This window comes from Poecile atricapillus, chromosome 7 (assembly GCF_030490865.1).
Source record: "Poecile atricapillus isolate bPoeAtr1 chromosome 7, bPoeAtr1.hap1, whole genome shotgun sequence".
Lineage (NCBI taxonomy): Eukaryota > Metazoa > Chordata > Aves > Passeriformes > Paridae > Poecile > Poecile atricapillus.
Genome location: NC_081255.1, coordinates 25,013,949 through 25,302,306, shown reverse-complemented (window position 1 = coordinate 25,302,306; position 288,358 = coordinate 25,013,949). Strand labels below are relative to the sequence as shown.

Here is a 288,358-nt window from a genome sequence, read left to right as displayed (position 1 = left end):
CAGGCTACGCCAGCCTGCCCACGTAGCTGGTGCCAGCAGTGACCAGCATCCCTTCCTCCTGCAGCCACTACACAGCTTCCACACCCATGGGCAGCGCTGCCAGCCCATGTCTCCTGTTTTCCCAAGGGGTAGGACAGGTCCCAGATCAGCCCAACCCAAGCCTCAGCTATTGCACTCACAAGACCTGTGAAGACCAGAGCCACCACGGCAGCAGCAACTTCAGCAATGAAGATGATCAGCACCAGTGAGAAGAACTAGGACACAGCAAGGGGAGGGAGGTCAAACCGACAGTCAGAATCCTCAGGGGCCCCTGGAACTCATCTGCTTCCCCAGGGCTCCAGCCCTCCTCCCTCACTGCCTTCAGCTCTGCTCCTGGGCAGGAGCAGTACAACCCTGGGGTCCTCCAGCCCTCCACCTGCATGGACTGAGCTCTCTGGACACACTCCAAGAGAGACCTCAGCTTAGCCCCCACTCCTGCCTCCTCTCACCCTTTCCTGGGGCAGAGACTGAGTCCAGCATTGCCTTTCCAAGGCCCATCCAGACTGCCACCACATGGAAACATCCACAGAGAAGCCTGCCCGTCAGGTCTCCCCCGCCACAGACCCAGCTCAAATGAACCTTGATAAGGTCAGGCAGGTCCATACCATCATCAGGAGACATTTGCTCTCCTTCTGGGCACCGTAGCACCCGAGGAAGCCGATCACCAGCAGGATGGCACCAATGACGATGAGGAGATAGCCCACGTTCACAACCTGCAGGATGCTGGACGAGAGCGCCCCAAATATATTCACGAATGACTCTCCATCCACTTTGACCCAGATGCCAACTCCCAGGAGGGTCCCGCCACCGAGCTGGGAGGAGAAAGGCAATGTCAGCTTCCAGATGGGCACGAGATTTGATATTTGGGGAAGGCCCTGGCACAGGTGTTTCTCCCCTCAGCAGTTTTTCACCATACCAAGCAAGACTTTGCAGCATTGCAGGCAGCTCAAGGCATTGCCAGACAGGTCTGCACCCTGAAACACACCCCACCACCAGCACATTCCCTGGGCAGTGTCACAGCTGCCCCCCTCCCCAGCCCAAGGGGTTTCAGTGCCAGCAGTGCCACCTGCCTCGCCATGGCCAGTCTGGACACTGGCCACCATCACTCTGCCACAAGTTCCCCCATACAGGGCGGCTGCCTGCCCACCCAGAGGAGAAGGTGAGCAGCCCCAGATAGTCATGTACTCCTGGGCAAGCCCAACTCTGGGCTGCCTGCAGTGTGTGCCAGCCCTCCCCTCTGCCTGCTCGACCTTCCCCACCACATTCAAATCCTGGCAGGAGCTTTACAGAGGGAGCGTTTCAGCAGACCGAGCCGGGAGGCTCTGCACCCTGTCCTTCCCAAGGCCATATCCTACCACACACCCCTTCCAGGTGCATCCTGCAGGGCCAGGGCAGCTCTTGCGAGCTCCACTCCTTGCGCTAGGTGGGTGTAGAGCCTGCATGTGCTCTGAATTCCCGACATCCAGGAACCCCAAAGCCACAGTCACACAAGGGGGTAGAGCCCCCAGGCAGGGACACAGCAAACCCCCTGGTCCGCAGCACTCAGCACTTTCCCAAGCTTCAGCACAGCGAGGGACAAGGGCAGCTGATGCAACAGCCGCTGTCCCCAGAGCACGGCACAGCCCTCTGGGCTTTGCAAGTCCCACCTACACCCACCTGCCCATATTCTCCACCTCATCGCCCACAGAAAGGAGCCCGGGGGGGCAGGACAGCCCAGCCGGACCCACCGCACACCCGGCTCCGGGGGCTCCCCGAGACCCCCTCCCGCAGATCCCGGCCTCCAGGGCGCACTTACGAAGATGGCCAGATTGAAAAGGATCATCATGACCTTGACAAAGGTGAAGCACCCCATCTTTGCACCTGGGGAGAGTACAGAGGTTACCGGGGGAACCCCCAGGCAGTACAGCTGCTGCCGTCCCGGGAGCCCAGCGCCCCTCCAGGGGAGACCCGGGGGTCACCACGGGCGGGGAGGGACAGAACCCAACTTACCTGACGGGAGAGCAGAGCCCAGCGTCCCGTCCTGCCCCAGCCCGCTCTGCCTCCACCGCCCTGCCGGGGCCGCCTTTAATGGGGCGCGGCCCCGGGGCCGCCCCCGCCGCCGGAGCCCCCCGCCCCGTCCGGCCCCGCCGGGGCCACCCCTCGGTGCGGCGGGGAGCCCAGAGCCCTGCTGCCCTCTGCTGCTGGCCTTCTCTGTGGGCCGCGCTGCCGGCTCCCTGCCCGTGTCCCCGCGGGGTCCGTCCTGCCGTGGGGACATCGGGGGGGCCGCGGTACCGGCCCCGGGGCTGTTCCAGCCTGTGCCGGAGGCTGCAGCTCTGGGGGTGCCACCCCGCCGCCCTCCTCCGCACTCCGGGCACCGTGTTTGGGGTTTTCCTGCTGCGGGCACCCCCAGCACTCACAGCCTCCCTCTGCCAGCCGAGGCTGAGCCGCCCCATCTTCCCGGGCTGCTTCTGGGGGTGACCTGCCGGTCCCCCTTCTCGCCGCCACTCAGGCAGGGACCCCTCCAAAACCCGAATTTCCAATATCCTGGGCCAAAAGAGAGGCTGGCAAAGGAGGGCTCTGGGGAGCGGCTGCACGAGCCGGTTTGCGAAGGAAAAGCCGGAGCCGCACGGGCCGTCCCCAGCTGCTGCACGGGGAGGTGGATTTTTGCTGGCGGAGACACAACAGGGTGACGGCGGGAGGGGACAGTGACAGCCATGACAGATGCCAGCACTGGAGCAGTCAGCGGAGACCTGCCATTGCCTAAGGGCTGCCAAAAGTGATTTTCTTTGGAAAGACACGTTGAAACAGGGCTGGTTTCCCACAGAGGAGGGCTGCAAGAGAGCCGCACGGCACAGGAGGGATGCTGCCTCCACAGGTCTGACCCTGGCAATGGTCCTTGCCCATCCAGTGCGCTTTTGGGGCAGGAGCTTGTGCTGGTCCCCTCGCCTGTAGCCACAGTGAGTCCCTTCAACTTGTCATCAAACCACAGAGTGATGCAGGAGGCAGGGGAGACCTCACCCTGCAGGAAACCAGGCTCTGTGTGCTCGGCACACTCCACCCCACACACAGCTCCCCCAAAACCCCACAGCACATTCCCTGCCTGGCTGTAATGATACATTTCGGCAGCATGAAGTCAGCCCCACTGGGCTCCAGCCAAATCGCAGTGGTATTTGGGGAAAGCCTCTCAGGCACCCTGGCTATGAACACAACCCCTGCTGCAGCTGGGGGCTGTAGCCCTCGCCCCCTCACTGCCTGTAGCCTCAGCCCTTTTCCTGCAGCAGCTGCCAGGAAGCTGCTCAGAGTCAGGGCCAAGCCTTCATTCCTCTCCCAAAGGGGGACAGCTGCTCCAAAACCCCCTCTCATATTGCCCTTCTCCCAAGAGTTGCCCCATCCCAGCCTGGCCCTGTTTACTGCACACAATCCCCCATCCCAAAAGTGATTTTTGGTAAGCACATGAGTATTTGCTCTTCTTCCCAATCATTGCCAGCCACAGGGAAAAACAAGGTCAAGCTATGGACTGTTCCCCTCACCTCCTCCAGCACCTGGTGCTGCAGCCTGGGGTTCAGCTGCTCCCCAGAATCACCCACCTGAGCCCCATTAGGGAGCCAGAGCTGGATTTTCTGGTTCTCTGGGAAGGCCTGACCTGACCACAGAAGGACAAGTCCAGTGACATTCCCATATCCCTCCTGCCCAGCAAGGCCATGCTATGTCCCTGCTGTCCCCATCCTCTCCTACAGGCCAGCTGCATCCTGAGCATTCTCTTCCCTGCAGCATGGGGATGCCTCTCACCAGGGCATGGGCAGCAAAGCTCCTCCAAGCAGCCCTTCCTGGGAGACTGAGAGCAGGGAAGTGGCCTCAGTTTCCCTCCTGGTAAAGCACTGGGTAAGAAGCCCCAGGCATCACCAGCCATGGAGACCAGCCAAGTCTGTGACTGGTAGGATTTTGGGATATCCCCAACCAGGTGAGTCCCTTGCAAAGGGTTCTCACATGTCTGTTTTGGGCTGGCAGCATCTACCCAGCTGTCTGTCCAGCATCCAGACACCTGGGCAGTCAGGACGGGCAGACACACTGCAATGTGCCAGTGATGCACCCGACTTTGGATTTGCAGATGGAAGTTCCTGAATGTTGCAAATTTGTGCTGAATTCATCACTTCCCACCTCCTGATGCGGAGAAATAAATATCTACATCAGCCAAAAGTTTTTGATGTCTTGAAATATTTCAGTTCTCGGCTTCGAAAGGAGTCAAAGCATTTTGGCTGGAGAGCTGGGGAAATCCCAATTCCCCCACCTTGGGAGGGACCAGGCAGTGGGACCACACTGATTTCCCTGTGGCTGCACCTCCCGCTTCCGGGGGAGTCCTCCCCATTTCTGTGGCTATGTGCAAAACCACGGCTTGAGTCCCAAAAGCAGGAGCTGCCCCATCTGGTGCTGCTCCCTCTGCCATGTGGGGCCCGGGCTGTAAATCCAGGGGTGATAGGGGGCTGCCAGTGTGTGCCAGCAGTGCATCGCCCTGAGCGTGTCCCTCGGGGGGAGGATCTGTCCCTGTGCTCAATCACGGTGTTGTTTCAGCTGTGTGCTGATAACGCAGCCAGCGAGGGGCTCGGTGACACCGTCCCTCCCTGGTACCGGGCTGAGCTTCCTGCCGTGCATGTCCCCACCTCAGCCAGCCCCGAGCCTGCCCACCCCCCCAGATCACATTTCCTTGTTCCTCACGCGTGTCCAGGCCGGCAAATGCCTCTTCTCGCATTAATGACCAAGAGGCAGGCCGGGGCGGCAGCTGCCGAGCAGCCGAGCCGGGCGGGCTCGGGGATGCAGGGATGCGCGGCGGGGTCACACCAGGACAGCTCCGCGCCGAGCGCCGGCACTCGGGGGCTGCGCAGCCTCCAGCGCCGTCTCGCCAGCCACCAGGGCTGGGGGGCTGCTGGAGCTTTGTCCCCACGTCGGGCTGTGGGAACTGGCCCAGCTCTGCTCCTGGCGTGTGCTGTGCCCGCTGCCCGGAGAGGCGGCATTGAGCGGCGCCGGGGTGCCCTGCGCACCCCCTCCAGCAGCTCCCGGCAGCTGCCGTGCTGCGAAGCTTCAGCCCTGCGGAGAGGCACAGGAAAGAGCCCCAGCAGCACCTCCAGTCTTTCCTTATGTTCCTCGGGCTCTCCCTCCCCAGCCCCGGGGCAGCCCCAGCCCAGCAGGCAGTTTGGTGGCGCTGGCACAGCTCGGCTGTGGCAGCAAGTGGCCAGAGGTTGTCCATGGATGCCACACTGGGAGGTTGTTTGAAGAGGCACTTGGCTCTCCCTAAACCAAAATCCACAGAAGCCAGAGCTCAATCCTGGGCACTCTGGAAGAAAACTAAGAGACGGAGAGCTTTCCTGCTCCTAAAGAGAAAGCAAAGCAAGGCCCATTCCGAATTGAGGAAACAGTGGTGATACCAAAAGAGCTTTCCTCTATGTTTTTTCTGGCTGGGAAGGGCTCAGCCCAGTTCTGCAGCCTCACTTTCTCCAGCCGGGCATATTAACAGCTCTATTTATGCTCTATTTATTCACAGCCATGTGGCCAACTTCCCTGGACGCAAGCGTGGCAGCCCCCAAAAGCAAAGAAGGGAGCAGTGGGACCCCTGTCACTTCAGAAAGGCCAGGACAGGCAGCCAAGGTGGATGCTGAGCATTCCCTGGAGATGGTCCCACCAAGGGTTATCCCCCCAGCCAGGGGAGGAGAGAAGCTGCAGAAGGGCATGGGGACCCCTCCTCCCCACAGAGCCATCCTGGGCTGCCCTGACAGGGGGCAAAGGGCAGCCTGAAAGGAGCTGTGGGGTGCAGGGAGCAAGGACAGCTCCTCCTGCTCTCTCCACAGAAACAGTCAAGGCCAGGCAAGCCAAGGCAAAGCTCTCATTGCCATGAGTGCTGCTCATTAATCCAGAGAGGATGGATTAATCAGGGCCTGACAAGCAGCTCCTCTGGCTCAATCAATAGCAGTAAAGGCCTGAAGCACCTCTTGCAGCCTTCACAGGGTGCTCTCTGAGGGCCCTCTGCCCACCTTGGGAGATGTGCCAAACTCTGGGCTGGAGTGATGTGGGGGTTTGAATTAACCAGGTAGGGGTGGCAGAGGGTGAGGGGCAGCAGTTTTGGGAATGATCCTGGTGCAGTGCAGCTGGAATGGGGTGTAGGGGCTGCTCTGGGAGTTCTTGGGGCAGGAGCCAGCCAGTGAGAGCTGGGGTGATGCTCATCCCCATCAAGACATTGCAGGGTTGGGGCAGTGGAACTTGGCTCAAGCAGGAAATGGTGCCATTGTGTTTGGGGACCTCAAGGGTTCCTCAGGAAGGGAAGATAACTGCACTGGGAAGGAGGGATCCCACTCAGCATCCTGGGAAGTGGAGGAGATGGATGTCATGCCAGGTTGTTCCCCTGCCCCTGAGCTGCTGGACTGCGTTGATTCCTGGCCTGTGTATTGGATTGATGCTAGGACAGGATGGGCGGCAACACTGGACAGTGATGTACCCACCAGCCTCCCCAGCTTGGACCCTGTCCCAGGAGGAAAACATCTCCTTGCCTTTCCCCAGGCAGCCCCCAGGGCACTGGCGCTGTGCTCAGCCTGGTAAACCTCACAGCCCTGTGGGACACACTGGGGAGACCAGGCAGGGCTTTAGGCATTCAGCAAAACCTCTTCACCCCTGGTGGGGCACAGGGAACATGACTGGGGAAGCATGACTGGAGGGAGGGCAGCATCTGGCTGTTCACAGCCAGCTCTGACTCTGCCCCACCAGCAGCAACAGCAGCATGGTGCCAGGAGAAATTGGATGAGGGAGAGAAAAATCCATTTTAATCCCCAAGGACCAGCAGCTGGGCTGGATCCAGCTGGGGAGTGGGGCAGAGGGTGCTGTGTGCTGCCCAAGGAAGTGCAGCTGGGGAGGAATCCCCCAGGATGCTGCTGCCCTGCACCATCAGGCCATGCACTACAGGGAAAGGGGGGGTAGATGAAATTATGGATGGGAAGGGTCATACATCTCCTGCATTGCTCTGCTGGCCTCGACGTCTGTTTCCTCAGTTTTCTCAGAACTTGGGATTCCTCCTTGGACTTCATGCCACCCCTGCACTGCTGCCTGCAGTGACTTGGATTCAGCCAGCGTGCATTTCCCAGAGCCCGTGTTTTAGGTACCATCTATTTTTAGGATGTCCAACCTGCAGCAAAGACAAGGAGCCACGACCATTTCAGAGAAGTCAGCATGAGAAGCAAAGATTTAGGAAAAAAAAACACAAACCATAACCAAAGCAAGCCTTTGAGCCTTTGGGAACATCACATCCACCTCTCTGTTCCTCACAGACAGACATATACTGGGATAGCTTGTCCAAGCTCAGGAGGAGAGCGAGGAACCAGAGCATCCCTGAGCTGGGATTCTCCATGACATCTCCTGCCTGTCCTGTGCATGTTTTTTAGCCTGGTTAAGGGATGGGATTCTATGTGTGTGTGTGTGTGAGAGCTGGCTGGCATAAGGGGGGTGTCCGTGGGGTGCTGGTCCTCTCCTGTCCTTTAGCACCGCTAAGGATGGATGGAGACCCACAGATGGGAGATCTCCATCCTACAGAGGATGCAATTTGGGAGAGAGATGCTGCATCTGGGAATGAAGTCATCCACCTACTCCTACAATTCTCCCTCCTCCTGTTCGGTAGCCGGGTGCCCCCCGCCCCCCGACGCGCTGCGGCGGGGGGGCCGCCCGGCTACCGAGCAGGAGGAGGAGGAGGAGGAGGAGGGACGCTGACATCACCGCCGGAGCGCGGCTCGGCGGGGCCGGGAGCCGGCTCCGCTCCGCTCCCGTTCTCCGCTCCCGCCGGTGGAGCCACCGCGCCCGGTAAGGCTGGAGGGGCGGCGGGAGGGCTCCGGGAGGCGGGTGCATGGATGGACAGACAGACGGCTGCTGCTCATCATCTCTCCATCCCTCTTCCACGGGATCCTGCTGGAAGCTGGGGGGCAGTGGGTCGGCAGCAGCACAGTCTTTCCCCCTAGGGATGATGTCACTCCTGGAGGAATATATAAAAATGCACCAAAAAAAAAAAAAAAAAAAAAAAAAAAAAAAAAGGAAAAAAAATACCAAACCCACATGAAAAACCTACATCTTCATTTGCCAGCTCCGTGCAGCAATGCCAGGCTGGAGCTGCCGGAGGGGAGCTGCGTGCGGCAGGAGGTTTCTCAGCACATATGTCTATTTTAAAAACCCGTGGCGTGATCTCTTGCCCTACTTTCCAGACTCTTGCCGGTACTTTCCTTGCGTGCAGTGGCCGAGCCCTGCTGGCGGGAGCTCCCTGGGAAGCAGGAGCCGAGCGAGCCGCTGGGCTCTCCCTGGTGCCGGGAGGCCGGGATGGGGGACGGGCACGACGCTGAGGTCAAGGCAGAGGTTTGGTCACTAACGCGCTGCCTTTCTCTCCGGCAGAGGAGGGATGTCCCCAGCACGGTGCGGATGAGGCCAGGCTAACGAGGACCCTCGATTGTCCCCTCTACCCCCATTAGCCTCATTCGCTCCCCTCCGGTGAAGAAACAGCTCCTTACCCACACCTGAGCCAACGCGCCCCGGGCGCTGGTGTGGCTCCACAGCAATTCCGGGCTTGGAGGGTCAGGAGCCGCTCTCCATCTCACAGATTTTCCCAACACCGAGGTTTCCATCGTGGTGTGCAGGGAAGGGAGCGCTCCCAGCCCCACACTGCCCGAGCCCAGCCACAGCTGCCCCATGCCCGGCCGGGGCTCGCTGTGACCCCCGCCACGCCATGGCCTCCTCGGACGGGCTGCAGTACCGGGCTCTCTACGAGTACCAGAAGGACCGGGAGGAGGACCTGGCGCTGTGCCCCGGGGATGTGCTGACGGTCAGCAGGGCCGGGCTGCTCAGCAGCCCCAACTACAAGGACGGGGACGAGCGCAACCCCCAGGGTTGGCTGCACGGCGTCAACGAGCGCACCAAGGAGCGCGGAGACTTCCCCGGCACCTACGTGGAGTACCTGGGTCCCACCCGCATCGCCACCGCCGCCACCAAGGCCAGGCCGCGGCCCCTGCCCCTGCCACCCGCCGGGACCCCCACGCCCTGGGGTGAGTGAGGGGAGCAGGAAGGCGGGAGCCCACGGGCGGGTGTCCCCTGCAAGATGGCGAGGGTGGCGTGGAGCCGGGGCGGATGCTTGCAGCTGAGGTGGCTTGGTGGGAAACCGCGCTCGGGATGGGGATCCAGCCCCAGAAAAAGAAGTTGTCCTGGGAATTATTTGCCCTGGTGTATGGAGGCTGCCTCAGGAGGCAGGGGATGCCCAGAGTGTCGCTACCCCCCTGGCAAACATGCTGCAGGGATTGCTCCTCACCAGCATCCTGGACTGGCTGCTGTGCTGGCATGGGGTGTCCAAGGGGATCCACATCCATGAGAACACAGGAGAAGATGCAAGACCCCTTTGGCCCCTCAGAGAGGAGCAGAAAGCCCCAAGGTGGTCCCCGGGGACCTTTTTTCCAGCAGCTCCTCTCCCCACCACTGCGGCACCTGATTCAGGCTGCTCTCAGTGCCCAGGCGAGTGCTGGCCCTCGGCCAGCTCCCAGCTTCACTGTCACTTTGTGCAGGCTGGGACAGGGGACAATCTTGGCAAGCGGTGTGGTCAGGCCCTGGGGGTCTCCTCTGTCCCTGGTGGCTGCAGCAGAGCGCTGGGGGGAACATTTGGCAGGATCTTCCTGGCACAGGGGCCTCCGGCCATTTCTCTGCCTGGATCTGCCAAGCTTGTGCAGCCGGCTCTGCCCTCGCCACTCACTGTGGCCGAGTGTGTTGGGGCCGGGAGGGATTTCACAGCAGTTCACAATGTACACGAGCTAAACAAAAAAAAAAAACAAAGAATCCCCCCTTCCAGCCAGGCACATCCTAGTGATCCCAGTCTAAGCCATGGTGCTCTCATGCTCTGGGAGCAGAAATGGCTGTCCATGCTGGCCTGGGGCTGGGAGAGCGGCATTGCCTTCAGCCATGGCAGGAAAACCCACCCAGCCACTGCTCTGGCACCTCAGACACCCTCCTCGGCCAGTTTGGGACCAGTGTGGTAACCAAAGGCACAGCCCCTGTGCTGGCTGGACGTTGGGTGTGCCTTGGTCTGGGTTTGGCTGGGCACTCACTGATGAGGAGTCTGTCTCCCTTCAAAACACAGTTCAGGACCCCCTTGTCGCCGTGATTTGAGGTGGGGACCGCCTGGCTCCGGGGCTGAGCATGGCACCAGCCATGTCCATGTGTGGGGCTGCCATGAGGGTCCTGACGTGCAGCCCCACAAGCACATGGGAAGGATAGCGGGCCCCCCCTCACCTCCCCTCACCAAAATGCAGGTGCTCCTCCCCGACCAGTGCGCCAAGGCAGCCGCAGTCCCAGCAGCACTGGTGAGGCTCCGTCAGCAGCTACGTGCTGGATTTGCAGGAGGGTGGAGGCCACTTTTTGGGGGTGTTTATCCTGCCAGACACGGGGGTTTGAGCCCCCTGCCCAGTCCAGCTCAGTGGTGAGCCCTCTGACTGTTGAGCAGGCAGAGCTCTGGAAAACTCAGGGCTGTGTGGAGATTTTGGGGCAGACAGGAGCAGACCCCAGGGCTCTCTAGCCCTGCTCACCAGGGAAGGCAAAGCCACCTTCTTGTTTCTGCCTTCACTGCCCCTCATGCAGGGGGTGCCACGGGCTCCTCTCCGAGGGAGATGTGCCCAGGGACCCCTGCCCACAGGTGCTGAGGATGTGGAGATTCCCTACAATCCCTAATTCCCTACAAATCAAGGAATGTCCGCAGCAGGAAGCGTGTCCTGGCCGGAGAGCCTGGCCCATGTGGAAGGTCTCGGTGTAGGCACCCCAGCCCTGAGTGCACTCAGGTGAAAGGATAACAAAATTTTAAAAAATGTAAAACCCATAGTTTTTAGCAGGGAAAAAAGCCCTCAAGCTGTGTTTTGGGGTAGGTTGGGGAGGGCACTGCTATCTGCAGGACGTGCTCTGGCCGTGGCCAGGTGTCCATCCCTGCTGCCCAGGAGGACACCGGCTGCTGCCTTCCCAGTGCTGTGCCATGGGGTGCCCCTCCATGGGGTGCCTTTCCTGGGGTGATGCCAGGGTGTGCAGGCACCTCAGTCGGGGATGTTCTGTCCCACAGCCACGTCTTTCTGCGGCACAGGAGCAGTGTGTGCCATTTTGTGTCAGTTTAAACCCAAACCTCCCAGCTCACAGGGTTCCCCTTAGAGTAAAAATCTCCGACATCCTCTTGGAAGAGAAGGTACTTTTGTTTTGGTTTGGGGTTTTTTGGTTTGGTTTTATTTTCGAAAATTCTTCCCATTCTGATTCCATTTCCAGACGGAGGTTTGAGGGATGTTTTTCTGGCAAAAAAGCCCTCATTTATATTTCTGTGATGAGAGCATACCCCCACCCCCCCAGCCCCGAGTGCCCTCAGTTCCCACCGAGCCCTGGTGCCACACAGGGACCCTGAGCTGGCTCAGGCTGTGGAGGAAGCCCTGAATGACAGACACTGCATGTCCCAGCCATGCCTTCGAGCCAGGGCTGCCTCTGCAGAGAGGAATGGTCCTTTTTTTAATTAAATAACATCCCAAAAATGGCTCTGCAGCAGATCTGGGTCCCAGGGGACTTCCAGGATCTTGCTGGTTGTTTTGCCCCTGACTTGGTGTCCTGGGCAGCACCACTGCCTCGAGGCATCGCCTCCACTTCCCTGGGGCTGGAGTCGAGTGGGGCATCAGGATGCTGGGGCCCAGTCTGGCACAGCTTGGGGCTATTCCTGCCATTCCCAGCATGGAGAAAGTTATTTTTTTTTGCAGTCACCACCTTTGCCATCGATTTGGAGGAAAAGCCCAGTTTCCCTAATTACAAAACCACTCATGCAGTGGGGACATTTTTGCATGAGATTCCAACAATACACTTTGCTTTTAAGCCTGAAATCTTCCCTGTTCCCACCCAAGGCACCAACACACCCTCACTGCGTGGCAGAGGGGACACCCTGGCTGTGCTTGGGGGTTGTGGCCATGCCTGGGGACTGGAGCAGCCACTCACGAGTGGCAGGTTTGCATCATTATCTGTTCTCCAGGGAGCATCAGGGCATCACCCCGGTGAGGATCAGAGCCTGGATCTACCTGTTGCAGCCAGGTTGTGTTTTTTGCGAAAGATTGAAGGCAGCATGCCCAAAGTCCCTCTTCTTTTTTTTTTTTTTTTTTTTTTTTTGGCCTTTCCACATGCTGTCCATGCTGCAGCAGTTGCACACAGCCCTGGTGTGCTGCAGCCAGTGACACCCCTGGCAGCCCCCTGCCTTTCTGGGCATCTCAAGGCCACTAAAGAGAGATCAGGGAGAAATGCCAGCACTGCCTGCCAAGGTCTCCTTTGGGTTTAACCCATACAGGAAGGGTTTATCAGCTGGGGTGAGAAAGAGGGATGGATGGACACAACATGCCCTGGGGTAAGGACAGCTGCCCTCCTGCCTGCCAAGGGGTTTTCTCCTCTCTGCCATGGTCTGGAGACAGGTGTCCTGGTCCTGACCCAGGAGTCAGGAGCACATGGGGATTTTGCTGTGGAAAGCCTGACCCCTGTTTGGCTGAAGGGCTCCTCATGGGCTGAGGGAGATCTACAACAGCCAAGGGGAGACTGAATCCTCCCTGGGCCCGTGCTCAGCCCTGCTGTGCACACCTGAGAACACAGGCAGGTGAGAGCTGCAGAGAGATGTGTCTGTGGTGGGCATGGATCTGAATCCCCAGCTCCTGCCTGGTGTCACTATGGGCTGTGGGTGATGAGAGGGGCAGTCTGAGTGCCGTGGGAAGAGAGGTGGGGAAGGGGTTTTTAGCTTGGAGGATCTCCGTGCCCAGGATGGGATGCTCCCCACGGGTAGGGCACATGCCTGAGCAGGTCTCTGCATCTCAGCAAGCAGCTGAGCCCCCAACGGTGACTCTTACTGCAAAAAGAGGATAAAATAAAGGGAGAAGTGCTCCAAAATTAGACATGCATGAGCCAAAGTGTTGGTTGTGGCTGTGCCAAGGCAGCAGCTTGATCCTGTCCTGGGGCAGCTGAGGAAAGTGGAATTCCTGAAGGCAGGAATTTCCAAACCCCCCTCTCCCCTTCTTTTCCCCACAGGACTCCCCGGGCAGGCAGAGCTCGCCGAGCACCCCGCTCTCCCCGAGCAGGCGCTGCCGACCGTGGCCAGGCTCATCGAGGCTCTGGAAAAACAAGGTACGGAGAAGCACGGCCCCGAGCCGCCGGGCATAGCCGGGGGCACACACAGCCACCCGCTCTGCCCGCTTCAGAGCGCCCCAAGAGCATCGCCGGAGGCAGAGCTGTCCCCATGCCCCCCGGTCCCCGCGGGCAGGGCGAGGAGCGCGGCCCCTGGCTCGGGAAGGAGGAGGTGGGCTCGGCACTAACCCCGCTCTCCCGTCTGTGTCCCAGGGCTCGACAGCGAGGTGCTCTACAGGTCGGGCCCCGGCGTGCTGGGGGATGCCGAGCTGAAACAGGCCCTCCTGGCTGGTGAGTCCCGCATCCCCGCCGTGCTCCCAGGAGGGAGGGGGGCTGTGGAGGTGATGCTGCCCTGGCAGGGAGGGGTTACGGCACCAACATCATCACAGCCCTAATCCCAGCTCGCCTGCATGTGGACCCCCCTCTTCTCCCCGTGTGATGCAGCTAAAAGTGATGCAGGTGCAGGGCAGGGCGCTTCAGTAGATTTTTCTTTTTTTTGGGGGGGGGGAGTAGGGGGGGGAGAAAAATACTTGAGTTTTTAAATCTCTGGGGTTTGTGTCTGAGAAGCAGGGCACGGAGAAAGCCTCTTGTGGATAGGGAAAAAGAAAGAGGAAAGGGAAAGGTTTTTATTTACAAGAATGGGAAGCTGTTTGCAGGACTTAGGGGCAAGAACAGGGTGGGGGGGAAGGGGAAAACCATCTCCCCATACCTGCTTCTAAATCCACGGCTGGGGTAGGATGGCACACGGCGGGGAGCGGTGGGGCCGCGATGGATCCAGCGTGCCGCTCAAATCTGGGTTTTTTTTGGGGGTGGGGGGTGCGTGGAGCACCCCCATCCTCCGGCCGCGGTGCCCAGAGGGCGGCACTGTGACACCAGGCACGGGCGGCCCCACACAGCCCCGGGCTGGCCCCGCATCCCACCGCATCCCGGGCGCTGCCGGCCGGGGGGCGGCGGGAGCCGGGCGGTGTTGCTGGGGAGAAGGGCTGTGATGAAATCGCTATATTAAGCACCATGACCTCATCGCTTCCCGCGCACCGGGAGCCGAGTCCCGCCGGGCGGGGAAGGAGGGATGCAGGAGAGGAGAGCTAGAGCTCGCAGGGATGCTCCTTCCCCTCTGCCCGAAGAGGGCTGCGCTCCCCGCGGAGGTGATGGGGTTGGGGGCACCCCACGGCCCCACTCTTCTCCCCCAGCTGCGGGCTGAGGAAGCCCGGAGCAGTGGGTGCTCTTCTTCACAGCCTTGTACCCCGGGCCAGATTTACTGGCTGAGCTCTGGAGGAGGTGAGGGCAACCGAGAGCAATCCCCTGGACTGCCCTGGGCGCTGGTGCCTAGGCTGGGCATGGGCAGCAATACCAGCATGAGAAGGATGTTTTGTTTTCCAAGCACACGAGAGTTATGGGTCCTCTGTTCTTCCCATGTAGTTGAGACAGCATCCCAGGCAGGTCCAGGGCTCCCCACAGAGCAGCAGCACAGCAGTTACTGCCAAAATCCTGCTCAGCCTTAGGAGATTCTCCCAGCCCAGGGGGAAACGCTCTGGCTTGTTCAGAGCTCTGGGCACTTGGCGTGTCTGTCCAGGTCTGTCCATCTCCCATGGCACAGCCCAGCACTGGTCAGAGAAATGCCATTGTGGTTTTCAAAACATTTGAAAACCCTTAAAAATCACCAGCAGCCCTGGGAGACACGATACTCCCAAGTCCACACCTCCTCTGAGACCGAAATCTTTAATTGGGCACCTCAGGGGGCTGCCCCATGTGCTCAGCAATACTGATCTGGGCAAAGTCAGAGTTCCCCAGAGCTGGAGGGGGTAGGACAAGTGTCACACTTATTAGCTCTCAGCTGAAGGGGCTGATGCTCAGCCATGCCAGAGGGATGCTCTGCAACAGGATGGGAATGACGTCCCTGCCAGAGTCAGGCATCCCAGCAGAGGCCAAGCTTGGCAGCCTGCTCCTACTGCAACCTCCTGCAGAACCAGTGGTGCTTCCCCAGGACCCTGCTTGAGCCCATTCTGGGCTGGGGGGGGGCAGGAGAGCATCTCTGCTTTGTCTCCCCTGCCAGCCCTCTCATTGCATTTGGCAGCACAGAACAGCCCTGCTGGAACACTGGAGTTTGCTTGCCCCATGCGTGAGAAGACAGAGGTGACAGTCACATTTCCCTTCCTCCCATGCTCCTGGTGGTTCGCCCCTCCAGCGTCCCATCTCTGCCAGCAGCCTGCCTGCAAAAGCCAAGCCTCATCTTGGGGAATGGGGAGAAATCAGAGCCAGGGTTGGTGGTCGCTGGAACCAAACCACGTCTCAGCTGGGGAGAAAACCGGGCTCCCACTGAGGGTTTCAGCTTCCCTGTGAATACCCAAATTGCACTGGTGTTTGGCCGTGGTGGCAGGAAAACCGCTAGAGAGTGCAAGGAAAAGGAGCAAGGGCTGGAAAAGTTCAGATGTTGGTTTTCTAGCCCCCACATCTCAATGTGTCAGAGAACTCAGCATGTTTTCTGCACTGAAAGAGCATCTGAACTTCCAGAGGGAAGAAAGAGAAGGACCTTGGGAGACAAGGGAACAAGTCAGAGCAGCCCTGGCTGTGCCTAGGAGCCCATGGGCACTGTGCTCCCAGGGCTGGCAGCACAGGCACTCATCTGAGTTGTGCTGATTGAACCCCTTCCCCATCCCTGGCCCTTTTAGAGCCCTTACCATGGGGGATCTTACCTGTGGGCAGTCCCTGAGCTGAACATCAGCCAGGTTTGGGATGAAGGTATCCCATCCTCATGAGAGCATTGGACAGAGTGGCTCCACATGGCTCTAAAGTCTGAGCTGAGCCTGTCCCCATCCTGGCACTGGTGACATTCTGCAGGTCAGTGGCATCTGACTGCTGTCTAGAGCCCGAGAACCAAAATTGGTGTTTCTGTGATGGATGGTGCAAGAACAATTAAGAGAGGCAAGGGGGGCATGCAGCATCACTGAACATGAGATTCAGAGTCACATGGTGGCACCAAAAAGGGACTTAAAGAAAAGCTGCAACTTCATAGGGGGCTGGGGGGAGCTCACCAAAGGGTGGGAGGTGATCAGGAGGAGCCCTGCTGCAGTGTCAGGGAAAGAGTATGGGCTGAAAAAGAGGAATAAAGCAGAGTTTCACCCTGCTGCCCCCAACACTCCTTGCAGTGCCTGGATGGGGGCTGTTTCACACCCTGGGGTGTTTGTGTTGTGTGGGGCCACACACTGACCCCAAGGGTTTCCAGCTCCCAGTGCTCCTGCTGTCCCCTGTGTGCAGCTCAGGGGCTGTTTGGAGCACAAGGGATGGGGCAAAGCACCCACTAAGTCCACAGTGCCTGGGGACATGAGGTGTTCGAACCCCTTCAGTGCCCGGACCTGATGTCTTCTCCCCCCGCAAGCTTGCTCAGGGCTCTGTCGACTCTTCTCTCTGCCTGGGACGTGGCCGGCAGCCTTCTCACGGCTGCTGCTGGAAACTTGGGGCATTCTCTGGGCGACAGAAGTAGAGCTGTGGGTGCGCTGGTGGGTGCTGGAGCCCTTCAGAGCTGAGGGACCCGAGCTGGGGGAGGTTTGGCTTGGGAATGGTTGCAAAGTCCTGTGTGTAATGTCCGGGCAGTGCTTTGTCACTGCTCAGTAGGGAAGGTCCGCATCCTTATCCCTCCTCCCCGGAGGGGGACAGTGCACAGAGATCTTGCAGGGTCCTCACCCCGGGGGTCCGTGGGTGCTCCCTATGGCTCAGATGGGACTGGACCCTTCCGGGATGGCGGCGAAGCGCTGAAACCTCCCCCGCACTTTGGAAAAGCCCTGCTCCGATCGGGGCTCTGGAGTCCAGCTGCAGACGTAAACAGCGAGACCCTTGCCCAGATACAAGCGCAGCAATGGGAAGAGGCTCCGCTGTTGTCAGGGCCAGGAGGAGCCGGCTGCGGCTCGGGTGCCAGGGAGAAGGCGGCGGCAGAGCGAGGCGGATTGGAGCCGGTGTCTCCGGGCGTGCCGGGGCTGCGCTGCCATCCTGCGCTTTGATCTGCGGCCCGGGCGCGGAGCAGTCTGCCTGGAGACACGCTCACGTGCCCGGGAATTAGGTCAGGTCTCGGTGGGGATTAGCGAGCAATGGTGGGTCCCGGGGCTTCACTGGGGCTGCCAGGAGCTGCTGCTAGGCAGGAAGGGTCGGGGAGTGAGGAGCGGCTTTGGGGGGCCTCACGCCGCTTCCCCCATCACCGCGGTGTGGATGCACAAGGAGAGAGAGCATCCTCATCCTCATCCCTGGGATGCCACAGGGGATCGGAGGCCCCCGAGGGCTTTGCTTTCCCCTGGCCAGGCTCATTCCACCAGGATGACTTTCCTCCCGAGCGTGAGGCGCCCCGGTGCCTGCGGCACTGCTTTTTATTTATACCTGCAGTGGAAATAAACCCCGTGTCGTCAGAGCCTGGTGAGAGGCATGAGCTCATCTCTTATATTTGGTGGTGATGAAAGAAGGGTAAATAAACGGCAGCAGCACAGACATCCCTGCCAGACCCATCAGAAAGAAGTGGGGGTGAGTTTTTGCCATCCCCTCCCATAGCTGCTGGGAAAACTGAGGAAGGGGATTGCCTTAGGGAAGGTGAAGTGGGAGAAGGCAGCCTCAAAGGGGATCGCAGCACCCCTACCCTGGCTGAGTGCAAGCCAAGGGTACGGCAGGGTGAAACCCAGCTGGGAGAGTGTTTGGGGCTGGCAGGAGCTCCTGTGCATGGGCAGGGGGTGTCCTGGCAGCTGCCAAGTCCCCAGCACAAGGTACCAGCAAGCTGGCTGGGAGATGTTACAATGATGCTTAGCCAAAGCTGAGAAATATTCCCTGATTTGGTGCACAGTTTCCCAGTAAACCTCACTGTGAGATGCCCAGGAGCTTGAATGCCTGGTCAGTATCCATGCAGATGGGAACATACAGCCCCCACAAATGGACAACAAGGACATCTCTCTGGCACCCACTGACAACTCAAACTAAAAGGTCTGGAAGGGGTAGGGAAAATCCCAAGTCGGTATTTCAGTCAGCCCCAGCGTGGTTTGGGTGCTCCTCTGTCACAGGGACCACACACCTGAGAGCATCTCACTGCAGCAGCGCTCGGCGGCCAAGGTCCAGCTTAGCCTGCTGGACTCCCTGCTGGGAGAGGGGCCCTGGGTGCTGGGCATGGTCTGCACCCTGTCACCCACGAGCTGCTCAGGGCTGTGGGAGCAGCTGTCACCTGTGGCCACATGCAGGGGACAGCTGGTTACCAGGACCCGCTCAAGCCTCTCCTCCAAAACAACCCCCACCTCCCCCACAGCCCCTCCTGGCTAAACATCCTCCGCATTTACCGAAACTCGGGGCTTACTCACGCCTCCCCGCCTGGCTGCAGCTCCGGGAGAGGTCCTGGAGTTTCCTGCCCAGCCTGACTCAGCCCAAAGCTCCAGCACCTTTCTGCCTCTGCTGGGATGTGGGCTCTGGAATCGCAGTGGGAGGAGGCTGGGAGTCTTTCCCTCTGGGCCAGCAGTCGTCCCACGCACCCTGTCCCCAGACCCAAATTTATTCCTCCTTTTCACCCCTCCATGGGCAAGGCATGCTCTCCGCTGGTCCCCGGATGCTTGCTCTGCCAGCAGGTCAGCAAGCAGGTTGCGTGTTGGAGTGGGTTGGTATGGGGTCGAGGTTGGGGTTTTGGGGTATTTCCTTCTATTTATGGCAGGCAGATGGAATCCCTCCGTCATTCCTCCATCATTCCCCTGGGGAAAGGATGGGAACATCTGGAGAGCAGCAGGAGAGCATTGACTCATCCTGCAGCTTCATTAACTTCTTATAGCTGGTTATCATCTCCCTCAGATAAGAAGAGAGCAGCATCCGTGGGGTCAGGCCGGTGGTAATTGTCTGGGAAGGCTCCGGGGTTAACCCTTCCCCAGCTGCCGGCTGAGCCTCCCCGAGCTGCCGGGGCACAGCCGGTGCTGGGGAACAGCTCAGAGCAGCCCCCAGTTGTGCTCTCAGCCTGACGGGGAGCCCAGCTCACCAGGGCAGCTCCTGGGGCAGGAGAATGCTGCTGCATTTTCAGGAGGATGAGGACAACAGGCTAATGGCTACTTCTAGTCGACGTGCCACGGAGAACGGTGCCATCAGCAATCAGTCCCTGTCAGCGTGGTGTGAATCCCCCCGGTCTCCCCATCACGCCTCTCTCTGGGTGTAAAGATGTTTTTGAATTTCGCTTTGAAACCGGCTGAGCCTTCCCTTTGAACACCCCCCCAGGCTCATGCCTAACGAGGCAAACAAGCTAATTAGGCCACGGTGGAGCCCAGGGCTGATCGCCTGGGGCCAGCGCCCGGCAGCGGCCCCTTCCCTGCGCAGGAACAGCTTGTGGCTGCTCCCCTCAATCCGTGCCAGCATCCTTAAGGCGAGTGACAGGTCCCTGCAGAAACACTCGTGGCGGATGGGAAGGGCTTTGGGGTTTGCTCGGTGCATTCCACTGATGGGGAAAGCTCTCTGCAATGCAATGAGACCCTGGGACGCCCCAGCAGCATCCCTGGGTTTTAGCCATGCACTGTGAGTATTCAGCCAAAAACAGGTGTTGGAGCATCTTGTGGGATCCCTGACCCCACTCTCCTCCACTTGCCCAGCTCGAGACAACCTGCCAGCTCACATCTCCAGGGCAAGTACTAGCAAAAATGGGTAACTGACTGTCATGCCCCCACAAAGCCTGGCAGAAATAACCCTTCTGACCAGTCAAGAAGGTCTAGAAGTGTGGCTGGGAGATGGGAGCATGAACACAGACCAGAATGGGGCCAGGGTGCAGCCGGCACAGCCCTGCCCACCTCGAGGATGCCAAGGGCAGAGCGGTCCGTGGGATGACGCTGTGACTTTGTGGGGACAGAAGTTCTGGTGTGCCAGGAAGGCAGCACCCCATTTGTGCTGGGTCACGTTTGGCCACGCTGGATGGCTGCCTACCCCAGCATGGTGGCATCTGTCCCAGCTGTCCCCACAGTGCCCTGGGACACAGTTCTCAGCCTTGCTCCTGACAATGAGGTAGCGTCTCCAACAGCTGGGTTAAAGGCTTTGCTTCGGGCATTGGCCAATCTGTTTTCTCTCCGTCTGGGAGCCAAATGGAAGGCACTGGCCATAAGGGACCCACTGCAGCTTGGTGTTCCCATGCAGGCAGGCTGGCTCCCAGGCTGCCTGGTCCACAGCAGGGACACTCCAACAAGAGGAGATCAAGGTCAAGGTGCTCAACAACAGCTTTTCCCAGCTGTTCCCCATCCCAGCCCTGCTGAATGTGTGCCTCTAAAGCCTTGCCCTAGGAAAGAGAGTTTCTCCCCTCTTTTGGTTTTATTGCCCCAGAAGGAAGCATAGATGGAGTGGTTGGAGACTGTTGATATTTTCTGCTGGAAAATGCTGAGCTGGGAGATGGAGCATCTCCCAAAAATGGAACCAGTTTCAGTGAAGCTGCATCTGGGGGTAAAGACCGAGCGAGGGGAGTGGAAGGGGGCTCAGAGCAGGGCAAGCCCACAATCTTCTCTGTCACTCCAGGCTATTTGGGGCCTGACCCAGCATCTTTAAGAAAATGACAAATCTTATTTTCTTTTTTTAAATTAACCATTTCAAACCATCTCAAGTATGTTCATATTTTTTATTATTCCCGACCTCCTGCACCCCTCACCCTCTGAATTCTCCAACAAGGAGAATTTCAAAACATTGCATTTGGGTCCAATTTGAATCAAAGCCAGATTTTGAAACCTTCAGATCTTTGCAAAAGGCACCATCACCCTCCAGACAGCCAGCACCCAGCCCAGCCAGGATGGGAGACCTCCAAGACAAACACATGAGGCAATACCAAAGGATGCTGAAAGGCTTCTCCCCCCTGGAGAAGCAATTGGTGAAGACATTGGTGAAGCAATGTCCCTGTGCTGACCTGGCCATGGGGCTCAGACAGACACATCCCACCCTCTGTCTTCTGACAGACCGTGGGACATTTCTGCTCCTAGCACTGCCTCTGTCTTGAGCCAGGACCCCTGAGCCCCTGAGCCCAGGCTGTGTGGGCTCAGACTCCCTGTGTTCTTTCCCCCATTCCTGAAGCATCCTTCACCACCTCCCCAGGGCAGCCACCTTTCAGGGCTGGGAGAGGTGATGCCAATTGGGGCACATTCACAGCATTTCGGGGTCCCTGGGATCACATGGGCCTTTAGCAACTTGAATTGCCTGGGAACCATAACCCCATTCCACAGATACATTTTCCAAGCAGTTCCTGCTGGGCTGGGGCTGGCACATGGCACCTGGCCCTGAAAACTGGAAGGTTCCTGGGGCAGTTGCTCAGTTCTTCCCATGGTTCTATCCTGCAGTGGGATCCCAAGGAAAGGTGAGGCTCCCTGTGCCATGCACTGGATGTACAGTTTACTCAAAGCAGAGATGCTGCCTCGTGCTCCCCTTGGGCTCGTGCAACTCAGGGTCAGTGGAAATTGGGACAGGAATATTTTCTTGGGGAGTGGTGGCAGTGAAATCATGCACTGCCCCACTGGGGAGATGGGGGCATGGGCAGAGAAATCAGCCCCCATATCTGGAGGAAGGCCCACAGGGATGGAAGAGCCCCAAGCTCTGTGCCAGAGGGGAAGAACCACATGCTCAGGATTCCCTCTGTCTGTCTCCCTGCAGATGCCTCAGCTGTGGACATGGACCTGTATGAGGCCCAGACACTGGCAGATGCCCTGAAGTGGTACCTCCAGGAGCTCCCCACACCCCTCATCCCCCCAGCTCTCTACAGTGACCTGGTCCACATGGCTCAAGGTAAGCACACATGGGCTCCCCCCACACCTGGGACCTCTGTGGGGCTGGAGAAACTTTGGAAGCCCCTAGAAAGGCTTCCCAACACCTCCAGGGTGGCTCTGGCCGCATGCCCTGCCCAATGCTTCACTAAGGGCAGATTCTAAGAAGGGCCATTGGGAACATCACCCGTGCCGGAGCAGCACGGCAGCATTTGGGAGATGCTCTGGGAAAGAAGGAAGACCCAGGGGGCTGCTTTGCCCCCACCACAGCGTGGTCTTCTCCCTCTGCAGTGCCCAGAGGAGGAGGTGCTGCCTGCCAGGACAGGCAGCTGCCAAGGCTGGGTGATGCTGGCCCCAGAAGAAAGCGTGATTATAATATTTTGGCTCTGCTGCCTGGGAATTTTTCCTGTAATCTCATTAACTTCTGGCTTTATATGGGCACAAAAAATTCTCAGCTTTTTAAGCTTAGTGCCATTAGGAAGTGCCTTTAGATCCCTGCAAGCTCTTGAGGCTCTGTACAAATGTATAAGACCATCAGGGTTTTGGTTTTACTTGATTTCCTTTCAAATAAACAGAGCAGAGCTCATACCCAGGTCAGCAGAGCCCACAGTCCATCCCAACAGTGAGCCTGGACCAAAACCCATTTCAAGTGAGTCCTCATAGACCTGCTCAAGCCCTCCCAGCCTGGGGACCCATGGGCATCACCAGGCACACAGGAAACCCTTGCCCACTGTGTTCAACAGGACCTGAACCTCTTGCTGCTTATGAAACCAGAATTTCTTCCCCTTCCACAGCAGCTCTCATCTCGCTGCCAGCTGCTGCAGTACCCTCCATCCCTGAGCATCACCTCCCCATCCTAAGCCAGATTAGTGCTTGGGCAGATCATATTCTTGGCTGCCTTAAGAGGCACTTAAAGATCACCTGTGGCCAGAGCAGTGTGGCCTTTCCCTACCATGTGCTGTTGGGAAAAGGCCACGGGCTCTTTGTGGCCTCCAGCAAGGCAGAAGGGACGAATGGAGAAGGTGAGGGATAGCTCACACCCCATCCTCCCTGCCCTGCGCTGAGACACAGAGCCAGAAGAAATACCCCTGGGGCTGGTGGCACAGAGAAGCTGCCTTCCCCTCACCCGGCAGAGGAGAAATCAAAGGCTGCCTCCCTTCCAAGGATAAAAACGCAATTAGGAAGCAATTAGCTGGGTTGCCTCGTTAAGCAACTTCAAAGGAAAGCGCCTTTCCCTGCAGCCTGTGCTGCAGCGGGCTCTGCTCCTGGCACAACAGGGGCAGGAGGAGGAGGGGGCAGAACGGTGGAGAAACCAATGGGAAGAGGATTTCTCTGGGGCTTAAAAGAAAAAATTAAAATATAAGTCTTTGAGGAGACGGTGCTGGGTTTTGGCAGCCTGCCCTGCAAGGCTCCTCTGCCCTGCTTGAGGCTGAGAGCTGGGAAAGCAGCAAGATGACCACCTTCAAAAGGGAAAAACATCCCCAAATTCCCGCTTTGGCTGTGAGCCTTCTTCCTGCAGAATCCTCTAGGTGCAAAAAGGTGCAAAAAAAGCAGGAATTGCGGCAGGGAGGCCTGGAGCAAAGCTAAACATCCCTCAGCAGCAGCTTGTGGGATACAAGGGCTCACCAACACCCCACTGCCAACACAGCTGGGTTGCAGACCTGTTTTGGAGGACATCCCAGACCCCTGCCCCTCTGGCTCTGGTGCACCCTGGCCCCAAGGATGGATGTTGGGAGGTGGCTGGGCATTGGCCAAGCCTCAGTCCTGGTGCAAAGAGCCACGGGGAGCTGAGTCAGCCCCCGGCCCAGCCGGGCTTTGAAGCTGGCTGAGAGCAGCCCAGCCCTGGGGACTTCCCTGTCCCCAGCAGATAAAAGGGCTGGGAGGAGGCAGGAATGGAGGATGGCTGGAGAGTGGCTGTTTCCTGTGCCTGGGGCAGCATCGCAGTCCCAGGGTGCTGAGCTCACAGCTCACAAGACCAGGGAGCCCCGGCCAAAGCTGCCAGAGGGCACTGGGGACATGGTGAGAACTCGTGGGCTGTGGGCTGCTCAGGGCACCCGTGACAGTGGTTTTGGCAGCACCTCTGTGATGTGCAATGCCATTAAGTGCCAGATTTTATTCATATGGGCAATTCGAGTATCACTGGAAGCAGCTGCACCCCAGTCAGCCCTCCCTGTGCTTTGTTGCATGGGGTGTGAGACCATGACGCAGGGGCTGCAGGAGCCTCACTGCAGCCCCACCTGCAGCCCAAGTGCACATTATTTTTTCTCCCTAAAAACCCTTTTCCCTCCCAGCTTGCTGTTTCTGCAGGGGAGGGCTGAGCCCTTAAATCCAGCAGATATTCAAGCTGGTACCCATTTTCCCACCTCTGCTTTGTTCTGCTTTTACTATGGCTTTGCTGTGCCCCAGGGCAGGGCTCTCACTGTTCTCCATTCCAGCAGCAGTGAGGGATTTTGAGGTGCAGCCCCTACCAAGTGAGCAGCTCAGCCCTCTGAGCTCCCTCCCTGGATATGCTGACAGGGGAAATGTGCTAAAGGCACTTGACAACCTGTTTTGGGGTGGTGTGAGTGGGTAAATGGGGCAGGCAAACCCCAGAAAGAAGGGGCCAAGACCCTGAAGAAATCATCTCTGTGGACCCCAGGATATCCACGAGTCCCATGGCTTATCTGGGAAGGGAAGGGCTGCAAAGAAATAGTGGTGGGAGAGGTTGGGGTCAGGGTTTTTTTGGGTCTTTGGGGGGAGTAGAGAATGGCCACAGTGTGCTGGTAGGTGCTGGACTCTCACGAGAGGCATGGGGATGCCCCTGCCCTCCCAAACTGACCATTTTTCCCCTGTGTCCCCTCTGCTACAGAAACCCCAGGCCTGGAGGAGTGTGGCCAGCGAGCCAGAGCCCTGCTGGCCCCCCCAGCCCTGCCACAGCCACAGGCACTGCTCCTGCGCCAGCTCGCCCGCCACTTCTGTCACCTCTGCCAGGGCAGCCACCGCAGCCGCCTCTCACCCCGAATCCTCGGGGAGCTCTTCGGGGAGCTGCTTCTGCGCCCTGTGGCGGCCAGGTGAGGTCCCCTGCCATGCATGGGACAGGGTGGGTGAGAGGAGGGTGCCCATGGACAGGCTGTCCCAACCAAGCTGGTTTTGCTGTATGGCAGCCCACCAGTGCCCCAGGCACAGGGTTCTCCCAAGGGCGAGGCCAGATCTGGAAGCTGCCACTCCAGCTGTGATGCTCAGACATGACACCCGTTCCCAAAGTGACCAGGCACGATGCACCCACGAGACTGGGATCCACAGCATTGCCTCAGTCCCATAGCAGATCCATTGGGGTAGCTGGCTGCTGTTCCAGGGAGCTGGGGGTCTCCAGGGAGGTTGAACTGCTGGTGTCCTCACACACCTCTCCTTCTCCTCTCAGCACTGAGGCAGGCCCTGAGCTCCGTGCAAGGATCCTTGAGTCCTTCATCATGGCCAGCGAGGTGGCAGAGCTGCCGACAGCTCCTGGTAAGAGACATCTGGCTGGAGGGGGACAGCGGGTGTGACATTCAGAGCAGTGATAGCTGCAAGTCATGGGGCAGTTTCAGTGGCTGGTGCAGTGATGAGAAGGTGCTTATGTCCCTGTGGCAGTGCCCAGGCTGTGCTGGCTTCCTGTCCCATTCCCCTCTCTCCTTTCTCCTCAGAGGCACTGATTTGGGGGCATTTCCTTGCAGCCTCTCAGAAGGTTTGCAGCTGTTTTCTGGCTTCATGTCTCTGTCATTGCTCTCTGGTCCCCGGGTTTGTGATGCAGACAGGTTCTGCTCCCCCATCTTGGGAGCTCAGTATGAGCTGGGGGGTCTTGCTGGGGGGCTCATGTGCAGCTTTTTTTGGAGAGCAGGGATCTGGATATAATCTGGGAGGGAAAAAAAATAGCAGCATGACCATAAAATGGCAGAATGGTACTTGCTACAGGATCCAATCAGAGTTTATGATTTTTGACTTGCATTTAGTCTCCCTGTGTGCAGAATCACACTGCATCACTGCTGCTTCCCCCACAGGGCATCCCCAGGGTGGGGATGAGGACAGGCACTTGCCCTCCACCTCTCCATGCATGGACAGCAGCCAGGAGAATGGCTTTTTCTGCAGATGTTAATGAACCTCAACCCAGGGCTGCAGTCCTGCCCCTTTCATTGCCAACTGCAGTGTTTTTCTCCAGCACCTTCTTGCCCTTTTGCTCTGCTGGCCACCTTCTCTTGCCATGTCCCTCTTGCTGGGTGGCAGCTTGTGATCCCATCAGTGTCCAAAACTGAAGCCCATGCTTCCTGTGCCCTCTGCAGTGCTCCAAGGATGGGGGGCAACTTGGACGTTTGGGGGGTCCAAGGATGGGGGTCCATCCAAGCAGGGATGAGAGGAAGAGAGGGTGCTCAGGAGAGCACAAACCTCAGACCCTGAGGACCACAGAGACCCATCCTTGTGGGATCCCATCTCCAGGCTTTCACTGAGACCCATCTATTCCCCCACACCAAGCTGCCCAGATGCCTGAGAGGCACAATTGCTTCCAGCCCTCCTGCTTGGAGATATGTTGGCGCTGGCCCCAGTGAATCCTGTTGGTTTGTGATGTCTCTGGGTCCTTGTCACCACCCTGCCTCCCTGGGGGATGGCTAGGCCAGGCAGGATTACGACTCTTAATATTCCTCATAAATCAGCCCTTTCAGACCTGTCATCTCATTTATTGCTCTCCCCCAAGCTCTCACCCATGAGTTTGTCAGGATGCATCTGTCTCTTCCACCTGCTGATCCAGCTGATGGGCAGCTGCAGCCCAGCAGTCCCTGGGGTCACTGCTGCCGTCCCCAGACTTTGTAGTGTCATCGGTTGTCACCACCCTAAACTGAGGAGAGGGGCTGGGCATGATCTTGAAATTTTCATCCCCTTTCTGAGTCAAAATCTCCCCCGTGGTCATCCCACAAGTGTGGGGCAGGACACCTGGACTTGCTGTGGGACTTCAGGCAAGTCCTGCCACCTCCCCTTTCTCTGTACCTAAAAGTGAGGATATTATTACTTGGCTGTCATCACATTAGGATGTTGGGAAGCTTAATTAAATGCCTGCAAAGCGATTTTGAGAGCTGCGGATGAAAGGGGCTATATATAAAGTGCAAAGAATTATTATTAGCGGTGTGCTCCATGCCCTGGTCCTGCTCCCATCACCCTGGCCCCACTCCCCTGCATCCCGGCACCGGGATTATTTTTGTGCGTGTGTGGAGTTGTGGTTTTATAATTATACATGTAAAATAGCTATAAATACCCAGCAATAACACGGCGGCTGTGTGCGCATAGCACAGGAATAGGAGTCGGTAGCTGACATAAGGAAACCGTGGTGTGACCTCATTCTGACTCAGATGTAAATATACCTCATGTGAGGGGGCAGCTGGGGGCTTGGGGCTGCAGGGACAGTGGCCTCCTCAGCAGGGAGAAGTCTGGGCAGAGATCTGAAGCTGTCTGCTAATTCCAGGGAGGCTCCTGCAGGGCCAGGATCCTTCTTCTCCCATGTGTCCTGGTATCGATGGGGGAGTTTTTGAGTCTTGGATGTTAAAATCTTAAAGAATAAAAATGTAAATTATGGGATTTGGTTCCTGGAGGGGCTTCTCTGGGTGAACTTGCTGTTGTTGGGTTTGCAGTGTCCCTTCCTCTGGGCACTCCTGGGGGGGTCTCTTTAGCTGCCCATTTTATGAGCTGCAGAGGAGAAAATGGGTTTGTGATGGCTCCTGAAAGCTATTCCTAGGATGCAGAGCTGGTGTCATGCTGGAGGAACTGGTTTGCACAGAGCCATGCTCTGGTTTGCATAGGGCAATGCCAGGGATCCGTGGGGAAGCTGCCATGGAGCCTAGGGCCAAGTGACTGCATTCAGGACACCTCACTGTGCTCTCCAGCAAGTCCCCAGCACTGAGCAGACACCCCAGGGGGACATTTCTCAGCCCCATGGGCCTCAGAGTGGCATTCAGAGCTCACAGCAGGATCCCTGTGTCTGGGAACGACTATTTCCCGAGCAGGGTGAGGGGGCAGGGGAAGGCAAAGGGAAGGAGTGATGCAAATACCAGCTCAGCTGAAGGAAGATGACTTCATCTCCTTTTCCTCTCCTGGTGCTATTTATAGTCACTTTAATTTACTCCCTTTTGCTTTATTATCTCTCCAACAAGCCGTTAGCCCTCAGACAGCAGGATGCCTTTACTCACCATGCAGCCAAAAGTTCTGGAAAAAACCCTCAATCCATCACCAAAAAAACCCAAAAGTAGGGGCAGGAGGCAGAGTAAGGCAGCAGAGCGCTTGGGCAGGAGCATCACTGTCCTGTGACATAGCTTTCTGAAAAAAGCAAAGGGATTTTTGGCTCCTTTTGGAGAAAGGAGTGAGAACTGGGCAAGGAAGATGTCCCCTTCCTCCTTCAGAGCAGTGGCTGGAGGGGACAGGACCGGTGGTGCCAGGGTTTCCTGTTCACCCTAGGACGAGGGCCACTGTTTTGTTGGGCCCTGCTGAGGCACACACCTCCTGCTTCCCCCCAGGAGCCCCAGCCCTCCCTGCTCCACGTGGGGCAGTGGTTTCATGGCAGGAGATGGGGATCGGCACCACCCCACGTGCCTTCCCAACGAGCAGATTTAGCAGCCCTGGGCCATGGGGAAACTGAGGCACAGCCTCCTCATGGAATCACCTTTCCAGTGGCTTTAAAGCCAGTCCCTGGGAAGGCTGGTGCCCAGCCCCGAGCTGAGCTCTGTGGCACCCCATCCCCAGTGCTGCAGGGCTGCAGTGGTAGCAGTGGTGGGTGACAATCCCGTGAATATGGGATGTGATGTGACACTCTGGGCACTTCCCAGCCCAAGCCCCATGCAGGCACCTCTGGGACAGCATCGACACTGAGCAGGACTGCTGTGTTAAGACAAATCAGAAGGATCTGGCTTTGAAGTTTTTAATTAACTTTTTCCCTGTTTGCTTTCTTCTGGATCCAAGGGAAAAGCCCAGCCTCCCGCTCTCCCCAGCTTATGTGGCACGGGGGAGGCTGCAGACTCGGATGTGCAGGGGCTCAGGAGGGAGCAGGGGGCATTGTATGTAATCCAGCACAGAGGGTGCAGCTGGGGGCTGTGCCCAGGCACTGCTCTGCCTCCACAGGAACATCCTTGCACAAACGTGAGCATCCTCCCACCTGGCCTGGCACGTTGGCCACAGGGAACCTCAAATTTGCATTACACCTTGGTGTTTCGTCCCCTCAGAGCTGCTGGAGTGGGTTTAAAATAGCCAGGAGAAAACCCAACCAAAACCCTGGGTGGAGAGCAGCATGAAGAAGCCATGGCTGAGTGGTCCCCTGTGCCAAAACACCTCGTTCTGCCTCCCCAAATCTGCAAATAATACAGAGAAAACAAATTAACGCTGAGGAAGGGGAGGGAAAAGAGCCAGAGCTGAGCTAGCAACATGAGGTAGGGAGAGTGGCTAAAAATAACAGATCCCTGAAGGCATGGGGAAGAACATGACGGGGATCCACACTCCTGCCATCCCAAAAGGCAGCCTTGTGCCTTCCCAGCTGCTCCTCATACCACAGCCCTGCCCGGTGAATCCAGAGAGGGAAAAGCCTCCGAGAAGGGCGGCAGCAGGGAGGTGAGATGTGCAGAGCTGTGCCACAGAGCCAGGAGTGATGCTCCCACCTTCAGCAGAGCATGGGGGTCCCCCAAGCACCCAGGGTGCCCAGCTGGGAGGGAGCTGCTGCCTGACCCACTTGCAGGCAGCCGGCGGGCAGTGGGATGCTGCTGGGAGACCCCAGGGGTGCTGCATCCGCAGCTAATTTTAGCCCGTGTTCAATTAATCATGGAACGGGAGGGGATCGCAGCAAGCCCAGCCTTTGCCAGTGCCTCCCCCAGCTCCCCTTTCCACCCCGTGTGTGCTGCTGCAGGGTTTGGAGGAGCAGGGGCCAGGCATTCCCTGATCCTGTGGGTTTGGACTGAGGAACTAGGAGCGATCCTGTGCCAAAATCCTCTTCCTCCAATCAGCTTTAAAAGGCTGGGGAAGCCCTGGGAAGGATGTTATCTCCTCATGCCTCAGTTTCCCCCCTGTGGCTGGCACTGGTGACCTTTGATGTGGAATTTCTCAGGTTGCCTGTACAGCTCTGAACAGGCATTTTCCTGGCATGCCAGAGCTCTGGAATGCCTCCCTGGGATGGGGAGCTGTGACCCCCAGCAAAGGATGTCTCAGCCAGCCCAGACCTCTGCTGCATGCCCTAATGGCAGCCCCTTTCCTGGGACTCAGCAGCTCTGGGCAGGAACAGCTGCATTGCTCGGAGAGAGACAGCTTTCCCAGCACAAAGGAGAGAGCCTGGCAATGCTTTTGGGGTACAGCATGAGAGCCCTGTAGTCCTGCTCTCCCCACAGCCCAGCTTCACTGGTCCCCATGTCAAAAGCACAGCACGGTCCATCCCTCCCCCGTGACAGAGGGAATGGTTCCTTACGGAAACAGGGCTCAGCTGGGATTGAAACCTTTTTCCTGCCTGCACTGCGTGGCCAGAGCTGATAAGGCCTGGATAACCCCAAGCATTGTGTGTTCTGCCGGCCCATGACCCGCCAGCATGAGAGGAAATGCTGCTGCTCAGCCAGCCAGGATTCAGGAGGAGACTGTGTGCTGGTGGTGGGGTGCTGGAGAGCCCTGCTGCCTGGCCAGCCTGCTTTCCCTTTGGCCAGCATCTGAAGCTTTGGGATAGCTCGGTCAGACTGTCACTGGTGCCAGCCCAGGTTGCTGTGTCAGCACACGCTGGCCCAGCTCTCGGCTGTATGGTCATGAAAGAAAGCTGCCAGCTTGGCATCCTCTCAGGACGGAGCTTTGAACCTGGGACACCTCTGCCTGTTCCACAGGGCAGCTCCCAGAGGCCGGACTGGCTGAGCAAAACCTTGCTAACCCAGAGGGAGCCACCAGCTTTTCTGTCCCACAGTGGTCAGGGCTGGCTCGCTCCCTGTGCCGGCGGCTGGCCAAGCCAGACTGCGGGAATGTGTGTGCCAGTGCGCGTGTCCTCCCGGCTCCTGCCCTCTGACGCTGTCTGGGCTGGCGTCACCCTTTCTGCTGCAGTGGCTCTGGCTAAACACCATGGGCATCTTCACAAAAGAAGATGGCAAGGGTGACAAAGTGCCAGCCACACCGCCAGCCACAGCCAATTGTCCAGCTTGGCACCAAAGCCAGGAGCATCTTCTACTGTGCAGTGGCATTTCCATCCCCTGCTTCCTGCCTGGCAGTGGGTCCCCCTGCTGCCCTTTCAGCCAGATGCCAGAAAAGGGCAATGCTTCCCATGGGGAATTTCATACTGGAGTAGGGAAGCTGATCCCACTGTGATCCCACCAGCACCCCTGGACCCTGCCTCTCTCGAGAGGACGCCAGCTCTGCTCCAAAGGGGTGGGAGGAGGCAGACTACTCAACACAGACATATGAGCAACTCTGGGGAAAGGCAGGATTTGTGCTTCCAGGAGGGAAAATGAGTCACAGGGGGATGACAGGGCTGTGCCAGCAGCGGAGCGCGGGACTGGGGTAAGCGGTGGCTGTCGGCTGCTATCCGGGAGGTCAGGCAGAAATGCTCTTACAGGCCTTGCCTGGCTTTAAAATCTATTAACGTCATTTTGCTGTTCGAGCCGAGAGCCGCACAGGCAGCAGAAACGTTCGGGCATGGCTCAGATCAGAGCAGGATTTCAATTACAGTAATCAAAGGTGACACAGATAAGAAACCCCTGGTCTATGGAGCCACGACAGCTGTCCTCTGGCTCCAACCGGCACCCATCCAGAGCAGCTCCATCAAAATCACTGAAGTGGTACTAGGGTAAAATTGGATTGGAATCCATTTTCATCTGCCGTGGTGGAAAATGCTTTCCCTGCACTCCTTGGGGAGGAAAACCACCTTCTCAGGGACAGCAAGGAAGGAAGGTGCCAGGCATGGAGGAGGGGACAATGTCCCCAGCAACAGCACTGATGGCTGTTTCTGGATGATGGAGGCAGCAGAAGGAACAGCTGGAATGCTGAAGCATCAAGGCTCTGCCTCCTGCTTTCCCCTCTTCATTTCAGCCTAGCCCCACAGTGACTGTCGTGGCTGAGGCAGGGATGTGCTCAGCTCTGTGTCAGGCTCCGTGGAGGTATGGGCATCCCTCTGAGCCCCATCTGTGGCCAGAGCATCCCAGGATGTGTTGCAGGATGGATCCCCAGCCAAGGAAAATCTGGGGAGAGGGTTAGGAGGTTGGAGGAGAAGACCCCAAGGGGCAGGAGCTGGCACTCTTCTCTCATCCTTGTAAATGGCAAGGGGATGCACAGGGAAAGCTGCCTCCTGCTCCTTCCTATGCCATCACTTGCATGTGCCCCTAGTCAATCTTCCCCGCTGCTTTTGTGACTTTTTGCAAATCTTTTGGATGTTAGCAGGGCATCCTTCCCTCTGCCTCCCTCACCCCCCTTTGGTCTCCCACTCCAAGGAGCCAGTGGTGCCCACTGCCACGGCCTAGTGGGACCCTGTTTGCAGCCAGGCCATGGGGGCATCCCTGGGTCCCATGCACACAAGGGGTCCTTTCTGCCCCTTCCCCTGAACGTCAGGATCTTGCCAAAACACAGCATCTCTTTCTGCGCCCACTGGCCCCACTCCAGCCTGGCCAGGTGTCAACTGCCCGGCCGCAGCGTGTCCCCCCCAGAGCTCCGCCGGGAGCAGGAGCCCTCTCCCAAACACTGCAGATTTGTGCGGGGCGGCAGGGCTGAATGGCAGGTCTGTGTTGCCGGGAATGCCGGGGGGGCGGGGGGAGGGAAGTTGAGCCGCTTGTTTCATCTGTTTACCTGGAAGTGGAGATCACGGCCAGGCCCAGCTGCCGCAGTGGCGGCACTTTCATGGCAGCCTAACGGGATGGGGAGTGCCGTGCTGCACCCGACCCCGAGCAGCCTGCGGCATGACAACGATGGGGACACAGCAGGGACTTGGCAGGGCTCCCCTCCCTCCGTGTGCCTGCACAGTGCTGAACCCTCCTGCTCGCTGCAGCTGGAGAGCCGGAGCCTAGGCAGGGATGTGGAGATGACCCCAAGCCATCACAGAGGTGGGTGATACTGCAGGTCAGGATCACTATGTCCCAGGGCTCTACAGAGTCCCCCTGCACGTGTCCCCATGCCAGCTGGGTCCCCATCCTGGCTATGTTCCTCATACTGTTGGCTGTCTCCATCCTGGCTGCACATCCCTGCCCCATCCATAGCTCTCTGTACAGGCTGTGGGGTCCCACACTGGCTGTGGACGCCTGTACCAGCCCCATCCCTGTGTGGGTTGTGCATCCCTGCACTGGCTGTCCCCCTGTACCAGCAGCAACCCCATGGGAGCCACTTAGCAGCTCTGGGAAAGAGGGGCCACCCATGCAAGCGCCGAGTTTTGTCCTTTCGTGAGGCAGGACTGACAGCCACACATAAGCTGCTGGGAAGAGAAAGGGGATGATAGCATCTTCGTCAGCGCCTGGATGCACGGGGATTAATGAAGCTGGCTCGCCTTCCCCAGGATTCAGGTTGCCTTATCTGTGTCTATCTGTTCTTACCCAGGCACTGCTAGAGCTGCTCTCGATGTGAACAGCTAATCCCAGAGGCTGGCAGATAGGGCAGGGACCGCTGCCTCCACCCACACCCTGCCCCTGCCCGGAGGGCCAGGGGAGCTGGGCCATGACCTGCCCTGCCCCAGGCCAGCTGATGCTGGAGATAACCAGAGACACAGGGCAGAGGCAGGCACTGGCATTGCCTCTGATCCTGATTTTAAGGCTTCTTCACCTTCCAGTTCTCCCTTCCAGGCCTCCCAGAAAAGTTGTGTCTGCCCAGTTCGTCTCTATTCATCTTTCAACTCAAAAAAGTTACTGTCCCATGGAACTGTCCCTGGGAACTTATGGCCACTCTTTGGTTAAGTAGATTTCTCCATCTTTTGGATACTTCTGGCACTTGGGGAGGGTTGCAGGTGGTGAAGAGGCTGGGGTACCCTCAGAGGCTGGCACCTCACTGAGCAGCCTGGCACCGTGTCATGCTCAGGAGGGAGCAAGGGCTGTATCATTTCACGTCACACCACACAGATGTGGCTGCAGCATCCGTGGCCCTTCCCAAGTACCTGGAGGACCCACAAGCCCTGACTGCCCATCCCTGGTGCCATCAGGAGAGTGTCTTCCCTCTGGCTTCTGGCACTTCTTTCTCCATTCTGTGTTGGCTCTTCATACCCTGGGACAAGAGGAGCATCTGAGGCTGTGTTTCGGCACCATCCCAAATTTCCGACCTGGCGTGCACAGTGCCATGGCAACACTTTATTTTTTCAGCTGCTTCCCTGTTTTCTTTGCAATTGGGCTGTCTCACTGGGTGATGGTGATCAGAGGGGCTATTTGGGCAGGGTTCAGCATGCTGCTGAGCAAGCAGCTTGTAGCATGGTGCCTCGTGGTGGCCTGCCCTGCCATGTGCCCCACGCCTCACATGGCTCTGATTCCCCCTAGCCACAGTGTAGAGGGGGAAACATCACCTGGACTTGGGAGTGACTTCTCATCTCTGCACACTCCAAAGTTGCCCTGGGACCTCAAAGCTGCCCATTTCCCATGGGCTGTATAGCTCCATGTACCATAGACATGGGCTCTTCAGACTGATGTCCCCAAGGCTACCAATGCCACCAGAGTTCTGTGTCTGTAGCAAAATGGTGCTAAGCATGGTGAAGTGGGTGCCCAGCATGGCTGGCACTACTCTTGCTTCCACAACAGTCCCTTCCTGTGTTCCCAGCCTGTGGCTCCCCCAGAGCATCTTTCCTGTTACCTCCTGACCCTGCTACAGTGGGGTTTAAAGCTATAAGGAAGGTGGCCTGGAGCAGGCTTTGTGAAATGCCAGTGGGGAACCATGGCAAAGGAAAGCATGTCAGGGGGGAGAATGGGGTCAGGAGAGCACAAGCCCCCAGGACCACTGTGTGAACAGGGATTGGAGGTCAGTGACAGAAGTTTGGTAATGCAGAGACCACAATCAAGAGCTGGACCTGACCAAACAGCCTCCCTGGGCAATTTCAGGAACAGTCACAACCACTGAGTGGCTGAAGGAAGCTCTGCTCCGCAGCTTCTGACAGCTGCTTCTGCAAGAGCCTTAAATTGAACACTGGGAGTGTTTCAGAAAGAGAAACCTGAGTGTTTTAGGGACCAGAACAATTCAAAGGATCCTAGACAAATTCACAAGCCATCAGTCTTGATAGGAATCTGGTCTTTTCAGCAAGAAAGACAAAAGTCTTTGTCCAAGTCATTTCCACCTAGCTTTTAGTGGGATTAGAACTGCAGTGTCCTGTGCTGGCAGGCATGCTCCAGGCCAAGCACAGTCAGCCCCTGAAATCACTTTGTGCAGGCCCCAGAGTCCATCTCAGCATCCTGGCACTTGCTGCTGCCATCACTTCCAATTTGGACCTGCTCATGGCAGAGACCAATATAGAAGCACTTTGCAGGATGGCACTTCCCCTCCCCAGGGAGCCAACGCTAGCACTTTGCTCTTGCTGCTCACCAGCTCCAAGGAAGACTGAGTAGCTTGAATTACTTTTTTCCAAGGAAGGTGGATTTGGTTTGCAGAAAGATAAGGACTGAGGAACTGTTGTTCTGCTCTGTTGAGCCTTTCTGCCATCTGGAACAGCTTTTGGTTTCCTTCTGGATACCTCTTCCATGAGATGGCAGGAAAGGGAGAGGGGCAAGGACATTACTAGGACCTCCAAGGAGAGTAAGGATGAGGAGATGGAGTCAGGGGACGCATGGGTCTGTCTCTATGTGCCCTCTTCACAGGGGTGGGTGAAAGTCAGCCCAGGCAAGTGGAGAGCTGGTTTAGGGAAGGGCCTGGAACAAATCTCACTGTGGAAGATTGTAGAAGCCCCCAGTCAGCCTGCCCATTGCACGTGCCCACTCTGCCAGTCCCCTTGGCAGGGTGGTGGCCATGAGATCCTGCAGCTGCTGCTTCTCACTCCACATTCTCCAGCCCAGGGGTGGAGAAAACCTCATTGTCTCCATCTTCCCTCTTTTCTTCCTGGGGAAAAACATAAAAGCAACGTCATCACATCAGGGCTGGATTACTCAGTGACTGAAGACAGGAGAGCACTTCCAAAGCACTGGGCACTGCTAACCCCAGGCCCCTGGCTGAGGTTTCTAGTGTCTGGTAAGGAGGTGGTGCTCCTGCAGGTTTATCCTCAGTAAAGCCATAAAAAATGTATCCCATTCCTCCAATTGCCTGTTCTTACAGGAACTGGGGCAGAACTGGGTCTCTTGGCCATGATCCTCCTCACAGTTGGACTACATCCCACAGAGTTTTTCCAGGGGCTGGACACCAGCTCCTGTTGGCCCTGCATGGCTCTGAGCCACATGCCCATGCCACACATTGGTGTCCTCTGGTCCCTCCCAAGTGCTCTGCGCCAAACACTTCCTGTGTTTGATTTGGGGTCTGTGAGGCTGACACTCAGCTCAGACCATGCTGCCACTGCCCAGGCAGCCTGTGCTGTCCTCAGCATCCAGTGCTTGAAACCACAACCTCATGGTGAGCATCCTCCCCGGAGAGGCTGCTCTCTGCAATTAATCCGGGCATGGTTTATGCTAACGACTCTCCCCACTTTAAATTATAAATGGCCCTTGGCATGTGTGCACACAAACACACGTGTGTGCGCAGAGATTCTTTAAGGCCATCATTAGCTGTAATTAGCAGGATCTGTCACTCATCTTTGGCAGTTAACGATGAGCCCTGAGTCAGAGGAATCCGGCAGCAGATAAAATAAACACGATTTCAAACAGTTTGGAAATAACAAGCCCTCATTAATCAGACAAGCCCCAAAGGGAAGCGCTTGGAAAAGTAGCAGCTTCTTTGCCATTGCTGAGTGGGGCTGGGTGGGCACCAGGACAGCCCCTGTGCTCCCCACACCCCCACTCCAGTGGGAATGGGAGGCAGGATATTCTCTCTTGGCTGACTTCATGGCAGGACTGAGGTGACAGAGCCAATCAACTTGAGCAAAAACCTGAACACTGGCAAAACCCACCCCAAAAGGGCTCCTGCATGGCCCTTCTCTGGGTGAAAGCAGCTGAGGCATTACCTAGCCCTGAGGTGCAGGTGGGGATGATGCTGGTGCAGGGCTCAGCTCTGGGGAGAGATGAAGCAGCTCTGGGGCACCACATCCCACAGCCATCACTCACCCCAAGAGCTTAAAGGCTGTGTGGACGGGACCATCCCCAGGATCCAGCAGCACAGCGGGGAGAGAATTTGGGGAAGGGACTGGTACAAGGGATGTTTCCTAGGGAGAAGGGGGAGCTGGGGAGACTTCTAGCTGTCACAGCTGCAGCTAAATTACAGCAAATAGGAGGGGAATGGGACACATGAGGCTGGTTTATATTACAAAGGAGCAGTCCATCATGGGGTATTTAAAATAATCCGCTTAGATGCACAGTAGCAGATTTGGAGTGCTAAGGGAATTGGAGGCGCTCTGGCTTTGCAAGACTAGATCAGATCTAGTTAAGATGCCACTTAGGACAGTACATCCCATCCTGCCTCGCTGCCCCAGGGGACAAGCACAGCACCTGCAGCCCCTGCAAGGCCACTCCCATCCCACCAGGGAGGCACCCAAGGTGGCACTGGCCACATCTGGATGGGTGACAATGTCCTGCAGCAGCTCCTTGGGACTGGCAACAGGTTTGGGCAGCCATAGTCTGGGTTAGGGACAGGACAGGGGATTCCCCTGAGGGGCCAAGCCCTTGGACTGGTGGAGGAGGTATAACTGGTGCTTAGGGTCCAGGGGCACCTTCACGCTGAAGACAGGTGCCTGGTAAAGAGCTGGGACCAGGGGATGCTGAAGAGAGAGCTGTACCCACGCTGCCAGGGGGTCAGAACCTCTTCTAAGGGAATCCCTGTGGCATTTCCTGCTCAGATGGGGCTGGGAACAGGGACCTGGTGTGGGGTCCTGGTAGGCTGGGACCAGGTGCTTCAGGGGAAGCTGCTCTGCCTCTCCACAGCCTTGCATGCCCCCCAGCATGGCCAGTGGGGTGGCTCCTAATGCCACAAGCTAGAGGGTCCTCTGCTGGGCTCAGTCTGGGGTCTGTGTGAGTAAGAACATGGGCTGTCTGAGCATCCCTGAGCATCCTCACACTGCTCCTCTAAGCCAGGCTGAAAGCTCAGCCACAGGGAAGCCAATTTATCCTGAGTGAGGGATTTCATCCCTGAGACTTCGTTACAGGCAGATATTCCCCCAGAAGAGTATCCTTCCAAGGGCAGATGGTTTCCACCTTGGGCAGGCTCAAGGGGTTCAGCCTGCAGTGGCCCTGCAGAGCCAGAGCAGCAGCAGCCTCTTGGAGCCAGGCAGCATAGCCACAAGTGACCCTGTCACAGAGCTGGTCCTCACACTGCCCATCCCTTTGCTCCCAGGAAGGGCAGGGCCCAGGAACTTGCCCACAAGATCTGAGGCTGCATGTCAGACTAGGCCATAGGACTGCCTGCACCTCTTCTTGTCCTAAACCTGTGCCCTCTGCCCCCCTCCGACCCCAGTACAGGGCTGCGCTCAACACGAGGGCTCACTCTGGCAGGTTTAAACACTGTCCCCAGCTCCCCTAAGCATTAATCCAAGGGAGGATTAAGGTTACCAAGCTCCTGGAGCCACCAGCTCTCGTCTCCCACAATGGACCCCTCTGTCCTGGCCCCAGAGAGAGCACAGGGCTTTGCTGTCTCCCTGGGACTTGCTGCTGTCCCCCCAAGCCCCCCAGGCTCTCCTCCACCAGCAGGCACCTCACTGGGGTTGTGCAGCAGCTGTTCGCCTCTGCGAATTGGGGGCCAGAGATCATCTCTGGGGCTTTGGGGGCTTCCAAGCCTCTGTGACCAACTTCCCCCTGCTCCCTGCAAGCCCTGGGGTGGGTTCTGGGATGAGCACGAGCTTTTCCCCCTCTTCTTCCCTGTCCCCCAGGTGCTGTACTCTGGGTCTGCTCTGGGTTCGTGACAACTAGTTTAAATGCATGGAAAATACCTTAATCCCGGTAAGACCCTGATCCCTGCCTGCTCATACTTCCCGTGAAAGCCCCCCACTTCAGCCATAATCCCAGGGAGAGGTCATCTGTGCACACTCCATTTGTGGGAGCAAGGGACTCTCTCCAGGGCACCCACAAACTCCTGGGGCTGGCACACAGGTTCCTGGCTAGTACCGCCCAGGGAGTCCTGTCACCTGCAGGGGACAGTAGGGATACAGATGCTCCTGCCACATGGCCAGTGGCTCCTGACACCTTCTTGTGCCCCCTTAGGGCCACCAGCTCCAGAAGTTTTCAGAGAGAACCAAGTAAATGTAAACTATTTTTACATAGTTATGGTCATTTTTCATTTCTGTATTGAGTTGCTATATACTCCACAATGAGCAGAGCTCCTAGCTTCCCAGTCCCTATCCCGTCACAACTCCTGCCCCATCATATCCAGATGGCTCCCCAGGGCATGGGATTAGAGGAACTTCTGGCTTGTGGGGACAAAGAGGGCTCTGGATCTGTCCCCAGTCCCATTTCCCCAACATCAAGAGCTTCTGCTGCCTTTACCTGCCCTGACCTGTGGCCCTACGAGCTGTAATCCCCCTCCTGCTGCACCCGCAGGATCAGAGGCTGCCAGTGTCCAACCTGTCCCAGAGAAAGGAGGGCACTGGGGGTTGGTAATAAATCCTAATGATATCCTGGGGAGAGGGGTAGAACAACAGGTTCTCACCACACCCTTGCATGGCAATAGGAAAAGTCTGTGCTTGCAGAACTGTCTCTTTTATTTATAAGAAGCAAGGACAATGCTGGGATAGAGGCTGAGCTGAGCTTTTAACTGGCCAGATTACATTTAGCAGGAGCATTTACCTCTGCCTCTAATCCGCCTGCCACAAAGACTTGCTAACTCCTTCCCGGATTTAACTGGAATGCTTCAAATCTTCCTGCAGAGGAGAGAGTTAAGCCCGAATTGGTGCTGGAGGGCTGCACAGGTCAGGGTCAGCGCTCCTCCTTCTCAGGCACATCAGGTTTGGGCCGGACATTTAAGTCCCAGTCTCTGGTTTTTTCCTGGCAACAGGCCCCGCAGTCAGGACAGCCAGGGGATGGGAAGGTGCCAGAAGCCCTTCAGTCCTTGGGAGCTCAGAATCAGAGCCTATGCAGAGCAAAGATTTGGACATCCTTGAGCAAAAATCACTGCTGCTTAAATACAGAGCAGAGGCAAAAGCTCGGGAGAAGCCACCACTGGTTGGAACAGTCCCTTGTTTTTACTGGATTTCTTGTAAGAACAGAAAACATCTGTAGCCAGTGCTGGGTGGCTGGTGAAGGTTGGGATAGCTGCTGTAGGATGTAATCATGCTCCTGACACCCAGCGTTGCCTGACACATGGCCGGTGCCCCATGACTCCCCCATCCCAACCTGGAGCAGCCACATTCTCTGCTGCCTGCACAATCCAGGCCCATCAATCCTCAGAGCCCACGACACCTATGCCGACTGGTGGGCACCAGCTCTGTGGCTCATGCCAACAGAATCCCTCCCTTTATGGGCATTCCTTCGCAGGATGCTTTGCACCCATGCCAGGAAGCGGAGAGACCAAACTCGTGGCCCATGGCCCTGCAGCACACCCCTACAGCACCCCCAGTAGTACAGTGACCCCACTGCCAGGTGCCGCGGTGCCTCAGTAGGGGATTCTGGTTGAAGCTTTGGGGCAAGGGGACAGGAACATGGCACGCGCTGATGTCACCGAGCTGGCTGGCATTGGGCAGCACGTGGCGCCGTGGGAGACCCACCAGCAAAGATGGTCTGACTGGGAGAGTGGCCAGGAGAAGGGCTGGAGCTCTGTGGCTGGCTCCGCAGAGCCCAGCCCGACGGGCTGCCCACCCTCGGCCTCACCCCACGCCGCTGACACTAAGCCTCGCATGCCAGGGCCACGGGCTGAGCTGGGAAAGACGCGTGAGCTGAGATAGCAGAGCCAGGGATGAAAACCTCCCCTGACTTCTGGGAAGCCAGCAGTATGGGAAATCTCCCTCCCAGCACAGCCGCGTGGGAGGGGACGGCGAGTCCCCTCAGGCGGACCTTGCGTGGTGTCCCGCCATCCGGCAGCACCCCTCGGGCCGCAGGGAGCCGCCAGCCTGCATGGCGGCCCGGGCCGGGATGACATGATGGCAGCCATCCCACTGCCACCGCCCCGCCACCGGCTCCCTCACAAAGGCCGGAAGCTGGGTGCAGCCGGGGGCTTTCCCGGCTCGGCCGTGGCCCCAAGTGCCCCAGGGATGAGCTGGCTGCCAGCCAGGGGCACCCAGCCCGGCCTCCGAGTCCCTTTGCCGTGCTGCTTAAGGGGCTTCTGCCACAGTCAGGAATTCCGTGCCTTTCTTCCAGCTGCCCCAGTGCTGGGGCAGTGGAATCATATGGGAGGGCTCTATCCACAGCATCACCCGCTCCTTACGCTGGGTGCAGAAAACACCTGGCAAGAGAAAATCCACCTCAAGTGTTCCTGAGCGAGGCTCTGGGGCCTGCAGCAGGCAGAGGGTGCGGGGCTGAGGGTGCTGTGCTGGGGCAGGGCTGCAGAGCCCCCCCGCTCCCCTCCTCCAGCCTGCTGGGCATGGGGCCAGCTTGGCTTCCGCAGCCCTTTCTGCAGGCAGGGCCGGTATGTTCACCACAAGCTATGGACGGCCCGGCTGCCGCTTACAGTAAATCTGAGCGAGTTGTTTAGGGCAGGGCATTGGCAGTCCCGCAGGCAGCAAACCGGCCGTGTCCTCCTGGCACCGTCGTCTGCCGCAGGAGTCTCCTTTTCCAGAGCACCCCTTGGCTTTCCCAGCACTGACCCACTGCGTGTCACACCCCGGCATCAGCACGGAGCCACTGCCCCAGGGTTCCCCCACCTTCCCGGTAACAGGCAGTGTCTGCGGGAGGGGACAAGCATCTGCCATCGCCCCCCTGCTTTGGCTCCGGGTGCACAGGAAAGCTGGTGAGGAACGATACTGTGATGCCAGCACAGTCCCACAAACTGCTGCCCAACAACCCTCCTGCTGCTGCTTTCTGCCATTTCTGCCCTCTGGCCATCAGTTTCAATCTCCAACGGAGGGACTGGGGGATTTTTCTGCTTGCTTGGGACAGTGTGAAGTCTTTGTCCCTGTAGTGGCCAGCAGATGAACCTGAAGCATTTTCTTTAGGGCTTAACTGGGATTTATGGGGTGAAGAAGCCTGCTCCAGCCCTCTTCACGGATGGGTAACTTCAAGCATTGAGAAAAGGCAAGATTTGGCTTAACCAACAGAGTTTTGCTGAGCTCTCAGGATCATATATTGCATTTCCTTATCCACAAGTATTTTCTCCCTACCCACCTTTTAAGTGAAAATCACTGAGGGGTGCATGTTACCCAAGACTGCGAGGCTTGGGTCTGCAACGACTGTCCCACACTTCACTTTGCATCTGTACCCCAAGTCCAGAGGTACACAGTAGCAAAATTTAATTCTATTGAATGACCAAGAAGCAGAAAATATGCGAGGCACTAAGTCACCCAAGGACAGACTACCTCCCAGGGGCTAAGCCCTGCCTGGGGACATTGCCCCAGAGCAGCTTTGCCTGCTCTGTGATGCCTTCTGCATTTGGCTCAACCTTTTCCAGCATGGGAAAGGATGCACAGCAGACAGAGGCAAGGGGTTTTCCAGGGTGGAAGCTTGCTCCTGGTCTGGTTTTACAGAAGCAGACTGCAAGCTTGTGAATTGGAGGTATTTGTCAAGTTGGTTCCTGCAGTGGAAATGATCAAATAATTGTTCATACACCCGTCTGGCCCAATGGCTCGTGCTCACAGAGCAGAAACTGGCTGTCAGGCTGCAGGACTGTGGTTCCCCCGTGATGCTGTGGCATGTTTGTAAGAGGAAGATGCTGAGGCTGCAGGTGCCTTTCCAAGGCAGAGCTATACCACACTCCAGGCACGCTGCCAGCCCATCGCTCGGCTGGATTTGTGCTGCCTCTCTCTCAGAGAGTCTCAGGGAGGGTTGTACTTCACAGCGGGCTTTTCCCGTTCCACTTGCCCAGCGGAGTGCTTCCAGCATCTTCTCTATCCCCCACTCTCTCCTCACTCTTTTCACCAGTTTGCAGTTCTGACAGCCCATCCTTGGCTATCCCCTCTTCCCCATGCCCAAGCCTGCTGCTCTGAGTAAGGATGAAGGACATGCATTCCTATGGAAAGTCAGGCTCTTACAGCAGCAGCCTCTTCCAGCCCCTAAAGTGACAGTGACCTGAACATTTCTATTCAGACCAACTATTTTTTCAGGCATTTTTAACCTCCTCATATGTACTTTTTCCTTTGGGGTTGAAATTATTCTGGCTTTGTGCAAAAACCAACTCTGAAGTGCTTGGGGAGTGGAAACCTCCCATTATACTTTTGAAAAATAATATTAATCTTCCCTCTCTTTTTATGAAGAGTTCTCTCCCCAATGGCTCAGGACTGGAGGTAGGCATTTGATGTGGAAATAGCCCTTGCTGGAAGAGCCCTTTGATGTTTGATTTTCACACGGCCAACTCCTAACTAACCATGGGGGGCACAGGGTGCTGGCAGGGTTGGGCTCCAAAGGGTGCCCAGGAAGGACACAGAACAAAGGGGAGGTGCTGCCAGACCCTTATCCTGCCTGCCTTGTTTCCCTGAGCAACAAGCAGGTGTTTCCAGGCTTCAAAGACAATAAAACCAGGGGGATTTCCATTCGTGAAAACTGCCCTTGGCATGATTCAGCTCCAGGACCTAAGGCAGGTGCCCAGCCTGCACTGAGCCAGAGTGTTCCTCTGCCCAGGGCAAGAAAGACCTGGCATCTCCCATGAACCAAAGAGAACAGAGGGGATAGCAAGAAGACGGATTTGGCCTCAGCTGCAGAAAGAAATGTCAAAGGGAAGGCGAGGACACACTGTCTGATACCATCCCCTGCTGGGCTCCCCAGAATGCCTGTGCTGAAACACACCCACTGCAGAGAGATGGGGCCAGGAGGCCATACTATGAAGATGAGGTGCCTGAACTTGGTGTGTGGGGAGCTGGAGGCTGGAGCACCACAGACCTGGGCAGCATCTGCAAGCAACAGCATCCCCAACCTTGTTGCAGGGACACAGGGGACAGTGAAGTGGATTCCCGCTTTGGGACTGAGACACTGCCATGAGGTGCCTCTGGTGGCAGGGAGCGGGGTCACACATTTGCTTCTTTCAGTCTGACATAGATTCCAGCTCCTTATTTAGTGGGTTTAGTATCCACAGACTTCGCCTCCTGTAGTGCAATAGCAAGTTTTTCTCCCCTTCCCCTCCCTCTCCCTCTCCTACTGTTTTCACTCATTTAATTCCTCAAAGCACTTCTAAGAGACCGTTCATCTGGGAGGTATCACCCAAAACAAAGCTCTATTGTGTACTCATGGTCAAAGCAAGATAAGAGCTTCCCAGCGACAGGGGACTAAAGGTGCTTCTTCAGGTGCTGGCAGCTCTCACAGGGCACAGTGTTTGGGATGTGTCAACCCACCTGCCGGGATTTGCATAGGTACGATATCCCTCTTCACTTTCTGGCACCCTGGAAACTGTTGTATTAAACCTTAGTTCAGTGTTTCAGCCTGGTAATCAACATCACGCGATTTACTTTGTTTCTCCCCTTTTTCTGTTCGGAGACAATATGCATTTTATGCTTTGTCAGCAGAAAGCAGGGCAGAGCTCACCCTTCAGAACATCCCACTCCTGGGAGCTCCAGTAGCTGATGGCTGTGTCTGCTCTCCACAAAGAGCTCACGTCCAACACATTCATGGCACCAGGAAACAGAAGGTTTTCCACTCAGCTCTCTTAACAACCTATGTGTTGAGAGAGAGATTTGGCTTTTTATCCAAAAGCTTTGTCCATAGTAAAATCTGAAGATGTTGCAAGTTTTGTGTGATCCTTAAGGAACAGATGAACTGCTGGACATCTGGAAACCCTGGACACAAGCACCGTGCTGGCACAACTCAGCCCTAAGGTACATGCTGAGCAAGACCAGTGATGCCAGGACACAGATGAACGTGTGCTGTGCAGTCCCCCTCTGTGCAGGGGCTGTAAAGCTCGTGCTTTCCAAAAACTTTGGATTTGTTGCATGTTTTGGGGACATCTGTGCAGCATAGGCACTGATGGGCTCAGGATTCCAGGAAATGGCCCAAAGATTTACCTGGTGTGCTGGGAAGCTGAACTTCATGCTGCAGTGGCTGGTCTGCTAGGCTGTGCCCACCACGTGCTATGACAGTGTAGTCAGGACTTAGTGAATGTGAGAAATTTTGGGGCTTGGATAAAGTCTGGTCTAGTGGCAAAATGTAGTGTGCTGGTTTGCAGGTATAAGGGAGGTGTTTTCCTGCATGTTTCTAGAGGATACCTAGGATTCCACAAGGCAGGCACAGCAGCAGAACATAGACTGAGTTCTCAGTGCCCCTAAGTCCCATCTGTCCTCCAGGGAAACAATACTCTTCTCTTGGGAACACAGAGAAGCAGTTCAACACATTCAACCAAATTGTTTGGGAATCTTCAGCAGGGCAAGAACCTGTATACAATGGACACACAAAAAAAGGTCTTAATGAACCTGATCTGCAAGTTGCCCTTGCTCAAACCTTCAGTGCACATCACCTTGGCTGGAAAAGGAAGGCATTGCATTCACATGCTGGATTTTAAATGCTCACCCTATACCACGCTGTTTGTTTTATTTCTCCACTCAGCGTTCAGAGGCTCTTCTTCTTATGCTTATTTACTGTAAAGCAGAGAAAGCCAGGGAAAATGATCTCCAAAGCAAATAGAGCCATGTTTCCATTTGGGAAAACTTAGAGGGAAAGCGCGTGTAGCTAAGCAACAATGCATGATGGTAAATGGGTCATTTTCCAAGGCATGAATTGCATGTGGATAACTGCAAGGAAAACAACCCCAGCCAACACACTGCCAACACTTGAGTTCTTGGCCTAAGTGATTAATAAGAAATGAGAGGACTTTTCAATACTCCCGAGAGCTCCCTGAGTTTTATGGGGGTTTTTCTCCTCTTTTGATCTCTACCCCAAATCTGGGATGGGAAGTCTCCATTCCTGCAGCTGGGCAGAGCTCCAAATGTGGATGTGCTGCAGTGAGGTTCCCAGGACACAGAGAAATTGATTGGTCAGTTCCATCAAATCCCAGGGAAAGCGATGGGGGCAAAGGAGTTGCATGGCAGGACTGGAGACTCAGCCTTGAGAAATTTCCTTCTGTTTTGGGCCAGAGGGAAGCCAGCATTCCCTGGTGCATTAGGACTAAAGTTTGATCTCAGCCTCCTCCAGCACTGCCCTGCGATTCCCTCCCTGTGAAACCAGATGATCTCCGCTGCAAGGAAAGGGAGGAGGTTCTTACATGTTGCGGACTTAGGAGGGTTCTGCTACCAGGATAATACTGGCAGAGGGATGGTAAAATTGTTTCGGAGGCCAGGAATGGGAGAGTTTGCTGAAAGATAAACAGGTGATGCCACACTGTGTTGGGGGCATAATGTCCACATCACATAGCTGCTGCATCATGGGGGACCATGCTTCACTCAGCCAAAGGTGAAGGGTTAGGAAACACTTCAGTTTTGCATCCTAGGGTAGGGAAATTATTGTGCTGGGTTTTGGTTTTTTTTTTTTCCATAATAATAACAAATCTAGAGAGCTCAAGTTTTGCTTTTGCGGAAGTGAAAAGTCCTCTGGGCTTTTCAGAATTCCTCTTACCGGGAATGGTGCCACCTTCAAACCCATGCTGGCAATCCAGCCTGAAGGTCACCAAGTGGGATGTCAGCAAAGCAGGGCTGAGACCTCACTTTTCCTAGAGGTGCTGTTGATTTCCTCTTCCTGCTGCTTGCATCACTGGCTGGGGTCAAAACATACACTGCCATGTTTATTGAAAAGAGTTACTGCAGGAAGGTATTGGGATTATTTCTTTCCTCCATGAATAAAGCTCTACAGTACCTCTTAAAATCAGACCTGAGGAATTTACAGAGTGGTTATTGTACATTCCTTGGGGGGGGGAGGAAATCTTAGCAAGTAGTTCCAGTGCATTAAAGCAATGAATAGAGGAAGTGAAAAATATTTTAAATTCCTATACAGTGTTACATTTTAAAAGTGTCCTGGTTTAGGACATTAGAATCAGAGAAGGAGCTTTTCTCTCTTTCTTTTTTCCCCCTCTAATTTCTCTGAACTTGTTACAAGTCTCCTTCCATTTTGCTCACCATTTCCAAGCAACTAAATAGAGAGAGGCCTGGAACGATGACAGAGATGCGAAGTGCACAAAGGGACCAGAGTGTGGTCCGATAATTCTGTAATTGGAGCTGCTCGAGGCGAAATTTTTTTTCAAGCCGGCTTAAATGGGGATCGCTGAAACCCTTAACAATCGGTCTGTCAGGCTGCTTCTTTAATGGATTGCTCTGTTTAACTCTCTCTGTTTGTCACTGGCAAGATGACAAGAGAAATTAGTGTACTGGAAAATATAAGGTAACTGGCAGTTCCCCAGCCCGGTTCCACCACAGCCCCGCAGACCCCGGGGTGCTGCAGCGCTAGAGCCCGGCTCACCTCCACAGGAGGAGGAGGAGGAAGAGGAGGAGGGGAGCTTACAACCTCCTGCCCTTCTTAGGGGTAGGAAGACCTGCAAAAAGTCCCGTGGCTCCGGGACTGACCTAGTGAAGAGAATGCAGAGAGAAGCGGTGCCCCCATGGCTGTCTGCATGCCAGGACTGGGGTGGGAGAGCACCCAAGTGTCCTCCCAAGTTGCAAACCTTTCATCGGCTGCTTTGTCGCCTGCATTTACACCACGAATACTCTTTTTTAAAGCGCTGCGGGTTAATGTCGGTTTTCTGGGAGCAGTCACTATTAGAGAAGATGCTTCCAGGGTGTGTGTGAGTGTGCGTGAGCACATGTGAGTGCGTGCAAGGGTGCATCGCTTTGGAGATGCTCCGACACCTCCATTGTTTGCAGCCAGACCCTGAAACTTGGCAGCAATGATGCCCCGAGGCTAGAGATGTACCTTTCACTTTTCCCATGAAATTCCATTCTGGTTTGGCTGAGTTATAAAAAAAAAAAGTTTGAAAATCACCATTTCCCTTCTGCTGCCTGCATTCCTCAGGAAAACTTTGGCAGCCTGTCAAAACAATAACTGAACGTGAACTTTCTAAAGAGCTGGCCCGGTGCTGTCTGCCAAAGCAGCAATTCAGCACAGCTCAGTGCAGCGTGTCCTTTCCCTCACCCCCCCATGCCCAACCCCTTGTCCATCCCTGGGCACCCTCCAGGTGCAGATGTGTCCACCCCAGACACCCATGTGCAGAGCACAGGGTTGGCATTCACTGTCCAGCTGCAAAAGCCACGCATACCTCCTCTTCCCTTGCAGGAGAGTAGCTTTCTGGTTCCATTCTGGACCATTACTCCTGCAATTTTTTGGACAGAAGCCTCTGGTGCAGTGAGGAAAGGCCAGTCCAAGCCTTCTTGAGGAATACCTTAGGTCCAGCTGCAACGACCTACATTGTAGACATTTATTTAAAAGATCTTTTTCTTTATTTTTTTAAAAAATGTTATTTCCTATGTTAAAAGAATGTTGTTTACAATGCAAAGCCAAGTGCTTTTAAGTTCGGAAATGCCTAATGTATGATTCCTCGCAAACTCAGCTCTATGTGCATGCCTTGTGTTCCGACCTTTATGGACATGAGCCCCTATTTCAAACTCTTTCCTTACCCAGCAGGCAGGGGAGGGAAAAGGGCACAAGCTTCTCTCAGTGCTGTAAATAAGACACTTCCTAACACTGAAGTGTTTCATTTGAATGTTTTTTGCAGACCGCATATTATTCTTTAATACAGGTTTTTAATGCAATGTATAATTTTCAAACCGAAGCACCCGACTTCAGCACACTTGCCAGAGTTTTTCCTCACCACAGAAATGTGGCTGCATCTGGGGTGGAGTGAGGCAACTGTTTTGCAGCCTGTTAGGACATAAAATGACTATAAAGCAGAAAGAGGAAGCACAGTCCTTGTTGAAAGCACCCATTACATTTCACATGAAGGTTCTGGAGGATGCAGGGAAGCAAACTGCTGCTGCTTCACCCCTGCAGGGATTAATACGCTTAATCTTGTGGCAAACGCTTTGTGGTATGTGGTACTTTTGGGGCTCAGACTGTACAGCTGAAGGGGAAGATGGTGCTTGCACTGTCCCCATGGTTCAGGAAGGCAGGATAAACCTCTGCCATTCCCAACACCTCTTCTCCTGCCAGCAAGCCCCAGGGTTGGTTTGTGGTGTACTGAGTCACACTGAGACCCCAACAGCAGCACCTAAGCCAAAGCAGACAAACCCTCCTGCCTTCCCTCGTCTCCTCATCACCAGGAGCTGAGAAACAGGCAGGAAGAATCCGTTAACTAAATCAAACTGCCATAACTGGTTGTTCTTGTGTTGTTCCTTGCGAGGTGTGGCTGCCCCCGTGGGAAGCTGGCCACCAGTCACAGCACATTCTCCAAAAATCCCCGGTGTCTGTGCAGCAAAAGGCCAGCAATTTCATGTAGCATCTACTGATGGCCAGGCAGCTGTCCTTGCTGATGTGAATGCAGTTCTACGTTCTCCAAGCTGCCCTCCAGCAGACCCTGAGCTTGTGCTAACAGTGCAGCTAATATCTGGATCTCAGGAGTGGCCAGTAGTCTCCAGCCTGCCCCAAAAGTCTCTCATCATTTTTGTGCATTTGGCTGGCAGCACTGTGAATTCAGCCCCCCTCCCTCTTCCAGCCCTCCAACTATAAAAGCCTGTTGTGGCCTACATTCAGCTGTCGGATATCACATTATCATGGCTCGGCAAAGAGGAAACCAAGTAGTTTGGCACAAATGGCTTTTCTGTGTTCAGTCTGTTCCAGCACAGGTCTGTTCAGCTCCTCCTGAAGCACATGGAAGCGCTCAAAACTTCAATATTTAATCTTGCCTTGAAATGCAAATTGTCAGATCCAAGGAAAGGAAAGTGAGCAAATGTACAGCCGTTGACATGGGATGTCAGGAAGGCAGCAGGCACTGGGCTCACTTCTTGTCTTTCAGCCGTAGCGTGGGGTACCAGGGCCCCTCCTCCAGCACTTTGACCCCTGCTTAGGCATTCCCAAATCACCATTATTTTGTGTCAGTGTTTGAATGTAGCTTTTCCTGTCTTGGGGTGATGTATTGGGTTTGCATGGCCAGGTTTTGGCAGTGGGAGCGCTCCCAGACCTTGAGCATCCCCCGAGCCCTCGGCATTCTCCCAGTTTCTGTGCTCTCTAATGCTCAGACCTTGTGCCTGTGGAGGAGAGGCACAGACAGAGGGGGTTTAGCAGTGTGTAAGGCAGCACATGTGCCTCCCTCTCCCCCCTGGGCACACACATGCACACCATGCTCATCCCTGGTGCAAGGCAAGCAGTGTGGTAGGAAAGGGAGCACCCCATACGTGTGTTTAGGGAGCCAAGCAATCTTGGGTAAATTATAAGCACAGTTTTGAGAAATAAAAACACATTAATATTCTGTTCTCTCAAGGCATTATCCTACTGTTTACCATTACACACAATCCTCTGCCTTAAATTGCATCTTTGATTAAAGCAGCAATGAGAGAAACCAGTGCTAATAACAAAATGTATTCTGCTTTAAATCACTAAAGTGAAAACATCAATAAGCTGTAACCATCAGTGCCGCCATGAAAATGAAGGCAACCACCATGGGAAACAGCAAGGATGAAATCCACTTTGCCAGCATAAAAGCCAAGTAATTAGGTCTTATGTGGGTGGAACTTATAATGAGGTGCAGGAAGGGGGAAAATGAATTTCAACCTGAGTCTGCCTCCTCCCCCATCTCTGCCAGAGCTGCTAATCTGAGTTTGGGGGCTGCCATAGGGACCACAGCCCCACTTTTTGGCTCTGCACGGCCTGCAAAGTAGCATCCACTTCTGCACCTCCACCCATGCCCAACCCTTGTGGGATGCCCCACACCCTGCCAGTGGGCAGCCAATGGCTTGGGCCCAAAGCACCAAGTAAAATTTCACTGGGGGAGCCAGTTGTGCTTCCAAAGAGGGCATTTCCCTTTGAAGAAGTTGGAGCTGATACATGGTATCAGCTCGATAATTTAATTTAAAAAGTAGAAAAAGGAATCGTATCTGGTTATCGTGGATTAATCAGAGTTTGCATATGGGTTTATAAAATTAATTTATATACAGTGAGTGACTTGAATCAAAGCCCTGTACTCTTCTGCAGCTGTCCATCCCTCAAGGAGCTCTGTTCCTGGAGCAGGCTGCTCTAAATTGCTTGCTGTGGAAGTTGTGATACATCAGCAAACTTCAGATCTTCCCTCATAATCTTCCATCGGGTACAGCTTTTCAGTTATTCAATGTCGCAGTCACCCTAAGGTTCAGCCAAGCCAGGAGGGCATTTTCAGGAGCTGCTACCTAGTGCCAGAGCAGGACAAATTATTCGTCACTTGCTCTTCTACACTTTGAAGTGCAAATAAAGGAGACAACTTCAGTGCTGGGTTTTCCAACATCCCCTGATATTTCCACAGCAGATCAAGGTGTTGTCCATCCTTGTGCCTCTGACACTGGTTAGGAGCCTCAGGAAAGGACTTTTCCTTAATTTCTCAGCAGTAGCCTTTCTCTAAGGATGCTTCACCGCGCCAAAACCGAGGCTGAGTGCCGAGCTGGCTTCACTTCTGCCTCCCGCCGGTGCCTGCGGGCTGTGGCTGCCCATCGGGATGTGGCTGCCAGGCAGGCTGAGGCTCCATTTCGGGTGTGTTTGCAGCTCAGACTTATCCCAAACCTGGTGACAGACAAACATCCAGTTTGGTGCCTTTTCCTGTGTTTTTTTTGGTGGGTTTTTGTTTTTTGGGTGTTTTTCCCCCCGCTGGTTATGTCACTAGAAAGTGCGCCGGGTTTTTTCTCGAGGGTCATACTCGTTAGTTACGGTGCCCTCTGAGATGGGCAGGTTATTACGTGGATTACGTGGCTCACACAGCAGGCAGCTGCCAGGGCCCTGCAGAGGAGGGAGGAGAGCCCATGTTTGTGGCCAGTGCAGGGCTGAGGGGTCAGCCAGGACAGGCTCCCGCCGGGGATGTGGCCAGCGACTCTATCTGCACAGGGTGCCCTGTGCCCGCGTCTCCCGCAGGCCCCATTCCCACACGGCGGCCGGCCCGGGCTGGAGGGTGGCAGGTAGCCCCGGCGCTGCGGCGCACCGGTTCGGGGCGGGGGAAGCCCCGCCGGCGGTGCGGGCAAAAGGCGTTTGCCCAGGGCCAGAGCTGGGGCCGGCGCTGTCGGGGAGCTGCCCGGCCGCGATGCGGGGCCGGGATACGGGGCCGGGTCACCCCGCGCCCCCCGAGCCCCGCTCTCGCCTCAGCGCTCGCCTTCCTTTGTCCCGCTTAGTAACCGGCGCTCGCGGCCAATCGCCATTGAGCCGGCCGGCCCCGCCGCGCGCTGATTGGCTGATCTGCCCGCAGCCCTCTGCCAATCCAGGCGCTCGCTGCTCCCTCAGACAAAGGCAGCAGCTCTGGCAACTGCGCTCCGCTCCCCCGCCCCCCGCGCGTGCTCCGCGGCAGCGGCCCCTTGGCGGCCGGCCAGCCAGGGGACCTACCACCTCCACTGCGCGCCTCAGCACGGGGGGGACACTACGAAAAGGCGTCGAAAAATCTGGCGAAAGCGAGCGGGGTAAAAGTTAGAAAAGACAGGAAAAAGATTTTTTGATCTGTGCTAAGCTTCCTGTATAGGTCTCCCTCGACACCACGAAGAGGGAAGTGTCCTCTTTATGTCTTTTTTGGTTTTGCCCACCCTTCCCTCTGCCTCATGGAAGCGCCGGCTCACTCACACCCCGGTTCACTTCCAAGGGGTTAAAAAGCCGGCGCGAAGCCCCGCCCCCTGGCGCCGGGGGGGCGTGGCCCGGTCCCCGGCAAGAGGCGGGTGGCGGCGGCCGGGCCCCTCAGAGCCGCTTAAAATGTCACCGAGCGCGGCCGCTCCTAGCCCGGCCCCGCCGCCCGCCGCTACCGCCGCCCGCCGCCCCGCTCCGCCAGCAGGGTACGGCGGGCCCCGCCGCGGGCCGCCCGCCCGCCGCTGAGTCCCGCGCAGCCAGCGCCGCCGGCGCGCACCGCACCGCAGGCACAGCGCCGCCCGCCCCGCTCGGGCTCCGCGCCTGCCCGTATTGTTGCCCGCCGCCGCTGCCTCTTTTCTCGTCCTCCGCCGGCGGAAAGAATTCATCCAAAGACTGAAATCGCCCCTTTTTATCCGCTGCTTCCCACCATTCCCCCGGCTTTCCTGTGTGGGGCTTGTTTGGCTTGTGTTTCAAAAAAAACCCCGAAAACGGCGATTTTTTGAGAGAATTCAGGAAAGTGGCTTTTCTGTGGAAAGGTGTTTTTTCAAACAAAAAGAAGCACTCTATATATATTATATATATAACTACCTATCTTTAGTTCCTGCAGGGCAGCTGCTAAGGTGACTTGCGTGGAGGCTTTTTTTTTTAAGTTTAATTTTGCGATTTTTAATTTTTTTTTTCTTTTTGCTAAAAGTGTTATTTTAGAGCGAGGTGAATTCTTCTCGGCTTTGTTTTCTTTTTTTCTTTTTCTTTTTTTTTTTTAAATCCCTTTTTTTTTTTTACCTCTCGATTAAAAGCCGAGCTATCCAACCTCTTATTTCTAACCCTGCCGGGACTTGGCTGTCGCGATGTACAACACGGTGTGGGATATGGACCGCGATGACACGGACTGGAGGGAAGTGATGATGCCCTATTCCACTGAGCTGATATTTTACATTGAAATGGACCCTCCAGGTAGGGAGCCGAAGCTGGCGAGCTGCCCCCGCACCCCTGGCAGCGGGTCGGGGACTGCCGTCCATCCCTGCCCTCCCTCCTCCTTCAGACTTTTCCCTTTTAAAATAAAAGGAGGCGGGAGGGGGGGTTGTGAAAATTAATATCTGTAGTTAAACTTTGTGTAAACTTCCCAGGGACTTGAGCTCGCTGTCTCCTGGGCATAATACTGGGTTTTTTTGTGGGGGAGGTGGGAGGATAAGAACAATTTATGGTTCCTTTTGGGAGATGGAAGGAGGCAGGAGGAGGAGAGCTGCTCACAGCCCCTCTCGCATGTCTCCTTTTTTGAAAACCTTTATTGAAAAGCGTATATTTCAGCTGTATTCGCTCCTAGAGGAACGCTTTTATTATCCTCTTCACCTGTGTGCCTTTATGTGCCTGTAACACTTTGATGGTGGTGATTTACCCACCTCTATTCAGTTCCAGTTTAATCGCTTTTACAGTCTCCAAGACCCTTTTCTCCCCAGCTCTCTTCCAGCCCTGACAGATGAGGTGTGTGTTGTCGCTGGGTTTTGGTGATGCGGGGGTATAATACTTGGGAACAGGCTGGAATCCTTCCCTGGAGGCACAGTTACTTTGATAACACTTAATAACCTTGTTCAAAAGGATTTGATGCACTTTTTCTTCCCTTCCCCCTCCATGGATTGCTAGTGCTGAAGATGGGGAAATGTATTATCCCTTGCTTGCCTGAAGTTTTTAATGGGGCAGAAAGTTTCTTTTGTGTCTGAAGAGGGAGGGAAGGCTTGTGAGGAGTAGAGGTTGAGTCTTTGGTAAATGAATTAAAGTGAGGAGAAATGGGTACTGGTGAAACTGTATCTATACCTGTAAGAGTCAAACAGGCTGAAGCAGTATGGTAATTGAAGGGCCTTTATCTTCTCATGTCTCTGATCTGTACAGCCAGAAGGTACAGTAAAATATTTACCCAAACTCTCAGCCTGCAGAGAAATTGATAGCAAAGAAGTACTTCGAAGTGCTGTCTTTTATGGGGTGCGTACTTTCAGAATGTGCTTTTCAACCTGTGCCTGAATCGTGGCATGTATCTGCAAGTGTGGTTTATTCTCTTTGTTTCAGCACAGTGAGCTGTATTTTTCTCTCTGGAGGTATGTGGTACATTAATTAAAACAGGAGGAGGTGATCATCCTGAGATTTTTGGATCTCAAGGATCAGTACTTCTTTTGGTAATTCTGACACTTTAAAAATTGGACAGATCTCTCAGACACACAGCAATGGCCACTACTCGTTAAATTCTTGCATAGCTGACACAACCTATTTTTAGATGTTACTCCTGAAAGCCTGAAGTTCAGTCAAATCACTTTGCTTCTGTGAATTTTAAAGGATATCTTTCTTGCAAATGCTTTTGATTTTTAACTATTCACAAGGTAAGTATTTGTGTGTGCTTGTATCAAGTGAACAAAAACCCAAGTCCCATTGTAGGTGACTTAAAGCAATTAGTGTGAGGCTTTCATTTAAAAGAAAATAAAGCCCCTTGAATGGCTTATTACAAGGAGGCTGCTAAAAGGGGCTGGACAAACTGAACTGGTCAGAAAACAACTTTCCAGTGTTTCTGCAGGAATTTGGCCATGCAAAATTCTTAGGAAGCCTTTCAAAGTTTACAGTAAGAAACAGCTCTTCTATCATTAATAATGCCAATGCTTCCATCACTGGAGCCCTCTTGTCAGGGATCAAGGATCTGCACAGTCCAAACACCAGTTAGCAAAAGGACTTTGTGTTACAGGCTGATTCCTGAAGTGTTCAGTAACTTTATCTTTCATATTTTTAAACTAGATGAGCCAGAGCTGGAAATGATGCACGGGATAATCCCCATGTGTATGTCCTGGTTTTGTGGAACTGTAACTTTTAAATTGCAGGGGGAAGGAGGGAGAGCGTGGCAGAGGGGGTCTGCATTCTCCCTGTCCAGAGGCAGGGTGGGAAAACATTTTCTGGCCTGGGCTGATAGGTCATCCCTAAGGGGAGTGTGGAGGAATTTATTTGGAAGGCTTAAACACTCTTCATGCCTTGGGATAAAGTCACTGCGTTTGCACCCGGTAACAACCACAGCTCCATTTGGCCCACTTCCAACAAAAATTCGTGAAGGTTTTCTGTGCAGCGTTCCCAGCGCGGTGGCCGGAGCTCCTGGGAGGCTGAGTGGTGGCAGCGTTCCCTCGGCAGCCCCCAGAGCAGCGACGTGCAGCCCCGCTGCCGAGCGCTCTTTTGTTCCCACAACTTGAGCCGAGAGATCCCCGCTTGGGTTTTGTGCCGCAGCACCGGGCACTGGCGCATCCCGGGGGCCAAGTGTCTGGGCTCATGCATGACTGCCCCTGATTACATTTTACTGCGTCTAAACTTGAAGCAGAAGACAAAAGCAAGGTGAACATAATGTGCGGTGTCACCCGTAACCTGCGAGCCGAGGGTGGGGATACTGTTTCTCATTAAGGGCCAGCAGACCTTTAATTTATCTTGGCAGGCTGTCTTAATACCCACCTTAGCCTTGCCCAATAATAATGCAGAAATAAAATCTGGTGATGGCAGGCAGCCTGCAGCGCAGCCGGAGCTTCTGTCAGGCCTCAGTGCACCTGCACCAGCTTATCAGTGTGCTTGTGTTTGCTGTTCAGGGCTGTAGGTGTAAATGGATGTTCAGAGCAGGTCCTGGAGCCTCTCTGCTACAAGGTTTGCTCTGAAGTTCAGAAATAAAAGTAATAACGCCCCTCTCTCACTCGAGTTTTTCTCCCGAGCAGAGGCAATCAGGCAACAAGGAACTGCAAGCTTTCTGCTAGGCTTTAATCCATTTTAAACACAGGAGTGGGACAGTTTTCCCAAACAGTGGTGGGAGTAGGGATGCAGCTCTGCCAGTCTCACAAAGCATAATTTAGAGCAGTACAACTAACACAGGAGCCACAGTGGTGAGAACTAGAAGGGTGACTCCTGTTACCTCATGCTGTTTCCTCCCCCTTACATTTTATTTTGCATTTATACAGGCATCAGTGGCATAAGGAAAGATCTCTTTATGGCAAATAATACTACATGCAGCCAGTAACTTTCAGTATCTAAAGACACAACTGGGGCCATCACTTGCATATAGCTAGCATAGCAGCTTCTCAACTTTCTAATGATGGATTAAGTTAGAGTATTGTGGCTGTAGCAGCATCATGTGCTGGCTCTGGCATTAGGAAGCTATCAGGGGTTCACTCATATGTTTGTTGTTCCTGTGGGTCTTGCTATGTGAAAAGACAAGAAAATAGGTTCTGGGTTGAATTTAGTTTATTTGACAGCACCAGTTCAGGTCTGCAAAAAGTTATTTCTGCCAAAAGTTTTTGAACAGGATTTCAAATTGGCTGCAAAAGTTACCAGAGTATCTAAAGCATCTCTACCTATGTATTGCCTTGCTTCTATTTAGAAGGGCTAAGTAATGTCTTTCCCTCTGTAGATCTGGGATACATTATCAGTTGTGTTGGTGATAAAATGTGTAATCACCGAATACATTTTGTCACAGTTGGATGAAAATCAGTAAGAGTGTTCCACTGGGATTTCTGATACAGATGTCAGCAAAGATATTTGGCTCAACTACAAATTAGAGGTTAGTTTCCTTTGTGTGGGTTATAAAGAATACCACAAGTTTAAGGTAGGCTTCCTAATGCAGAATGGGCTCTTATGAACAGATAGTACAATAAGTCTTTGACCTAAAGCTATATGTAAGCTACCTGTTTGAACCCAGAAATATGACCAACTACATGTATAACTTGATTCAGTGTCTTTTTGAAGAACAGTACTTTGCCTTTCCTCATGTGCTGTAACAATGCTGCTGCTACAAAATCTTTTGGTAGTTAAGTGGGGGTGAAATAATCTGTGGGCTACTTAGTTTAGTCTGCTTTATAGAAGCAGCACTGCCAATGTATGAGTGAGACAAGCATTCAAGGGAAAAACTGTGTTTATTCATTATAGTTTCTATTTTCTTCTCATATATAATTTGACAACCCTTATTTTAGGGGAGCGATACTGTAATTGTAATTTGGAAAACACAGGGTTCCGAGCTCAAGGGCAGTGTTTACTGGGATACCAGGCATGCTGTATCATTATCAGTGTTATAGTGGAAGCTGAATGTGGCTTCTCAAATTGGGTTTGTGGTACACAGTAGCCAGATGTAGGTGAACACTGCCTGTCTATGCCTGACTAGTTTTCCAGTGGGAGAACAGATGCAAATTTGAATAGCATTGTCAGTGGTGTCCTTCAGCTTATCTGACTCCAGAAGCTTATCAAAGAAAAGTTCTGTTCTTGCACATCTAAAAAAAAAAAAAAAGTAGTTCTACTAGTGCATGTATTCAATACAACAGCACTGTAATTTTTTGCAAATTTAGGTCTTGCTGGAAATCATATTTCAAAAAAAGCAGATGTTTGGGATTGAGAGTTTCCCTGTTACAGAAGGGAAGTTTGTGCAGGCTGATATGAGGTAGAGCAGGGAGTAAATATGGCTCAGTCACTGTATTCTGCATATCTGGGAACATTGTTTGGATTGGAGTCTCAGCTTCTATGAGGACAGTGGTGTGAAATGCTTATATTCTGTTCTTGTTTCACCTAGAGTTCTCTACTGACCTTTTTATTTAATGACTTCTGTAACCATTCTTTTATTTCTGATTGCATTTTTAGGCTTGCTTTTGCATTCCTTGCATTTCATTTTCATTTTGATGGCTCTGTTAAAGAATATCACTCATCAGCTTTCAATTAAAGACATGACCACAAAAAATAGCATCATTAATAGAAAGTGAAATGCTGTTTTGCTTGAGATGAGAGAGCCTGCCTTAAAAGGCTGACATTTGTGTTTATCACTAGGTTTTCAGATTATGTAGAAATAGTTGGGGAGGCAAAACTTGCTAAAGGGAATTTTTCAGCTCTATGTTCTTCAAGCTATAGGCTTATTCAAACTAAAACATGAGAGGACATTCTGAGAAGAAACCAAGCTCCTCAACATGTGTTTTTGCAGAAAATGTTATTTCTGCAATTGTTGTTCCAAACAGTTTTGTGTATTGCATGATTTCTGAACCTGATGGGAATTAATCATGGTGTTCCTTCTGTCTCACATGTTTAAAAGGAGAAAACTCTTCCTGCAGTTTTCTGTGGGGGCTATTGCTTTCCCAAGCAGCAGAGTTGAGTTCTGTCTTTGCCATTGCCTGCATGATTATCTTATTCCAGACTGAAGCTATTTGTGCTTATCTTTGCTTTACAGCTTGGGAAAACAGAGGCATAGCTGGTCATACACATCTGTGCCCAGGACTGAACACAGTTGGGTGCCTTACATCACCTCATATTGGTTGTTTAGTGAGTCACTTTTTGGGCAGAGAGCTAGAGAGGAATAAAGAATACTTTTATCAGCATGCCCTGTGTGTTTTAAAGCTTAGGCTTTATTATTGTCAGAAAGACTGTTAACTGTGTTGAAACAGGTTGCTGTAAAACTTCAGTCCCATTAAAGCAATAAGTGTGTTCTAGCTGGATTTTTTGGAAAACTCATTTTTGTAAAGTAGGTTGCTGAGTAATGCTTAAGGAACAATCTCTGCTCATATACTAAGTGCCCCTATGGAAATGAGTCAGATTTTCTTTTTTTCTTCTGCTTTTTATCTCATTTCTTCTGACAGGTTAAAGTCTGCACAATAGCTAAGTAAGCAAGAATTCACTTCTCCACATAATATAAACTACAGCAATGAGCTGATGCTGGGTCCCCAAACAGTGTGAGTGGATGTAACTTCTTTGGAAGATATTTTTATTGTCCTTCATGTTTGCCATGTCCTCCACTCAACAAAGATCCTGCAATCTTCCAGTGAATATATTCCAGTATCTTAATTTTTTCTAGTTCTGAAGAAAAGTGTCTATATACAGGGAGCTTTACAAGGATTCAGACAGTACAAAATAAATGCAAAGTGCAGGTGGTGCCTCTTGTAGTCCTTTCCAAAAAAGGACTCCAACTGCCCTGCTGTACACCAACCAGCTGCCTGGTGAATCCTGGTGCTGAAGCCCAAGGAGCTCTGAAGCTTTCCTGTGGCTGAACAGGATCCAGGATCTTCACTGGCTTGGAGTGCAGCAGCACACTCAAGATGGATACCTTCCATCTAGAGTACTTTGAAAAAGGAGATCAAATACTTCAACTGCTTCAGCCTCTGTCTGCTTCTAGCACTCACCCAGACTCTACCAGTTTTTGTGATTTTTAGTGGTAGCTCATAGGAATGTTACTTCTAAATGCAAATATCCCTGAAAATGACACATAGTTACCTAGAAATGGCTTCAAAAACATCACATTTCTCTGCACAAAAGTTGGTGGGTTTGGAAGAATTATAAAAATACCAATTTACTCCTTAATATTGTTTGTTGGTTTGCTACAGGATAACTTGACTTTTGGTTCAGTGTCACTTTGTGACTCTTGTACCTTGGGTCAATTTTCTCCTTCCAAACATAATCCTTTCTTTTTATTAACTACTGCTTACTCTCTGTTAGTCTCTTCCTCTAACCCTTGAAAGAAGAATACTGGAGCCATTTTTTGAGGTTTTACCTTCTGTAGCCTCATCCTAACTTTGTCTCTGGAGTCCCTAAAATCTGATGCTGCACATAATCATCTTTTCTTTTGGAGGAATTCTGTCCTTCCTTGCATGTATCCCCTTTAAAAACCCAAACAAAACCCCTGAAGGCACAGCTGCTGCAATGTTCAAGAAAATTTACTGTAATGGGAGAGAATTTGGCTCACTGTTGACATGTGGGGCTTTTTGAACGTGGGCAGTGGGGCTTGCACTCAACTCCTGTCCCAGGAAAATGTCTTAGAAGTAAAATGGATGAGAAGTTCATTGACAATATGATGCCTGTAAGTTCTGTTGTCTATTACAACCTGAATTTGTACTTTGCAATAGAATTTCCCAGGCTGTCAGTATTCCTGCTGCTCTGCCCTGTGTAGTCGTCCTGGGGACATTGTCAGAATCTACATTGTTGGCCCTCAAGGAACTGCTCCCAAGTGTCAAATTAGAAGTCTTTGGTGGTTTTGGCTTCCTTACCCTGATTTATCTCCTGTCTCCAAGAATATCTCTTGAAGGATACAAGGCAGCTTAAATCAATGAGATCAGTGTTTAAGACCCTTTCAGTTTTGAAGGGTACAGTGCAGTCTCACAGATAAGTTTTGGGGCAGTGAGAGAAGTCAAGCTGCTGCTCTGAAATGGATTTCATTAAAATACTTTAAAGATCACCATGTACTGAGTAGGGAGATTTGAAACTGAGTGTGAGCAATGGCCAGGCCTGGCTCTTCTACGTCTGCTCTGAACCTTCCCTTCTGCTGCAGGCACTGCGTGGGATCCCATGGACTGGGACTTCTGCCTCAGTGGAGCTTCTTTCAAGGTCAAGGTTCTTAAAAAAAAAGATGAGTCATGACAAAGTGTACAACAGATTCCTTCTGAATACTCTTTTACCTTCAAATTTCTTCTGGAGTCTTGATTTAGAAATGTGTCTTTTGATCTTGATTTAGATGGCTCACTCTTAGCAATTTAGGCAGTGTTGAAATATTTGTACTTTGGTAACTAGAAAATGGTTTGACATAGCACAAGGACAGGTACTGTATGTGGAACTGTTTTACATACTTCTCTGAAAGATTGGAGCTAGTGGTAAGCTGAAATAAAATGCTACTTAGAGCAGCAAGAATCATATGTATTTGCAGCTGTATTATTATTTTTAAATAGCCTCTTTTGCAGCAAACTTTTCAGTAGCACCAATTATTTCTGTGAATTGGATCCCCTGTGAGGTTTGTACCTGACATCTGGATAATGTTTAGTCTTTGAAATACCTGGGGGAAACAGCCTTGGACTGTTTTTATTTAAATTATTTATTATTTAAAATCAGTTGTTATTTAAAAGATCTTTTTCTTTTGGGTTTGGTTTGTCTCCTAGCCATAGCTGTCACTGCTTGGCTCTGACTTCATTCCCTCTCTTCTACAATGAAAAGCCAGTTTTTAATTCTCAATCAATGTAGTTCTTTGCTTAGTCTGAATTTTGTGTTCTCCTTGCTCTTGTCAAAAAATTTATTCTTGCATGTTGACCAAAGAGTACTTTTAATAGTGTTTTGAAGACTCTGCCTGTGGAGGAATAGGAAACATGTTGTGATGCTTCTCCTGTGAAGGCAGATGAGGAGCTCCTTTAGTTAGAAAGCAAAACGGAAAACTCCTTGCTCCCTGCACTTTACATTTACTTTTGCTGTATAGTCGTCTCAACCTGACATCTGATACTGTAAAGTACAACATTCTTGTTGGATATCTGAAATTTTAATGGCAATAAAATATCTGTCATGGACTTTCATCCAGTGCTGGCAAAAGCCTGGGCCTGCTGTCTACATGATAAAATTATTCCTTCCTTGTGTGAGCCAGGCATGTGATGCTGGGTGGTAATAATCTTTGAGTGACGAAACATGGCAAAAGTTCTAAAACCTCTCCAGTTCATTAGGAGTGTGCTAATTATGCCTGGTAGGTGAAAGAGGACTTACCCTTTTTATCCTCCTCATGTTAATTTTGGGACAGCCACCTCAACCCTGTTGATCATGGAACCTCTGACACTGCTGTAGCTTTGCAGCAGTTACACTGGGCTCTGGGTTGGAAGGAAAACAGTTTTTCTTTGGGCAGTGAAAATAATTAGGAAGCTGAGGTTTTTTTGGCTTTGCACCTTCATGCAAAGGCTGGAATGAAGGGGATGTGTTTTGGTACAGAAATCAAAGATGCCCATGTCATTTATCTGACTGTGAACATCTTCTATTTCTTATGTCTCAGCCTGTGAAGTAATAGGGCTTGCAAAGTAGTGAGAGATGCTTTTGAAATGCCAAAAGGAATGCTGAATTTAATCCAGCCTCTTCACACACTGTTGTTGTCCCCTGTTCTGCAGGTGTCCCAGAGCAGATAATACTTTAACCTGTGCAGTAGCTGTGGATGATGCTCATGAGGAACAGAGCAGCAGAAGCCTGTCAGGCTGTAGGAGGTGAAACTGTGATTGGGAGGTGTGGGAGAGAGCTGGATAGCTGGGGAGTTTTCAAACAAAACAGATCTTTATCAAAAAAGCCAATTAATAAAAACTGAAATATTTTTTAAAGGTGTTGTTCTTTATGGAAGTTCATAGAAACACAAGCAAAGCTATAATGGGAGTGTTTTCATTGGAAGCCTGCCTGGCTTTCAGCCAACTTGTCTGCTGTTTTCTGTAATGAGATATTGAAAGACTTCAATTCTTTGAATATGTCTTACTCTTTGGCATCTCGCCTATTTTGGGGGAGGAGGGTGAAAATGTGAGCATGCCTGAGGTTCTGTGGCCAGCAATAATTCCATCAAGGAGCTTCCTTCCCCATTCCCAGAGCAGTTCTCCGTGTACATTAGCTGTCCTTTGAGGAAGGGCAGCTTTGAAGGGCATCGGTGCTCAATGCTCTGCAAAAGGGGTCTTGGCAGGAGAGCTGAGATGTGGAGCTGCCAAGATCATTTACCTGCCAGTGCTGGGGAATGAGCTGCTGTCAGCAGGTGCACACGACCCTCCTCTTTGACAGCTGGAAAACCTCTGAGAAGCCTCTGCTTTTTTCACAGATATCTTTGAGGGGTTCTCATGCAGTAGGGATGACTACAGGACTCCTGAGGGAGGGAAAGATTTTGAGGCTTTGCCTGAAATGTGTTGGAGAAATTGAGAAGAGTGTTTGAGAAATTGAGTAAGACGGCAGAGAGCAGTTAAGGATTGGGGAGAATTTTTCTCTTCAACAAAGCTAGCCTATATTTTCATTCCAAGTCTTCATCTATATCTCCAAAGGGAAAACCCTTCTCTCCTCAAGGACTATGTCATTAAAATGTTAGCTGGCCTAACCACAGATTACTTGCATGTTTCCATAGCAATGACACTTTGTAGAGCTTTATATTACAGTTTGCAGGGTATCTACTGTACATCAGCCTTTTTGAAGCTGAGTAACTGTCTTGGAAATCCTCTGATCTGTTTTCTGCTTGTCACAACGTGGAGAGAGAGTAGATTGAGAGCATCCGAAAGAAGGCTAGTAAACAAGCCCTTGGAAGTGCTAAGGGACTTAAAATTGACTTTATCAGAGTACTTGGTAGTTGTGATTATTTGTAACAGTAAGGTAGACTTAATGCTGCATTTAAACCTGCTATGCTTTTAAGTGGCTTTTGAAGCTCTTGGAAAATACTGGAAAAAATAAGTGGTGGAGCCATTCTTAGATTAAGTGGCATCTGCCTTAAAACTGAAAATTAGAGTTTAATTAACTGGCAGGTTGATTTTGTACGCAAATACTGCAGTTAAAGAAGAAACAGCCTGCTTGACTGGATACTGCATGGAATATAGCACTTGGATAACCCAGGCATTCTTCCTGTTTTACTCCTGAATCAGTGCCATTGAAAACCCTCACACATAGGGCTCGGTGGCTCTTAGATCATGTAAACTTGTAAAATTTTTTATTCAAAACCTGACTGGGGAATGTGTGTATCTCATTGAAGTCACGGCCTACTTCACTGCAGTTAAATTCAGGATTAATATAGCCCGTGATTTTTTACGAGAGACTTTAAAAGAAGTACAGCGGCGTTGGACTTCAGACTCTTGCCAGCTTTCCTGCTTGCCTTGGTGTTGCAGGCGCCTTGAATTTCAGAGTCGACTCAGTTAAAGTCACGAGTCATCCTTTCGAAAAACAATTCTGCACTGTCCAGAAAGCATCCTAAAACTACCTTTGGCAAGGCCCAGTCCATGGGCTTTTCTCTCCGAGGCACGGTGGCTGTGGGAGCAGCTCAGCTGAAGGTACCTGCTGGAAATGGCACAGCAGCCTTCGGGGCCTGACGTCAGCAACATCCGATCCCGCATCCCGGCACACATTGGCTGCCATCCCTCTGCTCCATCACCAGCTCATTTTTATTTCCCCCTTATAAGTGACACTGAGCTGGGATTGGGATTTAGCTCAAGCTCGTCTGCCTGGGAAAGCTAGAAAGAAGGAACTAGAGTTGCTAAAGAAATTAAAACCAGATATGCCTGTGAATGCATGAGAGAGAGCCAGGCTGCTCTCATTGCTAGGCGGTCACTGAGGGCTGAACCTGATCTTTGGAATGTTCTCATGTGGGAGTGAAGGGTACAACTGAGCTGTCACCTTTTGGTGTTTGGAAAGATCTGTGCTCTGAAGCTGTCCTAGAGGCATGGGTGGGGAAGGATGCTTATGTATCTGGTGCAAAGAGAAAGTTCTTTATTGGAATGGATAGATGTGTTGTGCTGTTAATCGCTTGTGATCAGTGTTTCTCTCCCAGGAAAAAGGAGGCAAGAAACCATCAGGATCATTCACTTTAATCAGAGCTGGTTTTGAGATAAAGTAAAATTGTGCCTATGGCTAGATGAGAATTGGACTCAGTGACATGGAAAGAAACATGGCTGCTGTTGAAAGCATTTCTCTTGACTTCAAGCCAGCCTTGTCTTACTTTACTCTAGGATTTTAGGTCTCTAATATTAATTGAGTAAGGTATATAAAACTGGATTATTTTGAATTAAAAATCAAAATCTGTGGACTCTTTGAGGCTCTCTGTAGCTTCTCATAGAAACAGCACAGGATTTCTTCTAGCAAGCTTGTTAGTACCATGTAGGTACTAAGCAAAAACTTTAAGATGCCTCCTCTGGCAACCTACTGGCCCAGTGTGATGAGAGCAGCAGTGTGGTGGATGCTGCTCAGTTGCAGACTTGCCATGCTATTACAAAATATTCCCCTTTGTCATCACAGGGGCTGGGCTGTTTTTAAACTACCTTTGTGAGTGTTCTCCATTTTTACAGACTAAAGTCTCTGGGCTGGGAGGGTATCCAAGAAATGCTGAAATAGATGGGCATGTTGGCCTTTGGGGTAAAGCAGGAACAAGGGCCTGGTTCTGTATCCAGTACAGGGGAAAATCTATTATGACTCAAAGAGCTCAAAGCATTGAAAGTAAAGAATTAGATACACAGCTCTCTGGAAACAGGATCCACCCTTGCAAATAGTTTTGTATTTTTGAAATGTGCAAGCTATTAAAAAGCATTTTTCAAAAGTCTATTGTGTAAAGGACTTTCTTCCGTGAGTCAGGTTTTACAGGAACTGGTCAAAGCCTTATTCTTCTCCCTGAAAGAATTTCCTTCCAGTTTTTCTCATGAAGAATGAAGTTCTGTAGGCAACCCCCTGATAGAACTGATATCTGCCTGTTAAGGGAAACTCCCACCTGTAGTAGGGACACTTGGGTGCAATGTCTGGTGCTCTGTGTCCAAACTCCCATTCTCTACCTTTCTGGTCTTTGTTCATTTGCTTTTCTGTACCCAGTGCTTTGGAGTGAGCCCTAACAAAGCTGCCAAATAATCCCAGAGTGTATAAAAGAGCAAGAGTTTGTAAGCAATCTTACAAGGGGGTCTAGAGAAGTATTGAAGTATTCTAGAGAACACTTGAAAGCCCCTACTACCAGTGCAAAACAGGCTTTTTACACTGTAAAATACCTTGAAGCTGTTGATCTGTCCAAGCCTTAATTTGAAAGTCCCATTGAAATAATTGCAGGTGCTAGTAAAGTTTTCTAAGAACTCTGCACTTTTGTGTGTTTTTTATGTAAAACTTAATATGCTTTCTGATGACTCATAGCCTACAAAAGATACTGGAGTGAATCTACAGGTTTTCTGAACTCAGATTTACTGCAGTGTGCAGACACTGGTGAGACTCAGAACTGCTGCAGCTCTCCTGTCCCAGATGTGATGTTGGAATGGGGAGCACCTGATGACATTTTTTAATTCAGGAGTGTTGAATGGGGGGAAATGGAACAGCACAGTGAATACAATTGATTCCACAGGCTTAGCCTGGATATGTGTTCCTCTGATCCTGGATGGGGCTGGGAGCTTCAAGCAAAGTAGGGTTGGAGCCATGTCTCACTCTCAATGGTGCTTTGTGCAAACACTAGTGCACTACACAAACAACCGTAGTAGTTGAGCTAGGAATAACTGAAGCTTCGTAACCAGGAAGCTACTTCACTGAATCCGAAGGTTTTCACCTTCCTTTTACAACAAGACCTGTTATTGCCTCACTGGATGTGTGCACACCTGAAAGTTCCCAGCTCACCCCATAAAAAGAACCTGTATGCTACGGTTTAATGCTCGGTCCCGCAGAATGAATGCTGCTATCTGAATCAGGTGTTTGGTCAGCAACCCCAGGGTGCAAACGTCTGGGTCAAGGTTCAGATTTAGTTTAGATTGGCTCAATTAAAGCATCTACTGGTTTGTCTGAGAACAGTGAAGTTACTGTGTTGAATATTCAGCATGAAATGGTATTTGGAACTGCAGTTGGAAGCCTGTTTTCTCTTCTTTAATGTGGGAGGTGTGGCTCAGAGGTGAGCAGCTGGATGGTGCCAAGTAGCACACCTCTCAGTGCTAAGCCATTCCGTGCTGAAGCTGGAGATCAAAATCTTCTTTCTGCTGCTTTTATTTGTGTTTCTGTGTGTACACGGGGATTGTGCATCTGAAAGATGGCTGCTGTCACCGTGTCAGGCCTGCTCGCTGGTGCTTGTGTAATCTGATGGCGAGGGCACGGGGCTGGGAGCACAGATGTTCAGGGTCTGACTTAGAAATGTGCTAGCAGCAAATCAATGTGTATAGCTGCTTTCTTACTCTGAATGTGAATATGACCTGTCCCTCTGTAAAACACTCTTATGAAATGCCTAAAAAATGCTCATTTTCAGTGGCAATGTTCTTGATGAAGCATCCAGTCTTTGCAAAATGGGAGAGCATTCAGGACACCTTTCCCAAAGAAAATAAGAAAGAAAATGTGTCATTCGTTTCTGCTCACAGACCAGTCTCTCCCAGTACATGAACATGCCTGTGGCTGCTTAATTACTGGGGCTTACAATCAGATTCATGATAAAGTTGTTTGAGCAAAAACTGACCAAACAGAAACAGCTTTGGTGTCTTGTATGCCCTTACATTGTGTAACCTATTTTGAGAATGGAAGTAAAAGCCTGTTTGCCATGAATTCAGGATAGAGGAATTCTGGGCAGGTGTGCACCAGCCCTGCAGGTGTGCAGTTCTGCTTGTCTGTTGGGCATCTGTAGCATCCCCTTTCCTGTGGTAAACACTTCAGCTATGCAAAGCAGTGCAGGCACTCTAAGTTATCTAACGTCCCCTGTCCCCTTCCCTTATCACCTCATGTCCTGTAGTACTCAAGGAGTCACAGCCTTTGTTCCAATCAGGAGCCTAAATGACAAACCCAGTGTGAAACATGAACCTCGGGTCTATGACAGATGCAGCCCTGCCCGGCCACTGCTGCTCTCTTGCAGAGTTTTTCTCTCTGAAGAGTTCACCTGTTTGCTCTTGTGGGTTGGATTCAGGACTGCTGATGTCTGGAGTTTTTCCACAGTGGTGCCCAGCGCTCTCCAGGCTCTGGCTTTCAAACACAATACACCTTTGTCATTTGTTTGGAGCTTTAGGCGGCACCTGCCCTTGTAGTTGTGCCTGCACCAGTCTTCTTTTAACAAAAACTCACATTTCCTCATACTCCTTACTTTTCCCCTCCCTCAAGTGTTTGATACTAAAAAATCTCAGATCACAGTGAAACAGTTGACTTCAGACTTCCTTTAAGATTACAAGTTCCATTTGGTTTGATAGAGCTTGAAAGCTGAGTTCAAGATGAACATTTTCTCTTGTTTTTTTACTGTCATACTTCATTAACAGATTAGTGATTATTTTCTCCTGTTTACCTTTTGTTAATCCGTTTTTCATTTTCAGCTCTTCCTCCAAAGCCCCCCAAACCAATGACTCCAGTCAATACAAATGGAATAAAGGACAATTCCAGTTTCTCTCTGCAGGAAGCAGAGTGGTACTGGGGGGACATCTCAAGGTAAGCAATATTGCTAGAATATCTCAATTAAAATGTATTAATATATATTATTTAAAGGATAAGCCTGTTAGAATTCAAGACAAAAAGATCATGCCTGTTTCAGGCAGCATTTTAATGGAGGGGAATTCTTTAGGACTATGCATGGCAAAGCACCTAAGTGAAAGAATTCAGCTGGATTCAGAATATTTAAGTTGTTGCTCTTCTGGTACAGATATTGCCAGTCTTGGTGACAGTACGTTTTGAGTTTCTAAATTTGCCCACATATACAATCTTTAAAAAGAAGAGAAATGCTTCTAAATCTGATATTTAATAAAGTGTTGTAAGCTTGCAATCCTGGAATGCATGCAGTTCAGCAAAAATTCAGTATACAAATAATACTTATTTTTATATCGATATATGTTATATCTGCATTCTTACTTTTGGTTTCTTTAACATTTGTTTAAAAATTCAGCTATATTAATTTCTATTACATGGTGATATGAAAAACAGCTCTTACAAATGTCAACCATCACTCAGCTATACTGAGCAGATGATAGAGACACATACCAAACAAATTAAGTTTTGCCTCTTAAGAAAAACTGGTTCTATGCACTTGAGAAAATAGATGGCTTGGGTTAGGTTCAGAAAATGAAAGACCTATTTTTATATACTTAATTGCATAAAAAACTGTAATGTTCAGTCATCTCTTACCCTCTTAAGGCACTTCTGAAGAGTCTAGAATCTGGACCTGTAAGAGGACAGGCGGGCAGTCTGGGAGTGTGATCAGGAATTGCTCAAACTTGTGCACATAATACTTTGAAGCACTTTTGCAGATAGAGGCATGAAGAAAGTGTCTGCCACATGAGCTTACTGACGTTCTGAGAAGGGAAATAAAGTTTTCATATCTTTATTATACCACCCTTATCTTTTTATAAGGCAAACCTTCACAGATCTTGCTTTTGAAGGGCTTTGGCAGAGATATTTTTCTGTTAATTTTAAGCTGAAGCAGGGTGGCAAAACCTGATCACAAAACCCACTATACACAGTTTGTTTAAAACTGCTTAATATTGGTATCAGTTTATTGACTGTGGATTTGTCCCTCAATTACCAGTGCACATGATGGCAGGAGCTAATGCACTGCAAATCGCATTGGAGTGGCTTTATTAGATTAAAACTTGATACATGCTCATGTAAAGATGGAATTGTTTATGACCCTGGTTTGGCAGCCAGCAGGTACAGGCTGTATCAGGCTAGCAGGGCAGGAGCAATGTTCTTCAGTCAAGAACTTGTGCTGAAAATTCAGTCATGAGCTCCAGGGTGCAACTTGCAGGACCAAACCTGTATGTCATATCTGTCCATTCAAAAAGGAGTTAACTGGGTCCAATCTGTAAAATAGTCCAAGAGGAGTAAATGGATATGAGCATGTGATACTCAGTAGGAGTCAGTTTTACTAACAGAATAGTTTTCAGGTAGCTAAATCAAAGCTAAGGCTATTCTTTTGTTATTCTTTTGAATACTTTTGTTCCTTAGTATTTGAACAAAAAAAACCAACTGTTGTCAATGTTTCTTCGTAAGATTCAGCTATGCTTCCTACAGCAACTAAGGAATGTTGAGGCTACCTGAGAAACTTCAGTTTCCAAATGATTGTATTAAGAAGTGCTAAGGGCTTCTAAAACCTTTGAGGGAGCTGTTATAAACTGAGATACATAATCTGGGTGAAATGCTCATAAGCAAGATGCATATCTGTTCAGCTGAAATAATTTTCTTAATGCTTACAGGTACTCACTTTCACTAAAAGATTTTGTTTAGCTTAAAGCTCTGGACTGAGTATCCTTCTGCCTCAGTTGTAAGTAAGGAAAAGTTGCACTGGGGGTACCAAGGTTGTAGTGGTTTTAAAGGGCTGTAAATAAGATCAGAGTTAAGCCAATAAGAAGCCTCTTGAGACTAAAACTGTGCTAAACTCTAGGCACCTTTGAGCTGTGATTCTAGGGACCATGTCTTAAGAGGTCAGGACTGGTTTCTCAAAGGGCACCTGTTCCAGTGTGGACTTTAAAGCCTGAGCAGATTAAAGGGAAAGGTTGTGAACTGAGTCACAGCTGCTACTGTTGTTTAAACAGAGACTCCTTCCTAAGTGGCAGTTGACTGCAGCTTCTTTTCTTGAGTACAGCTACACAAGTTGAGACTTGCTTTAGGTGGCCTAAAAAGTTGGAGAGCCTGAGTGTGACAGAAGATTGAACTCTGCAGACATTGGTATTGCTGGGTCTGATGTTCTACCTGTGGCAAAGGTGATCATGTCCTTAGCACTTCTAATTTTTTCCTCTCTTTCCATTCTCCAGGGAAGAAGTCAATGATAAATTACGAGACATGCCAGATGGAACATTCCTGGTGCGCGACGCATCGACCAAGATGCAGGGAGACTACACTCTGACACTGCGGTGAGCACGGGGAACTTGTGGTCCCCTCAGCAAAACCCTGAGGAGCTGTTGCCATACCATTGACAGCCCTGACTGTGTAAAGCTCATGTGGCTCAAGCTGAGAGATGTTCCCAGTTCTGCACATTACAGAACAAGCAAATAAAGAGCCAGGTCTGACAGTCAGTTCTGCTCTGTGCATTGAGTCCTGTCCCTCACTAAACACTACCCTAAGGATCTCTTTGAAGATGAGATGGGATTCAGAGAAGATAGCTGCTCAGGAGTGTTCCATAGATTCAGAACTGCTAAGGTGAAAGGTGTTTGCAAGCGAGGCCTTTGATTAATGAGAGAGTGTTGAATACCTCATCAGCGTGCAGCTCTGGAGAGCTGAACACAATGTCTTGGTAAAAAAGAGTATCTTGTGCTTTCTGACCTAAAGTTTAGGAAATATTGACTTGCAGCCATGTTCTTTTCTTCATTAAAATCATCTGCAAGTGGCAGGTTTCCCAGAGCTGCCCCAGCCCTGTCTGCTGCAGTTGGGCAGAAACCTCATGTGACTGGCTCTGGTGCCTTGCCCAGCCTGCCCAGCCACTTGCGTCTGACGGCTCCCAAGGCTGATTGTTAGGGACAAGCAGGTGAGGCACAGAAGCCACAGCCTTTGTAGCACACCCTTGGGAGTTACTGTGATACAGCAGGTACTTGATCCTGCTGTGAAATTCCATTGCCTTAGTGGTAGGTTTGATCCCAAGGGTGTAGTTAAAATTCTGCTGTAACTTCTGCCTCCAAGTTCGCAGCCTGTGTGCTAAGGTTTGGCATGATTTAGTTATTTTACTGAATGCAGCTGTCTTTAGGAGGCAAAATTGTAAGTATAGGAGAAATACAGGACAATGTTTAAACAGTCTGTTGTTGGGAAAAAAAAAAGGAAGAAATAAGCACTATATTTGTGGAAACCACTAGAATGTATAAATCTGGATAACTAAATTTACAACCATCTTGTAATCCTCGAAGGATTTTGTATGTTAATGTATCCTGTATTAGCACCCATAACTCAAAAAGATTCATTAATAATTGCATAAATCTGTACTCTGTTGTATACTATTAGTGACCCTGAATTGCAGGAAAATACAGGTTTGGGTTTTCTTATGGCTCCTTTATTCAGCCTTCAGCATCCTCCTTTTCCCTCGCAAAACTTCTGGCAAAGCTAGGACTTAAATACCATAAGCTGGCTCCAGAATGAACACATAGGAAGAGATTTACTTTGGGCTTTGCTCCTGTTCAAATAATCTGATGATAATTCTGTGTGTATTGACTCTAGAACTACTTAATACTGCTGCTGTGTAAAGAATCACTGTGAAGGTGTGTGGTGTGGGAGCCACTTGCCCAGGAATTTCACTGGTGTCTGTTAGCAGTGCGGGTGAGGGATGGGAGGGACTCAGTAAAACCTCTGAATGACTGTTCTCTACAGGAAGGGTGGCAACAACAAACTGATAAAGATCTATCATCGGGATGGAAAATATGGCTTTTCTGATCCACTGACATTTAATTCCGTTGTGGAACTCATTAACCACTACCGCAATGAGTCCCTTGCTCAGTACAACCCAAAGCTCGATGTGAAGTTGATGTATCCTGTGTCCCGGTACCAGCAGGTAAGATTTTCATCAGACCCTAGTAGCTTTTAGTGCAGACAAGAAAAAAATTGCAGATGTGTGTATAATTTTGAGGTTTCTCTATGAATAGCATGATTTTTGAAAATTTTATTTTTTATTATCATTATTTAATTTTTTTACTCTATTTTTACTTTTTTATTATTTTTCTTTTATTTTTCCTTTTTATCTTATTTTTATTTTTTCCTTATTTAAATTTTTATTCTATTTCTATTTTAATTTTATTTTTATTATTTTATTTTTTGTTTTATTATTTATTTATTATTATTATATTTATTTATATTAAATTTTTTACTTTTTTAAATTTCTATTTTTTTATTATCATTTTTTACTTTTTTTTTAAGCAGGGAAAAAAGGGTGAATTTTCATATTTGACCTCACTTGAATCTTTGAAATTATCTAACCATCTAAGCTGCTCCATTTTATCAGGTTTCCAGTCTCCATCTGAGCCAAATAGAGAATTGAAACCTTGACAGGCAGCAGAGCTGAACCTCTGAGACTTTTTCATTTCTCCTTGGACCCTTGTGAACCCACTCAGTGCTGTTCTAGCCAGTGCTGCCCATAAGAGCTGTGCAGCTGCTCACTCTGTGCATAGCCATCTAAATTTTTCAGGATAGAAAAAACTTTTATTCAGTAGCCCTAAACACATTCTTGAATTAAGGAAAAAGAACTGCAGAGCTTTTTAGAAAATGAAAAAAAAAAACAACTTTGGTCTTTAACTGGAGATTCTAAGCAATTTGCTTCCTTCTTTCTTGAACCCAGGATAGCAATCCTGAAAGTAAGGTGTGGTGTGTTTTTGGAAGTTAGTATTTTGGCACGGCTCTTGATGTCCCATAGTTCCAGTTCCTTGTGTCTGTAAACTGTGGAACATGTTACACAAAGGAAGGCCGATTTAGACACAGTGCTCTCTAGAAACTGGATTATAAATCATGGTGCTAATATCTGTAAAATACAAATGTGCATAAGTGGACAAATGAATGCTCTTAAGGAAAAGCTGCTTTGCTTGAAGACTTAATAGCTCTTTGTATGTGCAGGATCAATTGGTGAAAGAAGATAATATAGATGCAGTAGGTAAAAAGCTTCAAGAATACCATGCTCAGTATCAGGAAAAGAGCAAAGAATATGACAAATTGTATGAAGAATATACCAGAACATCCCAGGTTGGTGCTGCTTTGACTCTTTTTAGTGTGTGTTTACTGTTGTTCAAAAAGCAAAGAAAATTGTTTCAACCTGTAAAGGTTAATAAAGGCAATATAAGGAAAAATGTTAGTAAATTGTGGAATAGAGCAAGGAAGTTTCATATTTGATAGAAACAGTGAATATTGCTTACTGCTGATAGTCCTAGAGGTATGGTGGGGGGCAAGGAAGAAAGAGGAGCTGAACTTTTTAGTATACACTAAAGCTGTGGAGAAGGCCAGCACTTAAAAGCTTTACAGTGCAGGCTTCTTCCTTGGCTGCTGAGTATTTCCAGCTGCCACATGCTGCAGGGAGAGTTGTAGAGGGGTTTGTCCAGGTTTTTTGTGAAATCCTGTGCGAGTCAGTTACCAGATATTATGCGTTAAGGAAGTGCGAATGCAGTATTTGGACTGTTTCTTGTAAAATAAGATAGTTCATACGTGGGGAGGAGGTTTGCTGGCAATCTTCCTGCAAACTAAGATGGAAAATATGACTAAAATGTTTGAGGGGTTTGCAGCCTAATAGAGAGCATCATGTAGGGGAGGAGGGTAGACTTACAGGGAGTAAGTCTGCTCAGTTCTTCCCTGACCCTACTGAGACATTTGACTGAATTTAAAGCTGATTAATCCTATTTTAACTTAGTTGGGGGGAAGAAAGATCATCTTCTCAGTCAGTTTAGGGAACATAATCAAGTCTTGTATTGTCGTCTGTATTATGAACAAATGATGAAGGACTCTTTCCTTACATAGGAAATTCAGATGAAGAGAACTGCAATCGAAGCATTTAATGAAACAATTAAGATATTTGAGGAACAGTGCCACTCACAAGAGCGATACAGCAAAGAATACATCGAGCGATTCCGCCGGGAGGGGAACGACAAAGAAATTGAACGGTGAGCTCTCAGGTTGTGTTTGCTTACCTGGAAAAAGTGACACACTGACACTGCCATTACAGCGTCATATAAACCACTTTGTAGCTCAGTGTTTTCTGAGACCTTCCCTCAAGGTATCTCAGCCTTCAGTAAAGCTCTCTTCTCTCAAGGAATTCCAGAGCTGGGAAATCTCTGGATTATCCTCTCTTAATTTCAGTAAAAAAAGATACTGTGATGAGGACCAGGAAAGAACAGGAAATAATGATTTAATTTGTTTATCCCATTTCTATTTGGATTTGCTCAAAACATAATTTAGAGAACTCTGTACTTGCAAACTGTGAAATGTACATAAATCTGGTAAATCCCATTGTCCATAGTTGGTTTTAGCCACTTTCAAAGAAGATCAATGTTTAGCAGCTGTGATCTAACAAATTTGGTGAGTGCATTGTTTGAAACTGCCCTTCCAAGAGGGTGTTAGCAGAAAATATCTGGATCTGGGCCTTTGAAGAAAGGCCAGGTATAATGCCTCACTTGACATAGTGCTTTATGAACCATCTTAAGGTTTTTGGACCAGGAACAGTTAACTGTAACAATCTCACCGTGCACTTGGCGTGCTTCATTCTGTAAAGACAATTAACAAGCAAAAGATATAATTTTCCTGAGTCACACAAAACCTGCAAACTAATCTTGAATGAAGAGACAGGCAGCATTACTTCCAGGTAGCTCTTGATAGTAATTGAAGCTTGCATTTGAAATCTTGCTATTGCTGATACCTGTGGTGGGCTTGCATAATTGATAAAACAAAAACTGAACCTGACAGTGAAGGAGGAATCTGTTTTAGCTTACCTTCCTACAGAGATAGGAAGATACTTCTTCCTGCATCTCTGCCAGAGGGAAATACATTAAGGTAAAGTGAATGGTGCAGACCCTCTGGCAGGAGGTCTTTCCTGTCACTTGTACAGTAATTTTCATGTAAGGACGAGGTGGTCAAAGGGAAGAGTTGCTGTTATGGTAGTTCTGTGATATTCTTCTGTAAGTGCTACCAGTAGGTTCAATCCTTTTGGGCTGGTTTGACCTCTTCTCTCATACTCATTTGCAGGATAATGATGAACTATGAAAAATTAAAATCACGCCTGGGTGAGATCCATGACAGTAAAATGCGCCTGGAACAAGACTTGAAGAAACAAGCTCTGGACAACAGGGAGACTGATAAGAAAATGAACAGTATCAAGCCTGACCTAATTCAGCTCCGCAAAATCAGAGATCAGTATCTTGTGTAAGTAAGCCTGACCCATACCTCAGAATAGTGTCTCTGATGAATCTGATTAATGGCTGTTTCCATCAAGATAATGAGAGTTTAATTTTCTTTTCATAACCAAAGTTCTGTTGGTGTTAAGGTGCTACATTCTGGCAGGGAGTGTCTGAGAGCTGATTGGCCTCTTCATGACTTCATTATTTAAAGAGCCAGCCACGATTAGGTACACATTCTGCAGCTCCTATAAATAAAGAATTTAAGAAAAAATTAGTTATAAACAAAACCTGTCGTTGCTAATACAACAGATGGTAGTACTTTTTTTTTTGTTAGGTGTCTCAGATGTTGCTTTTACCCACACTTGATTTCACCACCACTGTTATCCAGCTCCTAATGTCCCCAGGCTGGACACAGACTCTTTCTCTTGTGTCTGAGCTTCAGTTTGCTCACTAAGAAAACCCATACACATGCTCTGAAGTAATGTATTAATGTTCTCTTCTTCTGGCAGATGGCTCAATCACAAGGGGGTGAGACAGAAGCGAATAAATGACTGGCTGGGGATCAAAAATGAAAATATTGATGAGTAAGTGTCACTATACATATGATTTTATTGTGAAGTGTTCCGTTAATAAGTGTTTTCTCTTGTGGGGTTGGTAACAAAAACCACCAGTTTCTCAATAAAGGATTGGAGTCATGTGATGTCATGTGAGGCAGCAACTCTGCTGAAACATGTAGGATTAAAATTAAGATCTAAGTGGAAGCCTTTAATATATGTTCGTTAGGAGCCCGACCTCCCCAATTTGGGCAATTTTGGTATTTCTTTGTATGATTTCTGTGAAAATAACTCTGCTTATTAACTCCTTTTCTGATCACTGGTTAACAAATTTATCCTCTTAGCACATACTTTGTGAATGAAGAAGATGAAAACCTGCCACATCATGATGAGAAAACTTGGTTTGTTGGGGATCTCAACCGTATCCAAGCGGAAGACTTGCTCTGTGGGAAACCTGACGGAGCATTTTTAATTCGTGAGAGTAGCAAGAAAGGATGTTATGCTTGTTCTGTGGTGTAAGTCTGTTTTCCTTTTTGTTCTAACTACTCAATTCATAAATCTCTACCAAAGCTCTTTATTTTGGAGAACAAAAGCCAGGCCTAGCTTAGGCCTACCCATTGGAATGTGTTTCATGTTTGCAGGAAGACCGGCATGGTAAAAGCTTTGTAACAAAAATGTGCTTTGAATGTACAATAACTGTAGTCCTGCAGCCTCTGCAGTTCCCACACTAGTTAGTACAAAATTCTGAGGTATCCCAACTTGAAACTCTGTAGTAAGAGCCTAAGTTAGGGCCTAATTCTCCTATATATTCTTCCCTGCTAAGGGACACTTGGGAAGAAATAAAGCAGGCCTGTAAAGGTGTGGCATCCTCCATTCTCATTTTCAGACATGCCCAACTCTAGATCTTTTTCTTGTATGTGTAAGGTAATGATGATGCTTCAGGATTATTTGTGAGCAGTAGTTTTGATGACATTCACACAGCCTTGCATTGATTTCTTGTATTTCACTTCATTTTATGCTGGTGTAATGAAGGTCAGAAATACTCCAACTCCATTATCTAAAAATCCTTCAAGCTTGTCCTGGAGTCCAAAATGGCTTTCACTGATTTATTTCACACGAGGTTAATTGCTTCTGAGCACAAGTCTTAGAAATGAATATATGAAGGTTTAGCACCTCAAGGTAACTGAAGACTGTAGTATCTGCTGTGTTCAATGTTCTGTTCACTGCAGTCACTCAAGTGTTGGGTTCATCAGATGCTTTTGTTAGGTTGGGATCATGCTACAGGCTCGCAAAGGGGTGGCACAAAGTAACCTGTTCCTACATGTGACTGGGATTGTAACAGGCTCCAGTACAGGGATTACATAACACCTGATCTTTCTGGCAGATAAGTTTTTCTAGCAGCTTTGGAATTGCTCTGCTCCAGTAGCTGCTTTGCCAAGTTAGAGACTCGGTCGCTATGGCTTCAGATAATGAATCAGCTTGAACCCGTCCCATGCCTAACATTAAAAAATGCACATAGAAGGTTAGCACTGTGTTTCAGGAATACTTTGTAGGTCCTGATAATTTGTGGGTTTTGATTTCTTTGCTTAGTGGAAAGGTTTCTAGGTGAGTTGAGCACAAAGTCATGTACAAAGCTGACTTTGGGTGCTTATCTTCTTGCTTCAGTTCTTGACTTTTTTCCCAAGGACCATTTGGAGAACAATGCAGTAGGGAATTGTACTGCTGGGGTGGAAGAGCCCTCTTATGTAGATTATTATGCAAGAGTGTTTAATCGCATGCCCTGAGGCACTGTTTCTTCACAGACTACATTAATCTCCTCCACTTGCACCTACTGGGTCCTCCATTTTGTAATTCAGGGACTGCTGGAGTTGCTGCATTAGTTAATTGTTAATAGACTGTCACTTTGTGTTTGTCCTTCTATGTTAAACTCTCCTCTTTCCTTTCCTTGCAGAGCTGATGGAGAGGTGAAACACTGTGTGATCTACAGCACTCCGAGAGGTTATGGGTTTGCAGAACCGTACAACCTGTACAGCACACTTAAGGATTTGGTTCTTCATTACCAGCAGACATCCCTTGTCCAACACAATGATTCCCTAAATGTCAGGCTTGCCTATCCTGTCTACGCACAGATGCCCCCCTCTCTCTGCAGGTAAATTTTGGGGAGGAGGAAAGCGTTGGCTTATCTTGGATTCTTTTCTACAATTTTTATTAGAACTCGGAGGGCATTCTTTCTCCTTAGACTGCTTGTTTTGCACAAGAAGTGATTCTGTGAATGTGAATCAAAAAGAGGCCTAGCAGCAACAAGACGACAACTTGGGTGTAGGTGTCCTGGTGCTACCTTAAAAGCTCAGCTGTGCTTTTACACCGATACTTTTGTTTCCTTATGAGGGGAATAAACTCAACGCAACGCATACAAAAATACTGGAAGCAGAGCATCATTTTATGGAGATGATTTTTTGCCAGGCACCTTAAGTGGAACTTCTAATTGGATTTTGTTTTCTCTTGTTCTAGTAGACACAATTTGAAGCCTCTACCCGAGGCACTGGTAATGTCTTTCAGTCTTAAACTCCCAACAAACTAGGGGAAAACTCTGCCACAGCAATTCTTTTCTGCTAATTTTAGCAGCTTCACTGCGATTCAGCCGGACTTCCAAAAGAGGGCTTGTCTTGAGGTAGCATGGAATTTGGTGAGAGAAGACCAAAGGAATTATGGGAAAGCTTCAGGTTTTTATTTAAATGGAAAAACGCTTGTAAAAGGAAAGTTGCTTTATTTTTTTGCCAACAGTAACAAAAGTTTTGGTTTCAATGGCACTACAGGTCTTCGCTTAAAGGAAAAATAACCAAACTGAGCACGCCAAAACTTTGTTCGTTGCTAGATCGAGCACTTACAGGGGAGGTTGCATTAGCATCCGCACATCCTTTCTGCACCAAAACTTGAAACAAATAAAAGGAAAAGCTAAATATTGTGTGGCTTCAAAACACTAAATTTGTCTGATCTGATGTAATTGCTCACTCTCCTCTTTCTTCACCCCCTCTCCCTCCTGTTCCTCAGCCTGGGATTCTGTTTTCAGAGTTTTAATGATACTGTGCTTCAGAATGTAAACCAGAATGAAGCTTGCACTGACCTGCTGCAGGTCTCTTGCTGAACAGTGACAGACTTGTCACTTGTAACACTTGATTTTGGTACAGAAGAGGTCGGTGTAATCAAATGCTCCTGGATGGCTTATTGTACCCTGTGCTTTGGTGGGGTATAGTTACTTCCAGTTGTAAGAAGTGAGCATGCTAATCCTGGATCTCCTCTGATTTGTTCTTTGCGAGCTGGGTTCTGAACTCTCACACCACTGCAGCCAAGCAAGATTTTACTCTGGTATTATCTAAATTCCCTTGTAGTTATTTTAAACACGATGCGAAACACAGGAAGGGACGAGAGCCATACTCCTCAGTTATTGGATGTCTGGTACCATCCTTTGGCAAGGGCTGCTGTCAAATACTGGAGTGGGTAGTCCTGGGCTTCATCAACTACAGCAATCATCAAATAAATCCCCTCCCTGGAAAGTGTACAAAGCAGCTTATTTCCATTCCTTAAGCTTCTAAAATGAAAAAGAGCTAAGTTTGGCAAACTGAACCACTTGGCATCAAAGCACAACTGGCAAAGCAATTGTTCAGTGTGCAACCTTGAAAGTTACTTTTGTTCCCATTACTGGAAGCATTTCCCTTGCAATGCACCCATTGTGAAGGACAGGAAGTAGACAGTCATGCAGGTCTGAGAATGCTGGAGACCCATTTCTGACCCTGGGGCTGATTTCCTGTTCAAATGGCTTTTTTCTGTAATGCCTGGGCAGTAGTGCCAGGCTTGTTGATGTATATTGTTTACACTAGAAGTATTATTTCACTGAATGTCTTGAATTGGCAGGTAGGGAAGTGACAAGGCTGGAGCACTGACAGCCATTGTAGGAAGGGTAGTCTGGTTGCCTGGCATGCCATGACATTTTTTATTTTGCACTAATGACCCTGACACATCCCAGACACTTCCTAATTGGCCAGAGTGCAGTCTTCAGGCAAGGAATTCTGTAGATGCCATTTTTCTCATTTAAATGATACCCTACAAAGCTTAACCAAAACTCAAAACCGTGTGAGAGGGGAATAAAAGTCACATAAGCTGCTATGTCAAAATGAACCACATCTGCTTGTGTGTCTCTTCTACTTCCCCAGGAAAAAAGGAAAAATGAGACATAGCCTTTGCTGTTAGTGGAAATCTTGAGTGGTTTCCTCAGTTGTCTGTGGACATGGAATTTTTTTCTTGTCTAATTTGCAGTTCTAATCTGGTAGCTGTACAGCTGCCATTCTCACACCTCTCAGGCATCTAGCATTCCCTTGATGCTGGGCTGAGACCAAATGCTCAGTGAAGGAAATCAGTTCAAAGGCACAAATGATAGCCGGGTGCCTCACGCCTGTAGAAAAACCTGTGTGAGAGGAGTTTCTGATTTTTCCCTGCCCTTGTGATCTCTCTGCACTCTCTTACTGACAGTGTTAAAATCTGAGGCTGATGAGGCCCATATTTCTGATCCCTGCTTTTGTGACAGAGGTAACCTGGCCAAAGTGTTTCACATCTGCCCCAGTTCCAGGTAGGGCTCAGTTTTGTTTTAAACAGGCACAGATCTACTTCCAGGCTCATAAATCCTGGCACACCCTCGCAGTCCTGACAGCAGCAGGATAGCAGAGCAGGGCTGTCTGAAGTCTCCCTGTAGTGGAATCTGATTGATCCTGTGAGGTCTTGGTCCAGGCTCCAGCCCTGGCTCTGCCAAGGTAAATACGGTGTAATTCCATTAGCATCTGTGAAGGTAGCTTGGCTTTATCGTGGTGTGAGTGAGTTGGAACTCTTGGCCCTTTGCTCCCCGAACTCTTTTTGCTGATCACAGGTGATGTATTTGCTGTGAATGATGCACCCAGAGCCAATAAGCCATCCTGGAGTGTTCTTTGAAGTTCTGTTTTGCCCAAACTTTCAGAGCAAGGCTACGGGCAGACGAAGCCTGCCTTCCTTGTACTGGCTCCATTATTCTGAGCGGTCTCCTGAGGCTGTTTTGCCATGGTCTCTCTCTGAGTTTGGTTTAGGCACCTGAAATCCCAGCTGCTGCCCTGGCTCCCCATTGATTCACACATGCTATTGCACAGGTTCTTTTTGTAACTATTTTGCACTCACAGAGCAAATGAAAATTGGTATAAAATCAACTGACACATGTAGCTGGTGTGATCTGTGGGGCAAGGGCTTGGTCCTGCACCTCTTATTGTGCTTGGCCTAATTCTGTTTGCTCAGTAGCGTTAGACCTGTGAGAAAACCCACAGCTTCCAGGAGCTGTTCTACACTTGCATGACTGAGAAATCAGAAATGGGCCTGTGAGGTGCAGGATTACACCCCAGGATGAAAAGCAGCTGTTAAGCCTGAAACAAATACAGGAAATGTGAACACAAAGGCAAAACAAAGAAACTCAAGTTCTTTTAAAGCAGTAAGATGTGAGAAGGTTTTAATTTTAAGAGTCAGAACATGAGGAGGAAAGGGGGAAGTAGCCTCACTGTCGTAGCAGCCATCTGGTACCAGGCTGCAGTTAGAGGAGCATTGATCTCACTGACCCATATTGTATTAAATATATATGTAGAGTTAAATAAATAACTTTTGCACAGTGTTAAATGGGGGAGGGGGGGAAGGGATGCTGAAACTCGAATATGCAGTTTCTTCTAATCTGTTTTGAAGTATATTTGCAGGGAATTAGGGGTGATTCAGTATTTTGTATTGGTATGGATGGAAATCAGGTCTGCTTCCACAGTTGCCATTTTGGCCCTGTTGTGTCAGCCATGAGTGCCATGTTTTTGAAGTTGGTAAGTTATAAATCTTTTCCCACAAGTTTGTTTGTTGATTACAAGTAATCTGGGCATGGGAAGAACCAACCTAGAAACAGAGGGATGTCCCAACAGATGCTTCACTAGTGTGTGAAGCGGTAATGTGCAATTGTCCATCTTCTGATGCTGGACTGCTCTAGTTCTGGGGGTTTGTCTTTGGGTTTTTATTTCATTCTCATCGGCAGTGAAGTGAGTTGCTGCTTTGCACCGTTGGTAGTTGCAATCTAGAGTTATATCCAGTACAGCCCTTTGTCTTATGCCAAAAGTAAAATGCTCTTTCCACACTCATCTCTCCTGAGGTGGCAGATGTTCCAGAAGTTTTCCATTTAATCTGGTGGGCCTGATTCTTTTCTCGCTGACACTGGTGTTAGCAAGACTTCCACAACCAAAAGCCATTCCCAGGAAAAAAACTTGCATTTAATCACAGCTGAATTCTAGTCACAGCAGGGCAAAAATCAAAGTTTTTCCCTCTCAAAGCCAAGCAACTGTAATGGGACTGTGGAAATGAATGCTGACACTTAGTGCTGTTTTGGGGAGGACAGGAGAAGGATGAGGGTCTTGGTTGCCCCAAATCCTGGGCTCTCTGCAGGCTTAGGTGGCACCATGTCTGTAACTGAATGCTGTGACTGTTTAAAACAGCAGAATTGCTATAGGAGTGTCACACTTTAAGTTTGGAAAAGCCCCTTATTTGGTACTTGAACAATCTCGCTTCTGTTTTTGAATGTCTGTTTATTTTTTATTTTTTGTTACACTAACAGGGAATAAAAATCTGAAATGTTAGTGAGTCTTGTATGCTTGCTGCATTGTGCAGACATGAAACAGGTACTGCTTGTGGATCAGGAGGGGTAAGAGACAGGTTCAAAATGCAGTTTTATAAAGCACTATGATGGGTTGGGGGTTGTTTCAGCTAGACCATGTTTATAATCAAGTTTCCTTATGTGTAGTTTCCTTATAGTTGATTTGCAACCTCCGCTTTTGCAATAGCAAAACCAAAATAACATTCCCGAAGAACAAACATTCTGTTAGGGGAGGGGGGTCAGGCTTGCTCAAATCAGCATTCAAAGCAAATAGCTTTAGTGGAGAGGAAGGATCAGCACCCTAAAGCATCCCTCCGGTTGTAGTTTGATGAAGCAGAAGACAGACCATGAAGCAGAAACCTCTGTCTGGAACCATGCAATAAGAGGAGATGCCAGAGCAGACCCTTCCCTTTGGAATAACCAGTTGTACTCTCCTTAAAAGCACATGCAGGAGAGGGTTAGGGAATTGATACAAGTCCTAGAAGAGCTGCTGCCCTTTCTGCATGGGAAGGGAACTTGCACTGCTGATCCCCTTGTTTCCCTTGGCACATGAGCAGCCGGGAGAAGGGAAGGACCAGCCCAAAGAAGCACCGGCCTGTTCCTCAGGAGGCTGGGCCAGTTCAGCACTGCGTGAGCAGCAGCTTTGGATGGGGTTATGTGAAGTTTGGCCAACATTTTTGTGAATCTTGCGTTCTGTGGGCAGAAATACTTTCCACCGAATGGGAAGGGGGAAAAAAAATATAAAAAAAAATCTCTCTTGAAATCTTTTCAGTTCCTTCCTGTTTGTTCAAAGGGGCAGATAGGGAGCTTTAGCTTGTTAACTGTTTAGATGATGACAGTGCTTGAAGTGCTGCTCTTTGGGGCTGGCTCCATACAATTAATGCAGAATTTGCATTTTTAAAATTGCTATTGGCATAGACTCACCATATTTTATGACTAGACTCGCCATTTGTTCTAAAGTTTGCCTTTAAAAAACGTAATATGAGCTTCAGAGGCAAGTAAAAAAAAGTGAGACGGGCCCTTTTTGATAGGAAAAAAACTGCTTCGTTGATCAACCCGTATTAGAGAAAGCAGCTTTAATTTGATGCCCCCCTCCACCACCTTCCCTTGGGATTGCTTCTGTGAGATCGGCATTGGCAAATGAGGGGAGGGACATTTCCCCCTGTATCCAGCAACGCCGTTCCCATGCACTTCCCAAGTGCTTGTAGCAAGAGGCTCGGGATGGTTTGGAGAAAGTTACTGCATCCAAAGACAAAAGAAAGGTCTCTAAGGGTGACTGTCACCCCCCAGCAGGGGCTTGTAGGATGCTGGGGCCGGCCCGAGCTGCCCCGGGTCTCTGTTGGCTGCAGGGGGGGGCTCACGTTCACTCAGCTGGGTCGGGGTTTGGATCTGTTTTGTTTTCGTGAGTGACTTCTACATCCAGCAAAGATCTGTTTGATGAAAACCTGTTAATTTTGTATATCTGGCTGTTTATTGCACCATGGGATTGTAATGGTCTGCATCATCCGTGTGTGTGTGTGCGCGTGCGTGTGTGTGTATATGTACTGTATGTATATAGATATATGTAAAATATATTCACGTACACATTTATAAGCATTAGCTGTAAGTGGCACTGCCCCTTAAAAATAAAACAAAACTCACTGTTAGCACATTCTGCCACATGTTTAGGCAGAATTGGGTTGGTTTTTTTGTCAAACGAAAAGGAGTTTATTGTATTCATCTTGCATATGTGCTTCTGAAATGCTGAACTCTGGATTTCCTCAGGGGGGTTGCTACTATATTTGTAAACAGAGTTGATTTGGGGTGTTATTTACTCTGGGACAAAGCATTCAACCGTGTCCCAAGCAGAGGCTTGGCAAAAGAAACCCCTCTTGCTCTCCTGTGAGATGCAGTGATTGTTTGCACGTTCAGTGGCCCCTCAGTGTCCCCTGTCCAGAGCTGATGTGCAATGGGTGGTGTTGGTGCGTGTCCCTTTGTGAGTGGACTCTTTGTACAAGGTGTGGTTCAATGTAAAGCATGAGTGGGTGTTTGATCTTGTGTCGAGGGCTGAAATAACAGCACACTCCTTTGTACAACCTTTGCATCAATGTTTCTGCTTTTCTTTGACTTCTATTTTCTTTAAGGGAAACTGCATCTGTTAAGAACCTGCTTCTCCAGAAGCTATTGAATTATTTTGTTTTCCAGATGAATTCCAGCATGTAACTTTGGTACTCTTGTTTGTTATTTGTGTAAAATCTGTTCTTCTGTCGTTTATGGTGTAGTCGGGGAGGGGGGTGGGGGGAAGAAAAGAAAAAAAAAAAAGGAATTCATGTAGTTTAACTTTTAAAGAAAAGAAACAAACTGCTTCATAAGGAAACCAAGTGTATGTTAGTGTTTTCTGACAAGTCATCCTGTAGTTTCTAGCTCAGTAATGCAACACTGTACTTGTCACCGGGTGTGTTACAATTTTGCTGTACTTTCTTTTACTAGATGGTTGGGCTTTTAAATCCCAGACACTAAGCATCCTGGGCCTACTTGCTCTAGATCAAAAAAAAAAATGCAATAAAAAAAAAATTGCAATAAAGCACATTGACATGTAATGTTTTAGAAGGATGTACTGACAGCTGTTTCTAATAAATTCCGAACTGCAGCGTGGTCGGGCTGCCGTGGTGTAGCTGTGTCTGTCTCCCAGCCGAGGCCACGGGCATCATCTTTAAAATAAGCTTTAAAAAAAAAAAAAGACTTGCAGAGGTCTGATTTCCTCTAGGCTGGAGAGAAAGCCCCTCCTGGGGCTGGGAGGAGGGAGGAATACACGTAGCACACGCGTGTTCCTTAATGGAGCCTTCCCTGTGTTCCTTCCACAGCGTCTTCTGCAGGAGCAGGAGCCATCAGCAGTGTTCTTGCATGGCTCACTGCTTCCTCTGCCATCAGGGAAAACCAGGTTTGGTGATGCCACTGTTGGTGCTGGGGGGAGAGCAGGGGATGCACCACTTGAGCAGACTTAGGGAAGACACGGCTCAGCTGCATGCACTCAGATTTCGCAGGAGTTTGGGAAATCACTGCTTTCCCAATTCCTTCATGAGCACCAGGCATTAGAACCACTGAAAAGTCAGTGAGTTTGGGGTGGTGCTGCTGATCCTCTTTCATTACAAACACAGGTGATGGTAGGACGGCAAACCTGGGGGGATGCTTTGCCCCTTAAAGCTGGCAGTCGGATGGGATGCCACCCTAGCACCCTCAGAAATTTAGGGCAGGGGTGGCTGTGTGTGGCTCAGTGTTTTCACAGCCCCATGAGCGACCTTTTTGCCGACTAACGAGCAACATTTTCCCAACCTCCTGAGTCAACCATTTTCTCTAAAAATGCTGCGTCAGCATTTTTCACCCGGCCGAGTAAGCCTTTTCAGCTGCTGAGTCAGCATTCCCTCCATCACCCGCACCAGAGGCCCCTCCACCAGCAGGCAGGGAGCGCCCAACTGGGCAGAAAAGTCCCTGATCATGGTGCAGGGGAGCTGGGAGCACCCAAATGGACCCTGAGGCCTCACTCGGGCATCTGTCATTGCACTCAGCAAGGAGCTCACCCCGTGTTGCAGCGCCTCAGGGTGTCCCTCAGCCCTGGAGGGATGCAGCCCTTTAGAAACATCACCTGGAACAGCAGCAGCCACCTGGTACCCAATGGAAGAGCCATGGGCTCTGTGGGCCAGTGCTCACTGCATTGGCACCCCCAGGCAAGAGGAGAGCAACGGGGAAACATCAGCAAGAAACCGAGAGGACTCTGCAAGGTGCTCCAGGGGCCTGGCTCTTTTTTATTTTTGTTTGATTTATTTCTTTTTAATAAGGGCTAATGAGATAGAATTGCAGGAAAGATGTAAGTCACTAATTGGCAAATAGTTTTTCAGGGCTTTGCCAGGCTGTTGGTCGTGTTATGAAAACATCACAGCCAGAGCCGGCGTAGGAAATTTCCAAGCGGCTGTGCTGACTGGATGGAAAGAAAAACACCTCCCAGCTCAGATGTCTTCTCAGAGAAAGGGCAGATCCCAGGGATTTTTCCATCCTCAGCAATTCCACAGAGCTTCCTGCAAGTCCCCTGGGTTCCCCCCACTCACACACAGGACCCTTCCCAGGGGCAGGCAATGGCCTGGCACCCCCAGGCGTGGCACCACAGGGCAGGGGTGCAGGATGGATGGGCAGAAGTCCCCAGGCTGCTTTAATGGGATTTCTCTTCCCGGCCCCCATGCAGGAACCCACTGTAGTGGCAGATTTGTGTGAGGATCTTACCCATGAGAAAAAAAAAAAAAAATCTGTCAGGAAAATCCCAAACACCCCCAAAAGCTCATCCTCCCCCAGCCAAAATGCCTTGATGAGGGTTTGGTTTGAAACCCAGGGCTCATTGCAGCAACCAAGCTGCTCCACTTTTCCTCCTTGGTTTCATCTCTCAAAACAGACTTATTTTAGTCTAATAGCTTAGTTTAATAGATACTGTGTTGCTTGGCAGCAGGAGCAACACAACCACAGCCATAGCTGAGTACCACAGTCATAAATAAAGGGCAGGTGGTGAGTGTGCTGCACAACACCTTGAGAAGCCCAAAATCCGTGAGGGATGTGCTTGCTTGTCCATCCCACCCCAACGTCCACAGCCGGAATGTAGGATCCATCAGGTGCCTCTGCCATGAATGAGGCACCTGAGCCTGGAAACGAAGCTGGGGCAGCTGCTTCTCCCACCAGTCCCACTGGGTTTGGGGTTTGGGGTTGGGGTGAATGGTACCCAAGAGAGAGGGAGCTGCCCAAATCCCCTGGGGACAGGACCCCTCCCAAGGATGCACAACCTGGCTAGCCCCAGGGAGACACAAGGAATGGGGGTTCTCCCTGGTCATGGGGCACAGTTCATCCCTGTGAGACAGGAGATGCAGCATTTCCCTCCTTGGAGCATCAAGTCCAAGCTTGGAGCAGCAGTCAGCAGCTTCCAAGTGAACTGGTGGGATTAGGGTTGGCCAGGGACCCAGAATCCCCACTTCATGGGAAATCTCATCATCTCGCTTGCCAGGCTTCATCCAAATTGGAACAAAATGGTAATGTACAAAATTTGACTCTGGAAAATACTTTCAAGGGGGGGATAAACGCCCCACACTGTTTTTTGATGAGCTGGCACAGTCCCACACCGGCATTAGCCTTTCTAGATCAACATTATCCATGGGCCCAGAAGGGTTGGAAGAACAGAGCCTTCGCTCTGAACAACATAACCCACTTCCCTGGCTACTATTTCTCCAAATTTTCTCTTAACTACTATTTTCATCAAATCTGTCCTTTCTGATGGCAAATCTTTCTTGCTGAGATCTAATTGGGTTTGTAGAGAAGTGGTGGGTATGGGACAAAATGCCAGGGCACCCTCTGCATGATGTCTCTCTGCTCCCTGGGCAGAAAGTGTGGTGGAGGAAGAAGAAAAGGCTGCAGAGCACCAGCCTGGGTTGCTGCCCACTATTCTGACTCCGAACCCATTCCTGGTGGTGGGGGTGGCTCCTGGGAAACACCTTGGCCACCTCTGCCCAGTCATTGGCGCTTTTCAGGGCAGAGCCCAGTGCTGGTTGCCCTGAGCCCCAGGTCTCCTGTGCACAGCCATCTGCCCGGAGCCCTTCCCCTCCCTGGCCCCACCAGACCCAAGCCATCTCCCTGGGACAAGGGGCAAAGCCCTGACCTCTCCCTTGGAGCAGGAGGAGGCAGCTTCTCACATCAGCTGGCTCAGCCTCCCAGCCTTGATGCAAACTAGAGCAACTCAGGGTCTGGTTCCCAGAAGAGGGGTTGGGAGCACAAAGAGGAGCATGAGCTGTCTCAAGGCTTTGGGAGCACGCAAAGGCATGTCCCATGGTGGAGCATCTTCAGGCAGACAAGGATAACAGGAGGGCAGGGGCCAGGATGAGCCCCTCCATCCTAAAAACCTTCCCCTGTGCTCCTGCATGGGCTTCTGGGCAAGATCCCGGCTTTCCCGGCTGCTGCCACAGGTCTGTGCCCTGGAGAGGCATTCGATAGTCACAAGCCTGCTTCAAGCAGAACTGAGGCTGGAGCATTTCCCAAGCTTTCCTTTTGCTCCCACTTTCAAGGGAAGGGCTGAGAGCAGAGCAAGGGCCCTGGGCAGGTGCTGTGCACGCTCCCGCGGCCACTCTGCCAAAGGAAACACAAACATCCTACCCAAAGAAAGCACTTTTCATCGGCAACACAAGTTCCCATTTTTGCACAGGGCTGGTCTGTTCCGGGCAGCTTTCCCCACCACACTGCCGGGCTGAGCAAGGGCCCGGCCGAGCTTCCCGGGCTGGGCTCCGGCCAGAGCCGCCCTTCCTGCCCCACGTTAGACCCACAGAAACCAGGCAACGTGACCACGTCCGGCACCTGGAGAGGATTCAGGCTGCCCTGATGTGAGACACCTCAGAGTTAAAGGGGCTTAGTCAGCCTCAGAGTCCCTCCTGCACTTGAGATGTGGCATTTGGGGGTGTAGGACCCTGGAGATTGGAGACCTAGAGGTTGTAGGACTTCGCTTTTCCTTACTTCTGGCAAAGGGAGTTTTGGCCAAACATGACTGTCCCAGCACTGAAGACAGAGGTGGTGAGGTCCCATAATCTAGGAGGAGCTGTGGAAGGGAAATTCCAGTGTCATGTAATGTAAATAAATAAATAAGAGACAGAGAGAGGGACAGAGAGAAACTAAAAAAGTAAAAGATAAGTGTTACTTTGGCCTAAAGTTTGTGAAGACCTGAGAACACAGAATTCAGGGTGGAAGAGGGGGTGAGGAGGAGTGTAAGGGCACTTGGATGCACATCACTCATGGAATAAAGAGCTCTGGGTATTTTATACCTGCCCTCAGCATCCCGTGGGGAGAGGAGCAGCCGGGGCTCCTCATCCTGCTCCTCTGCCCCCATCAAAGCACTGCCGCTGAGGCAGAGCCAGATCCAGCACCTGCTGGATCCCTGGTCCCAGCACCTTCCCAGCCTCACCTGCCCCTCCTCACCTGCCCCACCTCACCTTCCCAGCCTCACCTTCCCAGCCTCACCTTCCCCACCTCACCTTCCCCTCCTCACCTGCCCAGCCTCACCTTCCCAGCCTCACCTGCCCCACCTCACCTGCCCCACCTCACCTGCCCAGCCTCACCTTCCCAGCCTCACCTGCCCCTCCTCACCTGCCCAGCCACCGGCGGGAGCGAAGTCCACAGCGGGAAAAGTGAGGCTGAGGCCTCAGGAACAAAGCAGCCTTTCACAGCAGTGGCTTGGCCAGAGGAACCAGGGAATATTCCTGTCCAAGGGCTCCCAAACGGCTCCTAGCTTTGATCCCAGGCACAGGGCGGGTTGTTGGCATTTTTCCTTTCCCTCTTTGTGTTGCTCTTTATTTTTTTTTCCTTCCTACTTCATGGTGTAATTTTTGTGTGTGTCTACGATTTCTAGGAGAATTTTCTTGCCACTCTAGGAAGAGAAACCTTCTGCTGCGAGAGAGATGCAGATGCTGCACACCCCTTCCACCTGCCCCCTGGGGGAGAAAAATCCCTCCTCCAGGATTCACTGGAGGCACATCATTTTCAGTTCAGAGGTTGTTTTCTGAACATGTCTGAAAAATCCCAGCCTCACTCAGGATGGGAAACAGGACTAGCTCCACAGCTGTGTACCTTCCTCCCAAACCACATCCCTTCCAGAGGACTCACTGGCTTGCATGGTCCAGTGGCCTTTCAGACTCCTCAGGTGATGGGGACAAGCATCTTCCTCCTGAGCACCCCCAAACCTGCTTCCAACCAGTTCTGTCACCTGTCTAAAGCCTGCTCCCCCACCCCAAATGCAGAGGGAGGGGATGCACCAACCCACCTTCCCCAGCCCAGGGTTCTCCCCTCCTGCAGCACAGGGAATGGTTCCCCACCAGCCTGTTCACTCACACAGTGTGGAGCACACCTGACATCCCTGGCAGGCCAGGCCAAGCCTCCCCTGCCCACATCCCAAATATTTTTAGGCAGTTGGAAACATGCCTTTGCTGCTGCCAGCCTTCCATGGAGGGATGGGAGGAGACAGATGGGATGGAGAAATTGAGTCAGCCCTGAGAGGTCACTATGGCAGCCGAGGGAATAAAACCATCCCCCTCCTCTTCCTCCTTCTCCTTTTGCTCCTCATCCTTCTCTCCTGGTCCCACCACCCGCCTTCTGACGGATGTTGTCTTTGGACCAGACCTCTTGCAGTCCAGCTGCCGAAAAAACGCTGTGGTGAGCCCTGTGTGCCCGTGGGCCGTCTGGAATCCATCACTGTCTGTGCACAGGGACGCCAGCCAAGCCCTGCTCCTGCCTGCTGCTGGCAGCTCTTGGCTTTCCAGGGGAGCACCTGTGGGTGCACAGGGGTCCCCCCACTTCCCAGCACTGGAATTCAGCTGGAGAATCCACGGTACCACCACCAGTGGCTGGGAAGAGGAGCAGCCACCCCACAGCCCCACAGGAGCCCCAAACCAGCTGATGGGGGCCAGTCCCATGCTGGGGAAATGGTGCTTTTTCCACCCTGCCAAGGTTTGGGTTGGCATCTCCAAAGTGTGGAGGTGCCATGGAGGATGTCCCTTGCCAGCCCAGTGTGCAGGGCTCCAGGTGCATTCCCAGATCCTTGGGAACATCCCTTCAGCCCTCCCCATGAGGCTCAACACTCTTTGGGGTTCATCCCCCTCTCCCTGAGCAGCAAATGCCCCATCCTGCAAACAGACCCCAAAGGAGCTTCTCTGTTCCCATGGGGGCAGCACCTGCCCAAAATGTCCCTGGTGGTTCTTATCTGCACCCCCATCAGGATAAGCCACTCTTGGAGCTTCACCAACACCTGGCCACTGCACCCTCAGAGGTCTGCAGCAGCTCTGCTGGAGCTCCAGTCTCGCTCCCCTGAGAGCAGGAACTGGAGAAGGACGGAGTGGATTGCCCTGTGCATGTCCTTCCCCTGGGCAGGAAGGCCCCAGCAGGCAGGAAGAAAAAGGAATTCCAGCCCAACTCCAGATGCAATCTCACACCAGCTCAAGCAGCCAAACCCCAAAGACCCCCAAAAATTCAAATTTGGTCTCCAACTGATCTGATTCCTGTCCCGGTGCCAGCACCTGCTCCTCCAGCACAAGGTCAGAGAAGCAGGGCTGGAATATGTGTGTCCCACGAGCTGGAGGGGTTTTCCTGGGTGCTGGGTCAGGAGTTTAACATAAACCAGAAGGTCTCATGGCACTGGCTGCATGGGCAGCACTGGCCTGAATCCCAGAGCTGGAAATTTCCTGGGGGAAAGTGGGGCCTTCATCCAGCTGCAAAACAGATGGGTGAGCTGCCCATAATGCAGGCAGGGCAGGGGCTCAGCTGCTCCCCAGCACTGCTCCACCAGCATTCCCTTGAATTTGGAGGCTCACATCCCCAAACAGGGGACAGCAGCCACAGACCCACAGGTTTCTGCTGGACATTGTTGCATTCAGCTGAAGGTTGGAGAAAGAGGCAAGGAGAAGAATGTTCCTCCTTGCCCAAAGTCCTTCATGGCTAAGGCAGCCAGGAAAGTATGGAATGCATGGAAATGCAAGGAATGGAGGGACAGGAAGGGGCATAAGGGGCCCTGCTTCCCTCCTTGTGCTCTAAACATCCTTGTGTTCTAACGGTGAGAGGGAATGTGGGCAGTGCTGGGGAGCACTTGGAGTGTTGGAGCTCCCACTGCTCTGGGAATGTGCACCCCCGAGCAGCCCCATGGACAAACCCAACAGCACCTGCAGGATTAAGGAGCACCCTCATTAATGGCAGCTCCAAAGTTAACAAGCTGGCTCCACCACCCACACCAACTTCTAGAAAGCCAGGTGAGGGTGGGAGGGAGGTAACAGGAGCCAGTTGCTTTTAAGATCACTGGTGAGCAGTCAAGCAGGAAAGTGGCCTGGGGTGTCACACCAGCAACCAGGGGCTGGAAAGCTTTAAAATCTCATTTTAAACTCCACCTTTTCATCTCCAGCAAAGCAACCATGGCTGCCAGGGGATGAGAGGATGAGTACAGGAATTGTTTATTGGGGAATGCCACCTTCTGCTGCGGAGACTTGGGAAGGCAGCACCTTTCCCAGAGACCTGGGACTTCAGGATTAATAGGGGTGCCCAGAGCAAAGCCCAGACTTACAGAGCAGTGAGACCCCATGTCCTCTCTGCCAGCAGCAGGGATGGCTTGGTCTTACACTCTGAGGGAATCCAGAGGAAAACCCTTCGGGATGCTGCCCCAATGTGATGCTCACAGAGCTTCCCAAAAGCCATTTTTTGGGGAAATCCAGCCTTTTAGGAAAGCAGAAGAACAATCTACTGTCCAGAGAAGAGTTTGCAGCCACAGGGCCCATAGGTTTAGCTCATCCTCTCCTGCATCCCTTCCTGATGGCATCCAGCACCCTTGCAAGGGGGCAAACCAGAAAGATATGTCTGTATTAGAAATAGAAGAAGGTGCTAAAACCAGCAGCTGTGGTGCAACTCCAACTTGCCAGCCGCTGGAGGAGCTCGATGAAGCTGCGATGGGTTAAAGAGCTGCCTGAGCCGCTGCCTCGGGCGAGCACCGTGGAGAGCCAGGGATGTTCCCGCTGAGATCCGGGCGAGGAGGGAACTCTCCCAGCCTGACCCTACCGAGTTCAGAGCTCACAGAGCAGCTCCCCAGGCAGCGCCATGGGAGAGCACCCCCTGCCAGAGGGATTCCCAGCCCATAGCATCCCCATTCCCGACACACCCCAGCACCGGCAGGGCGATGCCCCTGCCTCACCCCTGACCCTCCTCACTCTGCTTCAAGCCCCGTGTCGTGTCACCCTCGCACGCCAGGAGCCACGGCGGGGCTCGGCAGGCAGGGATGCTGGGCGGGCAGGGATGCTGGGCGGGCAGGGATGCTGGGCTGGCAGGGATGCTGGGTGGGCAGGGATGCTCGGCGGGCAGGGATGCTCGGCGGGCAGGGATGCTGGGCGGGCAGGGATGCTGGGTGGGCAGGGATGCTCGGCGGGCAGGGATGCTCGGCGGGCAGGGATGCTCGGCGGGCAGGGATGCTGGGCGGGAAGGGATGCTGGGCGGGTAGGGATGCTGGGTGGGCAGGGATGCTCGGCGGGCAGGGATGCTCGGCGGGCAGGGATGCTGGGTGGGCAGGGATGCTGGGCGGGTAGGGATGCTGGGTGGGCAGGGATGCTGGGCGGGAAGGGATGCTCGGCGGGCAGGGATGCTCGGTGCCCGGGCTCAGGGAGGCTCTCGGGGGAGCCCCGTGACGCGGGCGCAGCTCAGCGGGATTAGCGGGCGGACGGACGTGACTGCCAGGCAGTCGCCTGCTGCTAATTAAAGAAGGGATATATTTAGGCACCCGGTTATCCCCTGCATTTCACTTATTTTTAGCTCCCGGTCTGCCAGGCTGGGCTGGCACATGGGCAAGGGCACGGACGCGAGGCAGGATGGATCCAGCCCCAGCAGCAAGGAGGTCACAGCCACATGTCCTGGCCAACATGAGCCCCTGGGGGAAAGAAACCTCTGTCCAAACTGGCTGCAAAGGAAGAGAAAGATTTAATTTTTTTCCCCAGAAAGGCAGGAAAAGGGGTTTCAGGGAGCAATAGGAGCATCACTGCTCAGTCCTTGCCCCAGATCCATCCAGCCTTTGCCACCACCCACACCCCCGTACCCAGGAGTTGAAAATGGCCCTTTTTGGAATCACCCAGCGAAAAGCACAGCTGTGCCCAGGGCAGAGGCAGCTCCCTCATTCTCAGAGGCCGATCCCTCGGCAGTGGCACTGGCCTGGCAGCAATGCCACTGCTCCCCATGCCTTCTTTCTTTCCAGCACAGCCGGAGAGTGTCCTTGGCACGCGGCTGAGCACCCCATCCCCGTGGGCCATCAGCAGGAGTGGAGGAGCTTACTCGGGTCTTAAGTACCCTGAAAAGTGTGGAGAAACAGCAGCAAGGACAATTCCCAGCATCCCTGCATCCCTCCTGGGCCAGGACAGCACATCAGTCCCGTTCATTTCCCCCTTTGCTTCATTCCCACAAGCGCTCTGGGGTTTTATATCTGGGGGTTTGAGGGTTTTTTCCCCTTTCCAGTGTGAAATATTGATCAGGTCTCTGCTACCTCCCACCCCACCACACCTCCTGGCTGCCTTGCTTGCCTCATGGAGTGGAGTGTGGGGTGTGGTAGAAAATCAAAATAATGGGATAATTAATGACCCAGGGAGCTGAAACCCAGCCAAAAGCCAGGCGGCTCTGGCTGGCCTGGGAGGAGGCTTCCCAGCAGGGAAGGTTTGGTTTGAGGGTATTTTTCAGAGCTGAACAGCATCCGGCGGTGGCCAAATTTCTTCTTAGGTGGCCCATCAGGTAAAGCCTCTCCCAAAACAGTGAGACTAGGAAGTTCAGACTGTAACTCCATAAATCTGAGATGGGAAAAAATCCACCCCTATTTCTTTACTTTTTTCAATCCTTTGACTCCAGGAGCAGGTGTCTGCACCCTCCAGTCTGTGGAGAGTGGCCAGGGCCTTGTGGGGTTGTGAGCTCCCATCACCTGGGCTGCAGCTTGCCCTGGTTCCCTGCTGCCCATCAGAATTAGGCAGCCCGTTAGAGCAGGTTTACGATAATCATCAAATAACTCGTTCATTGACAGCTGAGAAGACTGACTGAGCCCTCGTTTGCTGATTGCTAATTAGCTTAACATTCCTAATCCCTCATTAGTGACTATGAAGTAAGCTCTGAAATATGAGGTCAGCCCTAATCAGCATTTAAAATATAAAGCCCATTGGCACATGATGGAGGCTGGGGAGGGGGTGGCTGCAGGCCAGCCCTGGGTGCTTCCATGGTCACAGGGAATGAGGCTGCACAGAGAAGGGGCAGATAGTAAGAGTTCAACCCTGTGGAGCCATGGACATCTGCACATCCCCCCAGAGCTCAGCCCCTGCACTCAGTGCCCAACCTGGATCCACACCAGGAACAGGCAGCAATGAGGTTCCTTCGAGTCCCCAGTGCATCCAACAGCAATTCCAGCTGTGGCTTCCACTCTGGGCAGAATGTTTACAGAATCACAGAATATTCTGAGTTGGAAGGGATTCACAAGGATCATGAGTCCAGATGTTGAATAGCTCATACAGGGATCAAACTCACCAGCACCATGCTCTGACCAACAGTGGGGGCCAAGCATTCTGGCTTTCCCCCCAGTTCCCATCTTGAAGATTCCAGCTTAACTGCAGACAGCCAGGCTGTTGGCAGTGGGACTTTCCCCAGAGAATCACCCAACACCCTGATCCTGGGGGAAAGAGACAAATCCCAGCATTGGCAAGTGGGCACTGAAGTGCACTGGGATGCCACTTCCACACCATCCATGTGAGAGGAAAAACTGGCTCTTAGTTGTTGTGGCTAAATCCTCTGGAAGAATAAACTGTTGTGGACTGAGAGTTACTAATTGAGGCTGAGGAACCTTCTACAGGAGGGCTGTGGACATTAAAACAACCCTAATTAAACTCCAGCTAGTGAGCCTTAAAAAAGGAGAAAAATATCTGTTTCCATGAAAATGTAATTTGAAAAGCCCTTGCAGCACAGCTCTGCTCATCCAGGGCGATGCTCCCACCTCAGGCCCTGTGCTGCTGGAGATGATGCTCTGGATTTGGGCTGTGGGGCAGGGCCAGCACACCAGGAGCAGGGAGCCTTTGCCATGACAGGCGGGTTATTATTGCAGGAGGCACCGCTCAGCATGGGCAGGAACATCTCTGTTTCGTGAGCCCACGTCAGTGACACGGCGAGCAGCGCTGCAAATCTCCAGCGGACTGCTGAGCTTCGGCCCCAATCCCTGCCCCTCGCTCCTCTGGAGCACGGAGACACAGGGTATTTTGAGCATCCTTGGCAGCAGCCAGTGAGGATTAGTCCAATCCCCCCAGACATGAGCGTCTCCCCAGCTCTATTTCCAAGGACAGGAATAGTCTTTGAAGGCTTTTCCACGTGGAGGGCACACACCTGCAAATGTTAAAAGTGAAGATCTGTTTCTGGAAAGGTTTTGGGTGGTGCAGCATCAAGGCTGCCTAAATAAGTGGGTGACAAAGTGGCCATGTAGCACCTGTTGGCTCTCGCTCCATGGCCAATCCAAGTCAATGCCAAGTTCCTGCCCTTGGGATTTTATTGTGCACCCAATTCCTGAACCCATCAGGTTTAGTGGTTGTGGCCAGTCACATCCTCATCTTGCTCGGCCAAGTTTCACGTCTGAAAAAAGGGGTTTTTACCCCTTTTACCCCTTACATGTTTTTACCATCAGGACCCTGCACTGGCAGAGACACAAAACACTGTAACCTACAGACTCGGTGGAGGATGGTAAATTCTGGGCTTGGGTTTTGGAGTGGAAAGCTTTGGCTTAGCCACACACCTGGCCTGCGGAGCAGAAAATCCCAAACAGCCTGGCAGAGTTACTCCTATACTCAGACACTCCACAGGCCATTTTCTGCCCCATCAAGCAGCTGGTTGAGCAGGCAGGTTGGGAGCACAGCCTATGGGAAACTGAGGGGACACCAACCAAGAGACAAACACGAGTTTGGATTTATGTAAAAAAAAAAAAATTATTTATTTTGGAGGAGGATTTGAACATCGACATGCAGGTACAACATGAATAAAAATTATTGCACCGCTATTATGTGGCAATTGTTCAAGTTTCTAAAAACACAGAAATTCCACACTTTCTCTTATCTAGCTAAGTGCTGAGTGACACGGCTTGGCAGAGCCCAGCGCAGGAGGTGCTCTCACAGCCACCTGGATATGGTAATCGAACACAACGTAAACACACACTTCTGTCAAATCTTCTACTAGAAGTACAGAATTATCCTTCACATCCAGTAAGAGAAAACCAGAGAAAGACTTTATCCTCCCCTCTTCGGAAGAAAAGAAAAACAAAAAAGAAAAGAAAAAAAAAATACTCCAAATCACACCTTAATGCAAGTGTGGCAAACAAACCCACTGGTCACTCCTACCCCTTCCCCCACAAGCGCTCTTTAGTACAGCAGCAGCCAAAGGCCTCCAACATTCAGACCCAGGAGTGGCCAGTACAACACTAAAGTCTAATATTTACAATAAATATCATCCATTTCTCTTAGTTTGCAACAGTAAGAGACAAAGGGAAAAATAACACTGAGGCACGGGGCAGGGATGCGCCAGCTGGATGCGGGAGCAGAGAGGAGCTGCGGAGGCAGAACCAGCTTAGACGCTGCCATCCCAAGACGGATGAGGAGCAGGAGACACATCCAAGCTGACAGACGGGAAGAGGGGAACAAAGCAGGAAAGCAGCATATTTGGATGGTGACATGCACGGCTCATTCACTAAACACACACCTCACACTCGTGACTTCCACCTTCTGCCTGCCTGGCTGGGGATTACCCACAGAGACCAAGGGCCACACTGGCCACAGCTTCCCTGGGGCACCGCGGCTCCGAGGCGGCACTGGCAGTATGCTCTTGCCCCTCAGACACAGCTTTTCCAACATCCTGTTCCTTCCCAACACGTTTTGCAAGCTTGTATTTGAGAAGGTGTTTAAGGAATTTGTAGCAGAGCAAGGAATAAGTCTTGGTGTATCTACCTGGCTTATTATCAAAACTTAATAGGAAAAGTCTTTTCGCCCAAACCTTTTGCTAAAGTGCGCCGTGTAAATTCAACAGAAGGTGGAAACAGCGGTGATGGGGCACCTGGCACACCAAGGGAAACTGCAGGACTGACCAAGAGCAGGGAATATAGGGCTTCACTAGAATGCTTTCCTGGCAATGCTGTTTGGCTTCGGCTTCCAAAAAACCAGGGATTTTTAATTGCACTGACCACTCTCTGTACCGTAGCTACAAAAGAGGCAACGAAACACATACCTCACCTTTTCTTTGGCCAACACAGGCAAAAGCAGCAAAAGCTGTGACATAGCAAGGGTTTTCACTCCTCCTTTTGTGCCTAGGAAAGGATAATTCTGCAATTCAGCATGGGAAGCAGCGGCTGCAAAGGCAGGGAGTCAGCAGCTTACAGCTGGTACCGGCACAGGGTCCCAGCCCTGCCAGGGGGGGGATGAACCAGGTTACCCAGCCTGGCTCACACCCCGTGCTCACCTCCCAGGAGCAGCAGTCCATTTTCTCCTCAGGTTTTTTAAACACAGAAGGAAAAGGGGGACCTGCCACCCAGGGAACAGCCAACTTGGACCACGTCCTCACACAACTCCTTCATTTACACAGACACTTCCATCTTGCCAAGGTCAGCTGCTCTCAGGAGATCAGCTTGTCAAGGAGGCTCGTCTTTGTAATCACCACAGACTCAGGATGCCAAATCCATTTTTCACTATTCCTGTCCATGCCATAATATCCTGTGCTGTTTCTCAAACATTTTTTTAGTAAATCAACCCATCAGGGAGAAAACCAGCCAGATAAGTACCAGATCCTGCCAAGTCTGTTCCTTACTTGCCATTGCTCTAAATCAGCACTGAATGACGCTCACCACCAAGAGCACTTGGGAGAGGCTGGAGACACCCAGGACCCGGACAAGGCAGTGGAAATACTGTGGATTGTAATTGCAAACCAAGTGCATAAGAGCAGCCTATGAATTCCAGGAAAAAGAGCGGAGAGACAGCACAGCAGGCTCTGCTCTCAATACCACCACAGCTAGGTTTATTAAGGTGTTACCCGGGAGCACTGAGGCTTTGGTTAGTGTAGTAGCAACACCATACATGTTCACACTGATACACGGAGTAAACACTCATTTAAACATGTTTTAAAAAAATAAAATAAAATAAAAAGCTCAAACCAAACCAAAACTTGGTCCAGAAATGAAACCCAAGCAGCCAAAATCAAGTGTATAATGGGGGGAAGCAACTGCTACACAGAAAGAAACAGGGTGAGATTCCAGAGATTTTTGCGAGTTGTGGGTTGTACTGAAATCAGATTGAAAGAGATGGAGAAAATATATTCCTATATAATAAACATATTTGCATGTAGGGCAAGAGAATCAAAACTTCAAGTTCAGAGAAAGCCAAGACAGTGAAGGAAGCAGCAGTGTAAGGAAATCAGACCAACAGAGATGGGTTTTAGCCTGGAATACTGTTGCACAGCCATTCTGCTTGTAACAGAGTAAGCCAGTGAGCAGGGCACTATCCCTCACGGGTGATCCGCAGGGAGATCCACTCAGACAAGACGAGGATACAAGCTGAGCACAATCTGGGACAAATGATGGGAGTGTTCATTGAGAGGAACCTTTAATTGGATGAAGAAATGGCTTACAGTGCTACAGGTATCACCACTCGACACATTTATTGGTGCATTATTATTGGTCTAATGCTCAGCAAGGAGCACTGGCACCCAGAGCCAGTCACACTTAAAGCAAAGCGATGTCTAAACCTAGGAGCAAAGAGTAAGTTTTTAATGCAAAGTGACTTCAGCAGTTGAAATGATCTAGCTATCAAAGCTGAAATCTGAAAATATCACATGTGTTTTGAAGTCTGTTTGCAGCCTGACCACAGAACTCAAGGAGTCTGAACTCTTTATAGGTTTGTTTTTAAAATGGGCTAATTCAGAAACTCAGCAAGTTTCCCAAGCCCCGATTCAGAAATGTTAAGGGACACCTTAAAATCCCTACCTATTTAGACTCACCAAGAGAAGGAAAAGTCTCCAAAGGTCGTTCTTCATTGAGATAATTTTGCCAGACACACCGGAGAATACGCAACTACAATTTTTTCTACTTTAAAACCAACCTACAGACACCCCTTTCCTGGGGTCACTTACTCTGAGGCAGGGCAAGTTATGAACTGAAGCCAGAGAAAGGAAAATAAAACATCACTAAAATTTTAAAAACAGAGGGAAATGTTGCCACATGTCCCATACAGATAAGTAAAAACAATCCCCAAAAAAGCCAGCTTATGGATTGGAGAGTTCTCTTTCTGATAATTCCATTGAAAAATACTCTTCCTTATTTTAAAGAGCAGACAGGGATCTCTGTCTGTCCAGTCTCTCCAGCCAAGTCCTTTGTCTCTACATCCTCCAAGGACACAGGACTGTGAAGACACATGGTGACAAAGAGGTTTTACTTGCACCAAAGAGGGTCTGTCATTTCAGAATAACTTGCAGACAAGAGGGCAGGTTCTTATTCTTGTCAAGGGACATCAGATTGTAAAACTGGAGCAAAAACTTGACATTTGTGAATTTCAATGGAATTTCAAAGAGACTGCTGAAAAGCAGAAATTTAAAAACAAGCTGCCTTTTTTGCACACAGAATTTTTGGGATCTCAAAAAAATGCAGAATTAGAGGGAAGAGCACATCAGGCCCTAAACTCAGGCAAAATAAAAGGTGTGGAAGGGAAAAAAAAAACCAAACCAAAGTGTTTCTTAAGCCCTGCTTTAAAGATACCCTGTTCTAAAGAGACCTCAAACAGCAAGCACTACTGTGTACAAAAATAGAATAGCAAGGATGAAAAAACACAAAAAACAGTATGAAAAAAACCCTCCCAAAAATAGATGTACACAAGTTCTATTTTATATTAGTGTATATTACAAAATTCAAACATGCAGTCTCTATTTTGAATGTAGAATGCTCCAGTCCATGAGTACCAGCGATGCTGCTATGTTTTCTTCACAGCATCATCATGTGACAGGGGAAAGTCTTGTATTTTTAACTGATTTCCAACCTCTTTGCTTTTTGCTTGTGCCAGAGTCCCTTCTTTACAGGGCCTTGTGCTGCCATCTGGCAGAGGAGAGGCTCTCAGAGCTGCTTGTCCAAGAGCATGAGACAGCTCTTTTGACGGAGTGATTTTGCAGCTACCTGCCAACGCCTCAGACGCTTTAGCACTGCAAAAAGGTGCCTCCTTTTTGACCAGCACAGGACACGTTGCCTCCTTTTTGGCCCCCATGGGACATGGTGCCTCCCAGGGCTTTGCTGGGTGCAGGGACTCTGCACAGGACCCACTCCTTGTGGTCAGACCGTCTGTGCTAGAGGGTTTGGCTTTCTCTTGACACTCTCCTACTTGTGAAATGTCCTGCCTTTTTTGTTTCAAATCTCTCTCCTCTTTACAGGAGGCACCCAAATCCTTTCTCGTTTCCACCTCCCCAGACCCAGACATAGTGAGCTTCAAAGGGCCCAGCACACTCTGGGCCAGGGGCATTAACTGGGACACGGAGAGCACGCGCTCGATGGCACCGGGGACGAGGAGTGGGGAGGACATGGGTCCTGCTGGGCTTGTTTTGCTGGAGGTTAAAGCACCCTCTGCCTGGGATGAGCTGGGCTGCTGCTTGTCGGGGCTAGGACTTCTTTGGGATGTTTCACTGGTGCTCCCAGGAGACAGAAATGAGGAGCTGTGCTGTTCCACAGGCTGAGGCGTCTCCTTGCGACCCTTCTCACCGCGGTCTGGGGGGCTCACCGTGACAGGAGTGCTCGTGTTTGCTGTGCACCATGAGGAAAGTGTCAGCAGAGGTTTGGAATCCTGTTTTTTCTGACTGCTTTCTGTTAGCACAGGCTCTTTCAAGTCAAGTTTACCACAGGAGGTCCCAGAGGAATCACCTTCTTCAAGTTCCAGGAGTTTGACTGACGGGCACTGCGTATGTTCTGTGCCATCTACTGGTTTTTGAGTACCTGGAGTTCTCCCGAGATCTTTGATTGCTTCAGAAGACCTGTCTTTTGGACCAAAACATTCCAAAGTTTTGTTTTCTGGCAATTTAGGCTCCTTTGCAGTAGTTTCTGATTTTAGGAATGGCTTTTCTGAATTAGCTAGCTTTTCTGGAGAAGTTCTTGAGGGAAGCTCTGGTGGGGAGGGGTGCACACTGATTTGCAGAGGCTCTGAAACAGGCTTTGCTTGTTGAGTATTTCCCTTCTGCAAATCTTCTGTACCTTTTGGATCTTCAGGTAGAAAGGCATCATCCTCAATACTATCCTTGCTTTCCAATTTAGATGAAAACTTATTATCCTCATTAAAAGAATCTGAGCCTCGGTCTCCACTGCCATGGGGCTTGTCCAGCCTTCTCCCATCCTGACTATCTTCTGAACCATCATCTGTTTCATCTTCAGAAGAATCTACTTCCCTGATGGCCTCCTGCTTTTGTAGAGACTCCCTCCTCTCCACCCTGTCCTGCCGAATGGCACCCAGCTTCCGTGAGCCCGGCTTCTGCAGCATCCCTTTTTCCGCCAGCCCAAGTTTGCCGCCTGTCGTTTCGTTGGCAGATTCCTGCAAGCTCTGGAGGCTGGGATCCCGCTGCAACATCTCCTTCTTGAACTCAGAGTGAGAGATATCCAAGCTATGCTTCCGTGAGGAACCCAGCTTCTTCTCAGAGGAGGACAGAGAGGCAGCCAGTTTCTCGGCTGACTGCACTCTCTTCAGCAAAGGAGACCGAGGGGGCTCGGCACTTTTGGGGCGAGAAATTTGTCTCACCAGTGGTGGAGAGGAGTGTAGTTTTACTGGGAAAGACTGGATAATACTGGAGCTGCCAATTGAGTGTCCTGGCAAAGGAGATGGGGAGCGCTGTGGTGACGTGGACTGTGGGGTTGGTGATGGAGTGTGAGCCAGGGGGGACAGAGGGATGTTTCCTGCAGATTTACGCCTTGGAGATCTGTACTGCCTCTGGAGCTTTGGTGCCAGGCCATGCAGAGAGCTGGGTCTGATGTGTCCAGAGCTGGCTGGAGAATTGGGAACACTGGAACTGGGAGAGCTGCTCTGGGAAGAATTGCCACCAACTTAAAAGGGGAAAGAAAAAAAAAACAAAAAAAAACAACCAAGAAGATTAATACATATTTGGCCATTAAAACAAGTTATTGAAAATAAGTCAAAACACAATGCCATGTTACTCCAAAGCACAGCAGTAATATTGAAGGCAACATTGCCAGGCTTCTGATGGAAATTCACATCATTAGCACCCAACACCAGAGCACAGTAAGAAACACTCAGCTATGAGAACACTTTTCTGGAAAAAAAAACCCCTTTGATCAGACAAACCACGTGTTTCATTGCTATTCTCTGGATGCAAATCTCTTTATTCCAGCAGCTGATTCAATTTTCAAATATGACTTTGCCACACTGTTTTGATTTCTTTTCTCTGAACACAGAAAATGTGTCAAACTGCTATGAAAAGATTGCAACTTGCAACACACATTTTCATCAAAGTGGAAGGATGCTGTAGTACATTCTCAAAAGGATGTATGGATTTTCATCTTTAAATGAATCAATGAACAAGAACACATCCATCCTTAAAGGTAATCGACATCACCACTGTCATTTGCTTCACAAAGAGACCTACTACCTGCAGCTGTGCATTTTATTTCCAAAATTAATCAATCAGCAAAAGTCTCCTCTAATATTTTCTTTTCTTGTTTGACTGGATTTTTTTGCTTAGTTTTGTTTTGTTTCATGTCTTTTTTTTTTTTTTTTTACCTGAGTGTACTGACTCTGGAGTGGATCTGTAGCTCTGGGTTGGTGACCGAGGAGACAGGTTGTGAGTTGGAGAGCCAGGCACACTTTCTCCAGATGACAGAGACCGGTTCAGGGATGATAAACTCCGGCTGGTGTGAAGCAGCGATGCTTGTTTAGTGATCTTCCTCAACAGAGAACTCTTCTTCTTACTGGGGAAGAGCATGCAAAAGGTGTTTACAAGCCCAAATGATTTATTTAGCTTTACAAGCAGATTTCAGTCAATTTTGTGTCACAGTAAAAGAGACAAAAAAAAAACAACAAGAAGAACTAAAGGAAAAATCTGCTGATATACATTAACTGCAAATGGATTTGAGAAAATCTCTCTGAAGATCTCTTAACTTTATCTTGGTTACCCTTTCATTTTAACAGAGAAACATCAAAACAAACCTTTCCTGACCATCCTTTGTTTTACTCTTCTTGTTCCTACGAGCCATCTTGGATTTGTAGCTGGCTTTTCGAGCTGGACCAACTTTGATGGATGTGTTCTCAAATGGTGTGGTGGAGATGGACACTTTATTTCCACTCTGTCAGACACAAAACGAAGAAACATTGCTTACAACATGGTTATTTGAAGCAGATCTGCAGGCAAAACAGGTAGGCTGCTAGTTTATTGCTGGCTGCCATTTTGTAATCCTTTGTCAAACTCCATTTTTCCCCTCAGCATTTCCACCTATCATTTATTAAGGAATTGCCAAGAGAGAGCCCTCGTTAGTCAGGCTTTCACAAATGATTAGCTCAGACCCCAGCTGGTAGGTAAAGCTTCCCAGAGCAGGCAGAACACATCATCTGACCTCTCCCATTGAGATCCCAAATGACTCAATTTAATACTTGTAATACTTGGAAACTTGAACAAAGTGATATTCTGTCACCAATCCTATTCCCAGTGCTCTGACTGATGGCAGATGTGAGAATATCAGGCATCTATCATGATGAATCTGCAACACAGAGCATGGCTTGTCTAACTCATGTTAAAAAAATAATAATCCTGACTGCTCCTCTATTTGCAATCCCAAAGACTTCTGTCTCTTGGAACAGTCCAGAACTTTAGGGGTTTTTTTTCTGTAAATGCATTCTGCTCAGAGAGGTATCAAACACAATCATCCATTTAACTGGATAACTTCAACACCAACCAGCACAAAGCTGCTCTTCAGTACCACCAGGTGCTGTGTGCACACTTGTATTTCAGACAATGCCAACATTTTATGCTCATGTTTTCCAAAATGTAACGGCGCTGCACCCCTACCTTCAGAATCAGCTCCACCACTTCGGTGTGCACCAGCCCGTGGACCGGCTCCCCGTTGACGTGGGTGATCAGATCCCCTTCCCGCAGACCTGCTTCGTTCGCCGGACCCCCTTCCTCAACGTGCTGCCAACAACAAGGGGTGACTGCTTTGAGAAGGGCAATGTGCAAGAGCTCTGGCCAGATGGGACTCAAAGCCCACCCGTGACACTTCCTGCCACAGCCAACATCAGCTGCTGCTGAAAGAAACCACCCCTGGCACAGCCAAGCACAAACCCTGCGCTCTTCCACTCCTCCCCAGCATCCTGGGCATCCAAGGCAGCCAGGATGGTTAAGCTGATTGAGAGACCAGCTCTTCCTAAAGCAAAAGGCTTAACACACTTCCAGAAATTTTACAGCACTCAGGAATGTTACTCAGATGCTCTTGATTTCCAGACAAACATTCAGTCTTTTTCAATTTCTTTGTCATCCCAAATCCAGCATCCTTCCATGTACATGCTGGAACACAAGGTGGCCAACAGACTTTTAAGGAAGACTCTGACATTTTTTCAGGTGCCTATATTCCATCTCATCTCAAACAGAGCTTCTTTTTCCACTTTCCATCCTTTATTAACCTATCCAACACCAGACTTTTCCCCTGTGAATACACTGCCTTTCCCTTGTCCCTGGTGAGGAATGTAAGCCTCCTTCACCATGAGGGGACAGATGTGCAGGGGAATGCACATCTTTCCCACTAGCCAGGAAAGATTCCAAATAAGTATCCTGGTAAATAATACCATATATACTTATATTCCAAATAAGTATCCAGCATTGTTCAAGAAAAGCAAGAGAGAGGCAAGGCAAAAATTCAGTTTCAGATTATTTCTCTCAGAACGAGTATTAAATAAGGACCCAAGCATGTGAAGTCTGTATTATCCAATGAACACAGAAGTGCAAGGAAAAGAATTAACCACCTTCACCCTTACTGCATTCTCCCTATCTACACAACCCTAACACCACTGCTTCAGGGAATGGATCATTCCTAGAAGTCATCTACACTAACACAAAAGGAACACAGAGATCAAGTACCAGCAGTAGTGGGAAGGAAGCAATACAGACATGGAAACCAGACCTTTTAGGCACAGCTCACAACAACTAAGCCAAGAGTAAATCCCATGGCAATCAGCATAGCAGCAGTGATGCTTTAAGGCTTGTAATCAATTCCAAGCGACTGCTTGGAAAACCCCAGCAGACTGAACTGATCAGAAGCAGGTTATAATCACTAACACAAGTCTGAATAAATTAGCTATAATGGGCCCTCATGCAACAACCCCAATAAGGAGAAAGAGGGTATGTACACAGAAACATGCTTTAAAGGATGTGCTGCAGGTGAAAGAAGGTGGACTTATGTAACCAGGGTAAAAAGAAGGAAAGAAAGGTTGCTGTGGTTTTGTGATGGGCTTGAAAACTACCAGGAAACCCAAAGTGCTGTTATTTATCTATTTAGTTAGTTAGTTAGTTATAAAGGGCTCCCCCCCATTCCGAAAAGATAACTTTGGGTGTGATTAAGGAGAGAGAAAACAAAGTGGCAAAACACAATTTCCAAAGCTAAACCCCATGCCCCTGGCTAGATGCATTTGTGGCCCCGAGGGTCCTCTTTTGAGAAAAGCAGAGACCTACCCAGACCATGTGATGCACAGTGTAGATATCACTGTCACCCATATAGACGCGAATGGCGCGCAGAGTGAAACCGTATTTCTTTCCAGCCCGATGGATGATGATTGGTGGTTTCAGGTTTGCGATAGCAGGAGAAAAGTCACGGCTGGGTGAGGAGTCCCTCGAAGATGGGTTGGAGGAGAGAGAATGAGGTGACATTGGACTGGCCAATGGAGAACACGTGTGGTGATCTACAGTGATGACACAAAGGTGGGCAAAAATTAGGAAAACAGGCCTCCGAAAGAGAGAAAATTCTTGTTAGAGAACAGCTATGAAACCGTATCTTCCAGTGGTCTTAAAGTGGTGGCCTTCACCAGAGCTGGGTCTGTCTGCAGCTTCAACTAATTCATGCTTTGTAATACAAATAGCAGGGTTTCCAAAAAAGCTCATTTGGAGGTGTACATTTATTGCAATGCTCATACAGAATTATGGTTGGGTCACAGTGTTTTCTACTTCTCTTTCCAGGATTTACAACCCATCATGAGCATTTACTCTAGGCACAATCCTGCAACACCCCATTTCCAGGTTATTATGCATTATCCTCCCCCAAAAGATCAGATGCCTCTAGATCTTGGTGCAAGTTACACATTGGTGCTGAGATAAATCCAAAACAGTTAGTATTAACACAAAAGGAATGAGTAGGTGATCTGACAACAACTACATCTAGGCCGTTTTGTTAGTGCTTTAAATTCACAGGGGAAAAAATATTTAACCCTAAAATAATAGCTACTACAGGGACTTTGCTGCTGCAAAGCAACATCACAGGTGTACTTTTGAGTGAGTTTCCCAAATGAACAGCCATGGGATGGGCTGTCAGATAAACTACCTGACTGCTTGCTGGTGGAACAACAACCACTTTTTAAAGTACAAAACAAATACAGAACTCTCATTTTCAAATGAAGCTGGTCAACATCAGTAAAATAAACCCAAGAGCAGGAATACTAAATGCAGCTGTAGAAGGTAATCTCTAATCCATTAAGAAACACCTGCCCAATTGCCCAGTACGTATTTACCTCGCATATGAGAGCAGCTCTGGAGAAACCTTTGCTGGGTGATTAAATACACATTTTAGAGGTTTTCATGAGGGAGTCAGTAGTTCAAAAATCAGCTGATACCCAAAGCACAAGAAATGTGATGTGCATCACCATGAGGCTACCAAGAGCATGTGGATTCCTGCCTCCAGCTCACTGCTGGGAGGAACAGGTGGGCATTGCTCATGGCCCAGCTGCATTCCCTGCTCCCATCCAGGCAGGAATAGGTACATCCCTGGAAATACAGCATGGTCTTATCCCCTGGAAAGGGACAAAATCCCTGTGTGGAGAAAGTCCTTCTAGTGAACAAGTCTGTCACAGCTCAGTATGGCTGAGCTGCTCTCTAGGAGTTATCACCTGTCACCGGGAATTGTAAAGGTCTGGTTTTGCTTGTAGATAGAGCTGGGCCAACAAGGTGAGCAGTTCAGCACTGACTTAGTGAGTTACATACACTGTTCAGTTCTCATCTCAATCTCAACTAAGTTATCTGGAGTTTCTGAAACTTATCAGTGCATAAATGCACCAGACACATTCCATTCCCTAACAGCACTGTATTTAACATATGACCTCAAAAAACCTTGAGGGTTAAAATCATTCTGTGTCTCTAGATCTCCTTGCTGCACCATTGTCTAGAGACCAGCTAGGAGTCAATTTAAACAAAAGCAGGGGAAGAACAGGGCCCAGCTGCCATTTGCAGAAGCTGCAGTCAGACCACAGGCACAACGCTCATGTCTGTGGCACAGCAGTGCTCATCAACCTGCGAGCAGGAAATATTAAACCGATTGTAAAAGTTCTCTCCCCTCCTGCCAGCCAAGGCATTATTCCAGGAGAGCGAGGGGGGCGGATCTGTCTGCAGACCTTTTGTTTAGTGCTTGCAGATTCTGACAATGCCTCACTCAAGGCATTTCTTACCTGAGGGAATCAGGAGAGACAAGGCAGTAGCGGATGCTGATTTAATCACTTTATTGACAGGTCTCGAGGTACGTTTCTCCCCTGATTCCCCAGAGAGCAACCTGTGTCGTGCCCGCCGCACTGCCAAATCGCTGATGGCTTTTGGAGTGGTAAAGTCTGGGCCTTCATTGCTATTACTGCGAGCTCGTGGATCAGAGAAATCTGCAGTGCTCCCAGCTACAGTTTAAATTAAAACAGATTAGAACCACAGGGAATTCCTAACAGTCTATTCCCCTACAGGCAAAATACATTAAATCAAAGTCATGTTTACATGAAGTCCAAGAGTAAATTTTCCTAAGAAGAAACCCCAGGGCTTGAATTTTTATTTACAGAAATGGTGTTATTCTGAACACAGAAAATTAGCAGCTTCTATTCTGTGGAAAAGCTCGCTAATGAAATCACATTGCGCAGTGGCAGTTCCATGAATCCTGAAGCTGTGGTGCACTTCTGCATGCCATTTCAATGGGATCATTCACAGATGAAAACAGGTTTATAGAAAGTTCTGCATTTTTACAACCAGCAAGAACTGTCCATCTTTAAGTCAAAACTGCCCATAAAAGAAGAGCCAGATTCTACTGGAGCTGCACATAAAAAATCCACTTTAAGAGAATACTAAGGTACTCAAGACAAGGAAAGTAAAAATGTGGATTGTAAAGACAACCTTAATTTGCCCCCTTCCGTGCACCACTGCAATTTAGTCTTGAATTACTTAACCTGCTATAATTATATATAAAATGCAAAGTAATCTTGGAGATCAGACGGGGCATATAACAACAGCAGATGCTGGGGGCTGGGGGTCCTGTACTCAAGGCTGGTGCCTCTGTCCCCCATGTGATACCTTGAAGGGGCACTGTGAAAATACAGTAATTAGAAGTTACAAGGTGCTTAGAAATGGAAGTGGTGAGCATCACAGCAAGCCCACAAGGGAAATTAATCATTCTGTCTTCAAAAGCAAATTTTAAGCAGCATGCAATAAATAAAGCCTAAGGGCCACATTTTGAACAATGAGGACAGAACAAAACATTGATCATCGTTATTTAAGTGGGCAGCACTGCTCTGCATACTAAGTGAAGCAGGAAGTATCATGAAAATAAAAATTCAAAGCACCATTCCCATAGACCTCAGGACCAGATGCTTGTTCAACACCTAAGAGCCACAGAGTTTCAAATCAGGCTCCCAGAGAATGAGGAACCCAGATTCGGAGGCTGCATGGGAAAAGATGCCATATAAATTAGAGGAGCACTCAGAGACAGTGACAGGAGTTAAACTCCTTTCAAGCCTCTGACTTGGAGACACTGAAGCACTGGTTTTCCTGGATTCCATGCATTAGATCAAAGACTGCTCTAATGTATTGAGCTCAGGGGAGCAGGCTGCCCAGGAGAACTTCATTTTTGCCAATCTCACATTGCAGATACCCAAATTAGCAATGGAAGTGTTCTTGCCATTTTTAATAGCATGTTTCTAGGCTCTTAGCATGAAACTGAGAACCCAAGGTTTCATTTATGGCACCTATGCCAAGCAAGTATGAGGCAGCTTCCTTCTTTCACTCTTGCACCTCCTCTTTACACAATAGCATCACAAGGCCTCTTCAGGGAGCATGGACAATGAAGAGAATGGGACAATTTTGAAGGAATTTCACAGACTGAATTACAGAAGAGGAATAATAAGATGTGGGAATCTTTGGCTTTACTCTGAAGGCAAATTTATTCTAAGGCATTTCCACCTTCTGCTATCAGTCCCCCATCACACCTGCCCGGTGCTGTCCATCTTGTCCATTCTTGCTGCCATTCTGACTACTTCCTCAGTACCTCTTTCCATTCTCAATGCATCACAATTGCTTTGCCTGCTTGCCCCCAGTTTCTACCAGCAACTTGTTCCTTATTTTCTTACCCAGTTAGTCCTTGTTATTCAACCCTACAATCTCGTCCTTCCCCTAATTATGCCTTCTTTCTCAAATTTTCCTTTGCCAACCTTCATTTCAATTTCCCCTCTTTCTTCCATTGTTCCAAACTTCCTTTTTTCCCCCATCCTTACTACTTCCCAGCAGTTCCCAGTTCTGGCTTCCTCTGTTCCCAGGAACATGCAGCTTCGCCCCCTTGTCTTCCCAATGTCCTGAAAGGGGCAGGAACTGGGAACACTCCAGCACCCAGAGCTCAGTCCTGCACTGCAGCAATCCAGGGCACCACTGTAGGAAGGTTCAGCTCAGCCCAGAGCTCAAGAAAAGCCCCAGGACAGTCAAAGTTGCTGAGAAATCAAACACTGACTTCTAAGAGCCACTCTCCTATGTTTAGGCTGCAACTGGATGAATTTTGCCACATTTGGCTATTAAAATAAGTAGCATGTCCCTGACACAAGCCCCAGTTCTCCAGCATATTTCAAGTTTCTCCAAAGTCTTGGGATGAGCAAAATCACAAGAAGCAGGGATCTGTTGGTATGGCTGACACCCACATTCTCCAGGTCCAACTCAGCAATGATCTGTTCTGATTAACACTTAAATTAATGCTGTCTCGGGTAGGCACCCAGTGGTTATAAGTAGGCATAGATCATATGAATCTCGAGCATGAGAAGACCTAAATCAATTTGAAGTGACAGGATTGAAATCTAAGATGCAATTTTTGAGGAGATGAAACCACTGGCATTATTTCAAAGCCAAGCACATTCACAAAGCTACACTAAAATATCTACTTAGCATGTGGCAGTCACATGCTCTGACACCCAGAGCCAGTTTCAATCTCTGCAAGGTAACACGGCCTCCTTGGGGACCAGGACACCAAGCACGTACCTGTCAGCGTTGAGGCGCTGCCGGCGGCCGTGGAGGGGGTGGTGGCTCCGGCATCCCCTTCCAGCTGCAGCTCGTGCTCCACAGGCTGTTCTGGAATCGGCACGGGCAGCCCCTCCCGCGCCTGCACCGTGGACAGCAGCATCCCCTCGGACTGGGGCCGTTTGAGGGCGGCCCCCTCGTCCTCGGCGGAGATGGCGAAGCGGGGCATGTCCAGGAGCCCCGAGCAGCGGCGCCGCACCGTCAGCGGCGGGCTGGAGTCGCTCTCCGTGTGCGAGGACTCGGACATGGACAGGCGCTTGCGCAGGCTGGGGGCAGAACCGAGACAGGGCCCCCCAGGTGAGTCAGGGGCTGATCAACTTGGAAGGGTGAAAATAGGGCACAGACCCAACTCAGGCACGTCTAAAGCCAATTTAAGGTGAAGTCAGGTGGCCAAGCTACAACAGTGGGAGTTAAAACAACAAAGGCTTGGGGCATCACCTGAGTTTAGAGTTCCAATTGTTAAGCTTCTAGGAAAGGAAGGGATAAACCCCAAGAAAAACACAGAACAATGAACAATGATATTAAATATCAATAAAAAAAAAAAAATCACAATTGCAAAATGCAAATCATCCTCCATGTTCCTTTTAGAATTAGTTGAATTTTTCTTTCGAAGTTGCTCTAAATTAGAAGCCAGGAAGGCCTAATGTAAAATGAAGTGCACCTCAGTTATGAGTGCAATCTGTAAAACATTTTTAAGGGAGTCGTATAGACTAGGTCAGAGCTATTTTATGCTCCTTCTAATGCCAAACATTAGTGTAAAAGTTTTACAGGGGTTGCACAAAATGAGAGACATCCCTTTTATAAGGTAAGTTTTCAGTAATGCCAGAAACATGGCAGGTATCCAAATTCTGGGTATTCATATATTTTACTGACCCTTTTTATTAGAGCACAAGATCTTTTGGGCATATTCTGAACTTTTGAAACTTTGAACTTTCCTAACGATTTCTCTGCTTTGTAGCAAAAGGTCAAAGTCTGGCAACATGAGAATTTGCATTAATTCAAGGAAAAAACTGACAAGGGGTACATCTCTGACGTAACATAAGAAATCTGCCCTTAAGGTTAGAATACCTTTAAATTCATTAAAAGTATTTGCCACAGATTTAGAAGATGTTAGTACTTAACTAGACACATTTAAGGACCGTATAGCTTCTACACTTTTGGCTATTCAATCCAGGCTTCTCCTCTGGAAATACAACATATGATGCTCTCCTCACCTAACACTGGTCACAGGAAGTTTTGGCCAGTCTTTTTTAGCTGCCATGGGAAAACAGAAGCCTCAGTTACACAGAACTCACATTTCAGGAGACCCAATGACCCAGCTGCGGTCCCGGCTCTTCAAGCCCCCCAGGCTGTCCAGCCGATCATCCTTCTCCTCACTCAGGCTCCGCTTGGTTGGTGGTGGAGTCTTCCTCTCCTCGTGGATGGAAAGTCTTTCCATGCTGCTGTACACCTGCATGCAGCAAAAGATCCTTCTGTGCAGGAAAAACCAACCCATGGGGCCTTTTCTGAGCAGGGGGGAAAATCTCCTCTTGAAATTTCCCCTTGAAAGTGTGAACTTGGTCATGTTCCTTGACCAAGTAACTCAGTGCAGGTGTGACATGCTCAAGGTGTGCCAGGGAGAAAAGGAAAAAGGCCCAGCTTCAGAAACACCAAAATGCTTTTCTACAATAGCACCCAACACTTTTCCTTTGAAAACACAACAGAAATACTGACAAACTTTGTGAAATTACTTTGATTTTTGGTTTTAAAGATTCTCAAATCTAAGAGGAGCTATTGCTAAAGACAGCTGCACAACTCTTGAGGGCTGGCATCTGGATCTTGAGATCTAACTACACAAATTCACTTCAGTGATAGGCATCATGCTCATGACCCCATTTCATTATCATCAGTCTATCAGCATTGCCCCAAGCTTATTTCAGAACAAAAAAGTCCTGCCCTCCTCAAGGAATCTACTATAATGCTGACAGCTTAATGAAAGTGCCTTTCTTGGTTTTACAGCCGTCTTTAAATAATTAAATGATTAAGCAAAAAAAATCCATCCTTTTAAAACTACACTTGACTGTGGACCTAATTTACATAAGAAGAGATTAATGAAAATAATGTTATTAAAAATTCAGAGCATCAACAAGATAACTATTAATAAATCATATGGCTGAATTGTCAGACAAGAATTTCAAAATATAATGAGCCTTTTATGCCTCCCACATTACAAATGCTGTATAATTTTCCAGGTCTTAAAATAAATTCATTAAAAGTGAACTTTCTTTCTTTGTGGCAAAAACATTGAACCCTAAAGAAAAGCTTCAGTCTAACAAATGAGTAATACTCATGGTGAGAAAAGGCAGAGAAAAGAAACTCTTACGTACTCATGAGAACTTTTTCAAAATACCACCTAATCCTCAGTTCCAATTTTAAACATACTTTTAGTGATGCAAATCAGGAGCAACTCCATAAAATTAAGAGTAACTGTTATTTAAACCACTGTAGCCTGGTTGCATACAAAGAAGGAACTGGTCCTTAAAAACTGACTTCAGCAGTGGAAAACTGAAGGAACTGCTGTGTAAAACCAAAATAGCTTTCAGAGTTCCTAAGTAAAACTCCTACTCCCATCTCACTAAGAGGAGAAATACAATTCATAAAGTAGCTGCATTAAAACAGCATTTCTTCTCCCTTCTGCCCCTCCCAAACACACTATATTTTATCAGGAGGACCAATGTAGTTCTTTCCCTCCAGTTATGTATTTGGAAACACCAGAAGTTTTATATTTTGTAGAATTCGGGTCACTCCTGCTGCTTTCCTCTGGACTCCCTTTTACTGATCCGTGTTCATTCTCAAGAACACTGCCCAGTACAGACCAGAACACCCCAGAGATGGCCTTCCTACTGGTAAGCCCAGTATGGAAAAACATTGCTTCAATAATTTGGCACATCTAACTCACAAAGGATTATGTGCTGAGACCCTTCTCTTTGAAATTGTCACCTTGCTTTTTGCTCCTCAGGCTATATTTGAGACAATGAGTGACATAAACTTCACTGATGCTCTTATCCCTTTGATTTTAGACCCTTATTCCTAATTTTAGAATCCATTTTCATCCCAAAACCATCTTGTCACATATGGAAGGTCCTTTCAGAATGACATTGCTCAAACCAAGTAAGTTTTGGATACTCCCTATGCCAGCATCCAGGTCACTGGTAAAAACATCAAACTGTATCAGATGCAGAAGAGACCTACACAATGCCCTGCATGTTGGTAAAAAATTAAGAAATATAAAATGTCATTCTCCAATTATTCTGGTACTCACCTTCTAACAGGCCACAAACTACCACAGAATAAACAAGTCATACATTGTTTTCTTTCCTCAGTGAATCCTACACACCATGAGATCCCACAGAGCATCCACATGATTAAAATCTGCCCCATACGAAGCAAAGAAAACATGTTCCTCTCTAGATTGTTTTCTTTCAACAAGTTAGCATGCCCCTACCTTGCTGAACCTGGGTGAGCAGGAGGAAAACTGCCGAATTTCCACGTGATCATCATCATTAGTGTCCTCTTCCTCCTCTGAATCCAGGTGCTGGTACCGTTCTGAACGGGCTGGGAACAAGACATGGCACTTGCATCAGTGTGGGGAGTGTTGGTGACTCACACCTCAAGCACTGCTACTGGTCTCCTTCAAGAACTCTGAATGTTAATACACCATGCAGGGTATTTCTGTTAATACTGAAACATACCCAGCCAGATTTTGCTCATCCTGTGCAATTGCCAGTGAAGAATATCTCCTTGGCAATGAATTTATCTTATCCTGTCAGCTGTATTCCATTCTGGAAGCAGCTGATACTCAAAAGATGTGTAATCCTACAGACCCTTCATGGTAGGGATATTTCTTCCCTAAAGGAAACAATCATGGGGAAGGAAACAGGGAAACAATTCAATGTCTGACTTTCCAATAAACAGCTTTTTGACTGTACAAAGTCCGTCCTTGCATACATACATACATAAAGCCTACTTAAAAAAAATAAAAATAGTTACCCCAAAAGAAAATCTCCTCTTTTCCCTCCTGCAACTAGGAAAAGGATTAGATTTTGTGAAAGAAAATGGGCAAGCAGCCAATATGCAAAGCTATTTTTAATGCAAAAACTTCTTCCAAAGAGATTTTGTGCTTTGAGATTTGCAGCACTGGATTTCTAAGCCAGACACACTGGATTTTGTGGGGTGGGCACTAATAAGTTTGGCTACAGAAAGCTGTTAACTACACTGAGCCAAATTTGCTGCACCACATCAGCCAAAAAGCTACTTTTATAAATTCTAACATTTTCTGCATTAGTGTTTATAACAGCAACGCCAACTCCTATCAGTGTCTATCTGAGATATTTCCTGACGTGAGAATTCCAGCCTTTACAAAGGACTCACACCAAGGTCACTCTGATACCGAGTGTGCCCGGGCACGTGGGGAGTTTCCCATCCTTCTGACTTGACAGACCCAGTGGGCTCTGCTTTTACCCACCAGGATCTGCTGGTGGCTGCTGCACTGGGCCTCTGCCAGTCGCTGACCCAACTCAGTGACCAAAGCTTCCACATCCTGTAAGTGCAGTTAGTGGTGAGAACACCCCACCACATCAGTTTCTCCATGTGTGCTGTACCAGTACAACCTCAATACATGTAGAAACCCCAGCTCTGCCCCCTCTGCACAGCTTGACTCCAACTGCTCTCTGCAACAACCACACAGAGATTTCCCAATCTTTCTCTCCCAATCCTACCTCTCCAAACAAGCCCCAGCCTAAAAGCCCCTTCCCCAAACTGGAAGAGCATGATCTAAATGGAATCACTGCTTGTGCAGTGTGAGAGCCAAGAGACTGGAGGCAGCTGCTCTCTCCCTCCTTTCACTCTCAGCAAAGCAGAGGAGCAGAGCAAAAACGTGCTTCACACAGATTCAACCAGTCCCATGGCCCCAAAATCATTGATGTAGAGCAGAAATTTCCATATCTCAGGGAACTGAAACAGCCAGTATCCCATTCTGCAGCTGGAGAGGGGGGAAGACCTCACCCTGACCAAGCCCTTTCCACCTGCTCACGTCCCCAAGTCAAATAAGAAAAATTAGGGAGCAGAGGCTCTGGGAACAGAGATCTCTCCATCCCTCCTGTGATGCTCCTCCCTTCTCTCCCAAGAGCACTGACTCTGGGGCTTATCTTGAAATACCAGGAATCTTACATAGCACTGATACCACAGCAGTTCCCAGACATTTATACACAGCAGACAGACACTTCATATCTCATTAGAGTTAGTAATGCTAAAATAAAGTGATACACTTGCAGCATTCAAAGTAATAATAATAAAAAAAATAATTCAAATTACTTCAAATCTCTTAAGAATTTTCCCCACATACTTGTCTTCAAGATCTAGGGTTTGTTTTGGGGTTTTTTAAAAACATTTATTGGCTGAAAACAGTCACTAGGGAAAGATCTTATTGCTCAAAAACTCAAGGAATTTGAATTTACCAAATGCTTTGGAAGAAGTTTAATGAACCCAGCATGACAATGGCAGCACCTCTCGCTGCAGGCCCATGGCTGGCAGGACCACAGGCACCAGTGAAAGGCCAACTGACTCCAGCAGCAACATTTTTTCATTTAAAATTAATTTGCCTTCAAAGAAACCTTACTTGGCATTCAACAAAAACTTTTTAAAGCAATTTCCATCAAGTCTTTTATTCAATTTCTAAAATGACTTATCTCTAACAATTTCAAAACTGAAACATTCACAAGAAATATGATGCCATTTCGGCCAAATCTTGAGTCTTACTGTCAAAATAGCTTGTGTCATCCTCAGACTCCAACTGTGGGATGAATTCAGCTTTCTGCCGGAGTAATCCATTCCAGTCCAAATCTTTAAAGAACCGATGCTGCTTCACTTCAAAGGCACTACCTGAAATAAGCACCTTTTATTGCAAAGTATTTCTTTCAGCATTTGCATAACATAAAAAACAAACCCTAAAAATATCAAGAGCCTAGGAGAATGTACTCGAGTACTTTCAAGTCACACATTTTCCAGGAATTTTGAGAAACAACTTATCCTTTTACCAAAGTGGTCATGCAGGATAAAACCCGAACAAGATTTCCTCCTGCCCACCTACTCTTCCTGTTTAGCAACAACACAGATGCTGGAAGACAGCATCTGCTGTTGCATTCCACAGTGACTTTCAAGATTAGGAGCTAACACCTTAATTTAAAATTTTCAAACTCTAAACACCATCCTGTTCAGAACTGAATAAAGAGAGCCAAGTCTGAGAGGCACTTACAATGAGAGTGACAACTCACAACTCCACTGTTGTGAATAAACTCATTCATGTGTCTAGAACAAGACAGGGCTCACCTATCTTCCTGAATTAGTATCTATTGTTATTAAGCTCAGAAGCTTGGGTACCCAGAAGGAAAAAGTAAAGACTATCTGTCTACCAGTTTATGCATTTTCTTCAAATGAAATTAATATTCATAGCAGATACTACTGTCTTTTCAGAAAAGAGAAGAGCAGAGGAAAAGAGATAAAAGGTTTGCTGAGTGCCAGTGGCACTATGAAGTGCCAAGTGAAACAGCAGTCTCAGCAGGTATATAAGAAATCAAAAAAAATCAGTCCATCAACTCATTTTATAAGGCTAGAAACTCTACATCTTTTCCATGACAGCAACATCTTTCAAATACATGGATTTTAAATAGAGAAGAACATGTGAAAACCATCTGATATCATTATTAATTCATGATCTATTCATCACCCTTGTGTGCACATGTGCTAAGTCTGCTGAATACATGTGCCTTTTGGAACTGTTATAAATTTATCTCTAAGCTTTTTTTTTTTATTCTTAAAGTGTACTTTTGCACTGAAAATCCCAAATTAAATTAAACTAATCAAATCAATGAAACATGAGCTGTCATGTGAAGCCACAGTGTTGCACAAATTACAACAAGAGTGTAGCGAGAGATTGTTTATGATTATTTACAATTATTTACTATGAGGAAATGAGAAGTGTTGGTTTGTAAAATTTTAAATCTGACATTATAAAACAGAAAGACTGACACACATATCTGACTTTGCCAAAAAAAATTATCAGACTTTGCTGTATGTTTGGAGAATTCTACACTACAGGCCTCTAGGAATGGGAAAGCTTTCATTTATTTTATTATATTCAGAAATTCACATCTCTGGCAAGGATTAAGCCCCTGCTCAAAGAGAACTTCAAAGAAATATGATTGTACACTGTTCAAATGCAGACACGACCCTCAAGCCTATAATGGAAGAGCACAAACCAGAGAAGTTATGTTGCCAAGCTGACAGTGCCCCTTTCCTGTTTCCCAGACATGACAGTAATATCTGCCTGGCTCACAGACATTTGACACGAATTCCCAGAGCTCCACCACACTGAATCCAGCATAAACTGCTCCCCAGCTCTAGATGAGCATTCCTCAACACAAGTGGCTGTGCATCACTGGCAAGGTAGCTTCATCCCCTGCTTCTGGACAGTGTTTTCCTCTGCACAAGGTTCTTACCCGTTCCCATTCTTTCCAGAGGATTTTGGCGGAGAAGCTTAGAAATGAGGTCCTGGGCATCTGGTGGTAGTGCATCATCTCCTTCTGGCCAAGCAATTTCATCTGGGGACAAAAAGAGACTTGACATTTTCTACCAGCTTCCCAACTAATTTGAAAAACCATTCACACTCCAACACCTCAAAGTGCAGCATTGAGAACTGCCCCAGAAGCGTAAATACCTTGAATTCAGCAGCTTAATATAATTCAAGCATTGACATTTTTCAAAATGCATAAAATTCAGCATCAGCTAAAGCTGCTGTCAATCCAAGCAGTGCTTGTGGAGACAAAAAAAAAGCTTTAAGGACTCTATTAATAAAGTATGAAATGGGACTTCCATGACAATCCATAAACAAAGACAGTGACAATACTGTGGCTGTATCTCCTGCCTGCACATTCCACAGTCGTTATACTTGGAACAGAGAGAACAATTCACAGGTAACGATTTCATGCATCATACTTAGTGCTTTGCTGAAATTTGCTTTTTACAAAGGACATTTGCCAAGTGTGTTAAAAATTTACTGCTTCAGAAAGCATTTCCAATAGGAAATTATTTCACTGGCATAATCACCAAGTGAACACAAAGCAATTGTCTGTCCAACTCCAAGCATGAGACAGGTTTAAAACGCCACAAGATGAGAAGGTACTGAGTACAACAACTTCAATGTATTGTGCTCAGAATTTCCTTTCATTTCACTTATACAAAAGTACTAAATGACTTGCATTTGGACCTACAAAAACAATAACCAAGATTAGCCTGAATTAGAACAACTGGGGACTACTCCTTTCATATTCTCTATCATTTAAGTTAAAAGACACAACAGAAAAATCCCCACATATTTTTCCTCAATCCCACAAGGATTTCTATGACTCCCACATCATAACAGAACTGTTTAGGAAGGTGTTAACACAAGTTTCCAGAGCTGTAATCAGATGGGAGATGATCTGACACAGAAATTTAGAAATAATAAAATTATATATTAATATTATATATATATAATAAATTATATAATATATAAGATATTAAAACATAATAGATTTAAACACAGTATATTAAAATATAATATAATTACATAATAATTATATAATATAAAATGATATATTAATATTATACATTATATTAAATCTATAATTTATATAACATTATATCTATATAATTATAATTATATAATTATGTATTATACATCTTTTATACCTAGTACTTCCTGACTAAACTGTGGATCCTCAATATTTTCAAAGCACATTTTGAAACCCCTTCAGAGCTAGTGCAGAAACTTACCACTGATCACTTGTCCAAACAGCTCCTCAGGTGTGTCCCCAAAGAAAGGAACACAGCCCACCAGGAACTCATAGAGGATAATTCCCATGGCCCACCAATCCACAGGCTTCCCATAGCCCTGGCGCAGGATCACCTCTGGTGCAATGTACTCTGGAGTCCCACAGACCTCAAGAGAAACATGCAAGAAATAATAAATTTACAAATTGTCAAATTCGTGTCAAAGCTTAGTTTGTCGGGGGTTTTTTTCTTTGTTTTTTCCTTTCCCCCCATCAGAGTTTTACAAGGAAGTTATAATGTTTTGCCACTAACCACTTCATGCTGTGAACTACATCAATGGAGCAAGAGTCTATATTTGAAGAACACATTACCTGCACAGAAATAACATCACATGAAATTAAATGTTCCTAAGTGTGGACATGTCAGCGAAGTAGTTCTTTGGTGCATGCACAGGAAAGCATATGGGAAAAATGCATATTCTGTGTGTTTAGGTCTGACAGCTTGATGGATGTCTGCTGGCACAGCTACAGCTCTCAGGAACTGAGTTTTGACAAACCTCTCACATCTCTGTGCTAACAGAATTTAGTTTCACAGATGCAGAATTAGCAGCACAGCATGATTACACACTTTAGCCTTAATCCTGGGAGGTACAGCTGGCATGGACAATGGCTAAGGAAATTACCTTGGAAGATCTAAGTTGCCTGGGGCTTAGAAACAGCAACAACATGACAGTTGTAAAAAATATAACACTGCAAAGTGCAAGAATATGATCTAATGACTTAGGAGAGTTCTGCTAGACAAAGCATCTTACTCAGAAGCAAAGGAAGACAGCACCACAGGATGACTATGAATCAACACTTGGCACAACTAAAAATTCAGCCACAATCCTAGGTATTTTTGGAAGAGAAAAGCATTTTTAAATCCCTTTATACAATGCATTGGTGAGCCTGCATCCAGAACAGTTCCTTCAACTACACCCAGAAAATATCAGCTCAAACAGAAGGAGTTACATGGAACAGCTATTCATTCATCAAAGGAAAATCTATCTTGTTAGCTACAAGAACTTAGCTGGTTAAGCCTAGCAAAATGAAGGCTAAGGAGAAAAACTACCCTTAGTAAGTATCACGGGGATAAAAATCAATGTTTAAGCCATTAGACAAAATTACAAGAAACATATAGAAACTTGCCATGAACTTTCTAAGCACCAGAAGGGGGAGATCGTGGAACAACCTTCCAGCAAAATCCACATTACATCCCTAAACTAACTTCTTTTTACACCTGCACTGCTGCCTGGGCCACCCCTGCAGCACCCTAAGAGCTGGAGTGCATGTCTCCAAAGCAAGAAGCTGAAACAACAAACAATGTCAATTTATGTACAAACATGGGAATGGACTTGTATTTTTTCCTCCCATTTTACAGTGCACAGCACAGCATCAAGGCAGAGAAGGAATGCTACAAACTCTGATTCTATCCCAAGACAGAATCCTACATCTGATCCCACATCAATAGACAAAGTTTTTCAGCTTACCTGCTTGTCCAGGAATTCCCTGGTATCCTTCTCAATGTGGCCCTCATAAAGATTAGTTGTAAGACTCATTAACCCAATTTTGGACAGTCCAAAGTCTGTTAGTTTAATATGACCCATTGAAGTTATGAGGAGACTAAAAGAAAGAGAAGTAAAATAATGCAAGATTAATTTGTTTCCCAAAAGCAATTTAAAACAAAAAGAACACAATATAATGTGATGGATGATCTCAGCGTTACATCCCCATTAAACACCTGAGGAAAAAACCTCCTATGCAGCCAAATATCACAGAGCAGACAAGGCAACTAGGAGTGAGATTACCTTCTGCCAAAACATCATCAGTGTAGCAACAGCTTTGGGATAATACCTGAAGACATTCTTCCCACCCTTTCCCAGTGCCTATCTGCCTTTACATCAGTAGCAGGAAAATTTATAAAACCTCCTGCACGTCAGATGCTGTTGAAGATCAATGCTGTCTCCAGCCCCCATGTCCTGTAACCTACAGAAAAAGCCCCTGAAGGACTGTCTCTCTCCCTCCTGAGGGGCCAAAGACTTACTTATCAGGTTTTAAGTCACGGTGAACAATTCCATAATTGTGTAGGTACTCCAGTGCCAGAACAGTCTCAGCAAAATACATCCTCGCCATATCAACGGGTAGGGCACCAATGTTCTTGAGAAGTGTAGCACAATCACCTCCTAGAGAGAAAACATTTGCACACATGGCACATTGAAATGGCAAGTATCAATAAGAAAGAACAGCTATGGGTCTGCAGTAGAAGATTAGACTAAGTTTTCTAAAGGCTGTCTCTCACAGCCCTGTTAGGAGGAATTCTAAAGATCTCTCTATACTCTGTCTTGAACTTAAATATTAAGATCCTAGGAAAATTGAGATCCATATATGTTGGGCAGGCTTGGAAAGGAATTGTACAGATGCCATTTGCAAACTGAAGGAAGACTTGAAGAAAATGAGTCTGTGGACTCCTTATTGAAGCTTCCTTGGGAACACCGGCCACACTTTTCAGTTGACCTTCATTTCTACTTGCAAAGTGGAATTTATATTAAAATTTCCTATTGTCAATACATCTGATTTCATTCCACTAATTTATCTGAAAGAGCACTAATACAATAACTATAATCTTATTTCTCAAACATTCAGTCAAGCAAGCCAGGCATAAGAAATTAATCCTATCCACCAGTGGATATTGCTTATAAAAAGATATACTGATAAAGTAAAATCAAATTATATTTCAAAGAATAAGCAAACCAAACAATGAAAAAAACCAACCCCAGCATAAAATGGCACTTTATTTTTAAAAAGGCTGCTAAAGAACAAAGACTTATGTTTCTTAGGTCTTTTTCTAAGTGGAATGTCAAGCAAACATGTTATGGATCCAGCCACGCCATCCCACAGGAGAGAGCCTTTCCTTTCCAATAAAGACTGAAAAGTTCATGCTGACTTCTGACCTCAGCAGTGAGGCTCAGCTCCACTGCAAACACGTTGGATCAGTCACAGGGATTCCCAGCCCACATCCATCCCAACTAAGGCCCCTATGGAGGTGTGGATAACGACAACCATACCTTCCACATACTCCATAACCATGCACAGGTGCCGCTTGGTCTCAAAGGAGCAGAACATGCTGACCACGAAGGGGTTCTCAGCAAATGTCAGGATATCTCTCTCCACAAAGGCCTGCTGGATCTGGTTTCTCAGGATCAGGTTCTGTTTGTTGATCTTCTTCATGGCAAAACGCTGGCGTGTGGTCTTGTGCCGCACCAAATACACCGCTCTGCAAAACCACACACCAAGAGGAAAAGGTCCATTTTCACTTCAAACTGGTTTGCTGTGGGTTTAGGTTTGGAGTTCTTTGTGGTTTTGTTGGGGTTTTTTAAACAGTGATGTTACTGTTTTGAATGGATCCTGACAAACTTCCAAAAATCCCATTTCCCTAGAAAAGAAGGAACCCCATGATGCCTCCTTCCTAAAGCTGCTCTGCCTTCTTGGATCAAGCAGCATTTTTGCTGATGTGACAAACAAGGAGATATCTCAAACACAAATGTCACAAATTTCCCTAAGCACCATTCCACAGCAGCATGTATTTTTCAACACTACAGTGACCACTTTGCTTAAAAAATTGACCAAAATCTATGAAATCAGCACAAGTTCTTTCCAGGCGCCATAAAATTAATTTGATGCAGCACTACCATCAGGGATTTCCTTCAGTAAAGAATCTCTTACACTTCTATCATTTGCAGATCATTAGATTCCTGCACATTAATAATACAGTTTGCAAATAAAATTTTCATCCAGTCTGCCTGCCTTATTGAATCAGTACTTGTTTCCCTTTCTCTGGAGTACATTACATTTAATGTGGTATTGTGTCTCATCAGCCACTGACTATAAAATAAACCCATGATAAAGACATGTGACTAACAGCAAAACTATCACTTCTCTCTCCCCTTTTTACTAAGTTACATGGACCTTGTGTAGAAATATGACTTAAGAGATTTAAAATCTTTTCTTATAATATTACTCTTCAACATGCTCTATTGTGTCTTCACTCACTAAAAATCCCATGCTTAAACTTTTTCCACATATAATTTTTAAAAAGTGAGTTGTCGTTAACTAAGCACCCACTTCCACAAAACACCCAAGCACATGCTCAGGTTTTGTTGTTATGACCTGCTGAGTATCACTGCTTTCCAGTAGCAGCCTAATGACCCCACTGGTAAGGATTTATGAACTGCAAAGAGTCAGGAACTGCCTTTTAAAATTCTGGGTAGGTTTGTGTGTGTGGTTAAAATTGCAACTGACTGAATTCATACTTGATTCTTCAATGGATAATAAAATCTAATAGCCTTTCTCATCTATTGCTTCTCACAGTAGATTTACCCCAGTGTAATTCTAGCACTTCTTTTATCATTTCAAGTGCTCACAAACAGCCACATATGTTACATACATAATCTGAATAAATGAAAGAAATGGCATCTCCTAGAAGAATGCAGATACAAGTGCAGAACCTCTGTAAGACCCAAATGAAATCACTTTATGCTTTGGACCCAACAAAACCCAGACATTTGCCAAACCTTGCTATAGCCCTTTGCTGGGTAGGACAATGATAGAATTTTCTTCTAATTCAAAGTCTAAAAGTCTTACCCATAAGCACCATTACTGATCAGTTTAATAGTTTCAAACTCTTCTTCAGATGGAGTTTTCTTTGACTGAACAGAGGCCCCACGGCTCTGGGGAAAGACAACAAGAAAATGGAAATCAGGAGCAGGAATGACTTAATTTAATATGGTTTGGGGTTTTTTTGTCCTTTTCTTCTTTAAGCACCCATTAATTCAAACTCAATTCATTTCTGAATTTCTGGAGTCCTCAGCTTTAGGACAATTGTCTGTATCCTTAGGGTGTTTGCAGATTCCCTCCACAAATTATTAGCACAAAAAGTCAGTGGACTGTAAGATTCCAGCCTTTCCTTAATATTACATTTTTAAAAAAAACAATGAAATAAGGATCTTTGAAACCTAGCCAGTTACATAATTAAATTTTTCCAGTGGTTTTACTAAAGTCAACTCCTTTCAATACCCATCACATTTTACAAATGTAGATATAAAGAATTCCTCCAGATGATTTTTGTTTGTAACTCCAAGAATTTAAAAAAAAAGAAATCCACAAAACTTGGTAATAATGCCTATTTGCATCTTTTAGGCATTTTACCACCACCCTACAAAGATTTTCAAATTTTTATGAGCATGTACTCTAGTTTTAATATGAGCTTTTAAATGTCAGCACTTTTTTTTTTTTTTAAATTACAATTACTCTGCATTATAATTAATTCTTTACTGTAGACTACTTCTTTTGAGTGAAAAAAAGTGCTAGACAGAGTGAGTGTATTACTGCTTTACCTCAACTGAATCATCTGTCTCGGGAGTGTCTGGGCTGTCATAGCTATTCAACTGGGCCATTTCTGAAAAGAAAGAGGAAAGATTATTCCTAATGATCTCAATCAAACACTATTCTCTTTGTTTATACAGGAAAAACAGGATTTTAAGAGGTGCTTGCAGATGATGAAGGCCATTTTCTCCCTCTGTAAAAAGTCATCCCAATTACACAGTGATAACCTTTAACATCTTGTACACTGCAGGCAGCATTTTATATAAAGATGAATATAATTAATTATTCTAACTTCAGCCTGACTTACTCTAGATAGTTTCTATAATAAGTATAATAAATAAATGCACGTTTGGGGAAAGTGCTGTCTAGTTAACATTAAAACTTATTCCACACCTATGTGTCTGCATGTAGCCTGGTGGCACCTCTGTGCTCCAAGAAGAAAAAGCACCACATTTCAAACAGCTGCCCTCCACGTGGCTGATTCTGCAAAACGCTGAGCAGCAGCAAAGTGGGGGAAAGTCACTTAGTTTGGGCTCCTCAGCTGTCGCAGGAGGTGATGTAAACTTTGCAAGCCCAAATCCTACTTTAGCTACGAGTCTCTGAACAGACATCACTGACATTTCTGGGTGCTCTCCTCACAGAAAGGAAATAAGGCACCTTGACATCTCCCCAGATTTCTAAAGAAAATTTGACTTTAGTAAGGGGAATTAGCGATGGAAAGGTTCTCTCCCATGACAGGGATCAAAGGAAATTTCCCTTTAATGTCAGATTTCAACAAATGCTATTAAATTGCATTTAGCAATCTTTGGTAGAAATTTTCCTGAAGAGCTCTTCACTTGAAGTCAACCTGTCATTGTCATTCCAGTAAACACCAGAGAAGTTAAACTAGTCCTAGCCAGACTACTAATTTATGTTAAAATTATGCTCTCCTGAGATAACAAGTACAGTTCAATCACTAAAATATTCCACAGTAACTTCCAGTCTCTGTCACACTTCCTATTGTTGCTGAACAAGCTGTGCATGCTCAGAAAACTTGTCATTTCAGCCAGCAAAGTGCCAGGCAGAAATATTAACTCACTAATTCTAAAGTTACAATCTTCTGGGCCAATATATGCCTATGTTAAGTTTACCATATGCAATTCTGGCACCTTGCAGAAAAGCTGCTTCTGTCCTTACATTGCTCTCTTTGGTTTGGCTGCTACACAAGATATAAAACTTCAATATCACCTCCAGCTAAAAATTCATATTCATCTTGGTAACCTCAAGGAAAACCACAAAAGGCACACTTTTCCCAGAGAGGACAATCAAGTGGGATGACAGGATACTTTCCAACCAGGCCACTAGCAGGCCAGGCAGATCAGAAAAATAACAGGTAAATTTACTTTTACTGTCCAACAGCACAGAGAAAACAGTTAAATCCTAAAGCTATTCTCTAACATTGTTTCAGCTATAATACAGGGAGACATTATTAACATCATAAGTAAAGAACTGTCACTATTGATGTGCCATCCTTACCCCAGCAACATTCCTTTGAGACATGGGGCTGGAAAGGAGAATCTAGAATTTGACAGCAAACAGGAAAATAAGGAAAAATGGCCTAGAAATTCAATCAATAAGCTAAAAGCATCCTTCAGCTATGTAGTGACCAGATCCTTTCAACAGTTTGGAAAGAATATAACAAGAATTCTCACCCTCCAGGGGATCCCTGGTGAGTCCCAGCTGGCTGATAATGTAACGAGGAATGTCACATTTAATTCCTTGCCCTTCCTTGGCATGGCCTTCTGCAGCTTCCAACAAATGGTAGAACTCTTCAGGATCAAACTCCTACAGCAAAGCAGTGAGAGACACAGAGAGCGGTAAATGATGCAGCTTTACAATTATGAAAGGTTTCTCCTCCACAGAGGGGAATCCTCAGAAACATCCAAAGGCAATTCTGGGCTCAGCAGTGATGCAGAACATTTCCAGTTACAACAAGCAAGGCAATGCTTCCCACTCTGCTCTGCAAAACCAACAGACAGGTACATCCCATGGGGTGTCCATGGGTTCAGATTTGAAAATCCAAACAGAACAAGGACTGTAGGGACTTTCTACAAACCAAACCAAAACTTTCAAAAGCTCTTGTTAACACAAGTGACAAGTGTGGACACAATTCCCAGTTTTGTCCCACTGAGACGTGCCAGGGAAAGGTCTGGGATGAGAACTGCGGCACCACCTTCTGCCACCTCCATCTGACCAGTGAGTTAACCCAAGATGAGCCTTTCCTGCTGTCAGATGTCACTCCTGATCAAGCCATACACCCACCCAATCCTGTCACTGTCCTAACCTCAGCAATTGCTAATAAAATTATAAATCAAACAGCTTTCTTCATAAGAAGTACTGCTGCCCTATTTGTTGTACTCTACAGTACAGGATCACTTCAGCAACTCAGTCTTGGTGCATGTGATCTCTGAGGCCAGAAAAGGTTATACAAGGTGTGATCTCTTGCACTGGACTAAGAGATATAGTAGGAGACAAAAGACAAGCTTAGGGCAGCAGCAGCACTCTGCTTAGAAACAAGTTCACCAGTTGACTTTAGCTCTCCCCCCTACAAACTTCATCATTCACCAGCAATGAGCAGCTTCACCAACATTCTTCAAAAATTGTCCAGTGAAATAGGAGAGTGAAAGGGGAAGAGTTTCAGCAAACAGCTGAGCATGCACAGATAACAGTGAGGGCATCAGTAAAGAACTGGTGTGTGGTCAGCAACGTAAGAGAAAAAGAGCAGAGAACTGCAAACAAGAAAAGGAAATTAGAGCTTAACAAGAAAAGGAAATTAGAGCTTGTAATGATGTGAAGAGACCTGAACAGAGAACAGATGCACTTTTCCATGACTGCTCCAAGCAATGCTCCTTGGATAGATGCTGTCACCAAAGACAGCAACAATGTGAGAAACAAAGTTCCTTCCCAACTCCTCTGGAAAAGGATTAATCAACAGTCTCAGAAGTGGCAGAGGGCAGGAGCCAGACCAGAGAAGACCAGAGAGAGATGGTCACCAGAATGCAGAGAAAGGGATGCTGGAGCCAAGGAAAGACTTCTTGAGGTACAACTGCAGGTCATTAATTGATGAGTAAAATTAAGAGGAAAAAAAACAACTTGGTGACAAAACAACCCAAACATACAAAACATTAAGGAACTATATAAATCCCAGTTCTGACTTCTTTATGGTAGGTTTAATCATTTGAATACAGAAGAATGAACCCTACTAAAGGGGTAGAAATGGAAAAATAAACTGAAAAAAAATTAAATACTTTTTCCCAAAGATGGTTTCAGAGATGCACAAACCACATTATTACTTTCTTGAAGACCCAGAGATTGTCTCTGCCGATAAACATTTCATAGTCCAACAGGTAATGCAAAGACAGAAGCCAAATGGCTGAACTTTAGAATACCTAAATGCTTTTGACTGCATTAGAACAATCACAACCATCACAAGCACTGTCTATATGGACATTTACTTCATTTACGAGGAAGAAAGAAGAATGAGGTGTGTTACTAAAGTTAACCTTAATACTAAATAGTAGAAAAACTTTTTCTAAATTCACACATAATTGAAGCCAAAGGTTGAATTACAAAAAAATATGTTAAAAATAATAATGAGTATTAGTTCTCAAAAGCTACTTAAACAGCTGACTATCCATTATTGTATGTCTTGTTTTATGGTACAAAAGGGACATTAAGTATTTAATTCTTCACATCACCAGATTAAAATATGTATTCGGGAAAAAAATTGCTAGAAAGATGATGCAGTTTGAAAAAAACAGGTAAGACCAACCCACAGATCCAGATATTATTTCTATACTTTGGAGAGTGGCCACCTCATTGTCAAGGCTGTCACTACAAACTTCGGAATTCATTACTCAAATTTCAATGACTTTGCTGCTTCCACCTGCTCCCACTCTCACTTTGCAAGGCATCAGGTGGAGAAGACACAGAAGAACCTGGAGACTTGTTGATTTGCAGCTAAGAGCTGCCTTGAGTTTGGAACTCTTTGCAGGTACAGACATGGGTTCACAAGGCTTTCTGAGGTTCCAATTTTTCCTAGATGATGAGTGTACACAAGCAAAAATGACAATGGTGAATGCAGCAAATACAAACACAGTGAGTTTAAATTTATCTCCTTTCTCCACTGTCTTCACTTCTAAAATAATTTTGAAGAAGTGGTGGAAGGTAAGTGGGAGTCACAAAAACTCATCTAAATCACATGGTTTGAAAACCAAGGAATTGCCAGTTTGAATGGAGCTGTGCCCAGGATTTTCAGTGCAGTCTGGTGAAGATTTCTTGAATCAGTAAGTGAAGGTATCTGTCCTGCTGGCTGTGCAAGCCAGCTTCTTCACTGACAGTGGCCTTCCTTGCACTGCAGGATTCCCAGCAAAGTGATCCATCTGACAGCTGTGGAGGAGGAATAAGGAACCCTCCAAAGTCTACTGGGCCTCAGAACTTCTGCAGATGTTTACAAAAACTGGTATCATTGATAAGACTGGACCACTCTTGTCTGCTTTGTCAAAGAAAGCTCCACAAAACTCATTCATCTCCCAGTGACTCCAGGGCTAAAAGTTATCCATGGACACACTGGCCACAACATAACCCACCACATGTTAAAGTGTGCTTTTATAGCCAGCCACAGATTCTTAAACCAGCCAACTTCTCTGATGTCTCAAACACCTGTAGCATCTCTCTCACTTTTATGTCCAGAAAGAACCACCACGATTGTGCTCCAACACACCAAGGAATTTCATCCTGCCATTGCCTGTTTCCACTGTAGGTTTGTGACACCTCCCAATTTTTGGTAACTTCCCTACATTCTCACTAATTTTTCAACATCCTTTTGAAATACGGTCACTGAACTGAACCCTTTCAATTATGTACACCTCTTTCTATATATATTGAAGGTTTAAATTAACCCTTTTGCTATGGCATGGCAGTGAGAATACAGGTGTTCAAGCTGCTTCTCCACCACAGCAAGAAAATACCTTTGTAGTTGCAGAACTTCGGGACACAGTGACCTATTTCATTGGAATTATCTAAACAATTTTCACAATTTTCTAGCATTAAGTTAAAAAGAAATGATGATGATGATGATGATGATGATGATGATGATGATGATGATGATGATTATTATTATTATTATTATTATTATTATTATCCAAATTAAGTTGTTAAGAAAGGAGTAAGACTTGGTTTTGCTTGTAATCCAATAGCACCAAATAGGATTTCAAACCCAGGCTCCCAAATCTCCTTGGATCTCACATGGGCGCATCCCACTCTGTGCCCACAGCTGGAAAACCTGACACCAGGTTTCACCAATTGCTGGGGCTACAGGAAGAGTTTGAGTCCCAGAGCCCCAGCACCATTTCTGTCATGGTAGTGAACATCTTCCTTAGTGACAGCTCTTCCTTAGCACAGCGTTCTGGACACTGGGCACACCCCAAACAGACATTTACAGGCTCTTTGCAGTATCTGTAACAACGTGAAGAACATCCAGTGGCATCAAGTAACATGAAATCATGTTGATAGTTACATCTGGCCCCTCAGCCATAAACTTCATACTAAAATATAATTTAGCTGCTGATGCAGCTGACAATCCATTGGAGAACTACTCCTATATTAATGGAGAAGCCACTTAGTAGTTTGGATTTTTTTGAAATATCAATTTATTTTTCATCAATGTTTTAATGAGCATTTAAAGGTTTCTTTTGAAGGCTTTGTGTCCCTTATCTCCTCAAGTGCACAGCACTCTTTAGATCCTGCACAGCCCCTCCCAGGCCTGCACTCACCAGGCACTCGAGCAGCCGAGCTGGCCGGGCGATGATAATCATCAGCTTCTTCACAAGCTGGGTAACGAAGGCAACCTCCGAGCTCTCGGATCTCTCGTGGGCCTGTGGAGAGCAGAACAGCACATCATGGTCCCAGCACTGAACTCTCAATTTCTGCATGTCAGATGCTGAATGCTGTCACCAGCTCAGGAATCAATTCAGCAGCAAAAGCACGGCTGAGTCAGGGCAGGCTGAGCTCAGCTCGCTCAGGGATGCCAACGTACACAAGGCTTTTCCATCACAACTGACTCCCATTAGCATGCCAGAGATATTTCAAAGGCTCTATGTGGATTATGTCACCTATGAATTATAATAGAAACAATGTGGGCTTAGTTTATTTTTTAAAATGCAAAGAGAAATACTGATTTTTTTTCACTCTTACCTTCTACACAACACTGACATCTAGGTAATCACTAACAGACACATTTCTGAGCTTCACTTTCAGCTAGAATTTGAATTAGAATTTCTAGTCATCACCAAGAAAAACTCAATCTCAGTTTCTCTTTTTTCAGTTTCATCAGTCCTGTTGAATAACTCCAGCATTGCATTGCATGTTATGTAGGACCAAGCAGATAAGCAAAGAAAAGACCATATAAAAACTTAATTCAGAGCATTAAGTCCTGTCTGTTACTTCACCAGATTTCAGTAGAAATTCAAGTCTTAGTTTCAAGATTTATGTGTGTATTTGTGTGATGGGATGTCTTTTTACAACAGCAAACATACCAAAACAATAATAATTTTTAAAAAAAGAGCAACACAAAAAACCCCTCAGAAATTACCCTTCTTTTGATGAAGCACACAATGGCTACATGATGAGTCCTGGAGCAGAAATATAATAGTATTTCATTGCAGACTGATAAGAAAAAGGTTCCAAATGCATGTAGAACTCTGAAACAAAGCACAGCTATTTTTTCCCAAGGTCTAAAATTTGTGCTTTAACACAGACACCAATATAGAGTCCAGAACCTAATAAATGAGCTTTTGCTGGCAATGAGCCAGCTACTTATAAGAGTGATACTTTATCAACAACAGTGCAAGCAGCAATAAACTAAAAGGTTCATTTAGCATTGTCCATTAGAATCACCTAAGAAAAAGACAAATTTGTATGTCTTTATATGTCTGAGAAGTCAAGTCACCCTGGTGACCACCTAAAAAGAGCAATACAAACACAGGGAGCAGAAATTCAGAACTAGAAATATACAAGCAGCATTTTAAGTAACATGTCTCTGATACTTTGCTGCCTAGCAAAAAATATTAAAAGGTTCATTATTTCTCATTTTGACACCAGTGAGAATAGAAATGTTGACTGTCTCCTTCTGCACTGATTAGCATAGGCTAGAATTTTAACCTTGAAGAGGATGATGTACCTGCTAGTTCATTATCTAAAAACAACATCAGAGGTCCCTCCTGGCTATAGAGTCTTAAAAATAAGATTATTTTGGAAATATTGAAATAAGTTGAAATTTCTTTTCCTTATTAAAAGATTTTTTAAATTATAAAACAGAAAATAATCACAATGAAAATGATACTCACTTTGTATCCTCTAATGCATTATGCAAACTTATAAGTTACAATATGAATTTTACAAAGAAATAAATGCTTTCATATTTTAAAAGCCATTCCAGATCACCAAGGGTTAGCTGCACTGAAATGAATAGATAAAGCATCAACAACTTTGTATTATTTTTAATTTGAGCCATGCAATTGGAAAGTCCTTTTCTCCCCCCTACACAGGTTATATTATGCAAAAAATGTAATATATTCATCATTTTGCATCCATTTATACTGTTAAAGAGAACTAAGTCTTTTAAATCAAGTCCTTTTGTTTTCTCCTTTTCTCATTTATGACAATTCAGGCAAATTAATTTAAAAATGCAGCTAGTTTAATCAGGTGTCTGTTTTGAAAATGAAAAGCTAGACCATGACTGCCAAATGATAGAGAAAAGCAAAAGAAAAAAGAAAAAAGAGCGTTTACAAAAACCAAACACAACTTGTAACAGCCACTCAGCCATCATCTCTGCACAGCGCTGCTCTTCCAAGATCCTCAGTGAAACTGCTTCCTCTTCTTCCCTCCTCACACAGGACAGCCTGGACATCCCTACAGACTTCTTGCTTCCAGAGTGTCCCAGGGACAGAAGCTGGGAGCAGGAGGTTTGTGCAGCCAGGCACTGCCTGAGCCAGGTGCCAGCCGTGCCAGCTCAGCAGCGCGTCCCCAGGACCCCGCGCTGGCCCCGGGGCTGCTGGTGCCATCCCAGGGCTCCCCTCCCTCCCTCCCTCCCTCCCTCCCAAGGAGGGGTTTGGGCAGAGGCTGATGCCATTCCTGCACACGCTGCCGGTGACACGTGTACAGGAGGTAATTTACAAACCGATTCCCTCATCTGAAAGACCCATCCGTCACTAACTGTGGCTGCTGGGGCATGAAATTAAAATCACTGTCCTCCCCTGGGGTTCAGCAGGACCAATAACTGGGATATGCAAGTCACAACGCTGTAATTGAGCTAACAGACTGATGGAAACCAAAACAATAGAAAAGCCAAGGACTGATAAATTTACACTCAGGCTCTTACTAAGAAAGCAACCCCAATCAGAACATCAATTTGCCAATATGCAGCATCAGTCACTGCTGGAGAATACTCACAGCCTCCCCTGCTCCTTTTGTTCCACACACAGAAACACCTGTAATCCTTCACCTTCCTGCCCAACTGGCTACACCTAGGCAACAGTCATCAGAGTTCTGCTGGCTACTTCTGCCTTATTGATTCAGCCAAGTAATAACTGACTATAACCTTTTTTCATCAGTAACCTGAGATTCTAACCCATGGTAACAGGTAAAGAACTGAATGTCACACGTTCTTTTTTATATCAGTGCTTTATCTTATTTTTTTGTATTTCTACTTTCATGTGAAGTGTAGCATTCAAGTTCATGTTTTCCAAGATGAAGAAAATCTCTTAAATTCATTTTTCCTTCATGATTATTTCAACGATGCGATAAGTTCTCCTGGCTAAAAAACAGTATTTCATGCTCCAAACAAGGGAAAATATCTCATTTGCCATAGCTAATGAGATTTGTTGGCATGTTATTACAAAAGCTGGGATCTAAAAATCTTCCAAAAGCTTTCTGGTTTGGTGCATTTAAACAGCTCATTATTTGCATACCCAAACAGTCTGCTTTACATTTTTACTCAAACTACAATATATTAAATCAAGTTTCCTTTTTATGGTTTGAAATGCTGTGCAAGTTTAGTTTGTTACCAGGTATCAGAATCGACACTTTAAAAAGAATTTTAAAGAGAGAGAATCCATTCTTTCACAGTAAAATTGTAAGAAAATCTGTGAATATTTCTGCCACTTACTGGCCTCATTATTCACTCAGAAAGCATCTTTGCAATCTTTCAGTATGTTATAAAAATATGCCATAAAACTCCATAGCCTACTACACAGACCATACAACTCCCAAGTTGAACAGCTTTTTGAATTACCTTCTAATTGGTATTATTTATGTATCTATTATTTTGATACTTTGCAACCTAAGCAAAGGTTAAGATCCTGCCATCAAATTTGGAATAGCTTAAACCTGACTCCAAAATGTCCTGTGTTTCAGGTGAGGCCTCCAAAAGAAATAGTTTCCCAATTTCTATATATTTTGACGAAAATGTCCCAATTATTTCCTTGCAGAATGCAGTCTGAAGGGCAAAGCAGAGATTAGGCAAGCAGAGGAAACAAATAGCTTTTAAATATTAAAATTTAAAAGACAAGCTAGGGAAAAGAAAAAGCAATAGGAAAAAAAAAAAAAACAAATGAGAAAGATGTGGAATGAAGCCTTTGGCTTTCCTCCGATATCTTTAATGTCTTTGTTCTCTTCCTTCCCAGCCTGTTTTGCCTCCCTTGCCTCTCTAAACTTTCCTTTTAATCACCTCTAGCCCACCTTACTTCCCAGAGTAAATCAATCAAACTGAAGAGCTGACCCTTCTCTCCCCACCTCTCTGCAGAAGATGCTACGGAGGGAGAGGGCAAAGAAAGCCCCAAATGTCAATTCCTGAACATGCTCAGAGATAACGACCAGTGTATCTCCTCTAACCACAGCTCAATGATACCTTTCCCAGTATTTAAGAGCAGCAGGATAATGCCTGCAGGATCAAGGGGGAAGGGACATTTAAGAAGTCTATTTTGAGGATTTGTTCTGAGGGAAAGGGGAGAAAAGGAAAAAGCTGATTTATCTGGCCCACACCTCTTCCAAGACCCTGATTAACCTCTTCAGGCCAGAAGACAGGGCTGAAAATGCAGACTGGAAGCAGCCAGCCCTAATTTATGGCTCTTTCAGCTCCTTATGGTGTAAGAAATCACTGTCCACACACAGAAGAGGAAAGTCAGGGAGAGGGAGAAGTTCAGGCTCCAAGGATCTGCTACCAGAAGCAGTAAAACACAGTGTAGTCCCCCTGTGCCCCTGAAACGTAAGGGATTTTGCTGTGCATACAAAGTCACTTTTAATGAAACCTTTCCAACCTCCAAACCACCACCCAGAGAAGCCTGATCCCTTATTTCACAGCTGACATGTGCAAACACTCTGCTTCCAGACTCTGGAGATACAGGGGGGATCCACAAGTGGTTACTGATATCCTATAGGCAGACAATCATATAGTCCCCTCCAAAGATATTCCCTACCTCTCTTGGTGTGTCAAAATTATATTCCCCATCCAAGCAGAACACCACAGATCCAAACATGACTCATTTTTCTCTCAAATATAACAAATACCAGAAAAATTACGCCTACACTTATATAAATAGGGTAGCCAAGAAATTTAGCTGATACAAGAGAAGTTCTTGCAGCTTTCACAAAACTTTTTAACACAACAATTGTATATTAATATAGTATTTCTACTCATCTGCCTTTTTCTAATATCTGAAAAGAGTGGCAGAGGGACACAAGTTACTGCAATTCATGCCAGTGGGTTGGCAAACTGATCAATAAAGATAAAATAAAATTAAAATCATAACAGAAAACAAAGTATTTCAGACGTTCTGTTCCCAGGTGTCTCTGTAATATTTGCTATCTGAGAATGCAATCTTTATAAAACCTGTTTTTTCAGCTTGCTGTATCATTAAAGCAGAGGATTAGGAAGATATTCCTAAACCGAGGTCTGGACCCAGCAACTGGCAATAGTACCGACTCTTCACAACAGTTATAGCACAAATTCTAAGAGATGTTTGAAATTTAATGTTGTATTCATTTTAAAGGGAAAGAACAATTTTTAATGAGTAGCTGAAGCATACTGGGAATGCATTAAAATAACGCCCCCTTGTGTATTTTCATATGCTTTGAATGCCATAAAACACATCCAAGTATTAAAAACCCACAACTGGATTAAGTTCAGCTCAAGAAAATCTTCTGTGAAAAATTTACAGCAGCACTAATAACTATGGTGTTTTCACTTCTTGAAGGCACTCTTTTAATTAATAAATCTTTCAGAGTCCTGAAGTTCATGAGAAAAGATTTCAGTAATTTTGTTCATCTGAATAAACCAAATTTTCATAAATGGTAAAGACTGCCTTTGACTTACTCATATTTACATTTAATTTCTATATAAACGAAGTTCACAGGTCAAATGATTTACTCAAATCCACCCACAGTAGATCAAGAGGAGACTGGAACATCTCAGATCTCCTGACACCCCCCACCTGCTGCCCCTCCCCTGGAATCCACAATGTCTCTCCTAAAATCAAAGCTCTGGCTTATTGGTTAAAGTTTCAATCAACATAATATATTCTATTTTCCAGAGGGCACTTACATCCTGGAGAAGTTTCTCTAAGTTTTCCTGCAGCTCATAAAAGTACCGAGAAGTAATAAGACCTTCACGTGATTTATCTAGGCAATCTCTGGCCAGTTCAATAACTTGATGATGAATGAAACTCAGGACCCCATCTGCTAATTGCAGCACGTTCTCTGGAGCATTCGAGGCAATAAACTCAGCCAGCCGCTCTTCCATCTGTGCCGTGGCCTAAAAGTGCAGAATAAAGAGAAATTACTCTTGAATTTTACTAACACAGACCTTAAAGCATAAACAAGTAGGGTGCTAAAGTAATATCTGCAATATCAAACTGTACGAGGCTTAAAAAATATTCCAGAATACAGTAGTGTTTTCTGAGAATAAGGACAGGACATCAGAGGCAAAAGTTACGTTCACATGAGCAAACAACAAAAATTAATCAAAATACGCTTTCTGAAAATGTAAATGACCATAAAAATATCTTGGTCCTGAGGCTGTATTCCTTTCTGGGTCCCCAAAGTAAGGATGTAAGTTGTGAGGAAGTTTTCAGAACTTTTAGACAAGACTGTGGAAGCTGAAAATAATTGCCCCAGGCAATAAACACACGGCATTTCTATCACTATAAGCCCTGATATCCTGTCTCCAGAGAAACATCTATTTCTGCTGGTGCTGGAACAGGAAGGAATGGCCATATCGACAGCTGTGGGATACAGAATCTTCTACACTCATTTCAACCAGATTTTAACTTTTAACTTGCTTCAACAGGTTTCAATATTCAGCTGTTTGAAAAGCCAAGGCACGACTCTTTTTTTCACTCTCGTGAGAATTTCTCATGCCAATAGAAGACATCAGAAATTTAGCAAATATTAAATACATATAAAAAAATCAGCCTTTTCCATCCTAATCTCTATGTATACTAAATCTATTTCTTCTACTGCAGAATTAACATATGAAGATGAAGAGGCAGCTTCAAACTCTCAGCAAACTGCACTGCTTGGAAATGGGATGTAAGAGCTGGGCTCCTTCTCCAACCAGTACTACAAACTAATTCTGAGCTTGGACACAAGTTCATTGAATGCATTATTCAAAAAGTGATTCTTTACCTTTGGAAACCTTTCTTTGTACACATGATTCATCATGATTATTTCACTGTCAAAGGAAACTGGAGAGCGACCAGGGCTAGAGGAGAAAAGAAACCATGTTATCATTTACAGATATCACACCAAAACTCTTCAAAACCAGTGCTGACCATTATGCTGTCACAATGACTGTAGCCCTTCCAAAGCTTTGAGTTCACTTCAGTAATGTGCAGATGCTGAACTTCAGAGAAGATCCTGGCAAGCAACGACTGCTGATGTCCCTGTCCCCACACGGGCTCTGGCAGAAACCCCCCTATTTCATTTCCAGTGAATGCAAACCCTAACACAAAAGTTTGTAAAAGCCCAGTGCATTTATTGCAGATACATTTGCTATTCCCCTCAATCTGTGACTGCCCTCCATGGCAGCTGGAGCAGCCCTGCTCCAAAAGAAATCCCAGTGAGCTCTGGAGTCTCCAGCACCAGAAGGGAGCAGAGCAATAGGAAGTAAGAAAGTTGAGATGATTTGTTTTCCTTTGTCTGAAGGATACTGCATGAGCACTGTTATTCAGCTAAATCTTACATATAAAATAAATCCCACAGGCAACAGAGTACTTTTATGAAAGCTGCACTCCCTTGATGCACATTACACCATGGATCCGTATGCATCTATGCATAGGTTAGCAAGAAACTTCAAGGCACTCCAAAAAACCAGGACACTAAATCTTGACAAGCTGCATTTATATTACTGTTTGGGTGGGTTTTTTTTTAAAGAAGGGTTGCATCTCGTTTCATCACATCTGATGGTATGCAGGGCTCTGACTCACTCTGCCACCGAGGACGGCCGGATGAGGTAATGCAGATAATCCCCAGCTACAGATCGCCTGCAGCAGCTCCAGCTGCTTCTCCAGCTACCTTGTTTCAACGTTCAAGACAAGCAAGGGCTTCAATTATTTGGCATCTTACGTGATCATTGTCGTTATGTTTTTAAAAGTACTAAATACTGCTAAAAATACTCTATGTCACAAGATAACAGTTTTATCTTGAATGCGTTCAAACATTTCAAACGTTCTAGTGAAGGATGAAATGGATCTCTCTAAATGGAATAAATGCATTTTAAACTTGGAATGCATTACAGTTACTACCTTGCTGCTAACCCATTTAGAGCAAAAACATTCTTTTGGCAACATATATTAACAATTCAAAGAAAATTTAACTCATTGGCTCACAGACTGTAGCTGTACCAAACTCTTTTCATGCCTTGTACAGAAATTCCATGAATTACATCATATCTTGTTTTTATTACTGTTTATCCTTTAGCTTGAGAAAATGCACTTCAGATTAAATCTGTCACTGAACCCTTATGCTGAAGAAGAAGAAAACTGATTTGGATGTTATGAATAGCAACTAAAAAGACATTTTCATCAACTTCCCTTAGCCTGGTAGATAGCTATTTTTAATCAAGGAAAATTTCCTTTAAAAAGAAACTTACATTTATATTCATATGTAATGTATGACATAATTAAGCATACGGGTAAAAACATTTAAATTGCAGAGTTATAAGCAAACTCCTCTGCACATTCATCCTGCTATCCTTATCCTTTTTTCTCTAAGACCAGCTGACACAAACACAACACTTGTTTACTGGTACTTCATAAGAAGCTGAGGGACTTGGTAAACACAGTTACTGAAGAATTTATTTTTCTCTGATGTAATTTTTCTCTGTGTGATCTAAGTGAGGTATAAATTACAAGTATATATTAGCCCTTTGATACTTACACAGAAATACTGAGGCACTGGCACACACACACTTCATTTTAACACTAAAATTTGCACATGCTTAAGTATTTGCTGTCTTAGGGCTACAATAAAACATGAGGGATTTTGCCTTTTGCTTTCAAGACACTTTATTCATATGGATACAGGAAATTAAGAGCTATGCAGAAATCAGGCTACTTGAGCTGTCCTGCCAGCAGATGTAGCATTTCCTCAGGGAGAACCACAATAGGAGAATTTACTGTTTGCTTTTATTTTTCACAAAACAGTTTCTGTGCACACCAATTGGCAAGAAAATGAACATATAAAATCCCTCAGCTTCCCTGGGCATTTGCAGGTTTGCCTCTCACCTTTGGCAGCTCATCAATGCCAATTTTTGCCAACTAAAACAACAGAGTACCCAACCTGGTAAAAACCTCAGATCTCTGGATAAAACCTCAGATCAAGGGGCACACTGTCATCCAAAAATAAATTTTCTCAATATACCAGGTCAAATTAAATATCTACCTGACTATAGCAAGACTACAACACAGTATACTGCACCATAATTTTTAATGTTGATCCTCAGCTTGGGAAACTAAGGAACTAATTAGCTGGATATCTGATTAACTAGCCAAAGGCTGCCTGCCAAGCACTGCTGGGTACTTTACAGCACCTCTGGGACAGAACCAGGTGAAAAAGGAACAAGGACTGGGCAGATAACTGAATGCCACCAAGGGAGAACATAAGGAAATTTAGAAAAAAGATAAAAGGAGTTTAATACATTTTACTGGCATGACATCTTTTCAAATGCAAAAGCTTCACACATCTATCCAGCACTAAAAATTTCACAGACTGAACTAAACTGGTCTAACATTTCAAGCCTCACAAAGGAACAGATTATTTTCTGCAAAACAGAGGACGCATGCTGTGCACGTGCATAACATTTTAAGAGAAAAGGCAGGCTCCTTCCCTTTTCTTGGTGCAGATAGGTAGGTCAAAGAAATTGTTATTGTCAGTGAGTTTTTCATTTCAGCAGAGCAGACATTAGAAGAATAATATTTGTCCCCTTAAGCTTAACAGCAAAATTAAGAACTATTCTCTCTTTTCCCCCTTCTTCACACTCCCTCCACTTTACAAGACGATGTGGTGGTGAATTTCCAGGGATATCTATCTCCCACAAAGATTTCTGTTGTCTTCAATCTGTCAAAACTCATATGTTCTTATCTGATGCTTCAAAGTGAAAATAGTTTATAGACAGCTATTTCGAGGAGCAACATTTACGCAGGAACTTAAATCTTACAAAATCTAGTTTAAGTGTGACTAAATAAAACCGAGATGTTTATGAATACGTAATATTTCCTTCACTGTGATAGCTGTGTTTATTAGGAAAAATCAAAAAAAAGCTAAAAGCACTGTGCTTCCTTCTGCTTTCACCTTGTATATAAAGGTTTAATTAAGTTGTATTTACAGGACAAGCCCAAAATCAGTACTCATAGGAAACTTAAAACTATAGGGTTTCATTTTCTGTCATTTCCAGACACACAAAATAAGGAATTTGAAAACTAGAGAGCTGAAGTTGGATAAAGTGGGCACTAAGATAAGCCTTCTGCTGAAGGTGAGCCTTCCTCTTCTCCAAAGAAATAAATATTTAAATCTTTGAGGCAATGAAAATGATGTAATGGGGTATTGAAATTACAATAATACTAGAAGTAAGAAAACTCCCCCAGCAGCAGGGGCTGCAACTTCTTCTTTCCAGTATTTGAGGGGTTTTATGCATGCCAGCACAGACTGAGACTGTTTAGAATGAAAGCAGAAAGTTGGAGTAATGAGCAGTGCCAAGGACAAACAAGACCCAGTTTTCTTTGTAAAAGAAAACCATGAAAATGGTGAGTGAACCCAAAAGTTAATAAATTTAAAACAAATCACTTTGAAGAACCTTTTCAAGTCAAGTTCACATGACACACTTTCTTGAGAGAGGAAAGAAAGAGACCAACATTATCTGTAATGCAGTTAGAATGTGCTTTCTTGAAGGAACAGTTACCTTGTGCTGTAGAATATAAAACTATTATCCTTCCCCAAATCCATGGGGATGTGAATCCCCACTCCACAGCCTGGGGTGGATGGCACTGTCTGAGAGCAGCATGAAGGGATGAACCCACCACGATTACTCAAGTGGTTAAAGCTGCCAATGAAGTGCACTGAGATGAGAGAGCCCCACAACCTGAAGGATGAAAGATAAAAATGGACAATGCAAGCCACTCGTTTTCACAACACCTATTCCTTCTTGGGCAATTTGTCATCAGGAGTCTTTTTTGGTATTTTCCAGGAGCTTTGTCTGTATATTCTTAGTGACCAGATCCAGTGTGCTAGAAGTCAGGTTGGGGGATTGCATTTAAAATGCACTATCCAGCTAAGAGATGAAGAAGGATGAGCTCATCTGCTTCAACTATATAAAAATTCACTGCAACAATCTTCATCCCTTTTTACCTAGACAACATTATCCTGAAATACAAAAAGAGATCAAGAGAAATGAGCAGATTGGTGGGCTGAGTGACTGCACAAAGGTAGCTCCTGAAAAAGTCATTATTAGTTAACTCTGCTTTTATCTCTGACATTCTCCACACATTCCCACATGTGAGCAACTGCTAAAGATGACAAGTAAAGAGGACTGGGAAAAGATGGAAGGCAGCATCTCTGTAACTTAAAAAGAGTAATGATGCCAAGTTTAGTGCAAGTATTCACAACTTTTCATGCATTTTACTCCGGAGAGAAGAGATCTTGTTCAGGTAAAGCCCAGAATTGATCTAAACAAAACAAATGTAACCTGTGGATTGCTGTGTTGGTCAATAACTTGAAGGATTTGAAGGATTTGAAATAACTGCATTATTTAAAAATAAAAATAAAAAAAATAAAAAAAAGAGATAGAGAACAGTTGAGAGATGATATTTAGGAACTACTTCTGCAGGTAATAAAGAAATATCTTCTTCTGCTGAAGACACACTAAAAGCACCAAAACAGGTGGATCACATGGAAATAAGTTCTTTGACTGAGCACATGAGTACTGGATCTTTTTGAGACAGATGAGAGAACAGGCTCCTGGATTTTGCAAGCAGCTTTACAAAGCTTCACACCTTTGCATTCCAGTGCTGGCCTTGTGTTCCCTCCTTCTCCCTGCACAGGAAAGCAGCTGGGAAAGAACCAGTGCCATTTCTTCAGGGCAGAAATTCCAGGCATTTCAAATAAGGCATGATGAAATAAAAGATGAGAATCTTCAAGGCACACTGGCAGAACACCTCAAGCAAAGCAGAGGTGCTACCAACCTGGCAGCGCACCCTCCCTGACTGCACACTTTGTTAGTTTTATCATCCAGTTTGATATTAAGAGTGCTCTGCAGGAATAGAACATTTGCAGCTAGGTACAAGAAAATGGTACAATTCTAGCCAAAGAAGTAAGTATACTTTTCTAAAAGTTACATCTAGGCAATATTCATTACCTAGGAGCATAAAAGGATCATCTGCCGCTTCTAAAAAAAAAAGTTTTGGGTTACAGAGACAAAGAACAGTCCCAGCACTTGACAGTGACATCTCAAAATTCCAGTTCCTCTCTCAAAAAGAAATGTAAGGCTGCAGTCATATAGGATGAAAAATGAATATACATTAACAATGATACAATCTTTTAAATTACAAAACCATGTCTGCCCATTAAGGGAAATGTCTGATGTGGTTTTTTCATTTGCTTTTCATTAAAGCTGATCAAACAGTTCCAATGAATGAAAAAATATATTTTTAGGAAATTACCGCTTAATTTCATTTAATGTTGAAAAACAAAAGCTGTTCTCAGCTTTCATTTTTAAGTAAGTAAAAATTTCTTCTCACCAAGTGAGGTAACTCTAAAGTGTGGGCAAATAAATAAGCAAGCTTTGTCAATGAAGACAATGTCTGGTCTTCATGTATTTCAATACTTGTTTGTTTACAAGTACAGGCTGCCCTCTGTCAAAGAGGGTTTCTGCTCCTGCAAATATTGCTCCAGTTGGTTGGATTGACCTATCAATTTTCCTTGGAGGTGCAAGGGCCAGCACAAATGCCTGGTAGTGGCAAGGGTGCTTTAGAGTCACGCAGCACCACAGTACTGGCAATAAGCAAAATGAAAAACAAATGAGGCACAGTGAGTTGAAAAAATTAAATTACTTCATTCTAAGCTTTGGAATACCAATAAGGCTGGACATTACCACACTAAAATCCAGTGAGAGAGCCAGGAAAGGTACTCAAGAGAGGAAGAGGATTAATCAGTTATACGACACACAGAATTAATCTCATCTCACCACGAATTATAAACCTACTCCATGATCAGTCTGCTTCAAATTGGCTCACAGAGGCAAAATTCTCTGCAACCTGATAACCCACATTAACAAGGAAGAAAATAAAATTGGGCTCTTCCTGTGGTCATGTATATCATTCTCACATTAGCAAAAGTGTCTTCTATGACAGGATTACACCTGTGTTAAAGGACAATCATTACTTTAGCATGTGCTGTCTACAGGAGCTGCCTCACCTCTAGAGAATTAGTACCACTGCAGTTACTCTACTCAGCAGGGGTCAGTGTTAAGAGGGGCAGCACAAGGACTCAAGTAGGACTATTGTTCAAAGGCACTTAGTACAAGATTTATAATTAGTCTTTCACTACTTGGCACTGAGGAGGTGCCTGGCTAAGGGTGCCACTACCCACAGCACTCACCTGCTCCTGTAGATTACTGTGTAACTACACTTAGCAGGTCCATATGCAATTACCATGCAGCCTGCACTGAAGTTCAGAACATAAAAATAATTACAAATAATTGTGAAAGGTCAGCTCTGCCGTGACATGATATTCACTGTGGGTTTTGTTATTGTCCTGGCCTGTTCCACTTCCTCCTTTTACAAATTCCCATCCAAGTCCTGAGCTGGGTACACTGATTCAACAGTTCCAGCTGGCAAAGTTTTTGAATATTGTCCATTAATTTAAAGGTGATATCCACCTCTGACATCCTCAGATGAATGAAGACTTCACCTCCTTCAACCCTGCTTGTAAAAACCCTTTTCTACTACAAGGTGTGTCCAGACTTTCCCTAAACTTTCATTCACTTGGTCCAGCACTAAAAGCATAGCAAAACTTGAAGCTTTTGCCATGATACAAAATGTTTGTGGATTTATTCCATATAACTCTTAGAGATCTGCAAGAAAGACTTCCCAGAGAGTTTGTGGAATCTCTGTCCTTGGAGATATTCAAAAGCCATTTGGACATGATCCTGGGCAGCCTGCTTGAGTAGGGCTTTGCACAGGATGACCTACAGAGATTCCTTCCAACCCCAGCCATTCTGTAATTCTGTGAAAGATGAAATTCTAGTTGTTTCTGGTTTTATGTATGGAAGGATCAACTACACAAGGAAATAATCCTGGATAGTTATCTTTGAACAACCAGTTCTCTGAAGCAACAGTAAAATTATTAAACTATTAATGCAGCAGAAACGTTTTCAGCACTATGACAAAATTGTGCTGGGTTGCAATTCCATTTAAGGTTTTGACTTTATCTACTCTGGTTTTCACAACCCTTCAGAAACACTGCCAGAAAAGTTATTAAAAGTGGTTATAACCACATCCTTATGATACTGTAGCAAAATTCTGAGAAGAAACTTCACTAAAGGAAATCTACATCCTATGCATTTAGTTTGAGACCTGTGGATCATGTTTTCATAGCGTTATTATGAAAATACAAAAGCAGAGTATACCAACCACTTTGCAATCCAAAAGCTCAGCATCAAATGTGCAAAAAAAAACCCCTCTGTGATCAGATGAGGTGACCTCAATGTTGATTAAAATAATTTCAAAAACATATAACAAAGCAACTACAAGTGACTATTCTTAGATCTGAAAGCACATATAGAAACGTGTCCAACATCTTAAAAATTCAGGAAGTGATCCAAAGCTCACCTGAGACTGCGAGATCGAGGCCTCAAGGCTGGAGAATGACGCCCTTCCTCATCAGTGATGCTCTCGGTACTGAAATGCTTTGTCAGGAAATGAAGTTCATCTGCCGTGGGCTGAAAGGGCAGCTGGTGCAGCTTCTCCTGAGATGAGCATGATGACTGAGTACAGAAAAAAATACAGAAAAGAAATGCACTAAACGCATGCATAGGGGTCAGCTAATGAATGGAAGAGGAACGAATTCTGCCAGACACTGTGCACTCCAGCGGAAAAGAAAGCTATTTATCAGACCAGGTGCCTCTTTTTTTTTGTTCTCATTAGGCTACGCCAACCCTTACATTCAATGACAGAGCTGGTGAGATCAGGAAAACTTTGGGAGAGGGCTAGGGAACCACTGCAACTGACTGTGGAACCACTGCATCTGATCACACAGAGAATTTACTATCAGGAGACAGAAAAGAAGGCACATGAGTACCAGCATTACTCAGGAAAGGACAAGGAGGTTCCTGGAGTGGTGAGCAACTTTCTTTCCTTTTCCCTCATGTTCTCTTAGCTCAGGAGCTTCACTGGCATGCAGAGTGCTATGGAGCTGTGTAGACGTAAGAGTTTTCTGCTGGTTATTTGCTCTCACTGGAAATTGCTATTGTAAGTGGTCAGGATTTTATTTCTCCTTTTCATTACCCATCAGGCTTCTTCTCTAACCAGGGAAGCAATAATAAAGTATCTTTGTTTTAAGATTAATAAAGTTTTTTGTTAGAGAGTTAAACACCTTATTATTCTGTAAGTTGATGCATTTATGTGACACATGTCCTATGATAATAACAGACATGAAACTGTTTTAATTTGTGAACTTCATAAAACCTGAGATTAAAAGAAATATTTGTGGGAAATGCTAATAACATCAAAGTACGACATTCCAGAGGAAAAAGCTGAAGGTCAACTAAAAATGTATTTTTTTGTGTGTGATTCTTCAATGCCCCTTTCCATTTTAGAGAAGTAAGGAAATAAATTATGTAAGGACAAATTAAAAATTCACTTTAAAAACAAAAGGGAAAATGAAAAAACAAAAGTGCTGAATAATCAGAGTAGCACCGAACAACACCAGTGGGCCTTATTAAAAACATCACCCTGACCTAAGTTCCACAGCTCCTTATTATCTGATGAAATTAATTATGTACACTGTTCCAGCAGAAAAACTTTTCTTTTTGCTACAACAACCCTCACTTAGACTGGAAGCACCACATCTTAGTACCAGAAGTATTGGGAGGATGGAGTTACACATGATATAACACATGTGACCAAAGTTTTAACTCACCTAGCATAGGAAAGAAAGTATATCAGTCTCTTGCCATACAGCTACATCATTTGGATTGGCATTTTCTGAGGGAAAAAATCCAATCAACCAACAAACCTGAGATAAACAAGTCACATAGAATGCATCTGTTCAAATGATGTAGTTATTCCAAGTATTGTAAGCAACAGAAAATCAGGTGATAGAAGAACCTATAAACCTAAAGATCCTATTTTAGATAAAAAATTAATTGGCACCAGATCCACTCCCACTGCACTGCACAGAGGCATTTACAGGAAAGAACCCCCTTGAAAGCCTTGGGATGTGCATGAACTTCCCAAGTGTGCCTGGAACTGGAAGCCACCACTTCCAACATTTTCTTTCAGGCGGGTCTGTGTGGAGGGACCATGCTGGGAAGTCACTTCCAGCCCAGTGAGCACACACTGATGTTTACCCAGGTGGTGTATAAGTTTACACTGATCAGTTTACACTGGTCTGTTCCACACTGAAGCCATGACAGAGGGAGGGCATTTGCCCCTTTGCCCACAACTGTTCTGCTGCTCAAACTGTTTATGCCAAATACAGTGACCATTGTCTCCCTTAAGTACAGATTTATGCAAGTCCTGTTTTGATTTGCAGAGATTTTGTTGATGTCTTTGTTTATGTCTCAAATGATACAAGGAGCAGGAAGAAGAACCTGCCTATGAAAAAAAACCTCAACAAAAAGTTAGGTGGCAGCTGAAATCCCATTCATGGTGGATAACACAGATCCTGCAGCAGAGCAGGAAGTGCTAAAGACACTTAACAGATACCTAAGTTCTGGCATTGCAAATACATGTCTGATTCAAAACAAATTAAGGAAGGTTAGCACATAGCTACTTGAATTAGAAACAAAAAATCAAAACTTATAATATTGAAAAATCATTAAAAATTTTATGTTTCCCAGCAAAATCACTGGGGAAGCAGTGCTTGTCAACCCATGGACAGCCCAGCAAAATCCTCCCTCCACTTTCTCTCCATAAAAGCAATCAGATCACAAAGTTTAGAATTCCAGAGAATAATTCATGAAGGCCCTGAAGATAAAAACCATGGACTTTTCTCTGCCATGGGTTTCTTTAGAAGTATTAAGGTGTACAACCTTTCAATGAAAAAGCATGAAAGCAAAGTGAAACACTTCTGAAGTATTGATTTTCAGGTAATCACATCACAGTACTCAATATTTGCAGCAGACTAATACAAATATCCCCCTGGTGTCTTAATTACAGATGCAGAATTAGCCAACTCTTCTCCAGTAAAAAAAAAAAATCAATCTATATTACAGCTGCTTATAAACTAACTCTGCATCTAGAAAATGAATAGCAGGTTAATTGTTTAAAAATAATTGTATACTGGCCCATCTAACTGATTATTTTATGTCAACCTGTCTTGAAAGGTCTTCTCCAGCTTTTCCAGTGCTGGTTTCACAATACATCTGGTCTTCATGATTTGTATGGAAAGGGTAAATGTGGTTTGGTTTTGATTGAAGTGTCATCCCTCATTTGGAAGCAAAAAAAAATAAAGCATAATCTACTGATTATGGCTCTCACTGACCTTAGACTAGGTAAACACCTTGGATTGTTCAGTAGATTGGTACAGCAGGTGATCTATGATCACAGAGACGAGGGTGAGCTCTTGCTCTCATACAAAAACTCAACCAGCAGGACACAGAAAGGACTGTGCCCTTCTTGATATTTCATTTCCCACTGGCACATACACCAGAGCAAAGGTCTACTGGCTTCCTTTATCTTTCTTGAGAAAGAAACATAATCTTGAGATTGATCATATGAAATGGAAGCCCAAACTTCTGTTAAAGTCGTATCTGCAGCCCTAATTCATTGTGTCCTTTTGACAAGCCCCTTCACTACCTCTTACTTCAAAGTCTAAGCAGGAATAACACTGCTTATCAACTTTAGAGGTGTTATTCAGATCAATTCAAATTAATTCTAATCTGTGAAATACTGAGATAATAGGATTGGCTTAGAAGTGTAATACCAGGTTTAATAGCTCCAACAATTGCATCACTACTTACTAAACAGCCCATTTCAATGTCTTTCTACTACTGAACCAGCAAAAGGACTAGAGATGAGTCACTTAGTCACTTAGGGAAAAAAAATAAAAGTCTTGGAATTACATGTTTCAACCTATTTCCTGCATGAAGTTGAATGCAGGTCTAACTACAACTATCACTTTATGCTTCTCATTACATTACACTTCCCTGTTACTTACACTTTGAAAAATTACCATTTGAATTGATGCTTTTTATGTGACATGTCTGTCTCAGATTTGTTGGATTGTTTGTTTTTTTCATGGGAAAACATCAATCAAAATTATCTGTTTCTGGGAAGACGACAAGAGACAAATATGCTTTATTTACCATGCCAGAAAGCCGAGAACTTTCTAAAAGTAGCCTTGATGTCCTGATCTCAAAGCAAGAACTGATACTTCCAACAGATTTTTGATGTTGTTACGTTTTCTCTCTCCATGGGCATCCACCTAAAGTCTGGTCAAACTACAAACTCTTGAAAAACTACAGCTGAGCCTCCAAAGGTGTCACCTTCACAGGCAAATTGGAAGCTGTCACAGTGACTACCAATGACCAAGCTATTTGGATGTCATCCATATGGAAAGTAACTACTTGCTCCATGCCCCCATAGCTTGCTCCGAGAAGAGGACTTAGACATGGATTATGCCCATAAATATATAACCTAGGACTATAAAGACCAAAGCAGAGCCCCTTTTTAAAAGCTGCTCTTGAGTGCTTGAATGGGGCAGTGTGGCAGTGAACTCAGAAAAGTTTAAGTGTTTGTGGCAGTGAAATCAGGGACATCTTTTTCATTTACATTTTCCTGTGCTCCTCCTCACATATCTGTATGTACACTGAAATGAAGTCACCTGCCTTCTAAAGAGACAAAAAGCACCCCAAACTCAGCAAGAAAAAACTGGCTTGAAGTTCAAAAGGCAACAAATAGTAGAAATTGTGTGAACTAGAGTTTGCAAGAATGTGTCTGAACAAATGAAGTTACAGAGGTAAGATTAACATTGCAGAATTAAATTTTAATCATATAAATTTATACTGAAAGGAAATTTTTGACCCTAATTTTTTCTTTTTCTATATAGAATTAATTTAATATCCATCTCCAAAAAAACTCATACATTTGTGTTTGAGAGGTACTAGAAAGTTTATGGATGAACTTAGAACAGCTCACAAGGAAAACATTGATACAGCGTAAGATTTGCATAACGCGTAGTACTAAGTCCTAATTAAGGAAAGTGTTACAATTATTAGGAACATACTCTAAATAATGAATACAAAACCAAATGATCAGTATTATGGAAAGAGGCAGTGATTTGTTTCCACACAGTTGAAGACAGCATAAGACACATACAAAAGCACATTACATTAAGTCTGTATTTCATAGTTCTAATGCTTCTATGTTTGTCTTTGCAAGGTTCTCATGTGGATAAACACAAAGCCTAGCTGACTTAAACTGAAGAGTAAGATTCATTTTAGGAAGCATGTCAGAGTTACAAGGGTTAACGTGGTGTTGCCAGCACAGTGGTATCACTGACAGAGCTCAAGCAAACTGCAGCCAGCCTTTCTAATGATGGGTGTAAGAACTGAAAAGCTTAATCAGGAGGCCCAAATTGTTTGAGTTGAATAACAGATGTGGCTTATCAGTTTTTCTTTCTGCTAGCCTGGCAGCAGAGGTTTTCAGACTAAGTACTTGAAAGCAGACAAGAATTTAATTTCCCAGTTACAAAACGCTGAGAGCTGGGAGGTATTTGTGCACTATCTCTGAGTCCTGCCACTTTGGAGACTTTGTGCTTCTCAAATGATCACTTGAGCCAAGTGCTGCACTGGGATTTCACCAATGCTAAAGGCAAAGTGCAAGATGGTAGGAGCTGGTAAATGGAGAAAAAAAGCAGCAGAACCAATAATTAAAATAATTTTTAAAATAATTAGTGTATTAAATAATGTTAGCAAAACAATGAAGAAAGATCCAGTATTTTAGTAGAGACTCAGAAGCGGATTTGTTAGGGTGTATTTGTACAAACTGAATTGCTTGGAAAAGTCTGTGTCACTTACTGAAACTGTTGAACTGGGAGTGTTTGTTCCATATCCAGATGAAGGAAGGGAGGCCAAGGACCAGCGGCGTCCATCCGTTCTGGGGAAAAGATGCAAGGGAAGTTACAGTCAGGAACACAGTGTGGCTAATTCTTGAGAGAAATAAGCAATTTTCTTCTCCATATCTCCTAACCTCAAGCTTTTATTAGTGTCTTGAGTTATTCAGATAAATCAAGTATCCTATTTACAATCACACTTGTGGAAAAGCAATGAGAGTAAGTTTTAAAAGCAAAACTAGATGACCTTGGAAAAACTAAAGCAAAGGGCCACCAGAATCCTGCATTAAGTAGGTGCTTTGTACTTGTAGAAAACTTGGAGTTTCTAAAACAAACAAATAAAAGGAGCTCCTTGCAAACTTCTTTGAAAAAGAGACTCATGTTTAACATACTTATGCAGCTCATTGTCTTCCAAATGAAGATTCGGACTGAGGACAAAAAAATCACATTAGATCAAGAACCAACTGAAAGCAGATTAATTTGTTTACCTACTCAGAGGGCATTCGGCCAGCACATTGCCTGGCATGGCTGGAAAATCAAACCCACAACAGCAGACAGGAACAGAGCCAAGGGGCCCACTGCCATACATACATAGATCACAGAAATCTCACCTAGGATCTTTTCTCCTCCAGTCAGTATAACATGAGTAGTTATTTCCCTACTGTAGCCAAATAAACATGTCCCTCAGGGAAAACATCCAAAACATTGTGGAGATACTGCAAGAAAGGTCTTGTTTTGCCAGTGTCGAAACGGAATTATTGAGGAACGGCACAAAATCTTTGAGGAAAATCACTGCTGCCCTCCCTGAAACCCTCTTCTTCCCTCAAATCTCAGTGAAGATGGAAACTGCACTACATTGAGCTCAGTTTCACAGCACTTTTTCTGTCTCATCTATTTTCCCACATTTTGCACTCTTAAAATGGACAACCATGTCCTGTTGCACAATGGGATGGATGTTAAAAGTCTCTTCCTCACATCAGTTTCCCTTTGCTTGGGTTTTTTCTTGCAGCAGATTATCAGTTACTGGTTATAACATGAAGCTGAATTATAACAGTTCTAACTCACTTTATGATAGGTATGGGTGGGGTTTGGTACACACAGATACAGTGCATTTATGCAACTGCATTATAAAATAGGATATTTGGTACAGGTCTGGAATAGTGATTATAAAAACCTCAACTGTTATCTTCACAGTAGTATTTCTCATCCCACTATCCACACCCAAGAAGCCTCATCTCCAGAAGCAGGTTCAGTGCCCACCAAGACAAAAACTCCTGTTTACAGTTTTTCCAGCTCTAGTTCCTTTTATTTTCAGGCACCGACACACACCACTCTTTGCCATCTATCTTAGAATGAGGGAAATAAACTCACTGTTCCACATCACTGCAAGAATATTATGTCAACAGAGTTTTAAAAAGACTCATGCTTCATGCATTAAAAAAAATATTAAGCTGTAATGCAGATTTTTATTGCATGTCTATGTTACAGCTAAACCCCATTTAGCCACAGGTGATATTTTCTCTGGCAAAACAATTAAATGTAAAAGAACAATCTCAAAATAATTTCAAGTGAAATGGAATTCCTTTCTTAACCCTGAAAAACAACAACTATCCACATTACGAAGTTGTTGCATGCTGTGGTAAGGGATTGAACACCAAACTTCAATAATCTTCACTGAGTTTCTTGTAATATACAGGGGCACTGGGGAAATATTTAGGTCAATGATTCAACCTCGCTTTGCATCTTCAGTCCCAGAGCAAAACATTCTCTTTCTTGCTGCAGAAGTTATTCATTTCTTGCAAAACAAAAGCTTGATTTGTTTTTATTGTTTGGCTTTGTTTTTTACTGAATTACCTTAATGTTGTCTTGAAATAACTTTTGAATTTTCATTTTGACCAAGTTAAAATAAACTATCTTTCTCTATTAGAAAATTCCAGCACACCCCTTCATGCTTAGGCTGTTTTCTGCTGATGCAATCCAGGCAAGCAATGTGCTAAGGAGTCAGGACTAACATATTAGCTCTACTTTAGCAGAAAAAAATGGGACAAGAGTGAAAATCTTCCAAATCAAGGAAGGGAAAAAGAATTTTAAGGCAAATTCATCCTGCATTTATGCAAAGCATTTCAAAGTACTTCAGTGTTTTGTTAACAAACATATTTTTAGAGAGTCAACATGCAATATTACGTCAGGATAAGTAGAATGAAATCTTTAGGTTCTGTTATTTATTACAGATGCTTTGCTAACCCAACAAAGACATGCAAACAACAAATTTTGCCTCTAAAATGAGATTTTAATTAGTTAATTATGGAGGTGTTTTTACGGCAGCTAAATGCTATTTCATGAAGAAGCAGATCAATTTCTAAGCAGAACTTAGAAAAACAACACATCTTCTCCAGAGCGCTACCTGTTTATCATTTTAAGCCAAAATGTAAAGATTTCCTGTTTCTACAAAGACTAGAAGCTGAATGCCTAAATGGGGTTGTTACAGCATGGACTTGTTAGGGACACGTGCTCAGCGCACAGAAGCACAGTTCACACACACACACAAACAGCAGCAATGGGATACACATTACCTGTCTGCTCTGTGTCCATGGCTGTGTGGAAAAAATTGTACAATAATTATGAGAGAGGGAGAAGTGAATGATGCAAGTGATTTCTGGAAAAAAAAAAAACCTCTTCACTTTCTGTTACTGATATTCCTCCAGGATCAGTTTTAGTGAGTGTGAGCAGAATTAACCATACTTTTCCTTATTCCAACAGGAGGATTCCTGCCCGTGTTGTGGCTATGATACAATCATTGAAAGGGTATCTAGCAAGGGATTTATGGTAAATCACAAATCAGACTAAGGACAGTCTTGCAGTAAATTGTAGTGGCTTTACAATAACACGAGCTTTCCAAACAAGTCTATTCCATCTTAAGAAAGAACTCATCACAGGACTATACTGAAAGAATGGAAATCACAAATTATGCCCAAACAGGACAATAAATGAAGAAATTACACCACTAATAAAAGGCAGAAAATCAGCAACAATTAATTCCTGTGATGGCAATGGTAGTGTCCTGGAAAATCAGGCAAGGACCATCTCTTAATCCCCATGCAATGTCAGTGAAAAGGGTACTGTGAAATATCCACTTCCCTGGCACCACACTTGTAATTCCTTAATTCCATCATATAGAAGTTATTCTGATACCAGTATGGGGTAATCTAGTATGTATCTGTTGTTACTGCTGGCAAAGCTATTCAGGCTGTAATGCAAGCAGAAAATAGAAACAGGTTTCTAAAACAAGCAGTGCTTAAGTGTTCTTTTCCCTGGCAGAAAAAGTATAGAGAGGAACATGTATACTATAAAATGAACCACTGTACTCAACAGGACAGGCTTAACCTTTACTCAACTATTTCTTTAAAAATCAGATTTAAAAATTGGAAAAGTATGAAAGGGAACTCTTCAGAGTTTTATTATTAAAACATTTATTTGCTGTCAGAACTTTTAGAAAACCATATTGAAGGATCGAATTGAAACATGACGTTGAAAAATTATTAGGTTTTGACAATAACTGCTGTTTCTGCTGCAACTTTTCTAGTTTTCCAGGATCCAGAACTCCAGTGAGATACTTCAGATACTGTGATAACTGGTAAAACTTGAGTTGATTTCAACACTGCTTACTGAATACTTCCAGATCAGGCTTTAAACACAAATGTGGATGAGTCTGTTTAAACTGTTTAAGCAGCAGGTAAAGCACTAATTTTCCCTCTGAGGCAACAGAAAAATACATATCCAGTCTTTTATATTTCATATGCTATTAAAAAGCATTTTCTTACAAAAGACCAGAAGACCAAAGTTTGCTTCAAACAGAATTAAGGACACCAGGTCTTCTAGAAAATCACCTCAATGGAGAAATGCTCCAGGATTTTTCTGCCATTCAGATAAAGAGGGTACCTTATTCCATCAAATCCTAACCCTTTATTCTTCTTTGAAGTTTTAAGACTTACCATTTTTTTCTAACTAGTCCTCAAGCTAAATCTGTCTTTCTCAGAAAACTTACTTCCTCTCAGGATGATCACACATTTCCCATTCTCAGATCATTTTAACACAGATTGGGGTATTTTCAGTTAAGGCAGAGTTTAACAAATCAAAAATACCTTCCTCACACTTGAATCTAATAACCCACCTCCTATGCACAAACCCTGCTTGGGAGCTCTCTGATTTCCCTGCTCTTTCTCACAAAATTTAACTTTCTGTATCATTATCCATTTCTGCCTACCTGCTGGGATTCAACATTCAAATCACCATTTTTCTGCTTTTCCCAGCTGTCTCTATTCTTTCACTCCTGTTCCTTACACTAAATCCACCACTGTGGTATCAGATTTCTTTCCAGCAGTTTGATACACCGCATGACCAGCACCTGTCCAGCACTTGCTTCAGGCCAGATGACAGCTTCACATTTGGGTCTCTCAGTGCTGCTCTTGCAGAGGTTCTTGTAGACTTGGAATTTCAATTATTAGCTATTTTCCTCATTGAGCAGTAATGTTGTCTTGACACCCATGCCCAAGACAGCAGAGAAAACTCAAGAGTCATTACTCTTCTCAGTGAGAAGGCAGGGAATGAAGACACAGAGTTGTGCACACCTAATTTAAGCTATGTTTATATCTTTGTGAAAACACAGCAGAGAAGATCAGTACATTTTCAATACTGAGAGAAACATCTAGGACTACAACTAAGCTAAAATTACCCTAATCATGACTGGCTTTAATGTCACGTTGACTAAATTATGTATCATATCACATGCCCTACATGTCATTCTTCTGGGAGAACACTGCCTCTTCCCTAGGCAGCATTAACTACTTAATTTACTTTATCTTCTTCTAGGTCTGAAAAGCACCTAATACATTCTGGTGCTGCCAAGATGTAATCCACAAGGAGTAAAATGAAATAAAATTGGAGACATCAAAGAAAGTAAAACACAATCAAAAATGTTCTAACCCCTAGGCCATCTGTAAATAAAGTGTATAGACTATTTGCTTCCCAGTCCAAAGAGAATAGATCCCGCCTTACCTTCGGGCAGGAACAAAGGAAAAATGAGCAGGTGCATTTGGAGAGAAATTCCTGGGACTGTCCAAGGGGCTGCTACCTGTTTAAGAAAGCAAAAATTTGTTCAAAACCATCTTGTTCACAATTGCAGCAAATGGAGTAAGTTTTCAGTGTTCTGAAAGACTTCAAACTGCACACTGTGGTCACAAATAATTGGAAATATGGAGCTTTGAGTTTTGAGCATTAATTTGCTAAAGAAATGTTCTGACACAGATTTTTTCTCCCTTTAAAACAATTTAAAGGGTATGTTTCATTTCCCACTTTCAGGTAAGTAATGTACCACATAGACAATAGAGTCTTAGTATTTTGAAGTAATTTCTATCTACAAGCTTTTCCTAACACCTGTCAATGAAAATCCTGAGTTAGAAGTGACACTGATGACAGTTTCAGGAATAATAAACAGTAAGAAAACATTTCCTCTCAATGTACATAAGGTTGAATGTAAAATAAATTTAGAAAAAAAAGGATATACCATGAAAACTGCACATGATAATGAAAGGACTATGTATATGTAAGATAATTGGGCTAAAACCTATCAGCAGTTGCACTAACTAACACTTTTCTGAAATAGTACTTTGCCATGAAAGTACCAGCAAAACCATACAGAAAAGAAGAAAAAAAAAATTTTGGCAGAAGTGTTTTTTTCTCAGGGCTCTGTCATATGGTGTGTAAGCATATGGTGTGAGTGGTTTATTGCAATGTATTTTATTTCAAAGTAAAAAGCAAGCAGAAAGCCCTTCTGAAAGCCAAGATCACTTACAAACTAACTACAGAAATCTGAAATACTATTCAAATACTATTTGAAAGCTATGGATGTATTTAGAAGCTTCACCTCAGTGAGCATGCTTTCTACTGGGCATGAAATGGTTTGCTCAGTCTGATGATTAATACAGGCATAGAAGACAAAGTATCCATAGTAAACATGTGTCAACAGCAATTTCTTTGTGCAAAGACAACAATATACCACTAAAGTAAGACCAGGAAAATAAAATAGATTCTAGAAAAGCAATACACTGCAAGGTACATCAGAAATGGTTTTAAAATTAGATCCCATATAAAATGGTTTTATTGTAAAAGTCATGTTGAAAAGTCAAACCTCAAGTATGAGTCATCTGCAAAGGACTTGTCTATTTTAGATGCTCAAGCTGCCCAGCTTGCCCCTCAGGGCAGCAGTGATTTTGAGGATACAGACCCATCCAGCAACCTAGTGAAGCTTATAATTAAGCTTATAATTAAGTCACATTAATTTCAACCCAAGTTATCCACACACCTTTGCTGTTCCACTGAGCAGGAGCAGAATATAAGCAGGGTGCTCAGTTGAAGGCAACATTCCCTCACACTTCAGCCTTACACATGGGTCACACAAGTCTGCAGCAGCATCTCTGCACAGCTCCTGTGAGCAAGGTGTGCACACCTGGCAGGTGTGTCGGGGCAGGGAGGGAAGTGGAGGAAAGGGGGAACAGGCTGACACCTCCTGGGGTATGAGGATGGCCAGAGTGCACCACAGGCCAGCAAACTCCATCTGGTCTGCACATCTACAAGGGGAAAAAGAGCAGCTGGTTGCGATTAAACCAGCCCCAGGCTGATGTAACATGTGTCAGGGCTGATGAGAGAACTGGAGAGGTAAGTGAATTCCAGACCACTCCACAATCTGCCTCATCAAGAGCAAAATAAATTACAAACAAAGAGTTTGAGCAACAGGTTTGTTTGCCTTTGCCTTGGTTTTCTTTTGTATTGTTAGTTAAGACTAACAACGAGTTCACAGTTTAACACAACACCATTCAAGTCTTCATCCAAAACTGGATACTGTTTAACCCATTACCAGTATATCCCAAGTGCAGAGGGGAGAGAGTGATCAGAAACCTACAGCTAAATAACTTTTGGTGTTTCATTTATTAAGCTTGTACTCATTTTAATTCTTACGGTCACAGTGGAAAACCAGAACCATTTTGCTGCTTTTGAACCACAAGAAGATGGAGAGGTCTGACAGACCCAGTCTAGGAGGAACTGCAAGCTTCCAAGGAGATTGAAGAAGTCACCAAAGTGAAGAACTGAGTCATGCATGAACACACATGTCCTGGTAGCAGCACAGACCTTAGGGTGAGGGTCACCAATCACCTGCTAGCAGAAAGCTGAAGGAGTGTTTTAGGATGAAGCAGGAGTGAGACCTTTCCACGGTTATGCAGAAGATCAAACAAAGCAAGGAAGGCTGCCAGCTTTGGTGGAAACCTTGGTCTTTGCGTTCTCATTTTTCCAGCTTTACTGACAATGAACACTACTGTGTCAAGATGATAGTTTTGAACAAAAACCTCATTGCCCAATGTTGTTATAAACAAGCAATGAACTGTCATTGCCTTTTTATATCTTCATCAATCTTTGAACTTTCTGGGGTATGATCAAAATGGAATTTCAAAATAACTGAGCAAATTGGGTAATGACAGTTTTTAAATCTAGAAATTAAGTATGTGGGTGTTCAAATCCTTCTGAGCCTGCACTGTGTGGTACAGAGATACTACTAATTTTTGAGCAACTACTTTTTCAGATGTATATGGCATATTTCCTTTCAGACACTGGAATTTTAATTAGATCCCCTGTGATTTGCTTCTAGTCTTAAAATGAAAAGCAATTAGTTTTTCTACTCAATTCGAGTCTGGGTGAAGCTTTTAAAACAACAACAGGGAGACGGGGAATTTCTGCTTTCCCTAAAATTTCCCAGCACTGCTGAATCTGCTCTAGATGAAGGTATTTTAATAAGAGAAGCCTGACTGCAATGGTCTCGTTCACCAAGGCTGATCGAAACCCTATTTATTCTGCAGCAAAGGTAGATTCCCCTGTTGCTCCAGGGTTATAGTTGGCTACTACTGAACCTGAAATGCCTCTGTCTCAAGGGAGGCTGTTACACAGAATGATTGCCCATTAGGTAAATCAACACAGCTACACCAACGCCAGGAATTCAGGCAGAAACCTTTACATCTTCCGGACACAGGAAGAAGGATGCAGCCAAAGGATTTGTAAATCCACTACCTTCAAAATATGAAACCAGACCTCACAGGCAATGACTGTCTCAGCTATCCCCTACAAACATGAATGACACTCATCAGATAGGTTATGAGTCCAAAAACTCACAACAGAGCCATGCTGTAAAACCTGCTTCTGAGAGCCATAAAAATTAATAAATAAACACAAAAGACAAAGTTTTTGTGCTCTTCTATGCAAGATATTCAAATGATTTGCTGAATATTAAAGCGAGCAGCTAAAGGTCATATGCATGCTACAGAATTAGATGCCTTCCAGCACACACAAATTTCAAAATTATCACAATATTTAAAGCACCCTGTGTACCACCAGTCTCATAAACAATGAATGCCATGGTGCTCTCACACCACCCAAGGATCACAGGCATGATGTGCTGATGAACCTCAGCTTTGACAACTGTGGCAGGATCTAGTGTGGGATGTTAAATTCTCTGCACACTCTCAAAACAAGGAATGAATAGGCACCTCAGCAATAGCCATTTTTCTGCCAGAAGGTGGAACTGAACTTGCAGCATAATAGCAGAATTATTTCATTGAGCAGCAGTGCTGCCTGTGAGCAGCTCCCTCTGTGTGCAATTACAGATGGGAGCGGGGCAAAGGTCCCAGCAGTGACAAGTGCCTCCACTGGAAGCCAGAGACCAACCTGGCTACCTCACAGCTGTAAGAAGTAATTTTTTAAATAGCCTGAGCTTCAATTTTCCAGCTGTAAGTACCTATCTCTTTACTACTAAATTATAATGTTACTTCTTTGATTTTAAGCTTTTTGATTTAAAATATAATCTGATGGCAACTTAGTTATGGTGCAACCTCTTTCTAATTTTCAGATTTTAAAAAATGAATTCAAAGAAGTAGAAAAAAAAAATAAGGCATACATATGTGTACCTTTTAACTTCTCCCTCTCATTTCAAACAACAAAGAATTTAGAATAAAGGCAATATTTTCAAACTTGCATTCTTAAAACTGGCCACTACAAGCCTGGGAGACTAAACCAGCAGTGTGACTTCCCCTTGAGCTGTAGCTCTTTATGCCAAAGTACCAGCTCATTCTGGAAAATGTTATTTCATACAGTTTGAAAATGAACTAGCACACTTAAGTGCTCTTGATTCAGAACTGATTTCACAGCAGGGTTCAAAATGTTTAGATGTACTTCTTTCTTAAATGTTGAGAGCTCTTCAAGTAATACTTCTAAATTTTCTAGGATATGAAGTTGCCTGGCACCTTGTTGGGATGCTGCTTGAGACAGTAAGTCCCTCTGCCTGGATCAGTGCTCAGGAGGTTTGCCTGACAGAAGGAAAGTCTCCTGGATCTCACCCACTGACTTTTACATCACCTGCAGAAGAGTAACTCCTGACATTATTGCCATGCAGGAATTTATTTTTAGTGTGGTGTCTGAACAGAAACATTTTAGAAATCCTCCCTGGTCTCTCTGCATGCTTGCTGTTCCTTTGATTTGCAGGAGAGGTTCAGAATGGGCATTAACACAAAAGTTCAAGACAAAAGAGGCCGAAGACAGGCACCAGCATTTCTTAGTAACTCATCATCTGTGTGTGTCTGAACAAACAGACTGACAGATTCTGTTCAAATACTAAACAAATATCACAGCCTGTTTTCAAATTCACTCCTCATATATGATATTTCTTAAGAAAATATTTGTGACTCTACTCTAAATTTCATCTACTTTTGTCTCTTGAATAAATTATTTTTTTCCCAGGGAAGACTCCTAAATATAGTACTGGTATAGAACCCAAATTACAATTAATTTATCTTCCTGTGCACTACTGGCTACTCCTGCAGGTAACAAAGGATGTCCTTTTAATTAATGATTTTAAATCCCATATGCAACATCAGGGATAAAAGGAAATATTCGAAAATTACTGCTAAAGTAAGGTGGCACACCACTGAGTAGTTACTCTTCCTTTCATAAGACACATACTTCTAATAAATTATAAGCTTGTAAAGCCTGAAACAGCATCAAAACCACCAGAAGAAACTTAATATTTTTAATAGACAGAGGAGAAAAGCAAATCAAAATAAAATAAAATATGCATGTTTCTATTATGAACATTTCTGCATTTGTTTTCTGACCAATGATCACGTCAGTATCTTGTTGCAATCTCCCAAGCATTTCTTTTTCTCAGTTAAAGGCTTGTAGCACTAATTTAGAATTTAGTGAAACCAACACATATATGAATTCAAAGCAAAAAGCACAATGTAACTTAACAGAGAATCTCTACCAAGGAAAATGCCTTGTTTAAACAAAATTCTACAGAATTACTTCTACCATAACCAAACACAACAGCAACAAGGGAGTTTGAAGCGGAAGGAGATAGTCCTATACACATTTTTGGCCCTGCATTTTATTTCAGATTCTGAAGCAGAACACGGTTTTAATATACCACCTGTATGATTTTGTTAACAATTTAACATGGATCATGTACTTGAAGCATCTTCCTAGCTTCCCATATTTTATAGCATCCCAAGAAAATGTGGCAGATTTTTACAAAAACTTAAGAATGAATGAGGCTTTTATGGGCATCCCTGAACAGTAACTTCAGCCTTCTTTCTCCTTTACAGGCTGGATATCACCTCTCGGGATGCAAAGCTCTGCAAACAAAAGCAGATGGCTCCTTCTAACTGAGCTACTATCAGTTTGCTGTTCTTTCTCAGCATTGCATCAGTTTCAGTCTCCAGGAAGCATTTACAGAACATGCTGCCATGTAGGAGGAAGACAGTCTGATTATAATGAAAACAACATTCCTTGTCTTACACGCAGCAGCGCCGTGTTTCCAGAGAGGCTCCACTGCGGATGATGTGCCACAAACGTTCCAGCTGTTTCCTGCTACTGACTGGTGCCCATCAGGGACATACCTGGAGCCCAGTCATCCTCTCTGGCATTTTGAAACAGTGAAAACAAAGTCGTCACATATCACCTACCTCCCTCAGCAACAAAAACAAGGAAACATGCTGTTCAGGCAAGCTGTTGAATCTGCATGTGTGACCCTTTCTGAAGAATTATTCCTTCTTTTTCTGTTGGAAGAACATCTCCACACACTTCACTTCAATGACTAACAAGCCCTGCCCGTGTGCTCTGAAATGAGCATTTCCCAGTTGCTGCCATGGTAGAATTGGCAGCAGTGTAAAAAAGAAATAAAACTTCCCAACGCCTCATGTCGCTATGAGTAGCAGACAGAGACCATAAGATGGCACACTGCACAGCTGCTGGGCTGCTGGAGGCACACGGAAACAGGCAGGATGTTCCTCCTCATGAGAACTGCAGTTAAATCACTGGCACAGATTAACCATGCTCAGAGACCCAAAACAAGAGATTTACTTCAATGTATTTATCTAATTTTATTTGGCTTCGTTTTCAATCTCAGGCTCTTTTGCAGGATGTAAGAGGATTGAATCCCCCAGGAAGAGTGGAGGATGGAAATGGAAGCAAACTAGAAAGTGGAGAACATAAAACATTTATCTTGAAACAATAATGACTCTCTTACAAGTTTGAGAAGGTGAAAAATTACCATCAGAGTAATTTCCAAAGGGCATATTTTGATGCTGAGTATCAGTATCAAACTCACTTCAATGGCTACTGGCATTTGTGCTGGTGATTCCCAGGGAGAGCAGTCCTAGGGAGTTACCTGCGTGTCCATGAAGAGGGGAATGTGGCCGCGGGAGAGTTGGAGATGTGCTGGATGTTACAATCAAACTCTTCCTGTTGCTCGTCCGACAGCTGAAAGAAAGAAAGATAAACCATTAGGCACGGTCAGATGGACAACAGCACCTCAAGGCAGGTCCTGCAGAATCTCCTTCTGCTAAGGAGGAATCCTGCAGTATTTAGGGTGGGATTTTCTCACACTTGCTCTCAGTAGTGATGCTGCAAAGAAGGAAATGGACAGGGAGAAAAGGTACTTGCAGGTACAAGGTACAGCAGCAAGTGTTTCAACACTCTGGAAGCATTTGCTGCACAGGCCACAGGAGATAGCTGGTAACTCATTCCTGATTCACAGAATATGTGCAACTCATGCTTTACAACTCACACAAAAAGCAAAAAACAATATAAAATACCCCAGAGTGCTTTGGATGCTCTTACTAATATCCAACCTAGAAAATAAATCCGTTACAATTACTGGCTTGGTTATAAGAAACCAAAGCGTATTCCTTAGGGCAGAGTTAAAACTACAGAGCAAAGTGTTAGCACAACCCAGCAGATGAGTGGGATTACTAATCAAATTTAAAATCTGGGATCTAAAAACCTTTCTGAACGCATGTGGCAATACAGATGGAAAACTCTGCAAAGCAAGTTTGAGACACGCCTCCGCCACATCAACTCTATTCATTGCCATGACTTTGTTCTAGCAAGGAAAGTGACACTTCTTATGGGACAGCTCAGATTTCTTTTTTCCCCTGCTGAGAGCTTCAGAACTGAGCCAAATGAAAAGAAGGAAGTGTTCCTCCATTTGCTTCCCAGCTTGTGACTGCTGGTATCAGACATTTAGCTCTAAAGATGATAAAAGGAATCACAATGGGCGAGGAAACATTTTTAAATCATGGGAGCTGCAAAGAAGAGCAGTTAGATAGTTAAATCTGTTTGTGATTGCCACTTCTCTGGCTGTTTAAACAGAAGAGATGAAGTTGCCAGCAAAATCTTACAAGTGACCAAGCACTACAGCTACAAACCTCGCTTGCTTCCTACATAGCAGAAATATTCCCGCTTACTTCAGCAGTTCCCAAAACAGGTAACTAGAATCCTATTGGTGTTGATAGGAGTGGGAGAACTGCCAGGAGCAGGGAAAGCTGAGCAAAGGCTGAGTTAGGAGCTCGCTGGCCCCACTCCAGGGGTGTCTTGTGAAGCTCCACACTGGGTTGCCCAGGCACAGGCAAAGCCTCTTTGCTTGCAGACCCCAAATGCTGTCGTTTGCCAGGTCCTTCGTGCACTGACTGATCTGCTGGAGCTGCCCAACAATAAACACACTCAGGCTGCCAAGAACTACAGTTTAATGCAAAAGTATTTTGCTGCCACAGGATACAGTGCATCTGACTATTATTATTTGTAAGCTTATTTTATTGCTGTTCTATAGGAAACTAGAGAACTCGATGCAGAAAAAAATACAACTGAACTGCCAACTATAATAAACAGTAATAAAGTTGAAGCACCATTAACTGCTATTCAGGCTCTTTAGTGTACTTAAAGCATTCCTCAAAATTATCCAACTGATTCCATACAATCTCCATTTACATTCATGTATTATTCAACAACAGTCCATCCAAAATCTGATTGCCATTGTGCACATCTCATGGAAAAACTAACAGCCTGACTTTAAGAAGCTTAAAATCTCAGTTCATGGATATTTTTAACATGTTTTCAGTTACACTATTCCAGTAACTGCTGAAAAAAACCAGAATACTCAATTCCAACATTAATACCAGATAATCATTGTTTACATTAGCACAAAATCTTTCTTGCAACATGAAATTCCTGAGTATTCTAGTGTAAGATATGTTACTATGTGAGAAATCTAAAAAAAAAAAAAACCTAGGTATTTTAGTATCAAATATATTGTAAGAATTTAAGATCTCACTCATTTAAAACCACTAGTAAAGTGAGAAAACAGAGCTCCATTCTCTACAGTTGTATCTCTTTGTTAAATAGAGTTCCTAAAGCACACTTCACCACAGCAATGTCTGGAGCTGGCTATGGAAACTTGGTATATTTAAACCACAGCATAACAGGGGAAGTGAACTGTCCCAAACTCAGAGCTTTTTTAACTGTTGCCTGCATTTTCCCAATTGAACAGAGTTTTACAAACCCATTTTCTTTGCTGTCTTTGCCAAGATAAGGAGCCAAAAGAGAAAGGGTTAAGGGAATGGAGAGCAAGCACAGCTGAGACCTCTTAAAATAGGTCAGGTTTACACAAATGTACCCAGAGGAGGGAATGGCTTGGAGTGAAAGCCTAGCCCCAAGTTGGGAATAAAACATTATTCTCTTTGCACCATCAGCATTGGATAACTTTTAATTTTCCTGGATCTCTCATCTGCAAAAGAGAAACACCACTTGGGTCCGTTTAGCCTTTGCTATGACTTATGTCTGTTGGCAATAAGGCAAAGCTTAAATACCAAGACTAAAAACAAAACACCCAACTTCTCAGATTGATGTTCTATGTTGAGAAAAATACACAAGTACAATCATACTCTCAACTGGCTGAAGAGAGCTCTCTGCATAAAGAGAAAAAGCTTTTAACAGATGTAGGAATCCTAGAGGAAATGCAGAACAAGAGTGATGAAGTTCTGGTAGTCACTAAAACAAAAAAAAGGGTGAAGGGAAGAGGTAACAAGCAGACTTCAGTGGGATGACCTCTCCCCCAACAAGTCACTATGACAGCATTTGAGCACCCCCTAAAGAACAGCTAAATATGAAGGAAGCAAAGCTGGCTTTAAGCAGGGCTTAAAGAAATTTCTTAGGCTTAGTGCCAAAGAAATTCAAACTAGTCAATTTAAATGTTGGCAGAAATAGCTCCACTGAAGAAAAAATTATTTCCTGGAAGATTCATTTTAGCCAGACACACAGTGCTGGGCTCAAAAGTGAGCTACCAGGCCAATGATAATGAGGAGATCATATTGTTAACCCGTTAAATTGCATTAATTTTTATTTATTACCATTCGTGAATCCTCAAAACAATACTGTATGTCTTCTTGCTCAAAAATTAATTTAATCTATGTAAGAAAACAAGAGTAACAGGAGAAAGTAAAAGGGAAAAAGGTTGGCTATGACTTACTTTTTAACTAGAAAAAAAGTTTTTAGCCAGTCTAGGGAGATTTCAAGCATTATTATTTGTTTATAAGCCAAAGTTTTGCTGTTTTCATTAAACACATGATGAGCCCTGCCCTGAACCTCTTTTCCTCTCATGATTTGCTATGGGTCTTATTAACTGCTTTCCCACCCCCGCCCCCTCAGATCTCACTTCATAATTTCAGAGAGCAAATCCCCTCCAGTTCTTCCAGTTTAGGGCAAAACACAATTTTAAAAGCGCAGAGCTTCTGTAGGGCCCAGAGCTGCAGGGAGCTCCAGCCCATGCAGAGCTGTGGAGGCGCTGCCCTCCTGACCCCAGTGCAGCACCCACACAGCCAAACCTGAGTCTAGGAACCTGTGAGAACACAGGAGCACCCCCATTTAATTCTGAAAACACACAGTAAAACGCATCTCTTATATTGAAACAGTTGAAACAATGCCTTTGCATCACTGTGGAAATCGAGTTTTACTCTGTTTCTGGAGTAAACTTCTGTGCCTGCAGTAAAAATAGCGTTTGTTACGTGTACTGAAGTGTCCCCAGCGTGTCCCTGAAACTGAACACCGCAGCACATCGGACGTGGCTCTGGTAACCAGACACTGCTCCTGGACCCACTGAAATGTGCCCCCAAGCCTGCACCCTTACCCAGAGTTATTTCTGAGCACATTTTGGTGCTGTACCTGGGACCTGAATGCAGCCCCCAGCTCTTCATCTGCACCCCAACCTCCTCCTCCTCCTCAGCCACAGACAAGCCTGTAAAATGAGCATCACGAGTGCACCTTGTTTCATGTGCCTATTCAGTCTGAAAAGGAAATCAATGACTCAGTTTCAGCATAAATCGATATTTGGTTCTTTATTTTAGCAGTTTACTCAGGGGACATCTTCCACTCACCGAGCAAAACTGATTAATGCCCATGAGGTATCTGTGTAATGAAAGTGAGGGCCACAGAAAAAACAATGTAAATATAAATAACTAACCACCACTACCAAGCAATTTCATAGCGATGCTGGTTATTATAAATGAATAATGATAAGGAAGTTTTTCAAAATCCATCTGAATTTATAGGCCTTGAGGAATTTTTTGTAGCTGAAGCTGCTGGAGTATGTAAGTAAACAAGATAATACTGATTGCACGAGCCTTCTCATTGACTTTGATAGAAATCAACTTGAAGAAATAAGATATATGGAAAAGTATAGCTTAAATCACATTTTGGTCACTATTCATGAATGCATTTTATTCATATTAGTGATTTATCATAGAATCACTAAGATTGGAAAGGACCTACAAGATCATCAAGCCCAACCTTTAACCAAAAATTTTAATTTTAGAATTTTGTAAACTACCTCAGGTTGTCAAAGTGCCAGATTAACTCTTGCACTAACTTCTTTCAAAACAGCCTTTCAGAAGCCAAACATCAGACTTGTTTCAGATTTGACACTCCACTTAGTGGCCTCAAATCCCTATGAACTGGGATGCAAAATTCAGAGCAATCATATCTACAAAAGCTATTTGTGGTTACATATTTTCCTAAAATGTAATATCACCTAACCAAACTTCACCAGATTCTCCTCTGATGTTACAAAAGTTTGGTTTCAGTTGATTTGCTTTACAAAGAGTTCTTTATGAGAAACAGACATTTTGGAAATGAAAATAAGTATTTAAAATTTTTATTCACAATGACAGAAAATTTACAAAATCCAAAATCTGCATGTCAATGAATGCAGCAGCTGCACAGCAATGTTAACTAGATGTGGAAGTTATCGTCTTAATTATAGTAATTCAAAGATGGAAGCAATTTTGTAAGCTTTAGCACTACCAACAACAGGGATAATTATTTCTCTAAAATAGATAAGTAAGCATCTGGTTCAACTGATTTCTTTTTTTTCCACATTCAAGAATAGTTTAAGAGTTATTCATCCTAGAATAACTGGGGGGAAAAAAGTGTTATAATTCATGGTGTAGGTTTGGGGGGTTGCACATTCCTACAATAAACACTTCTTTTGTTGTAAAGAAATACAATTACACACAGTTAAGATACGAAGGACAGAAGCGTGAGTCCAACAAGCAACTTCTTAAGGATTGCAGGCAGAGTCTCCAGAGAGACAGAGAGAGAACTATCTTCATCCCAACATCACCTAGGAAAACTGCTTCTTATTTCCTGTCATTAAAGTCCCAGGAGCAAGCAAACATCCTGATTTTTGATTCCTTCCTGGTTATTTTGTCCAGACGAAACAACTAAGGAGCCTTTGTCCAGTGCATCCCTGGACAATCTATACCTGCCATTCACGCCTTTATAAAATCAATCCCTAACTCCCATGATCATGACACTGCATTACAGTATTCCTGTTTCCACCATCTTTCTGAAGAACTTCAAATAGGATTGAACTTTGGAACCTAAATAAAAACAACAATGAAAACCAACTGCCTGAGTGCAGGGTCCTCTTCCACAAAAAATTTTCTACAGTTTAATTACTACAAACACAGAAACAGATGCGAGTTGTTCAGCAAGCCAGGCTCTACTCAAATCTGCACTGCCCATTGTTTTGAAGACCATAAGACAGAATAAACTGGACAAAAAAAAAAAAAAAGAGCACAGAGGAAAAAGATGCAGTCAACTTGTGAAGTGTGGGTTGCACTTCTGTACAGATATTGAGAGTGCACAGGGGTAAAACACACAAAGGACATCGTTTTCCATAATGCCACCACACCTCTCAGCGTGCTACCAAACACACCAACCGAGGTGAACAGAGTCAAGCAATGCAAGACTTACAAAGCAAGGAGCAAAATGGGTGCAGATGGCTCTTTTGTTTTAAGGAAGATTAACATCTTTGTACTTACGAATTAACTTATTGCATGAAAAAACATTTTCCTTTCATTTCAACCAAGCAATATTTTAGACAAACCCTCCTACTTCATTTAGAGCTGGATTGAAGAAGCAGCATCACTGCAAGCTAAGAAATTACAAAAGAAAAGGCTGAAATTGCCAGTGAACACCAAATTTATGTCTAATTTGCCTAATGCTTGAGGCTGGTGCACACCTGCTTACACCACGCTGTACAGTCCAGACCTTTTGCATTATTAACAATATAGGAACAACTCTGGAAAGCCAAACAAAATGAGATGTCACAACAAATTACAATGACTGGTACAGCCATTCTCATCTACATGAATCCACTTTATTCTGAACACACTCCGAGCCTATCTTTGTTTCAGCATAAAAGAACAAACGTAAGAAAAATTCCCTGATTATGGAAGAGAGACCCCAGAATAAATACAGACATTATTTAATGGGCACAAACATAAAACAAACCTTCTCAAACACTCCTATCTCCTACTTCAGTTGTGTTATGCATTATACTGCCATGAAGTTACATCACAAAGTGTGAAAGGCTGATTGAATGAAAGCTAAGCATAACTGCATACTTTCATTTCTCATTTCCTCCAAATCTATTATTAAATGCTTCATGTAGCATAGCTGCTTTTTAAATAAGTCTCTACTTGGCAATTCTCATGGAAGATAGTTTATCACATTTCTTTTCCTCCAAAAAATCCAAGCAAACAAATTCCAGAATGAAATGACAAAGTGATTTTACATTGTTTCAAACCCTCTAACCGTGGAGCGGTACAATTACATACAGGTGTGCAATATAACAAACCTACTCTAGACACCTTCCCCAAAGATGCATCCAGGAAACAAAGCAAATGAGCTGAAAATGGAAAGAAAGTTTTACAGCTTTAATGTAAGTGTTACATAAAATAATATGAGCACTCCTTTCTTTGTGCTTTGTAGCACACAACATGAACTGTTCTCTTCATTTTGTTTCAGAGCATTTTCTTAGTTTAAGAATAAAAAAAAATGTTACAAATTAGCTCATTATCAGCTACCTGCAGTTCCAAACCTCAGCATGAGGATTAATTACCGATCTAATTTTAAATCTATTCTAACAATACACTATTTTAGAATTAATCTCCAGATTGTCTGGGGAGTTGCCTCTACTGCACAGCACACAGATTTTCACACAGCTGAACAGTAGAGTAATAACCACGGTGGCAACATTCTGAACAAGACTGGATGTTTACAACCAAATTATTTGCACATTTTAAAAATACATGTTCTTAAGGTGCTCTCCTCAGCTTCACTGGAAAGGTTTTGCTCTGTTGGTAAGACTCATCTTTCCAGCTATGGAGACCAACAATAACAACCCCAGTGAAGAGTGTCAGGGTTTCTGCTTGCTTGGCAGAGTGCTACACTCGTGATGTGCTTTCCTACCAGCTGGAACTACATCTCTGCTGTGGCTTTCAGACAAGTGCTGGGCTGTGCTGCCAGCCTCGGTGCCTCTGCTATTTCACACATGAGCCTCACTTACTGCCATCCTCAGCTCTGCAACATCAACTTTCTTAAGCATCACCAGCACATTTAACTTGCAAGCAGCTTCCAGCATACCAGAGCACAGAAAATCCTGAACAGAACATGGCACCTGAACAGACGTGCCAGAAGAGCAGACAACAAAGAGAGCACAGTGTTAGACAATAAACCCACTCCTCTGCTCTTCATCTGCAACCAATTCCTCACCATTTTAGGCAGCTTTTTGTAAAATCACCACCCCTCAGTTTTTTTAGTTCTACATACTTTTTGGCAGAAATGCTTTGTAGATATTTTGGATTTAACTCACAAGCTAAAGGGACCAAAATATCTGACCTTTTAAAAAATACCCAAAAAACCAAAGTAAGCTGCAACATATACATTATCACGTTTTGCACCACTGATACATCAACGCTCTCATCCCTCCTACCTTTCTGACCCAGGCACTTCCCTAACCATTGCCTGCTACGATAATTTTGCTCTTTTATTCTGCTGGGGTTCCATTTTGCCTTTCTTAATTTTGCAGAATTTGAACATATAAAAAGAATCATTTAATAGGTAAAAAATTCTCAAATTCATCCCCAGTTGCAAAGTGTAGTAGATGATGACATAGAACCAAAAAATCAAAGTCTCAATTTGCCCACCTTGCAATGATCATTTAAATTTATACTTCTGCTTCTAAACTTAGAAGGTGAGAATGTGCTTGCTATTTTCATCACCAAGACCCTCTCCTTCCTAAAGCAATGATGTTTCCCAGCTCTTAGCAGCTTCTTACAAAATAAAACCAAAAGAAAAATATCAGCATCAACTTAATAAAATTTGAAAAAAAAACAAAACAGGATACTTCTAAAAGACAGTCCAATGAAGAAATATTCATTTCCTCAAAAGGGGAAAACCACTTTTCTGTGAAAGTATTAAAGTACGTATATGTATGTACACACAAACAGTCAGCCTCTGAGGGCCTTCAAACGGAAGCATTGAAAACAGTTTGTTGCTCGTGTGTTTACATACACACAAAGATGGGAGAAAAATCCTCAAAAAACATCTCTGAAAAATAACAGCAGAGCATGAGTGTACTAAGGTAGACTGATAATAGTCCAATGGACATATTGGGAAAATACCTGGGCTTAACAAACCTGTAATCTCAGTAAGCAGGCTACAAAACTTTTGACATTTGTCCAGGACTAAGTTTAGAGAGGAAAATGCTGTGCCCAGCCTGCCTGGACCAACCAGAGCTGAGCAGAGCAGTTCCCTATCAGAGCAAAGACTGGAAAAAAGGTGAAATGTGTTTGCCAACGTGGGGCTTTAATTCCAAACAGATACAGAGAGAGAATACGGATTGCTCAGGTTGCTCCCTTCACTTTAGAAGAAATGCTGCTTAGGACCTTTCTAATCAATGCACTCACTGAATGGCAGAGAGGGAAGAGAGGCTCCTGAGGCAAATGTTGGCTCTAAACATGAAAGAAGGGAAGTTCTGTGGACATTGAAAATGCTCAGTGTAGCCACTAAAACTGGTGTAAACCCATGTAGAGAGATACACTGCAGTGTTGAAATAAAGTGTTTGGTTTATGTGGTCCTTACTCATTTACAGAGACAGATCTGTCGATAAACCACTGTCCCAGATAAAAACAACACACTTACAAAGACATGAAAAAATTATTTACAAAAACACATTAGATAGCTATACTGCAGTGTATATCAGATCGAGTAAGCTGACTACTAAAATAATAAGAAAATACACCTGGAGGAGGCATTTTGTGGTAATGGAGCAACAAAAGCACAAAGGGCAGGAGAAGAGGGGGAGGCCCTGGGTGCAGATCCTGCCCTGGCACACAGAGCAGCCCTCAGATCTGCAGCAAGGGGAAGTTTCTGGAACAATCAAGCCTGATTACATGTTAAACCTCATTCTTTTGTGTAAAGCCTATTTGCTGCGCCAAATGTTCATTATCCAACAGCCATCAATTTTTCATACAAGGATGGCTGTTCCTGTTTAATAACCATACAAATGTGTACTACAAATAGATACACACACACAGGGTTTTGAAATTTTAGTGGACTGAAGCTGGAACAACCATTCACAAGACTGAGAAGAAGAAAAACACAAATATTGGAAGTCAGAAGCTGACAGCTAAAGCTTGTACCAGCAGGACATCCAAAGGGTGAAGCAGTTCACCACTGCCAAGAAAGGGTACTTGTTTCAAGAGCTATTCTACTTAAGAAGGCTGAAAAGTAAAATCAAAATCAATTCCAATTGATTGGCAGACAGCAGTACATACAAATATATGAATGTATCAAAAATAAATGGATGGTAGGAGTGATAACAAAAAGAAGTCCTAAAAGAAAGTAAGAAAAAACTAAAACCTAGCAAAATCAGAGCCATAATTTACACTGCTGCTAAAAGAGCAGATATTTAATAAAGGTACCTTATGCACAATTGGATCAGAATGCAAGTGAAGAAACTGCTAAAAGCTTTTTGAATACTTTATATATTTATTCATAACTAAAGGACTTAAGAACATGTGAGCAATATTTTTACAAATGATGTCTAACAAACTTTAGCAGAAATACACAAGCACAGGAAAACACAGCCCAAATTTTCTCTGAGACAATGTGGGGGAAGATAGGGCAGTTAAATAACATTAGCCTATTTCTGTATAAGTAAAAGGTGATGTAAAATTCATTTCTGAGAGCCATGTATTGTGAAATCCCAGCATTCTTGCTGCCCCAGTTCTGTTCTGCATGTAGTCTGAAACCAGCATGGCCAGCAGGAAAACAAATGAGACCCATGAAAACTGCAGAATGTCACAAATGAAGACGCCCAGGAAGACAAATGCACTTACAGAAAGTCAGGTATTCAAATTCCATAGCAATCATGCTTAATTTAAATTAGGTCTGCTAATTGTAACATCCTAATTTACCATGCAATCAAGACTGGAAAAAAATTACAGGACAGGAAAACACACAATATACTGGAAATAAGTAATTTCAAATGCCACCACAGGATTCAAGCTCACTTCCTCAGAGAACAAAGAGTAAGGGAAAGACTGTTCTTGTGTGTGCCTGCAGAAGATTTTTAATCTCACGTCACTGTGAGTCTCTCCTCTGGCACATGCTCACTTCCAGTGTCGCATGATACCAGAAGTAACTCCTTCAACATCAAACAGAACACGTCAAGTGACGTTTACATCTTCTATTAATTCTGAAGGAGTTTAAATTATGTGCTTAGTGCTACGTAAACACAGCAGGCAGTAATGAACATGGGGAGGCATCATACTGATATATAAGCATAACATTTGCTTAGATTTTCAGTACATGACTAAGCTTTGTCCTTGTATAAAACATGACAGTCGAGGCACTTTTGTGTAAAGACAGTGATTGATTAACATAACAATCTCAAAACACGTCCAACTTACTGCATAGCATTGCCTAAAATAATAGACAAAAGAGATTGGTATCAGGTGGCTTGGATTTCATACCTGGCACAAGGACTCCCCTGCACACGACTTATAAGCATCCCCCTTCTGAATCCCAGTTCTCTGAACCCTTCCACCTTCAGCTGTCATAGAACCAAAAAAAATTACACCAGAACAGTCCTTAAAACTAAATTTTTAAGAGACCTGGAATAACCTGTGATATTTCACTACAGAAGTGTGTTTCATTTTATCAGCAAATCTACTCTAAAGAACACTTAGGTATTAAGTAGTCCTCAAAATAATAGAAAAAAATAAGATAATTGAGCTTTGAGTGGAGGAAAAACTATTCAGGGATTATCTGATAATTAGCTACAAATGTAGAATCAAATCACTTCAAAGGTGTTTTCCTTAATGATTTGGAAAGATGTTTACTTGCTGAATATGTAACCAAAATGGTGGTCAATACAAAGTGTTGAGCACCCAACTGAAAACAAAGTAATTTCTCTCCAGGTAGGTGTCCGGTGATAAAAGATGACATGCCACACAATGTGTCTCTCAGTCCCTTAAGTAAGGTCTCCTTTTCATAACAAACATTTTGCTCTAAGGTGTACAGTTCAAGGTTCAGCTGACAGTAAAATAACAGGAATCCCAAGTGCTCTTCCATCTCTTAGTTTGCTCCTGACCACAACTTCACACCTCTCCAAAGAACGGGGGCCTGCAAAGGCCATCGTGGCATGGGCAGAGGCTCCTCAGATCCAGATACATCTCCAAGTCCATCCCAGAGCTTTAGGCTGGTGGGCACTTGGATTTAAAATGTGCTTGTCAGCGACAAAAAACAGTCAAAATAAGCAGATGCACAGACTCTGTAAGGATTCCAACACCCAAATGTGTCGACTTCAATTAAACACAAGCACTGCCCATTTCCAGGCCAATCACGTGTCAGTATGTCTCACTTTCCACAGCAGAACTGACCCGATCTGAGTGTCCTCTGTAAAGTTCAGATCTCTCTTTTCCTCATACCTCTCCTCAAACCAGTCTCTTAGCCCAGTACTTCATTTAGCTCACTTAAAACACCAGTGCAAAATTATTTCATACTGAGTAGTCTCATTCATGTGAAGGATCCAAATAATTCATGAAATTGTCTGCAATTTGTGTGTTGCTCTGTTTCCTTTCCACAAAGGTTTTGACTTGAAAAACTGGTTTGTCCTGGGTAATAGCCAAATGTTCATACAAGAGAGTTTCGATCTGAACAAAAAGCTTTCAAGGCTCAAAACTTCAGTGTTAACCCTCTAAGACCCTTTCCCTGGGATTTAGTCAAGCAGGGAAACTTCCAACAGCATTCAAAATGAAAATAAAATATGATACACACAGAATCCCACATAAACTAAAAATTACAAACAGTCCAGGTAGATTTTCTGAATCATTACAAATGTTTGGGGGTTTTAGGAGGATCTTCCTTCCTTTCATTGGACCAGCCTCTTTTACTGTATTTAAGTAGTGCAAATAACCTGTACTGCAGAGTGCATTGGAAGCTCCCCAAAAATCATCCATTAGTGAGCAAAACACCCATTACATTTCCATGCAAGCCAACAGTCATAAAGAGATTTTCAGAAGATAAAGTGGAAACTTTTTCTCCCGCAAGCAGTGCTTTTGTCCTAAGGCCATATTGAAATACCTAGCAGAAGTAGTTTGAATAAAATTTATTCTCTAATTATGAGTGTCAGGAGGTCATTTAATATGCTGAGCTGGGCAAAAAAAAATTGAGCGTCAAATTTCCAAGTCTTTCCCATCCTTCCCAACATAAGGGAAACATTTCTTATGTTATTCATTTAAGCAAGGAAATGTGTGGCGTGACAGCTGTCACTTTAAAGTTAATTATAGTACAGACTCACATTTTTAATGCTAGTTTTATGTTACCACAAAAAATAAGTATTCTGCTACCATCAAACTAATTGTTTTTCTTCAAAGTGACAATGTATATACGGAGGAGGTGGCATCCTTCTGAAAAACACAATCTCTTAATGTCAATCTAGATGAATCAGCATAAAAAAAGGCACTGAATACATTTGGGGGGATATGTATGGACTCGCTGTCTAACATGGTCCAGCTATGGCAGCTGAGAAGTTACCAGAAAAACACCAATAAATCAAAAAGCACCATTTATGTGTTCTTGGCCACCTGATTATTTCCATTCACTCATTTCCATTCCAGTGAAAGGTGGTTTCTCTTAGTGTTTTTGACTATTTCAAAAAATATTTCAAATGCTATAACAAATAGCATTTTTCTTAGTTACCAAGGAACTGTTTATAATGAAAAACAATGATTTCCATAGAATCTCTGATCTTAAAGGTGTTTTGCTACTTAAGGATTGCTTTATGCTTTATGAGCAGTTAATTCTTGTGATTTTAACAAATTATTATATTACTAAAGCACTTTCATTGAAAGGAGAAGAGGAAAGAGAATTGAAGTATCACTGGCAATTGTGGATACAAATCCAAGATGCCCTTCCTCACAAAAATCCACCGTTTTCACCCCCCAGAATTATTTTAAAAGTCGCTTCAGCACACAGATCTCCCATCTTTGCAAAGAGAAAGTCACTAAACAAAAGTGAAATCATTAAAATAGTCACAGCCTGTTTCACCCAGAGAGGATTAAAATGAAAAAATGAGGAAACATTAGAAATCAGCATTCTAAGTCAGTTTCATAAGACCAACAAACATTCACTTGCACAATTATACAGTGTTGTTAATATCAAATCACAAGAGTATATACAAGATACGCCCAAAGTGTAAAGAAACAAAAGGACTTAAACCCAGAGACATTTAATTTAAATACGTCACAATTATGCTTTATCTTTCCATAATCCAATTTCAATAGGCAATGCCTCAATAGAGCTGATATCAGAATACCAGCCCCACATGCCCTTTGAACCAAGGAGTTCTCATATTTCTCCTATAGTTTAAACTCATAAATATTTATACAGAACCAGTTTGACAGGTAAATGTGATTTATGTTTATGTCACCCCTCCCATGAGAAACTTATGTATTTACAGTTTGCTCTTGACTTTCTCTATCCTTCCGGGAATACGTTGGAGAAGAAACAATCCAGCCACTTTGACCGGAGCAGCAGATGGTTCACTTTTCCAGAGCCATTAGCTGCGGCGAGAATCCCACCAGCTGCATGAGAGAGCTCATTTCCACAAAATGCACCGAGGAGAAAGAGGAGTCCTTCCCATTTGCCTCCTAATGTAGGAGAAGTCATATGGGAGTCAAGTCCTCTAGGATTTTTAGAACATATCAGAAGCCATTATGGAGAAATGTGCCATAGCTTAGTAGTCAGAATACCATAAGTAACCCTTTCTGGCAGTGTGAAACCAAATTAAAACTGAGAGAAATCCAAGGTGGAGAAGCTCTGAATTAAGAGCAGACAAGCTATCACTAATGCAACAGGACTGTACAGAAGTTTTACAGACAGAGCAGAGGAAAACTGTATTGAGTATTTGTCACAGTAAAAAATTCTCCACTGCTAAACCAAGATTGCAAAGTTATAGGAGAAATTTAAATTGAAATCATAATTTTCAAAGGAAGTGCACTAAGAAGTGAGCATTATGCTTTGAAATGGGGCCAATTAAAACTGGAAATTATTTATTTATTTAGTGATAGAGTACTCCATTCCTAATGCCCAGATGCCACAATCCTGAGAACGTTAGCCCACAGAAATACTCAGGTCATGGCAACTCACTCCATGGGCAGTGAGCGCTCTCACAGCCCAGATACACTCAGGAGCAAAGTCATTGCATACGTGGACACGGGATTTCAGGACAGATACCCTGGCAAGAATCACATTATTACAGTGATTTATCACAATGCTCCTCAGACCAGCCCAACCTGCCCACCCATCTCCCCCAAGACGGCAGGCAAAGAGCTGGCAGGCTGCCAGCCCGGCTCGGCAGAAGGTGATATTCCCAGCAAACTGTCACACATGCTCAAATATTTCATTTCTGAGGCCGGCTGAAGGCTGTGGTTTCCATCCTGTGCAAAATAGGATTTCCACCACATGACTTCGTGCAGCAGCTCTCTGCTCTGAATACTCATAGTGCTGTTTGATCATTTTGAAATACCTAATACTCGTTTATGTGATTAAATCAATAAAAAGTCATCTCTTTTCCATTAAGGTGCTCAGCGGATTTACAGATCAATTTCTTTCTTTTTGTACTTCAACTACTAACAAATAAATGCAATTGTAAATTTTGAGTAGGCATTTTCTGACAAAATATCACACCTGAAACCTTGTTAGTATCTCTCAAATTGTTTCTGACCTTGATGCGTAATTTTAAATTCAAAATGGCACACTAACAAGATATTGAAACACGAAGATGGTCTATTTTTGTTATGAGAGACATTGCAGGTGCCCACTCTGTTTGGAAGATTATTATTGCTGAATTTTCACAATTGAGGCACACTGGACACCATCTGGAATGGAGAAGCTTTTTAGGAAACCAAAGCTGTGCAGGCAGCAGCACTGAAAGGATCTGCAGGTCTAACACAGGTTATTTTCTTATGCAAAGGTGTTGTTGCTCACCTGCCCTGAAGTAGCTCCTTCACTCCTGGCTCTGCCCAGCTCCCCTGGCTCCCACGGCGAGCCAGGGCTCCCTACACCACACTGCTCCCATGCTCACCTTGGCGGCCAAGAGCACCTGAAAGCCAGGTCCAGCCTACCTTAGCTTTTGGAAATGGAGGCACAGGAGAATAATTTGCCTCCCTTTCCACTCCCCAGCCAAATTCAAGAAATCTGTAAGGAAATATGAAGCTTTATCTTCATCATTTCTGTCACGCTTATCAAACCACTGCTACAAGTGCTCAATGGCTGTGAAAGTTACTGCTTGGAGCAGAGACATCAACACACAACCTCAACCTCAAGGAGCTCTTTTACTTTAAAAGACAGGCTAATGACAACAATTTTGAAAACAACAACATTGCTAATGCAATTCCTGGCAACTAAGATCCTTATTTATTTACGAAGTCTTTCTTCATTGCCACTAAGATTTATAGAAGTCACAGGCAGCACAGAACACAACTTTGATGCAATTCAAATCACAAATGTTGGATAATAACAGAAAATTAAAAGTCCCCCAAAATACTAGTTGATAGAAGCTACAACCCTCTAAAAAAGATTAATATAATTTCTGATAGCTGATGAACAAAATTCACCCTAAGCTTATATTCAGCCAAAGCTTATATTCTGAGCCTTACATAGATTATTAACATTATCAACAAACCAGCTGCTGAGAAATTCTGGTACCAGCTGCAACTGTTTACTCATAAATCTGAACATACTGCTTTAGTCAGGATTAGCTACCTACCCAGTCTTACCAGTAAGTTTTCAGGCTACAAATGTTAAGCTCCACAGAGCACCTGATGAGTGATAATTATGTTGATATTTCACAGTCTTGAAGAGACACCCCTGTACTGCATCAGATCTGATACCATTCATTAGTTCACACACTTCAGTGGGATTTTATCAAAATCCAGAGAGCAGGGTAAATACAAACACCCATCCTATTAACTGCTACACTAACATATTCACATCTCTGATAAAAAAAAAAATGCTAAATGTATTAAAGCATTATTTAAAATTTAAGGTCATGCATATCTCTGTGAAGACTGTAAGCGCTGTAAGTCAAAATATTTGCAAGTCTTTCATGGTGCTGCCTATTTCAACATAATACTGTTTTGCTACTTCAAATAAAAAAGCAGCTTCCTCCCAGTAAGCATCTATCCATCATTTTGTAGAAACAAACCCCTTATCACATTCACATAGTATGAGAAGGAACAATGCCTTTAAATAAATATCTTTAAAAAGAACGAACGGTGGATCTGCACAGTATGATTTTTACAATGAATATAATTACAAATCATTCAGAAATTAAGAAATCATATCTAACATACTAGGAATATGATTCAATCTGTTAAAACAGGAAAAGAAGCAAGACTAAACAGTATTAAAACAAGTAGCTTAGAAAAACATCGTAAGAATTACTCGCAAAATCCTTAGATTACCTTTTGGATCGTCTCAACATGCTGGTAGCAGGCAGAGAGAAATTGGACAGCACTGTCCAAAAGGAGTCAGACATGATCTTTAAAAGCTTTCATTGCTGGGAAAATACAGCACAATCAAGCCACTAGCAATAAATAAGGAACTAAATAATACCAGTGACAGAGCCAATGCAAATTCCCTGTAGACCGTGCAAGCTGTTCCATTAATGTGAGACAGGCAGGCAAGCGTACATATTGCTGCTGTTTCCACTGCCTCTGTTTTCTCCCTGCTCCATCCCTGCCTCCCTCCCTCCACCTTAGGAGGCAGTGCAAAATGAGATATTTATTCTCTTCCTAATATATACACTTTAAACCTGGAGTTTGCTGAATACACAGCATACATGCCTTCTACACATTTCTCTGTGCTCATCTAATTACAAACAAAATATTTTCAGTATTTTCAAAACCATAACTGGGCACTGTCTGCAATCCTGAATAACACATGGGGGTTGTGAGCTGTGTCTGCACAGAAAGCACCACTGACTGCCTAGTTTGTGTTTTTATTCTGACATGGTGGCTCCTATTTTCCTAAGGTACATCAGAGGCATTTTGCTTATTTTCCTTAATCTCCCACCTTCAAACAAACCCCGTCTTTCATCTTCAGTAACCCAAGTGGATTTTTAATTTTTAAAAAAAAATTAATAAAAAATTTTAAAAAGCTTCCAATGCCTTCTAAGATCAGTTTAAAACCAGAAATTCATTCTCCCCACTGAAGTCAGCCACACCAGATCCACATCAGTCACAGTAAACACAAACTCCTACATAGCACCTGGTGCTCCAAAACAACTCAACCAGATGAATTTTGACAAGCTGGACTCGTGTGATGCACATCAGAGGTTTCCCACACACCCCCTTTGCACATCAGCCATAAGTTCACTATTCCCTTTTGTGCCTGTAGAACCCTCTTGCCATGTTTTTGCTTTTTCCAGGGTCTAAACAAAACCTCACTGGAGCTGCCTTCTTTTTTAATTTCAGTATGCAATCTATTTTCTTTCTATTGTGGCTTCTTTAAGCACTTCTGCCAGTAGGAAAGCTAATGACGTTCTCATATTTCAGCCTTCTTGAGTGGCTTTTTATCACAGGCATGAGAAAGATGACAATCAACAGCTGGCACAGCCTTCCAAGCACAATACAGCCCTAAAAAAAAATACACAAAAATGTCTGGGAGAAAGAAATCCCACTAGACTCGCCTTAGTCTTCTGCATAATCTCATGGAAGAATTAGATGGCCTTCATAATTTTCCATTAAATAATTACATCTTTTTAATACATACATTTATCAAGAATCACAGTATCTGACTGAGTAAAGTATTCCCTTCCAGCTGGAATTCAAAATAGGGATTTTTAGACTCTCTGCACAACACGACCATCTTTTTTAGTGCTTTTAAACATTTTTACAAAGTTAATCTACATCACATAGAGGCTTGATTTCACCAAGTTAATTTAGAGTACAACTGAACCAAACTCTGCCACTGTCTACTGCTGATGAGAAAGAACAAACACACTCATTTTCATGTCCACATCCTATCATATACCAATCAAGTTGAAACTGAACACTAGCCTTTTAGAATTATATTCAGGGTATTATGTGACCTTCCAATTCCAATAAAACCTGGTTTTGAAAAGGTATGAAAATTTTACTCTGTCAGCTAAAACATGAATTGAAATTCACAAGCAATAATGGTGGGGAAAAAAAGTGTTCAGTTAACTAACAAAATAAATCTATCACAGTAAAAGTAAATGCCTGACTGCTTATAGTTAGCAAATAAGATCACAATCAGCTAACACCCCTAAATCTGTATTAGTCACGCTTTTTACAAAAATGATTGAAAACTCCGTAGTTGAAGATATATCACAAATTATCACTGTACTCAGCAGCAGCACTTTCACATCTCTTGCAGGAAGGACACAAAAAGGAGAAGCCATTTTAGGAGAACATTTCTCCATGGGCATCAGTGACTGACAGCCCTACAGCAATGTTAATCCAGCTAAATCCTGCCCATCCTCTGCTGCTCCTGGGGAACACAGGGCACCCCAAGCAGGGGAGGGGATGGGGTGCTTGCTATTATCAGAAACATATCCATTCACCCATCTCGCCATTTAACACAATTCTGCACAGCTTTTACCCAACAACTGCAAAAAACACTTTGAGAATTACATAACACTGGTTCAAAACCAGCGGAAATTTCTTTTAACACTTCATATTCCTGCTTTTCAAAATGCCTGTTCTACATGGAAGTAACAAACACTAACCCTGCTAACAAAGCGCTCATTTTGGGACCCAGAGATTCCAGAGAAATTCAGAGTACCAAAAAAAAACCAAAAAATTGTGAAGACACCACACTTGGAGATGCAGTGTTTTTGCTAGAAAAACTGAAGAACTCAAACTGTCAAAAAGCTTTTAAAATAATATGACAGTGTCAACATTTGCAGAATTGTCTTTAGTAGCAACAAATATAGGAAGCGTAAGGATTTTCTCACACCTACAACGACAAATGAAATCCTTTTAAAGGAACTGTCTTACTATGTCTGCACAATCAGCAAAACATTTTGGAAAATCTGGACCAGAAACTTCTCACTAATTCAAAAACATACCATATTTGTATATGAGAGAACATGCCAACAACACACTCACACAAATAGGTTACAAGATAAGTTCTCTATTTTATTCAACTCACAATAATATTAAGATCTCTTTGTGAATTCCAGACCCTGAGTTATTCCAAGCCTAAAGAAACTTCTTCCTTTATAACATTCTCCCACTCTCCTTTCAGGATATTTAGTCTCCATCAATCTTCCTAATGCACCTTCCCTTCTTTATGCCCAACTTGTCCTCTGAAAAGACCACCTGCAGAACATTTTGGCAGCTCCTGTGATGATGGAGTATTTCTCTGTCAACCAAATGTACAGTTTCCAGAGCCCTCCTAATGACACTGCATCCACTGGACAGTTATAAATAGTCAGTGTCAACGACTTTCCCTATTTCTCATCTTTACCATTACCAAAGTAGGACATTAATTAAGCCTGACATTAAATGAGAATGCAATTAGGCAAACAGTCCACATGAAACCCATTGCTTTCTGGACTTTTTTATAGCAGCTACATTTATCATTAAATAAATTTCCTTGGTATAAGATCATCTTCTTTTAAATAAAATCTGTCATTTTAGAAGTAAGCCAAACTTCCTGGAAAGTTTGAAGCAGTACTAAGCAGATCAATGAGGTAATTTTGAAAAAGTATATCCCAAACATCAAAACTCCTGTGACTGACTACACTTTAAGCTGACTATGTACCAAGAAAAGTTTCCACGAAGTGTTGATTATATTTTTAAACACTTCAATCAGGATGAACTATGTAATAGTGCGGTAGTTTTCAAATGAAATTAATTTCACGAATTACGCTGTGGTAAAGGAAAACTTATGGAAACCAGTTGAAATACTCTTGGAAAAAACCAATAGTATCTTACTAATCTTGCTTTTATGCCATCACTTGAATAGTTACATTGTATTAAGCTTCACACAGAAATGTGATACTTGGAGACATAACTTTTTTAAATAGTCATTAGACTGAAATCCATGAATAATTCACTAGAAATACTCATAAATTAAAACCATTTTGCCAGCAAAGCCAAATTTTTTGGAGAAGTCACAACGTAAGTAGATACATTCTATCTATATAAAGAGCATATTGACTTTATTTTAAACTTTAAATTGTAAGCCCAATAAGCACAGAAAATTATACGACTGTAAGTAAGCAGAAGTTGACACAGGTGAAGAGATACCTGCTCTGTATCACCACACAGTGAAAAGCGTGTAAGGGGTAAAAACTCCAGCAGAAAACTTGGGTCTTTCAACAGTGAGAAAGAAGAAAGTTCTTCCTTTATGCTTTAAAAAACAAAAAGGAAGGATCCTTTAAAACAAAAATTACATGGGAGATGTGTGTTGAGCTATTTGGGGCATCATTATTATTTGAACAGTGACCTAAGCGAGTGAAGAACAGACTGTCTTTGAGCCGCCTGCAATCGCCAGACTCGTAAGTAACAGTCTGACAGAAAACATTAGGTTAAATGTATCTTCAAGGTTCACTTTTCTATCATTTGCTAAGTTATAAAACCATAGGTTTCTTCCTTTTGGGGCAGAAATCACCAAGCCACCATCCCAGATCCCAGATCCATAATCTTTTACTACAGTGGCTCCCATGGATTTCAACTGCTACCTCTGTATAAAAGGGTTCCCAAAGACATATCTGTATGAGATTAAACAAACAGCTGATGGCCAAGGGTTTTGGGGGTGAAGAACAACTAAACTTCCCCCTGGTGTGCATTCCTTATGCAGGGAACATCCAAGTGACTACACTAGTTAATGATTCAAAGGATCAGAAGCATTTACTGAAGCAGCTATCAGGCACAGCACCTGCACGGCAGCTGCCAACTCCTCATGTAACTTTAATTGGGCACAGTTACTGAACTAACAGGGGTTGCCATCCTAGTGGACAGCCTGAAATGCTATCTAATGCACTACAATATCACTGCACAGTTAAGCACAAGCAACTGCTCTGATTTCAGTCTAAAACAACTCTCACAAAACTGTACTCACTCAGATACAGAGGACACCAACTACAGCTCCATCATCACAATCTTTAAAGTGAAGACATTGCTAAATAAGACACTACTAAATAAGTGAGCAGTGCTAGAATACCAAGTTAATTGTGCCCTGAATCCAATGAATATTTAATAAGAAATATTCTTTCTTCGTATTTTTATTTACAAAAATATCACTTATTAGTATGTTAATATTCCATGCAACACTATCCTTCCCAAGTAACACCAGTAAGATGTTCAGCTACTCCAATATAATATAAGCTTAACGTAATTTCAAATTCACAGACTTGATAACTGGGCTCAGATGCCATGGAAAGGTCAATTATCCTCTTTAAATAAGTTACTGGATCTTGCATTCTTTCCCTAGCCCAGCCTTCTTCATGTGTGATTCAAATGTCAGTTGTCCAGTTTAATCAAATGTAACCTCCATATGTGATTCAAATGCCATAAAAATCGAGAAATGTTATTTGAAAAACAACAATACTGAAAATCAGATCTGAAAATGTCACTTCCTGTTTACACAGACATCTTCTAATGCTTTATCCAACATGTACTTAAGGACATTCGGTAGCACTTGCAAAAAACACAGCATCACACAGTGCTGCTGTAACCCCCCACATCCTCCTCCAAAGGTTCTCCCTCCTCTTTGCCAGCCAAAATTTATCCAAAGGAAAAAACATAGCTTGAGCCTCCTCTTGCCACCACAGCATTTCCTCATCTTTGTCATGTATTATTTATCCCAAAGCACTTAAAACTTCCTTTTTAACCTGTAATACAGTCTTAATGAATTCACTGTGCAACTGGATTTGCGAACAGGAAGATAACTTAATCTCTTCTCCTGCCACTCCAGCCTGCAGCAGGCTCTCCATGAAGAAGTACAGCACTTCAGCTCTTTGCAGTTTTTCCACCTCTGACTCCCTATACTTGAGTAACACCACCAGGCTATTGCTAATTCCTGTAGCATGGGGTTTGTGCCTATCCCAAAGAGCTGTAACACACATTCCCTGACAGACATGGTCCATAAGCCTTCCAACAAAACTATGCCAGCAAAGCAGATCTGAAAAAGCAGGTTTATTATTTTATTATTATTTTCCCCCCATTTTACATAGAAGCTACAGTGCAGAGCCCAAAGGACTAATCAGGGTAAGAGCAGCAGCAGAGGTGGCTGGCAGACTTTGTCTTCGTAGGGAGTGAGGACTGAAGAACAAGAAATACCACTGGAAGGCTAAAATTAAACCAAGACAGCAGGCAAGTAATTAAGGTAAAATGAACAAAGCAAACAACAAAGAGAGGAAACTGAGCTGTATTTGAGCGGTGGAATTAGAGGGCTTTGAGTTACTCAGCTCTCAGTTACCAGCTCACAAAAGCAAAAAGGGCTCCCCTCATCTATGCAGGACCACAAACCCCCAGCGCGCATCCCAGGGCAGCAGCCTGTGCCAAGGATCACCATGGTGCCCCCAGGCTCAGGGCACACGTGGGGAGCAGGGAGTGCTGTCACCTGTTTCACAGCCTATTACCCAGGAGACCCAATCAAGCCTGAACTCTAAAACAAGCTCTGGCATCTGATTTGTTTCTCAGTATTATTCAGGTTGTTTGCTCCAACCCAAATCTCCAGCGCAGGACGTTCCACTCCACAGCTTGTTTCCTCTTTCTCTGGTTAACACACTTAGCTCAGCTGAAATGTTAAGGATAGTGTAAAGCCCTTGCATTTACCATGCCTTTTCTGAGACAAAAAGCTTATTTTGTAGGATGTTGGCTAAGAAGAGTTATTCTGGGAGCAAGGGGAATGCTAATGTAATGAACAGATGAAGAGGATGAATTTTACATTTTCAAGCATAAATTCTTAATGAAGTTAGAGCATGGGATAAGAATAGACCTTACAAAATAAGCATGGTACAAAAGAGACATGAGAAATCAAAACCATGCTTGGGAAACATGAGGGGTGCAAGTAGACACACACACACAAAAAGGAGAAAAAGTTTATCTAGTTTTAAAGGCAGAATTACATCCTTATTTGGACATGCATTTATAAGAGAAATTGGCCCCTATTTTACCCATTCCTCTGCAATATTATGAATCTTCACAGCAAAAGCTTAGCTTTTAATCTGAAAGTCTGGGAAAACTGTGATATCATCAACTGTCAGACAAATTAACTACTCCAGGTTGTGAGCCTCAGAAAAATATATAACATACAAACAAATCCAACATGAGAACAAGCCTGGACCACAGATTTTTAAATAACTACAGATTGTTACAACTCTATCAACTGTTCTTCTGTAATTCTGAGAAACCCGCAGAGGTGATTCATTACAAAACCAAGGTTTCCTAAAATACACATATTATTTAGAAGGTCTTGAATGAAGACATGTGTTTTATATAAGACTTCTAACATTTTTGTCTATATATATGTGTAAGTGGAGACATAAATGTTAGAACAAAGAAGCAGATTTAATAAATTAAGATAAATTGACTCAAACTGAATTCTCAGCTTTGAAATAAAGTACAGAATGGGCAGATACGGAACTCCTAATGATTTCTGCAGTCTCCAGAGAAACATTTATGTTGAAATACTAAAACCAAAATTTATCTGTTTGCAACGGTATATATTCCTACATTCTACTGTAACATTAAAAATGGCACAAATAAATCTAAATAATAGAGCTAGAAACAAAAATATATAACAAAATTGCTTGGTTTTAAAATAAATTACTTTCATAACCCACCTCACCAATGACCTTTTAATCCATCTCAGATATACAGAAAAAGTAAAAGTGTTAATAAATGGGAATATCCACCTTGCATTTACTTTATTTTCTTTTCTTTCAAATTTTTATTAGATGTAGTATTATACAGATCTTATAAATTAAAGAAAGGAAAAAAAAAATTAAGCACAAATGCATACAATTTAAAAAAATATTTTCTACCAAAGACATTTTCTCCACCACCTCTTAAAATGCAGCCAGCAAGAAAAGCCAACCCTATTTCCAGCTGGCCACAGTATTTAGTAGAACACACAGGCTCCTAAACAAACACATGAGCGGGGAGAGCACAGATGAGGCGTGCAAGCCACCACCACCTGCATGTGCAGAGAACACCCTTCCTGCAGAGCAAGCACGGCTCCCAACTACGAAACGCTTCTCCCATTAGCGACCACTCACAAGAGCACGATGTAGAACACCGACTGCGGGGTCCTGCGGCCGCCCTTGCTCTTGACGAGAAGGGGGAAGTTGCAGAAGCGACAGGTCCCAGTTTTGAGATCCATCTTGCCACCAGCGGCGGCTGCGCGCGCTCAGCCATGGGGCACAGGCCGGGACACGTCCCCACGGGCTGCTCCTCCATGCCAAAGACAAACGCGGCTCTAATCAACTGCGTCCTGCTCAAAATAATTGCAAGTTCTCTGCGAGGGCAAGGCAGACGCCCGTGAGTTTAAAGGAACACTCCTGGTCAATACTGGTGTGGTGATTCACTCGGAAAATTGGATGTTTAATGATTCTGGAATCTTCCAGTCTCTCGGAAGCAGAACGGGCGAGCGGTTGCACTAAAATGAAGTGAGGAGGAAAGCTAGTAGGGACTTTTACCAGATTTCTTTCAGTGGAAAATTTTGCCCTATGAATTTGCTGAGAATTAGAACTTGACCTGTTCTGCTGCTTTAAACTTCTCATCTGCTCACAAATAAAAATGAGAATCTCAGGAACAAAAACAAAAATGTAATAAAGAGTACAAAAAATAATATTCACCTTCTCAGGCAAGCTATAACCCAAACATACATTATCACTTCTACTTGTGCAGCATGTCTTTGATAAGAATCAAAAGAATTCCTTCCAAAACCAGCTTTTTTAGTGTTTATATAAATAAATGCCCATCTCAGCCCAGAGATGTGACAATGCAATTCCCAGTGCACAGCGAGTCTTTCCCAGACGGCTGGATCAATAACATCCCTGCTCTAAAGACCTAAAGGTCTGAAGAAAGGAAAGGACAGGGAGAACAGGAAGGAAACAAAAGCACACAGAGCTCTTTCACCACAGCAAAGATTACGGTTTGAAGATTTTATTTTAGAACATTAATAATTCATAATGACAGTGTAATGTAAACTAGGTTAGAAGATTATGCTCTCAAGTACCACACAAGGGATTGAATGACAGAATAATAACAACTAGCCAAAGTAGCAAAATTTCAGGAGATAAATGAGGGGAAGAGAGAACGTAGAGCACTAAAAGAAGCATATTTGAGATGAATGAACAAAAACAGGAAGAGAGATACTGAAGAAAAGGGAGCACAGAGGCAGCCTGTAGAAAAGAGAGCATGAGTGGGTCCATTTACAGCAGATGAAGCTCTGCAGGCCCTCTGGCATGGTAGTTATGAATATTCAAACAAGAGCATAAATTTGAGACAAAAAGTTCACCATAGCTCAGGATAGTGAGACATAGCTGAAATGGGATTCCAAAAATTGGTGAAAAGTTATCCCCAGGTCCTCTTTCCTTCTTAACATCCTTCCTTAAGCTTTCAGGTTAATATTGATCCACTGAATGATTTATCTAACTAAATTAAAACTGTAACAAAACTGTCTTCAAAAAGCAATTTCTTAAGGATACACATTGGAAAGGAACATGCTGCTCATGGGCAGGAACAGTCCTGGGCTGACACACACAGCTGTGTAAAATAACCTCTGTTTCCCCCAGCTCCAGGCCATGAAGGTGACACCAGCCACTCACTGTTAGTACATCTCTACCATGCTTCAGCACAGGACATTAACAGGCCTCTTTGCACACTCACTGATTTTCCAAATTAAAACTAAAAATAGCCCCTGGTTGCCTCATAGTCCAATTAAAAACAAATCTTGGGAAATGCATGGCACTGTCTATCAACAATAATAAATACATGACTCTCCGGTTAAGAATTTTATTTCTTTCTCAGAACTATTCCCTTGCCAGGAATCTTTAAGTGCGCTGGTTGTTCCTGTATCTGTATTCAAGATCAAAAATTCTTTGAAGGAGAGACTACTTGGAAGGAAAAATTTTATACAGAACTGAGCACACCACTGTCGTTTGAAGAACTCACTGTTATTTGAGGATAAGGACAGGAAAAAAAGGCTTCAATAGTTACTACAGCCTCTTAAGAACTTTCTGAGCTCTTCATTCCTCCCTAGAAGTTGCTGACTTGTCCCAACTATCCCAAACTCTGAACAGTGCAGGGATAGTAAATGAGTCAGCTCATACACAGGTGCACCAGCAGATCACAGCCTTTAAACATGATTATATAGAAAAACCAGTTATGAACCATAACCTTATATGGTTTATAGGTGAAATGGCCAACAAACAGTAAAGCTTTCCAACTTCTAAAGTCACAAGTACAAGCTCCCCTCTGGGAGCCTCCAATTTCCCAGGTCAAACCACCAGGTTATGATTTACAACTGGTCCCATGGAGGGCAGCCAAATGGTGAGCCTGGAAGGAGACAAGAATTCACACCTCAGGCTCCAAACTCCAGGGTTTAACTCTTCTGCTACTGCAGCTCCAGGCAGGATGCCGGGATTTTTGCATTTGCATAATACCTCCACATGAAAAAATTATACCGTTCAGGCCACCATGCCTCAATATTCTCAACTATATTAAAGTAAACAGTTTCCCATCAGCCCAGGATACACAGGAAGTTATCTGAACCTTTCACATTTCAAGTATCACCAGTGTGTCCCCCCATATAGTTTCTTAGATGGGAAAAATTATTCCCAAGAATAATAACCAGTACAAAGGAAGAGAAATAAAGAGAAAAATTTCCATTAAAAAAGAAATTAATTCTGGGAAACTCATTCATTCGATGTGAGATATAGATTAGAATTCAGTTGCCAAAAGCTTACCTACTCAAAATTCATCATTTCACATTATGCATAATGATATATCCACAAAGTTCCTCTGTTTCTCATTATTCTTGAATTGCTGATCTACACTCTTTCCAAAAGTGACATTATGCTGTCTTGCAGTCAACTCTGACCAATTATTTAGCACATTTAAGAAAGCAGAACCTGTACCAAATCAAGCACTAAACCAGGAGGATAACACTGCAAAACCAGAACAATTTCCAAATGTCATTCAAACTGAATATAGGCCTCTTCATTAATCCTCCAACCTTTGTCAAATACGAAGTTTAAAACCTGTATCATATTAAATGACTTTACACTAAGTAAAATTTAAGCAAAGATAGGAAACCATCAATAACTTCTGATAAGCCTTGAGGTATTTCAAAATAAAAACAAACTTATCAAGTCTGAATTCGGAAATGTTTTTGATCTTCTTTAAAAATAAGGAACTTCTTTTTACAGCTACAGCCCTGATGTTGTAAAATGTATGCAGTTTTCAAAACCCAAACCTCAGGTGATCTGGGGATGTGTGTGCCAAGAATACATCTTTATGCTATGGAAGGGATCTCTGCATCTGCAGCAGCAATCCTCATACACAAAATAAAGAGCCACTGTCTAACAGGAGACCCATTCCGAGAAGGTGGATGTCCCCATCCCCACCCTTTGGTGAGGGCTGAGCAGTGCCCTGCAAACCTGGAAAGCCCACTGGATTCATTGCAATGGAGCAGACTCGCCCAGGACACAGCCCACCCAACCTCACTCATATACCCAAACAAGCCATAGCTCTAAATATAGGCCTCCCCTCATCCATTGCAACAGCTTGTACAAAAAAGGCTTTGAATAAAGGCAGGCAGCCCTCCAGGACATTTGCTGAATGCCCATGTATAATATATTCTTGTTACTTACCACAGTTATTGATTAAAGGCTTGTTTCCTAGAATAGGTTCCTTATGTAAATAAATTAATATATTCTTAAATTATATCACAGATGTCCATAAAATCCTAATTATATAAAACTCATAACATTGTAATTACACACTGATCAAGTAATTATGTAGTGTGCTTAAAGACTATTTTGGAGCAACATTAGGTTTCCCATTTTGTTTTACTTAAACAAGACAGCAAGGGTCTGGTCACCATCACATCCACAAATGGTGACCAGATTTTGTACAGGCTAGGAAAAAATTCTATTAAACTATTCTGCAAAGCTATAAAAAAATTTAATAGCTATTTCCAATAGACTTCATTAAAGCTAGAATTTCCAAGGGAAAACATTCCTATAAAAATAACCTCCACCATACATCCCTATAAGAACATGTTCCACAACTGGCATGAATTCATGAAATTGAAATAGCACAAGAAAATGCCCCTTCAAGGATCCAACTGAAGCCAACTCTTCCCTTGGTTTGTTAGAAAATTGAAGAACATTTCCACTGAGACTTTACCTCAGCTGCAGCACTGAGAGATGCCAGAAAAAGAGTACCTGGACAGTTTCATCCTTTTTATCACAAACAAATTAAACTGTTTCTAGAATTACTCAAAATGTTTTATATCTTACTGAGGGTGTTACACAGAATGTAACATTTTCTCAAACAGGGGTAATTGCACTCTCCTTTAATCTCACGGTTCATCACTTCCAAGTTAGAACAATCAACTCATGACATCTCTTAAACAACTTGAGATAAGAAAACTCTGTAAATTCATATTTTGGTTAAATTAAAGGACTAATATGGGTGCACACAGATTTGCCAGCTCATAAAGAGGACCAGCTGTGAAACATGGCCTCATTTTCTTCTTCAGTAATTTGACTTTCCTGTTACCCCCAGAAGAGTAGAGAGCCAGATTCCCAAAGACAAGAATCAGCACTTGTTTAATTCTGGATATAATTCTCTTTTCTTCCTAAAGATGCATGACCTTATTTGCAACCCACATTTCCATCAACTACAGCAGTCTTATTCCACCTGTTACCAATTTGTTTTTATTGTAATCAAACCACATTTCCTTTTAATCTTTTAAGCAAGGTTTACATTATTTTCATTTGTTCAAATGTTATGTATGAAATATTTTCCATCTTAATTAGATTAATTCTTTCAGAAGCCATGAACTTCCAAGCCATCTGTCTTGACATCAGATGCACCAACAGTTTTTCACCTGTCAACATAAAATTATCAATGGCACCACGAAATACAGGAAGAAGGGAAAATCTGTTCAAAGTCTTGCAAATGCAATGCACCAAAGATAAAAAGTGGGGAAGATTTAACATGAAGGCACAAGTTTTTCTTGTTACATTTTCCAGCAGTTCCCTGCATAGCCATGGAAATGAATCACTGCCTGGCTAACCTGAGGTGTTAAGCTGAGTAGATCAATGACAGTGGTAACTTGCCAAGATGGACCTTTGCTCTAAGCAAGCAGGAATGGCTATCACTGGCACCGTAACCAAGTAAACAGAACTACAACAAAGAAGGACAACAGGATAAAACAGGATCAAGAGCTGCACAGGTGAAAGCAACAACGACAAAAATAAAAACTTATTATAGCCGACCTAAGCTCTTACACAAAACCATGTATCTGTGAATCATCAACCATTCAGTATTTAAAGAGCACATGATTGGAAGGTCCCCATATGTGAAAAATATTATTATCAAGGAGTCCATAGTAACAGTGGAATAAAGCTTGCTATTAAGACTTTTATATGAACTGTTCTTAAAGAGAAAATTACTCACTGACCCATGTCAGAACCCTGAAAATTGATGGCTTCTCAGAGGAAGAAAAAGCGGTAAGTACCAAAAAAGATTTTGAAAATAATCAATAATCATCAGATCTCATCTCCAAAAAGAACAGTTCTCAATTGACATTAACAATAATCCAATCTTGATATTTAATTGCCACTTACCAGTCTGTTAATTAGCCCCAAGGCTAAACAGCATTTAATCCAGTCTAATCACCCTTGTTTAAAGGAACATTACCCAATACCAGCCTTTAAATAATAAAAATTCATTTAAAATGAGACTGATGGCCATGACATTGAAATGTTAGGAGACTGCTCTGCAATCGCTGCCCTTCATTTCCCCCAAGCGCTGCCAAAGTGAGCAACTTATTAAGACTTGTCACCAATTGCTGCCCAACGTGCAGGGAAAGCAGCAGATGCTGGGCAAGCCTCTCCCCATGGCCATGCACAGTGAGGACAGACACATGCAACGTTCCTTTCCTCTGCTGACAACCTGATTTCCACTCAACAGATGTCATATACTTTACTCTGCATTAGAGGGGCAGCAGCCTAAAATAGTTCAACTTCACATTTTCTGGTCAGTCCTACCAGATCTGGCCAGCAAGACCAACCTCCCTCTGAAATAACATCTAGATTCAGGGGCTATTGCATTACCACCTGATGAGTAACTGAAATTTGACCAGCCACATCCACCCTGCAGCATGTGAACTTCAAAACCAACCCTCTGGTGCTAAATTGGCTCAAGTTTTAAGTAGGTACCAGTGAGCTCTGGTTTCATAACTGCACATGCAAAGATCTCCAGCGTGTGTGAGCCTTTGCCTGGGCTGTCCCCCTGAGAGCTGGTGACATTTCCTCTTGGTGAAGAAGCTGAAGGTTTCCACTGGGGCAGTGATGGCTGTGCTTGTCCCACATGAGCACAATGAGGAGCAAGAGCTAATCCTGAAGGGAAAATGTATCACTTGAGCTGTTAAGTGCTTTAATATAAACTGAGCTGGTCTGGGCTATTTTTGCTTTAGAAACTGTTGTATCCTTCACTCACTGTTGTTAGCAGGCTTGATTCTACTCCTTATCCTTTGTATACCCTGTGCTTGGGGACTTCAGCCTCCCAGCCTCTGTAAGAAAGCAGAGTGGATTTCCAGGGAATAGAAGAGGGTGCAATATTTAGCACAGACCCACTTCTTAGACAGGGGTTTTTAAACACCCCACTGTTTTATTTTTAAGCTGATTTTCCTGACACCAGACATTTCTGTGGGGGCTCCTCTGCTGCACAGTACAAGCTGCACAAGGTACCACTAGGAACAGGCATGCACACACCACCAGACAGGTTTCCATTCCTTAACCCAATTTATCTTCTTCCTTACTTAGGGCCTACACAAAAACTACAAAAAAATTGTCCCAATACACAACATCAACTTGAACACTAAATGGCTGGAAGTAAGTTGTGACTAAGAAGCTGTTTCCTTCTGTTAGATGTTATTCTCTTGAACTGTAAAGCTGTTAAGTTCACAGATGGTTATGCCAACAGCAAACTGTTAGAAATTCCTAGTTGGTACCTCTCCTTACCTCCACTGAAAAGGATGGCTGTAGCACGGACTAGATGGATTGCTCTGGGCTTTTGAGTTCAGGTAAAATACTAGAGGAGAAGTGACAAGTGCACAGTCAGCACTAAATGGGAATTTAAGATGCTGCAGACCTGGAGCAGATGTAGGAGAGAACATGTGCTGATGAACATCATTTCCTCGGCAGTGGGAGAACAAAGAAGAGGAGATTCTGACAAGGTACCACAGCAGAAAAGAAAAAATCAGGGTCAATATCACATCTTCTGTTTCAATAAAGAAAAAAGATAATTCCAAAATACAAATTATATCTTCTAAACAAATGCAATAAACTAAGTGGTCAAAAGTCATTCCTTTCCATTATCATCCAAACCAAAATGTATTTTTCAGTCAATTCAATATCTATTCAATGTTATTTTCCACTACAAAAATCCTCCAATCTGGAATTATCCAAATCCTTTCTTGCAGTGATTTCCAGGCTTTCTGGAATACACACCATTGTCAATCTCTAATACAAAATGTTTAACTGAGAAAAAAGAACAAACTGATAATGGCACCAGCAGCAAACACAGACCATTTCTATCACTGCCTTCACAATTTGGGAGCCACGGCTGTGGCATTAACCGAAACACACAACTGTGAAAATATGAATTACACAAACCATTAACTAGAAAACAACATTTAGCAGTGGCAGTTGTTTTAGAGCAACAACTCATTAAGCCCGAAAGCAGCACTGCAAAATGGCTTTATTCTGATTTTAGCAGTGGGGAAACTGAGGCACGAAGAGGTTAAGTGACGGGCACAGCACATCCATGGTAGCATCAGGATTGCAGCTGAGGGTGCTGATGCCCAGCTCTGTGCTCAGCTCTGTGAACTACCCTGCTTTTGCAGGGTCAGCAGCCAAGGCACATTTGTATTCACACAGGGCACAGAAAAGGTCTCAAAGTAGCTGCTTTTCAAAAAGCTGCAAACAGACTTGGACATAAACACAGAGCAGAGGATCTAACACCTACTTTAGTGAACTATACACGATGAGATGTCCTTCACTAGAAATAAAGTAAAAGTTAACTTAGAATTATTGGTATTACAAAGTGTGCTTATGTGTTAGAATACAAATTAGTGCCACTGTATTCTTACACCTGTAACGTTGATTGTTGACCAAGGGCTGAAAAAAGGTTTCTATTTACCATACTTTAAACACAAAAGTGGGAAAAATGGCAATTTGAGGCAGGCTCCAGTTTTGTTTAGAATTCAGATATTTTACACTTAGAGTCCTGAAGTCAAGCATGTTTGCCTATGTTCCTAGCTTTAAATTTCCTGATTAATTCAAATACTTATCAGTAAAGCAACCTTTACATACTGGAAATCCTCTCCACCAGCAATCTCTGCTTAAACAGCTGATGAGCTTTACAGTCTGCAGACAGAAAAGGTTAAGCCTGCCTCTTACCCTGCTCCTCCCTCCTCTGACTACACAACAGATTCTTTTCACCTCCTCTACTTATGAACACAGTATTAAATATACAATTTCCTGGAATTTACCTAATAGAAATAATAAATATAATTATGAACATCATAAATAGAGGTTTCAATTAGTAGATTTCAAAGCATTTATAAAGGACACAAGCATTAAAAAGGAAATGCTTGTTAAAATTCCATTTGTAGAAATACATGCGACAATGTAAGTTAAGACTTCTTGCTTCAAATCTAGAAGTTTTCAGTAACATTCTTAATTCTAGAAGATAGGAAAGGCAGCAAAGGTTTCTGAAGATTTTAACACTTTGACAGCTTTCTGACAGATTATTAAAAGTGCTTTTTAAATCTAAAGAATGATCAAACTAGAAAGATAGAGTTACAAACATTCAGTTTTAATACACTAATGCTTGGGACAAAACCTAACCACAATGTATCCCAGCTAAAAACATCGCTTTTTTTTTGGCTATACTTCATGGTTAATACTCAACAAAAGTCAAATGTTAAAGTTTCCAAAAAGAAATTTTGTGTACAGCCAAATAAGCGTAACAGATAAGGAAAGTTCTAACAAATCAAAGCGATGTCTATCAGCCACAGAAAATTCTGGCCGGTTTTCTCCTCTTAGCTTCAATTTAAAATGATTAAGTGCAATTTATTTTTCACAACAGTCCTTACTGGATCCGCAGAGATGGGGCTCCAAGCCTCTGTTTCCTCCGCTTCATCATTGTGCTGATACACTGATATGCCTCTTCCCAGCATAAGAGGCTTAGAGCTGGGAAGGAGAGGCCACTGTTATCACTCCAACGCAGAGCACAGAACAATCAGTGCAATTCCAAGCTCTTCATACACCCCCAGTGTCAGAGAGACCTCGGGAGTTCAGTAATGGTCCAGATTAACCACACAGCTCATGTCAAAAACCTAATTATTTATAAAAATTTTAAAAAAATAAAAATTCAGATTAAAAAAATCTTCTGCGAGCCTATTCACAGCATCCGGCGAAAGGAAAGGGAGCCCAGCAGAAGGAAGGGAAGGTGCCGACAAGCCCAGGACACAGAGCCTGACCTGTCCCAGCAGCGCTCCTGCCACAAGTCAGCCACCAGCTCCGGGGCTGCCAGGAGCAGGAGCGGCTCCCTCAGCAAGCCGAAGGGAGAGCAGAAAGCCAAGGGCGGCGATGGCAGACGCCAAAGGATTCTGTCCGGGCTGTGACAGCCGGGAAGCTCCCGGGCCGATGGAGCACAGGCAGCGCTCGCACCCAAAGCCTGGCGGAGCGCTCAGCGGCGTGCGGGGAGCAGCTGCTCCCGGCCCCCTGGACACGTGAACCGGCCCTCGGGCAGAAATCAATCCCCTCAGCTACATAAAACATCTTCCCCTAACTCCTAAGCTGTGCTCCAGACACAAACTTCATGGATTCCAGCACCGAGAACAGAGCGGCGGCGCTCCCAGCAGCCTGGGGAGCCGGATGCTGCAGGGGAGGAAGGGGGAACACCTTCACCAGGAGGAAATGTTCCCTTCACACTTCTGCTTGCAAACAGCAACTTCAACCAGCTCAAAATCCATTTTGTGCTATTAACAAAACTGCCCCAAACGATGTCCAACATTTTTTTTAATTTGTGTTTGTAAGAATGTTTTTTTTCCTTTCTCCCAAGAAGTTTCCATATATATATATATGTGTGTGTGTGTGTGTGTGTGTGTATGTGTGTTTATTAGGATTCAAAGTACTAAAGGCTGTATTTAGGCTGCCAATCACAAGTATTCAGCAAGCGAATCAAATTCCAGGTGACAACTCCAACCTTCAGACCCTCAGTAAAAAATCCCAACCTCTCAGCAATTAGGAAAACAGAGTGCCAGGCTGAGGAGGAAGGGCCAGGGTGGCTGGTCCTTATACAACCAATGCTCCTGCCCCCCACACTGTGCCTCTGGAGAAAGACAGCACAGCAAGCAACAAAAAGTACAAATTTGGTATGCTACATATAATTCTATTGTACCTATTAAATGAGAGCCTGGATTAAGTAGTGGAAACTTGACAATGAAAACTGCACAAAATACTTTTTCCACTTTTAAATCCTTCATGAAAACCTCCATAAATTCTTTGTCTCTGAGATTACAGTCTATACGTAACACTAAAATACTCCTGATTCACCAAATCATTTCTTTTAAAGAAATAATGCTTTCAAATTATTTTTAAAATCTAATACAGGAATAGCAGCACTGGTGTGGAGCCCCACAAGAATAATTCTGCATGTTCCACCTCCAGAACCAGCCCCATAGATCAACTTAAGAGCAGCAGGTTATTTCTGACCTACTGCTTGTGAGCTGTTTCTACAAGCTCAGAGAAGGATGGGTTGGTCAGAAGAGTGCAGCTTTCTCTCCCCATCTATGTAAGGCACCACAAGCAGAATGCAATGACTGGAGGCATTATTTCTTACTTTATTTCCAGATCCAAATCAGAACAGAGTGCAAAAGCAGCAAAAATCCCTACTCCTTTTCAGAACCATTTTTCATCCACTTCCTGCACTTTGGCTTTCCCACTCTTGGGACAGTGGCACTTGCTCCTGGCAGGGAAACAGCATCGATCCATCACCAGCAGAAACACTCACCCGCCAAGACGAGCAGAAACTGAATTATATACTCCATTTCTCTGCAGATACAGAGGAAATTCCCACAGCACCTGAGCACGGCAGCACAAAGACGAAAACCACTAAAGGCCAGAAATTTTCTTTCCTGCCATCAAACTTCTTACTGTCTCCAAGGTCTAAACATTCAAAAGAATACAAGTAGTTCAGCACGTCCCCCCAAAGAAATTCCTTGGTGTGTTTTGTGTTATTTTACTGCCAAGAAGCTGGGGGTAAGTTTAACAAATTATGATGAAGACTTGTTTAATGAAACCCCCTCAGAAATGTTGAGGGCAGCAAAAAGGAAGAACCTTCAGAGGTTTAAAGTGGAATGGTAGTGCAGAGAAGGAGGGAGAGAATGAGAGAAAACAACTCCCACAGGGGACATCAGCTGCCTTAAAAAGTGATTAGAAGGAATAAAGACAACCATAAAAGGCTTGCACACGTCTTCAGCAAACACTTTTATGTTGCTTACCATATTTCAGAGATAGACATAAAAACTTCAGGTAAATACCACTCTTTACCAGCACCAATCACCATCAAAACAACAATCTGCAATACTTGGTTCATATAAATGTGTATTTTTACTGGCTATATTCTGGATTAAAACTATTTTGTCATGTTTCTTATGCCTCCATTTTCTTTTTCCATTTGTATACAGCCTTTTAAAGTATATTTTATACAGGTGGTTGATATATGAATAAACAACTTATAGCTAAAGTTAGAAACTGGTTTAGCAAATTTAGTTTGCTGAGGAGATTAATCTTTTCAAATTTGGATATAATATGGGAAAGCCATATATTTTTTTTAGAAAATTTTACATTTAGATGACACAAAAATTACAGCAACACAAACCATGAACCCTGCCGTAGAAACCATGATGATTTAAAATATAAACCCACATTTTTCACTAAAAAGCCTGAACAGGTCAATAAGGTTCATGCTATAAAGAAGTGAATTTGTTATTAATTTATTATTACTGGGGTACTGAACAAGAAACCAGATGGCTCAAGGGCAGCCCCAACTGGATTTAATGCTCAGCCAAGGAGGCAAGCAGAAGCAATAGTGAGCTCCAGGCTTACAGGGCATCCTGCAGCCACAATGAAATGCAGTTTGCTGCTTCATCTTCTGGGTGCTGAACTGCTTTTAAACACATAACACTCGGAGATGTTTCACCAAGGGATGCTCCTGCTGCAAAGTCCCCACCTTTGTCTTTTCAAGTCTCTGCTGTGATTCACGTGCAGGTGCACATCAAACCCATGTGAAAGCTGCAGCCAACAATACAAAAACCAATCTCTGCTCAGAGAACAGAACAGGATAATGGCTGAAAATAATTAAATCACTTCAACTAATAGGCTGGAGATCAAAGTTTGAGTCTATTGCTCCACATTCGCTATTTGAAACTAAAGAAAATATTCATGAATGGTAATTATTTCTTTTGTGAACAAAGCATGGGGAAAAACATAACCAATACATTTATATGCATAATTCATTAAAGGAAAACTTTGAACTCTGATTATTGAACCACACCAGAGACAAAATGTAACTACTTACTCCTGTTCTCTAACTACTCAGTCTCTTAGCAGCCTACAACTCAGCTGAGTATCTTCTCCTTTAGTGCATTAAACATAACCCCCTATAGAAACACAAACACTTTAAGCACATTAACAACAAAATGGTATCTAAATTATCAGGCATTTCTCTTAATGTCACCCTGCATACAATTCCCCCATCTGTTTTACATGTCTGCTCACTCTGTGCTGATTATTTCAAAATTAGGATTGCAAGATACCCAAGAGTAAAGCCATCCTTTACAGTGTGCCTGTGTTTCCTTCCTAATATGGAAACAGTCATCAACACTCATCAACAGATTTCACAGGCTCCATCCCACCACTCATTCTCTTCAGCTCCCATCCAAGCCAACACAGGCTTCTTTAGGTGACAAAATTTCTCATGTTCCCCTGACAAAACAGTGAGACATGTAACTCCACTCCATTTCATTAGCACAAATAAGCACAGCAACTCTTGTTGTCCCTGCTTATAATCAGTTCCTGCAATAAAATAGAGATTATCCACACCAACCCAGGAAATATGAAGTACTGAGAGTCAAACAAAGGAAAAGTTAGAAGCATTGTCAGGAATGGCTCCTACTTTTCCATTCAGCAATGACAAATACCCAAGCTGATCCACAGGCTAAAACCTTTCTAACTCAACAATCTAGCAAAGCAATCATCAAACCAGCAGCAATTGTCAAGTCCTCATTCTGTTTCTGGCAGGCTGGAAATAATTACTGCCTCCCCAAATATGATTTTTTACTGAAGTGTGCCCCAACCTCCAGACTAGCACACAAAAAAATGCTGAATGGCTGATTTTTGTATCTAATTCAATTGCTACTGAACTGCTACAAAGGCTGGAGTTTGTGCAGAAAATGGATGCACCTCTTGAGGGTTTCTGGCTCCAAGCCAGGTACTTCATCCTCCTGTCCATTCCTGCTTCTGCTTCTGTCGGTGAACAAAAGTCAGTGACTGACAGTCAATTAATCAGGACATGGCTACATCCATGACTATCCCTGCTCATCAGCCACAGCACAACAGCAGCTTTCCACATTAGATTTTATTTTTGGAATTTACTTTTGCTTATGAGGTTCACTGTTGATTCAGAGGAAAAGCCTCCAGAAGAACTGAGAACTGCCTACAATTGTGATGCCACCCTTTTTGACAGAATGCTTGAACAAATTTATACATATTATATGTATATTTTTACCTTATATTACACACATCTATTTTAATTATTCCCTTGATATAAATTTCTCTCATTTCTAATTCAAAATCTAAGAGGATTTTTTTTTTTTTTGCATCAAGTAAGCACTCTGATATTGGGATATGCAAAATCATGCAGATCAACTCAGCAAGAGCCTTTGCAGTCAGCCTGTACACTTCATAGTACAGCATCAACACAGCTCTGCATCAGCCACAAGGCACTGTTGACTTCATGAACAGCTAAAACTTCTCAAACAACAAGACATCATCTGGTTTTGGACTACACTTGGTACTTGACTATAGAATCTGTAATTCCAGAAACTACAATCAAATAACCAGGTAGATAACACAGGCAACTAACACATTTCAGTTCTTCATAGATTGTTAGTCTCACTAATAGCTGCAACCTTGTGCTTAAAATTTATGGCCTGGATCTTCTTGACACAGGTTGCTAAATTTCTTCACATAGTGACAGCTTAAAAGGCACTCACTTGTAGAAGAAAACTAAAGTGAAGTAATGAAAATTGCAGGAGTTAAGTAATACAGAAATAAAATACTCAGTCATTCGGTTTAGTTACCAGTAATTAAAACACTACACATCTGAAGCTCTTCATTTGTATCTCAGATACCTCAAATAAAAGTATATAAACAGTCTTGTGTCATACCCACCTCCATGCTGGAATGAGCTGGAATATCTCTGGCATCCTCAATTTCAATTCCGAAAGTTTTGTGCAAAAATATCTAAGTTACATTAAACAAAAAACTTACTGGTAACTCACTGCTCCACTATCTGATCAAAGAACCTTCATAATCTTCAAATGATGAACACCACCTGTCTAAGAAATCTCTCAAATCGCGTTAAGCCAGCCTTTGAGGCATACTGGTTAAAAAAACCCAAAATCAGTCAGTGCTTCATGTTCTTTAAATAACTCCCTGATTGGTTTATCACTGTCATATGAACTAAACAAAAAGGTCTGGTCATGCCCTACTTTTAAAAAAAGACCTTTTGATCCTCTGTATTGTTCAACACTGAATCACTAGCTCTACACAGCATTTTCCAAACACTGTTTCTTATACAAAGGGGATAGCTTACACTGAAAGACTGAAAATAATTTCTCATTAGAACCAGAAACCTGAGGAAGAAAGGTTATAAGCTTTTGTGAGCTTCATGTCTGTAGTCTACAAGCTTTGGGAAACAATTTTAAATCATAATGCATTAGTAGGCAGTACAAAAGCTTTCTCTTTTATATAATGCAATCAATAATGCAATTTCTTCCACCATAAATCTGTAAGCATAGCAGAAGCTAAGCTCATATAATACCACTGAAACACAAGTTAGTTTGCTAAAATTCTTTAAGCATCATAATGCATTTAAAAATTTTTGCTGTTTGTTTACATCACAGTTTTAAAAGCCTACTTTTCCTGACATATACTACTTTATTGAGATACCTCTATGAGGCTGCCTGCTCCACCAAAACCTGACCTGTGTGGCTCAGAAGCTGTGTGCTTAGACTTCTGTCAACAGACTGTTTGAAGAGCAGTGATCAAAGTTGTCTATATTGCATAAATAATGAGTGACTCCTCTGGAGTCACCTCAGCGATGCCAGGGTGGCAACACTCAACACCACAGCTACTTCCAGATCAGGATCAGCTCAAGCTGGTAATTAGAAGTAAGCTTACACTACCACTGCTTTTCCTGCTACACTTAAGGAAATGAATAGAGGCTTCAGTCTCAGAGAAATCCAAGATAGCTCTTTCCAAGCCCATGACAGATTCTTGAAAATGCTGAAGAGAAAAAACAGAGCATCTGCCCATCTAAATTACTTCCACAACTGAACAGTTATATACGTTCAAAACAAACCAAGGGATGAATAAAGAATAATTATACTTACAAGCTTCCTCTTCTGGGGAGACTGAGCTCTTTCTGGAAAAAAAAAGAAAAAAAAAGAATGAAAAGTTTGAGTTAATTTTACTCTTTATTATATATTACTAATTTATTTATCAATAAATGACTGAGGTGGAATGAATGACGAGCTGGCCATTTTCCAGCGCATGCTCAGTGCAGAACTGCACAGCTTTGCTGCTGCACATTTACAATGCACAGTCTGGGGTACAAAAGTTGCTCATTTTGCCTAAACAATCATTGCCTTTGGAGTCAAAAAATCATAAGCACTCAACAGAGCAAACATAACTTTGAAGTTCAAGCCTGAGCATGGATAAGGCAGTAATTAATTCTGTCCTACATACCTCATCAGCATCAGACCGAACCACTTTGAGAAGTGTGGAACGTGGTGTGCCTGCAGCTGCTGCAGTATGGACTCACACTCTCACCAAAAGGAAGAATTAATGCCATAGAGTGGATTTTGGGGGTGATTTGGGGTGTTGCTTTTTTTTTTAAAAAACATACACATTAGTTGTGCTATGTATTATCACAAAACCTCGAGGCCAAACACAACTTCCACTTCTCAGCAGCATTTTGTGTTTCAGCAGCACAAGCAAAGACAGACGGGGGATTTTGCGGTTTTTACTGCAGTCGATAGCCCGGGGGCAACCGCCGGCACTGCCCGGGCTGGACACGGAGCATCCCCCGGCACCGCCCGGGCTGGACACGGAGCATCCCCCGGCACTGCCCGGGCTGGACACGGAGCATTCCCCCGGCACCGCCCGGGCTGGACACGGAGCATCCCCCGGCACTGCCCACCCCCGGCTCTGCCCACCCCGGCACTGCCCACCCCGGCACTGCCCGGGCTGGACACGGAGCATCCCCCGGCACTGCCCACCCCCGGCACTGCCCGGGCTGGACACGGAGCATCCCCCGGCACTGCCCATCCCCGGCACTGCCCGGGCTGGACACGGAGCATCCCCCGGCACTGCCCACCCCCGGCTCTGCCCACCCCGGCACTGCACATCCCCGGCACTGCCCGGGCTGGACACGGAGCATCCCCCGGCACTGCCCACCCCCGGCACTGCCCACTCCCGGCTCCGCAGTGCCCGGCCCCGCCCGGCTGCGCTCCCGCCGGGCACCGCCAGGTGGCAGCCGCGGCCGCCGCCCCAGTCCCGATTCTGGGGGTTTTATCCTTAAAACATCGGCACGGGCTGTGCTCGTCCCCGGCTGCTTCCCTTCGGCTGAGCCCAGCAAGCAGCAGCACGGCCAATACCAACTGGATGTCAGGGTACTGATCTACGGGATGTGTTTCTCGTCCCCTCTAAGAAATAAATAAATAAATAAGAAATCTGTGTTTTCACTGAATATTGAAGAAAAAAAAAAATCAATAGGAAAAAAAATCAAATCCATAACATTGGTAATATAGTCTCTTTTCCATCTTTAGCTACAGTGTTTGTGCTGACTGACATGACTAACAATGTCACTGACAGGCAGTGACTGGTCTAATCAGTAATACATGGGATTTGGCTTAAAGTTTTTCATATAAACCAAAAAGTTACAGCCACTAACAACTAATAATTAAATAAATAACTCTTACATGCTATCATTCTTTTCAAGTATGAGTTCTCCATAATTTGAAATTTCATTAGAGTTTAACAGTACTGAGCAAATTCCATGTGTGAATTATCGCAAGGCTGACAGCTTACAGCATCAAGAAATAAATTCCTGTCGTCAGACAAACTTGTCAAGATCTAATCAAAACACTTCAAGTGCGTAAGATAATAAATCACTAGCATCTATAACAGGTTGTGTGGTTTATATTCTAAAAAAGGTACTTCTTCCACTCTCATTTGTTAGAAAGAATTCGTTTCCAACTGTGAAGCTTAGTTAGCAAAGACAGCTTTTTGTACTGCAAATGAATAAAAAACCAGGTAAGATATAATATTATATGTTGCTCTGCTTCTGTGGATAGTGTATTACTTAGACATGCATATAAATCTCTTTCATCATATGAGCAGCTGTATTTAATTTATGCTTTTTTAAGATGGCACCTCTTGGCAGAAGGCATTTTTTCTATTCAAATGACATATTTCTATTTATTCCAACACAGTAAGCCCCAGAAATTTTTAGAATGTATGTATAAAGCTCTGGAATTTCACAGTACTGGATGAAAAAGCAGTGACCTTTAATTCTCTCTAACTACCTTCTAGTTTTTGAACTTCCAGGGTTCATTTTTACAAGCTTTGCTCTAGTCATTAGAGCTGAAAAGTCATTTAAAGAGAGAACACTCCCTTGCAGCAGCACAGCTCTGGTAATTGTGACTTGTAATTACCAGACATAGATCACAAGAAACACGGTCCAGGAACAGGAATGGACAAATCCTTTCCTTTACAGAACGCTTGCTTTACTTGAACAATATGACCTTTAATACCTCCTGTAATGTAGGTAATTCAGGATTAAATGCATGCAAGGTTAGGAGGAAGACTGCCTGGGGCTTTGTTCCTGAAAGCATCCCTTGGAAACCGAGTTTCCAAATAAGGAAGGAACAAAGTCCTAGCAGATGACATCTCAATGCAATTGAAATATTATCCTATCCATGTAGGAATTGTCTTCATTCTGCACCTCCACCTTGACAAACACAGTGCAGCTGAGGAATCAATAGGCAGTAGTTCACATTTAATACCACTGTGGTCGTGACAACAAAGAGCACAATCAAAACAATCAATTTTTGTACCTGTTGTTCCACTATGCCTCATTTCATGCTAGTCTTAAAATCCCCTTCACAAACCCTTCCAGCCACACAGCCCACCAAGTCCTGGCCTCTGCAGCACATCCCCTGTCCTCTGGAGAAATGACAATGCACCCTCCCAGCTCTGTGCCCTTTTCTGCCTCTCCAGAGCTGGTAACAGCCCCTATAATCCTCCAAAACAGACCATGAACACTGGGGCCAAGGCAAAAGCACCAGAGCTGGACATTACACAACCCCGAGCAGTGTAATTATGAGATTTGCTTTTCCTAAATCACCAGGGAGTTTGTGTGTGAAGAAGTTACATCCCAGAGAGAAAATGCCTGGAGATGGAAAGAAGGAGGGAGCAGACTGCAAACAGCTGCTGAGCTATTTCCTATTTGAGGATGCTCACTGCCAGGAGAACACTGCAGACCTCCAGGGGATCAAGTGGACAATGAAAACACCTCCCAGAGATGGGGATACACTCACAGGGTCGAGACTCAGCTGGGTCTTAAGACAGCTGAACACCTCAGTGTGTGCAATGGGACCAACTGAGAGTTTGTATCTTATAATGACAGGGTGATTTGAAATGTATGAAGTAGCACTACAGAAACTGTCATTCAGTAATTATGAAAAATGTAAGAGGAAAGTCCAAAAGCATGTCACAAGCACCCTATAAAGGTTAAAGTCTACTCAGAATCATATATAGTATCGTTTATAATAAAGATTAAATCTTTTAGTTAGTAAATTATGAGGTAGGTGGTATGATTTAACTGGTTTCCACCCATACCACAAAGGAGTTTGGCATTACATGTCCATGTATCCCGAAAAAATAAATCACATTTTAAGAGGTGAGATAACTAATAAAAGAGTGCTGAGCAGTGACTACTTGGTCTGAAACAATATTTACAGGGTGCAGCTGTAATCCTTTCAATATGCTAGTTTATCCTGAAGGACATTTTTCATTAAAGACCACCCTTCTGATGAGAACAACACATGAACCTGCAAGATTCCAAACTGCCCCTTCTGACAGCACATCTGCCTCCCTGAGCACTTGTGCTGCCAGTAGCTATATTTATATTACCATTATTACTCCAGCCAGCCTCCATGCCACCTGCTCTCTAGGTCAATAATATAACTCTCAAAACAGTGGCTTACATTTATATTTGATTTATATGAAGTGCTAAATAGCATAAGAACATTTTAAAATATTGGTGCACATTATTCACAAAGAACTTTCAATAGTGGAAATAAAGAAGTACTTTCACAGATCCAAAAAAATAAGGAGTATATTAAATCTTGCAGTACCCAAATGACAGGAACAGACTGTTCTGGAAGTTAATTTTTTGTACCAGTTCCACATTTCAAGGCATAATTATTAAACATGCAACTTGATCTCTACATGACAAAAGAAGCAGCAGATTTTCAGACAAGCAGTTGAAAAGGAACCTTGGGAAAGAAATTCAGCATCACGGAATTTATAAAAAGCTGATTCAAATAACTGCCTTCAAAAGAGTTCCTTATATTTCCTTTTATCTTAAGTTCATCACCTCAATCATAAGGCTATAAAATCAGTTGGACACCATATCATGCTACAGAAGAGGTTTCACAAAAGGACTCAATCCTCATTTTACAGGCAGCAAGGAGGCTGAAAGATAAAAAATACCAGCCATTTTAAAGATCATTTGGCTGCTTGCAAAATACATTGTTCAGTACAGAGATACTGAAAAATTCATTCAATTGTGGTTTTTTATATACAGAAACTGCATCTGAAAACAGGAATGTTTCAGGCAGCAGGAAGAGCGCTGGCTTTTTACATAGGTGTGTGCACACAATATGGAGCGGAAATAAAGTCTGGAAATCTATTTGTTCATTGACCTACAATACAACCCACATCGTTCCGGCAGATACGTGATGTTATAAAAGTGCGAAAAAACAGGAACCCATCACTCAAATTTGTCACTTTCTCTCAGTCTTGCAATTTGTCCTTGAATATGTATCTGCGCATATGGCACAGACCCACAGGCAAAGTTGGATGCTGGAGCCTGCACTGATGGCAGCTTAAATGGAGTCTTTGCAAATTAAAATGAGAACCATCACCACACAGGATGTTCCATATTTTTGCCAGAGCAGACAGCATGATTCCTGAGATTGCTTTTGACCTTGGCTCCCTTGCAAGGTAGCTCACTATCATACCAGTTGGGACAATAGACAAATATTTTTACAGCTATAAGAGCAAATACATTTCAGTTAATAAGTTAATATTTCACAGATGATGAAATTCCACTGACAGTCAGTGACCTGGTACCATGCACTCTTGTTTTAATTTTTTTTCCTTTGCTGACTATGTTTGCTTTAGGGTATACTACCAACCAGCAGGGGATTAATTAAATCTCCTTCTATACATAACCATTTGCATTACAGAAATGATATAATGAGGGTTGGAATCTCCAATTCTGATGGAAACTACAACCTGGCCGTGCAAGGACAAACCGTAATCCATCCATCAGATTAACGGGAAAGAATTTTTCATGGTGATTAAGAAAAAAAAAAAAAACCACCCCATGCTAAGCTTTTCTTTCTCCTATCATAATCTGTCAGAAAAAATAATTTCCTTCTTTTCACCATATCACTGTAAATGGTTATTAAAAACAGCACTTCTCAATTTCTCTGTCTAGAAATGATTACATCTGAACTTGTTTCCCAAACTCATCAGTGAAGAATTTTAAACAGCAACACTAAAACCGTATCTGTACTGAAGGTCAGATGAATCTATGGAATATGCTGCAGATATTTTCTATAATTTACTGACTTTTTAGAAACTAAATTCAGGATCATAGTGTTAGATCATCTGCTTAGCTACAGAGATACTTAAAATACAGAAAACGAATACCCAGACTCTTGCCAATACCATTCAAAATATTCAGAGGACACGGATTTAATTCCCAGACCTTTCTCCGCACTCTACTGAATTTATGCCTGCCATCACACAAATTCTGAAATGCCATGGACAGCTTAGTCCCAGGGCATCTCCCCATATTCCCAGTACCAGCCAAACTGCCTGGACCCACCCCCTGCTAAGAAATTTCACCTTCATGGTGGCAAAGTGCCACATCCTCCAGAAAAATGCGTGTGACATCAGAATAGTCAACAGTGTATCTGTTCACCCAGTGCTACCCTAAACATTCTACAAGTTCAAAGCAAAATAAAATTTATTGTTTTGATTAATTTTCTACCTCAACAGAAGTTGCATGACATAAAAATGCCATTTGCAACTACTCTAACATATAAAACCAAATGGGGAAAAAACCCTCAGCTCTTTAACTAACAGGCAACCCTATTTCTCTAAACATTAAGTATATATCAGTCTTTCGACCCACAGGTCACGAATCAGCCAATGATGCATTTCATGCTTTTAGATCTTCCAGTCCTTCTTTTCTCTTCAGCTTAGAAATCCCCTACTAGTCAGCAAAATAAAAAGCCTTTGGATTTATTTCAAATTAGAGTTACTGCAGAAGGAAATAAAGCTAAAAGCCCTTTAAACTTTAAGAAAAATTCTCAAACACAGCAAATTATTTTTCCTTCCCCCGCACCAGCCCTTCTGACTGGGCAACAGAAACTCATCCCTTGGTAAGCAAATCTAAGGATCCAGGTCACATCTGTGCATTAACCTGTCAAGAATATATTTGACCAGAAGCTTCCCACTAACCTTTCTTATCACTTAACCTCAGGGCTTTCCATAAGATTATGGATTCTGGCTACTTGACGTAAAATAATTCCAGAATATATCTCAAAACAGGCAAGAATTCACACCTTCCTCAGAATATTTTCAGTGCCCACTCCCATGTGCATATATATTATATATATGTGTATTTTAGTAAGCTGGAGAGTCTACTCCATATTTTGTACATTACATCATGTTTTCCAGCCCAAAATACAACATTACACAGTGCACAGCATGGGCCACTGCACATGGCAACAAACGGGACTGAAACCACACGTCATGGCTTAGAGTGGCAAATGACAGTAAAAACAATGGATGCAAACCACATTCCCAAGGGATGAAGGGAGAGCTGCCCAGCCCCAGGAAAAGGCAGAGCTTTTCCACAGCTGCCACAGCTCAGTGGGCACTCACAGCCCGGGGCAGGGTGGCACCACACATCCCTCACCAGCGGGAGCAATGAGTGACTTGCAGTCCTCCAACTCTCATTTCCTCCACAGGATTCATTCCCATCTCTGTTTCTCAGGACCAGCAGCACAGGGTCACTCTGATTTCATGCCCTCAGTCAAGCAGAAGTCTCTTTCTTCCCATAGTAAAGACAATTTCTAGTTTTATATTCGATCCCAAGCTTTTCAGCTGTGGTTAAACAGAGAGTGGTTTCTAAAAATTAAGACAACCTCTAAGAACCCTGGTCACAATAACAGGGCTACAGTAACTCAGCTGTTCAACCCTTAGACATCAGCAAACTAATTTACTATTAACTTTATTGTTTTCCTCAAGTCTAAAAAAATAAAACCAACCACAGGAGCAGCCCTCTTCAAGTACACTTGCCAAACTTACTTTTAAATGTTACAGAGCACATAAGACACAATGTTTTTAAGGCGTCATTTCACTAGCAGGAAAAAGTAAATTTAAATATTACAGCTTGAATTTTGCAACCCAGATTCCTAGATGTGGTACAGAAGCATAGAAAAAAACAGCAGGGCAGAAGAAAAACTATGAATTTACCCTCCTAACAGACAATCCATAAATTGCAACAGCAGTAGCTCCAGAAGACCATTATGGTAACTTTTCCCCCGAATTAAACAATAGCAGTAACCCAAAATGTGTGTGTGTGTGTGTGTGTGTAGGAACAAAATAAAAAGCAATACATACGGTAGTCCTCTGTAAATAAAAGGTTATACATTAAAACCTGAGAAATAACACCAATAATAAATGCTCCAAATCTTACTTATATACTTTTGCACAAATTAGCCTAAAGGCGAAGGAATACTGAGGGTAATAAAGCACACAGCTTAGACAGCTCATTAATCTTTCTCATTACTTAATTCTAGTTTTACAAGGCCATGAAGCAGATTCCTGATGTGTGAAAGAGCCTGCCCAGCACCCAACAGTCATCCCAAATAATGGGAGCAACTGTTCAGAATTCTCTTTCATTTTGCCAGACGGCGCCAGTTTCAGAAATTTAAGTCAAAAGGTCACATTCTGCAAAATTTTAGAAAATGCAGGAAAGAGTCTCATCTCGGAGCCGTACAGGACTGCAGCTGTAATGCTATTGTTAGAAACCGCTCTTAAAATTACTCTGTCTTGACTTGCACCAAAAATTCCTTCAAGACTGGGCATGCAATGGTCACAAGGAAACAGTCACAGCTGCTAAAAATGCCAAGAGCATTACAAATAAACAAATCCAGTTTTATTCTCTCCCTTGTAGGCTCATACTAATATTAATCTATGATTAAGTCAGTCAACGTTTCTACTATACACACATCTACTCCTTAAAAGGCTGTTTCTAGACAAAATAACTGTCATCAAGGCTACCTGACAACCAATTTAATTCATAAATCTCTTTAAATATCCCTTAAAACTGAATAACCAAGCCCAACAAAATTTTGATGAGTTCAGAACCTTTCTGGTTTATCCTACACAAAAATTATATAAAACAATGAGGATCTCATGAAAACTCCAGGCCTGGCTCATCAGCTTGTATCCATTCACTGCACTGTTAATACACATCATGAACAAAAAACAAAGGTTGCCCCCAAAATTATATTGAAATACATTGGTATATTAAAATTAATTGGACATTCTTCAATACCATAGTTGAAGCAACAAAAGGCACGTGGTCAGTTCAGTGTTAATGTCAGCAGCAGGTCTCTCCCACCAGCCCAAAGTCTGTCAGGCTGGTTTCCCACCAACTCCCCAGCTGTAAAGTGTTAGAAAGCAAACAGGCAGAAATTAAATTTAGTGGTTGTTTTTGAGAGGCACTCCCCATGTCTCCAATTGCTTTGTCAATGTTAGGCCAAGACTTGTGACACATCAACAGAATTTTACCTTTACAATTGCCTATTTCTCAATTAATTTAGACAAAAAGAAAAATGTGTCAGGCCAGTGTTGCCAGACAGCTGGACAACCTAGCCAGCCCTAAAATAATGCCAAGTTTCCTAATAGTAAAGCTCTGGGAGAAAGTTCCAGGGAAGAGAAACCTTTTAGTTCCTCAAAAAGCTTCAACAATAAAGGTGTCTCCCATCCTTCCTTAAAGCTGCATCAAGTCCATTCCACACAGACATGGTAAAACACTCTCAGAAATTGAAAGCATAAGCAATCAATTTTAAAGATATTTAGTAATTAGTCCTAAAAGGAATTCCAAGCAAATAAAGCTCCCTTGCCTTCATCTAGTTTATGACTGATAGCATCTGTAACCTTGCGCGGCATCCATTAAGCTCAGTAGTTAATTACATCTGCTCTGACTGGACATTATTTACAGAACAAGCAGATGTAATTTTCCATTGCTTAGCTAAGCTACATGAGGCACTTCAGCCTACCCCTCTCAAATCACTGCTTCTCACAAAAACACGGAAGGGGGACAGACAGGGTGCTCTGATGATTTTCTGCAAAGGAATAGTTACAGGCCATCATCCACTTAATGAGGAAATCCACATGCTGAGCACCATGTGAAAATTCGGAATAATCAGAGCCAGACAGTATTTACACCTTTGTAGGCAAACAAGAGAATTTTAACTTCTCTTTCTGCCCTCAAAAGTGAATATTCTCTGATATTGCTTATGCCTGCTGGGCTCCAAACTGGAACATAAACCCTTGACAAAAGTGATGAAAGAAAGGGCTCTGTTGCTTCATTCCCCAAAAATAAATACTCTTTTACACCAAAAGCAAAAGCCACAGATAGTTGACATTTGCACATATTATGTGTATAGGACGAGATATTCACCCCCTGGATATATAAGGTGGTTACACAGCTAGCATGACTCATTTCAGTTATAACACAAAGCCTTTATACCACAACTTTTATAATTATTAGCTCTGAAAAATAATAATTTCAGTGAAAAAAGAAAACATTAAATTGGAACATGCTTTCCTACCATCTTTCACACATACTTTCAAACAAATAGGGGTTGGGTTTTTTTCTGCTTAGGTTTATTTAAATTAATCATAAAGAAGAAAAAAAACATTAGAAAAAAGTAATTAAATCATCCTCTCAATTTCAGTGAGACAGAACTGTAATAATCACCAACTGAACTCTAATTTTAAAATTACAATCTTATATTAACTTCAGGGGCTCAACAGTGTGACAATGCTCTAAGGTGGAATATAAAATAGGAAACTGCGAAGTGGTGCTAGGCCAAACCCAGCACTAATTTACAGATCAAACCCAATGTGGGGAAAGTTTTCTACTGGTGTAGGTAAGACAAGCTTTGGGCTTAGAAGAGACAGAACATACCTCACAAAAGCACCATTTATTGCTTTCAAAATGAAATACAGGTGAGCTGGGAACCATTGAAACTGGCCAACCTCATCCTTGGGCATATTTTTAAATAACCACATCCAGGCCTGTCCCTGAGTTACATCATAAATTCTGCAAATGACAAGAGAACTGAAGTTTTTGATCACTTAGGTTTTTCCTATGAAAAAACATGGGATACATCTAAGCATCTTTTACAGATTTATCTATGAACAACCCTACATTTAATATAGTTGGATAATTCAGGTTTACTCAGTACCAAGAGATCTGTTTCAGAGTAAAGAAAAATTCATCCCCAATTAAAGTAGTGGTAAAATACAGGCACTTACTCCCAAAGCACAGATTTGAGAAAGTGCAGACTGTGCCTAATGACTTTTATTTCTGATGGGCGATTAGTGTGCTCTGTAATGGACTGACAGAAACAGCTGATTCTATTACAAGGACATCTTCTGGCTAGGATTCTCTTTCTGTTGCATTTAAATTATAAATATGGGCTCTCTTGAAAATATATCAAGACAAAAGATATTAATCAATATCTAAAACTTCTGCCTTCTGTCCTTTACCATATTTCAAATTAGAACAAACACTGACTTCATCACCAGGAAAAGTCTTGCAGGTACTCAGGACTGTCTGCACTGTAATTTCTCTTCTGTACATTCCTCTTCATCCTCTACTCCTTTTAGAAGAAGCTGCAAAGTTTTTTTTTAATTCAGCTGTTGGCTTCAAAGTCGGGTTTTAAGGTATATTCCTGTTTGCATTTATGGGTACAGAAAAAACTTCCAAAGACTTCGCAAGACCTGAAAATTCATCACCAATTGTCACTGAACAGTCTCTTTCTTCAAAGAGGATTTGGAAGGGGTTTTTCCTCAACTTGACAGGTCTCAAAACTGCAAGTCTAATCAATGGCCTTGTTCACACTTTCAGGCTGAATTCAATGCATGATTAAAGCATTCAGCTCAGAATAGCTTCTGGGGAGCCAAAAAGTCTTTAATACAATGTTTTTAACTCAATGTCTGTAATGTACTATAGGAGAACTCGAATACCAGAACCAAAGTCCCTGCTCCTCTGATACATATTTCATAAAAGCTACAAAAAAAGCTACTCATAGTGGAAAGAAAAAGCAGCATGGAAACTGCAAACAGGCAAAAAGCTTCAGTACATTGGAACATTTAAGTACAAAAGTAGTGTGAGCACCTAAAAGCCAGATCTATACCTCTGCACAAGCTTTCCCACTGCTGCCTTTGAAGTTTTGTTGTAATTTTCTTTTGTCTATCTCACCTCACTGACAATCAGACCCAACTCATCAGCTTTTTTCAGAGCAGAAGTTACAACATTGAAATGCTGCTATGTACAATGGAGGACTTCCTATACAAAGAATGTTTGCTGTGGAGGATAAAAAACAGTTCTTATGATGATAACTAATGAAAAGAAAAAACCTTATGAGACTTTTCACTGAACTTGTTACATTTTTTTTTTGAGAGGGACCAAACTGCAAAGAAATAATGAAAAAGATGGAAGTTTAGTGACCATCTGTGAAGAACTAACCTAAATAGCTTTCAAAGAATGACTCAAGGTTTCATTTCCTGATAGCAAACATCTACCCATGCTCCTTGGTATAAGTTATCTTCTTCATCAAGAAAATTCTTGGTTTATTTCCCTTAAATGTTTAACTCCTTAATCCCTATTTCCACAATGTTTTATCTCAGGCAGTGCTACCACAAGCTGTACTGGTGCTCCCAAATTCTCACAACAGAAGTGCAACTTGAGCAGCCAAAACAAAGGATTAGTAAAAGCATTAAAATGATCCTGCAAAACCATTCAGTACACACACAAAAATCAAATTAATTTCATTAATTCTCCTCCAAACTTTCATTCTGCAAAAACTGATAATTTTCATCTCAATAAAACAGTTTAGAAACTGCTAAAATAGTTCCAATGTGGTCTGACTGCAACAGGCTCAAAGCTCTTTTAACATATTTAATTTTCCATTTCTCACAAAGTAAAATGCACAGCAAAGAAAAGGCAAGATGGTGATTCCCATTTAAATCCTATTCTTGGAGCTGAAACGTTGCTCCAAATTCACCACTGAATTTTAAGCATTTCAGTTTACTTAGGAGGTAAGAAACTTTGGAGATTGAAAGATTTGCTTTTTAATGCAGACTTTGTACTTGTTGAATTCAGAATTTTAACACCAGAAAACAAACCCACCATCTAGTCAAGGAATTACAGATGACTGGCCATAGGGGGATTTCTCTAACACACATACACCCAAAACAAACCCAGTGCAGCTCCTGGATTAGTCCAGATTTACATTTGTGCTAAGTGACAATTTGGACTTGACATCTCAAATTATCTTTTCTCACTTACATGATTTTAAAACAAAGGTGTGTTACAGGTACCACTTTATTTTCATTGCTTTAAATTCCACAGTAGCTTCTTAAATAATGAATATTTCTTCTCTGCCCATCACTTACTTTTATAAAATTATTTATCTTTGAAACAAATTTAAAAGCCAGGTTAGTGTTTATTTAAGAAAAATCCTAGGATGGCTCACCTGGAAACAAGAACTATCAGAGACTGGGCAATAAAAACATTTAAAAGCAGTTTTTCAGATGTAAGGGGCCTGGTGACTTACTAGGTGAGCCCCTGGGAAAGCCCATTGCTTTGTTAACATGGTGTTGGGTTATTTGTCAGATGAAAGTAAAGCAGCTCAAGTCATATTCCCTCCCCCCACCTGAAGCTGGAAGAAGCCGCCCAGCATTTATGTCCAGAGTGCTTAAATTGCTATGTACAGCCTGCTTAAAAAATAAAATCAATAGACATTATGCCTACTTATTTAAAAATCAATAGACATTACAGATTAATAAAATATTCTTTTCATTTTCCCATTTTCATTTTATTCTAATTGAATATTTATAGCCTCTCTACCCAAGTTTAACATTAAATGCAAATGGACAGAGAGCATTTAAAGGTGTACTGGTTCTAGGAAGCAGAATCTGTACTGTTATACAAACTTGAAAGAATTATTTGTAAAATTACCATACTGAGGAGAGCAAAACCTTATTTTCAATCTTAATACTTCAAGTTTTCCATATTTCAGTGTACTTAAATAGTATTCCACTGCCTGTTCAGACCGAGAAACTATTAAAGTAAATGACTGACCAAAAAAAATAGTATTTTCAAAACAACATTGGAACCTCACTACACAAATGTCCATTAATTTCAATGGGAAAGGTGGGAAATTAGGTTCATTGTAGTGTCTGAAAATCTCCATCTGTGGCTTCCTTCATGCCTGTTTTTGCTTCACAGATTCAGGTATCCCTATCAAAGCAAGTAAGTCTCTGGAGTCTGGGAAAGGCAGAGAGGAAAAAAAAAAAAGGGCTCAAAAAGCCAACAGGCAAATAAACAATATAATAGCAAGATACAGGAAAGGGAAATTAATCTGTTTACAGCACCAGGGAGCTACCATATGGAATACTAGGCATAAAGCAAAGCAGAACTTACAAGTGCTTCTACATTAATTCTAGAAGCCTGAAAAATAAAACAAAAGTATATTTGGCATCAAACATCAAACAGCCATCCGCTGTAGCAGGCATCCCACACACCTGCCCACAGGAGGATAATCTATGGGATAGTGTTGTCAGTATTTACTTATCAAGATTGATGGATTAAGCTGTGGGAGCAGGGAAGATGCTCTGCAGATGAAATTTACCAGGATAAAAATATTACAGAAGAAATGCATCACAGAATCTCCTTGGGCAGGAAACCCAGCCTGTAATAGCCAAAAATACAGTTCCAGGGCTGTGCTACCAATTTTCACTTCAAGGCAACAGCAACAATCAGGAAACATCAAATAAGATCAGGGAAGCTGCAAAGTTAGAACAAGTCACAACAGTGGAAGTTTTCAGTCTGGGGCAGTGTTTCAGCAGGGTAACAGAAGACCAGTCTGAACTCCAAAAAGAGATGCTATTTTGGGGTTGTCCTCAGCCTTCTACATTCCTTTTCATTGCCCATAGCATGATTCTGTCTTGACTGGAGTGCAGTGTTCCTCCTGGGCAGGAGTCCCAAAGAGTTGATCAGCTCCTATTACACCTAATTCCTTCTTTTTACTCCATTATGTTGTCCACACATGTGGGCTGCTAATCTCTTGTCTACAGATTCTCACACACAGAACTGGCAGGGATTACAGAGAATGTTATCACAGAAATCTTGTATTCCAATGGCCAACTGGGAACCTCAAGTTACCCTTGAATCATCCCTCCTTAAACCTCCCACACAGAAACTGAGTTAACTGCATTTATTCACAGAATCACCCACTATCACAATCAGCTTCCCCTTATCCTTGGGGATATCATCTCTGCTGCAGGAGCCGCCTCAGCCCTGTCTGTAATGTTATGAATGCATCTTCTCCGAAAGGTCAGGTCCATCCTCAGCAGCAATGCAGAGGGGGTGGCCCTGTGGTGCCCCTGCAGGTCTCACCTCTGAGCCTCCCTACCTTGTCCAGTTCAGTTACTTTGAGAGCAAATCTGAGCTCTTTGTGCTGGGAGCTCCCTGAACCACACACAAACATGCTGAAGACCTGCTCCATCACATGGTCTTCATTCTCTGCAAGAACTGGAGAACCTTTCACTTAGACACCAGATTTTTTGCCTGTATGCTATGTTTAACCATGTGTTAGGAACTAGAACCTGATGCTAATTAAGTTTCTCCTTTAAGTAGTAATTAAACTTTCTTCCCATTCTATTCTACTTTTATTAAGCAAATTAGAAATAGGTGAGAGCTATCCAAAAGCAAGTTCGGTTTTTTGACTTTACAGGCTTCTTCTTAAATGCTGAATAGAGGCTTCACTGATGACAGCCAACCTTTTTGTTATCCCCTGTTCTACATTAGGAGCTTCTTTTACTTTCACTCCTGCATCTCTGAACAGGTTAGGAATTCTCAGGATCCCAGATGATCAGGCAGAAAGCTGGCTAATGTTCTAGATGTGTCAAAACTCTTACAGAACTAAAAAAAAAACAAACCAAGCAACCAATGCAGAAGTTCAAAAGTGTGTTGTTATTATATTACAGCAAAATGTTAGCTAGAAGTCTGAGATTTGAGTTTCCCATGTAGATTGAGTTTTCCTAACTTAATTTCAGCATTAAACACTGCAGCAGCAGTTTCTGCACACAAACGTGGATTTCCTGTAAATCCTGGCAGTGTGAGGAGCTTATCAGGTGAGTGGCCAACACAAAACCAGAATCAGGATACACAGAACTAACTCACACATCCACATACAGCCAAATTAGCACTAATTTGAAAAAGGACAGAGGACAAACTGTGAAGAAAATGGACAGCTGTAATTTGGAATAAAAGGCAAACAGGCGGTTAGGCAGCATCAAGAACGGGATGGAACATAATATGGAAATTATTATAATGGCATTAGCTCAATCAGAAGCACATCAGCAGCTATGATGCCACGTCTGGTTCTGGGCATGCCATTCACAAAGAAAAATCCCAGACTCCTGGCCAAGACAGCTTGCTACTCTTCTTGAAATTCATATTCCTATGGAATACATACTTGAACCTTAAACCAGAAAAAACCCTCCAACCACCACGGAACAAGTTCCCATAAGAAAGGAAATAACTTGTCTTTCTAGCCAAAGGAGAGGTATCTTCAAACGCCTGCAGTGTGACAGCGCTGCTTTCCACAGCTCAGCAAGGAGTGACTCCAGTTTATCTGAAATGAATATTCAAATTCTGGCAGCCATCATTCCAGCAAAAGAAGTCTTTGGCTGCAGTGAGGACAGTCTCATGGATTAACTGAGGGAAGAATTCCCACAGAAGGAAAGCTACTCAGAACAAAGGACAATGCTGGCACAAGAAATGATGCATCCAAATAGATGTGTGCTCAAAATGTAAACTTAAAGTTTCTGATTTTCAGAAGACTATGCTTGTAAAACAGCAATAAAGTGCTTAAATTCTCTGTGCTCCTAAAGAGATGTGATTGGACAGCGTATATGTATTATTTCATACATACACACAATTTCTACGAATGTGCAGACACAAAGAAATTCTGTTGTCCTGGGATAAATGGAAAGCTCACACATTTTCATTTGTATATATACAAACTTCAAAGACACCTCAAGAGAAAATTTTGTTCTGATGCACCAGAGACTACAGTATTATTTCCAATACCTTCTTTTACAACTGATTTTTTTTCTTTGGAAAACAAGAGACTTGAAAGCCACAGATTTCTGGAATGCATTTTTTAGATGAGCAATTCATGGAGGCATTCAAAAAGAGCCTACAATATATATAGCAGGCAAACTGTGAAAGCTTAGGGCAAGAGGAATTTTCCTAATCTGCTTAAGCACAGGATTTTTTTAGTGGCAACATGGCTGCTGCTATATGCCTGTGTCTCCCTGTCCTAAGCCTGTTTGCTTTTTGTTTTCTGTTTAGTTTGATTCTCTGGGGGGGCTTAATTGTGTTTTGCTTTTTTGTCTTCGTGGCAGGATTCCTTTATTATCTGATTTTACGGCTGCCATTGCCATTTTCTGTGGGAGCACTTTTTTGTTTGTTTTATGGCCCACCTTCAGTGAATCCTCTTTAACCATCAACCTTTTTGGCTTTTTACTCCACTCCATTATTCTACTGCACTACAGTTTACTTCTGAGGGATTTGCTGCAAGACTCTCAGCCCCAATTTCCAGAAAATGAGGATACAGAAGGATCCATCTGCTGCTGATACATAGAAGTCTCAGCTGAAATACTTCTTATGCCACAAATGTCTCATTTGGGATGGATGGAGCTAAATCACCGCATCTTTTCACAAGAGGATGCACTCCAGGAGTAGGAATCAAACTCCTGAAGACGCTGTGGATCAGGATTTTTTCCAGGAGGAGGAAGAGCTACCAAGAATCCAAAGCCTTTGTCATTTGACTGCCATTCCACCAGCAACTATTAATGAGACGTTACTTCAAGTTTTTGCATCTTCAATCACTGAGGCTCTCACCACTGAAAAAGGAATTAGCACCTTTATGTTAATCAGTGAAAATATTTACCTGAATTTTGATTTATTAAATTTCATATTGCACATACTTTTGATATGGACTTTGGAAATACACCGGTTGATTAATCTCCACCATTCATGCTGCAACAGGAGGAGAGTGACAGGTCTCTCCTAACAGCTTCTGGAGACAAATGCAATCTTTTTTAACTGAGAAAGGACTATTTCAGATCTAACTCTGATTACTGGCAGTGTTGGTAATGCATTAGCATCTTGTATTATGTGTAAAAATTAAAATTATAATTCTGTGTACTTTGGAGAAAGTTCTACTTTGTCCAGCATCAGGGGGACAATAGGAGCTATCCTGCTTTTCTTTTAGCATTAGCTTGTTATTATGTCTTGTGCATCAGAATGCAACCTCCTATGTCCAAAAATCAATTTCCTATAAAATTATATCTTTTCTCTGTTGAAAGTTCAAATTGTTTTTAGCAAATGATTGTGTTTAATATTTCACTGCTAGTGAAGTTTTAACCTCTTCCTTGAAACCTAGAGTTACTATTGCAACCTCAGTAGCATATTGGCTGCCCTTAAATATTGCAATTGAGTTTTTCCCATTGCTTTAAGACTGTCTTTGAGGAACAGCATAAATGGTCTTATTTCTCAGCTAATTCTCAAATTGTCTGCAAACCAGGCCACGGTCAAATCATTGGAGCTGACCAGGTAAGGACAGGACACAAAGCTGCCCCATCTCAGTCAGATGCAGTAGGTGGCCACATGCACAGCTGCAAGTCCATTAAAAGCCTTACATACATTATCTTAATTAACTTTCTTAACACTTGCCTGCCCTAGTGAATTCATCTGAAGTTGAAAGCTGACTTATGCTTCTATTTGGCCTCCAAATTGGGAATTACGTTATGTTTCAATTTGAAACTCCATCAATTTAACAGCTTTGTCTTTTAATGGTTGAGATCAAAACAGTACAGATGAATTTTTACCTGTATCAAGAAAACAGGAGACCTTATTCACATTAGTAACATTAGCACTTTTCTTGTATTGTTAGTACTAATGTTTGTATTTTTCTCATTGAGCTAATACTGTACATCGTCCCCTTATCATAGTTGTACTTTGTATGTTGTCAGTCCTGTGGCATTTCGTAGGATAAGTGTTCTATTTCTTATTTGATACTCCTATTTTTACTTTAAGATTTTCATGAGCTGATCTCCATGTTATGATTTTTTATTTCTGCAAGACGACTCATACAGCTATTACACGAGTTCTTTAAGGAATTATGATTCACATTCTGATATCTCTTACACTATTTAACATGTGTCAAAATAAATAGTAGAAGGATCCTTTTTAATGCAAAAGAATATCTGCATGGATATTGCACAAATCTTTATCAACCAAAATACTATTTGAAGATTTCCATTCCAAAGCAATTACCACTCCTGCAGAAGAAAGCAGCTGATGAAACAGGGGGCAGAAAAGATCAGTACTTAATCCATTATCACATCCCAGTAATGCTAATCTAGGTGTAAGATTAATTTGGACTTCAAACATATTAAAGCAGCAAAATAAGATTTGCTTCCAGAAATGTTCAAAAGACAGTATATCCATATGATCAGATTCAACATTATGCAACCTTTTGTCCATAATATGAATTTGAAACCAACTCAGATGTTTAATAAAAGATAATACAAATAGATGATGTATGGAATCACTTACAGGACCCAAACATGGTTTTTAATATGGGAAACAAAACTTAATGAGATCATCTTCTCTGACAGGGCAATTAAAACACAAGAAGCATATTTCCAAAGCAATCCCTTCAGTATTTCTCTCATGGAAACATATTCAGTTATTTGGATGTAGCATTTTGTTGGTTTCTACCTATGAGGTTTCTATGCTTTTTAATTCTGCATTTTTCCCTAAGAACTTGACAGTTACTTGATAAATCAATTTTTAAAACATTTGGTTTAGCCCACCTGACCTTGGAAGTTGGTGTATTATTTCTGAAGTAATTTTTTTCCAAACACAACAATTCAACAACCTACCAGCTTATTTCACAGCAGCAATGGTGAATAACCTCCAAGTATCTTACTACTGTTAAATCTGAAGTTTCTACTTTTTCATTTTTGTTTCCCTGACTTTGATTTCTGTTTAATTTAAAAAGGCAAACAATTCTTAGCAGGTTGACAGGTTACTTTTTACTTGGGATTTCAAACTGCTCGGTTTACCTGCCACTGACTCAAGAACTGATTTCACTGTAAAAAGAATTACATTGTGCATAAAGATTCACGTGGGAAGGCATTTAAAGGCTCTGGACCTTGTGGGTTCTCATGGTTCCTACAGCCTGGGATTTGGATTTCATCTTCCTGCCTCTCTACTTTTCTGTTAACTTCACAAAGTTCTCACCCAGCCACTACCAAAAATGCAGCCTCAAATATCTACTTGTCTTTTAACAGCTCCAAGTTCCTCCTGTGCTGGGGGCTCCAGAGCTGGACACAGAACTCCAGGTGGTTCTCACCAGAACAGAGCAGAGGGGAAGAATTCACAGCCTCCCCTTCTGCCCACAGGGCTTTGGATGTGGCCCAGGACACATTTGGCTTTCTGGGCTGGGAGTGCTCATGGCTGGGGCATGTCCAGCCTCAATTCCTTCTGGGCAGGGCTGCTCTCATCTGTTATCTCCCAGCCGGATCTGTGGTTGGGCTTGCCCCAACACACGTGCAGGACCTTGCACTTGGCCTTGTTCAACTTGATGAGGTTCTCACAGGCCCATTTCTGACACATGTCCAGGTCCCTCTGGATGGCACCGCTTCCCTCCAGCGTGTCACCCACTCCACTCAGCGTGGTGTCACCAGCAAACTTGCCGAGGGTTCCCTCAATCCAACATCATAAATGAAGCAGTCAAACAGTGTCCGGCCCAATACCACCCCCTGAGGAAACCCTCGTCACTGGTCTCCACTTGGACATCAAGCCACTGACCACAACTCTGAGAGCAACGTCTATTTCAACTTTCATTTTTCTCAAATTACCTCATTTTTAAATAAAAAATATTTCCTATGAATTTTATTTAAAATTTTAACCTTTAAAAACTAATATGCTCAAATGCTATGAATGTTTTTCTCTACCTTATTGCTCTCTCAGTTGCATTTTATGATCTTTACAGCTACTTTGACTCCTTTGGCTACATTTTCTAAGCATAAATCTTCACGATGCCCTTAGTTTGGAAAAATCTTTACTCTATTCAAGGAATTAAATGCAGTTTTCTACTACAACTTCAAATATATTTACCAATTTTTTGTCTTCATCATCAGTTTTCATTTTCTGTTTCATCATGGTTTTCTGGCTGCTATGAAGCAGTTTAGAACTACACAAATAACAAATGGTAGATTCAGAGGGAAAAAAAAGAGGGCTGATTATTGAACAGTAAAGCGAATGTTTTTTCAAACTGATGAAAAATAGATACCTTGTCCAAATGTATCTCTTTGCATGGTTGAAAGACTGTGAGAGAAGAAGCAAGATTTTAGGAGAGGCATATTAAGTAAAAACCTATAATATTGCTCAAGCTGTTCCAAAAATACAGTGCTTAAAACCAATTTCTAGCCATAACAACTATCAATCATGATCTGTTACACTAATAGTAGGATTTTATTCTATTTTTGCTTTTTGTAAAACTGGCACACATCCGAGATGAAAAGTGGCAAAGAGGTTTTTCTTCCCTGCCTTTGTGTAGCATAATATACTCCCTAAACCTGCTTCTTACACAAATATTGAAGAATTCCATTTTTTTTTGAGTGTTCTATCAGAACTAACTCAGCATCCCAAATTGAGTGCTTGCAGCTTTCACCTATATTTGATTCATTCATCCTTCCCCATCCCAGCCACAACTTGTTCCACACAAGACCAAACAGCATTTGTTCCTTTCTTTTTCACAAAATTAAAAGCCAAATCAACCATTCCCACAAGAACCTTCAGCAAAGACCCAAAAGTACCCAGCCCAGGTACAAAGGTGGCCTCTTTTTATTTCCACAGCTACATTTCTTGCTGGTTTGATTTTTTGGGTTTTGTTTCGGTTCTTTTCCAAGAGAGCAGGGGGGCTCTTGAAAAACCAACAGGAATCATTTTAATGCTTTCTGAAATCTGCCTTCTAGGAGTTTAGCACCACTAATTCTTCGCCAAGAATACTTGGGGAGAAACTGAGGTTGCCAGCTGGGGAGAAAAAAAAGCCAACCGTTCCATTTAAAACATCCCTTCTCTACAGTGGTCAGGTTTCATTTGCACTATGCACCCTGCTGACGTTAATTTAGCAGCCCACTAATCAAGCTCACTTCCTGAAAGAAACTCAAAAAATACTGAAATGATGGCTGTTAAATTCCAAAGTTTTCAGAAAACAGAAGGAACTTAAGCATAAAACCTCCTTTTGAGTCCCATTATACAATATTCACAGTTCTGTCTGACTTCACCTGCGGAACAACTGGGATCTGGCGTAAGGATCTGCACTGTGGCATAAGGATAAATGAGGAATAACGAGAGGAGGCAAAGCTCTCTTGGGACTAGGCTTTAATTTGCCTACAATAGAGAAATTTTTTAAGTTCAGAAACAAAATAAAAATCAATAGCTGTTTCTTGAAACACTCCCTTTCACCTGATATCAGTCATGAGCACATAAAGAGACCCAAGACGCCAATACTGGAGTGCTTTGTTTCAAATATCAGGGTCTATGTCAAGGGTATTTAAAGACATCTTACTTCAGGATAAACTAGGTCACCTGAGGATTAACGGGTAAATGAATGAAAGCCATACACCAGTCTCTCAAACAATAAGATAATACAGCTGTTTCTGGTTGAAAGGTGAAGTTAGTAAAACCCTTTGGTAGCATTATATTGTCTGCCAAAAACCACAAACAGTAATCACTTTATCCAGTAATTCTCTTATTAAAGACCAAGAGAACTACTGCCTCCCAGAAAGAACTTACATGCCACAGTGACCAGACTGACCTTCTTTGAAGTCACTGCAACTTTACCTCAAATGCTATTTTGTTTGGTATTTTTTTAAACAGAGAAAAAATATCTTTATCTTGTGGTACACAAATGCTACACAAAAAGATGAAGTTACTTGTGTGGGTAATGCAAGGCAAGATCTACCCCAAACCCTTCTCATTCCACTTTCAATTCTATGCAAGTTATGCAAGGGATTGCTTTCACGAAATTGTTCAAGAAATGTGAATTAAGTACATGGGAAATCGGCAATTCCTAGCAATAGCACGTAAAGACCTCTCACCCCCCCATTTAGACATGTAACTGGATTTTTCACCTGGTTATAATCACCTCCCCACTGCTATCAAAAAGAAGGGATTCTGTTACAGCACCGTTTTAAGGTAACAGGTTTCCCCAAGATTGCTGCAATCCATACAGCCAGGCAAGGTACAGGCTATTTCTCTTGATTCATGGTAAATCAATATTATGTTCCCAGCACCACACAACTAAATTACACCTATTGCATCTGCTGCTGAAAGCTGTATGTAAGGGCATGGTTTTTCTTTAGTATTTCATTTTTATCAGTCCCAATGGTACTACACTGGATTCTATGTTGTATTATGCCTTAACAAAAATGATTTTACTACATCACTCCATCATCTGTCTAAACTTAATCAAGCACAACATTGCTTTCTGAAGGTCTACAGTAGTCTCATGTCCCTGAGGGGCTTTCTTCATGGTAGCCACTTTGGAAGAAAAATATCAGCTCGGCAGTGTCAAACTCTCAAAATTTACAGGCTGGCAGTCACCAACACATAGCAAAACTGCCCCATATTATAAAATGGTTTAAAAAAAATTTTATGTTTGCCCATTTCAATGGGCATTTCAAGAAGATTTGGGTGCTATTTCATAAATAAATGTTTTGAGACAAAGTGCAACCGAACTGCCAGATTTAAATTTGGTCCACAGTTTTAAGGTAGGGCCTACCAAAAGAGTCAACAAGCTCAGAACAGGAAGCTGCCTGCCATTCACATTTGAAAGAAGAAAAGATAAAAGCTAGAAAAACAAACAGTAAATTACTGGGGATCATTAGAGAGAATAAACTGTGAGCCCACAGCCTTTGCAATCTGAAATCAATCTCAAATGTAAAATCACTCACGTCCGTATTCAAGTCACCTCCAATCTTTTTCTTGCCCATAGCTCACCACAATCCATTCCTCCAGCCTTTAAATTTATCCCCACTGCTCAGGTTTTTAAGATCCTAATTGCCTCCCAACAGGCACCTCACAATTAGCCCCCCCAGGGGATCTCTCTACCAGTCAGCACACATTCTTCCACCTTAGCCAAACTGTTCACTATAATTATGAAATATAAAGCCAAACGACGCACATTTTTAAAAGGAGATCACTACATGTACCTAAGGAAAAAAAACAGTGTAATACTGGAAGCACTTAGAAACACTCTCAGGGCCACAGATTTGCTGGGAAGTGATGGCCATGGGTTTGGTGTGCTCCATTTCAGACCATGGCAGTCTGGAGTCATCCCTAGCATGAATGAGCCACAGCTCACAGACCAGTGGAGCAGAAAGGGCTTTTTTCACAGAATACACCAGCCTACCCCAGTGACATCTAATATAATTTCTTTCTTTTGGCAGGCAGTACAAGTGACATTTATTAGCCTATGCTGATGTAAAACAAGTGATAAATGTCAGAGGCAATTAATATTTTCATCTTTTGAGAAAAGTAATTTAAAAGTAATTATATCAGGTTACAGTTGTTTAAGCTGTGCCATACAATAGGTAATATTTATATTCATCCTTATTCCAAACATGATTTTATCACACTAATATCCAAGAGCATTTTGAAAAAGAGAAACTGTTGGCTATAAAAGTATCTGTTGTGCTTCAACAATTTGATTTGAAGGGAGCATTGCTATTAGCAAAATGAGTCATTTACAGATTTGATTTATAGATTTGACCAGGTAAAAACAAAGCTGAACCACTTTCCATCTAGAGAATGTGCTCAGAGATGATGTGCTGAGAACTTCAAAGCCCAGATTTAAAAGATATATATATGTATCATCTCTAAAAAGAAACTATACAAAACCATAAATTAAATTATCTATTTAAGAAAAGAAATTCATTCAAAAGACAGCAATGACATCTATCAGGAAGCATTCTGTATAGAAAGTGGAAGAGTTAAACCCTTAATTCACTATATCATGACATGTTTGCAGTACAGCACTTCACCCAAAGTCCCACAGCAGACAACATGTCGGGATGCACAGAAAAATGGGCATTATTACCTTCATACATATCAATAAAATTTATATTGGAGAACAGTTATGGACAGTAAGGCTGAATGTTAAAATAAAGACCATCAAAATCTGAAACAACTGAATACTTTTTATTGGATCTCATTCTTGATCCTTGAAACAAAAAAAAAAAAAAAAAAGAGAAACTTCAAGGTTGAATCATACAGAAGCATTTCTGTAAAATGTCATGTGTTATATATTTCTACTACAGTATACAATAATTGAATTCAAGCTGAAATTAGCTTTCTTACATGGAATAGACTTTTACACTCTGAATCACAAAACTACAAAGTGTGATTCATAGCAAATCTTTAAATAGAGATTATGATTTCAAAGCTCATAAGCCAAGTTTAAGGAACTCTGCTGCATTATTTACAGTACAAACTCAATGTTTTCAGGAGATATGAGTAAAGTGAAAAGTCATATTTCTAAAGCATACCTCCTTACATTAAGCCTAGTCTAACAAATCATTTCCATACCACTTGAATTTATGGTAGTTTTAGGTGGCTTTTATTTTGTTTAGCAATTCTTTTGAATGTTACTGATAGCCAGGCCAGAAGTCATACTACTAAGAAAAACCTTTAACAACTAGAAACATGAACATTCAGTGAGCAAAACTTAATAAAGCCCACCTCCACCAAAGCCAACCCCATGTCTTCGATTACTGAAAGATTATGTAAACATTAAACATTTTGTTCCTGGGGAAAAAAAAATAATAAAAAGCTGCTAGGCTATAGTCACAGATTTGAAAATTCAAAATATATCCACACAATTGAAAACAAACTACAGGGAATACCTGACCCATGGATGCTAAGATAAAAAACCGTTGCATTTTCACACTGCTCTGGTGGGCAAAAAGACTTTGCTATCCATGTAGCTGCTGAACAAAGTAATCCAGTTTCCTGCCTCTCATTGTTGTGCTAAGAATGCACATCAAAAAGTCTAGGGTATGCAATTCTAAAAAAAAAAAAAAAAATCTGAAGATTTAATATCATCTCCTTCAAAGAATAACACTAAAACACTTTGGAGTCCACAAACTACTTCATATTTTTAATAGTAGCTCCTAGAAATTCAAGAATCACCAACCTTGAAAAGCCTATCCTTTCTTGATCCCAGAAATGATACAGTCCTATACCTTCTACATGTCAGATAAATACTAATGGCTTGGGTAAAGCAATTTAATATTAAATAAAAGAGGAACAACTGATAAATCACATGAGAAATACTGCCACATATTTACAAGTGACTTTAAATGTCTCTTGACATTTTAGAGAGCTTTTTCTAGGTGTTACTAAAATACTGCTACTCCTAAAATATTTTCTCTCATTTATGTGGCTACTATCCACAATTTATAAATATTTAGAATGCAGAGATAATTGATATTTATCCCTTGAAAACACAAGAGGACTACCTCCTCCCAATCAGTAGTGATAGTTTTTCAAAATTAGATTTTTTCACTTGGCATGTTTTAATCAGGTTTCCTTTAACAAAAAAAAAAAAAAAAAAATCTTTCCATGTATTTGAAAAACTAAGAGGCAACCATAACCAGCAGAACTGACAGGAAAATAAAAACGTGCTCTAACCAATTTCAACTTCCAGGCTGATGACATAAGCCTAGAAGCAAAATACACGCTGCCTCACTGCAGGACATTTCTTCTCATTAAAGAGGTAAGTGGGTCTCTGTAAGCAGTGAAGACTATTACAGATAAGCAGATTAAACACCAGTCTTGCAGCATGGCAGCATTATGTGATGTTGCTAGGCCGGAGAACTGGTTTCCCTTTAAGATTTGGGATTTCCAGCATTAAACAAGTACATAATGCAGCGATATTAACACCAGTGAAACACACCAAGTGGCTGATGGTGAGGAGGAGAAACACTCCCACTCTCTACACAGCAACCCCTGTCACCAGCAGCAGCAGCAGCAAACACCATTCATGGCAACAGCGAGTCCATCTGACATGTTCAAGCCAATGAAATGTATGAAACAGGTATTACTGTTTATCTTTGGGAAGAATCCCTCTATCCAGCATTTCCTTAGGCTCAGGTTGACACATATAGATCCATTCTTTCATGCAGTCACCTACTAACAAAACCTCCCTTCCTGAAGTAGTAGAATTAATTACTGGTATTTTTATCTTTTTCTCACAGCCTGAAAATAAAAAGTTTAGTGCAGCTATACAAGCATTCACAAAGTCCTTACTGACAAACTGAAAGCACTTATTTAAGCATAACTACAGCAAATTATCAAAGCAATTTAACAATACCCTGAAGACAGCAGCTAAATGCCATCTTTTCTGCCTGAGCAAACCATTTAACCTTTTATCCTTGTACATATTTCAAGGACCTTTTATTCTGACAAGGTTTCACATTTTTTCCTTGGTATATTTTCTAGTGTCCTCAAAGTGAATGCCAGAAGCATACGTTCCCCAAATTTAGTTCCCTTCCCTATTCCACTGCCAAGTGGACCACAAGCACTAATCCTGAAAAATCAAACCACTGGGAAAGCTCACATTCCCAGAAGACATCCACCAAAAACCCACAAGGCTTCACACCTGTCTGAGCATGAATCCTCAGTCCTACAATGGGATGTAACATACAGATTTCACAACAATCCATTTTTCTGACATACAGCATCCCAGCACAAGATTAAAACAGACTCATCTAATAAAACTTCACAGGTTTTTTCCACTGACTTTAGTCAAAACAAGTTGCTTATGACTGCTCTAGTTAATGAATTGTAGCAATCATTCATCTGTAGTCAGAGTCCCCCAATTCTCCCCAGCAGAAGACAGAGAACATTGCCCAGACAGTCTGGACACCCACAGCCATCAGCCTCTGCACAAGAGCGAGGTCATTTCCCTTCTCCACACAGGTAACAGCAATGCAGATCCCACTCCTCTTGTCAGCTGCCAATTTTCACAGAATCTAAAGAACTTAAGACTATCTTTTTAATTAATTTTAGGCGTTGGAAATTTACTGAGGGAACAGGAGCCAAGCTTGAACATAAATCTTGCTTTTTTTGGAAGCCAACCTGAAAAAATTATTTTTCCTTAACTAATGTTTTTAAAAAGAAAACTAGTATATGCACTTTCTGGTATTCTAAGATGAGTTTAAAATTTCAGTATCTGAATAAATCATTTTTATTTATCTTCCCATGTTATCACCTCTTCCTCAGATGTCAGTGTAAGTGGTGACTGCCTACATCATCACTGTTGGAAGCTCTTCAGCAGATACCTGAACTGTGGGTTCAGCTATGTTCCTGGTAAATCTGTGAGCAATATAAGTCTTGTTAATATATTTCCCATAGCAGGCTCCCCTATAGCACAAAACTTGTAGTTCAAAAACTCAAATCCAAGAGACTTGTAACATCTGAAGAACTTTACATGTGTATGTATGCATGTATCTTCATGCTAAACTTACAAAGATAACCTTCAGTTTAAAATGTAGATATTAATTATTTAATGTATATTTCAGAAGTTTTCTAAAAGCAGAACAAAAAATTGGAATTTTGAGTCCCATTCAGTGTCTCCCTTAACTGTGAACAACTTATAGCCCTTTAGAGAGCAATTGCTACATTTTTTTATAAAAATACTGTAAAAAGCAACATTCTAACTAACAGTATTTTTATCAGATCTTGTAATGAGCTTTGTAGCCAGCAAAAAATGTCTTCAGTAATTCTAAAATACACTCTTTAAGAGGCAAAATTGAAGAGCTTGTCAAGTTCCAGGGTCTCTCAATATGGCCAAAGATGCACCAGAGAAACTGTACTGTGCAGTCAGCCTTCTCTTGTTAAATATATTAAAGCTTAGAGACTCCACTGACTTTATTATTCCCTTTCTCAATAGAAAAAAACAAAAAAGTGCTCAGTCCTTGGAGTAAAATAAATCAGCTCAAGAACAAGTGCACCAAATACTCTGAGATTATACTCTCCATGCCCTATTTCCCCCCTTCCCCCAGGAGGAAAATGTTGGATTTATCTTTTAAATTAATGAATCATTCTTCTGGTGGGATGGAAGGCATGGTTTTTTAAATATATTGTATTTTAGCCAAACATGCTGTGCAGTAGAAACACTAGCCAAGACAAGCACATTCAAGTCCTGTGATGCAGTTTCAGATCTGCACTGAAACCAGCACAAAAGTGGTCCCACAAATTACCTAGCTGAACTTAGCCCAAATTTCAGCAGAAAATTAAAGGGAGATATCACACACTGTAAGGAAAGCTGGATGCAGGGAACTGTGGGGATAATGTCCAGCCACCTCTGAATACTGCTCACACAGCACAAATGCAGAATAGAAGCTGTGTTCAAGTAACTGGAATTTGGAATATTACACTTTCCATTACTTTTCTTACTTGCATTCACTCATCAAGACTTTGGGGACAGAAACTCCAATTTCTTGCATGTGTGAGAGGAGTAAAGGCACACATGCACCAGAGCTCCTGCAATGCAAAAGAAAGCAAAAACCCCACAAGTTTCTAGTACAAGATGATGTTCAAAATACCAGCTCATCTTCACAGGGGCTCACTGCGTACTACTGCAATGATCTGCACTAAAATACCAGCAACAACAAATGTACAGGGAACAATAACAAACCTAGGTAGCCTCCTAACATTTGTGGCTACATTACAATGCATTTTATGTAACGACAAATAACTTAGAAATCCAAATTCAGATCTCTGTAGTGTACAGCAGAAACAGCTCCACCACTTAGCACCTGTCCCTAGGCAGTAATTTATGTCAAAAGTCCAAGTTCATTACCTAAAATGAAAGCCTAGAAATTAAAGGAATATTCCACTATTAGAAGCTTTTTCTCAGCCTTTTCTCAATACTGTTGCACAGCTAGGTCACTGCAAGCATGCTATATATGTGTGCATATTTATAAATATATACAGTTAAAGATACACAGAAAATCTGATTTGCCTCTCCTGGACCTTACATTTCCACACATTTCACCACTACAAATTTGTAGACCAAATTTGTGGCACCAAACAGGATGCAACAAAAGCAGACTGAACAAATTAAGAAGGTGATACAGAAGAGCCACGTGCCAGTTTGACTTTGTATGCAGGAACATTCCTGCTCCTTTTAGATTTTCTGCTCCCTCTAGTCCCTCTAGCTATTTACTACAGGGACCAGGGCTGAGAGAGTCCACCAAGAAGACAAATTTATCACAGTGTTGATATCACAAGCATTTCAGGTGATGGAGGTAAAAGGAAGCATGAAGAAAACATATGCATACATCTGGAAAGTGCCCTGTATTGAAACATAAAGGAAACAAGATTTTCACAGTGCACATGATCAAGTATCAGAACAGGTGCCAAAAAAGGCTGCAGAATCTCCATCCCTACATACACTCAAAACCAGCCTGGACAAGTCCTTCAGCAACTTGATCTAAATTTGGAATTAGCATTGCTTTGAGTGGAGATGTTGGATTAGAGGACCTAATTTGGGCTGTGATGCTCATTTGAAAAGCCATTGACATCCAGTTTGAAATAAGAAAGGAATTTTTTTCATCAAACTAGTATCACCCAGCTCTCCAAGGGAAGTAATTAAATATATTGCCTTGGCAATGCACCAACAGCTTTTTTTTTTTTTTCCTGATTTTTAAAGTTGAAATTGACTATAAAATGGTCAAGCCACAATTTCTTCCAAAAATTCTACTCCAAAATATAGAGGGAAAAAAAAGATCTAGCACTAACTTCCTTTTGGACATCTGCCTTATTTCCTGATGTCCCTTTAGCATATTTTCTTAGTTCCTGAAGTATTTTTGATGTAGATATTGATTACACCTATATATGTATGTATATATATATATGTGTGTGTGTATATGTATGTATGTACGTATGTACGTATGTATATGTACATGTACATACCTACCCAACTGTGTACAGACACAATATCACATCTAGACAGTAAATACTCAGGACCACCAAAATGATGGAATTTCACAAAGTCAAACCAGAGAAATGCATTCTCATTCCCAGCAGTGTCTTCTGCTGACACTGGTGGACACTCGGGCTCCTCTAACCTCCCTCCCTTTTCCAATACTCCCCTGAAGAACTACCATGAAAATCACTCCCTAACATGTCAAACAGATACAATATCCCCAAGAAATTCTAGGTTCAGAAAAGCAATAAATGGCTTGAAAAAAATTCTGATTATCTGTGGACAGAAACAATCTTCTTGGTTATGAAACTCTGACTAATTAAATACATTGAAAAGAAATATATTTTTTTCCAAAAATTCACCCCCAAACAATTTTACTTATTCCTATATACTCAGTTATTCAGAAAGTAAATACAGCTAATTTTATGATGAGGAAGTACACTATCCTAATACACTGTCACCATGGTGTATGCATACACTGTGTCAAGCTTTTTCAGTAATAAGCTGGCCTCAAAAAAAAGAAAAAAAGAAAGAAGAAAAAAAGAAAAAAAGAAGAGAAAAGGAAAAAAAAAAGTGATACGTAGAACATATTCTTGTAAGGCAAAAATTACTTTGTAACTGCCTTAAGGCATCAGCAAGGTATGAACAGCAATATGTTAAAATACTAAATTTATTTTCCTCAAAGGAAGTTAAACATTGGGACAGGCATGGTTAATTTCATAGGCAACATTCATGGTCTATAAACAATTACTTATGCTAGCAAGTAGGTAATAGGCTATACAGCATCCTATTACAATGACAACAGGGACAGGGGGGAAGAATATGGTGCTCTCAAGCCCAAATCTATTCCCTGTCCATCTCACACAAGATTTTGGAGCTCACTCACTTCCAGCAGTTTTATTCCATAAGCATCAGTTCAGTTATCACACACCCCTGACACTGGCACAGATTACTGTTTGTCATACCAGTGCAACTGAGTACAACTTTCACAGCACCAGTACAAAATAAAACTTCACTAGTATGTTTGAGTTCAAAACAAATTAGAGTATTTATTTCAACAATAGCTGTTGAAAGTAAAATATAAATATTATTTGCATTGTTGAATTGCATTCCGGTTTTGGATTACTGTGCATTTGAAGCAATAAAGAAGCATACGTCAAAAATAAACGAGAATATTCAATCTGCTTTGTCATTTAATTTTTAATTAATGCTCAAGTAAAATGGCTACTCCAAGGCAAGTCTGCCAAGCCATATAACAGATTTTTGTATGTATCTGTAAAGTGAAGTTCCAAAAATAAGGAAAGCCTTGTAGTTTCTACTTCACTTCTAACCACAGGAATAGTCACAAAACTGGATACAACCCAAGACATTAAAAAATTATTTTATTACTGTATACAAAATCCTGCATTTAATTTATAAAATATACACTAGGTGAAAACAGAAAACCTCAAATTCTGGAATCATTGTTATGTACTCAGTCAACCTGATTTACATCAAACAACTGTCAGCATTTTTATGAGACTGTCAACATTACAAGCAGAAGAAAAAATATAAGAAGGCTGAAGTTACACTTACCTGCAGCCCTCTTCTTCGAAGGATACTTGAATCATCCATGCTTCGAATGGTGATCACTAAAGCTCACTTGCTTCTCACTAGCTTTGCTCTCTAACTGTTAAAGAAGTCCATTATTTTCAAACTTTTCTCCCCCTCCCACTCACCCTCCGTCCACTTGCTAAAAATAGGACATGGTCTTTCACTTGCCTGTCATGAAGAACTGCAGCCACGGTCTCTGACTAGCTGTATGTAATTTTGCCTGCCTCTTTGTGGCACATTTCATAAGTCACACTGGAAAAAATCTGTTCGACTTTCCTAAATCTTTTCAAGGTTGGATGTCTCACTCCCCTCATACACACAACTGTCTACAAATATGTAGTAATAATCCACAATTCCACATAAGGCCAAAGAGTGGAATTTAATTCAGATCCCACACGCATGTATTTTTGCTTTACTTCAATTTACTTGAGCTGTTATAAGGGATCAGTAAACTAAAACAGCTGCATTCATTTACTGTGTATAATAAGCTCACAAAATCCAGGTCACATTTCCTTTAAAAAACACACAGTCACGCTAACTAAAAAAGCAATACTGTGGATGATACACCGGCACCTAAAATACAGGAAAAATCTCACTATGAAAACCATAGAAATTTTATTTTTCCCAATTCTGAAAAATTCCTTTACTCCTTTGCAAGACAAAGCAACTATCAGATTCTTCAGATACTGTCAGACATTCTTTTGTTTCTGCTATCTCTGAGGTATGCTGGGCTCCTCCATGCAGCAGGCACAGCACATTCTTCAGCTCATTGCTGAGATCTTGCGACTCTCATGTGCTGAAGGGTCTGGAACACATGTTGCAAGTTCTGAACATTTAAGAATTCATTCATCTATTCATCACTGACAGAGCTGGCTGAAGTAGCCCTTCCCTCATCGTCACCCATGGCAAAAAGGCAGAGGGGTGGGAAAGAAAAGGAAAAAGCACAGTTCAGCTGAGGCTTTTTCAGTCTGTCCTGCAGTTTCTGTTTTCCAGCTACCTTCACACAGACAACTCCAGCAAGGTCAAAAAGGGCTTCACCCCTTTAGGTCCATTATGCCAATGCCATTTCAAAACATGAGCATACAGCATGTGTTGAAAAATAAAACAACAATAAAGCTTCTAGCTATACCAAACACCATTTCAGTAAAAACAAAAATCTACGTATGTTCATCCCTGTATCATTTAAATTACTGAGCATGTCAAGAAGCCTTTGTCCTACACATGCCCTTTCTAGATTAAAAAGGAAAAAATAAAGTATTGCAAATATAATGAACAACCTTCTGCCGCAACAACCTTCAATTTCTTAGCAGAAACCTAAAGCAACAGATTTCATCTCCTGATAAAAGCTTAGGAAGAGTCTATTTATAACTTCTGAATATAAACACTGCATTTAAAAAGAACCTAACTTCAGACTGAAGGATTTCATGAGATACATAAATCAAACTTCATCGAGAGCTGTGTTTATGAGGGGATTTCAGCCAGACATCCTCAAGTGTGCAAATGCAAGAGCGAGCGGAGCCCAGCCCGAGGGCTGCCTACCACAGCTCCATGGAGTGCTCCTGGTCCCACTGCTAGGACAGCTGCAAGCCAAAATCAGTCTCCACACAAGCACACAGGTTGGCGGTGCTTAAAGGAGCAGAGATTTACACGGAAATCTTTAGCTGATCTTCATGCTAAGTGACCGAGTCACATGAGCTGAACACATCACTGTAAAGTCAGCTGGAAGCAGATACAACTCAATCCCATTCACCAGGCTTTTTTTTTTTTTTTCCTGATCCTCTGCGGAGCGAGTGTGGTCTTTTATTGAGAGCAGCTAATAAATCCTCCCGCTGCCGTCCCTCCTTCCATCCATCTGCCGATTTACACGAGCGAATGCCGAATGAGGGCTGCAGCGCCTTTGTGCGCTCCGGAGAGGGCAGAGCTCATTTGCATGGAGCCTACTGTACCATATAAAAACCTGCGCTAGTGAAAACAACTCCATGAGCCACTTCATTTTAAAGGAACAGCATCTTCTTTTGCAAATGGGGCTGGGAAACAGCGAGCCAGCCACAAAACTCTGCGGGAGAACTTAAGGATGTGTCACCGCGGGGAACGGCAACATAAAAATACAGATTAAGCTCAGATTAAAAGCACACAAGAACATTAAATGATCGTAGGACTTCAGTGTGATACTATTTATGACGGATCCCAACAGCATTTCTTGCATTTTGCCATCAATTAAGTTTCCTCAGAAAAAAATACAAAATACTAACTTCAGTTATCAGACATCAGTACTAACTTCAATTTTCAGACATTAGTACCATACAAATTCTATTTTTAACTAAGAAATTCTCATAGAAACAAAACATTTTGGCATGTATGCTCACATTACATGCTCTTTGCAATTTACTTTATTCTATAATAGATTGTAGAAATATTTATAGTAGACCATGCACTAACCAGATCATTGACCTTACCTCTTCTAAGGCCAGCAGCATTAAACAGCACATTCTGTGAGAGGAATCAAGGCATCTTAACAATCATCCAACAGCATTCCCATTGTACTCTCCTCCTAAATCAACCACTAAATGACAATGTTTAAGCCAGATAACAGTAGTATATAACCATAACTTATTTCCATAACATAACTGGAAGCGTTCTCATTGGCACATATACATCTAATCCTTCCCGGATTATTTACCGTAATATTCAGACATTGCCAATTCTCAATATGTCTTCACAAGTGACTTGTAATTGATTGATGCTGGCATGAGTCTCAAAATACCATGAAAATCATCTGTTCGCTTCCAAATTTCAAGCTTTCTTGGGGAGGATGCTTTCAAATTGGCTGCCTGCCACGCTTACCCAGTTTCTGGGGTAGAGAAGCCAACTGGGGCTGCTGGAAAAAAGAAACAGACATGGCTTTTCCTGCAGCTTCTCTGTCCCCTTCCCTTCTTCAAACAATGTTTATTTAAATGTCAGATCAAAACCACTACCAAAAACATCACAAACGGGGCGACCACCTTTCTTCCCTCCCATTTTACTGTTAAGACTCATCCACTCTCCTTTTTCTTTCCTTCAGCAAAATCTATCACACAAAATCAATGATGGAAGAGGATGGGAGAAAATACTTAGGATCAAACTGAAACAAGCAAAGAACAAATGGAATTTAAAAGCAACTCTCTGACATGGAAATTTTTTTTACTAAATACTACCTTTAGAAATTTAAATTTACCCATTGCTCCACCAAAAGATAACACCGCCCTAAGACAGTGATTTTAACATCCTAAAAGGTCTGCAGGTAAGTCTCCAATTAGAGATGAGAAAATATTTGTATAAGACGTTACACTAAAAGATACATTACTAAAAGATTATTAAAGAAACCAAAGGACACAAAATGTAATTTTATCAATTACATAAAAAGTTAATTCTAGAAGAAATTTCCCAAGCAGTTTCCAGATACAGGCAATACTTAGGGTCTAACAAAATACCTGTTTATCAGGGGGGGAAAAAAAGAAAATCAAAATAAGGAGTTCATGTACTACTCGAATCCTTTCAGAATTGGAGTACATACCTTAACTGCATTAAAAACAAAATTAGGAAGGGCAATTAAAAGAGGGAATTCAAAGCTGCTTCACCAATAACTTTAGTAAGCTCCTAACTCAATTCTTCCTCCCTCCATCAAATTTGCAATTCTGAAGAAAATTTGCTTTGCTCTGCAGCAACAAGGAAAGAGAAAGGGTAGTGTAGCATTGGGATTTCCTGGACATAATCCAACCAATTCCTGTTTAGCTGCAGTGCTCTGAAAAAGTTCTTTATTGAATCTTGATTTGAAGACATCAAGAAATGGAAAAAGCCATGAACTTCCAGTATGCTCCTGCAAGGATTAGCCTGATAAGTAGGGAAGGGCAATTTATCAGCTTGCCAATACTGGGGTGAATTAAATGAGGCTAAGAGCAATTTCCAAAGAAACAAAAGGAGGTACTGCTTTACACAACAGTCACATTGGGCTAGTTCTTGCTGTAAAAGGCTGGAGGGGAGAAAAATCACAACCATGGGCAGAAGTGTTTGGACAAATGCATTGAAGAATCTGCCAAGAACACTTAAAAGAGGGAAACACACTGAAGTTGACCCAGAGTCACGAACAGTTGCAAGTGCTCTGGGAAGAGACTCTGCCTTAGACACCTGCTATCTGAGATAAGGTCCTGGGCTCAGCCAGTGTAATCATTCTGTGGTTTTACTTAGGTAGAAAGTCCAAAGGTAGTGCTTGCTGAAGCCTAAAAGGCATCAAGTCCAAAAAGGAAAAAGGTATAACAGTGAATTTGTAAACTGAAAAGTAATTCTAAAAATAGCGTGTAGCTAGGACAGTTCAAAGAAGCTCTGCACAGACCAAGAGAACTTGCACATCATAAATTAGTGGTACTGTCTCTAGAGATGATATTAATGACATCACCATGGAAAATCATGTCTGTTGCCTATATTTTGAGATGAATATTGATAAAATCAAAGATCCAAAATAAATGTTTCCAGGGTAGAAAAACATCAAGGTTAAAAGACTTTAAGAACTCAATCTCCTCTGATTATCCTAGGAAAGGCCACATGTATTACAAGACACTGAAGAATATTAAGAGGACCTGGAATTGTACATTTTACACACTAGACAGCAACCAACCCTACCTCTCAGAGGTCTCTAGGAGGAGTCTGTGCTTGGATTCTGGTCAGTATTTTATGTCTTTTGATAAGAAGAAATCTCTTCTCACTCATGCTGATTCAGACCTCATTCTGCTGCCTGCTACCAAAATCTGTCACTTCTCTGTCTTGTAGAAGAAAAAAATCTGAGAGGTTAGAACATTTCCAAGGTGAAAATGACAGGAGTTTTCCATCTATTAGCTTAAATCTAATCAAAACAACAATTCTTTCCACTGTTCTGTAGCCCACAGGTTTTCAAACAGCACCAGTGGAAGATGACCAAGGACAGACCAATTTCACAGTCAGAAAAGCAATGACCACAGGAAGTCACTTCGAAGTCGTGCAGTTGTTCCTGTGTACAATACATTTTACTAAAACATAATTGAGAATTCCTGAAAAAGCTATTATCCTATTTTTCTTTTCATTTTCTACTCAACAAAGCAACTGCATAGGGGGAAAAATAAGAAAGGAGTCTGTATCTACTATATTAGAGAGTGCATTTACATATGCACAAAGACATATCTGTGTAGAATCACGTGGCTCATCTCTGAGCTGTGTTCAGTTTGCATATTGTACTTTCTATGCTGAACATGAACTACTTTCTACCTATCTTAAATTGTAACTGATATTTGAAATGTATTTCAGGTATTACTCAACATGAAAAAACTAGAAATTAACTAAAATAGAGCAAATAATATTGCTATGACTTCCCAGTCATTTCAGGTTCTTGGCACGGCATCCTGACATCTTTTGTGGTTTATACCATTGCATCAGAACTGAAAGCTACCATTACCATAAAAGCAAAACCAGTAAAGGTCATCTTGGCAATCAAATCATCACACTGTGGATCAAAATTGTGTGTGCTGTCTAGAACAGCTTAAGTGAATCCAATAGCTGCACTCCTTAAACTCATAATTCCAGAGGTTCAAGTCCACTTACACTGACCACTTAGAAACTTTTGATATTTTCTATGAACTACAAAAACACCAGAAAGTTTCTCACACAGCTAGGGCCCCATCATTGGAGATGTGGTGTGAAGGATGTCAGCACTGCACAAAAGGATAATATTGTGATGAACATCAGTTCACGTTTTGCCACACAAAGAGTGTTCCAATCCAAAAATCAGGCTAAAAAGACCAATAGCTTTTCAATTTTCTGCAGCAGCATGCAATGTTTTTAATTAAATATTTTATCATCAAGGAATTTTTTGAACCAATGCCCTGATCTACAAACTGAGATTTAAAATTTACAATTTTTATAATTCCCAATTCATTATAGCTTTTACCCTATTTAATCAAAACTAAAAGCAGTAAGACATCAAGCTGTGGGAAACTTTAAAGCTATAACATTTCCTTACGTAACATATTGTCTGGTGGGGAAAAAAGATCACTTTCCAAAATTTTATAAACTGACAACTTCAGTGAATTTTTTTTTTAAGTCTTTGGTAGCATTTATCTGTACAAAAAAAAAAAAAAAAAAAGAGCCAAATGTTTCGCTGTCAAACTGAAACTTAAGTGCTTGGGGCTTTTTTATTTATTTTGATCAAGCTGTGTTTATCTGGAGATTTAAAAACGTGTCTCTTCGAGATACACTGACAGACTACTGAAACCAGGAAGGTTGATGAGGTAACTTGTTTGAAAAAAAAAAGGAAAGAAAACACAAATTGGCAGCCAACCTAAGGAAACTCGCCTGACAGCTTGTCTGAATTTCTTCAGGATGTCTTGCCTATTTACAAGATTCAGTTTGATAAAGTAAGACCTTTGGAGCAAAGCTGTGCATTAGCAATGAACCACAGCAGGAACTCATCCTGAACCACCGCTTACGAGGCTTGGTCCAAGAAAAAGAAACACTGGAAAAACCTCTAAAATCCTCAAGGTTTACACAATACTCAGGCTTTCACAGCACATTTTCTGTTCCCAGTTTGTTAGGTTTAGATTCCTGGGCCAGACTGCCCCATCCCCCACATCCAATGCCTTATGAAAGGCGGCACTCCCACTCATCTTCCATACAAATGTAAATTTGCTGCAGACAAGGCTGGAGGAAAGAGTTCATTCATCTACAGACCAACTGTTTCCATACTGTACCAGAGAAGGGACATGCAGAAGAGACACCAGTTTCCAGGCAGAACCTTGGCTCAAACTAACATCTTTGGAAAAGAATCTCCAATTAAATTTAATATTTATAGAAAACGTTGTATTCGCTATGCAAATTCATTTCCTGGAGTCGAACTGCCATTAGAACAGAATGGAAACCAGCTTCTCACCTGCAATATGTCAAATACAATGCCATTTTTAAAAGAAATGTGGTTTTGATTGGTAGAAAAGCTTTTTTCAATATAGGCTGCAAATTTAAACCCGAAGAAAATATAATTTTTGTTTACTAAACATTTGATGACATTACCAAAATCAAGTTTCTCTTACTTTAAGTCAACCCTCAGCTTCAGACATCAGGACTTAAACCTCAGCAATTAATAACTCCAATCAGAATAGCAATATCCAAAGCTCAAGGACTCAATATCAACTTGTGTGTTTCCCAAATGAAGCTATTGACATTTACTGAAATGTTTATGGAAACAAAGCCTGTAGTTTCAAGAATCCCACAGGAAAGACATTATAAATACAGTTAGCCAGAAGCTATTTTGCCCTAGAAACTGGCTCTGTAAAGCTACAAATTACAGATGCACCTCGTATCTCATGCAAACACACGCTGATAAATACTCCCAAAACTACACACAAAAGGTTTCCTCCACTTTCCACACTCCTGACTATCAGTGAGTGCCCTCCCTGCAGCCTCACCACAGCAGCAGTGGTTTGCATATACACACTTCCCTTTTCTGTACACTCCCCCTAAACTTCTGCTGCCAATTCTTACGTCATCAATAAAGCCACATTTGACTTTCAAGTACAAGAGAGACAATTTTTATAGGAAGATGGCACTTTTCAATTAAAGAGTTTTAAGGACAACAAACTGTAGAGGTATGAGGCTAAACCAAGTTGTATTTCACTGTATCTTCCTCCCACTTGTATCTGTAGGATATCTGTCATTATGAACACTCATTTCTTCAAAACAAACACTTGATGTGTCATGAGACAAGGAACCTCTTCTATTACACTGGTAAAATAGTTACAAATAATGATTCACACTCATTAGGAAAAAACCCATTAGGAAAAATGCCATGAAACTGAACAACTGCTTTTTCTTTAATTATTCTGCTCAGAGAAGAGTCTATAGCACTGAATATATTTTTCCAAGTTAATCCACATACAATTCAGCTCAATATACCATGATTTTTACTTTGGTTTCCAGCTGACATTAAAGGGCTTAAACAAGACTCCAAAGGTTCTACCATTTTGCTAGCTTAAGACCAACATGATATACATTCTAACATTGCCTTTGAAATAAATACTTGAAGATAAGCCAAAACATTTGGAATTAGAGGGCTTTATTCTCTCCTACTCTCCTTGTTTATACCTGACTAAGCTTACTTAGATATCTAGGGAGACATTTCACAGCAGATTTTACTGATGGATTCTGACAGGTTTTTATTCTTCCACTTCTGGTCTCAGACAAAACTTTGCTATTGATTTCTCACAATTTTGTCATCTCCTTAAAGTGCTGGACAAGTTAAAAGCTTTTTTATAGATATCCTTTTTTTCTGACATTTATCCACTAAACTTGAACAAAAACTGAAAGAAAGATAAAAAGAATAAATTCATGCAGGATTTCAAAGATTTAAGGTACAATGATAACTTTTTTTTTCAAATTCTCCCTTTTCTCCAGGATCTGGATCAGACCTCCCATTTTTTGAGTTCTCCTGGTTGGTTTTCTTTCATTTGAAAGCTATTTTTCATTTTAAAAAGAGTAGAGATATAATAGTAATTTGGCAATCTCTCAAACTTTTTTTGGTGTTTTTTAATAGAACCATTTACATTCAGTCAGGGGAGAAGAAACAAAAGGCAGTAAAACTGTTGACTTAAAAGACTCAAAGAAGGAAACAGAGTCTTGAAAGACTCTCAAAGGAAAAGTGTGACAGTAATTATTGTAAAAGGCATCTGAAGACATGTCTCCTTCCATAAAAGTAGCAGATAAAAATGCTCGGATTTCAAATTAATAAGCAAATATATATGTTTTGCATCTCTTGATACAGTTACACTTTACTCCAAATTAAATTCAAATACAAAATTCTTACGTGTGACACAATACATGTCCAGCAGGAAATGTTTCAGACAAACAAATGTGCTTCACTGCAACAGAAGTATCTACAATATAAAGTTCTTTAAAGCATTCAGACACACTGCTAAGTTACTAATATAACATTGACCAAAACAGTTGAAATCTTTTGTTCTTTGTTTTAAAAAAAAAATCTGAGCTCACCAGAAAAAATTGAAATGTTATTTTCATGCATCATTTGAATTGTCACCTGGGTTTTCTGTCTCTAGAACTGACAGAGAATATCAATGTGTTAATTGAAACAAGCAGTATGTAATCCACAGGACATCTTTAGCATATGCTTCCTTCCAAGGCTGACAAGAGCTTTCTTGGATTTTTCAGCACTAGAGTCTGACGTTTCCATTTTCAAGCTAAAAATATGAACAAAAATCTTACACATTTACATAAATATGTATTTTCCCAGCAGTATCTTTCCACAGGAATCAGACACGCTGTATCAGTTTTGAGACCTCGAAAAATAAAATGTGAGTGTGGTAACATTGGCATCAAACTGTTGAAAGCCCCATCCTTAAAGCTGTATTTCTCTTCATAATTCAAAAGGCCCAGAAAAATAAATCCAATCAGAAACCTAGCTCCATGATAGAACATTCTTACTGATGAAGGAGAATGAGATAGTGGATGTAACAAGGCAAAGCTCAATACTCAAAGCTATCATAATTTAAAATTAGACATAATTATCCTTAACAAAACCAGGCACTGTGGAAAGGGGCTTTGGAACAGCTGCTCCTCTTCAATTTAAATGCTCATTTGTTTTACATTGACCTAGAAATCAGTATCCTCCTAACCAAAAGCCAATTAGATAATAGCCTGTCTTTCAAGCTTGTAGAATACTAATTTTTGTAATGTTGTTAGTAGTGAAAAGCAAAGAAATAAACTGCAGATGATGCCACAAGTATGCTCAGCTCCAATATGCACAACCAAAACGTGAGGGTTCCCTTCCCTCCTTTCTGGAAGGTCAGATTTACATCCAGGGAAGACATCCATCACTTCCTGGTACTGACCCTGCAGTGCAAGGACAACCACAGGTCACTGCAAAGGCAACCACATGAAAAGATCTTCAGTTTTCTGGAGTAGCATCCTGCCACTCCTTCCACAGCAACAGCAACGTGCCAAACTGACAAGGAAGCATTTCAAAAGCTGCCCTTCCAACCTTGTCTAGAGTCAGGTCATGAACATCAATGTTTTTGGAAACAGAAGGATGCCAGATTCTTTCACAACTGCAATATAAGCAAGCTGCTTCTTGAGCAACAAGAATTAAAGATGACAAATTTCTTACAGATTTGAGTTTGGCTTTGGCACTTGCTCCCTCCCATACTCCTGACAGAGGTAACTGGCTCTCCTATTTTACTTCCACCCAACTGGAGACAGCACCTCCCCCAGTTAATCCAGCACTGTCATATTTGAGTGTCAACCAGCGCTGCCAAACCACAATAAACAACTGACTGTCACTGAGAGAATGTGAGGGGGTGTCTCCCACTCGCTTCCAATTCTCATAGTATTGCAATTACAGTTATTTTTGACATTTCTTATTCTTTTCAAGCCTGGATGAAATTGGCCAGTGGCTTGGAAGTTACCAGGAAAGAAGGAATAATTGGAGAAACTTTGATTCCTACTACTCTTCAGTGTTTCTGGCAGTCAAGATCATTCATGCCATTACTTTCAATTTTGGTTAAAGCCCATGCCGAAAATACATTCATCTACAGAGCTGTTCCTGCTCTAAAGAGACAAAATGATGATGAATGCCAGATTGATTACACTTAAATATAAAGCCCTAACATTTCTTGGTCTTCTGAGACTTGGCAGCATCCCTAGAGAAAATTTGTTCCATGAAAGAAGGAGAGCCTTTTCTAAATGCATCCACAAAATAAGCTTCTCAGAAGGCTGGTATCAAAGTAAGGCTGACAGGATCCAGCAAGAAACCAATTAACACAGGAAACTACATTAGAAAATAGAGAATTCAATTCTACCAAACCATTAGGTCTTCCTAGAAGAAACAAACACTGACAATCATCAGTTGTGATTCACAGTTCTGCGCTGCTGTTATTGCAAAAGGTGGATGTTTCAATATTGAAAGGAGCTTTCCAAAACTGCTGAAGTTGTGAAGTAAACAAGCCTATATTGACAGAATGATCTCATAGCAGAACACAAATCTCTACAGGCAAGGTGGAATTCAAGGCAAGAAGCAGCTCTTTCCAGAATAGTTAATGAAGCTGAAGAAACCCTTGTCTCCTTAGGTTTCCTTCTGAAGTCACTGAAGTAGAAAGCAACTAAATGCAAGTGTGAGCTGCAATGGACAACAAAAGACAAACATGAAAACAGCAGCAGCATTCTAAATATACCTCTAAGTTATCAGACATCAGCATTATCAGTTGATTGTAGCGATTTGCTCTGTCCTGTGCTTCTGAATTTCCCAAGCCAGCAGCTCCCTTTCCTTCTCAGTACTGCCTTCAAAGCTGCTTTTGCAACAGGAAGCAGAGGTAAAGCCAAAGTCCATTCCTACCCAGCCAAACAAGTAAGCAGATTATCGAGGAGGTTTCAGAGCAGCTAGGACAATGTCCAAGGCAAAATAATTATTTCAGCCCTGTATCAGCTTTTCCAAAGAACAAGTAGAAGAAGCATCATAGTATTAGTTATTGAGATTTTCATTGGAAAAAAAAAGGTAGCAAATAAATCACTGGGGCTTCTGAGAAGAGTTCTCTGGTGGTTTAGGATGGGAGAGGTAGAGATTGGGCTGTTTAAATTACTGTCTCTACTGATCAAGTAAACATGTAAACATCAGGCTCTGAATTGTTCAGAGCTTACAGCTTGACTGAAAACTACATTTCTAAAGAAAATGTGTCTCTATGAAACAGCAAAACTTTCTGGGTTAAGAACCTGCCAATCAACTGAATTTTTAAAAGTAGCTGTCGGAAGAATTGCTAGGGAATATGACCTTTCTATGTCAAAAGAACAGCCATGCATATAACATTAGATATGAGGAAGAAATTATTCACTATCAGGGTGGGGAGGCACTGGCACAGGTTGTTCTGAGAAGTTGTGCATGTCACATCTCTGGAAGAGTTCAAGGCCTGGCTGGATGAAGCTTTGAGTAACCTGGCCTAGTGGATGGGTGTCCCTGCCCATGGCAGAGGGTTGGAACAAAACGGTCTTTAAGGTCCCTTCCAACACAAACCATTCTATGATTCTATGATTTGAATGGGTGACCTAGAAATAAATATAAAGCCAGTGATGACAGACGTATTCTAACAGCAGAGTATAAACAGTGAGGTCAACACTGTCAGGGTGATCTGAATGATATACTGTGTTAATGCAACCAAATGGTAAATTACACTCATAACAATTAGGATTTAAGCAACTATAGCATGAAGGGAACATCTGCAATTCTAACACTATGAATCTCTCCTGGATCCCTTTTTTCAAATACTGGTACTCAGTTTGCCATTTTCCAGTCCTCAGACTATTTTAAGCAATTGGTTATACAGCACAAACCATAGTTCACACATTTCATTTTTTAATTATTTTAAACCTGTGTCATTATCTCCTTTTACTCACTGAATTAACAACCTACTTTGGTCTGTTCCTCACCATTCTGCTTTCCTTTTAACCATTCTTAATTCTTATTCATAGGCAGGACAGTGGAACACTGCATTCCTCTGCTTTGAAGGAGTGGTCATTAATTCAGTTCTGTGAAGACTATGAAGATGCAGGTCTCTTCACTGATGTTCCTTGTTCTTCAAGCTTCTAAGTCAGTTCATCTTTTTGAAACTCAAAGCAGGTTGTTTTTTTACTGTTTTTAGCTTTGCTTTCTATTGCTAATTCAGCTCTTAGGGTGTTGTTTTTACTTACCTTTTGAGCCAGAACTGAGCACTAAGGACAAAATGTTACTCCTCCTCCCCTGGGATCTTTGCTGGAGCTTGATGCATCTTATGAAACCATCACTGAATATGTAAAGTCTGCTCTCATCATGTCCCAGCATGGCATGTGCTCACACTACACAGAAGTGAATTCTCCCACTAACATTTTGTTCCAGGGTGTCCAACCCTCCTCAGCACACTGCAGTCAGCATCCCCTGCCACACAGTGGGTAATACAGGCCCCTCAATTAATACATCTTAATTAGATCCAAGCTTCTAGGCTTCGTGGTCTGTGCTTTGCCTGTTTCAAAAGAGAGCAGGGTCTTTAAACATGCAGCTCCACCCAGCCACAATCCCAGCCTCCATAAATTTTCCCAAGCAGTTTGAGGACATGAAATTGGACACAGAACTGCATGTAAATGAGACAGGCAGTCCTCAGCATAGTCATGACAGAATTTGAGCATTTTATGGGATTAATTATCTGTAAAACATGCAGTATGTTTTACATACTTACAGGCAGTGAGCATTATTAAATGCTTTCCACTACTCTGAACTGGGGGATTCAACACAGAACAGAAGCTTATAACACAAAGCATAAGCTCAATAATGTAGCTTAGGTGAAATGGAGTTAAATCAACTTTATCCTTTCTATGTAACACAAAATGGAGTTCAAACAACCTTTCATTGAATGCTCCAGAATGTGAAATTGTGGTTACCTACTTCTGAACACCTGAACTATTGGGGAAGTTTCCTAATGTGCAAGGAAAAATGGAGCTGACCATTACAAACAGTTGTCCATGACTGTTCTCAGATGAAGATTGCACACAATGGAGACAAAGCTTGATGATAAAATCCTTGTTTATAATGGGACAAAAAGAAATCCAATAGCAGATGGAAGGGCACGCGTCACTAATATACTCCACTGAAAAAGCTAGGCACCATCATACCTTTCTCTTGGAATTATTGCAATTTATAGTAAGCCAGGGGGAAGAGCAGTTCACCTTTTGCTTATGGAAAAATAGAGAAATTCAGCAATTAGAACTGTAAGGGATATCTATCACTTCATTGCAGACCCAAGTTTAATGGCCAAGCACCTTCAAACATTTTTTAATCCATTCTTGACACTTTCCCAGGAAAGTTAATACCACAGATTTGTCTGACAATAAACCACATGGAACAGGGTCTCCCAGTCTCCCAAGGGTATCAACCACTCTCATTTATATAAATGTTTGCAGCCATTTTCTTTTTAAATGTCATATACATATATGTATGTATATATTTATATACATATATATGTGTATGCATGTATGTATCTCTATATATATAAACTGATTTCTATATCATCTTTATGATAAAAAATAAGAAGATAAGCAAGCCATTCAATTTATCAGAGTGCTTGCTTGGAATTAAGTTGGTACGTAAATCAACTGGTTAGTTTGCAGGTATTACCTGATATTCCTACATGTTCATATCAGGTCTGATTTTCTTTTTACTCTGCCTTGTGCAATTCAACTATTTCTCAGTCAGCAATATTTTAAACACAGTATGTAAATTATATTGAGAAAGTAAACATGTCAGCAGGCCAGTAATCGTAGAGAAAATAAAAGATGTCACTGTCAAAAATACCACTTTAAACAGCTGCCTGTTTAATCAGGATTGATGCTGATACCTAATCAATATAATCTGGCAATGCTGACATAGCCCTTTTCCTGTCAATTCAGATAGTTCTGCATGTTTGCTATATTACACATTGTTCCTCTTTCCTTTCAAACACCTAATCATTTATCTTGCCAAACTTTCCTTTCATTAGTCTATTTCAATCTAATAAGATTCAAGAATTAATTTTGATAAGAAACTTAAGCATTTGAAATTAGCAATACTCTACATTTTACTTTATTTTTAAAAGAAAATATTTGATAGATGAATTTTAAGACAAAACATCAGAACCTTACCTAAAACCAAACAAATGGTTATTGGTAGATTTAATAATACCCACGAACTTGACTTTTATGTTGCATACTGTCATTTGAGCAGTCTCAAAGAGCTTGTGGATCAAGCTCTTTGTACAGAACACTGTACATTTGGCAAGGAGATACTAGAGAAATAAAGGTAGAAAAGAGAAGTGGAAATTTTGAGCAGCTGTAAATCTGCAATACAAGACACAACTCTACAGTGTTCACACTTCCCAGACCAGGAACCCATAGCCCAAAGAATTAACAGTGGGAAGGGATTAAGGAGGTCACAGTAGAAGTATATGTGTGCATAAAGCGGCCCAAATTCACAATTAGCCTGAATTTTCTGGCTATCATCAAGTAACTGAATTTTACTGTGGGGAAGTTTTTATCTGGGGGTAGGGAAAGCCATGGAGAAAAATAAATACTTCTGGGAGAACACAGGAGGGAAAGGAGAGCTTAGGAACATTGATCAGGCAGGAGAGGTCCTTAAAAGGGTCTAGCTCAGACTGGAGACAGCCCAGTATGCAAACTGCTCTAAGGCTAGCAGCACTGATGAAATGCAAGCAGGAATGAACATTCTGACCTTTGTCTCCAACCCTGGATTCCTGACACTGTGATAAGCAGTCTATGTATTTTCCTTGGCAACAGCTCGTCCATTAAATTACTTCAATTGCCAATATTTAGAAAATTTAAGATGCAGATTTACCAGAAGTACCTCTGCAGGCTTAACTACCTGAAACAAAAACATCACACAGTACCTACTGAGGAGGCTTCATGTGAGAGATTTAGTGCATGCACTGTAACTTCGTGTAAACAATTCACAGCAGAATTCTCTGTGTTAAAGGTATGCAAATGCTTGTTGCTAATTTGAGCAAAGACAAATACAGAAACCACGTTAGACCTGAAGTTTCATGTTTTATTTAAACTCCAAGGCAGAGATTTTTAATTCAAAGTTTCACATAATAATTTGTTTTCATGGACAAATTATGAACCCTGCCATAAGAGTTCATCATATAACTACTTTAAGTGTCACTATACTGTATGACCACATTAAAATAATGAGGTTTGAACATTCCTATCTTCAATTAGAGCTTTGTGGCTTTGAGCACTTAAAGAATAAATGCTGCCATTAACCTAGACCTTACCCCTCAAATATGCACCAAATATATTAACAATGTTACTGAATCATGAGGTCATTGTGAAAATATAAATCTCAGTGGATTCCATCACAAAGCAAAATCTTGAGGATTTTAATAGGATATTATTTAAGGTATAAAATTAAAATCTCTCATTAAGTTATCTCAACAGCTCATTTAATTTATCAGGCTCAAAAAATATTTTAAAGGTTATTTTAGGTTAATTACATTTCACATCCTTTTATGACAGATCTGAAACCCTGCACATCTTTCAATCCTCTTTTATAAACATTCCCCTTTGCCAAATAGCTGAGAGTTCACACTGACATATTTTTGCATACTCACACTACAGTCTCAACATGACAGTATTTTATATTCATGATGAACACAGAATCTTGGCTTTTTTAATGGAAACTTGGTCGCTGCAATAAATAACAAAAGCAGAAGCCCCTCAGTCAGTAAGGTACCCTCTTAGCAAATTTCACACTATTCGTACTTAGTTGGCCACAACTGCTTTCAGTGCAAATAATTCTGATCAATCCAAAATGCCACAATAAAGGAATTCTTCTCAACTATTCCTATAATAAGCTACAATTTGAAAAAGAAAATAAATAAATGGCACCTGACCATTATTTGTCCTAGTTCCTGTTCACAAAGGGATGAACTAGAGATATTGACTCTAAATCAAGCTTGGTAATATAGTGGTTATTCTGATTTCATACCTCATGTTCTCATAGCACAAGGACTCAGTAGTTTCCACCAAGGAAGAGTCTGAAACTCACTGTTAATGTGGAAATGCTTGGGTTAGCAATAATAACCCAGCAAGGGCAGGTAAGAGATCATGGTATGTCTTGGCTCTTGAACAGCTGACTTGAAATTACAAATATGAACACAACCAGAAATAAGAAAATTGTACTGACACACTATATACAGTGACTGCAGCAATATATTATTCCACAGCACCATTCCTTTGAGCTCCAAACATCTGCTAAACATTAATAAACTGAGGTTTACAGAAAGTCTGCAAGACGTGCTTTACTTTCAGTTCTTCAGGTGACCAAGGCACTGAACTACTCTGTACCTGAGCTTATCAAAGTTCAGATATCAGAATTGTTGCATAAGTCCCAGGTTTGTGTTTCACTTACAAGGCTACCCTTATCTCTGCCAAGAGATTTCACCTCTCCCACCCTGGTAATCTCAAGGCAATAAGGATTTTAGATTAACTCGTAGGAAATATTCTGAGCTGCAGCTCTTCAGAGGTGATGCACACAAACCTCCGTATTCCCACTGGCCTGAAAGTGGTAAAACAAACAATCACTGTGTCTCTGGGGCTGAAAAAGGATTGCTGGAAAGACACACTGCATGGCTTGGATAAACCAAAGTGACACAGTGCAGGAAAACAGACCAAACAAAAAGTGGCAGCCAAACATGGAGGATTATGCCACTAATTACAGAGCATGTCCAAAGCTTTTGCTTAGTCAAAATGCTACAGGGGATTCTTATAAACCTCCTAAGGTTCAAAACAGTTTGCATTTCTGAAAGAAAGCAGCTTGAAACCTCAGCAAACAAACTATTTCATGTTTTAAGACCAATCCTCCTGTTATCACATCCTAGGAAACTATTTCAAGAAGTATCACCAGACACAGAAGGCAGCCATGTTAAAATACTAAATGCAGACATCTCACAGTGCCATTCTATGGAAATATCTGAAAAAAAAAGCCCAGCAAATTTTCAACTACTTTAAATTAAAACACAGAACTTTTATTGTCTATATCAGTATATGTTTATAGAGAGGTCATTAAGAACCCCAGAACAACACTCAAGGAACAAAGCCTCACTCTTCAACAGTGTGTGTTCAAGACAGTCTGAATAACTGGATTTTAAGTTCCCCATAGCTCCCCAAAGCAAAAAAGCTAATTTTCCATGCACACTACAGCAGTTTCTCACTTTACACCTACAATAGTGCTGCTGTCAGGAAGAGAAGTGACTGCATGTGCCAAAAATCAATTCAACATATTCACAGACAAAAAAAAATAACATGAGCATCTGAAGATAATGAGAACTGCAATCATTCAAACTGACAGTCTAGTGCCTAACAATTATCACAAGGCAAGTTTTATGAATTCGTATTTCCTACAATGACAAGCCTCAGGTTACACAGAAGGGCGTTCACATTTTCTTTCAAATATGAAAATCTCCTTTAAGCCAATGAGTCCACTCCAAAATGGAATTCACTTAGCTGAAGTGAGTAAAAAGATGCTGACTGTGTTTTAAGTAATATGGTGAAGTTTCTTCAGAGGAAGATGCTGACTGTGCTTAAGTAATATGCACTATTTAGAAATATAAATTTAGTATGGAATTTATCAGAGTAATTTTCTGTTCTTTACATTAATTATTCAGAATGAAGTTACTTAGTGAAAAACCAATCAGAACTATCACTTTGGGATGCAAATGTCCTGAATCTATCACAAAAACACACAGAGTCATAGCACATGATTTTTGGTTTCCTACCAGAGACACCTTAAAAGCTGTAACAAAGTTAAGTCCCTGCAAACACTCTAAACACTGCCAAATGTCTACAACCTGCTCCATACTTCTTCCTCAGGCCCTGTCCAAATTCCAAAATTGATAATGTACCCAAAGATTCACCAACAGACTCCGCAGTGTATGTCCATGCAAATATCTAATTAGTATGCATAAACTTAGACTCCACACGTGGTCTTAATTTGGAAATCCACTTACTTCCTATGTCAGGTTATTACAACTGCCAATTTAAAATGCAATTTCCATGCCTTCATAAAGTAATAAAATCCCTTCATTCATGCAGCCATAGTTCCTGCTGTCTTTTCCTTTTCTACCAACATAAAAATATTAAATCCTACTTGTACAGTCAAGCATTGAACATTCCCTACTCCCTGAAATAATTTATGGCCTTCATCACCTATGACTTTCATGATTATTCTTAAACAAAACTATTTTCCTCTGTATTGAGCAACATTTAAATAGTCAACATGTTACCACCTAAAATGCAAACTAAAAGTAACATTACCTATGACAAAACATTTTGGGAAAAGAGCACCTGTGTGTTTTAGAAAACGCAAATGTAAACTAAGTTTTCCCATCAGATTCAAATGCCTTCTTTTGTAATAAGTACCCAGGCAATCAGCAGAAGGTAGCACGATACACAACTGGCATTAATGGCTTGTCCCTGAGCTAGTGCTGTATTTTTTCAATAAAAAGAGATTATATCTAATTCTTTTGTGAGGAGGTGGAGTTCTAAGCTCTATGCACTCACCTCACTGCCAGCACACAAAATGAGCAGAGAGAGGTGGAGAGTGTGGTGGGAGAGATGTTGTACCTTGCCAAGTAATGTTTAATTTGTGACTCAGAGATCTGGTGTTTTCCAGCCACTGCAAACCTGTTCCTTCCCAGACCTCATCCCTGTGAGTTTAACAACCACTACCCAGGTGCCTGCATAAAGCAGAGATCCTAAATAATAAACAGCAAATCCATGAAAGCGCTGGGGACAAAGCAGCAGGTGTGGAGATAGAATTTCCCTTTATAACTAGGAGGGGGTTTGAAGCTGGAACTTCTAGTTCCACTGCACTTCACCCGGCCTTTTGAATTATTAATTCCCGTACTGAAGTGACAAACAAGACGGAATTAAGGTGTCCTTTAGCAGCGGGAAAGCATCGCTGTCCCGGAGCCACGGGAACATTCCCGCTGGGAAATGCAGCTCGGGGCTGCCCGGGGCTGCAGCGCCACCACCAGGCCCGAGGCCGAAGCGCAACTCACGCAGCTGCCACCCAGAAATTCCGAATTTCGGTTATATAATCGGCTACAAATCATTATTTACTTTTTTTTAATCTCGTTTTATTCGTAAATGTCCCAACCATCATCTCTCTGTTACCAGAAAAAGGATGCTGCGAACCACAGCACGGCATTACAAAGCCAATCCGTACTCCAGCCAAAAGAAAAAGGCCAATGATTAAGGAGTGATTCCTGTGGGACACGATCCCAGAAAGAACATTCCCCTGCTGGAAAGTCACTGATGATTGCGGGGATCTCTAACACCGTTTGACAAAAACTCATTTGGATGAGTTTTTTCACGATTCCTGTCCCCAGCCCCCGGCACACCAGCAGATGGCAACCCAGCTCCACAGACCCCTCCACAGGCTTCAATAAAGCACAGCCCTTGGATTCCACTCACACCCAATTCAAAGGGAATTACCTACCTTGGAATAATCTCACTCACTAACTCAAATCTGTAGCAAATTAGCCACTCTTCCTCATAGCCAGGAACAATACAAATTTTAATTTTCATAAACAGAATCCTGCACAGGGGAAATATGCTATTAGGGGAAGTTTATGTATTAGGTACAATTAATTCTATTCCTATACTGATTCTATATTCATACATGTAATATCAGATTTTTTTTTAAAAAAGGAGCAAAAATTTAGAAAATAAAAGGCCAATATTATCTCCTACATCTAAAAAGCACATCCCAGCTTGGAGACCAAAGTACCAATGCCACAATGTGAGGTCTGTCTGTTACCAGGCTCCCAGTTCACGCTGGGCCAAGGCCCCAGAATCACAAGGATGACCCATTCTCCCATTCCGCTCACTATTGCCTAATCCACACAGCTTTGGGGAACTGAACGTTCACAATAAATCAGGCTGAGTATTGTTCAACAGAGGAGGTTCTTCAGTTGAGAGTTGTTTCAAATCTTTGCATTTGAGCTTTTCCACCCTCCAGATCATTATTTAAAATCAAAGAGGCTTGGATTTTTAACCATTTCTTCTGATGAGGGATGAAGATGAGGGAAAGAAGAACTCTCTGGTACTGTGTACAACCACAATGAATATGCAGTTACTTGCTTCAACTTTCACTTTGTGTGAAAGTAAATGTAAAACCTTGTGTCATTTGAAATTATCCTGTGAAGATGAGATTGACCCTACAATGAAATCTTAAAAGTCTGGCATCAGAAGATTAACAGAGCACCAACTGCTTAGTCAGCAGCCTTCATCTCTGAAGAAGAGCAGAAGTGGTTCTGACCACATCCCGTGTGGTACAGAATGTAAGGAAGAAAGTTTACACTAAACAGAACTGCAACCACTCGGCTGAAATCCTCAACCTCATTTCCAAAAATTATGTCCAGTTTTTCAGTTCAAGGAGTACCATAAGTTTCAGTTCAGTACTGGAAGCACTTCAGAAAATCAGAGTTTCTAAGTATTTAAGAAAAGAATTTCAAAATCTCTTTTACAAACATATCTAACTGAGGCTTCTTGAAAATGTTTTGCTATCGGCACAGTTGGCAGAAAGAACATGCATGGTTTCTTATTCCTGGAACATCTCAAACTTTTCCAGGCATTAGATGATGAGCAATGCATATGAGACATAGTCCTAATTAATGGGTTGCACATTATCAGATATTTCTTTCACAAAACTCTGCAGAAAGTGCTTGAGATGCTTTCTGTGAGGGGCCACAACATGGGACACACACACTAAACCTCTCCATAAATAGAGAAGCATATTCAGCATTAGTGTAGTGCTCTAGTTAAGCATCCTGTCCACAATAAACATGAGGGGAAAGTCACCCCTTGCCCACCAATAAATGCTCAGCTATGGAATATTAGCACCTTATGGCATCACTCCTGGCAGTTTCACTCACACTGTGTTTTGTCAAAATTAACAGCTGGAAGAAGGACACTCCCAATCTACCTCTACAACAATCACAACCATCTCTTCACAAAGTCATTTTCCTTTCTAAAATTTAGAAACCCTGATGTTCTTTATGCCTTTCTTCATAAGAGAATGCATCCAACATTACTGATCTTTTGCATCATTAGTGACAGGACTCAAGGGAACAGGAGGAAGCTGAGTCAGGAGAGGTTTGGTGGGATACCAGAAGTTTTTCACCAGAGGGTGGTTGAGCACTGGAACAGGCTCTCCAGGGAAATAGTTACAGCACCAAGGCTGTTTGAATTCGAGAAGTGTTTGGAGAACACTCTCAGGCACATGGGGTGACTTGGGGTGTCCTGCACAGGGCCAGGGGCTGGACTCAATGATCCTTGTGGGTCCCCTTCCAATTCAGCATATTCTAGGATTCTATGTCCTCCCCTAAAAAACACAGTTTTAAAAGGTCTAACTCTTTTTATGACAGGGTAAGATCTCAGATAAAGCCCCAAAACTAAGTCATAAGAAATTTTCCATACAATTTACTCTTCTGTTCCTTAAGCATGCGCTCTCTACATATTCCCTGCACCCATTTTTTTTTAGTGTACTTGGGTCTTGACAGCAGGAAATACCGCTGAGATGCCCATGACGATGCTTTATGTGTTTTCCTCTGATTACTTCCTCAGCTGTCTTAGGGATTTAAAAGTCTTAAATAGGATACTCCTCACCAGAATTCAATCTCTTAGGATCAGAGCCATGAGCTTCGTCTTAAGGTAGATGATGAGCTGAAGGTCATCCTCTGAAATCCTCACATATATTTAGAAGGCACACAGATCAGACCAACACCTTTCATTCCACAATGACACTCAGTATTCGCTCTGCCCTGGCTTATTTCTCAAGTCAAGGACCTAGTGGCAACTGCTGTGCAGGCACATTAATCCAGATTATCACACATGTACGAGCTGAAAGATTCTGCCCAACAATAAACTGTGTTTATGTAGCTTAACAAGTTAGAATTTGATGTATTCCCAGTTCTGGAGTAATTGTTGATAAGTAGCCTAACTACCAGGCTTGTTTCAGAAGCTGGAAACTAATTTCTGTAGGTTTGCTATTGTTAACTTATCTTTTTGCCTTGCAAATATTTTTAAAGAGGAAAAGAATGTGATTTAAGCACAGTAAACAATCTGTGTATATAGGATTAATAGTGGTTAGAAAGCAAAAAAACCACATTACTGAACACCACAAAGCAATTTAGCAAAGGAAAATCTTTTGATACCTGCAGAGCCAGTAAGAGGGAGCAGAAACAGTGCACACAGCTTTCCTGGCTTCCCTAAATCACACTCCACTTCTCTCTAGCAATGCAACTACTGTATTATAACAAATAATAGAAGAATTAAATGCTCTAGCAGTCAAGGCTGGCATATTAAAATGACACTCTGCATTACTGAACTTACTCATCTCTTAATAGAGCTATTCTTCAAAGGAGATTAATTATACTGGCAAGAGAGCTTTTGCTATTCTAATTTGTGAAACGTATTTCAATACCACAAGCATATTAAAACAGCTGCAAACATGTAACTGGCTCCAAGATCCCAGGACTCACTGCATTTAATTAGGTGTTCATCTTGTGATGTTCTTTAGTCACTGCTTTTGAAACCCACTTCACATAAAAATTTGTAATGTCTAGGCTTAATTAACTGCAACTGTAATGAACATAGAGCCCATCACAGAATATACAGAGAGAGAAAATAACCATATCATTCAAAACCTAAACACCATCACAGAGGGACAAAAACTGGATTTAGAGATGAATTTCTCTGCCTTAGGAAACAGAATTTAAAATTATTTTAAAATAACTCATTGGCATTGTGTTTCATATTAGAACATTTGACAGACAGCACAAACACTGCCATGACAAACTGAAAACACAGTGTATAACATGAGTAATATGCAGAATTGTAACATGCAAACATCTGTAGCTCACTGAGCTGCACACAGCTGTTAAGCAACAACCTAGTACTCCAAATTAAATATCTGAGAATTAGTGCTTTGTTTTAAAGCACAGTTATTTTCATTAACCTAAGTTATGAAGCTTCAAGGCATTTATCTGCCTCTAGAGAACAGGCCTGTGTTTTAAAATACTACTTTTTCTAATCTGCGTCAGATAAATACTTACAGCCAAGTTCATGTGAGCATCTTCCCTTTCTGTTATCATTGAATTTAGAACCACTGGTGAGAGCACAAATTTAAGGCAAACACTGAACAGGCACCAAATTAAGACGCAACACAAATCAAATCAGAAGAATTTCAGTATAATAACATGTCTGAAAATGTCAAGACTACAATTACTTTATTGGGAAATCAAAATTAGTTGTAAGACAAACACGTGGCTTTTTGAACCTTAAATATTTAAATTTCCTTTCATAGCCTGGTGGTGCCAAACTGTCTAGGAACCCCCAAAAAATTCTCAGAGCTTTATCCAAGGCACACCCTTTTACTTATGGGGTCATTGCTTCTAAACAGTCTTACAAGGTAATATAAATTTCACCAAAATTCCTCACTTGATGAAAACTTGTTATACACATAACTCTGTAGATGTTCAGCAAAAAAGAAACATTTTAGCTTTGGCTTTAATCTACTATTTACCAACAATCTGTGCGGCATATATGCCTTCTAACAAATAACTGTCTTTCCCTATCCTAGCATTTTTCTTCTCCTCAAATATCACTGATTTTAGATTTTTAGAGCTAATAAGGAAAACTTACAAACAAAACATGTGCTCCCTTTTGTATGCAGTTCAGACCCGACTGTAGCCACCTGAGAGTGTGTCCCCATACAGAACACTCTTTTCTTAGAAAATGTTAATTTAGCAGACGCAACATTCCTCAAAAATATTTTACCAAAGGTTTCTTACCAAAACCTTTTGACAGAAACCACGAAGAAGAGCATATGTCAGTTCCAGCTCTTCAATTCCCTGGACAGTTATCCCTTTCAGATTCATTCCCCTAGCTATTCCCTAGTGAAACAGGCAGAGGTAGATATTCAGAAAGCTGCTTCCCAATTAAACTTGTTTGAAATGGTTGGGTTCCCATGCTTACATCTCCTGGACTTCAATGATATTTCTTTCAGCCATCAGGCAACTGAGGTAGTGTTGAGAAGGAATGTCCCCAGAAAGAAATTATTCTTCAACACACATCTTTTCCTGCCTTCTGTCCAGCAGGATGAATATATTCTCTTCCTAGTTCACCCTATGGCCTACAAAGTCCCACAGGAACAAAATGCTGCTTTCACTGAGCAGGAGCAGGGAAAACAAGGTGAAAACTAAAGCACAGGATCACATCACTTTTTATAGCACCACGAGTATTCCCAGACTCACTCACCAAACCAGCAGTAAGTGAAGGAGCAGATTGTCCTAGAGACTGATTTCTCATGCGGACCAGGTTGGAGGTATCTCCAGGAGGCTGCCATATCGTCTGGCCCACTCCACTGTGGACACTGTTTGATAAGGGAAGTAGCTGTTTTCCTTTAAAAATAAAATCAAAATACCATCAGCTTGTTTTTAAACAGGTCTGCAAGTTCAAAGTACAAAGCTGAGAACAAATACTGCATGTGGAGAAAAAGCATTTAATATAAAAAGCAATTTCAAGCTTTTGGTAGGTTAAAACTTGTGAGAGCACCTTACCATGAAATTCATTATGTTTGATAATTAACAATTTCCAAAAAATCTACTTTACATTATGAGATAATGGGGAAATCCAAAAACCTTGTAAAAACAGATTGCTATCACTTTACAAATTTCCATATTCTATTCAACTTAAAAAGGAAACAATGTTTGCGGCCCTGAAAGAAGGCAAAATCTCTTTAGTATAATTTTTTACACTCTTTTGAAAATGAATTCCTAATCGTAAAATATTGTCTCCTCTAAATAGGCTGGCCATCTAGACATCCCCACTTTCTCCTACCACTGGAACACTGAGCACTGCATTTCATGCAGCTGTAACATAAAATAGTGTGTGTTTAAACATTGTCTTGCTTTGAACCATGGATGGGTATTTTTTGTTCAATACGTATTTTCTAGTCAATGCAACAGTCATTTTTGAAAAATGTCAAGCAGTAAATTTCCGCAATGAGAAAGAACCAAAGTCAAAGTAGGTCATATTTTGACTCCACAGAGCTTGACAGCTTCCTTTTATGTACAATGTCATCCACAAAGAAAAAAGAGAAGAAAGATATTTCTGTGGTTAAAAACACATAAGTGAAGAAGTCTGTGAATCTGGGTTCAGTTATTAGCTTCCAGATGACTTTCTCTGTAAGTTTGGTCAGTCAACCCCTGTACTTCAATTTCCCCACTGCAAAATGGAAGTGGATCATGCCTCTTTTCTTTAAAATTAGGACTATGGGACTAAATAACACACCCCCTTCCAAGCATAGTAAAGATTCTTGCATTCAATGGATTAGTACACACTCAGGAATCACAGGGGACTGCTACTGCAATAAGAAGCAGGAAGGCTACACCTTTAATCACATATATGCTGCAGAAAATGACTTGTTCTCTCAGAGGCAGAAAGCTGTTTACAAATTCAACTGCACCTTACAACTAGATGTGAATTATCACATTCAATCCATAACAGTGGCTGCAATATTTGGAAGACTGTCACATAATGTGACCAGCCATGATGCTGAGGGGAGGATGGGGAGTGGAAGTGGTGGGGTTTTTTTCTTTTTTTAACTTGTTAACATTAATTTTCTTTGATAGTTACAAGCAATGGGGCAAGTACACACCAACAGAATGAGTCAAAGTGTATGAGAGATGAGCAGGCTCCACTTTGTCAAGCAGAGACACAACATATTAGTACCCTCTTCCTGGTCCCACTCAAGCTGCTTACAGCTATGGACATGATTTTCATGACCTGATCATTTTCAAGATAATGTATAAATACAACAACTCATCTCACCTGCAGAGACCTAAAACTACAGAAATGTACATTGCTGCATTTACCTCTGTACAGCACTAACAAAGATGTCCTATAATAGCAAGTAAAATAATAGAATTATCTTGCAGTCTAAAATACCTGTGCTTGAGGATGGGTATTTAAGTCTCTATAAGATATAGTTAAAAATACCTCCTTTTAGTTCCACAAAATCTGAATCCAGGAGGGCAGAATTCCATCAAGAGTCAAATCTCAGCCAATCAGTTTGCATGCACAGTCATCTACACTCTTCAAACTTATTTGATTTTGTGACAGCTAAAGCCTTTCCCTGTCATGCCTCAAGTTCTACACACATTCCAAACACCCACACTGAAAATATACATCTAAAGCTGTACATTTTCTCTATCCAGTTGAGTCAGACTCATCTTGTTGGGACTCTTTACTCCTTCTTGAATCAGGTATAGTAGATTGTAAAGTCATTAAGATGAACCAACAGATTCTGGAGAATACAGAATCTTTTGTTCTGAAATTACAAACAGGTTCTTTTTGGTTTTTTTTTAAAGAGAACACACCTTCCAGTTTTCCTGCTTCATTCCATTTACTTTGCTTTCTTCTACTCAAGGAAAAAAAAACTACAATACTAACTTGGGCCATTGCAGTCAGTCAACAGCTGGGTAGTTCATAAAGTTCTGTTCTCCTCCAGTGATTAACCTACCTTGGGGAACAAACTTGAATGCATACAAAACATTGTGAATGCTTCAATTTTTCAGAAACTATCCACTTACTACAAGTAAAACACTAAGCCAAGGCCAAAATAAGATATACATACTTAACTGCTTATTTAATTCTATTACACCTAATACCTCAGACATGAAAATATTTATCTTCCTCTGATAAGAGTTCTTATCTTTAAGTGGTGATTTATCTTCTCTGAAAAGACGAGTGACCAGGACTGGGTGTATTTTCACAATCACGTAAATCAAGCCCATGCTGATGCCAAAAAAAGGTGGTTTCACCTTCTTCCTCTTTCCCTCCCACCTGAGAATTTTCAACTATTCCAGTTCTTGCACTTACATGCAAATAGGCAAACAGCCTAATGAGGGAGGAAATGGGCTGCAAGTTCACCCTACAGAACAACAGTGGCATCCGTGCATATCAGCTCTTTGACTCTAGACTGATCGCACAGCTCTCTGTGCCCTATTCCAGCACCACACACTCTGGCATCAATTTTAAACAGTTGTGAAACCATCCCCTTGCCCATTAACAAAGTCTTTGAAAAAAAAGAAAGTTACTGAATTTGGTCCATTTTTTGGGTAATTCTTTGCCTATGCTTGCTCCATGGTTGTACAGCTGAACAATTAAATTCAATTACAAGGCTGAATATTACGTTCACAAGAACAAACAAATTTTACACAAACTGAAAAAAACATCAAGTTAGTAAGCAAGATTTTTACTTTGAATAACAATTGCCTACAGTGTTTCTGAAGCCAAAAAGAAATTAAATAGTAATTCAAACATGATATAAAAAGTCAGCTTCTTAGTAAGAAACAAAATGGCAAAGTGAGTAAGCTTACATTCAATGCTGATGTTAAAAGAGGTCAGAATACACCAATGTGTCACCTGAAGTTCCACAACTCCTTTCCTTAACTTTGTATATTAAATCTTAGCTTTCAACTTTTCACTCTGGGCAATATATAAAAATTTCTCTCTAAATCCAGGCTTTTTTAATCTTTTCTACTGATATTTCTTTTTGCATCTTTCTCTTACATAAAATTTTGTATGTCCTGCCAACAGGAGGTCACCTTACCAGTATCTTTTATTATGACTGTTATGCCAACAGTGCTGCTTCTTTAATACTGACGAAGTGTCATATTGTCTTTACAAAATGGCATACCTGACAAAGAACTTGCCAAGCTACCTCTTCGTAGCTTGCAGTCATCTTGACTTAGCTGACGGTGGAGCTTGGTTTTCCCAGCAGATGAAAAGATGTCAGGATTGCTGAGCTTCCTGCAACGCAGCGGCGTGGACTCTGTTATCATCTCCTGGAGGAAGAAACACATGCAGAATGTGTTAATGACAGCCAAGTATCCCCTGTCTGAAACACACAATGTCAAAAGCATAAGGTGACTGTTTGGAAACATACAAAGAAACACACCTCACCCCAAAAAAAGAAAAAAAAAAAAAAACACCAAACACATTTAACATTGTAAATCCCCCTCTTTGGTACCCATAGCTGCACAGAAAGCACATCACAAGGTCCCTGTCAACTCTGGTCCTTGAACACCACTGCTGCAAGAAATCCCATTAATAATAGTCAGGAAAACACAATTATGCTACAGCAGTTCTTTTCTCTTACAGTATTTAGGAGAAAATGCTACTGAAAAAACAGGCTTAGCTTTGATTGAAGCTATTTCCTGCTAAAGCAAAAGTACTTTCTCCAATCTTCTTCAATCTTCCATCCAGCCTACGAGTAATATACCTATAAAGAAACTGTTGCAATGTCTATTGCAACCCAAAACTCCTATTATAAGTTATAGCTCTACGACGACCATATGCATAACTAAATAATAACTAGGATAAGGATCAGCCTTTGTGTCATGTCTTTGTTATTACTACAAACAAAATTAGACACTTATGTGTCAGAAACACTCCCACACATGTGAATTCCTTTCACAGCATACAGCAAAATTTCAGTCAAAATTGAGTAGGCAGAGCAGTGTCAAGCACAACCACACTGCTTTCCTCGTGTTTTTCATTGTTCTGGAGGTGTCAAACTCTCATTCTACACCCAAAGAGGAACAACGAGCTTTGCTACCAGACATGGATTTGAAGACGTCACACTTTCCATTACAGCCCATACAGATTGAAGAGCTCAAGTTCTCCCTTCTCTGCAGTGCAAAACATTCCACTTGTTTTAATGGACTCCTCCATTTTATTTCAAATGCCTCTCATTAGCTATGCAGCACTTCAAGCCACGCTTATCCTCATAAAAAATCTCATCTGAGGCAGAAAATAAACTTTCCCTGCATGATACATGACCACACCATTTAACACAGTTTTAAATTATGTTTAAATCAAAAACTAGTTTACCAGTTATGGTTTTTAATTAAAATTTGCAGATTCCAGTCAAAATCTATTTCTAAAGTCATTAATTCAAATCTATTCAGTCTACAGTGTTATGCCTCAAACTGTCAAATCCAGACCAGGACTACACTCTTTAAAACCTCAAGGGGAAGAGAAGGGAAGGGAAGGAGATGAATAAAGTGGGTTTATATGAAAAAAAAATTGATTTGGGATTTGAAATAGAATTCTCATTTAGCTCTGAGTCACTCATTCTCAACCTTTCTCAGACCCCATCTCCTTCTAATCACAAAATCTTTTGGCACCTCATAACACCAAATAACTTTGTTATTGTTTGAGGGACAGCAATGCTTTGCTCCACATCAGCGTTAGTGGTGCACCTCTCCCAGGATGCTCTGGATACAACTTCTCTGGTTCTGGTCAGACTTTTCAGCCACCACAGCATCTAAACTGGATCACCAGAGCCAGCTGGGTACCAGAGCAGGTCAGCTCACTCACCCAGTTCACAGCTACAAAGTTGTGCTGGTGCAAGAGTGGGGAGGGGCTCAAAAACAAGTAACCGGGAGGGGACAGATAAAACTGCTCAGCTGAAAAATTGTTTAAATCTTATGGTCACTTGTACACATCTTGGAGCAAAGAGTGTCACATTTTCATGTGTCTCTGACCTTCCCCACAAAGGTACGGAAGTCCTTCATTCACAGCAGCCTGTCCTTCTCCTTTTCTGTGATTTGGAGAGCTGAAAAGGCATCTGCCTTTCTCTCTGTACTTGGGAGTGAGCTAAATAATATTAAATTGCAGCATTAGCAGTCTCCCAGCACAGAGGACTCTGAAAGCTACAGAGGCCAAGGGCAGAGAGTCTGTTGTTTCTATTCAGGATGGCAGAACACGGTTATATCTGTATATCTGACTGTAAGTAGACATACAGAAACATGCACACCCTTTTAATGAGGCATGTCCTATGCCTGTGATGTCTGAAATCTTAAGGCAATTAAGGACTTCATCCAGCCTACCCTCTCAGACTCCTCATGCTTCAATTCCAGAGATATTCCCCCAGCATCCTTCAGTATCCAATTACTTCCCTGAAAGTAGCCATGTGTTGAAAGGCCCCGTGTACATCAGCAGCCGTTAAAATTAAAATGTCAAAGACTAACTTGAAGTGAAGTGTTCTAACTGGTACTTCTTTGTTCAAAGTTTTGGGGATGTTTGTTGGTGTTTTGGAGGTTTCATTTGGTTTGTTGTTTTGGTTTTTCCCCTGCAGGTGCATCTTCACCTCCCCTTCAACACACACACACAAACACACCTCTCACCAACCATTCTCAGTGAACTGCAACCAAATAACATTCATTCACTTGGGACACCAGGTAAGGAAAGGCACTGAAGTCAGAAACAAAAGTACCCTAAGTCATGTTACAAGCAACGTCTGTATTTTACATCTCTTTCTCCACACAATATACAGATAATGCTTACCAAGCAAAGAATGTGCCGACTTCCCTACCCTTCCCCTTTTCCCTCTATGCACAGTCTCTTTTTATTGGCAAATATAATTATAAATTCTTAATGTGTCTTCTTGAGTTACAGTACACAAGCCTTGTAGATCTGATAATATCTAAATCAAAAGTTCCCCAGCTGAAGGGCACACCTACTCCTACCCCAGTATCTGATCAGCTACATCACCCTGCCTACACACACCTTTGAGGTCAGCCCAGTGGCATAAGCTGCTTCTCAAAAAGTCATTCCATGTGACAGCTGTCCCCAGGTTCAGCTTTCCACCAAAACTTCTACCACAGAGATAAGAAAGGAACTGTGGAAAGGTAAAAACATCTTCCCACACTCACCAAAGAATCCAGGCTGTCTTCTACACAGGATGGATTTGGTACATATTACATATGGAAACCTCTCCATGAACCCTTTCCTTGCTAAGCTCATTAAACACTTGGGTTCAGAAGACTACATAAGCATTAAAAAGTCTGGAAGAAGGGGCCTCCAATCACATTCTGCAGGTTTATATGCTGTTTAAGTCACTTTTCAAATAGATATTTAAAAAGTTAAAAAAAAAAAAGTGCACTGTTCTGAGACAGCCTGTTATGTTTTAAAAAATACTAAGGGCAACACAGCCAGTTTAAAATTTCATTTTCTAAGTGCTGTGCCCATATTGTGTCAGCAAAACAATGAAGAGGGAAAGTTTTAGCTTGATAACAATAGAGCTGTCTTTCATAAGACTGCAATTTATTTCACTCATCCATCAAAACCCTGCTTTGATATTGCAGATCACAGATGAACTGCATGGAAATAGCAGTAGATTACATTACCACTCTAAAACAAGGAAGGAAAAAACCTAGAGGAAGAGATATTTCCCTCTCCTTGCCCCAAAGCAATGCATACAAAGAACACAAAAATCTTACACATTTCAAATTGATGCATAAAGTCTTTGCAGAGATAGAGCCAAATTTTGCTTTCAAACTACTAAATCTATCAGAGCAAGCAGTTGAAGAATAGATTACATAGAACATGCCATAATTTTAAGGACTCAACTTTCACTTTTCAAAAGAAAAGATTTTTACAACCCTAGATATGAAAGCATTAGTAAGCACACAACACTTTGTTCACATCATGTGAAAAGGACTGTGAGCCTCTCTTCATTCATTCATTTTCAAAGGTGATAAAGAACTTCATTTACTTTGGGCTTGTGGCTTTTGCCACAAGCTAAAAATCAGGTTCAAACAGCCAGCTGATTCCTGCAAAGCTTAGGGCTGAAGATAAAAGCGTCACATAATCTTGATTTGCTAGGCAAAGATTATTGCTATCACTCCCTACAAAGGTACACAGAAGTTTGCTCATAACTTGAAATAGTGGGGTATGAAGAAGAATGGCCAAAGCTTTTCTTGAGGCTCTGCACTTCTCAGCTCAGTCACTTACACACTTGCACAGAAAAAGCACTGAAAGAGTGCTGATACTGGAATAACACCCAAGTCTATTCCTCTTGCCTGAAATCTTTCATTTGAGTTATCAAACTCAGTTAAATGGGAGAACCAGATTGTTACAGGAGATGCAGACAAAAGACAAGGCAATTGTGCTTCTCAATTTGCCTGATCATACTAATATCCCCTGTTAAAATCCTGATCTGGTAATTTCAGAATAGACTTACAAAGATCCTTCTCAGTCCTCATTGCACAGGAAAAGTTCCAAGCAATTAAAAATTAAGCAACTAAAATCAAAAAGTTCAAAGCAATTTATTTCCAAGAAGGAAATAAAAGAACAAGCATGTAAACCACTGCAAGGATTTTCAGAAGCTCTTTTGTTTCCCCATTGTTCATTTAATGGTGCTGCAAGAGAGCAGCACAAGTCTTTAACCTACAAAAGGCAGGTGAATACTGCAAGTGTGGATTTGTGTTTTGCTTTGATTGCCAGGTGAAGCATCACACAGTTGGCGAGACTGACACATCAGCATCACACCAACGCTGGGATAAAACTTTTCAAGCCCTGTTTTTATGGTGTGCATTTAAGATGTAACAGATCATGCAAAGGACACTTCCTTGCTCGTAACTGTGCTATAATTACATCAAACACAAACTACCTCACAATCTCTACAACACACAAAAGCACTCAACTGTGACTGACAAATATTCAAGTCTGCAGGTCAAAATATGTTAAACTGTTAGCCAGGGCGTGGGCAATCTACACAAAAGTTTTCAATGAACAGGAAATCCATTAATAAGAAAAATGAGAAATCTTTTTCATCAAGCCTAATGAGTATAACAACCTTAGGTCATCTGGAACTGAATCCTAGCAAATTGTTGGAAAGAAGAATGAAAATTTAACAACAATAAACTGGCCAAGAATTCACTGTTATTAGCCTGTCTTCTAAGGAAGATAACCAATGAGCAATACAGCTTGAGGGTAACTTGATACTTTCTGAATTTTTTGAAAGCACCAAAAATAGTCAACATTGAAAGCAGCATTTTCTATTTTTTAACACAGTACTGTTTGTCCTTTAAAAGATAAAAGCTTGTTGTGTCAGGGCTGTGTGCATATCTGAGAAGCATTCTTTTTCTTCTCAGCCTTTCCTCATCACTTTATATAATCTCTGTGCATACTCTTAATGAAAGATAAATCTGATCCTGTCATTAGGCCTGCTCTAATATACTCTAAAATACACTGAAAATTAAAGGCCTGGAAAACAGATCACAGACCAAATATATATCTATATAAGTAGCAATTCACAGTGGAATCACAGTATTTATGCTTTAGTATTTAGCACTGAAATTTGCCTTAACTTTCTAGTCTGGACATTACACATCGAGAGGAGAGGGGCAGCAATTTACCAGGAAGCTGGGGTAAGCCCACATGTGACCAAAATTGTAGGCTAAATAAGAACTTGCAACTAAGTTTCTTTTTAACTGTATCTGCTTAACTCATGTACTTGCCAGCAGCACCCTGAAAAATGTCAGAGACAGCAGAATCAAGGAAAATTACAGTAAATCAACATAGCCTCTTAGGAGCTATAATATATTGGTTTATGACCAACAAGAGAGAAAAGCTTTACAGAATGTATTGCATTATATAAAAGTGTCAGTATTTTGAAGACAGAAGAGAGTTCTACACTATTTTTCTCTGTAGTAGATTTATTTGAAGAACTTTGCAATAAATTCCAGTGTTCCTACAACAGTAAATATATAAACTGAACTTAATGTCAATATTAAGTTTTCAAAATGACTGCAAAGCCAAGTGTAATTTGCCACAGTGATGTTTCCAACACATCATGCACACATTTACCATTCCAAACACCTACAGCTCCCTCTGTACACTCATCTGCAGTTAACACAGATGACAGAAAAGTTACAAACTCAACTTTCTGTGTTAGAAAAAAATCCCACTGTTAAAACCGAACAAACCAGAAAAAAAAAAAAGGGAATGTTGCCTAAAAGACCCAGTAGAAGCCTATAACATCAGATATATACCCTCCTTATATTGTTCTTCAATGAGATTTCTTTTCTTGTTAACTCTTCAGGAAACAACTACAAGGCAAGTTTGATAAGAACAAATTAATTGGAAGATTTAATGTTTCATCAGGGAAGTTAATGCTGTTAACTTTGTTGTGAAGTGTCCCAGCTGTAGGATCACATGAAAAAGCTTGTTAAAAGAAAAGGTAAATATTTATAACTGTGTACGTTATTAGCTCCTTTCTGAGGCCCACTGAGATGCAGAATTGTTTTATTCCTAATGGAACCACAGTCTAAAAGACAAGGTAATCGATGATTAAATTATATCAACTTGAATGTTTGGTCCTTACGTGAAAACACAAATGGCTTAAACAAAATATTCAACCCTACTTCAAGGTCTCCCCAACAGCCAAAAGGGAAATGTAATTCTTGAATTCAGCTGATAAATGCCTAAAGCCAAATTAATTTCATCAAGGGAAGAAAAAGAAACAGAGCTTCTAAAGTCTGTATCAGACTTCACAGAGCCTCAAAGAAACCACTATCAATCTATCAAGACTCCAAACCCCACACCAGGCTCAGAAGCTGCACTGACAACAAAACCAGACTGAACAAAGACACTGAGCATTAAAAGCATCATTCCTTTATCACTGCTCTTCTAGCATGAGTATTGCAAACATTAAAAGGTTGTATGGAGCAGGGAAATTAACTCCTGGCCAGATAAAACAAAACAACTCTGTAATTCATCATTCTTACTCATACGCTGTAAGGATTAAAAGAAATATGACCCCAAAAAAAAGGGGGATTTGTAATAAAGTTTGATTTTATAAGACATCAAAACACCTTCTCTCTGAAGATTTTCTTTCAATAGACTCAAAAGATGTGCCAAGCATATGATGTGTCCCAGCATCACTGGGATTACTGCAAGTTCTTTTGAGCATCCTGTGTGTTATCAAGTACTCATTTATCTTCTCTATTCTTGTCTATTAGGTTTTACATGGATAAATAGAGGTGCATGTTCAGATTTGCTAAAGACCCTAATCCACAGCATCAGCAAACCAGACTTGGCATGTCTGTCAGTTCCTCACAGATTTATTCAGATATTAATTACACAGAAAACACTGAACTTGACTCCTCTTAGCACAACCACGCTGTGAGACAAGACCAGAATGGGAACTGCTCGTGGAACCAGGCAAGCAGCAAAAACAGCTGCATTTCAACCTGTGCAGGCAAAGAAACCTATGATTTCATATTGGCTATAAAGAGACTGACCAGAGGATTCTGCAGGGCACCTTCATTCCCTGCAACACTGATGCTCACTTTGGAGCTTTCAGATCTCCAACTATATCGATTTTTGTGCACATGACTTTGCCTCACTGTCTTGTTCACAGCGAAAGAACAAACCAACATAAAATATCTACCTGTGTAAACTGTTTAATGCCCACTAAAATGTTACAATCTAATTAATTTTTATTTGGAATGTAAACTCCCTGGTGTTTTAGGAACAGAGATGAACAAAACCTAGCAGTAAGTTTTAAGTTCATTGAATTTACACAAACAATTGCTTCACAGCAATAGAACCAAGAAGAAAGCTTCATCTGATTTTATACATTGCAGAAAGGAACTCCTACATTGAATTGGAAAACCTAAGAGGTGTTATCTGTATTGATATTTGATTCTTGACCCAAAACAATATAGACTTTTCTATGTCTAAGGCACAAATAAAATATATGTTAAATTAAAATACCAGCTGAAAATACAAAGTCTGGCAAGTGAACAATAATGCTGCATTAAAATGTGTGTGCTGTATAAAAATTACTTATTTACTAATAATGCAGAGTTCTAATCTTGTTTTGCAAAAAGCAATTTCCAAAGAAAAATGTTTCACAGTCATTAAATTTGAAGTACAGGCTTGAATAAAAGTATCTATTGGTCCAGTATGAGATACTGCCCATAAAAAATTGTTCCAAGACTAAGGAGGGCAGCGGAAAGAAATCCATTCCCAACTGCTATTCCAAGGCTTATTTTAAATGAAGCTGCTTACAAAGAAAATTAAAAAGTAACTCATAAACTGAACTTCGGTGGAGAATCACTCAGGTGAGCTCCAGGGGATTTTCTAATCAGACCTTGAATGGATGCTTACAGATGGTAATACAATTTTAAGTCTTGATCATAAGCATTAAAGCTCACTTGAATAACAAATATTGCATAAAGAAAAGCATGAAACCAGAAAACACAACAGGAATCGACTTTAGCAACACCAATTTTTTTGCCCAGGATTCTTTTATAGATCACAGATATGACCTGTATAGTAGCAGTAGTGAAAGCATCTGTAGTTAGACAGAAATTACTGGCAAAATAAAATACAACAAAAACCAGTGTACTCCTAAGAGTTAAAATACTATTTGTTCATATACATGTCAAAGAGAGACCAAGATACAATTTAATTTGGTGTCATCATCACTGAGCAGGAACTCTACTTCCAGCATGAAAAAAAAAAAAATAATCTGTGAAAGTTCCAATCCCTTGGCATCAATATTTTTGTTTCCATGAAGCATCTGCAACCTTCTCATTTCCTATCACAAATGAGATAAGCAGATCAATTCAGAGCCAAAAATAAGAAGCACTTGTGTGAAGTTTTTCCTGAGAACAAATTTCCCCTGAGATTCAACAGCAGATATGCATGTAGACAACAGGGGAAAAAAATATCAATTTTTTATAAAACTGTAAATAAAATTACCAGTGGCTTTAATCCTAAATAAAATTGAGTCAACCCTTAGACACAATAAGTGCTTAGTCCTTAGCTTCTTTTAACAGAATTCCCATTAAATGGCAGTCAAAGATAAACTAATTCACAATTCTTATCAATGTCTGCACAAAGAAATGGAGACTCCACAATCTGCACAAAAGCTTCTCCTCACCAAGCAGGGTAATACAGTCCCATCACAAAGGATCAAAAGCCAAAATTTCTTTCAAGGACAAGACGTATTTCTTCCCTTCTGCCTGAGAACAGAAACAATGCCCAAGTGTTAGGTTTATGAACACCACTGTGCCTTGAGCTCAAACAAAGACTCGAGTCAGCAGACACTTCTGCTAAAGTGTCTGCTAAACTGGCAAAACAATCCTGTAAACAGATTCTCCTCTCTCCTAAAAACAAGGATTATTGTAAATGTCAAAGAATATACAAACAACAAAATCAATGAATAATTTAACTTTCAGGGTCATATTTTTGCCACCTTCATACTGCACAGGTGTAATTTAAGTCAATTAATAAAGACATAGTTGCTACCAATATGCCACTGTATCCATCTATGCCTGGATATGTGAATATCTAAATGTCTTCAGTGACTGCAGTAACCATATAACTCATTTATAAGCTTTTCTCTAAAACAGTGATTATAATTTATTCATTTGTTCTCTGATCTTCTGGTGCTGTCCAGAATACCTGACATCAATTCTGACTTGATTCCCTCATTTCCTTCCAAAGGTCTTTACTAAAAGACTCCATATTAAAATGTTATTTTTATGATAATAAAGATGCTTGTAAATACACTAAATACTGAATGGTGTGATTTTAGCAACTAATAAACCTGTTTCAATTACTAGGCATTCCATTTTTCAGATGACAATTCCTTGCTCTGGGGCATTATAAAAGCTCCTTTACAATAAAACTGGAGTAAGGTACAATCATAAGAGCTGCTGCTAGCCCTCAATGAACACAGGCTACCAGATTAACAGAACAAACATCAAAGAAACATTGCTAGAGATGAAATCATTCCACTATCAGTGCATTTTTTCCAAGTAGCACCCCACACTGACATTACACACTCTTGTCCAGTTTTGTCTGGAGTTTAACACTCTGCTTGCATTGGTGAAGTGGTATTCTCTGAAAGCTGCATAGAACACAAAGGTAGTTTTGTCATTCGTGCACTTGTTTCATAATGACAGATAGTACTTTAAGAGTGCAGAGAAACACAGTTTGATGATTCTGAGCTGTATGCCCTTCAATGCAAAGAGAAGCAAATCTCTTGTTTAGCACCTGGGATATCTGGAAATCATAGAATCATATTCTGGTTTTGGCTATAAGAGATCTTAAAAGATCATCTTGTTCCAACTCCACTGTCAAGGGCAAGGACACCTTTCACTCTACCAGGTTGTTTAAAATCCCCTCCAACCTGACCTTGAATCCCTGCAGAGATGGGGCACCCACCACCATTCTCAGCAACCTAATCCAGTGTATCTCACTGGATATCTCACTCTTTGTAAAAAATTCTTCTTATAGCTAATCTCAATCAACCCTCCTTCAGTTTAAAACCATTACTCCTTGTCCTACCCCAAGAGGCCCCACCAAAAGAACTCCACATGCACAGGGAGACAGCCTTCCTGGAAACATGGAACTACACTTAAACCATTTGCAGAGTCTGACTCAGGTGTTTGTGCAATCCTTCTGCACATGTATGACCCTGAGTGGGATGAAAACAACCTGCAGAGGCAGCAGTGCCAAGTTCCCATCAAAGACAGCACCAGAAAGGCATATTAGAAAACTAATGTATTAGAAAACTAGGTTTTCTGAATCATTATTATTGAGCTCAAAGCATGACAGCTGTATTTTCAAAGGATAAAAGGGAAACAGGCTTGAGCATCAATTAATCAATCTGACAAGTACTGCATTTCATAGAAGTCTTCAAGCTTCCTGAAATGCAGCTGAAATGTTTTCTCAAGTTTTCATCCCACAGATTGAATTCTCCTCACTCCTTAGTGGATGTAACTTTTCCACTTAGTTTTTTTTTTGTATGGATTAACAAAGTAAAATCTCTCAAACTGGGTCCAACTGCATACATGATTTAGTCTTTAGCAGAACTGCCTTCTGAATGCTGTAGGTCAGCGTTTGTTCACTATTGTAACCTTTCTGTACTGTCTCTTCCATCCTGAAAGACAATCTGCTCTGTGAACTCTTCCATCAAATCCCACAGGGGAAATTCAACAGGGATGGCAGGACCTACACAATCTATTACTGGCTTTTAATCCTGTTGAGCTGGCAGATAACATATCCAAGTGATAAACACACAGAGTGTACATCGAGCCCATTTCCACAAGACAGCTTGCAGTCACCTCAGTAAATTAGGACCAGCTGAATGAGCCCCTTAGAAGCAAAAACTTCACTGGAAATCTGTCCTGAATGGATTGCTGGGTGTTTGGACAATGAGCAGATACTGGAAGGTGCATTCCAGATGTGCACTGAAAATCAGCTTCTTATTATAACTCTTGTTAAGTATTTTTAGCATTAGCTGAATTAGCGGATATGTCAAACACCTACAAGAGCTTCAGAACACAACAGGACTCAGTAAATGTCAAGACAAAAATTACCCAAGTATCAATCAATTAACTAATTAACTTATTTTGGCTACAAACAGCTGAGAATGTTTATGGTGGATTACTTCTCACACCACGTAACAAAAATCATTAGAGAAAATCTTCCTATACAGACACCTGATGAAGATGTGTGTGGACTGAAACTGAATCAGAAATTACATTTCAAAAATTCTCACACTCTCCACAGTCCACCCTCAACAGTCCCATCCACTTCTGGAAATTTAAACACGTACATAGAATGTTTTGAATTGCTGTCTTGCTTTTACATTCATAAAAATCCAGACCAACTAAAAGGTTTTAAAACATGTTTTATTGGTAGAAGTGTTTACTATGTGTATAACAAAAAGTGAAAATATTTATGATGTAACTCCAATAGCAAAGACAGTATTTTTTCCTGGAAAGAAATACAGCATCATCCTATTTTCCAGGTACATAATGGACTCCATTAACACTTGAACAATTTCAAATTGTAAAAATTTATAAGCTAGACTTCTAAATCATTGGAAGACTAGGCTGTTAGTCTTGAACCCTCTTCCCCCACTGCACTTTAACATAGTATTTATAACAGAACATTTGAAAATAACTTCTGAGAGATAACTAGATTTAGGGTTCGTGGGACCTAACTGTAAATTAAAAAACTCACAAAAGACACAGCTTAGTGGAATTAAAAAGTTCTAAATGTGGTTTCAAAGGTAGTTTTTTGAGTGTCCATGTTTCTTCCTTCAAAGAGCAGCATTTTCACCAGGTTTCAAACACTACAACATCACTACAAAAATACACTAACCACAGCACATCATTACTTGATGTGGAAATGAAATCACTGAGACTCTACATGACCTGTCCATTTATCTATTGTAGTTCTTGAGGAACAAAGTCTTGCTGGGGGATAAAGCATTTTGGTTTAGTTTCAAATAGTTCACCAGCTTGGTGGTCTTCATTGCTTTGTTAGCTTCAGCTACTCAGCTTCCATGAATAGGAATTAAATAAGGCTTTAAAAAACATTTCTTTTAAATAAATGCCTACCATCATATCTACAATAACCCACTGCCTTTCTTATAGCACTAAAGCTATGTTGCCTTATGGCAGGCAGCATGAGCAATAAAAAATATCTATCAGAGAAAAATAAAGAACTGGCCCTTTTAAAGACTCTTAAGAACCACCTTGACAGGCAGGACAACATTTACACTCTGTGCTGCAAGAAGGCAGATGAGCTTGCTCAGGAAGACAACTGCTAGGTGTGAAGTCAATAACACATATCCATTCCTCCAACACAATAACATTCAGATATGTTCCTTGGTTTCCCAAAGCATCCAGTCAGGAATATATCCAAAATCTTTGAGTGTTTTGCAAATGCCTAATCCTAGCCTTGGACAGCACCTTAGTGCTATCCTCAAGTGCTCTGTAACAAACAGTAAGCAGCAGCAGCTTTCCCCTTAAGACTAATAATTATTCTAAAGAAAAGCAGTGCCACACCAAACCCAGGCACTTCTGATAGAAGAGTTCTCTTGGCTCCTTCATTTCTATTCCGCTTTTGGAGAAGAAATGCAGTGTACTGCATCTTTTCACTGCCTGCTTAGCTATTCTAATATTCAAGATATGACATTAATGTGGCTAATACAGTATTTGCTCTTACTCTTGTGACAGGAAATCGAAATCTCACATGGACAAGCTGAATCATCTAAGCTGCTGATGCAATGCCTACCTAGTTATTGATTTAAACAAAAGAGGTTTGTCCATTGCAATACTCAACTCTGAGAGAAGTGATGATTCCATTTTCTCAGGCCAGAGAAGTGCTATCAGACCTCTGATGCCACTCCTATCCAACAAGACCTCTGCAGAACTGGTCACTTGACTCCACATCCCTTTTGTCTGTGTCTGGATCTATCTTTTGGCTCAGTTCTATTATTATCTAATAAGCACATTACAGAATTGATCCCTTGATTCTATTCCCCTTTACCTGCTTTTAGATGACTATTTGCCTTATTTTCAACATCCCACATTTTTAAACATATTTAGGATGAAGGCACAAGTGAACTCAGAGGAACAGGTGGCCAGGAGCTGCCATCTCCGATGTGGACACTGAAAGGCAAAACGATGGCTAATGAAGAAGTCAGGTAGAAGCAGCTCTGGCACCAACAAGAATCAGCTTATGGCAGGCAGTGAGACACCTATGGGGCACTGACAGATTCGTTCTTTCTGGTTTCTTTTCCTGCCTCCTCAGAAAAAGGACCAAGAAGAAAACAAAGGCAGAACTACGCATGTCATAAGAGAACATCTGATTCCTCCGCATCTACGCCCTGGCTTCTTCATTACCTTTATTTCTCCATAGAAAAGGGAATAAACTTCAGAAAATGAAGTCTGAGGATCAGTAAGAATGCCTGCCAGCCAACCATGCACTCTGGACTCTAATCTGGTTAACCATATTAGAAGCTCCACAGGCTAGAATTGTCCATATTTTCATTAGAAAACAGCACTTTTTTTTTTTCTTTCTTCCTGCCACAAGACAAAGAGACAGCAACAAAGGAAGATGAGAAAAGGAGTCTGAGGTCTGCAAACAGTAACTGAGTTTTTAATGGCAAGTTGCAATTACAACTTGTAATTTAGTAGTCTTTACCAATGTCCTCCTCAGGAACTTTCTTCAGCTCCCTTGACAACAGAGGCACAGGTCAGAACTACTCTAAAATCAACCCTAAACAACATCACAGAACAGGTGTCAATAAGCATTTATGTATACTGATGGTTCCCGATCTTCTAGAAGTTAGCAGCATTCCATCCCTCCTTTAATAAGAAGAGGCAATGATGCTTACAGAATGTATTTGGCTATGATTGAGCTATACTTGCTTTTATACAATATGTAATGTGATAGTAAAAACTCCACCTGATTGCAAATGCAATCTCCATTGATAGCAGTAAGTCCATTTGATTCAGTTTATGTGCTTGAATTTTTAAAATAAACCTCCATCATCTTCAGACTAAGTTTCATCCCATCTTGTAGGTTTTGACATGAAGTTATAAAGAACAGCTTTGAGTGTTGTGAGCTGTTACTCACAGGGTCCATGGCTGGGGGAGCTGCAACTGAGCTGTGATCAGCAACCTGAGAGTCAGAGCTGCAGAGAAAACTGAGAAGTGAAGTGACAACTCAACTCCAAAAACTTTATTCTTCACTTGTCAATCAAAAGGGAAGACTTATGGCAAAAATAACCAAAGAACACCAAACTGTTCTGCAGTCTACATACAGGGCTCATCACAACAGGGGTACTGCCTTTACTAGCACTGATGTTACCTAGAGGGAAAAGAAAACACTTATTATATTTGAAGTACAGAAGTTCTAATTAGGAAAAAAGAAAGATCTCTCCAGTTTCTAGGTTTGCCACGCAGCAAGGAAAGCATGGTAACAGCTTCTCTGCAGCTGTGGAGACAAAATAAATCTGAGTAGCACTCTGGGGTTTGGCCAGTTTCTCCCTGCTGCTCACTGACTGCTTTCCAAAAAAGAACAGGGTGAGAAGTCAGTGGAAAAGATCCTTTGCTATTCCTTCCAAGAAAAAAAAAAAAAAAAAGAAACAAAATATAATGACAACATGAAAGGAGTAATAAGCTTTCTAACCTATCATTTATAAATAGTCTTGGACCAATTTACATGATTTTACTCATAGATGGAGGAGAAATACCCACATATGCATAATGTTACAAAACCTCTCTCATATGACACACCCAACTGTGGTAATGCAATCCCCCAAAATTGTAAAAATACAAGTATCAAACAGTAGTGAAGGAGGAGGCTTGTCTATGATCACACTATTCCAGGCTGCTGCCAGAATATTACCTGGGTTTGGCAAACACTCCAAGAACAATCAAGAGGGAAAGGCACAGAGTTCTAGAAGCAAAAGAACTCAGTGTGTTCTGTTCCAACCAAAGCTCAACTTTACATTTCAAATACTTCTACATGGAAAAGAGATCAGATAGTAGAGAATTTTTACTGCCTGTGCTAGCACAGGCATATTCCACAGCTGAAAGTTGGCCATTAGACAAAACAAGCATTGAAATAAGATGTCTTATAGTTTTCTAACGGCAGGAATAATTAAACACTGGCAGAGCTTTCAGAAGAGGTGACAAACACACCATGATCTAATGCTAAGATAAGATCAGTTTCTAAGAGAGATGTTTTACTTTATCTCTCAGGAAAGCTCCACAGACTGCACATGTGGGGAAATCACATTGGATAACCTCAGTATTCCATTTTGGCTTTGGGACATAAAGAACTTCGAGGTTTCAAAAACAGATGGAGAAAAAGGAATATTTTTGTTACTCTCAGAAAGCTTGTAGCACTATACTTCCAAGAGACAGACATTGTTAAATTAATTGATTTTAAGTCAGTTAGCTTGTTCAAAGCTCAATAAATACTTCTATCCAAGCAGAAATTACTAAATGTACTGTCTGAGGAACACGCAGGATCTCCCTTCTCCAGGTAGGTCAGAATTTACAGCTGCAGGTAGCCCATTGCACTGGCTGCCCTATAGAAAGAGCTCCCACACAAAACTAAGCTGGACTAAGGAGGTTTTTGACCTTTCCCTGTACTATGTTTGCACTTTTCCTGCTGGCATTAACATTCCTATACAACAAACAGACACAGCAGCGGAGCCTTCAGGTTTAGCAACATTTCAGTCCAGGTCTTCATGAGTAGCAGCTGAGTTAAACCTTATACACAACAAATGGTCCATCTTCTCCAAAATCTTGCCTCTGCAACTGGTATTTCCTCACCAGAGCCTTAGACTGTTTGTTGAGATTCCACAAAGTCATGGAATCTGTTGATAAATCCTTCCCTGGCCACCCTCAGCAAGAGGGGGAAGCTTGTCACAAGTGATGGGGTCTGTTTCTGACCCCTCCCTCACCTTGTCACATCTCCAAGCAAGCATCCCTGGGCAGCACTCCCTAGTTCCCTTCATGCCTTTAGAGCAGAAAATGTCATTCCATGATGATCAGTGCCCAGTATTCTCTTTTTTTACTCTCTCTCAACCTCCATCCCACTAGACCTGCCACAATACTTCAGTTTTCCTCACATCTGTTTATCATCCCTCTGCTTTCAGAGGGAGACAGCATTTAAAGTTGTTAGGGACACATTAGCTCCCATTCCTCATGAAAAAAAAAATAACAGAGATATTCCATACAGACAAGTAAAAGCAAGAATCATGCATTTGCCCCATTCCAGTGTTCTCCTAGATTTTAGCTGATTTCAGGTGTTATCCTAAGGTAGATCCAGCCTTCCTATTAAATAACCTTCGCTCTAAATCTCCTCTTTTGCATCTATTACATCTCTTGGGGAAAAAATATAAGAAGTACACATATTACCTTTAGCATGAAGATCCACCTCTTGCAAAACCTGAGTCATCGCTTGATACCAGAGGATACAGTGAGTTACTGTTTGCTACCCACCCTCTGCAGACCAACCAGAGTCTTGTATAACTCCATCACAACCCTCTACGTCCATCTCTTCTAGAAACTGAAGAATCCTTCCTATGAGAACTCTGTCCTCTACCTGAAGAAAAAAAAAATGCTAATAAAAGCAATTCTGACAAATATTGGCCGTGATCCATGTGAAATCTTTCACTATAAATATAACTAAAACTAATTACATCAGCATGATATGGAAACAGCCTAGTGCTTGAAATATGCCTCTGGATGAGGGTGACTGTCATTCATAAGCAACAATCACTTTCACCTCAACTTCCTATTTTTCTCCTTCAATGCAGTTACCAAACATACAGTGATTAATCTGATCCTTTACGGAAATCCAAGTGGGCTGTGTTTGACAAAGACGCCCTCACTCAATGAAACTGAAGGGTCACGGAGTAAGAAGGACAATTTAGTCACAAATTAATGACTGATGAACAGGAAATAAGTTGGAACAATTGGCCTCTTTCCCAAAAAAAGAAGGATCACCAGTGGAGTCTCACAAGGATCTCTTCTGGGATCAACACCTTCCATATCTTAAAGCAAAACCTAGTAAACAAGCTTGACACTTACGTGACAGAGTTTGCTGACAATACTTAAAAATTATTGAAGATTGTAAAAGCAATGGCCAAAGATCTGAAGAAGACTTTAATGATACTGTTTAAGTGGGCTGTAAAACAGCAGGTAAATGTAAAATTATGTATAGTATTAAAAAAAAAATATGTAGACAATGACAAATTCTGAAATAGTTATTACCACTTAAGAGTGACTGGAGTTATCATGGTTCCACAGAAGTGCCAACTCAATGCTTAAAGATTGTCTAGAAAAAGCATGCAGAATATGAAAGAATGAAACCTAATATGCCATGTAAGTTTACTGGGTGGCATATGGTGAAATACTGTGGCTGGTCCTGGTTATTGTAACCAAACTCCGTTCCTTGGATTCCTGCATCACTGCCACCAATCAGGAACACACCTGCAAAAGGTGCAAAGACAGCAAGGACAATGAAAGGGGTAGAGTAACTTCTTCCTGAAATGCTTCTGGAAAAGTCACAAGTAAGGGATAGTAAATAAAAGAAAAATTCATCAACCCATAAGTCGCATAGAATAACACGGATTTTCCTTTTCACTGCCTCTTCCAATACAAGAAGGAACAAGCAAGGCATGAAACCAAGCAGTCAGAAAGTTTAAAAGCAAACAAAAATAAGTGTTTTTTTCCACACAAAATGTGTTTAAGCCCTACAACTCTGCCACAGGATGTTGTGGATGCTACAAGCATACATGGCTTCAAACACTGATTGGACAAATTCATAGAAGAAAAAACCCACTGGGGGCTCTAAAAACAAATATCACCTCTGGTTCAGGAAACCTATGAGCCACAAATTACTGGAGGCTGGGAGAGGCATTTCCTTAATACACATTATACTCTTCTCCAAGCATCTGTTCTTGGCAGCTCGGAGAGGCAGGATACTGGGCGAGAGGGATCTTTAATGTGCCCAAGTACAGTCATTCTTACATTCTTGCGTAACACAAGTGCAAACATTAATCGTATGCACGTCGGAACTATAAGCACAGCAAAGGACCAGATTTTCAAGGGCCTTAAGGTCAGTACAGTGATTAACTGCTGCAGTCGTAGTTTGATAAAGACTTTTTTCAACACTGGAGTAGCTCAGCCTCTCCCAAACTTGTGCAAACGTATGGCAAACAAAGAGATCAGAATTTAATCCAGAATGGTTTGCTGCAGCTGTGCACACTGTTGCACTGCCACTGCTGAGGGCACCTTACAGGCTTGGGAATTACAGGGCTACTTAAATCACAAGTGGCCCCAAAGGAAATACTTGTCAAGCTACAAACTGGATCAGTGAAAATGGAGTATCTCACTGTCTTCTGCATCTCAGAAGGCCTTTTCTACCACATGCACACTACCAACTACCAATATTTAAATAAATGCTGAATTATTGGTATTAAAGACGTAAATGGATTGTCACATTTGTCCAACACAGCCATTTATTTGCAGTTGTTCACCAGCAGTTGTTTCCCACACTTACAAAACCTTAAATGAAAGACAAAAGGCGAGAGGGGATGAGAGGTTGTCCTCAGAAGTTTGGGGAGTATCTCACACATGGCTGAGTAGAAGCTTTCTTAACTTTAGCTGAAAATCTCCTCCTCCATCACACCGAATACCTGCCAGCACACAAAGATCTGCTCTTACAAGTCACTTCAGGTCCTAGTCAGAGACCCAAGTTAAACACAAAATGGCACTATTTCCCATTAAAAAGCCTCGTGCATCTCAAAAACTGACACTTCTGAATTTGCAGCCTTCCCTGGTTGGCAGCATTGGGGTTGTTTCAGCAAAACTGCCCAAGTGTTCAACACGTTATTCAATACACAGAATGTTCTCTGTGCACAATCTCTTAAGTTTCATTCACACTACTAAGAATGGAAATAATTTCCTTCCATTTCCTTGTCAATATCATAAAACAATACCTTGAAACAGTACAACAAACGCCTCGCTACTGCATTTGGTTGCTCTGAAAATTTGTCTGTTTTACAGACAGCTGGGAAGATATCGGGTGAACTCATCTGATTTTTGATTTTTTTTTCCTGAATAAAGATTGTAGCATTCCTTAGTTGTTTCAGGAAATAATAAACATCAAAAGCAGCAGCCCCTCTTAGGCACCTAGCTTAACAAAGCACTAGAGAATAAAATAATAGAGGTCTCCTCTTCAAGGGCCCAGTCTGATAAATCTGTATTCAAGAGATACTCGCTAGTCAAAGCCAAAACCCAAGGCTCCTATAATTGAAGGCAATGTAATGCAGCTTTTCTAGGAAAAAACACCTAAGAAATTATTTTTAAAATAGCATAAACCTGTGCAACTGCAACAATGATGTAAACTTAAAATGTCTTTTTGACAACAAACCTAGGTTTTCTCTTCGCTCCAAAAAACGACAAAACAGAGGAATGAATTACTGCATCCCAGGAATCTTCATACTTGTGATATTTTCTCTTCTCGTCAAATAAACAAAAAAATAGCATTAGTTGTTACCTACATTTTTCAACCGCAAAGTGTCACCTCCCATTTTTATCTCTTGTAAAACTAGGATTACCAAACCAAAGCATTGATGATCCCAAACTTTGGTTTAGGACCTCTTTGGTCTCTCGTCCTTGTAATCCTAAGCAGCAAGCAGATCCTCTTTTTGTGGATATGAAAGACATAAAAGTGGACACACTGAACTTACACACTCTCACATGTAACAAGCCTGTGCATTTTCAAGTCTCTGCAGTACAGTATGTTTCCTGAATAAATAATTTCTGGAATTAAGACCTAAAAATGCTGGAAAATGCATCATAATTATCATCACGATGAGGAGGGACCTGCAGACGGTAGACGTACCAGAAGCATGTACGCTGTGATTAGTAACACCAGCCGGCACACAGCACACACCCGATTTCGCTGCATCCTCCCTCGCCTCGCCCGGCACGCGGGCAGGCTCCCGGCACCGCGGCTCCCGCACCACTCACTCACTCACTCACTCACTCACGCCACGCCGGCAGCACCGACACGGACACGCCACCGCTCCCACCCCTCCCTCTTCTGGGGGCATCTACCTGCGGGAGCGCACGGAGCGTGCGAGGATGCTCGGAGGCTGCCGCCGCAGCGGGCGCCGCCGCTCCCGCTCCGCGCCCCCGGCCGCTTTCCCCCGCCGGAGCTCCGCGCTCCCGGCCCGGCGCGGACCGGCCCCGCCACGCGGGGCGCGTCTCCATAACAACGGCGACCCCCGCCCCGCGCCCTGGCTTTACCCGCTCCGGCGCCCCCGCGGCCCGGGCGTCCTCCGGCTCCTTCCTGCCGCCGCCCCCCAGCAGGGCGGCTCTGCGCTCCGCCGCGCTGCCGGACACCGCCCGCCCGGGCTCCCTCCGCGCCGGCGGCGGCGGCGCCGCTTTGTCCCCCCGTGAGCGGCCCTTCCTCATCGCGGCGGCTTCTCCTCCTTCTCCTCCTCCTCCTCAGCGGCGGCGGCGGCACGGCCGGGGCCCCATGGCGGGCGGGGCGGGCGGCGGTCACGGAGCGCCGGGGCGGCGCGGCGGCCGCGGGCACCTGCGCGCGGGGCGCGCGGGCGCGGACATGCCGCGCGCTCCCGCTCCCGCCGCCTGTCAGCGAGCGCGGCCGCCGCGGCACCGCCCCCCGCCCCGCGCGCCGCCCGCTGCCCGCTATCGCGAGAGCAGCGGCTCGAGGCCGGGAGGAGGAGCGAGGCTTGTGGGCGCTGAGGGAGGGCGAGGGGGAGCCCAGGTGGGGCGGTCCCGGCCGGCGGCGGCCCCGCCGGGCAGAACCGCATCTGCGTCCGTGCCAGGGCTGCCTGACAGGAAGGAGGAGGCTGGGAGGTGTGAGATCGGGATGCGCCCTGCGGGAGTGTCGCGCGGGCGTGAGGGCAGCGTTTTTGTCTCCCTCCCTGGCGATGTTCCAGAGCCGTCTGGATGCCATCCTGTGCCCCGTGCTCTGGGGCGACCCTGCTTGAGCAGGGAGGTTGGAGCAGATGAGCCACTGTGGTCCCGTCCATCCTGACTCGTTCTGTGATTCACAGAATGGCAGAAATGTAGGATCACAGAATCGCAGTCACAGCACGGTTCAGGGAGACTCCACAATCTCTGTGGGCAATCTGAACAAGTGTTGATCACCCACAGAGTTAAGTTCTTCCTCATATTCAGGTAGAACTTTCTGTGCGTCATCCTGTCCTTATCGCTGTGACCCGGGATCAGCTCAGATGTCCAGCAGAATCCAGCTTCCCAGTCAATAAATTCTTAATTGTCCCTGAAAATCTCGGGTGAGTGCAGGACCTTGCCGGTGTTTTACACGTAGACACATTGGAGAAACGCCACAGATTTCCTCCAGCAGGACACGGCGGGATCCAAGCCCGCAGTGTCGGGGTGAATGGAGAACCTCTGGGCATCCCACATGCCTCCACAGGAACTCCGAGCTGCAGGAGAGTGTTCACCAGCTGTGCCCCTCCACTTCATAGGGTGTGGATTAAGATGTAGCTCATCATCTTCTTAGTAGAAAAGACAAACCTTCAGAGATTCATTAACTCAAGGAATAATAAGAGAGTATCATCATCTTGTGTTTCATCTCAATAATTCACACCCTCTCAGCACTTTTGTCTTTGCAAATTGTTTCTTGAAGGTTTAAGTTACCAGTTTCTGCATTCATTTTTCACAAAAGCAACCTCGAAGTTTTGGGGTTTTTTCTTTGCTATTACATAGTCAGGAACCTTGCTGCTGCTGCAGAAAAAATAATTCATTTTTCCTTTTTACCAAGCTGAAAAGGCTCATACATCTTCAACCAGGAAATCTAATTGTTTAAATTTTTTATTCATTTTGTACAAAGACAACAAAAATGCACTTCCCAAAGATTTATTGAAGTAGAAGAGTGGGAGCATTTTAAAGTAATTATTAATGTTTAAATGCCTGCTGAAAACTATTTCAGGATGCTGGATTAGTCAGAGAGGTCTTTTCCCATCATAATTGTGTATGATTGGGATGGACAACCATGTGGAACTTCCCAGCTGGGAATTCTGCTCTAAATAAATGTAGATAATGCAAATTTATGGCGTCTTGGCATCCTTGTTAATGTGAGTCTATTAGGATGGCACAGTGCCTCATCATAATTTGGCTGGATCTTTGCCCTAATTTGCATAGATGCCAATTAGTTGTTTGTTGGTTATGGCCTGTGGGACACCTTGCTCTGGCTCACACCTGTTCGCTTCATTTGCCAGAAAGGAATTCATGCATACAAGAAGGAAAGTCACAATGAGGATGTGGATAACATTACCCATCTAACATATTAAAAAAATAAACAAGTTAGAAATAAATCTTCAGTTGTTCATTTTAGACAGAATTGCAAATAATTGCCTTTTGGTTCTGTATTTTAATTTAAAAATTTAAAATACCTTTCTCCAACTCAAAAAGCCATTTGGAGTTAATAGGACATTTTATCTGTGAAGAGATTGTGATTGGTTTGCTTCTGGCTCATTTCCTTCTCTGTTTAATCCCCATTTAGTATTTTGGACTCAAAATGTCTTTCTAATATTTTTGAAACAAAAGAACAGTGAGGTTTCATGTTAACAAAATAGGAAAAATACTCCTCATTTTACTGATTCTCACATATTTTTTTCCATTTAAACATGTCACTGAATATGACCTGAATCTGCAGACCAGTCTGAGTGACCTGATTTTTCTTTTCCATATGAGCTAGTTTTCTGAACTTTTTTTTTTTCCCCAGCTTTAAATAAAAGTGAACAGATCATGAGAGGCTTGGCAGGGAAAAGGGGTACAGATGAATGAGGCAGAGCGTGGTGTGGTGCCACATCTATGCTCATGATGTTTGTCTCCAGAAATCTATCACATCAAAAAAAGAAGAGTAATTAACAAAGGCTTATAAAGGGGATGATTCTTAGGCAATCTACATTGACTAACACAGAGCAGGGCACCACAGTCTGTGTAGCCCATGTGCTGATACTCAGCTAATGCAGTGTCTCTTTGCAGTTCCAAATATTTCCTTTC

At 43.4% G+C, this 288,358-nt stretch overlaps 3 protein-coding genes across 10 annotated transcripts in view; 1 reads left to right on the top strand and 2 right to left on the bottom strand.

Moving 5' to 3' along the window:
• The window catches only part of TSPAN1 (tetraspanin 1), a 4,749-nt gene extending 2,644 nt beyond the window's left edge, over positions 1-2,105 (bottom strand). The window contains exons 1-4 of the mRNA XM_058842515.1: positions 2,029-2,105; positions 1,835-1,899; positions 645-851; positions 180-254 (exon numbers count right to left, since the gene is read on the bottom strand). Coding sequence (XP_058698498.1) covers positions 180-254; positions 645-851; positions 1,835-1,891 — 339 coding nt within the window. The 5' untranslated portion in view covers positions 1,892-1,899; positions 2,029-2,105. The remainder of the gene's footprint in view (positions 1-179; positions 255-644; positions 852-1,834; positions 1,900-2,028) is intronic.
• A 50,655-nt stretch (positions 2,106-52,760) lies between these two features.
• PIK3R3 (phosphoinositide-3-kinase regulatory subunit 3) lies at positions 52,761-85,719 on the top strand. Its single transcript, XM_058842513.1, has 10 exons — positions 52,761-53,599; positions 68,377-68,488; positions 70,804-70,902; positions 72,344-72,524; positions 73,577-73,702; positions 74,468-74,610; positions 75,689-75,865; positions 76,350-76,424; positions 76,739-76,909; positions 78,346-85,719. Exons 1-10 carry the CDS (start codon positions 53,494-53,496, stop codon positions 78,545-78,547), a joined length of 1,392 nt encoding a protein of 463 aa, XP_058698496.1. The 5' UTR covers positions 52,761-53,493; the 3' UTR covers positions 78,548-85,719.
• Positions 85,720-97,572: 11,853 nt separating this feature from the next.
• On the bottom strand, positions 97,573-285,936 carry MAST2 (microtubule associated serine/threonine kinase 2). Of its 8 annotated transcripts, XM_058842382.1 has the most exons (32): positions 285,608-285,936; positions 264,862-265,009; positions 261,417-261,559; positions 204,561-204,592; positions 196,841-196,873; positions 195,835-196,041; positions 164,074-164,165; positions 157,365-157,440; positions 154,883-154,903; positions 152,275-152,353; positions 146,864-147,018; positions 139,167-139,242; positions 138,085-138,294; positions 132,260-132,361; positions 128,138-128,270; positions 126,458-126,519; positions 125,706-125,791; positions 124,130-124,338; positions 123,109-123,247; positions 122,555-122,687; positions 121,030-121,195; positions 119,715-119,816; positions 117,976-118,098; positions 115,664-115,773; positions 113,475-113,629; positions 112,141-112,445; positions 109,320-109,535; positions 107,341-107,567; positions 105,685-105,807; positions 104,829-104,965; positions 104,403-104,590; positions 97,573-103,708 (listed from the first exon to the last, which is right to left on the bottom strand). In XM_058842382.1, exons 1-32 carry the CDS (start codon positions 285,773-285,775, stop codon positions 101,607-101,609), a joined length of 6,258 nt encoding a protein of 2,085 aa, XP_058698365.1. In that variant the 5' UTR covers positions 285,776-285,936; the 3' UTR covers positions 97,573-101,606. The 8 variants fall into 8 exon arrangements, with proteins under 8 accessions (XP_058698365.1, XP_058698366.1, XP_058698367.1 ...); XM_058842383.1 differs by lacking the exon at positions 196,841-196,873; XM_058842384.1 differs by lacking the exons at positions 195,835-196,041; positions 196,841-196,873.
• Positions 285,937-288,358: the final 2,422 nt, after the last annotated feature.

Bases quoted from the DNA above. Each gene is read 5' to 3' on its own strand.
- PIK3R3 (XM_058842513.1), top strand. From the start codon at position 53,494: ATGTACAACACGGTGTGGGATATGGACCGCGATGACACGGACTGGAGG. The intron at 53,600-68,376 runs GTAGGGAGCCGA...TTTCATTTTCAG, and splicing joins CATTGAAATGGACCCTCCAG to CTCTTCCTCCAAAGCCCCCC. The intron at 73,703-74,467 runs GTTGGTGCTGCT...TTCCTTACATAG, and splicing joins AATATACCAGAACATCCCAG to GAAATTCAGATGAAGAGAAC.
- MAST2 (XM_058842382.1), bottom strand. From the start codon at position 285,775: ATGAGGAAGGGCCGCTCACGGGGGGACAAAGCGGCGCCGCCGCCGCCG. The intron at 164,166-195,834 runs GTAAGGAGAGGT...TCTTTCTTTCAG, and splicing joins AGCCATCCTTTTCAGTGGAG to CTGTCGGACGAGCAACAGGA. The intron at 115,774-117,975 runs GTAAGACTCAAG...TCTTGTTCCCAG, and splicing joins TGACACAAGCTATTTTGACA to CCCGTTCAGAACGGTACCAG.